The sequence below is a fragment of the Anthonomus grandis genome, chromosome 9, assembly GCF_022605725.1.
Source record: "Anthonomus grandis grandis chromosome 9, icAntGran1.3, whole genome shotgun sequence".
Lineage (NCBI taxonomy): Eukaryota > Metazoa > Arthropoda > Insecta > Coleoptera > Curculionidae > Anthonomus > Anthonomus grandis.
In genome coordinates this window covers 1937009-2208396 of record NC_065554.1, presented here as the reverse complement: position 1 = coordinate 2208396, position 271388 = coordinate 1937009, and the positions used below count along the sequence as shown (strand labels likewise).

Sequence of the window (271388 nt, the reverse complement as noted above, 5' to 3'; positions counted from 1 at the left end):
CATTAATACTAGAAGACAAAATATCTTTACTTACAAACATTTAGTACAAATTTAGCAAAGAAAGAGCATTTATACAGAGCAATCTCTTTGTTTAACTTTGTCCATTTGAATCTGGAAGTCAATCTCTTTCACATGTCTCCTCGTCATTAAAAAAAATTGTTATCAAATAATGTAAATAATATTGTTAGTAGTTAGTTAAGTATCTCTTGTACTTTCTTTGTACATATTTTATGATAACCTATTAGTTACGTTTTTATATATGATTTTTTCTTATTACGTATGCATTTTTATTACTTATATTTACATATTTTGTCCTAGTGATTAGTATTAGATTCCTGTTAGACAAGAAATATATTTGAATTTGAAAATTTGGTGATGATTTAAAGTTATATTTTAATATATCAAACAATTGAATACCAAGAGTTAACAGACTCAGAAGCCTTTGATAAAATTATTTTCAAAAAAATTGGAGTATAATAGTATTTTATCTGTATTGAAGCAGAAAGTATTTTTTCCTAGCTTGCATACTTTTTCAATTGATGCAGTAATGCTTATGAATCTCTCCCGAATCCATTCAAAATAATTGGTTTGATTTCTGTTTTTTTTTTCAATAGCATCTACTTGATTAGATAATTTTTGCAAATTTAAAAAAATAATTCCTTTATATTCTTTATTTTTATATTCGTTTCCGTCCATTGGGTCTATTTCGTTAGGTTTTATTAGGTCATAATCTTGATCAGGAAAGACTGCTAGTTTTGAGCGTTTGATTCATTCAATACATAGAAATATGATAAAGGTAGAAAGTGCATAGACCACTGCGCATCCAATTTTAGGCGGAGACATAGGATGCCGCCATTTGTATGGTCTATCAGCTGTTTTTGGCAATTAATTTTGTTTCTTTAGAATTAAAGCAGTTGAGGTTATTAATTCTTTCTGTTTACAAATCGAAATTTTAATATATTTTTTTGTATTGGATGCATGTTAGTTTTTTTTAATATATTTTTAAAATTTATTTGTGACAGGAAAAACACATCCAATCCTTAAATAATACCTTATTTTATATTCTGGAGAAAGAAGACCATACTAGTGATAGGTAATATTTATCGATGTTTTATTTCTATGCACTATCTAGATCCAGGCTTAATTTCAATTTATAAGTGAAGTGTTTATTTTTTAAATTTTGATTAAGTCAGTCTTCGATGATTTCCTGACATCGATGTAGGAAAACACCGATGTTTCATGGCGATGTCCCAGCACAAGACCATACAAATAGAGGTGATGGTCATGAGACAATGAGCGCAGGTCTTGGCCCATTGTACCCTTTCTCTATTTCTATGATTCAATACCTGTCAATAATAGAGATGATCTGTAGCGATTAATTGATCAAAGTACAAATCATATTTGGAATAATAAAGGAATTCTGCAAAAAATACAGTATAATTTTCTGCATGCACGTGAATGGTGGTTTTTTTAAACCACTTTTAAGGCAGTTTATTAACAATTAGCTATTTTTAAATTTGATTTAAAAATGTTAAATTTTGTAGATTAAAATGTTTTACTATTAAAAATATACATATATTATTATAATATACAAGGTGTATTTTTATATATTATTATAATATACCTTTGTTCTATAACAACAGTAGATTTCTTACGTCAAAATAATGTGATTGAGGTCAACTTGCTTTATCCTAACTTTAGTAAGGAGCTGGAGTCCCTCAAGGATGCATTCTATCCTCCACCCTTTTTTTGGTATATATCAACGATTTGCTAGGAACCACTTTCAATCCAATCTACAGCTTTGCGGACGATAGCACACTTATTTCCACATTTAAGTCCGCCAAACCAACGACAGCCGCAACTTCTCAGAATCTTAGGCAGCAACAAGTAGCTTCAACCAACAACAATATTAGAGCAATCTTGGAGTGGGGCGATAACAATGTGGTCAATTTTAACGCTAAAAAAACGCAGGCTGCAGTATTTACGATGAAGACTAACCTTGGTGGCCCGGAGCTGGTTATGGCAGGGAAAACAATGCCAATGAAATCATCTTTACATCTTCTAGGAGTCGAGGTCACCAACAGTGTGTCCTGGCATGACCACGTTGTCGAGGTCGCCATGGCGGCTTCCAAAAAACTCGGAGTGCTTTTCAAAACGAAAAAACTGTATACACCAGAACAGCTGCTGACTCTTTATAAGGCTCACATACGCCCTTCCCTCGAGTATTGCTCGCATGTCTGGAGCTCTGCACCCAAGCATAGTTTAAACATGCTGGATTCTATACAGAAGAGAGCTATTCGTCTTATCGACAAACCAGAACTGACAAAGAGTCTGGATAGTCTGAAGCACAGGAGAAAGGTGGCTGATCTCTGTTTATTCTACCGTTATTATCACGGTAAGTGCTCCTCTGAGCTGGCAGGCCTGATTCCACCTAGGGCTGTACCGGCAAGAAGGACGCGTCTAGCAGTTGCGGCTCATCAACATCGAGTCCACTTGCCTACCCCAAGGACGTCGCTGTATCGGGACTCATTTATCTGGAGAACATCTTCTTTGTGGAACGGGCTTCCACCTCACATATTTCCCGACGCATACAACCTACAGCGATTCAAGATAAATGCCCACAAATATCTTCGCGCAAGCACCACTCCAAGAGTGACATAGGACTTTCCTCTTGTGCTTGTGTTTACCATAAAAAAAAAAAAAAAAAAAAAAAAAAAATAACTAAAAATCACGAATTAATTCAAATTATTGGGACAAAGAAATCGCATTTCAAAAGTGATGGTTCGCAATAATCTGCTATTTAAAAAAATAAAGTAAATGCCAAAATTAATGGTTTGGACAGTTTAAATGGGCGTGTCAAAGATTCCGTGTAAGAGATTTCCATGATTACTTAATTAAAAATTAAAACTTTAAACGCATTCATGGCACCCTATTTTACAATTACAAAAAAATAAAAAAATATATAAAATATAGTATCATTGTTTTCAGGATATTATTTATTATCGAAATACGTAATAATATACCAAGTGTCCCATTTAAAATAAGAAAGTTAGTGTCATATCCTATTAAACCGGAAGTGATGGAAAACAATAGAATATGTCAAAAGATGCTCTTGTAAATTTAATATTCTGTCGATATACCAAATTGTATTTATTTATTTTGAGAAGTAATAATTTTTTTTTAATAATACCTTACAATTTGTATCATCGGTAGAGGCGTTTTTCTCGCAAGCTGCTGCTGCATTTAGCGACATCTGGAAAGAATACGTTTTATTAAGAAAAATGTGCAGAAAAAAATATTTTTTCATCCAAAAGTGATTTACACCTGACACAAAAAGTTTTACCGATTTAAGTTTTAGGCTAAGGCAAGTTAGGTTAAATCAATTTATTTTCACTTGTACTGTATCTAGTAGAACGTTGTACAGACCCTTCAGGAACACCCTGCAGAAATAGTGGATTCATTTTAGTAGACTTTTCTTTTTTTCTTACAAAGAAGTCAAAAATTATGGGCAATTTTTATAATATTTTGAGGCCAGAATTCTTTTGAGGGTAAAAGATATAAAGTGGTCCGTTTTACTAAATTTGATTATTGAACAATTTAGAGGTTAAAAAAACCCAGAGCAGTTTAGTTGATAAACACTCGATTTTTGGTCAGGAGGTACTATGTCCTGTGGGTTCACTATAAAGGATTTCAGAGTGTATACGGTTTTAAAACTCGTACTTATAAGGTGACAGCTAAAAATGTTTTTTAATTTATTCAATATCGGACCCCAAAAAGGCAGTGAATAGTATGTGATTTCTTTAGGTTCTTTGCACACTAAATTTTTGTTAAGTGATTTATTTAAATGTTTGTAATAAATTTTATGTTATTTGCAATTTGTTTAATGATCTTCAACTCAGAGATAAAGTGTGTCCTTTCTAGGCGGACTGAGAAAAAGTCCGTGAAAAATACAAATGAAACGAAGTAAGTTTATGGCTATGAGGATGGTTAGAACTATATTGGATGGTCCTGTCAGTACTTTTGAGTTTACGATATATCGAAAATTTATATTTATTGTTGAAGCGTTTTAAATTAAGATCCAGAAAAGGTAATGATTAATTTTCCTCATTTTAAAAAGAGAACGTTATTGAAGGGTGTAAGGCATTTAGAAAAGTTACAAAAGTGTTTAACTTATCTTTATCCTTTGTTGTATCCGTTTTTAATATTGTGTTCCAAATTAGACATAAAGATCTCTACTAGCAGAAGAGCTAAGCTTGAGCCCATAGCAACGCCCGTGTTTTGTTGATAAAAAAATCACAATCCCTAATTTGTGTAGTAATTTTAATAGCTTTTGTAATTCAATAATTTTAATCTATGTCTTACAGGTTTCCATGGTTCTTTTATAGTATCCCTGATAATGTACATGTTATATGTCCGAAATATGTCGGATTAATATTTTTTAAATAAATTTAGTGGAGGATCACTGAAGTATCTTTAGTTACCCATTGATCTATTAACTCCGCTGCAAGAATGGACTACTTCTTCAACTTCAACTTTAAAAGTAGTAAATACTAGTTTTTACATTAATTTCGTATGGAATACTCTAATAAATCCACCTCATTTGTTGAATTCCAAATTTATTTTCTTAGTTCTAGATCACCATATCGTCAAACTCCAGTAAGGATGATCTGCAAAAAATATTCTACCTTTTGTATGCAGTTGCTGCTGTTTTGCAAAACCAATTTAACTTATAAGCATGGCAGTGCGAAAACCGAGCATTTGGAGCAAGTAATTTTATTATTCCTAAAGTCCATTGAAATGGACTTTTTTACCGCATATTACATTAATACTATCGTAACACTCCCCTTTAACAAAATTTTTTTAAATCAAATTCAAGAATAACGCTTCAAGAAAATAAATGTTCAGCTGTTCGGTCTTCCGGGTCTTCACGTCGAAAAATCCCAAAAATTGTTTGATTATTTCACCAGAATGTACAAACCTAATACTAATTCAATTTGAACGAAAAAAATTGCAGCTCTTGAATTTCCATGTCGATGGTTCTAGAAATTATTTAAAAATATTATGTCATTATTATGATGATGATTACACTATCTGTTAAAAACTTCAGACATTTTTGATCCTTTAAAATCTTTAAGTATAAATGATAAAAAGCATAGAAGTTTGAAAGTCTAGAATTAGCATTGCCGTGGACCTATGAGCAGTTTTTTTGCTTGCAACATCTTTGATGCAGTGATACCAAATGCTTATGCAGAAATGGCAAATAAATACAAAATTATAAAAATTTGTCACTTATTTTGACAGCAATAAGCTTTTAAAAGTAGCAACTGCTTAAGTAGCAGCGGGAGTTGAACATTTCTTCTATTTTTAGACCCGATTAAAAATTGACGGCTACGAGAATGGGCAGAAGTCTCATTTTTGAAGCTTGAAAGCCCACTTCTAGTTCCAAATCCTTATCTAGGGTAGCCAAAAGAGGTAAAATATTCGGACCCTTGATATCTTCTTACAAAAAAAAAACACGAAAATTTAGATATTCAGGAAGACGTTCAATTGTATATTAGACAAAGCTCTGTCAATCACCTCCTCACTTCCATCTAACCTCACTTTAATATGTCAAATGGGAACCCCCATCGTGTGATACATCATTTTAAGCAGCATTAAAATATCAATTCATTAAAATATCGATTCAACAGTGCCAAAAAAAATTAAATTGGTTAAAGTACCAGCGAAAGGAGACCAAAAGTGTCTGGAAAAAATGGATATTTTATCGATCTCGAACTTTTGCATTCGAAATGGCTATTTTTAATGTAAGTGTGATATAATAATAATATTAATAATAATAATAATAATAATAATAATAATAATAATAATAATAATAATAATAATAATAATAATAATAATAATAATAATAATAATAATAATAATAATAAACGTCTTTTATTTAACAAATAAATAATTTACAGTTGTGATTATCTTACTTTTGGGCTGGATACAAATTTTAATGTAGTGTCATTTATTTTTAATTTTAAGTTGTTTTTAATAGAGTTTCTTTTGATTTTGCTGCTAATACATAATAGTTTAGTTTTGTCAGAATTTAATTTTAGGTTATGTTCAGCAGATAATTCTTAAATTAGCTGAAGATCAGCGTTTATTTTATCGGCCATTTCTTGCGATTTGTTATAATCAAAAGAGACATAGATTTGTGTGTCATCCGCGTATGCTTGTATTTTACAGTATTTAGGTGCGAGAATTATATTAATGGTGTAAATAATAAATAGAAGGGGTGATAAAATAGCTCCTTGTAGCACACCCGACAGAACATCCAATGCATTCGAAGTAATATTGTTATAGACCACCTTTTGCGATCGTTTGCTTAGAAATGAATTAATTAATTGAACAGAGTCCGCGTCGAACCCATAATATTTCAGCTTAGCTAATAGGAGACGGTGATCCAGATCAAAGGCCTTGGAGAAGTCTAGAAGTACCAAAATATTTATGTAGCCTTCATCGCAGGCCCTGAATATATCATCAAGCACAGATGCTAAAGCAGATACTGTACTAGAATTCTCTCGAAATCCACATTGATTATCAGGCAGGATTTTATTAACAGTAAAAAAAGTAAATATTTGGTTATAAAGGATTCGCTCAAAAATTTTTGACAGGGTGGGAAGAATACTTATGATCCTCAACTCAGAAAAATGAGAGGGCTGACTGTTCTTTGATAGTAGGATTCCCAGAGCAGTTTTCCAGATTGTTGGGACTTGTTTTTTCTCTATGGCCGTGTTAACAATGTGTAAAATTATCTGATCTATTAAAGGGCTACATATTTTTAGCATTTTTGCAATAATTTGATCTGTACCAACAGCGTTAGTTCGGACGTTATGTAGAGCGGAGTGTAATTCATCTATTGTAGCTAAAGAAAATTTGAAGTTTATTTCTGGGTTAAATATATGGGTGTTATAATATAAAATTTAATTATTTAAGGGATTTGATATGGATTGCAAAAAGGATGTAAAATAACTATTAATTTCATTAGGACTTGAGAGGTTACTTGGTATAATGGATTTTTTTTGTGAGCGAACATTTAAAGCTTGAAGAGTTTTCCAGAGTTTAGCTGTATTGTTTAATTGAGAAGTATTTATAATATATCTCTTTTTTGCAGCTCTAGTGGCAGATAATGTCTGGTTACGAATATTTTTATAGAGTAAATAGTCAGCGTCCGATCTAGTTTTTCTATACTTTTGCCAACTTTTATCTCTCAATACTTTTAGGTGACGAATTTCATCATTTAAGCAAGGAGCTTTTGGTTTTGTTGCTTGGACCTCTATTATGGGAGCATGTTTATCAAAAAGTTCTATAACGACATATTTAAAAGATCATTTTCAACATTTAGTTGATTAAAATTTCTAAATGATCTAAAAAAGAATATTCTAGGAGGTGCTTTTTTAATATTAAGAGACATATTAATATATACTAAATTATGGTCAGAAATTCCATTTAAAGATATCGTTCCACATTGTTTTACTATGTCAAAATTATTGATAAATATAGGATTAATAAGAGTGCTTGAGGTCTCCGTCACTCTAGTAGGTTCATTTATAAGCTGTTGCAGACCATAAGACTCAAAAGTATCCAGTATAGGATTAGATAAATTAAAAAAGTTGATGTTAAAATCTCCCAGGTACAAAAGTATATCCGCTTGAAGAAATGTCTCAGATATTATGTTTTCAAAATCATTTATCATATTGTTTATATTTGTGTTAGGTGGTCGATAAAAAGCTCCAATTATTATATTTTTATTTGGAAGTGTGATTTAAAAAAATATGTATTCTAGTTGATCAGATGTTTGAAAATTAAAATCAATAGTTGTATGTTTTAGATTACATTTTACATAGGCACCCAACTCCCCCACCTCTACCAGATCGATCCTTGTGATAAACACAGTACCCAGGGATATTCAGTGCATCGACAGATAAATTATTGTTTAGCCACGTCTCGGTTAACATAACAACATCGAAGTCATGTTCAACAACCAATGAGGTAAACTCATGAAAACTATTGAAAAGCGATCTTACATTGAGTTGTGCAACCTTCATGCTTTATAAGAGAACACAGGTATATTCAAGCATAATAGTGACATTTTTCATTACCAAATAAAGCTTATGCAACTAAAGGAGTAAATGGCGTTAAATGAAAGAAAATGATCAAAACAAAAATGGTATTTGTTTTAAAAGAAGTGATATTATGTTATCAATATTATTTATATCTATACTGAACCAGAGATAGGCTTACAAAATTAGTAGCTGTTAATTTAATTATTAATTAAATAAATATTATAACAAATTTACAAACGTTAATCCCACCTAACTACTGCAAAAGACAAAAACAAAGAAAAAGAATAAATAAAACAAAACAGCAGCTCAAGCTCTTTACAAATTTACCTGCTCCACAGTAAATTTGGTGGTGCAATTTTGCTCCACTTCTATATTAATACAGTCAAAAAGTGGTTGTGAATTAATATTAAAAGAAAGGAAAATTATATAATTGTGCAAATATGAAAGTTTTACTAAGGGAAAAAAAACGATACTATAAAATATATAAGAAACCAAAAAAAGATATTATAAACTACTATACAGGCGCAAACCTTCCTAGGTATGAATTTGCATGAAGTTTGGTGCCCCTATAGCACAATGCCACTCTACATGGTTACTCAACATTATTAGAAATATAAACTCACAAAAAAAAACGACATTCATGTTCAACTAATATGCTTATCAGGTATATAAAGTGTTGAATAGAACTGGGGCATTTAAGAACAAAATAATTAATAATAACATAAAATTTCCGAAATGAATGTTCAGAACCTTATATGTATATTCAAGCTCATTAAGCAAGAAATAAGAAAAGGAGAAAGGAGAAAAAAAAATAATGATAACTAACTTAGTGACTAACAGAGGCAGTAAAGTTATTATAAGTTAAAATACATTGCTAATCTATGGAGAAAGGTCATTAGAAGATCTTATAAGTTTCCTCTCACCTGAGATAAAAGCATAAACCGAACCATTATATGACCACGCCGATTTTCCATAAGATTCGCGAGTACACTTAAACACCTCAAGGTTCTCAGGAGTAAGAACTTCTGTCACCATATAACCCGAGCCTTTCAAAAGTTTTTTGTTTGTAACATTAGAGTTCTTGACCACCTACGACAGAACCGAACCATAACTGGTCTGGATTTTTGCGAGGCAGGTATTTTTTTTACCCATACGCTCGCAGTGAGATATGTCGTTTTTATTTAGGTCAATTTTTTGCCGTTCACTAAATATTTGTACAGCCGATTCGAGATCTTTGTTACCTTCCTGCATCCCGTGAATTATAAGGCAGTCCGCATTGTATTTAAGCTGCATATTGCGCAGCTTATCTTCTTGTCATTCTGCGTTGACTTTTAGATTGTTAATGTCCAAAGTTAGACTTTGCAGAGATGCATTGATCCCCCTTTGACATTTGTCAATTTGGACCTCAAGTAGGCTGAAGCGTTCATCCTCTTGGCTTGGCGCCTTTGAAATTTCCGCGCTTTTAAATTGCGAGAATTGTTCTCGGAGCATGCTCAAACCAACATTTAACTCAGTTGACAGTTGATCAACCCGGCTATTTAATTCCTTTACACTTGTGGCTGATTTAGAGGCCATGGCTCAATTTCCTCTCTTAATCCGGTTAAAAAAGCTTCTACCCGGCTTGCGCACACAAAACTTACACTTTAAATATTATGAAAAAGCTTAAATTTCTTAGAGCTGTTTAGAACGCGTCTATTCACTACAGAGCGCCATCTGTCTATATGTGATTTTAAAGGGCATATAATCTCCTACCTACTCTAACCGTAAACAAAATCGGTTGAGGTAAAATGAAAATCCTTCAGTCTCCCTCCACTTATTTAATAAACATTTAGTTAGCTTAAAATTCCCTACATGTTTCGGATACAGTGGTGTCCATCATCAGGGGGTACTAAAAGGAAATAGTTCCGAACAAAAGACAATAACAGACACAGAAAAAAAATTAAAAAATTAATATAAGGTACCCTTACAAAGGTTTATTGTTTTCAATTTTAATTTTTTATTTTTATTTGTTTACATTCTGTTGTTGACAAGCAATGTAGGTGACATCTATGGGAGAAGTTCTAAAAGTGCCATGGTACCTGGTGGTGTGTTACTACAATTTTTTTTTGTTTTTGGTAAAAGCAAGAGAAAAGCAGGAGGTTCATAGAGAACATATTAGATGGCGCGGTTAACATAATGATTCGTACGCTGTGGAGAAGGAAAGCAACGGATAAGTACTATATAAAAGAAATTGTAAAGGGTAAGAAGGATGTATTAAGAGACTATGAGGAGTTAAGACACAGTGAGTTAAAAAGTGAGTACAAGAATCATGTACTTGATCATTAACACAGTAATAGTGATTATTTGTGTAGCTTTATTTATTTCGAGTATTTCCAATAAGAAAATATTAATGATTTAAAGGATGACACTCGCGAATGTAAAGATACTAGCGAACAAATACTTACTAATGTTCGTGAGGAATTTCAAAACAGAGTGTAGTATTGCCTCGCCAATAACGAAGCACATTTTGAGCCCTTAATAAAATAAATTCTGTGAACTAATTAAATTGTTAATTTTGTAAAGACCCTTACTATTTATAAGTTTATAAACTTACACTTTTTATACAATGTTGAATGCTAGATTGTATGTCCTTTAAAATGATGTATCACACTATAGGATAGCCTTTTGACATACCAAAGTGTGACGTCGATAAAATATTCATTATTTTCCAGATATATTTTAGCTCACTATTCGCTGGTACGTCAAACGATTTAATTTTTGGTACTGTTGGACATTTTAATGCTGCTCACAATGATGTGTCACACGATGGCGGTTTCCATTTGATATATGAAAGTGAGGTGAGCAGAAGGTGAGGATAACTTTGTCAAATATAAAATTAAACATGCCCTGTATATCTAAATTGACGTGTTTTTGCCTAAACAATTTATTTTTCAAGATTTTCAGGGTGGACTGTTTTGTCTCGGATATGTTTATGTTACGCTGAATATTCGAATTCCGGCATTGCCTGAAAAAAATACGCAAAACTAGTCTCGAGCAAGAAATATTTTCCAAATCCGAAAAAATTAATTTTATACGACTATTGAATATTACAAAACTAGTTTTGCGCAATTTTTAATGTATAAAACTAGTTTTAAATATTTTTAAATGACCAGCACTAACTCTGCCTTTTTAATTTTATCAGCATACAGGGTGTTTTTTTAATATTGCAACAAAATTCAGGGTCATGTTTCTTGGACAATTAAGCAAATAAGTTCCTATGAACATATGTTCTAGACGTTAAATTTTACACTTAATTTAAAAAAAAAAACTTTTTTCATAAATTTAATACACCTGAAGGAATTAGGTTCAATGCAAATTAAGAGGAGCGGTAGATACCAAGTCTTCAATCCTAAGCATATTGGCCATTTTCTATCATATGGCTATAGCCATAATAACAAGTTGAAACTATTTGACCATTTGCACTTAAACGTGAAATTTATATTACTATTGACTTCTAACAATCTGATTTTTTTTGTATACCATCTAAGTATATACATATATTGTTTAAATTAAATATGTATAATGTACATTGAAATATCAGAAAAAAAATTAAATATACTTAGCTTAGAAAAAAAATGTTTTATTTGTTTTTATACAGGGTTACGCACTCAAATTTAATATATCGTAAACAGTGAGAGATGCAGCATTTTCTGAATTCAAAAAAGGTTATTTTTTATTACTTTTTAAAAATTTATAAGAAAATCTCAGATTTTCAACTCAAAATTCTTACTTACAAAATAATATCAATGTATCATACTTACCAGGTATTGTTTAAAGGTATAAGTCGACAAGTGGGAGGTAAATATGGCCGCTCTATTGGCGTACTATTTTTTATTTTTCAGAACATTTAAATAACTTAAATTTTATTTAATTCTTTTTGTAGCACAAAACAAATAAGAAATATGCCTAGGCCTCTGTTTGTCGTCGAGAACCGTCTCTTAAAAAAACCTGACGATGACGTAAAACACTTACGCTTCGAACACATCTGGGTTGGGGAGCTAATGAGTTTAAAAATTGGCTCGGCGCGAAACTGCCATGATTTTGCTGTTATAGTAACCGAGCCAATCAGATAACCTGTCGATTGCGCACCCCACCTCTACTGTGCTATGTTGTCATATTAGTTTTATTTTAATAGATATGCGGAAATAGTTGTCATATGCAGCATTGGTTTAATCCAAATCACTGCCAATCCAATATTATAATCTTTTTATTTAAATTGAATAAGATTGAACCTACAAAAATGTTAATTTTTTTTAGTTTTTAGAGAATTAATTAGCATATACAATGATAGTTATTCTTCGATAACTTTATTTGTGTCTCAAAAAGGAATTTATGGTGCGCGCCATATTTATTAAAAGTTTTAAAGCATATTGATCCTTTAAAAACACAATATTGCATATGTAATGAATTCTCTAAAAACTAAAAAAAAAATAGTTTTTAGAGAAACTATATTTTTTTTTGTAAGTAAACTTAAGGTTCAATCTTATTTTGAATAGAAAAATTATAATATTGGATTGGCAATGATTTGGATTAAACCACATGTATGAAGCTTATATGGTGAAAATCAGAATCGTATGTCGGCCATCTTGCTTGGCAAAATTGATAGGAGCTGATAGAAATTACGTTGTTGACATTTACAGAACATCATTGATAGATCATCATTTGTCATATCATTTAAGTTTTTTTATTTCAATATATGCTGGAAGCGTGGGTTGGGGTTGTTTTAAGGATGCTTTTTTAAATCATAACTGTTGTTCTTAAACATTTCTTTTTCATTATATGGAATAATGTTTTAATTGATTTACAGCAATTCCAGGTGTCCGGTAAGAATATGTGATTTCATTGATTACTGTTGTTTTGTTTTTGTATTGCCAATTTTTAGTTTGAATTAAAATCAAATTCACTTGGTTCAATCAAGATGTTTCATCTTTCAAATATTAAATTTTTAACTTGATTATAATAAATGCATATTACAGAATGTCTTTCAGAAGAAGTGTTTGCTTTTCCACAATTAAAAAAAATATTAAAATTTTAATGTAAATATTCTTGAGTGAGTATGTATATTTTAAATGGTTCTCATAGACTTAGTAATAAAAGATTTTTTTTTGACTTTTGAAGGATTTTTCAATTTCCTTCAGTCCCTATTACAAGAAAAATATGGAGAGAGATATGCAATGTACATTTTATTAAGATTTTTAGCTATAGAATTTGTTCTAATCAGTTTTCTTCAACAAATTTTAATAAGGCTGATACTGCTGGCTTTACACTACAATAAATATTTATTTACAAATTTGTTTTGTGTTTCAGTTAAGTTTTTTTCAATATTATAGTTCCAAGTTATGTTGTTAGTACTATGAGAGACCAATAGATATATATCTTGTTTTCATTTTTAAAAAGTTTATTTTGTATTGCAGATAGATATATTGGTTTTTAGATATTATTCTGTTATCGCATTTGTAGAATATGTTTAATTTTTTTTAAGGAAATAGAAAGAAGTATAATTATATTATATTCTTTTTATATGAAGAAGGTTATTACAAATGTAGTTTTATAAATTATAGTTATGTAACACTCTCTACCACCGACACTTTAACTATTGTGGCGCCCTCCTTCACAGACATTTTAACTATGCAAATGCATCCGCTCTCCGTCGAGTGATCGCTGAAGTCAGTTTAACCGTTCAATCGATCGACTGTCATTCTGGTCAACCGGCTTTTACCGTGTGTGAATAATTAATTTTTGTAAAAACATTCGTCTCGAGAGTAAAACTCAATTAAAAATTTGTCTATTAATCATAAGTTGTCGTGTAAAGTTTTGCAGTGGAAAGGCACCGAAATAAAGAATCTTACGACCCAAATCCTAAGGAATTTTATTTCTTCCCCAGGATGGCTGGTTATAGTGGCGCACAACGTTAGGGCCTTAGTTGAAATTTTCCGGTAATTTTCTAAACTTTTTAGTGAGAAATGATAGACAATAGACGAATATAGTGAATTTTTATGTAAATCCAGTTCACTCTTCCAGTTTTTTGCCGCGGTTTGAAACCATTTATTGAACTTTTTATGGCAACATTTAAAAAAAAAGACTTCGGGTCTTAAGATTTGTTGTGCATTAGGTTCCGGTTTCTAGGCCAAAGACAATAGCAGCAAATGTAAGTAATTTTAACATTTTGCTACTTTGATGAAAGGAATAAGACAGTGTCTCAGTGTCCTCAACTTTTAAGTTTATTCAAGGACTTTTCTTTTAAATTTCTTTCATTTGTCTTCTGTTAAAGTAAACACATACTAAAAACTTTTTTATAGACTTTAGTCTATAAGATTTTAGTATAAATGTGTTTTGTGACATTTTCTTTAAAATAACAATGCTAAGCTATAGATTTTAATGAACTATATTTTTCGAGTGTTTTAAAATAGTTCTGGGACAGGACATTTCAACATACAGTGTTTTATAGCCAGGACTGGCCAAAAAAAATATTTTGATGTTTTGCATAATTTGTATTTCTTTGTATTTTTAATTTTTTTTGTAATCCTGTCATATTACATAGTAAGATTTATCTGTATGTACTAGTTTGATAGTCTTATGTATTGCTAAGGTTTGTGTAGGTATTTAATTATTGTCTTATTAATGAATTTGCGTTCCGGTCTTAATTTAAGTTCTGTCAAAATGCCTAATGAAACTAATCAAGTACCAATTACGCAAGCTATAATGACACCTGAAATGTTACAAGGGTTATTGCAAGGATTAAATGTTAATGTTAATAATCAAAATCAAAATCTTGATCAGGGTAATTTTGCAAAATGTACAGCACGTTTTAATGGTTTACAAAATTCTGTTTCAAAATACATTTGCATTTATTGATTCGATTTCTATTTATAAGGAATGAGTAAATATTTCACCTGAGCATGCTGAGAATGAGAAAACTGGTATTTTTATAAGTAGATGTAGAGCTTTGTTCTCTCAGCTTCCTAGGGACCATGTTGTGAGAGAAATATGTCAACTGGACATGGTTTATGGCCTTTTGCACTATAAAATTCGAAAGAAAGTGTCTCGAGATTACATAGACACTTATGATGAGCTCATACAAGCAGCTCGAGCTATTGAGAAAACTTTACGTGAAAAACAGTATAGCAGCGTACCCCAGAATAAAAGTAATGTTTCTGAGAAAGCGAAACATAGTGTTCGATGCCCTTATTGCAAGAATTTTGGACATGGAATTAATGAATGTAGAAAATTGAAACAAGTTTCAGATATGACTAAGAAGAAAGAAGATTCAGTAGAAAATAATAAACAAGAAGTGACTCCGAGCAGTTTAGATGAAAAGCAAACTACTTCTAGCTTGACATTAGTGTGCTATGGTTGTGGAAACCCAGGTTACATTAAAAGTAATTGTCCTAAATGTCGTGCACTCACTTCTAATCCTTCAAGGAATTCTTTTTCAACTAGTGCTAAGTCTGCTGAGATTTTTAGTCAGTAAGTCAGTAGTCAGTAAGTCATTTTTAGTCCCTAGTATCGGTTCCAGAACATACTAATAGTCGTACTTTACTTGGTTTGGATTTCATTGAGCTTTCTACTATGGTGTTAAATCTAGCAAATGGAGAGTGGTATTTTGCTGAAGCGCCTCAATATTGTTACTTGTTTGGAGAGGAATGTGGCAGTACCTCGCCTGATGTCTCACCAGTGCTATCTATGGATGTTATGGAACTTAGACTGCGTGACAATGAAGGAGTACATTTAAATGAGGATGAAAAGCAGAAAATTGAGTGTTTGCTTTTAGAATATGAAGTGTTATTCACCCCAAGTAATGAGCCTACTCCATATGCTGAGCATTGTATCAAGTTAACTGAGACTATTCCAATATCAGTACCACCATACCGTATGTCAGAAAATAATAAGAAAATTTTAAGAACTGAACTAGACAACTTACTTCAAGATGAAGTTATAGAAGAGTGTGAGTCACCATATGCTGCACCTGTTGTATTAGTTCCCAAACCTAATGGAAAAGTTCGATTATGTGTTAATTATCAGTCTCTGAATCAGATAACTGTATCAGACAAGTATCCTTTACCCAGGATTGACGATTTGTTGCGTACTGCTAAGCAAACAAAATATATGACTACTTTGGATTTGAAATTTGGCTACCATCAAGTTTCAGTACGCCCAGAGGACAGAGACAAGACAGCTTTTATTTGTCCATTTGGTGTCTTTAGGTATAACAGGAAGCCATTCGGCCTGAAGAATGCGCCTTCTACATTTCAGCGCTTAATTGATCGCTACAAGTCTGGACTTCAGGATGTGACAATATTAGCATATTTGGATGATCTGATTATACATTCTTCCACTTATGAGGAACATTTGACAGATCTTCGAAAAGTTTTCTCTCGGCTTCTAACTTTTAAGTTGCGTTTGAACAGGTCAAAATGTGTTTTTGTCTGTTCTTCTATAAAATATTTAGGGCATATGATAACCTCACGAGGCATCCAACCAGATCCTGCAAAGGTCACAGCAATTTTGGATCGGCCACCACCAAGAGATGTAAAACAACTTCTATCATTTATTCAAACATGCTCATGGTTCAGGAGATTTATACCCTCATTTGCAGAAGTTTCTAGACCTTTGACCTCCCTAACAAGAAAGAAAGCCAAATGAAAGTGGGAAGAAGAACAACAAGAATCCTTTGATCGACTGAAGGAATTACTTACAACTGATCCGGTCCTTATCCAAGCAGATAGTAGATTACCTTACATACTTCGAACTAATGCGAGTTCCTATGCCTTAGGGGCAGTTTTACTCCAAGGGGAGAGCCATAATGAACGACCTGTGGAATATGCTAGTAGGTTGTTGACTCCTGCAGAAATGAATTATTACACTACTGAAAGAGAAGCCCTTGCAGTGATTTGGACAGTAGACAAGTTTAGGGGATATCTTGAAAACTCAGAGCTTGTCATTCAGACGGATCATCAACCCTTGAAGTGGCTTATGTCATTGAAAACTCCAAGTGGAAGATTAGCAAGATGGTCATTGGCTTTACAATCCTACAATATGAGAATTGATTATACTCCTGGAAAGTTAAGCGTACTGGCTGACACATTATCAAGACCTCCAATGGACCGCATACACACAGAAATAAATGAAGTTACTGTCGATTTGCCTAGAGCAAATAAAGAAGAAATCCGCAAAGCACAATTAGACGATTTGGATGTATTTAAAATAATCCAGTGTTTTGAAGCAGCTGATCCTGACTCAGTGGAATTTAAAAAGTGGACTGACCGTGGATACATTATGACTGATGGAATTCTATACAAATATGACACAAATGGTTTAGAAGAGCCAGTTATTCAGCAAGTAGTTCCAAAGTTGCAGATTTCCGAAATTTTAGAGGAATACCATGATTCACCTTTAGCAGGACATTATGAAATTGAGAAGACTGTCCAAAAGATACGATCTTGATATTATTGGCCCGGTATGACTAAAACCGTAACCGACCATGTTTCAAAGTGTTTAGCATATCAACGGTATAAAGTTAAAACCCTCAAACCAGCTGGATTACTTCAAACACCTGTTATGTCTAAGAGATTTGAAATTATCGCTATAGATTTATTCGGACCGTTGCCGGAGACCGCCTCTGGATACCGGTGGATCTTTATTATTGAGGATACAGCCAGCAGATAAGTAGAAATATTTCCACTTGAGAATGCTACCGCAAAAGCCTGTGCTGAAACCCTAATTGATGAAGTTATTCGTCGCTATGGAACACCCCGACGTGTAACCAGTGATAATGGTGTCCAATTCGTGAGTGAGACCATGCAATATGTTGCACACTGCTTGGGATTTCACCAGCATCTCATACCTGTGCATCATGCTGAAGCAAACCCAGTAGAGAGAAAGAACCGTGATTTGAAGACACAATTGGCAATCTTGGTAGGAGATTCTCATGACCAATGGAAAGAGAAACTTCCAGCTATTCGATTCGCAATGAATACCTCAACTTGTGAAAGTATAGGATACACACCTGCTTATTTAACATTTGGACGAGAACTTAGGACGCCACATGATGTTCAGCGTGACATGAGAGCTATAACTGAAAGTGAAAACTTTGTTCCACAAGTTACGCCATATTTGATAAATATTGCTACCACTTTACGAAATGCACGAGAAAAGCATGAAAAGACTCAAGACAAGTCTAAGTTTTATGCTGATAAAAACAAAAGGTCTGTACCCAATTATAAGGAAGGAGACAAAGTGTTAGTAGACACACATCCTATAAGTAGAGCTAAAGACTCGTATACCTCTAAGTTTGCACCAAGACGTGATGGACCTTATGTGGTGACCAAGGTAGTTACTCCAACTACTTATGAAGTGGCACCTGGACCAAGCTAATGATTGTCCAGCTGTTAAATGTCATAGCTCAGCTTTAACACCCTATAAAGGAGAAAGTATTGAGGATCCTTTACCTGTACTTCCCATTCGTAGAAGAGGACGACCAGAAGGAAAACGTCAGCTTCAGCACTTACCAAAAGCCAGTACATCCAGAAGCGAGGAAAGCCAATTACCTGAAGAAGAGGGAAGACAAGATGAAGGTTCATATGAAGAATATGATATTTGGCCTGTAGACAGTGTTGAAAATGAAGCTAATCTGCCTGTGGATAGGATAGAACTGCAGCCACGTCAAGATGGAAGACCACGAAGGCACGTACGAGCACCTCCTTGTTCTTGTGGGGAACCCCATGATTCTACACATGATTGAATGATAGACCTTGGAGAACACCCGTGGACGTTGGTGTCCTCCAAAAGGGGAGATTGTAACACTCTCTACCACCGACACTTTAACTATTGTGGCGCCCTCCTTCACAGACATTTTAACTATGCAAATGCATCCGCTCTCCGTCGAGTGATCGCTGAAGTCAAATTAACCGTTCAATCGATCGACTGTCATTCTGGTCAACCGGCTTTTACCGTGTGTGAATAATTAATTTTTGTAAAAACATTCGTCTCGAGAGTAAAACTCAATTAAAATTTGTCTATTAATCATAAGTTTAATTTTAAGTTGTCGTGTAAAATTTCGCAGTGGAAAGGCACCGAAATAAAGAATCTTACGACCCAAATCCTAAGGAATTTTATTTCTTCCCCAGGATAGCTGGTTACCGTTATAGTTTAGTAAATTATTTTTCAGAAAAATAGAACAATTAATGTATTAAAAAAAAACATTGTTTTATTTCTATTTTGAAATGGGTGATATGTTGTACACTATTGTTAACTGATTATTGCAGTACATTAACTCATTGAGATATGTAAAATAAAGCTGAAGAGTCTTATTTTACCTTGGGCAATATCTGATGCTAACACCTAATCATCTGGATCGGTCCTCTACGACAAACAGAGATGTAGCCATATTTATTATTTGTTTTGTGTACGCGTGTTTATAAGGCTTTGTGAAATTTAAGTTATTTAAATTTTCTGAAAAATGAAAATACTACGATAAATACTAAAAATACTAAGCTTCAGATAAGTTTGCGGAACCAATTAATATCACAACTTTGCTTTAAAACTTTTAATAAATATGGCGCGCACCATAAATTCCTTCGAGACACAGATAAAGTTGTCGAAGAAAAGCTGAACCCTATCACTTCTTATTTAAAAAAAAATTGAGAATGGGAAATTTAAAGGGAATAGGAACACTTTCTAAAAAAGCGTTCTATTTGATATTATTCATTAAATACATTAATAAACAGAAAACTTCTTGTCGGTAAAATGAAATCTAATGACGTGACTACGAGATGGCAGCACTGGCCTTTATTTAACAACAAGAACAACTTTAATGCGTAACTGAAAGTATTCCGGTCATCCTCCACTAAATTTCATCAGAGATACTATAAAAGAAGCAAGGGAAGTTATAAGATATAGATTGAAATTAATTTTCAAGACGTTAAATTACGAAAGGTAGGTATTAAAATTACTTACACGAGTAAGGGGTTCTGTCAAACTTAAACTTCTAATACCTCAGGCAAAGTTAAAACGAATAAAAATAAACAAAAATAGCATCTACAAAAATGATAAAGTGCTTAATTAATTAACAAATAAATGGACGTTAGAGGCATAAAACTTATATAAAAATACATGTGAACAGGACAAAAATTGGTTTTACTAAAGCTTAAAACTACATAATGAAAACAATAGGATCTTTAATTGCTTGCTTTTCGTTTATGAACAGGAACAGGAACAATATAAGTTACAGAAATCTACCTAGCAAACGCGTGTCTAGCGAAATTGGATTTTATATTTGAAAGGCAAATATTTCGTTTTCTAACCTTTTCAATGTAAGTATGAGTGACAAAGCAAGTATGACTATGCTTTGTCACTCATGTTGCATTTTCATATATAATTTCATTATTTATTTTGAAGTTAGTTTGAATTTATAAGTTTTTATAATTAGTGACCCACGCTAAGCTTTCCAACAAGTCACTATTAATATCATCAACAATAACATGCTTTTTGGGATATTTTATTACGAATTTTGTGGTGAATTTAGTATTATTTATACAGGGCGTTAGTTACACCGTGTTACTTGGGTAAATTACAACATATCTTTTTTGCCTAATCAGTTATGGCTTAAACGACTAAAAAATCTAAAAGGCAGTTCAATGTTGAATAAAAAAGGTACTCTTGTTTTTTTTATGTAACTCTATCAAATTTTAAGTTATTTGCATTTTAAACATTCAGCATAAAGAATTCTAAGCCACCGTTATTACAATGACTTTTTTATAACAAGGCTTCTGTCAGCACTTATCAGTTTTTCGTGTAAAAAAAGTTATATGTCAATTTTACTGTTACTAAGTAAGAGTGTATTATTTGTAGTAAAACTTCTAAAATAAGAAGAATGCCACGTCATAATGAATATTCCAACAGTGAAATACGTGATGTGGCGTTTTTGCTCAGTCAAATTATAGTCAACTTAATGCAGCCAGACGGTATTTAGAATTATACCCAAATCGAAGAGGGCCCAATCACAAACTGTTCAGACGTATTTATACTCGCTTAGGCGAAACAGGGTGTTTTCGTCCTAAAACCTCAAATTGTGCTTCAGAAAATATCATCGACGTTGATATTTTCTGAAGCTTTTTAGATCGTATTTCGGAAAATTCAGATCTCAGTACTAGTCAGTTAAGTACAGCAACAGAAATATGCCAATCGTCTATCTGGTGAATTTTAAAGAAAGAGAATCTTCGTCCATATTACTACACTCCTGTCCAAAATTTGCTACCTCAAGATTTACCAGTTCGCCTACAGTTTGCTCAATTTATGATAGATAAACAAATTGAAAGAACTCGTCCATTATCTCAAAGAGACCTACGTAACTAGACAAAAAATAAAAACTCTAAGTCTCAGTCTCAAAATATCTTTTTATGTATTAATCAGGTTACATGTTTCGCTAATAAAGCATCATCAGACCTACAATAAACAGAAAAACACACGTGACTACAATAAAACCTTATACTAAAACAAAATCAAATAAAATTAGTTAAAATTACCTTATAGCTAAATGACCTGCTAAGTGTTAAATTTGGTCTTTCTTGGAAAGGGCTTTAGAAAAGAAACTACTCAGGTTGACTTCTAGTAAGCGACTGCTCTATTCAGAATCCTTTGCATATGTCTGTCATTGTCATGTGTCATGTCAATTACATCTGATTGGCAATGTTGCCAAATACATTTTAAGGTCGGTTCACAGCTCACATCATATCCCCCTTTCTTTAAATTTAAAATAACATTTAAAAATTTTTAATTTAAAATTTTTCTTAAACACTAACTATAAGTTACAATTTTTTATCACAGATATAGTTTTTTATATTGTTGTCGCTCACTTCTTATTATTACTATCATTCCTTAAATCTAATATGACATTTTACCATATCACATATTACAATCGTTACAATAAACATTTAGTGTACAAGTACATAACATTTAACCTTTGTCTAGTAGCTAACTCTGTACTAAAATTTCTTATCTATTATCTCCACCTTTTTTTTTACCTAAACTATGTAGTATATAATGGGTAGCAAACTGTTTGCTTTTATCGCTGAATTTGATGCTTGTATAAAAAAAATTACTGTGAGTTGTGAATAGTATGTACTTTACATAAAAAAAAATTGTAATTATGAAATTGTGACTTTTAGATTAATTTAAAAAAATTTTTGATGCAAGAATTAAATTAGCATGTTTGTACATAGATCAAAATTAGCAAAGTTTTTGTTACTATTACGTAATAATATCGGTTTTACAAATAGGATTTTGCACAACATAAATTTTTATTTTTTTTATTAATACAGGTCTTTAATCAAAGTCTAAAAAGCGATTAGGTCTTTTAATCGATCTTCCAGATGTAGTCACAAAGTCTTTAGGCACTAAACTATAATCATCACTTGTATCAGAGCTTTTGTTTAGAGTCACAACTATTTACAATGGTTTTATTAGCTAAACTTCTACTTTGGTCTTTCGACTCGTCTGAACTTACATTATTATATACGTTTATTATTAAATAAACTATTATACAATAAAGAATTTTCAGAGCTTGAGCTAGAGCTTTGGTCAACTATTGTTGAAGAGTGTTTTGAGTCGCTACTAGACCCTTCAACAATGTTAGGTAAACAACCTGGTAGGCCTTTGTCTAAATTGTCAATGTCTGGTGAATTTAAATTACTATGACTCTTGGTGAGCCTGTGAACTCGTCTTGCAAGGTGTGTGAATTTTCAGTTTGAGGTTGAGCAAAATTATGAAAAATGTTACTTGAAAATTTCTGAGAAAAACTTGGATATGAGTGTGAAAAATTATTGATAAGAGACTTATCACAAAAATGGTTCCTAGGTTGTTCTTGATAATTGCCAACAGAGTTTGATGGTTGTTTAATTGATTTATTTTTTAAGTTTATTGACAGGTCTAATAAAAATACTATTTCTTACAAAAATTTTACCATCTTATAATAAAACTTTGTAGGCTCTTATAGAAACGTTAGTTTTTATGTAACTATTTTTATCTCTTTTTGTACATTAATATCCAATGTTTTGTAAAAATGTATTTATGTATAATAGGTACATATATTTTATCTTCGAACGAATTTTCCGGGACATTAGTGTTTATTATTTTTCCATTAGCAGTATTTATTTGTTCTACAATAAATACATAATACATCTCTTTTAAATAGGTACAATTTATGACTTAAAGAAAAAAAATATTATCTAATAATTTACTCAAAAAGAAAAATAATTTATCTTAACATGGTTATTATATTTTAGTCAACAATGAACGCAACGAATTTGATTTAAAATATAACGAAGAGACAGAAAAATCATAGAGATTAGGGCCAAATATTATGGGTATTGAAGGCGACCCAGAAATTATTCATGGTCCAGATAATAAAAAGCAAACAAAAGGTAAAAACATATATATTTATACATATACATATATATTTTAGTTGTTATACATAGTTTTATGACAATTAGAAATAATTTTTAATTGACTTTAGACCACTTTTTTAATTTTTTATACTTAGATCTAAGCGATGCGATCTTAGATTAGGTAAAATTTTATACATCGTATTTTTTATCTTTTTTTAGATGGCGAGGAACGCGGTGACCTTCAAGAAGAAGAGCTAGAGGGATCTCAGACACTGCATCTTAATATTTTTATTGTTTTAGTTGACGATGAGCGCTGTGATCTCCAGGAACAAGAAGAGCTGGAGATGCCAGAAAGACTAGGGTCAGAAATCATGGATGTTGAAGCTGACTCAGAAATTCTTCAGACTTCTAATATTGAAAACAACAAAACAGGTAAAAAAATACCCTAATGGTCTCTGGTTATCACTTAATTTATACGTTTTTTATTAAAACTACGCAAACATTATATAATTATGTAATTACCTATTTTTTCTTTTTAGAAAGTGTGTCACTTGCTACTGCCGAAGATTGTATGGAATTGGATACTTCTAATACAAAGAAAGGAGAGGCAAGAAAAAGAAAAAAATATGTAGTGAATAAAGGTAAAAAGAAGACTTTTTCAAGCACCAAAAAAAAACGAGAAACATGCTGTTAAAAAAAGTTGCGAGTGCAAAAGGAATTTGAGTTTGACTAAAATTGGCGCACCACTTTGTTTAAATATTAATAATAGTTACTGGGCCAAAAATTTTACGGAGCAGAAAGCGTTTTTAAACCATTACATAGAAAAAATAAAAACGAAAAGTAACAGTATTAAAAAACACTTTACAAAAAAGTATTTCTTAAAAGGCGATGATGGTGTGTGTGTAGAAATCTGTAAGATTTTTTTTTAACAACTTTGGGATACGCTGGCAATAATGATACTATTTTGCGAATTATAGGCGGTCCTTTGTCAGATCAACATGGTTCATATAAACGTATAAAGGCCGATCGTGACATTATCCAAAATCACATTAAAAATATTTACCATGCGTGTCCCACTACAGAAGGGAACATGCGCCAAATAAACTATATTTGCCCAGTGATATAACAATTACAAGTATGTTTCAAGATTTTAAAATATGTCACGGCAATATGAAAATATCATACGAACTGTATAGAACACGTTGTAAAAGAAATGAAAATATCATTTACGAAATTGGGACACGAGGAGTGTGAGAAATGCGAATCTTTTTTTCTGCATAATTCTAGCCACAATAAAGAAAACGCATTACAAAATACCGATTGTTCTAATTGTTCTGGATGGCTAGAACACATAAAAAAAGTTGAATTTACTAGAGAGGAATATCGTGCTGATAAAATAAAAACTAACAATGAACATAGCATATTCTATTCTACCGATATGCAAATAGTCATTATGCTCCCTAGAATAGATATGTTCAAGCAAGTTGTATTTACACCTCGCATAATTGCCTTTAGTAAATCCTTTGTTCCTCTTGGCAGTCTAACTCGAGAAAATGAGGCTTTGGCAGTTCTTTGGCATGAAGTCATTGCTGGGAGAAAAAAAGAAGACTTAATTAGCTGCTACAACGTTTTTATTACTAAATATGCAAGAGATAAAGAGAATATTTACATATGGGCAGACAATTGCAGCGGGCAAAATAAAAATTGGTCACTCTTAAGTTATCTTGTATATATAATTAATACCAATTACACCACCACTCAAAAAATTACCATTAAATATTTTGAGGCCAGACATACTTATATGGCAGCAGATAGCTTTCATCATTTGGTGGAAAAAGGCCTAAAAAAAATCCCAAGGTCTACGACTTTCAGGATTTTTCAAATGTTGTCCAAAATTGCACAAAGAATAATTCTATAAATGTCAAAGAGTTAACCTATGCTGATTTTAAACACTGGCCAAATTTCACTACTAACTATCAGCTCAATAAAGTTAATAAAGATCGTCCACTCCTAAAAGATATTGTTTTGATAGAAGTAAGGAGAGGATGCACTCAATTATTTTACAAAAAGTTCTTTAAAGAAACGGATTTCAAAGAACTCCATTAATCCTCAAAAAAGAATTTTTTGGCTCAAGCCCAGGACCCCAAAAGTTACACGGTAAATCGAGACATTTCGTCTGAGAGAAAAAAGAAGATTCTAAGCAACTTATCCCCTATTATCCAAGCCAAAAATTGCATTTTTGGAATAATCCAGTTGAATGCAATGCTGTTGATCTAATTAACAATATTGAAGATGAATAAAATTAATTATTTAGTGGAAACACATATTTTTTTCTTTATAATTTCATATAACAAACCTAAGTCATTTCTTTAACTTCTACTTTGTTTCTACATTTAAACATTAAAACTTTGAAATTACATAAACTGTCTTTTATTTTATTATATTTTGTAATAGATTCCAGATTATTATTTTTTTTGTCTTTTAAAATAATAGATACTAAATTTACGCTATACGGTCTTTATAGCTAGTAAACTACATTTTTAATATGCTGACTCGAACCGTATGTCAACATACGGTTTTTTTGCCTAGTATAAAAACATTTTACACCAGAATAAATTCACGTATCTATCATGTTTTTTGGAATAATTTCAAAAATACATATCCCATACACAAAATGTTGGTCATTTTGAATAGAATAACTAAAAATACTTATAGTTACGGACAACGTAATTGCTATAAAGCTTTTAAAACTACAAAATAACTCGAATTAAACATTTAAACTTATTTAAACATTTTATTATCTACGGATAATTATCGTGAATATTTTTAAAACGACTAAATATAGCTAATTTGTTTACATAATAAAAAATGTTCATGTATTAAATCTTCATTAAATGGATCAAAAATACACAGGGTGTTCCATTTAAAAAAAGCGAGAAATGGAGCTTTGAAATTCGTAAAGTATGATTGCTAACTACAAACACCCTGTATATTACAGAAGCAAACAATTTAAGTCAAAGTAATTCTCCATTCTTCTAGAATCCAAATTAAGTCCAATATTGACATTGAATTAACATTTCTAGTATCAAGATGGAATTAAATGATGTAATAAGTTCTAGATTTTTTTTATAAAAAAAATTATTGCAGTCAAACTGCGCATGACAAAGCAGCCATATTTAGCGCGTATACTAGGTAGCCTAAGGCGGTCTTAAAAATAAAATAAAAAGAATGGCCTTCCATTTAAAAAAAATGCTGCTTATTTCGCCCTAGTTTTTTGAAGCACCCTGTATACTTCAAAATATTTTCCAGATATGTGCTATCAGGTCCCAAAAATTTTTTAAGAGGTTAGAAAATTTTAACCTTTTTTTTTTAGGCTTTATGGAAGACCGACGCACTGTTGCAGGACCCTGATAAGCAGTAAATGTGTGAGGGTTACTAAATTCAAATAAATCAAATGCAACTTTATAAAAATGCACCTTGACAATCTCATGAGATATCATGGGCTCAGACTGGTCTGACTTTTTGTGAGCCTGGCAAACATGACAGGAAGCAATAAGGTCCTGAATCTATTTATTCATGCCTAACCAAAAAAAAATGACAAGTTTGCTTTATCAATAGTCCTATTTATGTCTAGGTGAATATAGTGCAATCTATCCAAGATGTATTTTCTAAAGCTCTTTGGCACGATTAATTTTTGACTCTTAAAAACCAAATCTTCGATGATATTTAACTAAATGACGAAATTTATAATACATTTTTATTTCAGATGGAACTTTAGCATAAGACTTTGGCCAACCTTCATTTATAAAATTTTTAATTAAAATTAACTCTTGATCTTTACTAGTTAAGTCTTTAAGTTTTTACCTAATTTCAGAAGTTGTATTCAGTTGACTAGAGATAAGACAACCTTGGACTTCAAGCTCAATATCAATATTTTCGTTAAAAACTTTATTTTCTTCAAAGGCTCTACTAAGAGTATCAGCTATTATTAGTTTTTTACCTGATATAAAAACAAGATTAAAATCAAACTTTTTTAACTGAATCAACATTCTTTGAAGTTTAGCTGGACATGAGTTTAAAGGCTTTTTTATAATAGATATAAGAGGTTGGTGGTCAGTCTCTACGATGAAAGACTTTCCAAAAATATACTGTCCAAAATGTGTTATACCATAATTCTCTTTTTGACGTTTTGGCATATTTTTAATGGCATCTACTTTTGAATTATCTACAGAAATACCCGAGGATCATATCCAATGACCCATGTATAAAACACGATCGACTAAAAATTTACATTTATTTTTATTAAATCTTATGTTATTTTTTGTTGTCATTTCAAAAACTTTAATTGACCTTAAATTATGTTCGTCAATTGTAGACCCAAAACAAATAACGTCATCAATATAACAGTCTACACCCTCTAAACTACCAAAAATATCATTCATACGTTCCTGAAAAACCTCTGGACTACTCGTTAAGCCATATGGCAATCTTAGAAACCTATACCTTCCAAATTCAGTCGCAAAATGTACATAATCGAGAACTTTCATCATCTAGTTGAATTTGTAAACACCCTTGTGTTGCATCCATAACAGAAAAATATTTAGCCCCAGAAAATTTACTCGTTAATTCAGAAAATGTTGGTAAATGTGTTATTGGTATTAAAAAGTTGGATCTAAACAAAGTCTTATATCCCCGTTTGGTCTACGCACCAAGACATAAGGGTGAACCCATTTTGAACTTTTATTAGTCCTAACATTAAAATAGTATATTTAAATAATATAGTATATTTAAATTTTTCTTTAAGAGCAAAAGGCACTTTTCTAGGAGGAATGATCACAGATTGTGCATCATTTTTTAAATCTATATGATAAGGTTTATCCATACAACCAATCCCAGAAAAAAGAAAATTAAACTTTTTTACAACCCGACCAACCGCACTAGAATCAACCAGGCTAAAACTATATTTATTTGTGTCATTGCCTAATAAGGAAGAACAATTCATATCGACCACATAAAAAAGTATTCTAAAATTTTTATTATTATATTTACAATCTAAATAACATATACCCTTAACTGGCAATTCAAGTTTAGAATAAGAACTTAATTTGATTTTTGTTTTTAGATTTTTTCTTAAATCATACTCAATATTCCTTAATGTCTCCGTTGATATCACATTCGCCATAGGTCAAGCGTCAATCTTGAAGTTGATGTTTTGTCCTCCTACTGTAAGATTTTGAACCCAGGATGATCCCCGAGTGCTGTCAACTTGGTGCAGCGATACCACATCTACAAAAAGAAAATCATCGGCAGTATTGTCTTGCGTAACAGAATCAGTGTCAAAATTTTCCTTAAAAGTCCTTAAAAAGTTCTTAATTTTCATCAACTAAGTGGACTTGTCGCTTACTGTATTTATTTTGACATTTATTCCTATTTAAATTTGGCTTATTAGTAAAAGTATTATTTTTAGGAAAACTATGTATTATGAGTAGTAGTTTGGACATTATGTGAAAATGATCGACATACATTTGAAAAATGATGAAGCTTAAAACATTTAGAGCATTTTTTACGAAAAGCAGGACATTTGTTTGGTCCATGCTGAGAAGAACAATTATTGCATTTTACAAACATATTTTGACTAAAATTTTTAGAATTGATCAAAATTTTTGGATCAGAAAGTGAAGGTCTAGAATGCTTGACTAAAGACTCCCTAAGGTCCTTTAGTTCACAATTTAGAGAAATATTTTTTAATTCCATGACATAATTGTCAATGGACTGGACAACTTTTTGTCTGCATGTTAATAACTTGAAAAATTCATATGTCAAATTCTTTTTTGGTGCAAAATAATTGCCAAATTCTTTCAATAAACCCTCAAAATTTTCCTTTGTTTCATTTTCTAGATGTAATGAGTTAAAAATACGTAAACCCTCATCACCCATCAAAGTTAAAAGTTGTGCACATTTAGTTTTATCATCTTTTTTCTTTAATTCAGTAGCTATAAAGTAATTTACGAACCTCTGCTTCCAAAAATTTCAGTTCTGAGCTACATTGCCTTGGTAAGACATGGGCGGGATACAAGGAAAATTATGGTGCATCATTTTCTGGCTTGCCTTCAACTCGTTCAGAAGAATATGGTGCTTCAACAGGCCCAGCGATGCTGCTCACCGGTTTTTTCGGTGGAAACCGCGGCTATACAGTGTATTGTCATTGGACAATATATTGGTGGATTTCTTTTTCTTTGGTCGTAACCTCGTTCTAAGGCTGCGCTATGTTTAATTTGTTCTTTCTTGGAAAGGGTTTTAGAACTCGACTGCTCTATTCAGAATCCTTTGTAAATACATTTTAAGGTCGGTTCACAGCTCACATCAGACTAAGTACTGACAAATAAATTTTAAATCTAAGAATACCCACATATTTTATTTAGTTTTATTTGATTTTTTTTAGTGTAAGGTTTTATTGTAGTTACGTGTATTTTTCTGTTTATTTTAGGTCTGATGATGCTTTATTAGCGAAACATGTAACCTGATTAATACATAAAAAGATATTTTGAAACTGAGACTTAGAGTTTTTATTTTTTGTCTAGATAAACAATCCGAAAACCAGGAATTTCTTAATAACCTTCTTTTCACCGATGCGGCAACGTTTACTAGACGAGGTTTTTTTAATTGGAAAAACAATCATTTGTGGGACTCCGAAAATCCATATGTTCTAAAGAAACGACATTTTAAGCATGCATTCAAGGTAAATATTTGGTGTATCACACCACACCAAATATTTACCTTGAATGCATGCTTAAAATGTCGTTTCTGGTTTATGTTCGAATCTGGTTTTTTTATTGATCCTTACTAGCCATAAGGCGAAACATGTGGCTTATGCAAGATGGGGCGCTGCCACATTTTTCTCTGCCAATACGGCCATACCTGAATCAACATTTTCCTCACCGATGGATTGGGCGTGGCACTGAATTTGTTTGGACACCTTTAAGTCCAGACTTAAACCTTCTAGACTTCTCAATATGGTCATACATGAAGGACATGGTTTACATAAATACAATTAATTTCATCGAAGAATTTCGACAGAAAATTGAAGAAGCTGCTAATATTATCAAAAATAATCGACAAATGTTATTTAATATTCAAAGATCTTTAATGAGATGCCTTACAAACAGTATTGCAGTAAAAGTCTGGCAATTTGAGCATTTTCTTTTAATATTGTTACTGATTGTTATTTGTTGTCTTTACTGTTGTTACCCAACATAGTAGTAATTTAAAAGAATAAATTCCTATTAAGCCAATATAGTATATGTGGCTTAGGATTTTTTACATTCTATTACCAATTAACTAATTTAGCAAATAACTTAAAACTGATAGAGTTACATGAAATAAACAAGAGTACCTTTTTTATTCAAAATTGAACTGCCTTTTAGCTTTACTAGTCGTTTTAGCCAGAACTGATTAGCAAAAAAGATATGTTGTAATATATCTAAGTAACAGGGTGTAACTAACGCCCTGTATAAATAACGGGGGAAAATAAAAGGAAATAGATTCACCACAAAATTCGCAATTTTCATGTCAAAACACATAAAGTCGCCAATTTTCAAGACGATACTGCTTTAAATCACAAAATTATTAAGAAATATCAAATTAAAATTTTAACCTTAAATACCCTGTATCTCGTAAACCTGCAACATTTGTATAAGACATGTCAATGTCTAATTAAGCTCAATCGCTACATTTTTAGGTTTAGTATCTCCAGTTCAGAGATTGCCCATTCTTAATGAATCACCCTGTACACTAAACTAACCTTTAAATTAGAGTCGTCAACATTTACACAAACCCAGTTAACACTTTTATAAGATTTTAATTTATTCACTTCACGACACTTTAATGTGTTTTTAATATACACTGTTGCTCCTCCCCCTCTGCCATCACTGCAAGAATGTTTAGTTATTTATATTATAAAGAAATGTTTCATTTTCATTCATCCAAGTTTCTGAGCGAGCTAGAATATCCCAGGGATTGTTGATTAAGTAACACTTTATCTCATTAATTTTATTTGTAATACTTTGAATATTCATATATACTGCTTTTAGTTTTATTGGAGGCCTTTTTAGTTTTCCAATTCCTTTTCCGACTGAACAAGGGTGACTTTTGATGTGTATTTTTTTTCTTAGAAAGTACCATTACTTATCAATAAGTATTTATATTCGTGCTCATTTTTAAATCTCTAGCAGCTGTGTATAACTTGATATGTTGATATGTATCCCAGATCCTTTGAGTTTCACTAATATCTCTTTTTTGATTTAAAAGGCTTTCTTTAATTTTTAAGTTGCCAAAACAAACTTTAATAGGAGAATTTTTGGTAGGTTTTCTTTTCAACCTGTATGCTGTAAAATTATTTTTTCTTTAGGTAGGCTTTAAGTACCTAAGTACTTCCAGTTTCTCTTCTATTTTGGTTACTAAGACTTGCATTTTGGGGGATAAGCATTAATTAATATTTTTTCGTAGCGTACTTAAAAGCTGCTTCTCTTACATAATATACACAGTTATGTTGGCAATAAATCAAAATAAGTGTTGTTTATAAAGGACTTTATAATAAAAATAGACAAAAACAATAATGTAAGTTTCTTTAAATCTCGGGTTCTAAATCAAATACCGTTTGAGTTGAATTTTTCACCAAATATGTTGTTATAAATATTCAATTTAATTTAACCTATTATTACAGGCTATTGTGTTTTAATTTTTCCATTCGATACTTTAGCCTTTACAAAGCAGTGCCGTTCAGTTAATTAGTTTTAAAAAAAGGAGTTTCGAAAATTGTTATCAATTTACCTAATCAATATCAATCATTATCAATAATACCTAATTGGTATTATCAATTAGGTAGTTTCATTAAAAAAAATTAAAAAAATATAGGTTTACAAAAGCAAATTTAAAACTACGTAATTGAGTATTACTAGTAAGTATTACTTAAGTACCTCGTAGTTTTACAAAGAATGAATTATACTTTATTCAGTCAATTAAGGTAGTTAAAGATTTATTGATCGTGTATTGTTTAAAGTATTTCAGATTTAAGTTTTTATTTTTTGTAAATTTGGTCTTAATTATTTTAGCTCAACTAAAGTATTCAAAAATATTTAAAAAAAATGGCTGTATTTAAGGATTTATTTAAATCCTTTAAAATTTAAGGATAAATCAGATAATGAATTCATAATTAATTTGTAATATTTATAATATCGTATATTATAAAATATAATTAGATAAAACAGAAATAAATATACTAAACCTATGTCCATGGCAAAATTTGCAGTTATTAATTAAGATTGATGAATGATTTAAAATAACCGAAAATTAGAAACTCAAAACCTTATTAGCAAATCTTTAAAAAAAATCTAATTATAAACCTCACCAAAAATTATTCATTTAATTTACAAGTACTAAGCCGAGGTCTTACAAAAATTGTTTCTCAATTTTTTTATGATAGCCACTTTCTGTTTTTTTTTCTTTTACTTATTTAGGGAAATCTTAAATCAATTTATTAATTTTGTGGTCTTTAAGTAATAACTAGGCAGGATTCACCAAGAAAATTTTGATATTATTGATTACTTTTAATTTCATTATTACTTTTACTGGAACAAGCAAACATGAATTTTTGTTATGTGTTTATTTTTACTGAGTGTTTTCAATTAGCATCTTGTAAATGCTTTAATATTAAAGGTTATTGCATATATTATAATGGAGGGGATTTTAATAAAAATGATGCGCTCTTAATTCTAATAGAAATGTGCTTAATTTTGCTGTCAATCACTATAAGTTAGATAAGCCAAAAATAATGATAAGCGGAATAACTTTTACTATATTAAAACAAAACTATGGGATAAATATACTGTATAGATCTCCAAAATCAAATAATAATTTATTATTTGAGGATTTACAGGCGTTTTTTGATGACAAATTGCAAAATAGTATAGAAATCTTTACAGGGGATATAAATATTGCCTTGAAGGAAGTAAATAGCAGAACAGTAAATGAATAACTCTGTCTCATGTCAAATTGTGGTTTTTTACCCTATATTAAACTAATAACTAGATATGACTCAGACTCCTACAAGGTTACAAAAATTCAGGACTTGGAAGACGCTGCAATTATTTTTTTAAGAAACTTCAAAAAATTATGAAAATAGAATGAAATAGAAATGTTTAAAAATACTAAAAAGAGGTAAAAGGAGTGAATAACAAAAAGATTGATTGCCTCAATTAAACAAAGGGATAGACTGCAGAAGAACCTATAAATATATTCCGATCATGAATTACATAGCACAAAGCTTATAGAAATCATTAAAATAAACTAATAAATATAAGAAAGTATACATTTTACAAAAACAAAATAAACAGTAACAAGAATAATATGAAAAAAGAATATAAAATCATAAATAATATAACCGATGGAGGCAAGGGCAAAAAATCAGTACATTGGTTATTAAGGATGAACAAGACCAACATTTTAACGATCTTGTAGTGATAACAAACATTTACAACAAATACTTTGTGGACGTCAGTACAGAACTAGAAAAAGAAATAAAAGTGCCCTTGCTACTACATAGATTAGATTATAACCTTTATATATCTTTGCGTTTATGCTACTACATAAAAATATGAAACACCCACAGAAGTAACAGTGTAATTAAGTAAAAAACATATTTATGAAAATATATGAGTAGTTTTTTAAACTTATTATTGCAATCTAAAACTTGGCGATTTCTTTACAACATGTAAAATTAAAAATGCCTGATATATTTATAGAACATCACAAGTTTAAATGATGGTCATGAACATCATAGCATTGCCATTAATTCTGGGGTCTTCTAGTATCACTGATTGAATGACTTAAACTTTATTTCCAGAAATCTTAAATTTAAAAAAATATCCAATTGGCCATTTAAAAAGTACTTTCTTTTCGCCCGATTAATAAATAAAATTAACTGACTAAACACAAAAAAAGTTTGGTCACAAAATGCAGATAGTATGAATGTATATCCATAACTATGTAATAAATTTTGAAAAATATGTACAGAAAATTCGAAATTATAAAATTGATTTATTAGCTCAACAAGTTAAAAAATGTATAAACGATAACGTATTAAATTGTCTAAATCTAATAACAGACTTTAATATAGATGTAATTTTAAAAAAATACTGTGACATTTTCGTGTTACAAATAAAAGATAGATTTCAATTTACAGGACTTGTGTGTCAGAGCTACAAAAAAAACATTGCTAAAATCATTTTTGACGAATAATTGACTAATTAGCACAGTCATAAATCAATTTATTAAAAGTTTAATAAAATTAAAATTAAGTTAGAACTTTATACTGTTATAGGCAGTAGAAATGATATGTGTGGTAACCAAGATAGCACTGATATTCTTAATTTTTTTTTTGTAAAAAAAAAATCTAATTTGTATATAATGCATTAAAAAATAAATTTTATTTTAAAATCGTTACACTTTTTTTGCTTAAGATATAAACAAAGAGATTTTATCAGTTCAGTAAAAAATGTTAATTTTTTTTATACAGAAACCATTTTTTTTAATATTTCATGTTTCAATTTATGTTGCAGCACTACAACTTTTAACAGCATATTTTAATGTCTATTAATTGATTACTTCGGACCCCTCATATTATGTTCTTATGACGTAGTCCTAAGCAACGTTCAATGACAACAAATAAAACGCAGAGGTTATTAGTGACAAGCTGTTATCTGAGCCGGGAGTTAACCGAAAGAGTAGAATACAAAAATATAAAAAACATTTTTGATTCAATAACATTGTGGATATGTCTAATAGTGTTAGTGCTATGGAATATGAAAGTAAGTTTGTAATAATCGTAAAAAATGTGTTTGCCTTTAAAAAAAAATATTAGAACGATAATGCTTACCTTCAAGATTTTAAAGTTTTTAAGGCCCTTCAATTTTATTTTGTAGATTTTTATTTGAAGTAATAATTTTTATCAGTTTTAAGTTAAAAAATAGGTTATTGTATTTTGCCTAGAGATACAATTAATTCAATTCCCTGTACGAGCTTTGCATAGTTCTAATTTTTAAAATATATTTACATATTTTTAGATATGGAGCAAAAGTACATTCAAACAAAAAATAAACTAAAAAAATCCTTACAGTATAACGAGCGATATACAATACAAATACAACAGGTAAAGAAATAAAATAACCTTTATTTATTCTATATTTATGTCAACTTTTTGTACAGCTTAATAAGCGGCTTAAGAAGCTTGAAACCGACAACCAGAAGCTAAAGCATCAAGTTTGTCAAATAAAAGTCAAAGGCCAGACAAAAGATTCTAGCGATTCCGATGTTTCAAGTGCAATAAATCTAAATCACGAACAATCAAGTTTGGTTGAGATGATACAATCAAAAAATCAACAAATTACCGATTTATTAAAAGATCTTGAGGTAAATATATATATATTCATCGTATATATCTTAAAAAAGAATAAAAAAAGGTAATAATTTCTCTTTAGTGTCCCATAATTTTATCCCCATAACATTTTAATCTAATCAGTTATTACACTTGTTTGCACTAATTTTTATACAGCCAATAATTGTTGCAGGTATATAGAACCTGAAGAGGCTTTCTGACATATTCTGTATGACCCTGTTCGCATTACCAAAATTTAAATATTTTCTCTAGCAAGGCAGTTAACATTATAAAGTAGTAATAATAATATTACTTATATATATATATAACAGTAATAATACTAATATTGATATTTACTTTTTTACAAAATGGCCGGATTCGTCGGAAGAATATAACATTAATTTAGTGCGACGTTTTGCCGATTTAATTCCAACTTCGTCAAGCACTGAAATAAAGACATGGATTTACATACAAAAATAGGGACAAATCCCTTTTCTTAAAAAAAGAAAATAAATACAAACTTTGTTCAAATATAAATACAAGAAAAGACACCGCAGTTAAATGAATTATAAACCTAATAATCGAAAACATAGAGTTCATAAACAAAAAACAAAAGAAAAAAACTATTAGCTTATTTATTTCATTACTTCCTTCTTTAATAGATGTAAAGATTTAAAACAAAAAAAAACAAACTAATTAATTACCGTAACAAAATACGTAAAAAAAAACGAAAAGAAACTTGAAATATATTACTGATTTGCTTACTTGCATAACATTTGCTTGACACAAATAGACACTGTTAAATGAATTACAATAATTTAAGAAAACGCATTCTTGCTTGGTGTTAACTGTAAACAGATAAAATAGAATACCCATATCTACGCGATGGTCACAGCTATGCGGTAGTAAAAAACGTAAAAAACCTCGGATTCCGTAGGCCTATATAGAGATTTATTTTTTCGTCAAATTTAATTACTAATTTTATTATTTAAGAGTTATTAATCAATTATGATTAAAAAATAAATAAGTACAATGTATAATAATTATATTGAAATAACTTGTATAAGTCTTAGTTATGTAAATTAATTATATTTATTTAAAAGGTTGCTGTAGATATAACTAGGCCCAATACGACAATCGTTGATGTGTTATTTAACCCTTAAGCCCAAATACTGTCTAGTTTGTCCGGCATACTATTTTCCGCAAGAACATGAAACACGATAGATAGATAACACCCGATTGCTTATTTAATGAAATCTTATCCTTCAGCCTAGTAAACAATGGGTAAATGAATTTTACATTATAAAAGGCTAGAAGGGTTCCAGTATTCTTAAAAGAGATACTAATTTTATTCGATAAACCTTTCATGAAAGGAAGCTTAAAATACAGGACATCCGCCTTATTAATCTATTCAGGATCTCTCTTTGTAAACTATTTTCCATGAAATTTAGATATACAGGTATTTATAAAATTGGTGGAATAACTGTTTTTTCTAAATAGTAATCCTGTTAATATTTTCATTATGAAAGGATTCATGACTTAAATTAAACGACTTATGAAGTAGTCCTATCACGGTTTCCACCTTATTACCCATTACCCATCGGATGACTAGAGCTTTTTTTGACATTTGTTTTTTTAAATTCGGAGATTGATGTAACTGTTTGAAAACTTACCAAACAGTTAAGAGATATAGAAACGTTAAGAACTGAATTACGTTTAAAATCCCTGATAAAATCTTTTCAAACACCTTAAATCTAAATAACAAAAATTACAATAAGGAGTGAACCAGGATTAAGACACGAAATATGAATGCATTCGACAGACTCATACAACAGCAATCTAAATTTAAATTTGATACACACAAAGACTTCATGTTTAATTTTACCCAAGAATCTATTTTGGAGATTGTAGCCCACACTCTGAGATTGGGTCCCAAGTTTGGTTTATCAATTAGCAAGATGGAAATACTAATCCGATTGATTATTAAGAACTAAGAATACGCAATATAAATGAAAGCTTAGTTGAAACGGAAAAAGACTTGCTTAGGGCAAGAACAACTTATATAATATTATCAATAATTTTGATAATAATCCGATATCATTTTCCGTAGTCAAAAATAAAATATTAAAAAGGGTAAAATTCATTAGGGAATTTCTTTAACGGAAGAAGTATTTATTAATAGGTGAATTAGACAAGCGGAATGTGTCCGTAATTATGTACAAAGAAAATTATTAGACAAAAATGATCCAAATATTGTTGAATGTGTCTACGTTCAGAAAGTTGACTAATGATCCAACCAAAAGGCTCCAAACTAAGGCAAATTCCTTCTTTGCAACGCGGGTATATTAGTGAAAAAAATTATTAAAAAATATATGACTTTCTCCTAAAATGTATGACTTACGAAAAACATAAAAACTTTATTTAAGTTTAAATTTTGTCTTTTCTTTTATTGAAAATATCCATAAAGTAAAAAACCTAATTGATCAATATCTGACATAAATATGAAAATTAAGTTTTAATATATTATTAATAAACGATTTATCAATTTATTAAAAATTAGCGTTCAACCTTCTCAAACTAAAACTGTTCCTATAAATTCCTTAAACGAAAGGCTTATACAGGCAAAAGAAAAGACACACACTTACAAACCAACGACTTTTTCAAGTATTTTTTTTTAAACGTGCGACTGACAAAATATCTTGAAGCTATGAATTAAGACTTCAACTTAAAACTAAGGATGTAACTGGTACCTTAGTTGCTGATAATAGCTTTAATTTTTCTGCGATCTCTTGATGCAGTATCTTTGCAACTAGATCATGTCGTTCTTTATATTCCATTGTTGCGAAAGTTTGGCATCCACCGGTGACTTGCTAAATAGATTCCGTTGTCTCATATCCTGCTGCTCATACACCTGCCACTTTGTACCGTCGGGTCATCTACGACAAACTTTAAATAATTTCTTGTTAGTATTATTTTATAAATTACTATTATATATGTCATGCCAAATGGCAATCGCAGTCCTGGGAAAGGCGGGATCATTCACTTATCCTAGATATAAAAAGGATGAAACTCTGATGGAATCCTCTCCATGTTATCGGACTCTTTGTTTTTTGCATTTATTAACAAATCATACACTTAAACTTAAATTAAATATGTTTCTTAAACTAGTTGTCATTATCTGCGGTTCCAATAAACTTTCTGACGATTTGAGATATGGATAATAGCGTCGACTTTTGCATTACCTTATATGTGCTGTCGTAAAGGTTGAGCAGTTTTATGTTTTCGATTAGACTTAACAACAAAAAAATCGTTTATTTTTAATAAAAATCCTCTATTTATTGAATTATATCCAAATACTACATACTAAAGCCGATGCTTTTCTATGAGAAATCAAACCCAAAGCGAGGTTTTTATCACTAGTTTATATTACGCTGTAAAATTTCAAATATTTTTCTATAATACATTCAAAGAATTTCCGGGATATCACCCTGTAAGTTAAGTTCAACTTCAGTATAAATATTAGGCTTTTATGCTCACTAGAGCATTTTCGAATTCAATATATAGGCTTTTACCTTATTAGGAGGTAATTTCAGATTTTTAATTTTAAAATTATATTTTAATATCAACTTTATTTTTATTTAGGATATTGAAAATGAAAACCTAGCATTAAATAATACACTTATAGAAGCCAAGGATGAACTAGCTTTAGCAACCGCACAAATTAGTCATATGATTGAAACATTAAAATATGAAGATGCGCTTATAATGGAAAAGACAGGTAAACATTTAAAATATTTACCGGAGTAATGTTAGCAACGGAATACCAGCAACGGCGGTTGCCGGGTGGTCACGAGTCGCGCGTGATGTCGAAGCGGCGCTTATGAAAATTGATAGTTTATTTAACACATGCATAACTTTAGATGCATTAAAACTTCCATTAGATGCATTTTCTCAACGCAAAAAATTCCTCTTTACTAATTTTATTATGTCGGCACAATTAAAAAAATTATGAAAAATTTTATCGGAAAAAAATTATTTTAAACTCGATATAAGTCGTTTAAAAAGCAAAAAAAACACCGTTGGTATGGTAGCAATTTGAGGATTTTTTTAGGGATGACAACTCAATATCTCTACTAACTTACTGGATATACCGTTTGAGAAAGTCAACCAATTTTAAAAAACTACTTTTTCTAAACTAATTTTTTTACTATGATAAAAGAAGAGTCCAAATTCGGTATATTCGACATTTGAAGGGTAAAAAAACACCGTTGCTACGGGTAAAAAATTAAGATTTTTTTATGAATGATAATACGGTATCTGTTGATACTTACTATGTATGTTTTTTCAAAAAGCCGACGTATTTTAAAAAACTAGAATTTTTTTAGTTTGATAAAAGAATAGACCAAATTCGGTAGTTTCGACATTTGGAGGGTAAAAAAACACCGTTGCTACGGGTAAAAAATTAAGATTTTTTTAAGAATGATAAAAGAGTATCTATAGATACTTACTATGTATGTCTTTTAAAAAAGCCGACGTATTTTAAAAAACTAGAATTTTTTTAAATTCGGTATATTCGACATTTGAAGGGTAAAAAAACACCGTTGCTAGGGGTAAAAAATTAAGATTTTTTTATGAATGATAATACGGTATCTGCAGATACTTACTATGTATGTCTTTTCGAAAAGCCGACGTATTTTAAAAAACTAGAATTTTTTTAGTTTGATAAAAAAATAGACCAAATTCGGTATATTCGACATTTGAAGGGTAAAAAAACACCGTTGCTAGGGGTAAAAAATTAAGATTTTTTTAAGAATGATAAAAGAGTATCTATAGATACTTACTATGTATGTCTTTTAAAAAAGCCGACGTATTTTAAAAAACTAGAATTTTTTTAAATTCGGTATATTCGACATTTGAAGGGTAAAAAAACACCGTTGCTAGGGGTAAAAAATTAAGATTTTTTTATGAATGATAATACGGTATCTGTAGATACTTACTATGTATGTCTTTTCAAAAAGCCGACGTATTTTAAAAAACTAGATTTTTTTTAGTTTGATAAGAAAATAGACCAAATTCGGTATATTCGACATTTGAAGGGTAAAAAAACACCGTTGCTAGGGGTAAAAAATTAAGATTTTTTTAAGAATGATAATACGGTATCTGTAGATACTTACTCTATATGTCTTTTCAAAAAGCCGACGTATTTTAAAAAACTAGAATTTTTTTAGTTTGATAAAAAAATAGACCACAATCGGTATATTCGACATTTGAAGGGTAAAAAAACACCGTTGCTACGGGTAAAAAATTAAGATTTTTTTATGAATGATAATACGGTATCTGTAGATACTTACTCTATATGTCTTTTCAAAAAGCCGACGTATTTTAAAAAACTAGAATTTTTTTTAGTTTGATAAAAAAATAGACCAAATTCGGTATATTCGACATTTGAAGGGTAAAAAAACACCGTTGCTAGGGGTAAAAAATTAAGATTTTTTTAAGAATGATAATACGGTATCTGTAGATACTTACTCTATATGTCTTTTCAAAAAGCCGACGTATTTTAAAAAACTAGATTTTTTTTAGTTTGATAAGAAAATAGACCAAATTCGGTATATTCGACATTTGAAGGGTAAAAAAACACCGTTGCTAGGGGTAAAAAATTAAGATTTTTTTAAGAATGATAATACGGTATCTGTAGATACTTACTCTATATGTCTTTTCAAAAAGCCGACGTATTTTAAAAAACTAGAATTTTTTTAGTTTGATAAAAAAATAGACCACAATCGGTATATTCGACATTTGAAGGGTAAAAAAACACCGTTGCTACGGGTAAAAAATTAAGATTTTTTTATGAATGATAATACGGTATCTGTAGATACTTACTCTATATGTCTTTTCAAAAAGCCGACGTATTTTAAAAAACTAGAATTTTTTTTAGTTTGATAAAAAAATAGACCAAATTCGGTATATTCGACATTTGAAGGGTAAAAAAACACCGTTGCTAGGGGTAAAAAATTAAGATTTTTTTAAGAATGATAATACGGTATCTGCAGATACTTACTATGTATGTCTTTTCAAAAAGCCGACGTATTTTAAAAAACTAGAATTTTTTTTAGTTTGATAAAAAAATAGACCAAATTCGGTATATTCGACATTTGAAGGGTAAAAAAACACCGTTGCTAGGGGTAAAAAATTAAGATTTTTTTAAGAATGATAAAAGAGTATCTATAGATACTTACTATGTATGTCTTTTAAAAAAGCCGACGTATTTTAAAAAACTAGAATTTTTTTAAATTCGGTATATTCGACATTTGAAGGGTAAAAAAACACCGTTGCTAGGGGTAAAAAATTAAGATTTTTTTATGAATGATAATACGGTATCTGTAGATACTTACTATGTATGTCTTTTCAAAAAGCCGACGTATTTTAAAAAACTAGAATTTTTTTAGTTTGATAAAAAAATAGACCAAATTCGGTATATTCGACATTTGAAGGGTAAAAAAACACCGTTGCTAGGGGTAAAAAATTAAGATTTTTTTATGAATGATAATACGGTATCTGTAGATACTTACTCTATATGTCTTTTCAAAAAGCCGACGTATTTTAAAAAACTAGAATTTTTTTTAGTTTGATAAAAAAATAGACCAAATTCGGTATATTCGACATTTGAAGGGTAAAAAAACACCGTTGCTAGGGGTAAAAAATTAAGATTTTTTTAAGAATGATAATACGGTATCTGCAGATACTTACTATGTATGTCTTTTCAAAAAGCCGACGTATTTTAAAAAACTAGAATTTTTTTTAGTTTGATAAAAAAATAGACCAAATTCGGTATATTCGACATTTGAAGGGTAAAAAAACACCGTTGCTAGGGGTAAAAAATTAAGATTTTTTTAAGAATGATAAAAGAGTATCTATAGATACTTACTATGTATGTCTTTTAAAAAAGCCGACGTATTTTAAAAAACTAGAATTTTTTTAAATTCGGTATATTCGACATTTGAAGGGTAAAAAAACACCGTTGCTAGGGGTAAAAAATTAAGATTTTTTTATGAATGATAATACGGTATCTGTAGATACTTACTATGTATGTCTTTTCAAAAAGCCGACGTATTTTAAAAAACTAGAATTTTTTTAGTTTGATAAAAAAATAGACCAAATTCGGTATATTCGACATTTGAAGGGTAAAAAAACACCGTTGCTAGGGGTAAAAAATTAAGATTTTTTTATGAATGATAATACGGTATCTGTAGATACTTACTCTATATGTCTTTTCAAAAAGCCGACGTATTTTAAAAAACTAGAATTTTTTTTAGTTTGATAAAAAAATAGACCAAATTCGGTATATTCGACATTTGAAGGGTAAAAAAACACCGTTGCTAGGGGTAAAAAATTAAGATTTTTTTAAGAATGATAAAAGAGTATCTATAGATACTTACTATGTATGTCTTTTAAAAAAGCCGACGTATTTTAAAAAACTAGAATTTTTTTAGATTGATAAAAAAATAGACCAAATTCGGTATATTCGACATTTGAAGGGTAAAAAAACACCGTTGCTAGGGGTAAAAAATTAAGATTTTTTTAAGAATGATAATACGGTATCTGTAGATACTTACTCTATATGTCTTTTCAAAAAGCCGACGTATTTTAAAAAACTAGAATTTTTTTAGTTTGATAAAAAAATAGACCACATTCGGTATATTCGACATTTGAAGGGTAAAAAAACACCGTTGCTACGGGTAAAAAATTTAGATTTTTTTATGAATGATAATACGGTATCTGTAGATACTTACTATGTATGTCTTTTCAAAAAGCCGACGTATTTTAAAAAACTAGAATTTTTTTAGTTTGATAAGAAAATAGACCAAATTCGGTATATTCGACATTTGAAGGGTAAAAAAACACCGTTGCTAGGGGTAAAAAATTAAGATTTTTTTAAGAATGATAATACGGTATCTGTAGATACTTACTCTATATGTCTTTTCAAAAAGCCGACGTATTTTAAAAAACTACAATTTTTTTAGTTTGATAAAAAAATAGACCACATTCGGTATATTCGACATTTGAAGGGTAAAAAAACACCGTTGCTACGGGTAAAAAATTAAGATTTTTTTATGAATGATAATACGGTATCTGTAGATACTTACTCTATATGTCTTTTCAAAAAGCCGACGTATTTTAAAAAACTAGAATTTTTTTAGTTTGATAAAAAAATAGACCAAATTCGGTATATTCGACATTTGAAGGGTAAAAAAACACCGTTGCTACGGGTAAAAAATTAAGATTTTTTTAAGAATGATAAAAGAGTATCTATAGATACTTACTATGTATGTCTTTTAAAAAAGCCGACGTATTTTAAAAAACTAGAATTTTTTTAAATTCGGTATATTCGACATTTGAAGGGTAAAAAAACACCGTTGCTAGGGGTAAAAAATTAAGATTTTTTTATGAATGATAATACGGTATCTGTAGATACTTACTATGTATGTCTTTTCAAAAAGCCGACGTATTTTAAAAAACTAGAATTTTTTTAGTTTGATAAAAAAATAGACCAAATTCGGTATATTCGACATTTGAAGGGTAAAAAAACACCGTTGCTAGGGGTAAAAAATTAAGATTTTTTTATGAATGATAATACGGTATCTGTAGATACTTACTCTATATGTCTTTTCAAAAAGCCGACGTATTTTAAAAAACTAGAATTTTTTTTAGTTTGATAAAAAAATAGACCAAATTCGGTATATTCGACATTTGAAGGGTAAAAAAACACCGTTGCTAGGGGTAAAAAATTAAGATTTTTTTAAGAATGATAAAAGAGTATCTATAGATACTTACTATGTATGTCTTTTAAAAAAGCCGACGTATTTTAAAAAACTAGAATTTTTTTAGATTGATAAAAAAATAGACCAAATTCGGTATATTCGACATTTGAAGGGTAAAAAAACACCGTTGCTAGGGGTAAAAAATTAAGATTTTTTTAAGAATGATAATACGGTATCTGTAGATACTTACTCTATATGTCTTTTCAAAAAGCCGACGTATTTTAAAAAACTAGAATTTTTTTAGTTTGATAAAAAAATAGACCACATTCGGTATATTCGACATTTGAAGGGTAAAAAAACACCGTTGCTACGGGTAAAAAATTTAGATTTTTTTATGAATGATAATACGGTATCTGTAGATACTTACTATGTATGTCTTTTCAAAAAGCCGACGTATTTTAAAAAACTAGAATTTTTTTAGTTTGATAAGAAAATAGACCAAATTCGGTATATTCGACATTTGAAGGGTAAAAAAACACCGTTGCTAGGGGTAAAAAATTAAGATTTTTTTAAGAATGATAATACGGTATCTGTAGATACTTACTCTATATGTCTTTTCAAAAAGCCGACGTATTTTAAAAAACTACAATTTTTTTAGTTTGATAAAAAAATAGACCACATTCGGTATATTCGACATTTGAAGGGTAAAAAAACACCGTTGCTACGGGTAAAAAATTAAGATTTTTTTATGAATGATAATACGGTATCTGTAGATACTTACTCTATATGTCTTTTCAAAAAGCCGACGTATTTTAAAAAACTAGAATTTTTTTAGTTTGATAAAAAAATAGACCAAATTCGGTATATTCGACATTTGAAGGGTAAAAAAACACCGTTGCTACGGGTAAAAAATTAAGATTTTTTTAAGAATGATAAAAGAGTATCTATAGATACTTACTATGTATGTCTTTTAAAAAAGCCGACGTATTTTAAAAAACTAGAATTTTTTTAGTATGATAAAAGAATAGACAAAATTGGTATTTTCGACAATTGAAGAATTCATGTGTGTATTTGAGAACTGTTTAAGGCTTAATATTTTTCTACTTCCTGATACCTTATAGTGTAAATCTTTCCTTCGAACTCACTTGCACCATTTTTCATCCGGTATTTCAATTGTTCTTTTATTTACAGCGCAAGATTTTGTATTTATTTCTAACATTATAATCTTATGGCAGGACAATACATATTCTCTAACATTTCTACAGAATCCACTACGGGTTTTTTTCGAAGTTCTTTATGCAAGAGATAATTTTTTATATAGTTGAAATAATTTTTTTCTCTTGCATTGCTGGAACGACCTCTAGTAGGAACAGGTAACCAAAGAGATAGGTAAGAAAAGTAATGTTAAATAATATACGATAACAATGTCGGGTTAAAAAAAATTATTTAATTTACTAACACCGCCATTGCACATTTGTAAATTAACCATTTCTCGGATTAAAATAAAATATTTAAAAAAATATGAAATAAAATAAGGATTTTTAAAAAAATTTTTAGTTTTTTGTTTGCTTTGTTTCCTGTGATTCTGTTAAATTTTTTTCCAAATCAGTATTTTAAAACAATAGGTGCTTCCATTAAAAAAAATAAATTCCAACAGCTTTTGTTCAGCAAAGGTAAGAGTATCAAACAATGACAACCGTCATGATCAACTAATCAACAATCCTTGAGCCCTGTATCTATACGGCTTTTAACATCAGGCCAAATTAGGCCTTCATCGACTGTGCCCTGTTGCCAAATTTTCAAAATTTTTGAATAATTAGTTTCCGAAATATTGATCGCGTCTATTCGTCGTGAGACACCTTGTATAATAAACATGTCAATAGTCCAGTTACTCCTATTCAGATTTGTTGTGCATATTATGAAAATTTTCTTAATTATATTTAATGAACATTTTAGTATAATATTTAAGTTTTGTTAGGGAAAACTGTTGCGGCTGCTTTTAATGTTGCAAATATTAAAGATTTCGTGCATTGGTTTGGGTATTTTGTAATATTATTAGATTCTAAATTTGATATTCTTACTCTGACCCTATAATTAAACCAAAAATCATTAATATATTGTAATAAACTTATTTTGTTAAATAATAAAAATACTGCATGAATTTCTGCTAAAGAAAAATCAGTTAAAACCGTATAAAAAATTGGCCATTTTCCGCTATATTTATCAAAAAAAATGTAAATTTATTGAGCCAGTTTGAATTGTTACATAATCTCGCTGGGATCAAATCATTTTAAAAACTGGAGATACGCATTCCTTTCCCTCTTTAGCAAACCCTACTCTTACTCCTACCATATAATACAAAATTCTGTTTTCAAAAAAAATCGCTTTGCTATCTGAAACATGATGTTGGACAATCCTACCAGTGGCATCTAAATGTAAAATGACCTTTCTGGTTGGATTTCCGAATAGAGGATATTAAGAAGTCATTTTTTTTTTGCTGAAAATATATACAGTAAGATGTTTGCCAGTAAACTGAATATACTCCAGATGATGGTACCCATAAAATATCAAAGCGATTATCAGATTTGCGATCAAGTTGTGATAAAAATTCCGCCGTAATATTTTTATAGACCCCATCACTTTTATTTGCCTGCAAATTTCTTGTCAAATTGAAAATATTATTAGGTTTTAAAATATTTTTTATTTTTATTTATAAAGAAGTCATATATATCCCTAAAATGAGTCGCTAATAAAGTTCTTTCAGTTCCTTACTTGCCGAGTCAAATAATCAGCATGTTTAAAATTAAAATTAGAACTAAACACATTAGAAATATAATTCGAGCATTCTTCTTTGTAATTTCTTAAATGACAAACAAGTTTAAAAGTTTCACAATAATAATGGCCACAATAACCATATATGTATGTTCTATGTGTATTTTTTGATGCGATACGACTTTACAAAAAACAAATAAGCATTATAACTTTTTTTAGTTCTTTCTTTTAAGTAATATGCGTACTGACGCTCTATAAATTTAACAATATTAATTCTAAAATCATTATTTAGCTTTAAATTGTGTTATTGTGATCTCAAAATAACCTCTACAATTATTACACTTATTATATAAAAATTTCCTTTTTTTTGTACGAATTTGGCCTTAATTGGCATTAATTGAACCACTAGGTAATAAGATATTAAAAACATTTTCTTTTTATTAAATAAACTACCAAAAGTATCTCACATGTGTAATTCATTAAAAGAATTTGTAAGAGAAGCAAATAGAAATTAAAATAAATAAAAATATGTTAAATTAATAATTAGTAACTAAAAAATAGTAGAGTAAATAGTAAAACAAAGGAAAATAAAACAAATTTACGTAAATTAAAAACAAAAGTTATAATAAAGCGTTCGTTATAGAATAAACCCAATGAACATACGCGTCGGCATCCTTTAGTGTAACAACAAACGCATTGCCTTACCTTAAACATTACGCAATTGCATCAGCTGTCTCTTTTTCGCACACACGCTTGGAATAACTTATTAGCAGGATCTGAACGATCCGCGTGTTTGGCGTAAGCGTCTCAATCACAAAAAAACAATGTGGCCAAATTAAAATTCTAGACAACAAAATTTCCACTGCGTACACACTTAAGGAAGATTTAAAAAAGAACTTAAAACAGAAAATTTAATTTTATATTCAGAAAATTATATCTGGAGCAAAGGTGTTTTATACCTTTACGTGCTAAATCTAGCAAAATTAGTTCGTTCATTCATCAGTAGAAATTAATTCTAGTTTTTCAAAATATGCTGTGTTGGCTTTTATGACATACAAAAGGTAGATATTAAATTATCAGCCCTAAAAAAACCTAATTTTCACTCACAGCAAAAGTGTTCCTTTACCCTCTTAAACAGCTTATAGAGTACTCAAATAACTATACATGTTGAATTGGAATTCCTAAAAATATTAATCCTATACGCAACGGTGTTATTTTACCCTCCAATTGTCGAAAATACCGAATTTGGTCTATTCTTTTATCAAACTAAAAAAATTCTAGTTTTTTAAAATACGTCGGCTTTTTGAAAAGACATACATAGTAAGTATCTACAGATACCGTATTATCATTCTTAAAAAAATCTTAATTTTTTACCAGTAGCAACGGTGTTTTTTTACCCTTCAAATGTCGAATATACCGAATTTGGTCTATTTTTTTATCAAACTAAAAAAATTCTAGTTTTTTAAAATACGTCGGCTCTTTTAAAAGACATACATAGTAAGTATCTACAGATACCGTATTATCATTCATAAAAAAATCTTAATTTTTTACCCCTAGCAACGGTGTTTTTTTTTACCCTTCAAATGTCGAATATACCGAATTTGGTCTATTTTTTTATCAAACTAAAAAAATTCAAGTTTTTTAAAATACGTCGGCTCTTTTAAAAGACATACATAGTAAGTATCTACAGATACCGTATTATCATTGATAAAAAAATCTTAATTTTTTACCCCTAGCAACGGTGTTTTTTTACCCTTCAAATGTCGAATATACCGAATTTGGTCTATTTTTTTATCAAACTAAAAAAATTCTAGTTTTTTAAAATACGTCGGCTTTTTGAAAAGACATACATAGTAAGTATCTACAGATACCGTATTATCATTGATAAAAAAATCTTAATTTTTTACCCCTAGCAACGGTGTTTTTTTACCCTTCAAATGTCGAATATACCGAATTTGGTCTATTTTTTTATCAAACTAAAAAAATTCTAGTTTTTTAAAATACGTCGGCTTTTTGAAAAGACATACATAGTAAGTATCTACAGATACCGTATTATCATTCATAAAAAAATCTTAATTTTTTACCCCTAGCAACGGTGTTTTTTTTTACCCTTCAAATGTCGAATATACCGAATTTGGTCTATTTTTTTATCAAACTAAAAAAATTCAAGTTTTTTAAAATACGTCGGCTCTTTTAAAAGACATACATAGTAAGTATCTACAGATACCGTATTATCATTGATAAAAAAATCTTAATTTTTTACCAGTAGCAACGGTGTTTTTTTACCCTTCAAATGTCGAATATACCGAATTTGGTCTATTTTTTTATCAAACTAAAAAAATTCAAGTTTTTTAAAATACGTCGGCTCTTTTAAAAGACATACATAGTAAGTATCTACAGATACCGTGTTATCATTGATAAAAAAATCTTAATTTTTTACCAGTAGCAACGGTGTTTTTTTACCCTTCAAATGTCGAATATACCGAATTTGGTCTATTTTTTTATCAAACTAAAAAAATTCAAGTTTTTTAAAATACGTCGGCTCTTTTAAAAGACATACATAGTAAGTATCTACAGATACCGTGTTATCATTGATAAAAAAATCTTAATTTTTTACCAGTAGCAACGGTGTTTTTTTACCCTTCAAATGTCGAATATACCGAATTTGGTCTATTTTTTTATCAAACTAAAAAAATTCAAGTTTTTTAAAATACGTCGGCTCTTTTAAAAGACATACATAGTAAGTATCTACAGATACCGTGTTATCATTGATAAAAAAATCTTAATTTTTTACCAGTAGCAACGGTGTTTTTTTACCCTTCAAATGTCGAATATACCGAATTTGGTCTATTTTTTTATCAAACTAAAAAAAATCTAGTTTTTTAAAATACGTCGGCTTTTTAAAAAGACATACATAGTAAGTATCTACAGATACCGTATTATCATTGATAAAAAAATCTTAATTTTTTACCCCTAGCAACGGTGTTTTTTTACCCTTCAAATGTCGAATATACCGAATTTGGTCTATTTTTTTATCAAACTAAAAAAAATCTAGTTTTTTAAAATACGTCGGCTTTTTAAAAAGACATACATAGTAAGTATCTACAGATACCGTATTATCATTGATAAAAAAATCTTAATTTTTTACCCCTAGCAACGGTGTTTTTTTACCCTTCAAATGTCGAATATACCGAATTTGGTCTATTTTTTTATCAAACTAAAAAAATTCTAGTTTTTTAAAATACGTCGGCTTTTTAAAAAGACATACATAGTAAGTATCTACAGATACCGTATTATCATTGATAAAAAAATCTTAATTTTTTACCAGTAGCAACGGTGTTTTTTTACCCTTCAAATGTCGAATATACCGAATTTGGTCTATTTTTTTATCAAACTAAAAAAATTCTAGTTTCTTAAAATACGTCGGCTTTTTGAAAAGACATACATAGGAAGTATCTACAGATACTGTATTATCATTGATAAAAAAATCTTAATTTTTTACCAGTAGCAACGGTGTTTTTTTACCCTTCAAATGTCGAATATACCGAATTTGGTCTATTTTTTTATCAAACTAAAAAAATTCTAGTTTTTTAAAATACGTCGGCTTTTTGAAAAGACATACATAGTAAGTATCTACAGATACCGTATTATCATTGATAAAAAAATCTTAATTTTTTACCAGTAGCAACGGTGTTTTTTTACCCTTCAAATGTCGAATATACCGAATTTGGTCTATTTTTTTATCAAACTAAAAAAATTCTAGTTTTTTAAAATACGTCGGCTTTTTGAAAAGACATACATAGTAAGTATCTACAGATACCGTATTATCATTGATAAAAAAATCTTAATTTTTTACCAGTAGCAACGGTGTTTTTTTACCCTTCAAATGTCGAATATACCGAATTTGGTCTATTTTTTTATCAAACTAAAAAAATTCTAGTTTCTTAAAATACGTCGGCTTTTTGAAAAGGCATACATAGTAAGTATCTACAGATACCGTATTATCATTCATAAAAAAATCTTAATTTTTTACCCCTAGCAACGGTGTTTTTTTTACCCTTCAAATGTCGAATATACCGAATTTGGTCTATTTTTTTATCAAACTAAAAAAATTCTAGTTTCTTAAAATACGTCGGCTTTTTGAAAAGACATACATAGTAAGTATCTACAGATGCCGTATTATCATTCTTAAAAAAATCTTAATTTTTTACCAGTAGCAACGGTGTTTTTTACCCTTCAAATGTCGAATATACCGAATTCGGTCTATTTTTTTATCAAACTAAAAAATATCTAGTTTTTTAAAATACGTCGGCTTTTCGAAAAGACATACATAGTAAGTATCTACAGATACCGTGTTATCATTCTTAAAAAAATCCTAATTTTTTACCCGTAGCAACGGTGTTTTTTTACCCTTCAAATGTCGGATATACCGAATTTGGACTCTTCTTTTATCATAGTAAAAAAATTAGTTTAGAAAAAGTAGTTTTTTAAAATTGGTTGACTTTCTCAAACGGTATATCCAGTAAGTTAGTAGAGATATTGAGTTGTCATCCCTAAAAAAATCCTCAAATTGCTACCATACCAACGGTGTTTTTTTTGCTTTTTAAACGACTTATATCGAGTTTAAAATAATTTTTTCCGATAAAATTTTTCATAATTTTTTTAATTGTGCCGACATAATAAAATTAGTAAAGAGGAATTTTTTGCGTTGAGAAAATGCATCTAATGGATGTTTTAATGCATCTAAAGTTTTGCATGTGTTAAATAAACTATCAATTTTCATAAGCGCCGCTTCGACATCGCGCGCGACTCGTGACCACCCGGCAACCGCCGTTGCTGGTATTCCGTTGCTAACATTACTCCGGTAAAATATTTATATTTATAAAATAGTTATTATATATATATTTATTTTATTTTAAAATTGCTTACTCTAGAATTAATAGAATCATTAAAAATGGAGGTAGAAGATTTGAAGCAAAAATTACAGCAGTGTGAAATTGAAAAAACTAATTTAAAAGAAGAATTTGATAGTGCTTCAAATAGTTACAAACACAACCAGGTTGAAAAAGTGAAAGATGAGTTTGGTGTATGTATTTCAAAAAGGAATTTCAAATAATAAAATTTAAATTTATATTAATTTAGTTGATCCTGCAGAAAAAAGAAGAACAAATTGAAAAGCTGCAACAGCTTTTGAAAGGACAATATGCTCATGTTGTTCATCCTATTAATGATGTTACAAGTGAAGATGAAGGTAATTTAATTTTCGAGAGCTTAATAAGTTTATTGAAAAAAATATTTTAGTTAAGCGACTAAAAATTGCTTTGTCGGAAATGGAGGTGCAACTAAGTTCCTTAAAATCAGAGATGCGAACTTGCACCAAAGAATTAAAAGAAAGTACCAGTATCATTAAGAACTTAAACATGAAGAAGCAGACTTTGGAAGATAAAATTGAAGAATCAAAAAATTACGAAACAAAAATAAAGACACAGCTAAAAAAGGCCCATGAACGGTGCCAAAATATGCAGAAAGAGGTTGAATATGCAAACAAAATTACTAGAATATTTGAGGATGAGGTAAAGTAATATTTATGTTTGTTTCTGTTAAACAGTGGCTATTGTTTTTCAGTTATCAAAACTGAAAGACCTCTTAAAGCAAAATGAGAAAGGAGACCTTACAGCATATATAGACGAAATTCAGTCGTTAAAAATAGAGAGGTTGCTTAATGAAAAACAACTTGTGAGTCTCATAAAAGATATAAATAAAATTCAAGAATATTGCAATAACTATCGGATGGAAAATACTGTCTTAAGGTAAGTAAAAATAATTAGGTTGACTAAATAATTAACTTCTTTTTTTCAGAGAACAAATGGGGCTTTCTTCGTATGATACAATTGAAATAGATAGATCTATGGTTAATGATATTCAAAGGCAGAAAAAAATAATTGAGAAACTACACTCTGAACAAGCAAAAGTTCATGAAGAAAATAAAAAGTTGAAATTGATAGTTAAAAATCTAAAACAGCAGGTATAGTTTTTAGCTTATTATGTCTGCCTAAATATTACTATGCATATACAATTTTAGATCAATGAATATATCGAAAAACTGGCTAATCCTATTGCGCAAAATGTGAAGGATCTCAACGACGATGATAAAACATCTGATATTAAAACTTTTAATAAAGAAAATGAAGCTTTAAGAAACGGATTGCATGAACTTTTAAGTAGTGTAAAACTTAAGACTGGTACGTTTTAATGTTACTGCTAATCTATTTGAAATTAAACTTTTTTTTCAGACAATATTCCAGTAGAGTTAGATTCAAATATCCTTGAAAGCTTGCTTAAAGCTTTAAGTGAAAATCATATTTCCGGCAGATATGACCTGGTAAGGAGACTGCAAGATAGTTTATTTTTTAAATTATTCATGTGCAAATAAATATATTTTATTGTATATTTTCAAGGAAGAGCATCATTCAATGGAAAGTGTTAATATAGAGTTGACAACGCAGTTACACCAGACGAGGTAAATAAATAGGCTTAATGCAGAAGGTAGTTAGAAAAATACAAATTTCAAAAATCTTTTCTTCTGTTCATCCAGTAATTAATGGCACATAGAAAAGTCATATTTCAATCATCTTTTTGTATTACTGTCTAATGAAGTTTAGATCTTTTTACGTTTTTTTTTTCTGATGACCTCGAAGAAAACTAATATTTTTTAGTCAAGTTAATTGGCTTTTTTCAGAGCAAAAAAAATATTTTGTTGCATTTTATTGTAGGACGTGAAGGCCCCCTGTGGAGCTTTATCACAATTTATTAGGCCAAATCTTCTTGTGTCTCGTGTTATTTTTGAATTGAGTGAAAAAATGTGTTTCATCCTTTCTAGTTAAAAAGTTAGATATTGAAGACGCTCTATGTCACCGTTTTGAAATTATGTCCGTTTAAAATTTTTTACTGCATCTTTCTAGATTATTTAAGTAGTCATAATTTTTTCTAAATAACATAATAATATGACAAAACAAAATTCATTATAATAAGAGTACAGTTGCTGTGGAACCTCCATGTTGTAGTTTGCTTATTTTCAGATAAGGTTGTTAGATAAATTGAAATTTTTGGTAATTATACCGAAATACAATTTGTTTGCGAACTCTTGATGGTCAAGTGAAAGAAAGTAATTTTAAGCCCTTGGATGATATGCAGATATATGGATCTCAATCAAAAAATCAATCCTTAATTTGGAAAGTCTTAATAATTTTTACAAACTAGGAAAAACAAGTCCCTTTTATCATAATTGAAATAGCGCACGACACTAAAACTAACTCCGGAACAAGAAAACAATATATATTTATCTATACCGCTTAACATAAAATCCGAAAATTAACAAAAGGTTTCGGAAATCGCGTAATCGGTATCAATTTAGTGGTTTGCCTTAATTTTTTATTCTGCTTTTTTTTATAAGGTGGTACATGACATTGGTTTATGAAGATGTAGACAATACTGGAAAAAAGTATTATGGTCAAAATTTTAAATCCTGGGCATATGCTACAAACAGATCTTGTCTTAGGAGATCTTGTATTAAAAAGATGATCCTAATGTTTTGACGTATAATTTTTAATTTCCTATCAAGATAATTTACCAGGCAAGACTTAATTTGTATTTTTACCAGATTTTATATTGTATTTTTTACCCGATTGAGTTCGGTGAATAAGTTTAAACGCGAAAAACTACAAAACGGTGATTTTAAATTAGTATACCGTTTTTCGGTAAATAAATATCTAAACAGCATTTTTTTATTCAAAACTTAAAAATACTAAGGCACACAAAAGTTGTTACCTTATCGGTTACGAAAAATGTCAGAAATAAAGCTCTCTAAATTCTACATTAGAAAATAATATTCCTCCTCCAGTTAATAATAAATAATATAGTGTCTTAATATATACAGGGTGTTTCCTAACTACGGTACGAAACTATACAGGATGAATCGTTAGGTCGTTTTATGAAAAAAAATTCCTATAAACATATGTCGGGAGTTGCTTTGTTTCTGAGATACAGGGTGATGAAGGTTCAAAAAAATAACGGCATTTTAAAAATACTATAACTATTCTTAAACCGATTTGGTTAATATTTAATGCAGTTATTTGAAGTTATAAGACGCTTATTTAGCTGTAACTAGATTGAAATTATTAGGTCCAGTGGCGTGTCAGTGGGCACCACATGCTTATTGTTGAGAAAAAAACAAGTTCAATAATTATTTGTTTTGCAGTTTTTTTATTTATTTTTGTATTTAAGCAACTAAAAATACACCTTTTTCATATCTTACCTTATTATCTTCATATCTGACTTTGTTTTCGAGAAAAAAAATTTTAAGTATCTTTAACTCATTCTAAAAATTATCCATGGACGACAACATGAAATAAAAAAGCAATTAATTCGATAAACAATTTCGACCTTAAAGTACATGAGCAAAATGTCCACCCTCCAATGCACGACTTTTTGGTCTCTTGTGGTTGACTCATGCGATGGCACACAATAATAATTTCCTAACAAATATTTTATTTACGGACGAGGCAAATTTTTTAAGAGAAGACTCTTGTTTATAAAACTCCTGTTCTAGATGTGAATGACTTGAGGAATCGGATAATTGTCAATTGCAATATCATAAGGGATACTCCAGGTATTTTTGAGCGTGTCAGACACTCAATGACAAATCGTTTGTAATCTTGTATTTTATCAGAAGGTGGGCATTTTGCTCATTTACTTTAAGGTCGAAATTGTTTATCGAATTAATTGGTTTTTATTTCATGTTGTCGTCCATGGATAATTTTTAGAATGAGTTAAAGATACTTAAATTTTTTTTTCGAAAACAAAGCCAGATATGAAGATAATATAAAATACGAAAAAGTTGTATTTTTAGTTACTTAAATACAAAATAAATAAAAAGCTGCAAAACAATTATTGGCCTTGTTTTTTTCTCAACAATAAGCATGTGGTGCCCACTGACACGCCACTGGACCTAATAATTTTAATCTAGTTAAATAAGCATACTACAGCTAATAGCATACAACAGCTAAATAAGCGTCTTATAACTTTAAATAACTGCACCAAATTTCAACCAAATCGGTTTAAGGATAGTTATAATATTTTTAAAATACCGTTATTTTTTTGAACCTTCATCGCCCTGTATCTCAGAAACAAAGCAACTCCCGACATACGTTCATAAGAACTTTTTTTCATAAAAAGACCTAACGATTCACCCTGTATAGTTTCGTACCGTAGTTAGAAAACACCCTGTATATATCTTAAAAATATTTTTCGCTTAAAAATTTGCTTGTAATATTATAGAACGCAATTGGATGACATAAAATGTATCCAGGATTCTCAAACAGCGCAATTAAAGGAAACAGAAATGAAGCTCAGTGAAAGAAATTCCAAAGAAGTAACTATGATATTGCAAAGTATGTTAGGCCCAAGTGATAACATACTAGAGGAAATACGAATCAAGATGCTCGAAATTTTTGCTGTAAGTCAATATCCCAATGAAATAATATCGCTTAACTAAATACCTTATTTTAGCTTTTTAATGGTTCGGATCCCAATCTCACCACTATTATGGAAAATGAATTTAACATTCTCCAAAATCACGTTGATTCTTTGCATATAAAATGTAAAATGGAAAAAGATAACTTGTTAAAAAAATATACTGAATTTGAAAAAAGTATTTGTGACTACAAACCAATAAGCATCAGTAAAGAATTGAGTCCTGAAGAGTTGGTAAATATTATTAATAAAGAGAACAAAAAAGCCACTTATGCCCTTGCTCGGCTTAGCTTGATGAAAGATGAAGTAACTCAATTAAGAATAGAAAACGATGAATTTCAACAAAAATATTTAAAGCAGACTGAAGCACTTTTAACGGAGTTAGCACACTTACGCTTGAAAATATATTCTAAAAACAAGGAAAGAGCAAATTTGGTAGATCAAAAAGTTGTAAAAGAAATTCAAAACTCCTTGAATGAAATTCTAATAAAATATAGAGAACTTTTATCAAAAATGGACGAAAAACAAATCCAACATGATTTGGCATTAGAAATTCTGGCTAGACGAGAAGTGAATATGAAAAAGGAAATTAATGAATTAAAAGGTATGTGAAAACATCTTGTCGGACTTGCATTGTCTTATTTATTTAATGTAACACGACGTTTCGGTTGGTAAGTATCTCCAACCGTTATCAAGTGTAAACTGACGTCAGTTTACAAATGTCGCTATTTTGTAATGCTACGCTCTATTTGTAATGCTAATTCATTACAAATAGAGCGTAGTTCAGGTAGCTTATTTACATCCGGGTTTTCCTTAAGGCAATACCATTTTAAATATATAGTTAAATAAGGGTTTTATGCAGATATATACCCCGATTTTATAGTTAAATTTTGTTTCAATTTTCTTACTTAAACTATACTTAAAGTCATAGGGTTGTTCCGAAATGTTTTCTCTTTTAAAAAGAATATATTAAACGGAAATGCTACTTTCTAAACGCTCTAAACTGTACCCATACACTCTTTTAAATGAACTTTCTACAGAAGTTTATAAAAAGGTTCAAATATTAACTTATATTTTTACTTATAGAAAAACTAAGCAACGCAGTAACTAAACTCAATGAAAACTCGTATAAAAGTGATCCTAACATCTTACCATTTTCCCAAAAATTGGCAGCGGCTGAGGTAAGTTAAATTTAGAATTATGTCTTTTTCTTATAACAAGTAACTTTATTTTACAAATATTTTTAAGGTTGAAATAATATCAGAAAAAAATCGAGCTGATCATATAAATAACTTGTACGAGTTGGTTAAAGAACAGTTAATAAAATCTGAAGATAAATTCGTTGAGTTTTCAAAGTACGAAAACGGATTGTTGCAGAAAAATTTGGCATTCCAAAAGAGAATTGTGGAATTGGAAGATGAAATTACTTTATGGGTTGATCCTAAACTATTAGAGGTACTTTTTGATATATGAGTGTTTATTAAATTGTCAATAGAAAAAAAATTATATAATTAATAGGAATATACATTAATATAGTTTTCATTTGAAAGAAACATAACTTGATGTCAGATGTCTTGAAACATATACCATTTCAGTAACAATAAAAATATTTATTTGTAAAATGTTTTCTTTTAATACTGATATTTATAAATCTAGGGATATTTTAAATAATCATTATAGCATATTATTTTTAGTTTTTTTTTCAAATATCTATGAACAGCAGCCATATTTAAAAAAAACTAAAATTGCCCATTCAAACTTTTTTGTATCTGCTATATCTAAGATCCCTACACTAAATATTAAACTTATTGTGTGCGTTTCTAATAATTATAGGACTTACAGGAAAAGTACAATGCTATTCTACAAGAAAAAGAAGTAATTATGAAAGAAGTAGAAGAGCTTAGAAAGACTAGCAGTACTACAGCACCTGGATATAAAATGTGGTCTAATGAGAAGGAGCAAGAGATGTTGGGTAGTTTTAAAAAATAATATTTTTTCAACTTAAAAACTTAAATAAATATATTTTTTGTAGGCTTAAAACATGAAATACTGGATCTCACTTCTACATCAGATTCAAAACTGCTAATAGACCAATTATACTGTGATTTATATAAAGCTCGCGCAAATCTGAGAGAGACTCAGTTACAAAATGATTTTCTAAAAAAGGAAGTTTTTAGTTGGGAACTACGATACTCTAAGATTGTTTCAGAAAATACGCAAGAAAGGAAGAGCTTTGTAGCCGAAATTAAGGCATTAGGTCAGAAAAATGGGTATATTATAATAAATACTTCATCTTTGTTATAAAATTAAAATAATGAAAACATTTTAGGGCTTTACACAATATAATTATAAAGCAAAGACTGCAATATCATGGTTGTAGTCCTTTATCAATTAATGAAATATTAATTAAAAGGATGGAAAACATTGAAAAGGAAAAGCACCAAGCATTTCTTGCTTTACAGAACGCTTTAGATTTGGAGGAACAATTTACCATTAATATGCCACTAGTAGGAGAATATTTAATGTTTTTTTTTTTTAATTTTATATACAAACCTTTTAGACAAAAGAAAAAAATGAACCAATCAACAAAAAACTAAATTATCTTCACCAAAAAATACAAAACCAAGATAATGAGATACAAAATCTTGAAAGAGAACTCTTCTCAGCCTATAGCATTATAGGCTTCGAAGAAGCAAGGGCTATACCGACTTTTAAAAGACCAAAAAAAATGGTTCAAAAAATAATCTCTCATGAATATTTAGATCCTGTTCCAATGGCTAATCCTCAGCCTACAAAGCCCTTAAAAATTTTAAGAAATATAGACAGCCAAACTGAGATTCGACATGAAGAAGAGAATCAATATGCTCATTTGGTGAAAATAATGCAAGTTGAATTAAAAAATGCACAAAATCAGATAACAATAAAGGAAAATCTTATTATAGAAAAAGAAACGTAAGAAATTTATAATGAAATTTTACAAGAATTTTCTTCTAATTTCATAGTCAAGTTTTTAAATTTTTACTTTCTAGATTATTAGCCACTAAAAGTAAAGAATTTTCTGAAGCTAATGAACAAATAAAAACACTTAATCAGCAAATAAAATTGCTCGAAAACTCTTTACAAGAATTCCGAAATCAAAGAAAAATTCAGACGCAAGCTCCTTTAAATGGTGCAGGTGATGGCATGTCGCAAACCAAGGAAGAGCAAATTATGATACTTAAAGTAAGTCAATACTATTAATATAATAAATTTTGAGATGCTAGACTTTGTTGCCCCCATTTAATTTTCAGATTAATGTATCATATGATAATTATAATTAAATCATTTGTTCTTTTTTATAGTTCATCACATTTTTATGTTTGTACATGTAATGTTTAAAGGCAATAGTTTTCAATCAATTTAAATAACTTTTTATTGCCGCAAGGATAGCATTAGACCATAGGCAGAAACGTAGCCAATATTAAAATCTTGATTTCCTTCATATTTTTCTGCTCTTATCTTCTTCTTCTTTATATCTCCGATTGCAAAATGAATGTTGAAAGATGTATTAAAACTTATCTTTTTTGTAAATAATGGCAGTACAAAAAATAATCAATGTATAAATCGATGAGAGAAAAAACGTTTTGTACACCTTAGAAGCTGTGAGCATTGATTTTTTAAACTCAGTATACTGAGATAAGCTAGTCATCATATTTCACTATTTTCTATCTAAGTTACTATATGAGATGCAATACTGTTCGATTTTATATTGCAATTTAATTTTGAAATCAAATTCTTAAGAATTTGATTACGGTTTTCCCCTTTGCTTTAGTAAAATGTCCTTACCCAATAGGTTTAAAATTTATAACACCCATTGTGGATATCGACGGACCAATTCATCTTCTATTGATTATTTTGAATATCGGATACTTGATATAGTTCAAATATCTAAAATAATTAAAATTCTAGGTTTCTATTGAAAAGGCCCAAGAAAAATTAAAACAAAAAGATATTGAAATATTCAAATATCAATCGTTACTTAAAGAAGATAAAGACACACATAGTAGGGCTGCCTTAAGTTTAGAACAGGAAATTTCACATTTAAAAACTCTTTTAGCAACAGAACAAGCAAATGTGAAAACGTGTGTACCTGTCAAAGCCTATTTATCTTATTAGTAAGCATATCTAATTTATAAAGTTTTTCAGTTTAGAAGGAGAATTATCAGATTTTCATAAAAAATCAATCATAGTCGAAAAGTATGTCTATCAAGTACGCGAATTAGAAACGCATTTGGCAGAGCTCCACACTAAATTAGCGCAGCAGCAAATTAGATTGGATAATGCTGTTCAGGAGGCCAACAGATGGCGTCATATGGCTCAAGAGCGTCTTATTGCAATGCAAGAACTGGGAGAAAGGTATTAAATAGCTTCATTAATAAGTCATAGTTTTAATGTTTTCTTTTATAGTTTAAATGAACAACATAATATCGAACTGAGTAGCTATAAGACCGATTATGAAAAACTAAAGGAATTATCTTCAGTTGAGGAATCTTCTAAAAAAATTACTTTGAAACAAAAATTGATCGGCTACATAGATCCTGAAATTGTTAAATTATGCAAAGACAAAGATGAGCGAATTGAAAAACTCACTGCGAAAATTAAATTGGTCAGTTAAATTTTTAAATAAGAATTTGCTTTTAATATAATATAATTTTTTAGATGGAAAATGGTGAATTTAAGATAAATAATCCTACAACCGCTAATCAAGACTCTAGTGAGAACCTTGTCAAAGAATGTGAAAATCTCAGGACCAAATATGATTCCGCTTTAACTAGAGAAAGAATTTTAAAAGATGAGATCCGGGAGTTAAAAGATCATTTAACGAAAAGGTGAGTACCTTTAAATACACGGAGTCGTGTAGTAATGGTTTTTAGAATGACTTAAAAGTGTATTCCTTATATCCTTAGATCAAATTTATCAGCTAGAAGCCAAAAATCAGAGCGATCAGTCAAAGAACACTTGCAAAAAAAAATCATCTCTCTGGAAAATGAAATTAAAACCTTAAATGAGAAAATTGCTCAACAAGATTTACTAATAGAAAAACACAAGCTAACTGCCAATGACGATTTCGAAAAGTGGAAAAAACAAAAATTCTGGCAAGAAAACTGTAAAAAATTACAAAAAAAGTTACAGGAAGCGGAAGAAGAAGTACGAAAACTTCATGAGTCTTGTTCCAGTTATAAGTAATAAACAGCCCACAACAATAGTAAGATCTTATGATAAATGGCCGCTTACTTTTTTAGATCATTATTATCCAGACTAGAAAGGGAGAAAATCAGCCTTGAAAATCGAATTAAAGCTCTTAAAATAGACCAAAGACATCTAATTACTGACCAAGATAAACTATTACTCAAAGAAGAAAACGAAAGGCTGTCAATTGAATTGAAAACGTTACAGGCAAAAATCGACATGCAACAACAAGGAGCTAGTGCTTTGGGCGTTGCAGTAATGCAAGAAAAACTTGAAGCTCAAGAAAGGAAAATTGCTGTTCTGGAACTCAGTGTAAAGGTAAAATAAAAAAGGGCATTTCTAATTTATTTATTTAAGAAACTGTTTTGTTTAGAAAACATTCATTAAATCACCTTATTACTTCACACTTTATAAAATTTATAAGTGAAAAATATTTATTTGTAAGTAAACTACAGTTCCTTAAAGATGAAAGGGACAAATTCTTTTATAATTCGGGTTTTTTTTCTTTATTTTTCGAATACGACGATTAGCATTGTCACGACATCAAAAAATTAAAATTTTTACAATATTTATTGCAGCTGATGTTTAATTTGTTGTCCATTTACTTCAGTGCAGAGACTTTAGAGACCAAAGAGGTAGAAGCAGTTAGGCAGAAAATGTCTGATTTGGAAACTAAAAGAGCTTCGAGAAGGAGATTGTTAACCAGACTAAAACTATTAAGGGTCTGCAAAAGACATTTACTGATTTAATGGATGCCAACAAATTTATGATCTCAATCATTTATCTTCTGGAAAATGACAATAAACTTGATTGTAATGAAATTTGTCATTTTAAACAAGACATTTCAAAATTTAGTTCACAGCAACCAATTTGCTTTGCAAACCAATACCCTAGCGTGTAACAACTGCTAATAATTTCTGAAATACCTACACCCAAGAATCAATCTTGGTATGGACTAAAATCTTTAATGGAGGAACTGATAATAGCAACAACTAACAAGCCAGGAAAGAGTGAACACTAGTTACCACACTAACCTAGATAATCTTCTCATTAATAAAAAAAAAAATAGATGGTAACTCCAGTACCCAAAAGTGGTCCAGTGCTCTATCTGAAACTATCGATAACTGTTATTCAATAACAGGATGTGTTTTTAGTAACTCTACATCTGCAATTTTTTTACAAGTAATGTTTTTAATTGGGCTATTGGTCATGGAGAAAATGTTAGTTTTGTGTTATTCCTTTAAATTTATCTCACACAAGATCAATAAATTAAAAAATATTTTGTCTATAAGTAAATTTACTAATTTAATTTTCACTCTCTGGTGCGATTATTCACTATGTCCTGTTTCATATTATAAAACTACTAATAATTATATTAGCCAAATCACGGTGAAGAATTTTTACAGTAAAAGAGTTATTACAATAAATAAGTCACTCTGTGCATTTTCTCTGTAAATTGTTGTCCTTTTATATGAAGTGTAATAATATTGTCTCCAAGAGGATGGTGATAAAAATACGTACCAACCAATATTGAATTTTGATGTGAACAGTTATTTATAGATTATCTGGGATTCCCTTATATTGTAATTCTAACCAAACATGGGTTGAAGCAAGATGAACTTCTGGGAATGACAGATTACTCTCTTGTCTCTAAATTTGCTCGAGAGAAATTCAGTCATGGTAGCACTATAATATTAATGCTTAATGATTTCATTTCTAGTTATTCTTTTCTCCCAATAGCAGATTTTTAATTTTCAATAGCCTATTGCAAAAAAATTAATTTGTATATTTTGGCGGTTTGCAGATCCCCGTCTAAATATTGTAATCTTTTGTTGGAAAATTCTAAATCTTTATTGTCACATCTATCAGCCAAGTTTATTGTTTCGGGTGATTTTAACACAGACTTTCTGAATCAGTACAGTAATCATACCATGTCATCGTAAAAGATTTTGCCGTCCTTAATTTTGAGCATGCATGTTGATCAACCAACACGCGTTACAGGTGATTGATTATATTATTTGTCAGTGTATAAATGCAGGACTATCTGACCATGAAGCTGTGTCATTTTATATATTTTTTGGAGAGATTTAACATTCTAAGCGCGGCAAAATTTGGGTTTTAAGTGGCCAAGAGCATAGGTGATGCTATTTTTGATCTTCAATTTTTTTATAGCATACTTAATTCCAGTGAAGTTGCTGTAGCAGTATTCTGTGACATATCGAAGGCTTTTGACTGCGTGGATCACAGAATACTGTCGTGGAAGATGAAGAGATATGGTTTTGAATGGTCTTCTTTGGGTTGGTTCAGCTCCTATCTATCGGGTCGTGTGCAAAGGGTTAATTTTGGTAATCATTGCTCTGAAAAACCCATGAAGTAGTTTGTACTTCATGGGTTCCCCAAGATTCTGTACTGGGGCCGATATGGTTTCTTCTTTATGTTAACGATCTTCCTTTGCTCCTGATAAAGGGTAAGGTTACTATGTTTGCAGATAATACCACCATCATTTGGCATGAAAACACATTGACCAACTGAAAATGTTTCTGAATGCTGACTACATTACTTATAATTAGGGAATGAGGCAATGCAAATCGACTTTGTTTTAATACGTTGAAAACAAATCTGTTAAGTTTCAAATATTCAATGAATTCTGTCACTATCAATGAGGAGCCGATTTCAACTCCACAGCATTGCAGGTTTTTGGGATCGACAATTCATTTCACACTCATTGCAGGAACACATAATTAAAGTGTGCAGTAGGGTATCATCAGGTTGTCATTTCCTTAAATAATTTCTGAGAACTTAGATGTTTACATTGCAAAAAATGCTTATCATACTCTTGCGGAGTCACATCTTCCCTGAGGGATTTGTTTCTGGGGATCATGTGCCCACTATCTCTTTAATATAGTATTTGTTTTTAAGCAAGAGCAGTAAGACCCCTTTGTGGAGTGAGGTGTCGTGTATCTTGTCGGCTTTTTTTTTGTGCAAAATAGAATCTTGACCCTTTGTTGCATATACGCTCGTTTTACATATACCCTTCCGTTGCCCATTCCACATTCAGAGCAAGTGAGAAGTTTTTTTTTACATGGGTAAAAAAATTTTTAGTCATCTTCCTCTTCGGATAAGAGAACTTAACTCTTCTATTCGATTTAAAAAACATTTAAAAAGATTGTTATTTACTAATGCATATTATTACATTAGACCAGGTTTTTAATGATGTTTTGTCCTAATTACCAAATATGAATGTGCAATTTGAAAAAAATAATTGTAACTCTATTTGCTTTCTGATATCTATTAGTCCTAAATTTTATTGACTTTGATTTAATAAATTTTTGTCAATAACTCTGTTTGGGACAATAAAGCCTTTTTTTTTAATTTTAATTTGAACATTTTTGAAGTCGGTAAAAAACTTCTATAGCACATTTTCAATCACTTGCGGATCGATTAGTCCAATTTTTTGCCCTAAATAAGAAAGAAATTAATGGGGTTATATCCGGTGACCTTGATGGCCAATCAATCGGTTCTCTTCGTCCAATTTATCTGCTAGGAAAAGTTGCATCAACAAATTGTCGAACGGCGATAGGATATTGAGGAGGTGCCTCATCTTGTTAAAACCATATTTCGTTACTAAGTATGTCAACCTCTTGTGTGTCAGATATTAGAACAACTAAAGTAAGGATAAGTTCAATTTGTAGAGAATCGAAGTAGTGTTTGTTATCCGTTTAACGTTTCTTTGAAAAAAAAGGATCGAAGGAATTGATGTCTTAAAATAAATTCAAATTTTTACTTACTTTCTAAAAAATCAGATAAGAAATTAATGTTGGCATCATAGTTTCTACTTGAGATACCCAGTAACCAACATTTTCATTGCAAAGAACGCATTGAATCAAATGGACAACAAATTAAACATTAGTACTAATAAATCTAGAATAATTTTTTGTGTTGCGTTAGTTGTTACGTCATATTTGACAAATATTGGCTTTAGGCTTGTGATTTGCTATACAAAAACTATTCAGAATCTATCATAGAATTGTAAAACATCATAATATACAGGGTGCTCTATTTAAAAAAATTGATGTTGACGCTAGAGTTTTTTAAGGCACCCTGTATAGACATTTTTTATTTTAAAAAACGCGCAAGTGACAATACTAATCAATGTATTTAAAAAATAGAAGAATATACCTGAATTTTAAATGGATTTGTCCTTTCTTCGTGAATGCACTGAATATTAACTAGATTTAGTTTTAGGGCCCAATTGAACTTCGTAATGAAATTGAAAAGCTACAGACAACAATGGCAAATTTACGAAAAAAGAATTTGTCCCTAGAAGCAGAAAATTTAGAACTAAACTTAGCTTTAAAAATATACGAGAGAGAGTCTTTTCATTAATTATGTATTTAATATATTTAGGTATTACCCATTATGTACTGACTTTACATTTTATAATCTTTTTGAAGTTATTTATCACTAAGGAAATAAAAAAATGAAGAAATCAAGTGGAAATTCATTTCTGATGTTAATACCATTTACCAGATTTATAATAAGCAACCTAACTATAATAAAAAGTAAATCTCTGCATTGATTTATAGTATAGAGTGAATTTCATAATCCTTTGGTTATGTTGAAGGCAACAAAATAACTTCTTAAAGAAGTTATTCAGTAGTTGAAAGTTAAAATTGCGTGAAACTTACACTTTTTTTGAATATGTACAGTACTTAAAAGTTTTTAAATTCCCATTTTTTATCTTGACTGAAGAAAATATATAAAAGAGAAAAATATTATAGGCAGTCTAGTTTGAAATGGCTATTTAAACCATTGAAATCACTAACAGAAATTTAGAAACAAGCAGGTTTTTACTTAATATCATGTCAAAAATTGAAAGGGGCATTTCTGTATAATCTGCTTGGTTTTTACTTACAAAAGACATGCTATAGTTTGCTTTGGTTTTCACTTTTTAATATATTTTTCACATGGTTATTGAACCAAACTATGAAATGTAGTTTGTTTATGTAAATTTAAAATATGTCGCATATTTTACAGTATTTTTTAAGTTCTGTAAGTTTTTAGGTATCGTTAGTCAACAAAGTAAAGACAAAAATTACACAGTTTTTGTCTCTAAGTTTTTATTTTTATTTATTATAAAGGTATTTTTCTAGCATACGGTTATTACTAATCCTAAATCCTTTACAATTGGTGTCAAAAGTACAAAATAGCTTAGTGGATGCCTTTAATCAGCAGTCAGACCAAGTCTAAAGGGCAGGGCAAGAAACAAAAAGGAAGAGACCGTAATCAGAGGAAGAAACAACAGAACTGAAATCGTAAACAGAAAGAAGAATTAGAAAAAAGAAAATGTAAATAGAAAGCAGAATAGAAGGAACTAGATCGTAAAACAAAAAAGCGAGATAAGAAATAGAGGAAATAGTAAAAGGAATGAGACAAGACATAGAAAAACATTTTAATGACCCTTTTAGCCAACCTGAAGAATAAATAAAAATAAAGAGCTGATCAAAACCATTAATGACGATTGAAAGACAGAAAATCAAGAAAAAGTAAAGTAACAGAAGAAAAATGTTTAAAGACATATAAACGAAAGCAAAGCAAAGCTTAACAGTTCGGTCGTAATGGCAACTGAATGTTATTACCAAGAAAGCCACTCCCTCTGCCAATCTATCACAAATACATGCATGTTTTTACATTTTTAATACGACGTTTCGCCGACTTTTGCCAACCATCATAAACTATGTTTTTTTCTTAGGGGCGCCATGTTAATATGCCACGTATGCCCTTTTAACGATTACAAGTATATTTATTTTTTGTAAAAATCTACGCTGATATTGTGAAATATTTACGCTGTCATAAGAATAATATTTATATATAATATTTGCATGTTTTGTTAGTATTGTAGTACAAAATTACAATAATTATTAAGTAAACTCTTAATGACTATTTAACTCTTTATTGGGAACGAGCACTTTTAAAATGCAGATTTTTTTTTCGTATTATTTGATATGATTATTTTTTAAATCGGTTGATAAATAAGCCCATAAGAAGAAAAAACTAAATTACATAAATAAAGGCCTTTAATTTAAAAAAATAGCATAGAAGGCCTTAATTTTGTGAGTAAGAGGCTGCGTTTGAACGCATTTTTTAACCATTTTTCAATCTTGTCACGTGAAATTTTAGTGTTTACTAATATTTTAAATATTTACTGGCTGCATTTCAAAAGTGGTTATTCATAATAAGATGCTATTTAAAAAAATGCAAAAAATACGGGTTTGGAAATTTTAGATAGGCGTGTAAAAGATTCAAATTATAAAATATAATGAATATTTTTTCCGTGATTACTTCATCAAAAAACTAAACTTTCAACTCCTTCATAGCACCCTATTTCAGAATTTAAAAAATCGTTTTTTCTTTCTATAAGTATGAAACAAAAAGTAGCAAATGCAACAATATTATTCTCAGAATATTATTTTAATAATATATTAATATACTCATTGTCCATTTAAAAAAAAATTAGAGTCACTTCCTGTAACCGAAAGTAATAAAAAATAACAGAATATGTCAAAAGATGCTCTTATAACAATTCTATCGATATACCAAATTTCATTTATTTATCTTGAAAAGTAAAAAAGTTATTAAGTGTTCCCTTTTTTCTATGTCACCCGGTATACAGGATGTCCAAGGTAAGAATGAACTGCATGGGGATCTTGGCAACAGTAGGAAATACGAGGTCGGTTAAATCAGAAAAAAATTACGCAATTCGATCCTTAATTAAATACAGTTTCAACCATTTTAAAATTCTGAATACTTCCGGAGGTATCCGGAGGTATCCGGAGAAAAACGAAATAACTAATTCATTTAACTATTCAGCTATTTCGTAAAGACGCGATAAGCGGTCTTTATGAAATAGCTGATAACCCGGTATACTTATCATACTGTCTGGGTAAACCTTGAGGTTACCCTTTACTGGTTTACTGCTTGGGTAGCCACGTTTCAGTTACTGCAAGTATGTTATTTTTCTTGAAATTAACCAATTCTCTAACATCACTTAAGGAAGAAACAAGAGACTGAATATTCACACGAAAAATACTAAAATGCTGCGACAGAATTTCAGCTGCCATATGTCTTCATATCTTTAAATTTTTATCTTTTATAAAAAAGATAATTCCTGAACATGAAATAAATTGTCTTATTATGATCACTTAATAAACTTGGCAAATGTCATCAACATCATCCAAAATGACATTAAGTGGCGCAGAACACCTATCCGTGTTGCAACTCGATAAAAAGTTAGTGGCATTGATGTTAATAAAAGTTAAACTTTTGCTAGAGCTACAGTGGTTCATTACCCTACAAACCAATTCACTAACAAAATTTGGGTTATTAAAAATTCCATTGGTAAGTCCTAGTATTTTCATTTGGCATCTTGGTTTATGATATCCTACATATTACATATGTCATTTTATATAAGAATACTCAAGCATACAGTTAAAGTTTAACCATCAATGCTTGTATCTATTTACTGTATTGGCGATTCCTCAATCTAGGTATTGTAGTAAATTATGATTTAGTCCTCATGGCAAGACATAGGGTTAAAATGAAACAACCTTCTTAGAGTTAAGTAGGACCTATAATGATATTTCAAAAAGCCACATCCAAAGATCGTTGAACTTCCCGTTGACCTGGTTTATGATAATGCTTACTAGACATTATAATGTTTTGCTATACAGAATAATGTATTATTAAAATATAGTAGATTCCTATTTACACAATATTTGTTATACTGGGTGATACTTCCATACTACAGTATTCTTCCATTTTCAGGACTTTTTTTTCATGGTTTGGTTTTCATCCATTTCTATAAGAAGTGGAAATATCCACTCATCTACTCCACTAACTTTCACAACATCTACATTGACATCTACTGTTAAACCAATCCACCCAGGTCCTTCATCTTAATCATGCAGTCCTCTTGGAGCCAGGTTTGTTCAATGTTTGTGATGTATAGTGAACCATGCCGTCAGTAAACCAACTAACCAGTAAACCAAAGTCCTATCAATATTTTTTAGCTTTACTGTAGTATATTATACTAAATACTAATCTCAAAAATACATTTAATCACCCCCATTATTAGATTTTACTACTCCACTGTTATTTTGAATAGTTTCATAATATTTAAGTGTATATTAGTTATTTCATTATAATAAACCATATAGATCTCCTTGTAAACTGGATAAATTGGCCTATTTCAAAAGTACTCACGCGAACTTTTAGCCCCAAATAAGAATATGAGATTTTACCATTAATATAGATACTATATATATTTAGGAAGTTACAACATAACTTGTTTTTAAAGTAATAAGTTTGATTTATAATAATTATAATAGTAATAATAATAATAATAATAATAATAATAATAATAATAATAATAATAATAATATCCTTTATTGCCAACAAAATGATCTCTCATCACAAAGCAACATTAAGATGGTGCACCATTATAGTGCTGTGTGTGATAAAATTTAAAAAGATAAAACAAGATAAACACACAGTTAAGATTCATCAACCAGATACTTAATATTTAATACAAAAAGATTAATTTGTCTATAGAAATAAAAGAAAAAATACAACTAAAAGTAATTATACCAACGCATTGACGTACCATAATATCTACCACATATTAAAACAATAGAGACAATTTTCTTAAAGGAATTTCGTTGTTTCCTCCCTAAACATTTTGACATTGTTTATTTCTCTAATGCACTGTGAAAAAGAGCGATAGGCTTTTACTGCCCTGAACTTAGACCCTCTTTTAAAAAAAGCTGAATGATAGAGGATTACCTAAGTCACTACGACCCCTCGTATTATTGGCATTTCCTATAAATAGTGGTGATCATTTCTCCGAAACAGATCTGGCAGCTTTTTGACAAACATGACCAATGCCAAAAAATACAAAAATGGAGCAATTAAAACCCCCAGTTTTTTAAAATATGACCGACCAGTCGACCTTGGTAGCATCGTGGGCAAGGTGTTCACGATGCATTCGTGTGGTCGCAGGTTCGAATCCTGGTATGGGCATAGTTGTTTGTGTTTGTTTTATAAAAACAAAGCAGTTGTGGTTCGAAATTCAGAATAAACAGTAGTTCCATAATAAACAAATTGGGCGGCCGTCGAAATACGACGCGAGTCCATTGTAATTGAGGAAAAAGAAGAAAATATGGCCAAAACTAGTTCTTGCTAAAACACCAAAAACACATCTAATGATGCGTTTTTGTGCCCTAAAAACACCCACAGCCTCAACAGACGATCCCCATAATAAAATTCCATAATTCAATAAATTCAGTCAATTCAATTCAGTCAATACTGACTGAATGCAAGACACATAGTAATTTAATGGTAATAATAAGTAATTTAATGGTATCAATGAATAAATCGTATCTGAGTACGCGGACCACAGCACACTTACTATTTAGCCTGGAAATTAGTGTGTTGCAATGCTGACTCCAATTTAGCGATGAATCAGCATGCATCCCGAGAAACTTAAATGATTCCACTATCGGAATTGTTTTATTAACTTCTTTAACATAAAGATTCATTAGATTGGACTTTATTAAAGTGTATGATTGCAGTTTTATCTGTAATAAGTTTTAGCAAGTTACCCATGCACCAATTCTCCCTTACATTCACCACTCCTGAACAAGCATCCGATAGACTAACCACGGAGCCACAGTATAACTGATGTGTCATCTGCATACTGGCAGACATGTCCCGCCGACAGATCCCCCGAGAGCCCATTCACATACAATATAAATAGAAGTGGTCCCAAAATAGATCTCTGAGGAATACCCTGCTTCATTGTTGTTGATTCTGAAAAGTATGTTTTCCCATTCTGGATGATACTTACCACCTGCTTTTTTTTCTCTCAAGTGAAATAGGCAGGTACCTCTTAAACCAACCGAACTAAGCCTATGCAGCATTAGTTTATGACTTATCATATCAAATGTTTTTGACAGATCTAAATAAAGACCTGCAACTTTATAGTTGCTGTTTATAAGCTCAATGATATGGTCTATTGCCCCATAAATTGCTAGCTCCGTTAATTTAAGTGCCACACAATCGTACTGACTTTATGATAAGATGTTATGAAATTTTTAAAAATTGAAAATTCTATTGTTTATTATTATTATTATCCTATTTTCCCTCTTAATTATTTTAGAAAAGGATGATAATAAAGATACAGGTCTATAGTTTTCTGCATTATTGGAGTCACCCTTTTTATAAACTGGGATAGTTTTTCCTTTTCTAAGTTTATTTGGGAAAACACTTATAGAGAAAATTTCATTTATGATGTGGCTATCATTAAGCCACATCATAAATGAAATTTATGATAAAGATAAAACCAGCAACATATTTAAGAATCTTTATAGGAATCTCATCAAGACTACATGAGAATTTGTTAGTCCCCAAGAGTCGAAATATTTCCTAATGATCTGTTTACGGATTTAGAAATATTAATAATTCTTTATATATAAAGTATATATTAATATAAAGTAATTAAAATTATATATTATATAGAAAATTCTTTATATTGGAAATATACCTATAGACAATTTGTTTGCTTGTAGCAGACATAAAGACTATTATGTATTTCTAAAGTATAATACGAATCGACGAAAAAATAGCCATAATTAAGTGGTATTATGCGGGAAATAGTTTTAGAGTATTATCTAAGATGTTTTCAGTTTATTTCCCCACCAAGCCCATTCCGTCCATTTCAAATATTAAACGTATTGTCAATAAGTTTGAGTCCAAAGGTACCGTAATAAATAGGTAAGCCGGTATAAATAGCCGAAGAAAGAAAGAACAGAGATCTTAATATTTTACTGAGTGTGGAGGAAAACAAGATGGTTTGTACGAGGGTTCTTGGGCAAGAGGTAAATAAACATCATACAACGGTATTGCGCACTTTAAAAAAAAACACAAATATTATTCGTATAAATTCGAAAAACATCAAGAGCTGCAGGAAGGAGATGAAGAGCGAAGAATGGCATTTTGTTTTGATATGATGGAAAGAGCAAATATTGATAGGAATTTTTTTTTAAATATTTGTTTTACCAATGAATGTACATTTACCCTCAACAATGAACCAAATATTCAGAATTTTCGGTATTGGAGCCAAGAAAATGAACATTGCTTTGTTCATACTCGGACACAATATCCTCAAAAAACAAATGTATTCGTGGGAATTCGGAATCGGACACCATATCATTGAACCCTTTTTGGACCTTCTTTCATATACAATAATTTATTAAAACATATAATATATAAATTAGAATTAATCTAGAAATGTTTAAAATTATTTTGTTAGCTTACTATGTCAACCCAAACAGATTAGAAAATATTGTGAAGATTTTTGTATTATTTTAATTTATTAATATTAATAATATCCCTATTTTACAAACAGATTCTATAGAGGATAATAATGTATTAATAATAAATGTTTTTAAAATACAATACAAAAAATATTTATAAGTGTAGTACAAAACTATACGTGGGAATAAAAGGCCGACAAATTCAAATTTCTACAGTGCAGATTCTAGTCTTCAACATTGTGACCCGAATAAAAAAGAACATTTTATAAAGTATATAATTCACCTAGCAGACAATTAAGATAATCATTTCAGATAATACTTAAGACTAATGAATAAATAATGACCTTAGTACTAACATCCATGTATTAAACCTAAACAAGTTAAAAGAATACATAATCTATATTACTAAAAATGATTTAAAAACAAAACATGACCTAGATATAGAGAGCAGAAAAATACATACAGAAAATATAACTACACTTAAATTAAATATTTTATAAAAATGTATAATAAATTTGTAAAAAGAATCTGAATTTCACTGCTGAATAAATTATGTTTGTTTAATATATATTTCTTTTTGTTTCTTAAAGAAAAAATAAACATATCCTAAAAACTAATTAAAAATTTTTATAACAGAGTATTATCTAAAAAAACAATATATCTATCTACAAAACAAAATAAACCCTTTGAAAATGAAAACAACTTAAAGTATGGCATATATTACATACATAGTGTATGAATTACTTATTTTATTGTGTATTACGTCACTTATAGCAAAAATCAATTTAGAATTTAATATCTCACACGCTCAAAAATTTTAAAGAAAATAGCCTTATTCACGTATTTAAAAGAAATATGAACTCAAATCTATAATGAAACTGTTCGATATACTTAATTTAATTTAGGTTCAATAAGTATTAAATACAATTATTTACTTAAGGTATAATAGATTTTTTATATACCTAGGAGCTGAGGTTTAATCTAGTAATCTCTAAGCTCGTTTCTTCTTTTCAATATCCTACCTAACTTTGTTATGAATATTAAAATTAAAAAACGATAAAAACAACTAGAAGACCTACTTTTTAAAAAATACCTAACTAACTTTTCATTAGTTATATCTACTACCGTTATTAAGGTGATTAAAGTAAAATTAAATTAAATTAAAAATATAAACAAAATATACTTATCTTGCAAATCTCCTGCTATATAATACCTCCTTCAAAACTCTTTCTTAATTCGACAATTAAATAAATTCTCTGAATGATTCATGTGAAAAATAATGACAAAAAAATGTTTTAAATAAATATGTATTGTAATGTAAAGCAAGCAGTATCAGCCGTATTAAATTTTGGTGGAAAGAACTGATCAAAACAAATTCTATAGCTCAAAGTCTTAAGTAAATTTACATTGCATATCTCTCTCCATACTTTTCTTGTAATGGGGACTGAAGGAAATTCAAATGAAGTAAAAAATCTTTTATTACTATGTTAATTACTATTACAATGTATCTGAACCATTCTTACATGAAGGATAATTACAAGAAAATTTTAATCAATTTTTTGGTTAAATTGATTAAAATTCAATGGAAAGGAAATGAGAGGCCAGACATTTTGTAATATGTATTTATAAAATCAAGTTAAAAATTAAATATTTGAAAGGTGAAACATATTGATTAAAACCAAGTGAATTTGATTTTATTACAAACTAAAGATTAACAATACAAAAAAATAAGGGTAATAAGTAAAATCACATTTTCTTACTGGATACCTGGAATTACTGCAAATTAAATAAAATTCTAATAGATCATAACATTTTAGGGGAAAAAGTTATTGATTTAAAATAGCATGAAGCATCCTTAAAACAATCCAAGCCACGCTGTCAGCATACATTATAATCAAAAACAAACTCAAATGATATGATAAATGATGTTCTATCAGTGAATATCAACGTCATTTCTGTCAGCTCCTGTCAATTTTACCAAGCAAGATGGCACGATTTCGATTTTCACCATACAAGCTTCATACGTGTGCTCAAAAACGTACTACTTTGCGCGAGGTCATACAATTAGAACGTGATGTACGTATGCCACCACCGACTACTTCCTGTTACGATTCTGACAACGAGTTGTCAATTTGTGAAGCAAAAAGAATCACCCTTTCTCGCGATATAACAAACTTTGATTTTAATAACAAAAAGCAAACGAATTTCATCGCATTTTTACCTTACTTACGAATACTAGATCTCGTTTAAACCGGATTTTATGCGTCGTAATATCCGAATGAGATGCGAAAATAAAGATTGAGAAGAATTGTGATGAACTTTTTGATCGCTTGGCTCTTGTCAAAGAAGAAAAATACATTCCTGCGCAAACGCACTGGTCTGCAGTCTACAATCATCAACTTTAATCTGCTAATTAAAGTATTCTGGATACTAATAACCCCAATAATTCTCAACCATTATTAGTCCCTCATACAGTTGTATGTATGTCTTCATGGGTAGTTACCCATGAAGACCCAGCCATCGTTTAAGATTTTATTGACTTAGATGATAAAGAGACAGTCTTCTGTTCAATCTGTTCCAACTCTATCTCACGATAGATTAGAGCCATTAACTAATAACCGTCGTGATCCATCCACCATCTAAGCGAGATGGTAGTAGTAGTAAGAGAAAAACTATTTGAAGTCATCTGACCCTAATAATCATTCAAATATTTCACATTCCTCTTTTAGGCCTGTTGATACTCAACCTCCTTTTTTACACTTGCCTTTTCCCCAAGGTATAGATACTTTATATTACTAATGCATCTAATATCATAGATTAAACTTTAAGTCGCCCTAATCTAGTTGTAGATCTTGCTAATCGACTTGACAATTTTAAGTAATCTCCGCTACGAGGACAACCAAGTTGATATTATGTAAATTCTCCGCCTGTCAAGTATCACGATGTGTCTTCGTGGAAAATATAATGGTCAGCCTAGTGTGACAGACTTTCTTAAACGCCCTAAAGAGCTTCATGTCTCTAGAGGAGTCTCCAAAGAACATCTTTTAAAGTCTGCCCCAGAACTCTTTACAAAAGATGCTTTCCTTTGGTTTCGGAAAAACGTTTTTTCCAATGGTATGATCTACAGGCTCAATTATGATATGCATTTCAGCCTCTTGGTTATGAGTTTAGGCATTAGGATGAGATTCACCGAACTCAAGGTTCTCATGAACCTGTGGTTAGTTTTGTCGTAGTTATGGAAGCATTATTTAGAAAGCTCCCAAATTTGCCTTCAGAAACCACCTAGTTACAAGTAATCTGTTGCCTTACATTTAGCGAAACTTGCTACAGAATGTATTAACACTCTTGATGAACCATTATATCTAAGTAGATTAACTAAAGAAACTGAAGCACGAATTCAAAGATTTGCTTTTCCTCCTACGAATTAACGGAATTTGTTGGAACTATCGTTATCTTATAATATACCCTCTTGGCAACCTTCACAGTTAACTTCAATTAAACCGGCTATGCCAGAAGATATTCTCCATTTTGAGGGACACAACTAATCTTTGTCTGATTTTTTTCTGTCTTGCTCAGTTCTAATATATCGGCGTACCAAGGTGAACTCCTTGACTTATGCACGCCAAAGGCGATTTGCGTCCCTATCAAGAGATAAAAATGTACCGAAAATCTTTTCTTGCCTTTTTACATCGCGGTTTTACTTGAACTATTATCGGTTTCAAAGGTTAAAAGATTTTAGAACCGTTTTGCTGCATAAATTCTAGTAATGATTTTAGTTGTATTGTAGCAAGTGGCGAAAGTGTTAAAGGATTAGGAATTGCAAAAGTGCCTATCCAGCTTTGCGATAGACCTTACTAGAAGTTCTCATTGTCCCGTCTATATCCCATAACATCATCCTAGGTATAGATTTTTGGCGAAATATGAAAATTGTTCCCGATTTTTATTCACTATTTTTTAAATTTTAAATTAGTCATTTGTCGGCCATTCGGTAAATCGCTACACTCACCGAGCAACGACAAATCCTGGACAAACGTATCGAAGACATTCACTGAGCTATAGGAAGTAGAATTGGATGTACAAATCTTATCGAACTTGTTATAAAGACAAATTCACGACCTATGAAGCAGAGGTTTTCCTTTGATCCCAGCTTTTCAGATGAAAGTTAATATGGGGTTAGAAAAAAAGTTGTCTGAAGACATAATCGAACCATCTGACTCTCCATGGTCTTCTCCAATAGTCATGATACGGAAAAAGTCTGGAGGTTGGAGATTTTGTGTTGATTACTGGGCCCTTAATAAGGTCACTACCCCTGATCTTACCCTTTTCCTTTTGTTAGTTCAATCTTAGATAAGCTTCGAGATGCCCAATAATGCTCACTCTTAACCCCGATAAGTGTTCAGATTTGTAAGTCTGAACTCAAGTACTTGGAATATGTAGTCAGTGCTTTAGGACTGCTAGTTGATCCTGAGAAAGTAGAGCCAATTTTAAATATACCTTCTCGTACAAATGCTACACAGGTTCGACGCATAGTTGGTATAGCATCCTGGTATCATCGCTATTTGCCGAATTTCTCTACAGTTATTGCACCTCTTAGTGCCCTGACGCGCAAAAATGCAAAATTTACTTGGGATTTAAACTATGATGCGGCATATAAGAATATCGTGTCCCAACATTAGTGTTTCCTTTTCTGTACAATGTGATGCATCTGATTATGGACTAGGAGCTGTATTGTCGCGGGTACAAAATAGTGAAGAACGAGTTATCTGCTACTTTAGTCGATCTCTCAACAAGAACGATACAGTACCACTGAAAAAAAATGTTTGGCACTTTTTTGCCATAGAAAAGTTACTACCTTACCTGGAAGGGACAAAATTTAGCGTAATAACTGACCATTATAGCTTAAAATGGCTATATTCCATTAAAGATCCTATAAGTAGAATAGCCCAATGGAGGATAAGATTGCAGCAATACGACTTCGATATAATACATAGGCAGGAAAAAGAACACGTTGTTCCTGATTTTCTGTCTCGCTCTGTACCTGCCTTGAATTTTATTCTTTCTTTCATTGCCACCATCGATCCAATTAATTCCGATTCTTGGTACGCGGGTATGTGCTTAAAGGTAGAGCAGGCCCCTTTAAAATATCCTTTGTGGTGAGTTGAGAATGGCAAACTTTACAAAAAAGTCAAAGAAGGGTACCCTGAGCTTACAAGAAGGACCTTTACAATGCTATTGGTTATGTCAAAACACGAACGGTCCGCTATATTACGAGCCAACCACGATCCCCCAGAATGTGGACATCTAGGAGTTTTCACAACATACTCCAGAATAGCGAGGTATTATTACTGGCCGAATATGTAGTCTGACGTAGCCAAATATATTCGGCGATGTCATGATTGTCTGCGAACAAAGCCACAACAAAAAGCTTCTGCTGGTCAAATGCTTAGCGCCCAACCAAGTAACTTTAGACCATGGCAGACCATCAGCATATATTTTGTAGGTCCGTTACCACGGTCAACATCTGGATATAGTTAGGTTCTCTCTGAGTGTGACATATTTAGTAAATATGTATTATTCTATCCCCTACGTTCAGCTATTAGAAGGGAAATACCTAAATGGATGGAACATCATATAATTCTCATCCATGGTGCACCTCTAAGTAAGCTTTTTGCCGATCAAAGCATATTTATGATTTGCGAGAGTAAGATGATAGATTCACCGTTGGTCAAAATGTTTGAAAAAGCAACATCGTTCTTTCGGATGCTACTAAAAATTTCACGTCTAAATTATATCGAACTACATCGAATACCTACCATATATGTTATGTCAAAATATATTGCAATATATGAGGAACTATATAGCCTGGAATAAATGCTAAATATAGAAGATGTAAAGAGAATATTCCTGGAATTTTTTTATTATTTTTGATAGGGCGCTTTGTTTCGAAGATACAAGGCGAAAAAGAAACTCAACCATCCAGTTTTGCTAGTTTTAAAATTATTAACGTAACCAACATTAAAGTATAGCATACTACACTAGACGTACCAAGTAACAAAAAATTTAACAATTCTGTTGGTGCCTTTTAAAAATATTCGATATCGCTGAGGTGGATCTCGCGTATTGCCTGCTCGATCCCCGGACTTAAACCCCTTGGATTAATTCCAATGGGGACACCTAAATTTATTCATTTATAATACTTCAGTGGAAGATATAGAAGATTTGAGAAATCGGATAATTGCTGGATATAACGCAATCAGAAGCGATCCTTTTTGAAACACTTGGGGAGTCGATGAAATTCTTTTTCGCCCCGTATCTTCGCAATAAAGCGTCCTATCAAAAATCCTAAAAGGATAAAATATCCTTAGAATAGTCGAAAGAATAATACCTTAAATTTTCGCCGCATGTTTAGTAAACACTCTGTATATTAAACATATTTAAGGACTGAAATTATTAGGGATTTTTCCTACAAAGGTATTTCAAACGAAATTTTAAGATAGGAAAGAAGAGAATAGTCGCATAAATAGTAGCCTAGTATATATAATAAAATAAAAGAAAAGGTGATAATGTCTCAAAATGTACTATATTAATAAAGTATAATAGAATAAAATAAAATAGGTTACAAGTGTTCATCCGATAAAAGGATTATTAAACTACTTTTAAAGGATACACCCCGTGTTTTAAATCATGTTATGATGATCTGTCTTTGGGAATAAAACACTTATAACCTGTTTAGTTTTTAATAAACCTACAGGAGCATTGTGAGCTAAAAACAATGAGGCTAAAAATTTCCACCAACATTTCGATCACCCATCTGCGTCACCGTTCACTCACTCAGATAAAACGTAATTGTTCTTTGTCCTTTCCTATCCTTCAAATCCATTTCGCAGATCCTTCCCTACCCCTTGCTGGTAGTAGCAGAGCTTATTCATGCCGGTAGCCAGGCCGGATGATGCCGGATGCCTCGTAGGAGAAGCCACAACGTATATTAAAAAAATTTGTATGTGTTATATATAATATATGAGTAAATTAAAACAATGGTCTGTTTTGTAAATGTTTAATTTAAACTTCATTTAAACAAAATCCTGTAACTGTACCCAAACCTGTACAACATAATAAAGCTTTTTCCATGAGCCTTAATTTCAATATTAAGATTTACCTTTTTTGCCTAACTTAAAATAATTAATTATTGTGTTAACGGGTGACCCAGTACAAGGGACCACTATTACATCTTTATTTTTTAAGCAAAGCAAATTAAATGTAGTATATAGGCAGATATGTCAGAGAAAAGCAAAATTGTTGACATTTTCTAGTTGTTTTTAGTCACTTTTGGTTTAACGGGAAACTGCGTTGATTTTACAATTTTTGTGTATGATATTTTTGATCTCGTCTATTTTTACATAATTTTTTTCTAAATGTAAGATTTGGGTATTTTAAAATTAAACTTACGTGAGTATTGACATTGCAATTCATTCAGCGAGCTCCACCATGTATACAGCAAAAGATTGAGAGTACCATGAAACAAAAATATTTACGATTTACTGTACTGACTCTTCTAATAAAGGTTAAGTTTACTCACCGGGGAACCTCGGTCCCCTTGATTCAGTCATGCCAACAACCATCAATATAGTTACTTTATGTTTGCTAATAATGTATATATATATCTTCTTTCTTCGACTAATAGCTAGTATCTCCTAAAATAGTTAAGGCTACCCCAGACGCTCCACTGCCGCTAAGCAGTAAGCATCTCAACAACTCGGAAACTAAGATAACATATACCGAGATCTTAGAATCCAAATGTGTCAATCGAAAAGACAAGTGAGGGCCCTCTATAACTCACAAGACCAACTCGAAGGAACTACCAATCTGGTAATACCTCGCTAAACAGCGACAAACTCTGGTATACCATAAAACTCTAGCCATAGACTTATACAATAACAATATAAAATATTACTCTCATGTCGACATGATTAACCTGTGCACAAAACAATCACAACCATTCTAATATCCACTTAGTGGACAAACACCACCACACCTGGTCAACTATGATCACTTTATTTAAAATAATCATCCATTACTCTACTCTACGCGTCTATTTTAGGTTACGCGTTTCGCCGTATTAGGGCATCATCAGACCTAAATAAAATAAAAGGGTTGATTTATGAGACTTAGACTTTGAGTTTACTTTCTCCCTCCTTTGTTCATATGATCACTTTATATACATGGCTCTTTATAAGCCAAAGTGTCTGCACTGCCTCTTTTACTTCTTTGAGTCTCTTTCAATCTCTGCTTATATTATTATTTATGTTTAGGGTATAGATTTTCAAGGATGTAAGATAATTCTCAGGCGGTTCAGACACTTTTAAACGAATACAGGGTGTTTATAAAATATACGTTTATTAAATATATTAAGATATTTTACATGAATATTTTTAGTTTTTATATTCTGATAATTGTTCAAAAGAAAAATCCACGAAAAGACCCATTCTAGATTTTTCAAAATATTTTGGTATAGGGTTTATTGAAAATTATTAATATATAAACAATTTTCCAGAAAGTATTTAAGTAATCAAAAGCATTTTATAACTCATATATTATAAATATACAGGGTGTCCGGAAAAAGGAGGCCAATCCGCCGGCCACATATAGGGTGGACCAAAATAATGTGACTTTCGTTATGCCATTTTTTAATTGGGCGCTCGGTATTTAATATACAGGGCGTCAAAATAAGAAATATAAAATAGTTTTTTTAATGTAAGTCGAGTGTTTCATGAGGTATTAAATTAAAATTTGGTGTAAGGGGGTTTTTTGGAACGAGAAATAGAAATCCGTTCACGGATTCGCTATACCTTGCAGAGGGCGTCACCTGCGGTATATTGCATGTGTTAAAAATACCAAAACTTTTTTGTACCCCTGTATAATAAAGTTCTAGCAAAAAACTCTAATTACCCAATCTTTTCTTGTGAAAAAAATATTCTTAGTAAATGTCGGCCTGAGAATCCGCTTATTGGATATCTTAATTTTAAAATCTAGATACATTTTAAGAAGTTAACAAAATAAACGTAAATAATTTTTTCGAAATTAATGCTAAATTACTTATTATAATAAAAATCATAGAATAATGACCCAATTTGTTCTACGTGACCTCCATTCATTTGTATACGCATACGAGCCCTCTTTATTGAAGAAAATCTAAGGCTTTGAAAAATATTTGGTTTTAACTTAAAATGCTCTCCAGCTGCAATGATTCTTTCCCTTAAATGATCCTCGTTTAAAATCTAATGAAAAATAAAATCTCGTATAAAATTTAATGTGGTGATACCCTTTGCTGATTTAAATTTCCGTGCTAACTTTCTTTTGACATTTGTTTAAAATTGACTTAATTATTTTCTTTCTCGGAACATAGTTTTAAAGGATTTAAGTAATAAAGATTACACCAAAACGTGTGAAAATCGGAGTAATGATGAAAACTTTGTCTGTTAAAAGAGCCATTATTAAGTGCAACGTCGGTAAAATAACATTGTTAAAAGGTCAAAGTGTAAAATATCCTAAGGTAATTTAAATATTTAATAAACATATATTTTATAAACACCCTGTATTCGTTTATAAGTGTCTTAACCGCCCGAGAATTATCTTACATCCTTGAAAATCTATACCTTAAACATAAATAATAGTATAAGCGGAGATTGAGAGAGACCCAAAGAAGTAAAAGAGGCAGTGAGTGCTAGCACTTCGGCCTATAAGTACGTACCTATAAGAGCCATGTATATAGAGTGGTCATAGTTGACCAGGTGATAGTGGTGTTTGTCCACTAGGTGGATATTAGAATGGTTGTCATTGTTTTGTGCACATGTTAATCATGTCGACGTGTGAGTAATATTTTATATTGTTGTTGTATAAGTCCATGGCTAGAGTTTTATGGTATACCAGAGTTTGTTGCTGTTTAGCGAGGTATTACCAGGTTGTGGTCGATTGTGTAGCAATCGACAGGGATGCCATCTGAGCGCGCAGTTCCTTCGAGTTGGTCTTGTGAGTTATAGAGAGCCCTCATTTGGATTCTAAGATCTCGGTATATGTTATCTTAGTTTCCGAGTGTTGAGATGCTTACTGCTTAGCGGCAGTGGAGCGTCTGGGGTAGCCTTAACTATTTTAGGGGACACTAGCTAGTCGTCGAAGAAAGAAGATATATATACAAATTATTAGCAAACATAAAGTAACTATATTGATGGTTGTTGGCATGACTAAATCAAGGGGACCGAGGTTCCCAGGTGAGTAAACTTAACCTTTATTAGATGGGTTAGTACAGTAAATCGTAAATATTTTTGTTTCATGGTACTCTCAATCTCTTGCTGTATACATGGTGGAGCTCGCTAAATGAATTGCATTGTCAATACTCACGTAAGTTTAATTTTAAAATACCCACATTTTACAAAAGATTATCCAATTTTATAAAAACAATAGCGTTTCAAAATAAAGCCTTTTTATTATACCGTTCTTAACAAAATCCCGCGTAAGACTAATTCCTAAAAAAAACATATGGCTTAACCAAATCAAAACTCTATACACCCACAGGTCACTTTTATAATCTAAAAAAAACAAGAACAAAAAAAACCACTTTTGTGACAGTTTTGGAAGGGCACCACGAACCCGGCGATGTTTATGCTTTGCATGCCGATAAAAGTCATAGAAAAGACCGCCATCCGGGTGTATCGTTTACAACATTAATTAAAAAAATCGTTATTCTGTAACCTTATCCAAGACCCACATATAAAATTCAACTTTTCTATTAAAACCATTTTCCGAAATTTCTTGGAGACGATAAATTTTGTAGGGATGAAAGTGATTTTGCCTTGTAAAAACGGTAATGATTTAAACTTAATTTTTGACTGACCTGCATAAAATTGTAACTTTTTCATCGCAAATATAGTAAAAAAAGAGAAAACGCATAGTAAGGAATTTATCATTGAAACTGTCTCAGTACTTTCATAAAACACAAAATATTTCGAACTTAAAACAAAAAAAGCCTAAAATTAAAGTTTTAATTTAAAATTTTTATTTTTAGGCTGGGTAAACCTTAAGTAAACGTATTTTTATTTACGATGTAGAATCTAAAAATCAAATAATATACAGGATCAATTAAAAAAAACGTTAATATGTTTCTGTACACTGTTTGAAACACACTGTATGTCATAAAAATAATTTTAAAAGATACTCTTAATATTTCCAATTTTTTAAATTGTCTTTGTAGTTCAGCCAAAATCTCCCGTGCCATATGTCATCTATCGAATAATGTGAATAACAAAATATTTTATTTATACCTAACTGAGGTAATTAACATAATATTAATAGCAGAGCAATAAATTTAAAAAATAAAATCGGTAAGGCAATCACGGACAAGCAATTTAAAAAAAAGAACTATAAATACTTTTTAAAAGATTGTTCTTTCATCGTAGTACCAGTACCAAATGCTTTGTTTATTAAATTCATTAGCCGATTAATCACCATTCACGTACACTATCATTAAGGTACCATCTATCTCAATTCGCATAGTGGTATAATTGCAGTACTCACTGCATGTGTTGTACTTGCAGATGCTTTTTTATGCTGCGTTACTCTTTTGGAGAATATGCATAAAGTTTAAGAGTAAAAATATTTAATGTTAAAAATTTTTCTTAACCTGTGATTTATTTTGACTACGGCTCTGAATATTTTACATCAGCTGTCAGGCACCAATTAATATTTATGCACCTTCATATACGTGAATAATTTTACACACACTCTTCCTAATATAATTACTATTTATATACTATAGGGCTGTTATTTAAAATTGGATAAAATAATAAAAAAAAATTTTTTTAAATCTCCGGACACGTCGGTTTTTATTTTTGGATTGGTCAAATATTTTTTTCTTAAAAAACTTCCTTTATATTTTTGCATGTTCGGCTTCTTGGGAAAATTCTGGATATTAGGTACTGTTTTATGTAAAATTTACTATATTAATAATTTGTTCAGAAAATATTCACACCTTAATAATAATTGAATATAAGACTGTATTGCAAGATAAATTTATTAATTACATTCTAGATTCCTAAAATTTACTTTATGAAATGGCCTCCATTAAAAGCATTTCAAATTAGGTATGCCCATTTATAACCAGTTATTTAAATTACCTAATATGTGAATATTTTACAGTCTTCAAGTAAGTATCAATAATTTAAAAGTGTAAACTGTACTATTGATATATTTATAATGTGTTTAACATTCATGGACTTTCAGTCCATGACATCCATTAAACTATTTTCTTTGGATTTATGTCAAAGATGCAGTGTGAATCCATAAAGGTCGCATTTAAAATGTAATTAGGAATATTTCTCTAGACGCAGCTAAAAATGTATATGGAAAGAATTTATTGATCGTCTGGGATACTGAAGAGCTGTTAATGGCGGCCACCTCCAGCATTCAATAAAATAAATTTTATGGATGGGGAATATAATTTATCAACTTATAGTGCAATAAATTGTTTTCATTATTATCTAAATCTGCATAAGTTATTTTATTAACAGTAAGAGATTATACATAAAACATGTCCAGACTTTTTCGGAAAATTAAAAGAAAATGTAGGAACTTACTTAATATAGATTAAAACTCTAATTTTTTACCACATAAAAATTCTACCCTTCATTAATAAATTAATATCTGTTATTAAATCACAACCCTGCAAAAATTCATTATTTCAATTTCAGGTAAAAGTAAATAAACACTTTATGGAAATAATTTGTATATTTAGTTATTATTTCGTTTTGTAAATGACATATCTGATCTTACGAATAATAACCCTTAACTTACTTATTTAAACTATAACTAGCAAACACATAAAATCCTAACGTGGCTTTCATTGTCACTTATAATAGTTCTTATACTGCTATAAATACGATGTAGTTCAAATATTGCACAGTTAAATGTAAAGTTTAAATTTAAAATTTGTTTTACTTAGTAAATAAATCAATATAAAACTATATGTTTAAAACAACAGGGGCCACATATATATTTTTTAATGGTACGAGATCTTTGCTCTATAAAAAATTAATTGCTTTGTTCGAATATAATAAAAAAAAATAAAAAAATTAAAATATTTTTACATGACACTGAATGAGTTATTTAATATTAACATTTTTTGAAGACCTTAAGACAAGCTATTTTTTGGAAAAATATTAATAATTGCATTAATAAAGCATCATAAGAAGCAAAATAGGGAATTGTTTATAGTCAAAAACTTGTATCCTTTTTTTACTCTAACATAATATGCAGAATTAAAATATATTATAAAAATTTCAATAAATAATTGGAGCTTAGAGGAATAACTAAAAGATGATTTTATATGAGAAAAAATATTTTCACAGAATAATAATTATTATTAATAAAACCATGGAGTGTGGACTATACGACTTCTTATTAGGAAGATTCCTGTGTCCTCACAATTCGTAAAAAAATTTAAAGGAAGATAGGAAGGATTAGGATGAGGTTCGTTAACACGCGAAATTTATGTAAATAGGATATCGTATGAGTTACAATGATTTTCTTCCTATCTGTTAAAATTAATAATTAATATCAGTGCAGGGATTGACCTGCAAAAAGCTTGTTTCTGGTAGGAAGCAACTAAGTCGCTTTTTCTACTGAAGGCTCGAGCAGATTCTGCTTCGATAATATTTACCTTCACAAATCCTAAATAATCGATCTATCCAATTAAAAGTCATCCAAGCATTAACTATGATGTCAAGTTTACATTTCTTATACAGGTTTAGAGGTTAGTGGGCCCGTTCATACTCTGGCTAAGAGGGCTGAATTTGCTTAACATGTCTTAAACTATATTAGATTAACAGGCGTTAGGAAACGTAAATTCTGCACAAAATCCAATTAAACTAAACTAAACTAAGATTATGCGCTATGTGTTTTATTTAAACTTTAGTAGACAGATTTATTGCAGATCTTAAAATTGGATAGCGAGAAAACAGCTCTAATTTCGTCAGCACCAATATCCAAAGAAACCTTTTGCTGAGACATCAATAACATGGAACGTTTAATTTTTTATTTGGAAAATTATCAAGGAGGATTATTTTGCGACAAATTGAAAAAAATTAGATATTTTAAACAGTATCAAATATTCTTAACTTAATACAGAACAGCATTATAACGATAAAAATATCGTTATAATTGTAAAAATACAATTACTAATCAAATCTAATGCTATCAGATCAAGACTCTATAAAAAATGCTTAAAACTTATATGTACAGATTTTGTTAAGTTATTAGTTTTTTAAAATTTTTTTCTATACAAAATATGTGACTTTTTAAATCTTAATCTATTCCAAAAGAGCATAAATAAAAATTGTAATTTCGTTCCATAAAACCAAAAGTAAGTACTTTGTTTTTTTATTAATATTTTTAAAAATGAGCTCTGGAGGTCAATGACCTCAATGGGTTAGACTATGTACATACATATATTTTAAGAAAAAACATTTAGTCTTAATATAAATATAATCTACACCCTTTAGAATATTCCATTTTAATCCATTTAATGTGAATCGCGAAAAAGGGAATTTTCGCGATTCACATTAAATGGAAATTCGTTTTGCTCTATGAATGTTATTTCTTTTATGTATTATGGGTATAACTTATTTAAATATTTTATTTATCAAAGGAAAAAAGAACTATAAAATAATACCATTTCTATAAACTTTAAGAGAACACTTATAAAAGCACCAAAAACTTTTACAAAAGAAACAATAAAACTTAATTTTTCCTTGTAAAACGTTCTAATGAATTTCGATCAAAGCTCACACTAAATAACTACTGCATTCATTGTTACGCCAGAAGAGGCGAACTTTTGCAATATATTATAGACTTCTGGGTAAACTCCGATTGGAAATTCAGTACATCATGCCAGGATGCAGACCGTTTCCTCTTTGAAAGTAGACATTTGGGTTGCTACTCAATGTCGGCTCAAGGGTCGTATATAGATTTCCATCATCTGGTCTTAGATATAATCCGCCTAAAATTAAAGAAAAAATAATAATTATTATTTGATTTAGCTTAAGACAAAGATGATGCAGTTATTTTTGAATAATTATAAAATAATTTACCTTACGCTTATTGATGGGGCTTAATATATTATAAAATACAATAAGCTATATATATTCTATTATATTATATGATATACAATAAATGAGAAATAATCTAAAAAGAGAAGTTTCTAAATGTTGTGGACATGCTTTCTTTTAAAATATTAAAAAGTATCTAAAATTAACGTCTGCACTTTACTATAAGATAAAATGTTTTGGTTCAATAATAGACACACACTCCTTCTATTCAGAAGTTAGCGATGATCATAGCTATATCATTGCACCAGTAAAAGTAAATATATTAAAGGCTGCTGAACTAATTATGTTTGTCTGATAAACTCCTTGAAATTATTTACATAGTAAATTATTAGGTAATTTTAAAATATTTGGGGTTCCGCAGTAACGTTTTTCTTAGATCGACAATTATCTAACGGGATGACTATAGCATGTAAGATATTGTTTTGAATTGACAGAAATCAAAACAAAAAATATTTCTAATTGCATTCCATGTGTATATTTTAGGGACTTTTCATTTTAATAAATTTTTTCATTAAAACTATAATTTTTTAGATGTCAATTTTAGCGTATTTATGTCTAAAAAATGCAAACTTGATGTAGTTTTCTTATCCGATTTTCTTTTAGAGTTTCTTACCAGATAGATCATATTAAACGTAAATGTAAAAACGGTAATTTTCGGTATAAGCAATCAGGACAGTATTTTGCAATTGTTTTATCAGACAAAATAACTGAATGAAGGATACACCTTGCATATAAGCAAGCATAAGTCCCATAATTTAGCTAATACTTCCTGCTTTACGACGCAAACTTCCTTTGATCTTACATAATGGTTCTATAGTAGTTGAATAGGGTATTTATCCCTTTTTAGTAAACATGAAATATAAACCACATTTGCAAAATTAAAATGAGTACAAAAACTATTAAAATAGTACTGAGAAGTTGCAAACCATTTTTTTTCAAAGATTGCATAAGTAAATGGTCAAATAATAGTTTTGAATTAGTAACGACCCCCAATATTCTCCTTTAATTATAATCTAAAATTACACCTTCAACTTCTTGGCGGAATCAGTGGTAAGAAGCTCTGGAAAAGGTCATTAATGGCCACATCAGAGACTTGACCTTGGAGAAACGCTCGCTTAATATCTACCAATACGCCTACTAAATCAACAGGTCTCAATAATCTTGTAACCAGTATAACCAGTATAACAAAAAAAATTCGCACCTTCTTAGACATAGAAGAGGCCTTGCACATTGTACTGCCCTGCTCACTCTATAATATGAGAGCAACAAGAGGAGTCAGCCCGCTTATCTGCAACTGGATCAAAGCCATGCTAACTAACAGAAGGATAATGACCACCCTACAAGGCGAAGATGTGAAGATGTGAAGATCTTCTCTCTTGTAGTCACTACTCATTGACGACCTGCTTGCCATAATTCGACTGTGAGAGGTCGTCTAAGCTTATGCGGATCTAGTGATCATATTAAAAGATAAAAAATCAGAAAGCAATCTCAACAGTATTACAAAAAGTGCTGAATATTATTCTAAAAAAGTGCATGAGAAAGAAGATGCCCATTAATCCACATAAAATGGTAATAGTGCCATTTACCAAAAAAAGGAATACGGGTGAACTGAAACGGCCAATCGACGGAGGCGAAATATCTTCGAATAACTTTAGATAGGACGCTTAACTAGAACTTGCATCTTGAAAAACAATCAAGAAAGCAAACGTGTTCTTATGGAACTGTCCATAAGCCAATCTGCAGCATGCTAGGCTGCAAAGACTGTCCTGGCAAAAATTTTCGATGAGGGGAAAATTGACTTCGCACTTATCCAAGAACCATAAAACTCCAATAAAGATCGAGTCTCTGGACTGGATATAACCACTGATAAGGTATTCAAACCATCCCTCGGCGACAATTCCGCCATATCAGGAATAGCACTAACTAATTTATTCTTTCAGATCTCTGCGATGGTGCAAAAAGAAATTGTAAAAAGAAAACGTGCAGTTTATCTTAGGATGTGATGCAAGCTCTCATCGTAAAGTCTGAGGTAGCATATTAATCAAAGAGGTGAGTCTCACTTCAACTATATGCTTTGGGAAGGAATAACCAATACCAATACATGCCATGAGTAAACCTTTATTACTAAAATCAGAAAAGATTTAAGATTTAACAATTATAATTCAAAATATATCGGCAGTAATGGGTTGTGTCATCAGAGCCATTATGTAAGAGACCCATAGTTGAGTTTAGAAACGTGAGAAGTACTGACTGGACAAAATATAAAGCGAGCCTACAGAGGAACTTACTATCCTGTGACAAAACTCCAAAAAATCATGATCAGCTAAATTACGCGAATGACAATGTGCCTGAAGCTATTGTAACAGCATATCATAAAAATTTTCCACTGAAGCGAGATGATTATTTGTTAAATGACAATCTTAATAAAATGCGGTCTCAAGTACGAAAACTCTTTAAATGTGCCAAAAGCAGTAACAACTGGGAGTCATATTGTAGGGCATTAGCCGACTACAATAAGGCTATAAGTAAGACTAAGATGGATTCATGGAAAAGATTCTGCGAGCACGTCAGTGAAATACCTGGAAGTGCAGGGATCTACAAACTGCTTTTAAGGGAACGTGAATGGGAACTGTAGTCGATAAAATGTCCCGATGGCACTTCCTCGCATGTGCACATAAACCAGTTGAGAAACTCTTCTCTCATGTCTTGGCAGAAACACACTTCCCGGGGGAACTGTTTTGGAACTGTCGAAAGGACCTGTTTTATTACTTTACAGTAAACGCTAGACCAGAACCCCGACAACCATCCAAAATAAATTGGCTTTTTACCAATAATAATGCGCCTAGTGCGGTTAAAGATGCTATTATAGCCTTTAAATCACCAGTACGGCATGAAATCTAGCCAGCATTACTTTAAGTTGGGCTGGTCGTACATAGCACTACTTAGACTAGAATAGACCAGACTAGCATGGGTATACATTTCATCGTACTGGAAAGCCACCAACATAAAATACATACCGAAAGCCGGACGCTCCATTGCCAAGGCATCTTCGCTTAGGCCAATAAAAAAAAATTCATTGTTGGACACATCAGAGATCGCACGCTCAATATCCACCAATAGGACTACCAGCCAGGTAAATTAACAATCTTGTAACGAGCATCAGGCACTCATAAAACAAAAGCAATGTGGCAAAGCAACCCAACTAGCCAAAACAAAACTTAACATCCTTCAAAGGCAGGCCTGCTTGCTCATTACGAGGACTATCAAAACCACCCCGACAGCCGCCATGGAAGACTTGGACTGACTCCTCTGCGAGGTATATGTGTATAACTACTTATAGGCTGCACCAAACAGCTGAACTGGTTTAGAAGGTGTATAATTATAACATATTTGTAAGGTCAATAACATACCAGACCGAGGAGACTGAGATCAGAAACGGATGGAACTAGAGAAAGCGCACATCCGAGTATATTCAGACGGCTCCAAATTCAATTCTGAAGTAGGAGCTAAAATATATTGCACTAAGGATAGAAATATATATCTGGCCTGGAAAACACTCATCAATTTTTTAAGCGCAAGTACATGCTACTGAAATCTGTGCAAGGATGCTTAACCAAATGGAACTTAAAAACAGAACCACCAGAATTTACAGTGATAGTCAGATGGCTCTAAAAGCGTTAGAATCCTCTATCTGCATATCTAGAGCAATGTAGAGTTGTAAAAACGAGCTCATTCAGTTTACGGAAGCAAAAAAAGGGCTTACAGGAAATGAGGGGGCTGACAAACTAGCCAAAATAGAAGCAGAATCCAACCTGACAGGTCCTGAAACAGCATTGGACATTGCTTACAATCGGCAAGAAACACAATCACAACCCTGGTAAATAACAAAGCAAAGCACTACTGGGAGGGATTACTGAACACAAATACGTGAAGGCTTTCATACCAGAATTATTCTGTTGTTTATACAACATTTTTCTAAATTATTAAAATATTTTAAGTCCCATCAATTTGTGTATCTATTACTCTTTTAATCCTAATAATATTTCTAGGATATGAACACTGATTTGCAAAGCATACGTAATGTTTTATAGCTCATAGACTTATTCTTGATAATATTAAAACTCAATTAATTTTATATGGTATAAGCAAATAAACTATTTTGAATGATTATCGTTTTTCATTGACTTTAAATAGCATTCCGTTTGGTCCAACAGACACGAAATTTTGGATCTTTACATCGGTCAGATTTATGTTCTCGAGTTATGTATCCTCAATTATACAGAAAAGTTCTATAAAGCTTAGATTACTGTATATGCATAGACAGGTCTTTAATACACTAACCAGGCCCAGTTTGTATATATTATTAATATCATCGCATTTAAATTATTGTAATTCTATTCATATGTCTTATTTAACCCAACATGATCTATTGCAAAATATTTAAAAGGACATACATTTTGATTATTTTTCAGGTTTGTTTATGCTATTATGCTACTAAGTTTGATGATATATCGCTGAATCTAAATGAATTTGGTAGGCTTACTGTAAGAGAAACTATGTTATACTAGTTATATATTTTGTGTTTGGTCTTTAAAGCTAATAACTAAAAGATAAACCCATTTGGCACAATACCTTTACCATATATACCTGACAGTAGTCTTATCGTGGTGGTCGGGCACTGTATATCATAATACAAAAATTAATTTTTTAAAAAATATTTGAGCTATTTAGCAACTCATGCATTCAGTTTGCTCTCTTCTAGCATAACCACAACATTGTTCTCATTTAATTTTCGTAAAAAGACTAGCGATGTCTTCCCTCTGTAAAATTACTAAAACTATCTCTCTGTATTAGTAAAATTATTTTGGTGAATATAAAACTGGTTAATGACTTGATTGATCAGATTATACTTTATAGTTATTTTGACTTCGCGTTACCTACATACATATATAAAATATAAGTTTTCGTAGCTTTTTAATAATAATGTAGGGTGGTTTTATGAGCTATAGTAGGATAGGATAATTTCGTTTTTTTCATGCTTGTGCTGTGTTAACATTTAGCCGGGACCTCACAGTTTCAAGGCTTAAAATGTTTTCTAATGTTTTTTAATGTTAATTTTTCTAATTTTCTAATCTTAAATGTTTTTTTCGTCGGACTATAGCGGTAGTTCCCAAGATCACCGCTTATTGCATATTGTTAATTATTCACGCATGTATGTTAAGTTCTTTAAAAGGTTCTTTAAGTTTAGCATGAGTTTTATCTTGCAGAAAATTATAATTATTTTTTTTTAACTAGTGTTAATCCCCAGATTTCCTTCAGTTGGTCAAATATACAATGATACTATGTTTTTCTTATGTATAACTTATGTTTTTCTCAAGAGGCACTGCAAAATCAATTATTAAGGCCCTTATTTTTTTTTATTTTGGATTTATTGTATACAAATATTCTCAATTTGTATCGATGCATCCACGTAAATTTTTGATGTCTCGTTCTTAACCATTGTTTGAAGTTCATGTTTATATGGTGGCATTTCATAATCTTTTAGTCCTAGTTGCTGAAAAATTGCAAGGTGGAGGGGCTTGCCTAGTCCTTTATTTTTGACTTTAAATTACGCTTTTTTACACCTACAGCCCATTTATGTGTCAAAGTAAAAAAAAAGAAAAAGAAAAAATTAAAACCCAAAAAAAACCAAAAAAGGTAATTAGATTGTTACACGTGAAATCTGCTTAGTGCAATTATTATCATATTATTAATTAACATACTTCACATAAGTTAAACACAAAAGAAACTTCTAACTAAAATTATGTTCCGAGTAATCTATTGGGCGTGACAAAGGAATTTAAATAAATAGACCAGCATAATCAGTGTGGGTGACTAAGTAGATTTACTTATAAGTACATTAGACATTATTTTATACGCCAATAACTATGTCGACTACGCTAAATATCACATTAAATAAAATAAGATTAAAATGGAATTTGCAGAAAAATTATTTTGACTAGTCTTAAAGCATGACGGTGGGGTCATTTTAAGCAGATTATGCATTGAGCTATGATGAATATAACATTAAAGATAAGTAGTTTATATTTAACTATAATATTGTAACATCTTCGTTGAAGAACAAAATTTTGTAAAAAGTAAAAAATCTATAGCTAAAATTAATTTACATGGCATTTTAATACATATTTAGAATGATTTTAATAAATTGAGTAGCATTTTGACTTAACATTTTAATATAAAAATATTTAGTTTCCAAATAACAATGCAATGAAATATATGAAACTTAAAATTAAAATATATAATTCCTATGTATGGCCAAGAAATTGGAGGAGAGATATCACGTGTCGGACGGGTCAAATCCTGTACGGCAACTGGCAGTTTGCTAACGCCACAATATATCATTAATAACTAGAAAGTTTACCTTTGTAAAAAAAAACAATTTATTTAACTTAACAGTACAATAATACAATAATACGTCTTTTACTAAGCAGACTGCAAAGGCTATTAGCGAATATCAATTAGCAAGTAAGTATAAAAGGGCTTACGATCTACTTAAATATAATTATTATATAAACAAATAATCAATATATCCTTAGACTATCTTATCTAAGGGTTAATTGATGATAATGGGACTATGATTCACATAACGCCCCCCTTTTCAAGTTTACGAATGCAGGTTCACGAATTTTCTGTCTTTTTTGGTAGAGCATTTCTTAGTTTCCGTATGATAACAATCAGGATTCTTGCTTCCAATTGCTACTGGAATTGTCAGCATTCACCAAACGAGTCCATAGGATGATGGAGTGATAGGAGATGTGCTCCATCTTATATGTCGTGGCTTGACGGTATCTAATGCTTTTTGGGCATCTTTTATTTTTCGACGTTAACTTGTTGGACTACGAGCTACGGATTTTCTTTATTCTGCTCCTGTGGTAAAGTTAGGTCTGGAAGTTCGAGTATATACTAAATATCCATTTTTCCTTCTTTTTCGTATTATTTTCATACGACATATTTTCTCCACGTCACTTCAAGAGCATATTTCAAATTTGAGAAAAGTCTTTAAAAGTTTGAAAGAAATAATACAATCTCAAAATTCCAATCGACAAGTGCGAATTTCTTGCAAAAACTGTCGAATTCCTCGCACACGTCATAACGACAGATGTTATTGAACCAAACCCAAAAAAGATTTCTTAATTCCTAAAAACCCTAAAAAAATAAAATTACTTCTATAATAGGCTTAATAGGTTACTATCGAAAATTCATCAAAAATTTTTCCCACCTCACTAAACCCATAACTCATTGCCTAAAAATTAATAGAATAGTCATACAGAGCCAGGAATTTGTAAATTGCTTCGAAAGCTGTAAGAAACTTCTTACAAATGATCAGTATTTCAACACCCAGATTTTTCAAAACCGTTTAATCTTACAACAGATGCATCAAATTGTGCTATTGGTGCCATTCCTCCATTCTCTCATTCTCAAAGACCTATTGGGGATAACCTTCTTATTGCATACGCATCTGAAACCCTAAATCCTGCTGAAATGAATTACAGCACTATTGAAAAAGAATTACTTGACATAATTTGGGTTACACAATACTTTTGCCCATGTCTTTTCGTTATGAAATTTAAAGTAACTACTGATTATAAACCACTTCAATGGTTATTTTTAATTAACGCTAGACATATTTTCAAACCACAATTGTTTATATTACTTTATCAATGACTATTTTTATATTTAAGGAATAGCTAGCACTATATCGTTAACATTAATATTGCGTCAAAGCCTCGGCTAAAACCGTTGCTGTTCATATTTTTGTTCACCTAGTTTAAACCCCTTTTGTATTAATAAATGTTTTTTAAAAGATCGTTCGTCGATACCTGAATTTAACTCGCTGATGGCTTAAATTACAAGAATTTGATTATGAAATTATCTATAAAAACGGCAAAAGCAATACAAATGCCGATGCATTAACCAGGATACAAATAATCAAAATAAACTATAACGAATAAGACGATTTTTACTCAATGTCCCCTAATAACGATTCAGATGAATTGCCAAAAATTTCTGATTCTAAATAAGATGAAATACTACAAACGTTAAATAAAGCACAGACACAAAAAATTAAAATATTATCCTACATTCTTTTCCGGCATCTAAGCAACATCCAGCACCTTATGTAAAAAACCCGCTAAATATAAATAAAAATTACATCTTTAGATATGCTAATAATAACCACATAAGGGTACAAAAAGAAAACATCTTTGATAAAAATAGAACGTATATATTTCTACCTAACGACCCCTTAGAGAAACTATATGTTCCGTAATTAAACAACATTTCGCCCCAAAACAAACATATTGTATATATTAAAAAAAATCTAGAGCCCTCAATCCTTGAAATATTTCATAAGTATTTAACAAGAAACAATACAGTTTTATTATGAAACAGAAACATCCCTCCGTAGAATCACCGAAAACACCTTCTCTTTAAAAAGAATATTTTATTGGCCAAACCTCGAGTATGACGTAAAAACAAAAGTCAACCGATGCGAAATATGGCAAAAATCAAAAAATGAGAAACGTCCTCATAAATTAGTTTTTAAACCAACCCCAAGCGGCTATGAACCTTTTGACCACATCAACAAACAAATACATGACTCCCTTACTTTACAATAAAAGAATGTTTTAGATAAGCGATATAAAAATAGATAAAGAGATATTTCCATCGACCCCGAAAAACCATTACACGAAAAGAAATTTTCTCGACATTAAAAAACTTAATAATAAATATTTAATACTTCATTTTTTACTTATAAATATATAATATTTTAATAATAAAAAACTTATTAAAAATATTTTGGTAATGTGGGGTAAAAAGAGTGTGATTGTGTGTGTAGGACACATTATTTGACTGTGGTCTAAAGAGGAGTATTTATGTCGGAGATTAACGGAAAGTAGAGGGGTGCTGACTATTGTAGCTTGATCTTGAAAAAATTTGTTGCTGTATTAAGCTATGATTGAAAACTAATTTTCTTGCTTCTTCTAAGGTGGATTATGAATCAATAAAATAGTTCACTTGGAACATTGCCTAGGAGCACTGTTATAGCTCTAGTTTCGGCTTGTTCTTGAAGGGCGTTTTTTGTGCCTACTGACAGAGATGTATTTTCTTGGGTTTTAATGTAGATTTTGGACAGTATTAATTTGTGCCTATCTACGAGCAGTAACGGCGTTTCTGTTAGAGTAAATAATATTACGGTTAATAAATATAAATATGCTAGTGTGTTAAGTTTAGTATGCCATTCAAGAGATGACGCTACTAGTACTAAAAAGTTATTTTTAATAACATACATGTGTTGTACCAAATGTGAGGTTAAGTTGTTTCTTGGCGGAAGTTTTCATGTACGGTTCATGTTAGGGCGGTTTTTGGTGTCTTTTCTTTTTTGAATAAACCAGTTTAGTAATTAGTAACAGTCTTTATTTTATGCCCCACTTTATGTTTCATTACTAGATTAGCAACAAATAAAAAATTTGTTTTACCTAAATTTATATTACTTTTCACAGTTGAAATAATATAGGTATGTCTGTTTTAACGCCAAATTTTAATCTCAAAGCATTTTTATGTCGGCTCAAGTTCGTAGGTCTTGTCGACATAAAAGAAAATCTCCGGTTTTGTAAATAATTTTGGAAGTAATTGAAACAATTAGAAACTTTTTAAGAATTTTGTCTGTTGCATTTACTCCATATCGGTTGTAAAAGGTATCAATACTATTAATAAAATATTCCTAAAATACTCTTGGCTACCAATGAATGGTCTGATAGTATGTGTAATTTATTTTTTGCGGCTGTTAGATATTTTGAAAGAGGTGTTTTCTACTAATTTTAGATCTGAAAGCTCACCTAATTAATCAATATTCATAAGCAAAAATTAATTTTGCCAAAAGCAGAATATGAACGATGAAAAAATGTAGTATGTATAAAACGGGAAATGACAAAATTTTACTGCAATAGACTGAAATTAAATTTTGGCATCACAAAAATATAAAAGACAAGGAAAAAGAACTAAAATGTATATACAATTATAACAAAATATCAGGATAAAAGGAAAGTAATGTATCACTTTAGTTCTGGTTAGGGTAATTCGGTTCTTTTGATTCCGCTCTGTATCAATCGTGGAGAATACATAGGCTGAATCTTGGGTTAACAGTTGACGCTGAAAACTGCCTAGCTTCGAGAAACCTTCTCTTCCAAACACAATGCAATTTTCCCAAGATCCTTTTGACTGTGCCAATTAAATAACTCGAAAGTTAAACTTTGTAAAAATTAATTTATTTAACTTAAGGAGTACAATAATATGACTTTTACTAAACAGACTACGAGCTTAGCGAATATCTATTAGCAAATAAGTACAAAAAGGCTTATCATCTGCTTAAATATTATTAATAATTATTATATAAACAAATGATTAATAAGTCCTTAGCTCATCTTATCTAAGGCTTGATTGATGGTAATGGGGATATTAGTCACATACTATAGTCACTCTATTGTCGGACTGGTGCTTACGCAGTAGCGTAGTGCACAATGCCCACCTGGTAAATGTAAATAAGATTAAATAAACATAAAACATATGGGCAAGATAATACACCGGGAAAGCAAATAAGACAACGGGCACAAGCGAGGGAGGGAAAGATACTGACCATGAGGTGCGCTCGAGGGTGGTGGAAACGAGCTGGTTCCAAAGCGATCCATGGGGCAAGGCATAGGAGCTATTTTTTCTCCCTCCAGTCTTCTTTTGTATGGCATTTCATTTATGACATATTGTTAAGTATTTATTCCATATATCATAGAAAAATTAATATTTTTTAATTATACTTTTAATACTGATCTTTAAATGTATCAAGTAAAAATGTTATTGCCGCTTAAAAATTAAGGCAAGAAAAGTATTAAAAAAATATTACTTTTCAGTAGTTAATTAAATAAAAAAATTATTGTCAAAGATATTTATTAATACTTCATATTCAAATTAAAATCTGACATGTTGGCTGTGTATTTTTAGTGTCATTAAAATGTAGTTATCGCTTCCAAAAAATATGCGCTGACATAGCTTAATCGGCAATAAAAATTTTAACTAGGTTACGTAGAAGTTGATCTGCAACAAACACAAATACTGTATACTCCTGTATTTAAATGCAAAATAACGTGACAAATGGATAAAACAAAGAAGTACTTTCCCACAACCCGCAAGATTGCTTAAAATTCTACCTCTGAATTAAAAACACAGTTTATAAAATTAAATCAACAATTTTGCGAAATATGAAGGAGAGAATACGTGATACGTGATGCCGTATCTATTAGCACAGTCTAACTAAGTTGAAATCTATATACTTTGCTATTAGCATAGATACTTTAAAGATAATTTGTATCACATCTGGCGAATGCCACCCCGACTAAGGGAGTGAGGTTATAGTGACGGAATTTATATATTAAAATACTTATCTGAAAAAGAGAAGATTTTTCTGAAATATTTACATTTAAATCTATAAACTTTGCTGAACTATTTTCGATGACCCGCTCGATATAATTGGAAATCACAATTTGAAATTTTTCGGGTGCTTTATGTACAAATAGCAATGTTAACCAAGACTGGATGAAAGATTGCAAAAAGTCGATTATGATTTAATTTTTTTTTAGATTTATTTGACATAAAATTTTGATTATTATTATAATCCATTTTAGCATAATTTTATGAAAAAAAGCTAATTCAATACATTGAAGAATTTCATTCACTGCTCTAACAGCAATAAACAATAACATTTATTAATTTTGGCCTAAAATTAAACCCTGATTCACATCAAATACTTTGCTAAATTTACAAAAGTGCAAAGTGCTCTCTTGATATGAAGACGAAGCCTTGTTTTTATGCAAATGTCCTAAACAACAACTTTTTAAAAGTATTATCAAAGAATCTATACTTGTATTCAAAAATTGTTGGAAGAGATTTAGAATGAAGTTAAATTTATATTATGGGAACTTTTTTATCACCATCATAAAAATTTTGATTAGACATTACTTAACTTACTATAACTTGTTTATTGCTTTAACAAACAATAACAAAATTTACAGTCTTGGTAGCTTTTTTATTAAACTTATACCGCCCCTATATACTTTTAATAAAACAATGGTATTTAACATTAATGGTTTCATTTCAATATACATATTTTATGACCTCGGCCAAGTAATTAATGTTGTAAAATACGATCGCTACAACTACTTTTCCAGCAGAGATACAACTTGAGATCGTGATTTCACCTTCGGGCAACAGCAGATTAATATCTAGAGCATCAGATCGCAGACACCTGCGATCGAGGGTAGAGGGAAAGCGACGGCAGGTGACCAGACGGACAAGGAATTCGATTTAGTTTATTAAATGTGTTATACACCACTCACCCTTTATATATTATTAACGTTGCACTTCTTATTTTAAGCTTAGTTTGCATTTAATATTACTTTTTATGATTTTTATTGTGCTTTTCATAGTCAGTCAGCAGTAAAGCTATAACGCTGTTCGTTTTAGACCACTTTAAGTTTATATGTGTTTTACAAAGACCACATGTTAATGGTGTACTAATGCAGCTAAATATTTCGTCAATTTAACTCAATAGCATCACAAACCCAGGATTAAGTACTCAGTAAATGCAACTATCATTTTATAAATGCCCGATATTAATAAATTCAGCGAATTATTAAACAAGGTATTAATCAAACCTTTAACTTGCTTTGGCTCTACTTCTCAAAAGTTGAAAGTGTTAAATTCTAGTAGAAATTTTAAAACATAATTTAATTATTTCTATATAAAAAGAAAACCTGCCAAAGTAAAGAAAACCCAAAGCTTAATTTTTAGCATACTTAACTTAGATTGAAAAACTAAATGGAAGTCCATCAAAATTAACCAGAAATCTTCCAATATTGCAAATCACTAATTGATCATTTTTATAATGTAGCCAATTCAGCTAATTTTTAGAATATTTACATTCTTAATTTACTTATTGGCAAACTTTGGAAAATGTTTGATTAGTAGTTAATGTACACAGGTCTAAACTCGGGATGAATTGAAATATACTTTTTATAGAAATTTTGCGGATAGATGAGATGAAAACTGTTTAAGTTTACTGAAAATGGAAAAACTGTACTTGTGCAAGATTTTGTCATGCTCTGACAGCAAGGCAATGAAACACAATGTTTATATGTTTACAACGTATGTTGATGCTCATAAAGCAGTTAAAATTGCTCCTGTTAAGAGAAGTGTATGAAAAATTAGCTTTAATAACATGTATGTCTGTTCTAAGGTACTACAATACCTTGTATGCGACCTGCAGATCTAGCAGAAGCTATTCAATTTATTTTACAGAAAAATAAGACTAAAGATTTTACCCTCAAACCAATGTTGTGAAAATATCAAAATTGTTCATTATAGACATCCGAATAACCCAAATCAATATAATATTAACAGATCTTTTCCAACTGGCCCAGTAGATACAAGGCCTAACCCCAATTATAGACCACCTCATTAACGAATGAATTTTGAAATGTTTTAAAAATAGCAGAGTGTCTTTAAGCCAAATCCAAATAGGCAGCTTTCGAAGCCAATTTGTTCAAATATTACAAATCGTCCCTCGATTTCTAAATAATATCATTTTCAAAAAACTAATGTAAATCAACTATCAAGACCCAAACCTATTATCGAAGAAGTATTTATTACTTAACTTAATCCCTCAGGTAATATATACCCTTATTCGTCCTATGATGACAAAAAATACTTCTCAAGAGGATTTTCCGGATAATTCCAAAACGTAACGTTTATTAAACTCCTAATTTTATATATCATTACAACTAGTAATATAGACAAATTACCCTACATCGCTTTTCCGGAACATAATATAAAAATCTTGACTGACTCTGAATCAACAAAATTATTCATTGACTCATAGTTTGCATTTTTACTTTTACTACGTATTATTGTATAAAAAAAGACCCCTTTATAATAAACACTGTATTTAAAAAATCTGGCCATAAATTTGATGGTATTTCACCAGCCCCACAAATCTTTAAACTATCGAAATCAGAAAATCTTAAATTATATATTTTAAATTTCATAATACGTTAATACGTAAATACATAACATGTACTCTTAGGTATAGATATCTCCAAGCTAATATAAGCAAACTCCGTTCGTCAAAATAAAATTAAGCTACCATACAACCAAAGTCGATTTAAATTGCATAAAAATTAAATCTCGTTCTATGATTTAATTTTCTAATTCTTTAAATTACTTAAAATAAAAACTTCAGTTCAAAATGGACAATGCAACAAGTTAAGAATTTTCTCCATAAACGAAAATGTCAATAGTTTGTCAAAAGTAATGCATTTCCATGAGTTCACTTATCATCATCAAATTCTTACACTACATTGCTGTGATGTTTTTGATATCCCCATTTTTGTGTTGCCCATTTTTAAACTTGGCGTTCATTTCCTCCACTCGCTTGCCAGAATTGGTTTGACTTTGCGCGTCGGTCGATGTAAATTCTGAATCATGTTTTCTTGTTAAATTTCTTATAATTTCGAAAGTTATTCAACACTGAACTTAATCTACATATGCCCAACACTGACTGAAACACAATAACAGAATTTCAATATTTAATTGGCCAATGAAAATTGTCTAAAAACTATGGACACGGTTGACCTAACGTGTTTACTCGAACAGCACCATCGGGGAGTCGATATATATTTCTAATCGCGTATTCTAATGCGTCTGTTGCCAATACAAAGGGTTTGTTAAAGTCGTGGTTATTAACTATTTTAACAAATTTTTTTGTACATAGTAGGATAATATTTAATGCAGGTCTGAGAGCATTAAGCAACTGATTTTGTCTGAAAATTCCATAATTAAATCAACGATCCCTATATGTTTTGAACGCATTGTCTTTATATTGTTTGGTGTAAAACTTTTAAATTACCTCAGTTTTCATTTGGCGTCAGTCGAAAGACAGGAGTGCCTTATTCATACCGTGGTTGTAGAAAATAATTAGATTTTTTCATGGTTTCAATAATCATAACAAAGTTAGGTAGGATATTGAAAAAAAGAAACGAGCTCAGAGATTAAGAGATTAAACCTTAGCTCTTGGGTATATAAAAAATCGATTATACCTCAAGTAAATTATTGTATTTAACATTATTTTTATTGAACTTAAATTAAATTAAATAAAACGAAACGTATCGTTAAGGATTTAGGGTCATATTCTTAAATACGTGAATAAGTTTATTTTCCTGTTCTTTTCAATTTGTGAGCGTGTAGAGTCAATTTGAGAGAGATAGTATTTTCTAAATTGATTTTTACTATAAGCGACATAATATTCTATTAGGCATTATGTCGCTTGTTTAAAAGCACAACTCTATTAGTTCCTTATTTTATAAGGAACCTTAAATTAAGGTTCCTTATTTTATAAGGAAATAATAGAGTTGTGCTTTTAAACAAGCGACATAATGCCCAATAGAATATTATGGCGCTTATAGTAAAAATCAATTTAGAAAATACTATCTCTCACAAATTTAACTAAGAAGTTATACTAGAATTGAACTAATAGAGTTGTGCTTTAAACAATTTATTTTCCTTTACCAACAATGCTAATTAAACAATACATGCTTAAAGCTGAAGAAATATCAGTAGGTACTTATTTTGTTGGGTATTACACTATTATCATATAAATATCAATTTAAGAGAAATATATTATTTCTTCTTATTTTCCTATTACCCTTTTTGTAATACCGCCCAAAATAAGTAACTAATTATGAATTTATCAAAAGAATATAGATTAAGCAATTATTAAGCTCTAATAGATGAAGCCAATAGCAATGACCGGGCATACGGCTCATGCATAAGCTTATCATGTGTGAAGCATAAAAAATATTATAATGAAACGATGTAAACATTTTGAAATTAGTACGAATGTTGTTTATATTTAGGAAAATGCATTTATTCGCCAATAAAAAAGCGACATAGGGACGACATACCCACCTGGTAGGTACCGCGTGGAATAGTATCCGGGCGGGTACTGGAATAGTCTGGTATAACTGGGAGGCGCTGGCCTTGTTGTCAAATCTGAAAAGTGAATATATGCAAAGTGAAGTAAGGATGTGATTTTTATTTACAATGTTAAGGGAAAGAATATAAATTTTTTGCCAACATGAATAATAGTGCTAATACCCTGAACCATAAGCATTTTATTAAAAATCATTTTCAGCATATTTATAAAATAGTGTAAGTTTTAATTTTGTCAAACTTTATATTATATATTATTATGAAAATGTAAATACGTTAATTATTCTGCTAGTTTTTGTACAATTATATTAGTATTCTGTAGTTTAAGTTGATTCGTTTAAGGGTTTCTTTAGGGTTCTACTTACGTTTGGTTTATTATTTTTATCTATAGTGTTTAGTTTTTAAGTAGTTCATCTTGTTGAGAGCCCCATTTTGGCCCCAATTTAGGTTATTTAGGTTATATTATTGTAAATCCCTGTAGTTCCAATTTTCTAGAATTTTCAAACTTGCTTGCTTTGACTGTCAGTATTCTCCTAAAATTATTGGTCTCTTTGGGCAAAACAAGAGAAGATAATTCTAAATATTTCGAAACTGTTTCATCGGGTTTTAAAAAGGACGCGCTTCATGACAATTCATTCAGTTTTAATTGTTTAGTCAGTTTTTACCTTGGAAATAATAAAACGACAGTCAAAGCAAGTTAGGTTAGTGTTTTTGACGTTGACAATAAATGTGTGTTCCCGAATTTCGTTACAATATGCAAAAGTTTTAAAAATTAAAACGATATTGGTATAAGATAACAAAGATAAATGTTTGTATTTTGAGCGAAAAATAAAATTATAGGTATGAAAAGATAGACCAAGTTTTGAAAGTTTATAAGTTTTCAAAGTATATTTATTTAAAGAAGAGTATCAAAAAAAGTTTTAAGTCAAAACGAATGAAAATTACTCAAAGTGATTCATAGAAGCAGATTTTTTATTTCATTACTTATTTCACGTTTATAAAATTTCAGTAAGCTTTTTAATCTGCCATATAAAGAAAAAACAAATTAAAAATTATTGACCTAAATTTACTACGTTTTTTACCAAGGCAATGATTTTTTTTCTACAGGGTGGCAAGCCAAATAAGCGGCTATATTTTAGAAACTAATAATCAAAAAACCATTTTTCATGTTTATTGGTCAGCAGCAAGAGGGCGTTACAGCTACTTTAAATCTGAAAATTCTATTTTTTTCCAAATAACTTTCAATAACATGTAAAATATCCTAAAGTAATTTAATATATTTAATAAACATAAATTTTATAAACACCCTGTATTCGTTTAAAAGTATCTCAATCGCCCGAGAGTTATCTTACATCCTTGAAAATCTATACCCTAAACATAAATAATAATATAAGCAGAGATTGAGAGAGACCCAGAAAAGTAAAAGAGGCAGTGAGTGCTAGCACTTCGGCTTGTAAAGAGCCATGTATATAGAGTGGTCATGGTTGACCAGGTGTGGTGGTATTGTCCACTAGGTGGATATTAGAACGGTTGTGATTGTTTTGTGAACAGGTTAATCATATCGACATGTGAGTAATATTTTATGTTGTTGTTGTATAAGTCCATGGCTAGTTTTATGGTTTACCAGAGTTTGTCGCTGTTTAGCAGGGTATTACCAGGTTGTGGTCGATTGTGTAGCAATCGACAGGGATGCCCTCTGAACGCGCAGTTCCTTCGAGTTGGTCTTGTGAATTATAGAGGGCCCTCACTTGTCTTCTCGCTTGACACATTTGGATTCTAAGATCTCGGTATATGTTATCTTAGTTTCCGAGTGTTGACATGCTTACTGCTTAGCGGCAGTGGAGCGTCTGGGGTAGCCTTAACTATTTTAGGGGACACTACCTAGTTGTCGAAGAAAGAAGATATATATGTAAATTATAAGCAAACATAAAGTAACTATATTGATGGTTGTTGGCATGACTGAATCAAGGGGACCGTTTTTATTAGATGGGTCAGTACAGTAAATCGTAAACATTTTTGTTTAATGGTACTCTCAATCTCTTGCTGTATATATGGTGAAGCTCGCTGAATGAATTGCATTGTCAATACTCACGTAAGTTTAATTTTAAAAATACCCAAATTTTACAAACAGCATCTTAAAATATTATCGTAATAATCTACATTTTTTCACAAAAAAAGGTTTAACAAGAACTTGTGTCGCTCTTCAAATAAAGTAGCTCCCCCACTACATTTTATCTTAAATGAGAAAAGTAGCCCAGACATTTAAAGTCATTTCTATGACGCAATACACGTAATAGATCTTCATAAAATTGACAAGTAGACGCTTCGCGTCTACTTTGGTCCGTGGGGACTAGTAGAAATTTTTAAAATTTTTGTCAGTACTACAAAAAAAAATCTTCACAATTATCCAAGGAGTGCCCTAAACACGCAGTGGGGAAGAGACCGGCCGTATCCTAATAAGGCTCTGAGTTCAAACCTTAGCCTCGGCATGGTGCTCTACCCAACTTTTCCTTTTTTTAGTACTTCGAAAAAATTAACATCTATATATAACATGTAAATCCAAAAATCTCATCCATTATTCTCTAAGAGACCAACATACAAAATTGACGAAAAACAAAGAAAAACACAAAGTCACGGTCTCACAACATGTAATTAAACGGGCTACACGTGTTTCGCTCTAGTTAGAGCATCATCAGGCCTTTAGAAGCGATCCACACACTTATGCTGTAACTGATGATGCTCTAACTAGAGCGAAACACGTGTAGCCCATTTAATTACATGTTGGGAGACCGTGACTTTGTGTTTTTCTTTGTTTTTCGTCAATCTATAGTAAATACAGAGAGAAAAGGGAAGGTCTTATTATATATTATAATCAGAAATAAATTTCATGGAAATATTACTTACTTATTTCTGGGTATCATGCTTCAGAGAACCATGATGTGTTACAATACGCTCCGCTCTTTAATTTTAGTTTAGTAGAAAATATTCTCAAAACTTGCATATATCAATATTATGTCAGGGTTTTAAAATGAATCGGTAATAAAATCGTAAACCAGATCAACATTGGAAATATTTAAAAAAAAGATGCTTTGGTGCGATTGAAAAAAGTACTATACTACCAAATAGTTACATCTATTCGGTGGCAATTAAGTTATAAAATTCTGTCTATTATTAATTTTAATAATATAAAGTGTACCCTTTAACTCTCAGCCATTATTTACAAATTGTTAATTATGCCTAAAAAAATGAATTGACAACTTTGGTATTGTTTGGTATAAACAGCTTAATTCCTTTATGTAAAGCCACCTTAACATGTTTTTGCCATAAAAATCGAAGAAAAAAAGAAGACGCCCACTTTCACTTATCATTTCAATGTCACTTTCCGGCTAGTGTTGTAAAAATCCGGATTAATTCAATATCCGGACAGCATTGATTCGGATGAATTGAAAATTCGGTTTTTTCATCCGGATTAATTCGTCCGCTCGATGTCTCGCCCGTTCGGCAAATTATGCCATGTTTCGAGCTCGATGCTCGACCGTCCGATAAAAGTTTTTTATAGCTGTTTTTTTGAATATATTTCGAAAAACATATACATTTCGTTTTTACATACTAAACTAAAATGGCTAATTATGTATGTAGTAAATCAAGTGTATTTTAAACGATGCAAAATATCAATACAAAAATGCTTTGTTTCCGATTGCCGGGTTATTTGTCCGGACGATTTAATTCGGATTCTCTTAGCCGGTGGAAGGTGGAAGTTCGTGTCACTTCGTGAGCCTCGTGCAAGCTCATACAACTATTTCATTGTCGGTCGAACGGGTCGACGGGCGGCGTGTATCCGGACGATTTAGATATCCGGATTGATTCGGAATAATTTGATATTCGGATTGAACGGACGATTAATCCGGACTCTTCGCATCACTATTTCCGGCCCACAAGCATAAACGCCACCGGCAACAGGAGTTCCCAAAATCCAAACAAATGTTGGAAGATATTTTTAAGTTTCCACATCTTTCTTACTTTTCTATATGAAAATAAAATGTAAGTATCACAATTACACACATACGAAAGTTTTTTTTTTAAATTCAGTTTTATAATTATCAATTTTTAGTGAATAATCCTGAAATTAATGAAAATACATACATTTTAAGGTTATGTCATAATGTTTTGATTGTTATATTTGTGTTATATTTTGTTCTTGTAATTTTAGTGGACTACACCAACAAAGGTTATGTGTTTTGCACCAGATTGAAAGCATCACAGCGAAAAACGGACCTGTCATTTCTTTAAATTTCCAAAAGACCTCCTGGAAAAAGAAAAATTAATATCTCTGCTAAGGAATACAAAGGTATTTTTACTAAATCTTTCATTTTTTTTAATATATAAATGAGGTATTCTATAAATTTTGTTCCTTGTAGGCAAATGGATAAAAAACTTTCAGTCCATGCATTGGTATGTAATTAATATAATATTGACAAAAATACAATGAATGGCCTCACTACTTTTCCACATGCAAAGAGGTTAACCAAGGAGAAATTAAAGAAATTGTCAGAAACCTAGGTAGGTCTATACTTCCAACTTATCTTTATTTATTCGGAAGCTTGATTTTTTTCAAGGTAAATACAGAATTGCTTAGTACAAACTTATCTATACCCAGTACAAGTTTGTCCACTTCTTTGAAGCATGGTACTTCAAACAGAGAAACTGTCGACGATTTGGTAGAAGGTGCTCCGTGTAAAATTCCAGTAAGAGACATGATTTCAATTTTGCACCAACAGCAGAGCCGAAATTCATTTGGCTTATTAAGTTTTGCAAATTAGGTTTTTCATATGAACATATAAAAAATATTCATAACAAAGTTCAGTTGTATACAGGTTTGACATGTAATAAATATTTTGTAACCTTATTAAGTCAATTAGTTTTATACATTATTTAAATAATAATTGTATAGTTCACATAGAATAGGCAGAAATTATATGTACATATATAAAAAAATGTATTAAGACAAGGAGAACATGTATTAAAGCATAACACATAATATAGACACACATGTAATATCTTTATTAAAAATTATAATTGTATGTTATGTGACATTAGAGCCTAAAAACATTAAGGAGAATAAAGGTTGTTATTGGCAAATGACAATATTATTTCTCTATTTCCTACATTTTTGGTGAAGGGAATAGTCTTTGCCCTAAGAAGCCAGGTTAAACCAAGAGCAAAAAAGTTTATGTCTCATGAGTGTAAGTAAAGTAAACCTTTCTATTGAAAAGGCCATCCAAGATAAAAAAAAATATATTAAAAATATTAATGTTAATTCTTTAGCGCCATCTAGGGTCGATATGCTGAATCAACTCATCAATTAATTCACTGTCGTACTAATAAAAGTTATGGCGTATTCACCAAAGTATGCAGATAATCGCTGAATTCAAAATATTTTCATTTGCGTTTTCAAATTATGCTTCAAATACAAAACTTCTTTTTTTACCTTAAAGGCCATTCAAAACTTAGTAGAAAAGTTTAATAAGTAAATTTTCCACGATTTATACGTGCCACAAGATAAAGGGAAAAGAGGGTCCCATTAATTAGGGTATTGGGATAAGACAACCAGGTTTTTATGTCGATTTTTTTTATTTTCCATATTTATTTTGAAAAGCAATTGTAATAAAATATAAAAAGAATTAACATGAAAAGAATCGGTAATAAAAGAAACTATTAACGAATTGAATCGAAGCTATAGGAGCCGAGATATTAGTAAAAATGTGGGAAAAAAAAAAGAAAACTGGTTTTTTCCCACGGTACAATTTTTTTTTTTAATGATTATTGACAAATTTTAAAGTAAGCCCTAAACTAACAATTTCCAGTAAAAAAACTAAATAAAAAAATAATTTTTTTTTGGTCGAAAATCGAAAGGGGTATACCCACGAAAAATTTCGAAAAAATGATTTTTATTTTTTTCTAAATTAACTGTAACCCTGACAATTTCTTGTTATAAATAAAAGTTCTCAGGAATTTTACGAGGTATCCGCATGTCAAAATAAATCGGTTCTAGCTATTATAGAATCGGAGAAACTTGAAAAAAACTGTAAAACATAAATATCGAATTATCAAGAGCCCTATGGAAAAATATCAATTTTTTATTTTTCTATCCTGCAATACTTCAGGGTACCTTTAAAACAGGTTATTACCAATTTGACTCTAAAATGAACAGAAACACTATTTCTTTGCAATTTTCGATTTTCGAACAAAATCCGGCGTCAAAATGACCATTTTTTCAAAATATCCTCCGAATTCAAAATTTCTTTTTTTTGGTTAAAGACCATTCAAAAACTAGTAAAAAAGCTTTATGACAAATTTTTCCACGATTCATACGAGTGTCACAATCTAAAGAGAAAGATCAGGTCCCATAAGAAGCAATGTATTAGGATAGGAAAAAGTGGTTTGTTTCTTGTTTTTTTTTTTTAATTTTTATTTTAAAAGGCAATTATAATAAAATAAAAAAAAATTAAAGGAAAAAAAACGAATAAAAAAATTTATCAACTTATTGAATTGAAGCTATAAAAGCCGTGATATCAGTAATATAGTAAAATAATACAAAAAATACACCTTTTTTTGACACCGCATCAATGTCTTTTTTTTCTAAATTGATAAACTATTAATATAAATTTATTACCAATTTAGCAACCCCCACTAAAAAAACCCTACTAAAATAAAACTATTATCACTATTATTTTTTTTCCAGATATTTATACCTTGGCCTAACCTTTATGCTGCTATTACTATTATTATAAATATTATCTTTCTTGTAAATGTCCTTAAACCTTAAAACACCCTTTATAATACGATTACTATAATTATAAATAATATTTTCCTTATTTATGCCCTCAACCTTGAAACCCCCCGTATAATTCTATTTCCATACTATTATTATCCTCATAAATGTTCCGTAATATCAATACCCTCTGTATATTTCAAATATATATTTCTTAATATTTATATTCATTTTATTTATCCTAGTAATTTATCAAGAAACCGCGTAAAATTGTCCCCATAATACTAATAATTCATTAATAAAATAACTCATGACGTCACGAGACGAACACGACACGTTTATAATGAGCTTGGAAACGACAATTCGATTATTTTTTAGTAAAAAAGAGCAGGCTCCAACTTAAATTTAGCAATTTATTTAAGTTCTCTAGCATTTATAGTTACTTCACAATTAATTTTCAAAGTTCGAATAAATACGCCATGTTTAATTTTTTCCTTGTACCAGCGCGGCCGGGATGATAAGTCACAGGCGCCCAAGTGAACGCGACGACCTGCGCTAGCATGTCGACCGCGCACGCTGCTTTGTTAATATTATTATGCATGTTTTGCTGTTGTTTGTGTTTTTCAAAATGTCTGCTCCACATATCTGCTATAAATATTGTATTATATTTTAATAACTTCATATGTACATATGTTCTATGTCGAAAAACGCCTTAGACAAGGAAAATGGTTGGACCGGTATTAGCCTATAATTACAGTGTTAACGAAGTGAGCCGAATTTTTCTCGCATTATGGTGACACGATTTAACTATCTTAACAACCAAAACGCCTTTTTAAAAAAATATTATTTTATTTGAAAATTAATTAATACAAATTACATGCTAATTGTCTTAGCGACTTCAATTGACTAACTCGATAATAAATAATGAAACAGTTTTGTTGTAATAAAATGCAGGGTCAGCAGCTAGTGGCTTCCATGGTTGTACAGGGTGGCTCGTCATATAACTCCTCCCTCCTAAAATTCAACTTCATGGGCTAGGGTGGAAGTTGAACATCTCCAACATTGGCAGCTTCTGGATTGGTCGATCTTTTCGAACATCTGGTATACAGGAACTTCTTGTAGCAGAAATAACTAGTTACAATTATTAATAATAAATAAATAAATATCGTCCATAAACTAGGGCTTCCAATTATTGATTGTTGTTCGATTAGGTGAAAAGGCGGATTTTGCAAAATTTGATGTTTTACAGCATGAAGTTCGTCCAATCTGATGTCGTCAAGGTGGATTTTGAAACTTGAAGATTTTTCTTCGAACGTTGGTTCCACGATTCTTGGAAGTATCATTGATTGGATGCTTACAATTGGCTTATCGATCAGGAACTTCGCTTGATTGGTAACAATTTCACAATTTTGAGGTACGTTAAAAAGGAAACTGCCTTTTAAACGAATTGACTCAATTTGTTTATTACAGTTGAGTTTAATGACCTCTTGATTAGGAAGAATTCCAATAAACTGATTGGATTCTTCGATGCGCAGAATCTTGGATTTGGTAGCAACTATTTGGACCTTTTTGCAGGTGGAAGTATTTTTATTCTCCAAAAGCAGGATCTCACAGGGTGCTTCGTCAGTAATATCTTCAAGTGTCATCTTCTGGCATATATATTGTTGTCTGGTAGCTTTCTTGCAAGGGTCGCTCGTGAAGGAATAGTATAGCTCATTTTTAAGCAAAAATTTATTTCGTGGTACAATCGCCTTAAATTGACTCCCATTAAATATTGGTGCAGAATATAAATGATAATATGTAAAAGTAAAAGGTTGCATAATTGGTATTTTTAGGAAATATGTTATTTTATTATTTACAATATAACATTCTATATCGATAAACTTTTGAATTAAAAATGTATTTTCTAATGTTGCTGCAAAAGGTAACTTTTTATTATTTAATTGTTTTTCGAGTTTAAGGAGTTCATGATATAAATCTTTTGTTTTTATAATACTTGGATGCATCACATTTATTTTTGCAAAAGAGATAGAATTTTCAATATCTTGTAAAACAGAATTAATAACTTCATATAGATTAATTAATTGATCTAAATAATCTTTGATAACCAAATAATGTCCTTCAGATCCTAAAATCAATGAGTAAATATCATTCATTTTATTTTCCAATATTTTTTGATTATTTATAATTTTGCTTATCGTAACATTAAATTGATCAATAACATTTAAAGATATTTTATATTGATTATACAAGTTATTTGCTAATTTCCCTTGGTTTTGTTCTAATTGTTTTATTAACGTATCATACCGCTCTCCATCTGATGCATCTAAATTACCACTAATTGATTTAAATATTGACCCTAGTCCATTAATTAAACCTCTTTTTACTCTGACATTAGGTAATATTTCATGAAGCTTTATATCTACCTTATCTTTAATTAAACTTAAAATTTTTAGCTGATTAAGAGAATCATTTTTATAAAAATTCTTATCATTTTCTAATACTAAGGTTAAATTATTAGTTTTCTTATCTAGTTGTCCTATCTCTAAAATTAACGGATTAAGGTTAAAATAATGTATTAGATTATAGCTTGATTCTTGAATTTTAGCAGATCCTAAATTTATTGGAATTAAGCCAGCATGGCTACTTAGGTTTCTAATTTCTATATCGTCGTTTCCTTGCATTCCCACGATGAACGTGAGCAATCTAAAAGAAATAAGATAATTGAAAATAAACAACTCTAGTCGTTGTTATCAAAGGAATAAGGTTTCTTACGCGGTCTTTTTAAATTATTCATGTGAATCTTTTTATCAAGTTCTGTGGAAACCGTTTTTTGAACATTATCAGTAGTTTTAAGAATTGTCGGTTTTTTAAAAACATTAGCGGTTTTTTGTCTTATGTGTTTTCTCACATATGCTTGCTGATCAGGTGCAAATATTTCAGGGTCGTCACGATTTTTATTGCGGGTTTCAATTACAGTTTCTTTATTATGATGTAATTTTTCATTTATTTGGGAATAGAGCAATTTAACTTTTTCTTTATGCGAATTGACATAATCGTTAATCAATAGTTGATCAAGTTTTATATCAAAAGGACTATTTTCCGTAATATGGCCATTAACTATATCAATTGGTTTAAATTTTGTAGATGAGTGGATTGTATGATTATATACGAGAACAGAGTAAATCATTTTTTTATTAGTGGGTGTCTTTAAAAATCCAGTGGTATTTAGAATTCGAATATGCTCTAAAATAGTTGAATGAAATCTTTCTATCATACCATTTGAATCAGGATGATTTGGACAAATGAAATGGATTTTAATTTTGTGTATATCAAGTAATTCTGAAATTAATGAATTTTTGAATTCGGTTCCATTATCGGTAATTATTTGTTTCGGTACAGAATGGTGGGAAAAGAAATTTAATAAACAATCAGCTACTTCAATAGATTCGGCTGTAGAAATTGGGTAAGCTTGCGCATATTTTGAAAAAGAATCAATTATAGTTAAATACTTTTTTTTTTCAATAGTAAAAACATCAATGTGGAGAATTTCAAATGGTCGATTAGCTGTCGGTGTAACATTCATTTTTACTTTGACTGGATGGCGTTCATATTTACATTGTTGACAGATTTCACAATCATTTATAAAAGTTTGTACAGAATGTTTTAAATCAAGCCAATAGTATTTTTCTTTAATCCTTCTTTCAGTTTCATCTATTCCTCGATGGTTTGTTTTTGATTCATGATAATTTTTTATAATTTCTTTTATATCGTCTTTGTGTGTGACATCTATTAATTTAGTTAAACAACGCTTTAATTTTAAAGATGGCCATTTAAATGTTTTTCTGATGACTTCACAAAAAGGTTCAAAAAACTCAGGATTTTCGAAATATAAGTGATATTGTAAGCCTGGCTTTACATAATCTTTTATAAAATTTATTATATCATTATCGAAATTATTTTGGGATATTTGTAAATTAATTCCTTTTTTTTTTTTTTTAAACAAAATTTTAATTTTGGGAATTGCCGGGGAATGTAAAACAACAGATATTATTATTTGGTTTAACCCGTAATTAACTGGTGTCTCAACGATCGGTATACCTACAATAGGATTTTGTTCAGCATTGGTATGAACAGTGTCGTCATTTGCGTTATCGTCATTAGGAATATCAGGTTGCACTATATCGTCTGTGTTTTCGACGGGAAGATTTTCAGTGCCTTCGTCTGTTTGGGGGCATTGATCTGTAGGGTCATGTTGCACAATCATTGAAATATTGTCTTGGTCAGGGTTTTCATTTTCTGGGTTTAAATTTTCGGAATTTTGAAGAGACTGATTAAATTCCTCAATATATTTACTTAAATTAAAATTAGTATCCGTATCATTGGCGTGGATTTCTACACGTGAAAGGGCGTCGGCATTTGTATTTAGTTTACCCTTTTTATAATAAATCGTATAATTATATTCATCTAATTTAATTCGCCAACGTAGTAATTTTGATGAAGGATCCTTTAGTGAGAATAACCATTGTAAAGGTTTATGATCCGTAATTATGTTGAATTTTCGTCCGTAGAGATAAGGCCTAAAGTACTTCGTAGCCCAGACAATACAAAGAAGTTCTTTTTCTATGGTTGAATAATTGACCTCACTATCATTTAAAGTACGTGATGCATATGCGATTGGTAGGTCATTACCAATTGGTCCTTGAGAAAGCACAGCACCTAGTGCTATATTGCTTGCGTCCGTTGTTAAATTAAAGGGTTTGTTAAAATTTGGATATTGTAAAATAGGGTCGTTCATTAAAAGATTTTTACAGGTTTCAAAGCAATTTATAAATTCAGCGTTATGTTCTATAGTGGCTCCTTTTTTTAAACATTTGGTTAGAGGTTTAGTCAATTTAGCGAAATTATCAATGAATTTCCTGTAATAGCCTAATAATCCTATGGATCCTGGAATAGGATAATTTTTAATGGCTTTAATTTTTTCGGGGTTTGGTTTGACACCTGAAGGGGTAACAATGTGTCCTAAATATCCTACTTCTTTTTTTAAAAAATCGGTTTTATCTAGCTGTAATTTAAAATTGGTTTCACGAAGACGTTGGAAAACGGCGCGTAATTTATCGATGTGTTCTTGTAAAGAGGTAGAGTAGACAATTATATCATCAAGGTAAACGGCACACTTTTCGTTTTGCATTCCACGAAAGACATTGTCCATTGCGCGTTGGAAGGTCGCGGGGGCATTTTTCAGGCCAAAAGGCATACGCAGAAATTCGTAGTGCCCATTCTCACAACTGAACGCAGTTTTCGGAATGTCCTTTTCGTTCATTGGAATTTGGTGGAAACCACTCGCTAGATCGAGGGTTGAAAAATATTGACATTTACCTAGCTTATCGAGAAGATCTGTTATATTGGGTAGAGGATACCGCATATCGATGGTAATTTCATTCAGTTTCCTGAAGTCTATTACGCATCTCCACTTTTGTTTTCCGCTAGAGTCAATTTTTTTTGGTACTACCCAAATTGGTGAGGACCATGGGGATACACTGGGTCTTATAATATTTTGCTCCAACATCTTTTTTATTTGACGCTCAACTTCTTGTTTGTGAATAAAGGGATATCTGTATGTTTTCGAATAAATGGGTGTTTCATCTGTGGTTTTAATTTCGTGTTTTACCTGACTTGTGAACGTAAGAGGAGTATTTTCATCATAAAAAATATCAGAGTATTCTTTACATAATTTTAAAATTGCAATTTTTTCTTCTTGATTCATATGATATGTTCTGATTAGTTTTTCCGGTTTAAAATTAGAAGATTTATTGGTAAAATTATCGATTAAGTTAAAATCAATGGATTCTAATTCTTTTCTTTCAAAGGGTTCAACTTTTATGGGTTCGGAAAAATCTAATAGGATTTGATCAGTAGAGCTATTTAAGATAGTGGTGAGGGCTATGCCATTCTTTGCAATAGAGAGACTTTCTGGGATTTCACAATTTCCTATTTTTTGATATGGAATAATGATTTCACCATTTTTGATTGAAGTTTTAATTTTTATAACTTGTTCGCATCGGGGTTCTACACTTATTTGATTTAGGTTTCGTTTTGTGTTTTGGAAAAGTAATTTTATTTCAGCATAAGGAGTACGTAAGTAACCATTGCCAAAATCTAAATTTGTTTTTAAAATTTCAAGATTATCTACTCCTATAAGACCATCAAAAATGTCATGGAATTTAAATAAAAAGAATTTTAATTGTAAAGGTTCGGGTAAGTTAAAAATTCTGGATGTTGGTATAAGAGTACTGAATTTATGAGCTGACATTTCTTTTCCACGAGATACAATAAACGGGTCTTCTATTATATCCTTTTTGTAAAATTTGTTTGCCAAGTTAGGGTTAATGAAAGATCGAGATGAACCGCTATCAATTAAAAATTTTAAATTATATTCTGGAAATATAATGTAGGGTAGTTTACTGGTAGTAATTAAATTAAAGCTTATTATAGGAGCTACTAAGGATTGGTCTCCTCTGGAGGCTGTTTTGTAAAATTTTCTAAAGTTTCGGGTTCTTGTTGATCGTCATATGCTTCATACTGAAATTGGGAATTATTTTGATGAACCTCATCATCAAAAGTTGTGGGTTCTTTTGAATCGCAATAATAATTATTATCATAATCATCATAATATTGATTAGTCTCAGTATTATATAATTCTTCTGATACAAAATTACGAGGGCCTGAGGGCACAAAGTGATTTTGTCTAGTTTGGAAGTTTCGTTGTGATTGATTAGGGTTATAAGTTTGCATAGATTGATTATTTCTAGAATTATGGGAGAATTGTCTAGAAGTTATGCTCATAGGCGTCGGTCGAGGAAGATCTTTTTCTCTCATTTGATTTGGCCTAAAAACGTTTCGATTTTGGGGTGGTCTACCAAAAACTTGCGAATTTGTTGGCAGAGGACGTTGAGGTAAAATTCTAGGGCGTATAGGAACTGATTGAGATGGAAAAACATTTTGTCTCATAAATAGATCATGGGGTGTACTTGAGTTAAAATTATTATGATTATTTAAATTTGGTTGGATGTAGTTGGGTTGTTGTATAGATTTATTAAAACTTAGATTATACTGAGGTTTATTAATTTTATTATTATTCTGAAAGTATAAGCTATTGTTTTCTTGATTTACAAATTGAGAAGCTTCGGCTAGGGTTCTTGGCCGCATACACCGAATATTTGTCCCTAAAGGCTCTTTAAGACCTGATACAAAGGTTTTAAGTGCTAATTCTGAGTACATTGTACGTTTTAAATTTTTAGCAACATCTGTAATTTCATGACTATCAATATATGAACAAAGTAAATTCAATAAATGCAGTACCTTATCATAAAACTGATTGGGATTTTCATTTGAATTTTGCCTAAGCATAACAAGGTCGCGATTGAGGCAAGCCTCATCTCTTTGATCAGCAAAATTTCTTTCAAGAGTTAGTTTAAGATCATTCCAAGTACTTACATTTTGAATATTTACCACAATTTTAGCATTTCCAATTAATTTACCTATTAAGCAATTAAGTAAATAAACATTTTCAAATTTATTAGGATCCGTTTGATCATAAAAGTGCTTAATTAAAGTTTCACAGTTTACGAGATATCGGTTAAGATCATTAGGGTTCCCATCAAAATTCGGGACACAATTTAAATATTCCGGTTTAAAAGTGGGCATCCTAGTATTTAAATGTAAATTTTCTAAATTTAAATTATTATCTAATGGTGAGTCAACTGAAGAGATTTTAAGATTATTCAATACGACGCTTAATTCATCTATATTGGACATTAACTTAATGAGCTGTACTTACATAAAGGCGATGGTCATTTCTATAAGGGACAGTCTAATATTCTGCCTCCTTGCGTAATTAGATGATTTGTATCTAATCACCGATGAATCTCCAATAGTGGTCTTCTTGTTTCAGCAATTTTCGATAAATTCACTGCAGATACCTCCACCGAATTTTCATCAAGTTTCGTATAGTCCGATTAATCGTTAAAACGAACGTTCGATACACTAACCGATCTAACTCCGGACTATCCTACCGACTGCGCCATTTAACTATCTTAACAACCAAAACGCCTTTTTAAAAAAATATTATTTTATTTGAAAATTAATTAATACAAATTACATGCTAATTGTCTTAGCGACTTCAATTGACTAACTCGATAATAAATAATGAAACAGTTTTGTTGTAATAAAATGCAGGGTCAGCAGCTAGTGGCTTCCATGGTTGTACAGGGTGGCTCGTCATATAACTCACGCTTACTTGTTTTTGAGTGTATTTTAAGAGATTCTTGTTTTTTTTTTAAGTAAAATTTTTGGTGAAATCTATATTTTTTGGATATTTCATCAAAGTGGTAAGGTGGTTCAGTGTTTTGATTTAAATTTCGTAAGAAAAATAATTGCCATATGACATTTTTGCAGATTTGGTGGCAAGCAGCTCGTTTCAGGTGCGTGATTACAGGTCCAGTCATTTTCCTTGTCTAAGAAAAATGCTTAGTTTTGAAAAACAAGATGTCAAAGTAAAAGTTTATTTTTAATTATTTTTGAATAGAGTTTATAGTTTTAAAATATTTACGTTTATATAATGGATAAGTTGTCTGACTGACCACGAACAAATTCCTGCTCCACTGTAATTAGTCAACAAGCAAAATACGTCAATAATAAAAGTTAAAAGTCAAAATGTCAACAAACAAAAACACCCTGTCAAAATAACGACTGGGCACTAGGCTGTGGCTGGCTGGCTAGCGAGCGCTCTATAATACACCGTCGCGTCGGCGTCTATGACGTAGCGCGTAATTGGGACGGAATCTCGGAAGGTATAAAAAACCCCATACTAACAGCCTTATAACTTTGCAAATACTTACCCTAACAACTTGAAATAAACGTCATTGTTCTTATAAACTTATGCTGTATTTATTTTTGGGAAAATATACATATTTTTTTTTAATTTTCCAAGCCCATTGTTGCCAGACACCCTCCATCCTTCTCTCAAACTCTCGCTTTCCTACTCTAACTCGTAACGCAAAGGGGCCGAATTTGCCGCCGCGATACCGAAAACCCCGCGGTTACGTCATCTGGCCATGTGCGACTCGATAGTGACGTCGTCCGTATGCTTTTACATTGGGTCAATTGGGTGCTGGACCGCCAACTATTTTGTACCATGCGTTGGCTCCCGTGGTGTCGACGGTATGATTGGTTGATTGGAACGGCTTATTTTTGGGGGTTTTTCTTAAATAACAGCGCATTGCGGAAAAACAGTACCATTTGAAGAAAAACGGTTTTTAGTGGATTATAGCCAGATAGTGTCCGGTGATTTCAGAAAAAAAATGGTTTTCGTAGGTGTCATAGGTATGCCGGTATAAAGCGTCAAAGTTAAAAAAAGGTGTAGAGTAAAAACTGCTCTACGTAGAAGACTGTAGACTATGTCGAAAAATAGCTTTTAAAAAGTTCTTAAAACGCTGAAAGTTTGAAATCTTTAGGTGCCGCCATTAAAGAGTTATTAAAAAAAATAGAAAAAATCGGTCAAAAAAAGGCTCAAAAAGAGGTTCATATTTGTTAACACAGCTCACCCTGTATAATAAGTAGGGCCATGATTAATACCTCTATTTAATCCTAAAGGATTAGGATTTCAAATGATGTAAACAAAAAAAAATAAAAAAATATTTTAGAAGTAGAAAAAAAATAATTTCTCGAAAAATTTGCTTTTTTTTTCGAAAAAAAAATTTTAAGTTTGACCTCGTGTATCTTGGAAGGAGTTTATTTTTGAAAAAAATTGTTTTCACAAAAAAGAATGCTACATTTACGTAGAAAAGGGCTGTTTTGTCCACATTGTCGGGAACTTTACCGTTTAGGCCCCATAACCGTTTAAGTCTGCGAGGTACCGCGCAAAAAGTTCAAAATTCATTCACAGAAAAATCCGACTTCTAAGGGGTTTATCTTAAAAAGCGCCCTTTGGGAGCAGGTTTTCGTAGAGGTCTTTGATCTCAATGAGTTTCATAAAATTCGGCTCAGTCAGTTTTCCACAAACTGCTGCACCGACTGTTCGCGAAAAAAGCATCGATGACAAACTGCATTCTGTTTACTGTAATGATCCTTTTTGCGTCTTGGGTTGGGTTGGGTTAGTATTAATAATAATAATATTATTATTATTATATTAGTCGTAGTATTAACCGTAAGCACTTCGATTCGATCGTACACAAGTCGGTACGATCTCAAAGTAACACCCTCAGAATGGTGGTGGATCCTTATCCTTTAAACAGTAAGCAGAACCAGTAGCTACAAGAAGGCAAGAAAAATAAATTTTGGTGCCCAGATCAGAAGATGTACAAGCGACACCACTGTTAATCTCTGGTGTGAAATCTTTCTACATATAAAAAAATAAAACAGCTTTTAAACGCTCATTTTGGTAATTCACGAAATTTATTAATTACACAATCAAATAATAAAAATCTTTTAATACTCCTTAATCGTTTAGAACTATTAAATGATAAAAATCAGCCTAACATTCAAAAATCTAAGTTACCTGCAAGTCAAAAGCAAGCACAAATTACTTTAGTAAAACCTATGGCTTAATGTCATACATTATTAACTGGCTTAGAACCTCATATTGCACCTATAATTCAAGCAAGTAATCCGAGAACTATTCTCGAAGCGAAAATACGAAACGCACATATTATTAATTATTGCAATAAGCACAACTTTTCCCTGAAGATCATATTTATCCATGTATTGAACAAAAATATACTTAAATTTTTTCCAAGTCTAAGTCACAAGTTAAAAAGAGCAAAACTACGTTTTCTAATTTCAATTTCAACGTAGTTTTTCTAAGTCACTAATTTTTTCTATTTCGCCTGCAGCATATAATCATGCCGCACCGTAAGATTTCAATTATTTTTTTTAGCATTTTGCCAGTAACAAAAGAAATATTATAGGTATATTCCAAAAATCTAAAATGTATTTCCATAAACAGACATTTAGTTTTATTAAATGGTGTTTAGGAGCTGAGAGTGGAAAGGGATTGAATAATTTAACTTTGAGTAGTCGGGTTGACAAGTGACATCTGCTCAAGCTATTTTAATCTGCAACATTAAAAGATATGAACAAAATATTTTTAACCATTTAATATACATATATAATAATTTTTAGCATTTTTTAACGTTTAGATATATACTTTTTGAATAACCTCAATAAAATAAAATATACTTTTTTTTTCAACAGAGATTGTCTTGTTTGACACTGTTGCGCTTTATAGGGATATGGGGACAAAATGTATATTCTTAATAATTTTTATGTTTTTGAAAAAAGATTCTTTAAGGCATATTTAAACAAATATATTTTCTTCAAAATATGTGCGTTTTGTTATACTAGGTGAAACATAATATAATGAAAACTAATGATATAATGAAAACTAGTGGGTATTCATAGTAGTATATATATTCTAAAGTAATTTCGTGTCGTAACGTAAGGAAAATAACGCTTCTGGTCAAATCTCACACTTCAATTCTCATAAGTCTAATTTTTGTGTCACAAACCATTTGGAATTACTCGGAGGACAATAGTTTTGTTGTCACCCAGTATAATATATCATTATGACGCATTGAACTAATTCAATTTACATATTACCTATTTCAAAAAGAAAAAAAATCATTATTATCGGCATAAAAAATAATAGCATTATTTCGTAAGTTCTCTGTCTTAAAACATATAGCTATATTTTTGACGTTTCGCATACCACAAAAATTAATTTATACTAACAGAGATACGGCCGTTTGGTGGGCACAAGCACAGAACACAAATATATAGAGAAGTGGTGGTTGCATACAAACTGATAGAAATTCTTCTGACAAATCAGCTAGCGTCCTTTCGCCTGGCAACGGAAACTGTTGTAACTAACTTAACAGTTTGACGTGCCTAATTGGACCAATCAAAATGGTAGAAAGGCGTGACCAAATTAAGGCGGGAACTCAAATTTCATTTAATCTGATATTAGTGATCTGAACTAAATGAGATGATCATTAAATCATAATATCTAAAGCAAACGCATAATGAAAAAGGTTTACATAGAAAAAACGGCCTTTTTGATTAGGTGTTAGCATCAAATATTGATCTGAATAAAAATAAAACTTTTCAGCTTTATTTTACATATCTAATGAGTATTTACTGTAATAATCTACAACAGTGTACTAAAAATAGTGTACGACATATCACCAATTAGATAAATGGAAATAAAACAATGTTTTTCTTTAATACATTTATTATTTAATTTTCCTGGAAAAAAATTTTTTAAATGATATTCATAATATATAATAATTTATTATAATAGACACTTTATAAATTAAAATTAATATTAAAATGTTTAAAGGTATTTTGTTAGCACTGAACTACCCTCATTTTAAACAGATTAGAAAAGGTTGTCAAAATTTTTGTGCTATTTTCATCATACATCATACATCTAAAGGCATTCCCATTAGGTTAATAATATCCTCATTTTGTTAACACATAGATTCAATAGAGGATAAATTATCCTTATTTAATATGTCCTTGTATCTGTGTCCAAAAGAAAAATTAAACAGATTTTAAAATTATTTAAATTATAATTTTTAAAATTAATTAAAAATTCTATAGTATTATCGAAAGAAAATACATCTATCTACATAACGAAATCAACTCTTTGAAAATGAAAACAACTTTTTAGTGTAAACCTATATTACTGTAAAAATGACTTTAACCTGATTGCAGTCACCGAAAGTTGGCTTAGTCTTAATATTGATAGTAGTGTAATACAGATTAGTAATTATCAATTGATAAGAAATTATCGTCAAAATCTTAGGGGTGGTAGTATTGTTGCCTATGTCCGGAATAGTTTATCACATGAAATTATTTTATCTGAAAGTCATGATTTTTTGGAAAGTTTATGGGTAAAAATTTTATTAGTAAGGAGAATGTGAATTTAATGTTACGGAGCCTATTGTACATACAACCGTACATTGTATCTTATAGATCCTTAAAAGATATAAACCTAAACAACTTTCAAGAGGATTTGGAGGCTGTTCCATTTCATTTAATATATGAATTAGAATCGATAGATGATAAGATACATTTTTTAAACAATAACTTACTCAAATTGTTCGACAAGCATGCTCCTATTAAAACTATAGTTGTAAAAAAAGATTCTCCTTGGCTGACAGATAATATTAAACTATTGCAAAAACTAAGAAATAAGGCATTAAAGGATTTTAAAAATAAACTAAACTGCCAGCTAAATGGAATTATTACAAACAGCTTAGAAACTATACCACAACAGCGATTAGAGCGCAAAAGGGGCTTCTTATAGTGATAGATTTGAGAATTGTACATATAAGGACAAGGGGCGTGAACTAAGAAAAATATTGCCATCAAAGCAGAAGCAAATTCCTACTCTTTTGTAAATACCGACAATTTTAATTCATATTTTATAGATAGTATAAGAATGACAAATATTGATAATTGTGATGAATTAATTAATTTTTATGAATCAGAATGCATTACCAATCTTAAATAAGTTTTCTTTTCATCCCACTGATTATAATATTATTTCTGCAATTATATAACGTATTAAGTCTAAAGCATTCGGGGTGGATAATCTTAATATTACGTTGATTCAACTATGCTGTCCTTTTATTATACCCTTTATTTTACATATTGTTAACGAGTGTATTAATAAAAACTAATTTTCCAAATGCTGGAAAGAAGCCTTTGTGTTTCCATTGCCGAAAGTGCATAATCCAACAGATTTTAGTCAATTTAAGTCTATTAGTATTTTACCAACGTTTTCAAAAATTTTCGAACGCATTCTAGACTCTCAAATTCATAGTTTTCTTAATAAGAATGATATTTTACCACCTAAGCAATCTGGATTTAGAACAAATTATAGTTGTACTTCGGCTATGGCGGTCGTTATTGATGACGTAATTCGGGCTAGAGAAGATGGTAAGATGATGGTAAGAGCTCTGGTGTTGTTGGATTATACTAAAGCTTTTGATTTCGTTAGCCACTCAATTTTAAAGTCTTTGTTTCATTATATTGGTTTTTCTGATGCTGCTATTAATTTAATTGCCTCTTATTTAAATAATCGGATTCAACGTGTTAAAATAGATAACGAAATATCTGATCCTTTGGAAGTTGAAAGTGGTGTGCTTCAGGGTAGTATTTTAGGACCCTTGTTTTTTATTATTTACAGGTCTAGATTTTATCTTTAATTAAAGCATTGTGCCCATCATGTTTACGCAGACGACACGCAGCTATATTATTCATTTTTACCAGGAGATTTTAAAATGGCTGAGTTTAAAATTAATCAGCATTTACAAGATCTTTGTGATGTTTCTTCAAAGCATTTATTAAAATTAAATCCTTCGAAGTCATCTATAATATTCATAGGTAATCAAACTAATATAAATAATATTTTAAATGGTATAAACATTAAATTGGGGGACGAAAGAATTCCAGTTGTTGACAAATGTAAGAGTTTGGGCCTTATAGTAGATAATAATATTCGTTTTAAACATCCCTTGTCTAATATTCTTAAAAAGGCATATCTTGCTTTAAAATTAATTTATTTGCATAGACACTATTTAAGTAAAGATATTAAGAAGCTTTTATGTAATTCATGGGTCCTTTCACAATGTAATTACTGTGATATAGTGTATCGCTGGTGTCTTGATTGTAAGGATAGGGGTAGACTGCAAAAACTCCAAAACTCTTGCATTCGACTAATATTTGGCATTCGCGGAGAAACCGCATTTTCCATAAACTTCACGAACTTGGATGACTTAATATGCATAATCGAAGAATTGCTTATTCTTTAAATTTTTTTTATAAAATTTTAATATATCGTCGTCCGCCCTATCTCTATCAAAAAATAACTTTTAGAATTGAAGTACACCATTTAAATTTAAGAAGAAATACTATTCTCATTCCGAGACATAAAACACAGTTATTTAAACGATCATTTTCTTACAATTTTGCTTATTAAATAAATTCTTTAAATTTGGATCCGGATCGATTATCAATTTCTTGTAATACTTTTCGTAATATGATGATTGTACATCTAATGAATCAGCAGGGTATATAATTTAGGTATAATTTAGGTTCTTCTTTTTTAATTTTTTGAATGGTTGTTTTCCTGTGTAATTTATTACAATTTTTGTTATTGAGATAATTTTATTTATTTATTTACTGTCTGTAATAATTTCTCTATTTTTTGTTATTTAACAAAAAATTTTATCTGTTTTTAGGTTTGCAATGTGCATTGTTTGGCTTGATGTTAAACTGTCAAATTTAGAATTTAGAACTTTTATATGTAGGTTTATTAGGTATATGAATTAAGAAAAAGCTGTATTTAATCAGTTATTAGTTAAGCGTTACTGTTAATAAGCGTTATTTTATATATCACTTACATACTATACATTTGTTAGTCTCTTATAATAGTAACAACATATTATCTTGAAACTATAATATTAATAAAAACTTAATTTAAGGACAGATGTTTACATAAAATAAAAGAAACCCTTAAACAAACACAAGTTGTTAGAAAAACATTAATTCTGATCCATTCCGGGTGCTCAGGTCTCTTAGTCTCTATACCTATGTCTCGTCTCAGTGATCACTGGAATTGGTATGATATGAGCATGAAAATATATTTAGAAATTAGGCAGTGCAAACCTTATAAATTAATTTACTAAATGATTCATGTGAAAAAAAAGACAAAATAAATGTTTAAATGAATATGTATTGTAATGTAAAGCCAGCAGTATCAGCATTATTAAAATTTATGGACAGAACTGATCAGAAGTCTATAGCTCAAAGTATTAATAAAATTTACATTGCATATCGCTCTCCATGTTTTTCTTGTAATGGGAACTGAAGGGAATTAAAAAAAAATCTTTTATTACTATGTTTCCCAGAACCATTTAAAATTAAAAATACATACTCTTACATGAAGAAAATTTTCTGGAAAATTTTAAATTAATTTTTAATTGTTGAATATAAAATAAAAGGCCAGACATTTTGTAATATGTATTTATATTAATCAAGTTAAAAATTAAATACTTGAAAAGTGAAACTTCTTCATTGAAATTAACTGAATTTGATTTTATTAAAGAGTAAAGATTGACAATACAAAAACGTTATAGTAATAAATAAAATCAGATTTTCCCACCAGAAACCTGGAATTGCTTGCTGCAAATTAATTAAAACATTACTCCTAATATTGAAAGAGAACTTTTTAGAAAAAAGTCATGAATTTGAAATAACATGCTTAAAACAAATAGCAAACTCAACCCACACTTGCATTCATTGAAATGAAAAACAAACTCAAATGGTATGACAAATGATGTTCTATCAGTCAATGTCAGCAACTGTCTGTCAGCTCCCTTTCAATTTTGCCAAGCAAGATGGCCGATATACGATTCCGATTTTCACCGTACAAGCTTCATACATGTGGGCACAAGTGAGCCGCAAAAGCAAGGCGTGCATGTCGGCGCAGCATTGACGGTATTGGCGCGTGAAACCGTTCTCACAGAATCACCTCAACGTTCTTCAACTGATGGGACCTGTACTTGCAGGGTGTCAAAACGAAATAGAAGCTATTGCGGGTCAAAAAGTTTTTCTTTTAAGTGATACCAATGTGGATCAAAAAACAAGTGTTATAATTCCACTCCTTTATTAAATGCGATAATAGATGTAGAAAAAATTATTCATCAAGAATTCGCTCTAAAACTAAAACTTCTGTAGAATCAAAAGCGTTATTATTATAAGTATGCTCCAAAAAGGATTTTGGAAAATGCAAACTTTAGGGTTTATTGGGATCATACTATTATAATTGGACAAACTGTAAGTATTAACAGACATGGCTTAGTTTTAGTGGATAAGCAACATTTATTGAATTTGAATTATTGAAGTGGCTATTCCCAATACTAACAATTTAGTTCAAAAGCACGCAGAAAAATTTTAAAGTACCGCGACCTAGAAGTAAGATTACGGAGGCAATGGCAAATGAATACTGTTAAGAATTAAATGAAATGAAAGATACCAATTAATTAGGCATTGAAGAACTAGGTTTCAATCAATATATATACAGAGAGCAACAAAAAGCAGTGCTATAAAATACAGCACGAATTGTAAAAACATTTCTGGGAATCAACACCATTGATTCGATAAGTAACGGGTTAGTTATACGGGCTAGTGAGGCCTCCCACATAGCTCATTTCCTTTGATACATGCGTATCTCGGATGAGTGAATGAATGTCCCTCTGAGAGAGTGCGAACCATTTTGGCTGAAAATAATAATAATGATAATCATAATAATAATAATAATAATAATGATTAATACAAAACTAAAAAAGGATCATTTGGGTCATCTTTTCTAACCTAAATACCAATTTTAAATTATATTCGAATAATATATAACAGTAATAGAGTCAGATATGACATTTTTTTTTAAAAACAAGACATCAAAAAAATTTTAAAAATAATTTACAGTACATCAAATGAACTTCAAAAATTTAATTGAAGTCAAATCGAACAATGCTAAAGGGATTTATTGTTCTGTTTTCTTCACCCTTATGTCCAAAACTTAAAGGATCATTTGGGTCATCTTGTCTAACTAAATACCAATTTTAAATTATATTCGAATAATATATAACCGTAATAGACTGAGATATGACAATTTTTTTAAAACACAATACATCAAAATATTTTTAAAAATCATTTAGGGTTAAACAAATTATATCTAAAAATTGAATTAAAATTAAATCGAAACAATAGCTAACACTATTAGTTATCGTATTTTCTTAATTCTGGTTATGTTTAAATAATAAAGAAGATCATTTGACTATCTGGTATATGCGAAATAATAAATTTAAATTATATTCGAATAATAGATAAGAGTAATAGAGTAAGATATGACTATTTTTTTTAAAAAACAATACATCAGAAAAATTTTTAAATAATTTACAGTATATCAAATGAAGTGTCTGGACCACACAGTTGAATCTTAACTGCAGAAATTAAACTTTAGCGGTTGAACCTATTAAAATACAACAAGGCCTTTTTGTCCTTTGAGTCCTCTCTGGTTTTGTCTGGCTCTGAATCCCCTCTCCCATATGCTTAATCAAAGTCAACATGGTTTTACCGTTAAAAGTAACAGGGTAAACCTATATAATATTACACATCTAATGTACATGGATGATATCAAAGTCTATGCTGGGACATCAACGCATGTCAACTTATTGCTGCGAACAATTGAAATATTTTCCCACAACATTAAAATGAGCTTTGGTATCGATAAATGCAAAACTCAAACAGTTATCAAAGGTAAACACAACACCAACAACTTTGAATTACAAGATGGTAGTCTCATTCGGGCTATGGAAGAAGGGGAAACTTATGAGTACTTGGCCGTACTCATAAGTTCAGTCATCAGTCAGCCCATACAGAGCACAAGAAAATGAAGCAGAACCTCCAAAAGGAATATATCAATAGTCTTAATCAAATTTTAAAAACTAAACTGAATGGTAAGAACATGATTAAAGCGGTTAATACCTACGCTACGTACTCTGTCTTAACGTATTCTTTTGAAGTCATTAGGTGAATAACGACTGATATAGAGGAAATTGAGAGGAAGACCAGAACAACCCTCGCGACGTTTCGAGCACACCACTCTCAGTCAGCCATCGAAAGACTTACTCTTCTCAGATCCAAGAGTGGCAGAGGACTAATTGATATTTCTTTTCTCTTCAAAAAACAAATAGCAGATCTTCAGAAATACTTCCTCACTATGAGGGAAACCTCTTCTCTTCATAGAGCAGTGGTGCTAGCGGATAACGGATATACACCCTTGAATCTCAGTGCAGGGATAGCAGAACACATTACTATAATAAGATCAGAGCACACAGCCAATAAAGTTAACAGATGCATCCTCACAAACTTAATGCCGAAAATGTGGATTATGAAACGTCAAACTACTGGTTGACTCGTGGAGATCTATTTCCTAAAACTGAAGGCTTTATGATGGCTATACAAGATCAAGTGATTGCTACAAAAAATTACCTTAAGTACATTACTAAAGAAGAGAAAGTAATCGACGATCGATGTAGAAAATGCCTGCGCGTACCGGAGACAATTCAACATGTAACACCAGGATGCACATCTCTATCAGCTGCCGAATATCTGCACCGACATAACTGTGTGGCAAAAATTATTTATCAAGAACTGGCAAAACTTTATCATCTAATTGGCGAAACTTGCCCCTATTACCAGTACAAACCAGAGACCATACTTGAAAATGATGACTTTCGCCTCTACTGTGACAGAACTGTTTTGACCGATAGGAGGCTGACTTCAAACAGACCAGATAAAGCAATAAACAAGATATTTTAATAAACAAATCCCAAAAGAAAACCTTTCTGATTGACATAGCAGTGCCAAATACCAATAATGTCCTAGAAACGACACACACTAAACTTGCTAAATACGCAGATCTGGCTCACGAAATAAAACAACAATAGAGGCAAGATAATATATATATATATACTCCCTCTAGTTATTTCATCCACTGGAATTGTCCCTTTAACACTGTCCAAAAACCTTAACGCATTGGGTCTTTCCTCCTGGCCGATCGTCACTATACAGAAATCTGTTATATTGAATACATGCAACATGTTTAAAAGTTCCTAAATCTATCATAGCAAAATTCATCTTGCCTTCAGGCCGATGAAATTGACAACACCGCTATCAGCGAGCTAAAACGGAAAAATAATAATGCGCATTTTCTTTAAGGTAACAAATCTGGGGCAACAAATGATTGGCTACAGACAACAGCTACATGCCGAATTCTGCAGACAATATCCAAATATGAACGTGACTGAGCAGAGAGTCGCTGACCAATACCGCGTCATTCTTAGAAGTAACTTGATCCCAGAAACGCGAATTAACTCTATTAAAAGGGAAATTGTCGCAGAAATAAATGATCAACAGGCCTTAAATAAAGAAAGGGACAATTTTCAGGACAATGCCGATCCAGAGAGAACAGAAGCGGAAGAAAACTTACACCCGCCAGACCCAGCACCATTATCAGAAGTGATAATAAATAAAGAAACCCAAAATGAAGACCAGAATAATGAAGATAATGATGAAGTGCATTCTAAACTTAGAACAGAGCTTAGAAGGGCAATGGCGAAGTATAAAGGCACAAACCCCTCAACAAGACCAGCTCTTCCTAAAGTTAACTTTTCCCGCAGATTGGCTATACTTCTTAATGCTGCTAACATAATTATACCCAATTATACTCTTACAATTACGACACTTGAACAGCTTGATCTGATAATCTGCTGTGCGGCTACCGCTGTTATTAAAACCCTGGGATTAAAAATAATAAATAACCAGCAAAGTGTTACACGTAATGAAAGACTGATACTGCGATGGTAAAGGAGACTACAAAAATGATTGAAAATATTAGGAAAGACACTGGCCGGCTAAAGGAATATATCGAAGGTAAAAGAACCAGAAAAGTACAAAAAAAATAGAGGAAACAATGCATCAGACATACATACACAGCAGGACCCAGAAAACTGTACTCCGGAACAATATCTAGACACCCTTAAACAAAAGCTTATCTATTTTTTCAGCTCGCTTAAGAAGGTATAAATCCAGTAATAAAAGGAAACAAGATAATTTACTTTTTGAACGCTCAGAGAAGTAATTCTATCTGTAGCTGAACGACACTTCTCCAACAAACACCGCCACTAGCATTTACCCCACTAAAAAAAACATCAAAAAGTTCTGGGGTACCTAGTAAATGCAACTTCGACACTGAATGGCTGACTGAAGAACGACCAAAGAGCCAAGCATATAACTTAATGGCATTTTTACCATTTTCAGTTGACAAAGTAACTAACGTCATATAAAACTACATAACTAGAAAGCTCCAGGCTCAAATCACGTCCAAAATTACTGGATTAGGAAATTGTGGTCAACACATCAATAACTGACCGACCTTCTAAACGACGTGCTTATGAATCCTCAGAATTTGCCCATTTTTTTCACAAAAGATGCCACTTGTCCAAACACTTAAGAGCCGGCTAAATACCGGCTAATAACATGCTTACCCACACTCTATAAACTAATTACATCTTGCATTACAGAACGTATTTACAGACAAAATGTGCTAGAGGAGCCATGGGGTGTAAAGAACAGCTAATTATCGACTTTGCAGTTTGCAATAAGGCATTTAACAACAAGAGAAACCTTTTCGCAGTATTTATTGACGACCAAAAAACTTTTAATGAAGTTCCACATAAATGGCTTACTAATGTACTTAAATTGTACAAAATAGATAACCACATAATTTCCTTTTTAGAATTCGCTATGGCATTTTGGCGAACATCAATAAAACTTCAGGTGCCTAACGGTAACTACATTGAAACTAATTATGGTTCCTAATCGTAGGGGTGGTATATTCCAGGGAAATGAAAACTTTGCTTCTGCCTTGCCATGAACCCACTATCTAGCCAACTCAATTCAACTAGGTGCGGATTTGGCCTAGAAAAGGATAATAGAGAACTAACAAGAGTAAGCCATCTACTTTATATGGATGACTTAAAAATTCTTGTAGCAACACGAAATCAACTAGATCAGATGCTTAAAATAGTGGAAACATATTCTAATGATACAGGAATGACTTTTGGACTTAAGTACCGAACTGTAAACATTATTAACATAAACTACAGCCAGGTGACTTTCAAACAGAAAACAGTCTGATAATTAATGCCATGGACGAAGAAAAATCCTATTAATATCTAGGAATAAAGCAGGCGCACAGAATAGACCATAGAACTATAAAGAATGAGCTGACTACTAAGTTTACTACTAGAATGCCACGACTTCTTAAAATAAGTCTTAATAGCAGAAACTTATTTAAAGTTATAGTATATATATAAGTTAGTTCATTAAGCTACTATTTTGATATGATAGGATGGAGTAAAACGCTCCTAACGAAAGCCAATAAGCATCATCCGCGGAGTACCGTAGAACGAATTACGGTACCTCGACATATGGGACGAAGAGGAATGACCGACATAGAGAAGCAGCCAACTTAGCAAATTAGAAACTTGCATTCCTTTTTCTTAAGAAAGGCTGAAACATCACACATTAATCGTGCTATATGTGAAGCAGACGACTGAACACCACTTAAACTACAGAAACTTGAGCTCCAACCATACACCAATGCGCCGAGCAAGAAAAAATGCAAGCTTGGATGGGAAAATCACTACATGGAAGGCATGTTCACGAGGTTCAACAAGAGTATGTGGACAGAGCAGCGTCGAACTACTGGTTGACTTCGGGACAGCTTTTTTCAAAAACTGAAGGGTTTCTTGTGGCTATTCAAGATCAAGTAATACTAACAAGAAATTATTTAAAGTTTGTCGTAGGTGACCCGACAGTACAAATTGACAGATATAGGTATGGATGTGAAACAACGGAGTCTATTCAGCATGTCACCAGTGGATGTCAAACTTTTGCACCAACAGATTATAAAGAACGACATGATCTAGTTGCAAAGATACTGCATCAAAAGCTTATCGGCAGCCAAGGTACAATATTATAACTATAAGCCTGACCTAATCCTAATCGATAAAATTTCTAAAAAGACAACCCTTATTGATGTAGCTATTCATAATAATAAGAACCTAAGAGCAAAACATAATGAAAAGATTGTTAAGTACAGGGATCTAGAACACCAGATACGACGACAATGGGAAATGAGAGAAGTTCGGACAGTTCCAATTTTTGTGTCAAGAACAGGAGTAATACCAAAAAGCCTGATCGAAAACGTGAAACTGCTCAACATTAAAAAAACCATCTATAAGCTAGTGCAGAAGTCGACGCTATTATCCAATCATCAGAAAGGTCATTGGAAATGCAGTTAATATCAACTAGTTTAAAAAACATATTATGTACTTTTAGTCTAAGTTTAGTATTTGTAAATAGAGTTAAAAAACAGAGTCCAATAACATGGAAAATACTCCACGAGAGCTTCATCCTTCTTATATCTCAGATATCTGGGATTCTGGGATAAGTGAAAGAGCCCCCCTTCCCCAGGGGGAGTGCGATTGCCGTTTGGCATAAAATCTAATAATTATATATAAATAAAAAGTTATATATATATTTTTATATATAAAATAAAAATTTACATATATAAATAAAAATATGCTTATCATAGAAGTTAAATGAGAAGGAAAGGAAAACTATCAAGAATCCTTACTAGTTTTCTCTCATTAAATTAAAATACCTGATATTGCAGGGATAAAGACCTAGATATTCCAGTTTGAGACTGGCAATACAATTGAAGTATAATAAGTATAATAAGATATATGATGTGAACAAACATGTAGATTATTCAGTACGACCTGTAAAAGTTACAGAAGAGAGATATATATATATATATATATATATATATATATATATATATATATATATATATATGTATTCATGTTATTACAGAAAAAAAATTTAAAGTTTTGTTGATGTTTAGTATTAACTGATTTAATTAAGTTAAGGGTGGCTTTTGGCAAAATAAGGGTATCCGGGGTTTTAAATTCCAGCTAGCCCACGAGAGTGGTGTGGGTAAACCTTACTAAATATGTCCTTATAAGCGCCACCTGCTTTACTACCCTCGTGCGATGATACTCTTACAATCTTGCTTTAATATGGCCCTGAATGTGGCCCCGAACCGAAAGCAGGAAAATCTCTAGATAATTTAAACCACACCTAATTTAGGTCCGCAAAAGGAAATATTAAAAAGTTATCCGTAAATTCAGCTTTAGTATATTGACAAATTACCTAACCTCTAATTATCAAAGTTCCAAATATGAATGTGTCAAATGCTAAATAAAGCAATGGGTATGATCATAATATGAAATTTATAAGTTTTAAAGTTCACTAGAGTTTATAAAAGCAATTTATAAAAGATAAATCAAACAATAAAAACCGGCGGTTTATGGTTAAATAAATATGGTACAACTTATACTATACCTCGCATATACGTATATACTCAGTTCCCAATAAAGATTATAGCAACAAGGTGCCTCAAAAATTAAAGTAAACTAGTAAATATATATGCGATAAATTACTCACATAGTACTAACTATGGCAAAAATAATGTGTGTGGCCTTTGTTTTACACTTCTAAATGGTTATATTATTCTGTGATACCTGTGGTCCTTGTTCTCGCCTTGTTGATGATTAGACGGCCATGGGGCTTATCTGGTGTGTCCCAGGAAGGACAGTGTGTTCGGAGGTAGTTGAACAAAGTGATTCAGCCGGTACTACACTCTGTGATGGATTTCAGGATATCTAGAAGAAGCTCAAGTGTGTTTGATGGAGCTCAGATTCAAAAAATTTCACCAAATTCCATCAAATCCTTCACAATATCAGTGATGAATTGAACAAATAGATGAGGAAGTCCAAGTGGTAGTTATAAGAGGACAAATAGGAAAAGAAGAAGAAAGAGAAAAAAAAAAGAGAAAAAGGCCTGAAAACAAAACTACATGTGAGAAACTGAACTGAGGAATTTCTGAGATGAGCAAAATTATTTTTTTATTAAAATTTCTCTTTAAAAAGTTGGATGTCTTTATAAACTTTAAATTAAAATAAAAATAAATGCGAATATTTAATGGGTTATATGAAAAATTATAAGAATAAATTGACCATGTGCCATGTGCAACTTGCCTAGGTTGGAATGTGGCCTTTCTTTGGAATTTTTATGACAAAATAACACAGAAAACCTTAAAAACTCTCTAGTCTGTTTTTTTAAAACTGCCCTCGGCAAAACTTTAATTTAACTCACAAAAAAAAAATCAGACCTAGAACCTTGGAATCTTACTGAAAATATAGACAATTCCTGCATGAAATAAGTAGTACTGTAAGTATGTACCAGCCACAATAAAACTTAAAGAGGTCTTGAGAATGTGAAAAGAAAGAGCAGCAAATTCTGCTCAACTGACTATTGCAGACCTCACACATAATAAAGTCTGATTCTAATTTTCAGATCGACATTGGCCGAGGCAACCGAAAGAAATCAGACACCTGTACAACCTCACAATGCAAGATCAAGCTACCAACAATATCAACTTAGTCAAGATTATGCTTTAATATGAACTTGGTTTTTAATAAGTAGTTACTGCTATAAAACAAAATATATATCTGTCCATTAATGTCTATATTCTGTTCTGATATATTTATACATATATTTGCCATTTAAATACATTTGCAATAAATTGGTTATTTCCTAAACTGATCAAAATTTTATAATTATTGAAACCTATACAATTATGGTTGATTTTTCTATGGTGATTACCCTTTCTTATAAGCCCAAACCCTGTTTGCTTTCGACTTTTATAACTACTAATCTAAGACTTTGATAAATGAAAGAAGCTTTATTAAATTATATTAAAATATTTCAAATTTAAATACATTAAGTTAAAGTGTTATGCTCACAAAAAAAAACTGTAACAATGTATATATAAAAAGAGTCAATGGAACTTATATATTGGTTTTCAACCCCTCCGAAAAAGTAAAATCTAACCCTACTTAACTTTTTAAATGGGATGATACCACTTATAGCACCTTGCGGGAACCTCTTTTCAACAGTAAATTGGTGGTGCCATCTTTTTTTTTAATTAAATTAACCCTTGACTTGTAAAAAAACGGTTTAGAGGAATAACAATTAAAAACAAAATATCCTAAATGCCTATTTTGTTCACCTTAAGAAAGTAATCAATGGCTAAAAATGAGTTGAGAGTTAATGGCACATTTTAGTCGTTATTAGATTTTAAAAAATCTTATTTATTTTTAAGTTTTAAATTATTTAATAATTAAATTATTAACTAAATAAAACTAATTTACTTTTTCACAAAGCCCTAAATGATAATAAAATTCTATTTAAAAAATTCCCGGAATGATTCTTCATTACTCAGTAGAATATGCGCTTTTATATCCTCGCTTACGGATGGTTGTTTTTGTCTAGAGGTTCTTCTTACACGTCTATGAGTTCTGAATTGCTCAATATTCCACCCTTAATAACTTTCTTAAAAAAAAAATAAAATAAAAAACACGTCAAATTAGATATACAGGAGGACGTTTAATTATGCATTTACTGAAGTTCTGTCAATCACCTCCTCACCTCCAGCTAACCTCACTTTAATATGTCAAATTGGAACCCTCATCGTGTGATACATCATAGTAAGCAGCGTAAAATTCTCTATTCAACGGTACCAAAAAAAAAATGAAATCGGTAAATGTGTAAGCAAATAGTTAGCGAAAATGTCTAGAAATAATTAATATTTTATTTACGCCAAACTTTTTTGGTATTTTAAATGAATACTTTTAGTGTGGTACCTACATCATTTTAAAATTCTTACATTTTTTATAATAGATCATCAAAAAAAAAAAAAAAAAATACAAGCAATTTAGAAGTTAAAATGCGTGGTAACAAACAGTACATTTAGTTCAAGCAAATTATTTATTTTATTAAGTAAAGAATGTGTACCGTTATTTGCGAGAAAAAAGAGTGTCTTCAAACTTTTTGCAAAAATCTTTGCAGTCTTATTACTTTGTATGTGTATTTTATTTCACTTATATTTTTTGCGAAACCTACCTAATAGGTACAAAAAAACACTGTAATACCTTACATTTACTAAGGCGTTTAAAAAGCAGGCGATTTATAATTGTTAAAACTGTCAGTTTGACGCGTGCAATTTTTCAATTTTAGTTAAAACAGTGAGTTAATAAAATGGTGTATACGCTAGTCGAAAGAATAGAAATAATTTTCGTTTACGGAGCTCAAGATCGGTGTGCTCGCAGAACCGCGAGAGCATTTAATGAAAGGTATCAAGATAAAAATGTAAGCCATAAATACGTATTAGAATTGATACGAAAATTTAAAGAGACGGGATCGATTTGCAATAAGAAAAAATATGAAAATAGAGTTGTCGATGAAGCATGCCAAGTTGAAGTACTAGGACAATTTGCTATGGATCCAACTTTGTCTATACCAAAGGCCGCAAAACTAACAAATATTTCCACTGGTTCCGTACATAAAGTTAAAAAAAAAATAAGTTCTTACCTTATAAAATTCATATTCTTCATGAACTCGAAGAAGATGATTTTGATAGGAGAATTCAATTTTGTGAAGTGATGTGCCAGCGAATTGACGACGATCCCCATTTATTGAAGAACATTTGCTTCAGTGACGAATCGACCATTTTTTTAAATGGCCTGGTGAACAGACATAACCACAGAATAAACGATCTCACAGAAGCGAAGGCTAGCCCTTTTTACCGAACCGGTTTTTCATTCAGGCTCCTCCCATTTACCCCCATTCTAACGGGTACAACTGTCGTCGCCCACGTGGGGTATCGGGTCATAATTAGCGTATTAGTACGAGCGTTAGTGTGTATATTTGCGATATTTTGTAATTTGCCGTTTTTTATTTTATTTTTGATAAGTAGGTATTACATATTACCTTGTTTTGGAACTCTGTGCTCTGTGACTTTGCTTTTTCTTTCATTTATGTTGTGCTAAAAACTTAAAAAAAAAACACTAAAATGCCAACTTTTTGTGCGTATAGGGGTTGTTTTGCCAAAAGCGTCGCTGGAAAAAGTTTATTTTTGTTTCCTAGGGATATTAGAAGGTGAGCAATAACAATAATAAAAGAAAGTAGGTATAGAAAAGTTACATTATTATGTATTATTCATTATTATTATGGTTGTTTAAAAGCTTTGAAAAGTTCAGAATATTCCCTAATTAATTTGTCGCGCCATGCAAATAAATACAAAATAAACATTATTTAATTTAATAAACATATATGTATATACCTAAACCATATGTATCTATGTATGTGTATATGTGCAGGTACATAACATTGTACATAGATAAAAATATTAAGGTTGATTTAGGTATACAGTATTTTTATGTGATAAAGAATAATGACTTTCATTTTCAATTATCTGTCTTTTTATGGACTGGTTTACCCATGCAAATGTATAATATAGTAGTAGTAAAACCCTTAAAAATCTTATGTTTTGTTCCAGACTATCATAATGGACGGCGACTATACAACGTATAATACCTTTATAAAATATGGACGTATGTGTGGTACCTACATAATATGTATATAATAATACATACATATATATCTTTTTATATATAAATATATAAAAGCCTATAAAACAACTAACACAAAAATTCCATTCCAAAACAAATTAAAAGTATACTAACCTACACCTCTATCGTGTATCAAAACTGTCAAATAACAATTTTTATAAAAATAATAATTATTATAATTATTCTAAAAAGCAAGGACCCCTATAAGCCTTAACAAAAAAAAATCCTATTTGAAATGTAACTAAATTTTGTAGTTTGCTCCCGTATTATATGAATATAACCATTTTGATTTTAAAAATAAAAGCACTTCGTTCGGTGTATGCGTTTACTACAACTTTACGAGATATCTCAGTGTATTTGCGCCGGGTGCATCTGTCAGTTGGGCTTATAAAAAACTGGTTCACGGATATCAAAGGAGCCGACGCAAGCCTTCGCTTCTGTGAGATCGTTTATTCTGTGACATAACTGTAGATACTGGGATAATGAAAATCCGCATGTTTTTCGAGAAGGCCATACCCAATATCCCCAAAAAATTAATGTTTGGGCAGGAATTTATGGGAATGAAATAATCGGGCCATTTTTTTTGGAAGAAAATTTGACTGGCAAAATTTATTTAAACCTTTTAGAAAATGCAATATACCCTTCCATCATCCAATCTATGGAAAATCAAGTAGATCAACATGGTGCTATATTACTGAATGAAAATAAAATACATTTTCAGCAGGATGAAGCTTCCGCGCACTATACTTTGGTAGTTCGAGAGTGGCTTGATGAAAATTTTCGAGAAAAGTGGATTGGCAGACGTGGTGCAATCGAATGGCCTGCGCGGTCTCCGGACCTAACCCCACTAGACTTTTTTCTTTGGGGCTACTTAAAAAGCAAAGTTTATAAAACCCCACCTTAGAGTATTGAGAATTTAAAAAAAAAAATATTTTAAGAATGCAGAGAAATTAGCGGGCAGAGCCTTGCCAATGTTCGTAAGGAATTTTAAAATAGGCTTTTTTATTGTCTTGCTAATAACGGCGCGCATTTTGAACATTTAATAAAATAAATTTGTTAAACTAATTAAATTTGTTTGTTTTTCTACCCTACCGATTTACACTTTAATTGCTTCTTGGTCAACCAATTTTATTTTATTTTTACAACCATTGATAGCAAAATGAATGCTCTTTAAAATAATGTATCATACCATGGGGTAGCCATTTGACATACCAAAGTTTGGCGTAAATAAAATATTCATTATTTCTAGACATTTTCGCTAACTATTTGCTTACACATTTACCGATTTCATTTTTTTTGGTACCGTTGAATAGAGAATTTTACGCTCCTTACTATGATGTATCACACGATGGGGGTTCCCATTTGACATATTAAAGTGAGGTTAGCTGGAGGTGATTGACAGAACTTCAATAACTGCATAATTAAACGTCCCCTTGTATATCTAATTTGACGTGTTTTTTATTTTTTATTTTTTTTTAAGAAAGTTATTAAGGGTGGATCGTTTTGAAATGAAAGCACTGTATACAATGTATAATACAATAATAGAATGTAATACAAATAATGACATACAGATAGCGTTTTCGTTCGTTACTTATAGGAAACCGCATAGAGGCGAAATTTTGCAACGTCGCGCGTGTACGAGTGCCTGCGACAGAGCACCGCCCCGGCCGGCCCGAGGACGGGATTAGTAAACATCTGACTTTCATGGGAGCTGCGTCGTTTGGCGACGAAATGTCCCAAAATATTACGCGAAAATCCAGGCATTTTTAAAATATTTACTCTAATGCGGGTTTTACAGACATGACAATGTGTAAAACCGCATAGAATTGTAATCTTAAAATGTTTAATATGCTGTGTTTTGCATAATGAAAATTAAAGCGTTATTCTAATAAAAAATAAAATATCAACTCTGATAAAAATATAATAAAAAATCAGAAATAAAACTCTAATAAACAAACTTAACAACATATCATTTTTTAAATAAAAGGCTCAAATAAACCGCCTTCTTTTGCTAAACAAAAACTTAACCTATCGTAAAAGCTATTTCGCATCTCCAAAAGAGTTTCAGGTAAAATGGAATTGGCACCTTCGACAATTTTATTTTGCAACTCCTCTAAATTTGTTGGCCTACTAAATTCATGCTTGTAAATGGTCTGCTTAAGGTAACCCCACAGTTAAAAGTCATTTGGAGATCTAGGAGGCCATTTAATATCACCAGTCCTACTAATAAGGCGGTTAGGAAAAGTATTTGTTAAAAATTATTTTACCCTAGCCGCGTTATGAGCAGGACAGCCATCTTGCTGAAAATAAACCGATCCCAGGTCTACATCAGGTAGGATTTGAATGGCAGGAAGAACTTGGTTTTGCAGCAACTCAAGGTACTTTTGAGCGTTTAAAGTGTTATTAATAAAAAATGGCCCTATAACATTGTCGCCTAAAATACCTGCCCAAACATTCAATTTCTGAGGATACTGGGTACGAAACTAAAAACTTCTGTGCTCGTTTTCCTGAGACCGATAACGAACAATGGAAGGATTGTGTTTGCCATGTAATGGAAAAAAAGATTCATCAGAAAACAAAATATTGTTTAAAAAATATTCGTTTTCATTTGCCTTTTCCATTATGGTTTCACAAAATTCCATTCTTCGCCACTGGTCTTCAGGAAATATTTCCTGAGTTTTTGAATACTTGAAACAATTGTACCCATATTTTTTCCAGATACGAGCAACAGTTTTATTGCTTATTCCTAGTTCCTCTCCAACACTTCTAGTGGACCGTGTCGAATCAAGTTCTAGGGTACTGCAAACCATTTCTTCCCGCCGTTCTATATCCTGGACCACTTCAACAGGTTGACGTTTTGTGTAGCATTTTTTACTTGAAGACAAAAAGATGTCTCAAAATTTGTAACCACATTTAAAACCGTTTTTGCACAAGAATCGGTCTATTTTCAAATGTCACTGAAAACAAATCTCTACATTGTACTGCCGAATTTCCTCCATAAAACCATTTAATTAGTTGAACTCTTTCGGAAGGGGTATAAACAGCCATAGCGAAAAAAACACGAAAATAACGCTTAAAAATTATTAATGCAACGTACAGTAACACAGCAAAGTGAGGTCTGCTGACTCCCGGCTCAAAAAATAAAAACGAAAAATTCCACCGCCTGCAAGCCGCAACCAAGCGGTGTTGCCATTATTTTGGGTAATACGTAACTCACGATAACACGATCTGTATAGTGGTTAATATGGTGTTTAAATTGTACAAAATATAATTTATAAATAATAAATAGTTATCTACTCCCTAATTTATCCAAACATGAAGGATGATTTCTAAATTTTACAAGAGTAAATACACAAGATACAACCTACAACCCAAAATTTCTTCTTCTGAAAGCCATGATTATTAATGTAGAGTATATGTGTGAAGAAATAGTCTTTACTTGCAGTGGAGTCATAGATTAAGATGAAAATCCTGCAGTTTCTCTCCACTTATTTATTAAACATTTAGTTTTTTAAAATTCCCGACATGTTTCGGACATGTTCAGTGGTGTCCATCATCAGGGGATAAAAGGTTTAAAATTGGTATCAGAAATACGCCGCAGGGTTTGATTCCGTGTCAAAAAACCCTCTAATAGAACATATGATAAAAAATATATTTTTTAGCATACTTTATATTTGATACCAATTTTAAACCTTTTATCCCCTGATGGTGGACACCACTGTATCCGAAACATGCCGGGAATTTAAAAAAAATTAATGTTTGATAAATAAGTGAAAGGAGACTGCAGTATTTTCGTTATACTTTAGAATATGCTTGTTATCAGCTTTTGAAGGCCGAACACGTTCAAAATTAAAGTGTATTAACAGTATCATTACTACTTTTGCAGATGCTTCTAAACTAATTGCGAATTAAAACGATACATACTTTAGTTTATCCAATAAAATAACAAGATCATTTTTTAAAAACCACTTTAACTTGTTAGTTACAACAGTCGACAAAGATAATACAAATATTTTGATAAATAAAACTAATAACTTATCAAAAAAAACACTTCTTACAGATAATTATTGAAAGATCCCACAAAACAGATAAGAAACAAATGTAATTTGTAAAACAAAAAATAACTTTGAATCTTATAACTTTACCCAGTCTAAACCACTGCCCGAACATTATACAGGGTATCCGGAAAAAGGAGGCCAATCTGCCGGCCACATATGGGGTGGACCAAAATAATGCGACTTTCGTTATGCCATTTTTTAATTGGGCGCTCGGTATTCAATATACAGGGCGTCAAAATGAGAAATATCGACTCTTTTTTTTTAAATAAGTCGAGTGTTTCACAAGATATTAAATTAAAATTTGGTATGAGGGCGTTTCTTGGAACGAGAAATTGAAATCCGTTCACGGATTTGCTATACCTTGCAGAAGGCGCCACCTGCGGTATATTGCATGTGTTAAAAATGCCAAATTTTTTTGTACCCCTGTATAATAAAGTTCTAGTAAAAAAATCTAATTATCCAATTTTTTCTTGTAAAAAAAGTATTCTTAGTAAATGTCGGCCTGAGAATCCGTTTATTAGATATCTTAATTTTAAAATCTAGATACTTCTTTCTAAACAAATTGGCTGACCTCGGGATCCAGTAACTTTTTACATACTGTCAAAGTAACAAATTTAAACACCTTTGACGCTCCTTACAAGCTTCTCAATTACTCCTAAAATAAATCTACTTTTTTTAATTACATATTTGTATTTGGTGTGTTTTCTTACAACTTATAAAACCATAATGACTCATAGACCAAGAAATGTAGGGTACATTTCTTGGTCTATGAGTCATTAGTAGTCTATGAGTCATTTCCGAAATGGCGGATATGTTTTTGATGTTTGGTAAGTTTTAAATATTATTGTTAACGGTAAATACCTGTCAATTCTTAACTCGGACGCTATACCCAGACATTCCCAAATCGATTTCATCCCAAAAGAAAATATTTTTTAAATTTGACTTACTGCCTAAGGGAGACTGGAAGTTTCATCGAAAGACAGAAGGGGAATTGCGGCGGACCTCGTGCGGTGCAATTAGGGCAAGAGGAAGAAATTTTAAAAATTGTCGAAGAATCACCAAATAATAGTATTAGGGTTTTGGCTGAACGGGTGAGAATTGAGAAAACCAAGACACATAATATTTTACGGAGTTCAATAACTTTACCCATTTCATCTTCACCCAAATACCCGACGATCCCGAGGCAAGACTTTTGTACATGGTTATGTGAAATGAATAATAGAAATGTGGATTTTATAAGGGCGATTCTGTTTGCTGACGAGGCCACGTTCACGAGAAACGGCATGACAAATATCCATAACGCACACATATTGGCTGAAGAGAATCCTAGGGCCATAGTTGAGACACATCATCAAGTGGGCAGGTGTTCTGGATAACTTTCTTTTAGGACCTTTCATTTTACCAGATAACTTGACTGGTTTCTGTTGTTTCTACATGAAATACTGCTCGATTTGCTTGATGATTTGCCTCTAAATTTAAGACAAAATCTTTGGTTTCAACTCGATGGTGCTCCGGCTCATTTTGCTATAAATGTTAGGAACTATTTACATCAAGTATTTTCTAATCGTTGGATTGGTAGGGGTCGAAATGCTCCTGTTCCGTGTCCACCCCGTTCGCCCGACCTTATATCTTTGGATTTTACAGTCTGGGGATGTATAAAAGATTTCATGATAATTTAAGGGAAAGAATCATTGCAGCTGGAGAGTATTTCAGGTTGAAACCAAATATTTTTCAAAGCCTTAGATTTTCATTAATAAAGAGGGCTCGTATGTGTACACAAATAAATGGAGGTCACGTAGACAAATAATTTAGGGTATTTATTCTATGATTTTTATTATAATAAATAATTTAGCATTACTTTAGAAGAAAAAATTTACGTTTATTTTGTTAACTTGTTAAATTGCATCTAGATTTTAAAATTAAGATATCTAATAAACGGATTTTCAGGCCAACATTTACAAAGAATACTTTTTTTACAAGAAAAAATTGGATAATTAGATTTTTTTACTAGAACTTTATTATACAGGGGTACAAAAAAATTTGGCATTTTTAACACATGCAATATACCGCAGGTGGCGCCTTCTGCGAGGTATAGCAAATTCGTAAACCGATTTCAATTTCTCGTTTCAAAAAAAACCCTCACACCAAATTTTAATTTAATATCTTATGAAACACTCGACTTATTAAAAAAAAACGATTTTATATTTCTCATTTTGACGCCCTGTATATTGAATACCGAGCGCCCAATTAAAAAATTAACGAAAGTCGCATTATTTTGGTCTGACCTATATGTGGCGGCGGATTGGCCTCCTTTTTCCGGACACCCTGTATATTGATATTTTTAAACATGGTAGCTCTATTTAGAAATAACCCTAGTGAACTGACTAGAGATATTATCATTAAACAACGGGCAATGATTTTACCTTTTTACCACTCTATGCTTCAGTCGCTTTTTGAGCATGTTTCAAATTCAACGAAAACCACTTGTCTGAGTAAACCATCTTTTTCTGTGCCATTTTTTAAAAGGTATGTCTGTTTGGCAGAAAACTGCTGGGGAGAAGGGAATAGAGGGGAACACAATTGTTTAATTGTACCACTCGAGAGTAGTAGTGAATTGTATATATTTAACTTCTTACGTTCATTGAAGGATCACAGTTTATATGGCGCTAAACCAATTAACTTAATAAATAATTGGGTCAGTGCTAAGAGAAAGAGAAACAAACTTGTACAATACAAAATATGCTCATTTATTAGATCTAAAGATATGAAAATGGTACAGTTATTCATTAAACTGGTTGTAAACTATGAATTCTCTTTGCTGACTTTCTGTATACTTAATTTAATTTTATTTACACTTACTTTTACTTTTTAGGTAACTTCACTCACTTTTTAATAACTTAACTTCTTACTTACTAACATTTGCAGTGAGATGTATTATGCAAAATTCCTTATAACAACTATGGTAAGAGTTATATATAAAATAAACTGATAGATATATCGAAGCATGTATTAAAGAATCCAAAAGAGATGTCCTAAAGAAAAATGTTATTCAAACTAGAGTACTAGTTGAACGTGTTAGACTTTAATGACATACAAACCAATATTATGATATGCAATACCAACACAAATTCTTAAATAAACTTATCATAAGTGAAATGCTAGGTATTAGCAGAGTCGTACTTATTCCATATCATAACGATTAACGATAACGATAAAGTAAAATAAATTTGTCAAAATAATCGGAGATCCCAGATTTAAAATTATGTTTCTGATAGAAGGGATTAGTGAAATAGAGCTTTTTTATTGACTCAGCTACTTCTAGAGAATTTAATAAAGTTGAAAAGGTGCATTATATAAGATTGCAAGACAATAGCTTCATGTGTCAAAAGAAAATTAAATTATACTTATAAAATAATATAAACCATAAAAAAATGATATAAACCATACAAATAAATAAAACCATACATCTATCATGATATTAAAATTAATATATTGACATGAAACATAGTTCAACTTGTTCAAATGCAACCTTCTCTTTTCAGTTAAAATAAACTTATAACTTTCTTAGTTTTACTATAAATCTTACTATGAAAATTTTATTATTATAATTGATAGCGAGTTTTTTTCTTTACTTTATTTTATGCAAGCAACATAACGATTATAACCCTTTTTAATATAGGAATAATTTACAATAATGATCATCTGCCGTATAATTAATATTAAATAAGCATAATTTTTCATCTGAATAAAAGTAGAAAAGTATCATTTATTAAAATGCAATATTTTTACTATCGCCTTATTACCATACAATAAAAGTAACATAAATCATTATGCAGGACAAAAGTTAATTTTGTATACCAGAACCACCCACACCTCTGAATGCATAAATAATAAGTTCAGCCTAAACATTTGTAGGGTATAATAAAGCTGTTCAATATTAATTTTTAAATTGACTTAAAATTAATAACGCCCTTCTATCTCCTGTTTTTTTAAATTTTAAGTGATAATTCAGAAATCATAATAATCCGGCATTTTAAGTTTACAAAATCTGTTTATTATTTGTTTCTTTTTAGTAGTAAGCGGTCTACCAGAAATACTGAAAAACACACATTTTTATTTCTTGCTATTTTTTTGAGAAACGTTGAACTTGATTTCCTGGTAAAGTCATAAGTCGAACAGAAAAATGTGTAGGACAAAAATTAAGATGATTAAATTCTCTACATTCTATCCCCGCGGAGTGAAACTTTTCATCCAACCAACAGGACAAAGTTAATTAGCCAAAATTATAAAATAAAAAAAGTTCCTTCTTCAATAAAAAACATTAATAATATAAGTAATAAAAATATCTTTTGATTATTAAAATAAGGTTTAAGCATTTTAAATTATTTTGCAACAATCGTGCATCGAACAAAAAAACAACAATAACTTTTCATCCAAAAAAATAACCATTCCAACCGAACTAGCCGGTAGCTAAATAAAAACGAAACGGCGGCCATGTCGGTGTCGTAAAGATTTTAAAAAGAAAACGCTCGAACATGCAATTTAGATTACTAGGTGAAACATTTTCAAGGTATAATACCACCCCCAATTTGTAATCCTTTAGCCAGGATTGAGCTAATCTCAAAAATGTTAAATGGAATAGTGGATCGGGTTATACCTTGTTTGAAAGGTCTTTTGATTCTCTTTACGGCTACATCTAGTTTAAAGGATTTTACTTCAGCGGTTCTCAAACTATTAACTATTTTTAAATTTAATACAGTTTTTTAGAAAATAATCACAATTCTTTATCAAACTATTTATTTATAGCAGTCTTACATAAACACTAGTCCAACAAATGCTGAAAATGGTCACCATTAATCCCCATACAATAATACAGATTTTGTTTAAATCGCCGTTGCACATTTCGTATCATACCAGGAGTTATCTATTGCATTCAAATGCACTCCTTTCACGCAATTGTTCAATTGAAGCTGGTTGGGCAGTATAGATTTTACTCTTTAGATTACCACACAGAAAAAGATCCAGAGGTGAAAGATTAGGCAACCTCTCCATCCAATCCAGCGACCAATATAGTTCTCATTTAAATAGTTGCGGATGGTTATTGCGTAATAAGAGGACGCACCATCGCCTTCAACATATTGATTGTTATTATCATTTTAAATAATGTTCGTTACTGCCGGATCGATAGCTTTTTGTAATAAACTGACGTATGTACCGGGTGGCCAACTAAAAATGGACGTCGGCGATATCTCAGGCCCTAATAGTCGTAGCCCCTTGAAAAAAAAATTTTTTAATAAAAGTGGCCAAAAAAAAATGCTGGAAATTATTTTGAAGTTCATTGGTCAACCGCTAGAGGGCGCGACAGCTTCTTTAAATCTTAAAACTGCATTTTTGCCAAAAAACCTCCAATAACGTACACCTCAAAATATTATATTAATATTCTAGGAAGATTTCCTCACAAAAAAGTTCCTACAAAAATTTCTGTCAGTTGTCAATTAAAGTGGTGGGGGGGGTTTTTAGCTTGAATAAAGAAAACAGCAGAAAATCAGCTATGATTGGATCGATTTTTTTTAAACATATTTTTTTTTTATGTCTATTGTTGGCTTATTTTTTCAACCAAAAAAAAATTTCAAATTACTTTTCCTAAAATCCGCTAGAGGGCGTTGACTTGTGACTAACCCTTTCTGTCGGATTATTTCAAAAAACTCAAATGCAACTATATATATTTTTTTACGCCATTAAAAGCGGGGAAGAAAACCAAAGAAACTGATGAAAACGGCACTTCGATATCATTTCTTAAACAAAAGGTATAAAAAAAAAGTGTCCATTCGAAAATAAAAATGACAAAAATGGCGATAAACTCCTATTTGCTTAGACAAACTGAATAAACTCCTTTTATATAAGTATTTTTTTAAACAAACTCATAGTACTCTTTTAGAAAATCCGACATACAGGATTGATCGTTATACGTTTATTTATACAGGGTGTTAACTAAACCAAGTTGACCAAATGGGCCTATTTTGGGAAAACTGTGCATAGGAAAGTTGAGTTAGTAGGCTATGGAAACAAAAGGTAACCATGGAAGCAAAATATGTAAATATTTCAGTTAAATATCATTTTAGCCTCTCTTCTTGCGATTGTTAAAGCGTTTTTAAGTCTCGCTAATAACATCCAATAGTTTTCTTGTTAGTTCGCCGTATTGTGAACTTTGTTTTTCTAGTTTTCCGTGTTGTTCCAGTTTTTCGTGTTGTGCCAGTTGTTCGTATTGTTCCAGTTTTTCCTGTTTTGTTCCAGTTTTTTGTTCCTTAACTTTTTATCTCTGTTTTTCGTATTGCTTTGTTTAACAATGCTTTACACAAACGAAGAGGCGTTTGACATAATAGGTACTTATTTTTAATGTATGAGAAATGCCACAGTTGCCGCAAGGGTGTATGCGCATCAGTATCCTGATAGACGCCATCCTACTGCAAAAGTTTTTCTTCGGATCATACATCGTTTGCGAACGACTTGAAACGTTCGGCTGCCCGTGTTTCGGAGATAACGCAGGGGACGCACCGAAGACAACATAATAAATGTTTTAGCCTACGTCGAGTTTAATCCTCACTTAAGTACTAGAACAATAACGCACGACCTGGGAGTAAATCGAACTACTGTTCAGAATATTCTTAAGGAGTACAGGTAAGCGATCTTTTGGATATTAATCTTCACTATACGCGATGAGACTTAATTTTCCTAAGGAGAGTTCATTTTTTGATGATGATGCTTTGAATGTAAAATTAATTAATTTTTACACGAAAAGCACCAGATTGGTCTATTCTGTTGAATCAGCAGTCATCACCTTGTTCCAGGTTTCATCCATATCATTTAGTCCTGCATCAAGAATTAAGTGCACAAGATTTTGACCGAAGGCTAGACCATTGTCACTGGCTTTTGGGTATGATTGTAGAGGATCCTCAGGTGCTTTCAAACATATTGTGGACAGATGAGGCTACATTTCACAGCAATGGAGGCGTGAATCTCCACAATATTCATTACTGGTCACCAACGAATCCGCACTGTATGCGAGAAGTCCAGCATCAAGGCCGTTGGTCTTTAAATTGTTGGGCAGGAATATTAGGAGGTCGAATTATCGGCCAATTTTTTTTAACAACGCACTAAATGGTGCAAATTATTTACAGTTTTTAAGGGAGGAATTGCCAATTTTATTAGAGGATGTGCCACTTGAAATTCGCCAACGAGTGATGTTTCAGCACGGTGGCTGTCCAGCACATTTCGCCCGAAATGTTCGGGAGTTTTTAGATGCTACCTACCTTTTCCTATCCATCTACCCTACGTTTGTAGATGGATAGGACGGGGCGGTACATTTCCATGGCCGGCTAGATCACCAGACCTAACGTGCCTGGATTTTTATTTATGGGGTCAAGTTAAAGAAATTGTTTTTGCAACAAGACCTACGACGCGACAAAATATGATTGGCCGGATTAGGGATTGCATGCAGACTCTCTCATTTGCTGAGGTAGAGACTGCAGCTTTGTCTACCGAATAAAAGATGTTTCAGTGCATAGAAAATGATGGAATGCATTTTGAACATTTGGGGAGGCACTAAATAAATTATGTGTATAACATATTATTTATTGTACCACCTAAGATTTCTTAAAATTGTATGTAGAATTTAAATATCAAATAACATATTATAGAGTGTTCTATTTAAAATAAGCAAGTTTTTATCTACATCCGGTATCATCAAAATTGTTAAAAGTGTCAAATTATTTTATTTTTGTATCTTTAATTAACTTTTCTATGGTATGGTATAGTGCCAAATTTTTAAAACTTTCCTATAGAACAACTATAAACTGTATGCACAGTTTTCCCAAAATAGGCCAATTTGTCAACTTTATTTAGTTAACACCCTGTAATAAATAAACGTATAACGATCAATTCTATATCTCGGATTTTCTAAAACACTACTGAGTTTGTTTCTTTTTAAAAATACTTAGTCAATGCGAGTTTATTCAGCTTGTGTAAGCAAATAGTAATTTATGGGCATTTTTATCACTTTTATTTTCGAATGGACACTATTTTGTTAATAAGTTTAGTTTAACAAGTGATATCGAAGTGCCGTTTTCACCAGTTTCTTTGGTTTTCTTCCCCGCTTTTAATGACGTAAAAAAGTATATATACTTGCATTTGAGTTTTTAGAAATAATCCGTCAGAAAGGGTTAGTCACAAGTCAACGCCCCCTAGCGGATTTTAGGAAAAGTAATTTGAATTTTTTTTTTGGTTGAAAAAATAAGGCAACAATAGACTTAAAAAAATATGTTTAAAAAAATCGGTCCAGTCACAGCTGATTTTCAGCTGTTTTCTTTATTCAAGCTAAAAACGCCCCCCACCACTTTATTTGACAACTGACAGAAATTTTTGTAGAAACTTTTTTGTGAGGAAATCTTCCTAGAATATTAATATAATATTTTGAGGTGTACGTTATTGGAGGTTTTTTGGCAAAAATGCAATTTTAATATTTAAAGAAGCTGTGGCGCCCTCTAGCGGTTGACCAATAAACGTCAAAATAATTTCCAGCATTTTTTTGGCCACTTTTATTACAAAATTTGACTATTAGGGCCTGAGATATCGCCGACGTCCATTCTTAGTTGGCCACCCGGTACATATCCCCATCAAAATTACAGGATATAAAAAATTGTCCAATAATATGACCGCCATAAATATTACACCAAACTTTAAATTTTTGGGGTGTTGAGTATGGGCGGGTTTCCAGTACCATTTTAGAAAAACGAACATTCATCTAAGAAACAAATGTAAAACTATAATTAGGAAGGCCTTTTATTAGTTATTTTACAGAACTTCAGCGCAATCCTCACCGTTTTCATTCATTTCACGATTTCATCTAGCAGCTTTATTTTATCGGGGTGGAAATCATGAGTTTTTTGAATCCCTTGCTTATTTGTTTGCTATCGAGTACTTATTGTAGGATATATCACCATGGTCCATATCAACATGTACCAAAAATGCAACTTCTACAGCTTCGTTCCTTACCGGTTTCTCAATATCATTTTTTTTATTGTCCACCGTGTAGCGTTTTTATTTGTTTTGTTGCTTCTTTAGTGTCATAATCTAATATTATATGAAAATGTTCTGATCGGGACATCTAGTGTAAAGTTAAAAATTACTTTATAAAAAATAAGAACTCCTAGCTGGCGTTAGCTGTTATTCGCTTTGAATTTTAAGCAATTTTCTGAAATCAGGTTGATTTCTCTCTCTCTCTCTGACTAACGTGATTTTTCATCACGTGTTTTATCAGTCTGTCCTTTATCATTGGTCACGTACGCCATGGTCAAGGATCCAAATTTTACGTATTGGCATTTTCATGGGGCAACATTGTACTGTCAAAATACACTCTATTAAAGACTTTCAACATTAGTCAATTTTTATAAAAAACAGAAATCTAATAAAAAGTAGTCACAACCGATCCTGTTTCCCTGAATTTTGTAATCAGTTCTATGACATACTTTCTTTGCACGTTTCTGTTTTTTTCACGTTCATTAAAAAGTTCCGCTATTTGAAATGCATTTTGATTGTAAGCAAAAAATAACTCTACTATATCTCTATTCTTTCTTCTGGAGTATAACCATTTTGACTATTACATTGTTTAACACGATAAACTAAAAATCATGATCCGATTTCACTCTGACCAAACTAAACTGACCTCTAAGTGACATTAATATTTATTGTTTATTTGTATTTTGGCATTCTTATTTTTTCCCTCCTAAACCTTGATTTAAACAAAATCTGTATTATGGAATGGAGGTGAACAGTTTTCGATTTTTGCGATTTAATACAGTTTTTCGAAAACCCAACTTTTAATACATGTTTCCAAAAAAAACTGTATTAAATATTAAAATAGTGAATAGTTTGAGAACCGCTGAAGTAAAATCATTTAATAATTTAAAGATCTTTCAAACAAAGGTATAAATAACGACGGTATATCGACCCACCGTTCCATTTGAGGTTTTTAGGTTAGTTCCACCCTGGCTAAAGGAAACCAGATAGTCAGATAGATTTCGTTATCGTTTAGCTACCCTGTATATTAAATAATTAAATAATATATTAATTAATACTTCTATAAGATAATAATACTATAAGATGTTATAGAGGTCAACATTTTATAATTTAATACATAAACAGGAAAAATACTATAAATTTTAGGTAGCAGCTGGGAAAGCACTGAAAAATAAATACAATATGTATTCCTAAAATCTATTATTACTTAGATTTAAAGTTATTGCATATTAATAAAAATAAGATAGAACAAACTTTAAGAAATTAAAATGGCGGTATAATGAAGGATGACGACAGCTATACTATGACAACTAATAAGTATGCGGGTGGACTGGTATAATAAGTATCTTTTAAAATTTATTTTAAGTGGGTTATTATTTTTCTGGAAATCGTATTTTGAATATCGGATAGTGAGCTTGAAGGCAGCATATGTCAACACTAGATCTTTGTTATCAAACTTTGCTTGTTTTCAAAATCATCTCAAGTGTGGTGATTACGATGTCATTGGGGTCACAGAGACCTGGCTAAGAACTGACATCGATGTGTCACGTGTCGCAAATGTCGAAAATAATTTAAAGAAACAATTTTTATTCCGATTTATTAAAAAAATCTATAAAATTTTATATCACAGATGTAAATAGCAATTTACATCTGTGACAGTACCCAAACATCGCAAAGAAATCTTTAAAAAATCCTTCTTCTATCATTTGCCCAAATTATTTAATACCTTAACTAATACCGTTGATTGAAGAGGCGAGAAGATATGCATATTTACGGGCAAAAACGTGACCCAAAAAGCGCGCGGCGGATAGATGGCGCCACACTCAAACGCGCGCGGAAATCTTTTTGCCGTTTCTCGCTCATTATTGTTTAGCGGAGCTCGCCAGCATCGTCTAAGGGAGTTTTTGCATGTTTGGCGTATTATTTTGTATTATTATTGTTTTGAATTATGTCAAATTCAAGCAAAATTAACGAGTGTGCTTATTGGGGATGTACTAATACTAGGAAGAGAAAAAACAATTCTCTTATTTTTTTTTTAAATTTTCGATCTTAAGCCAGTGACACTTAATGAGCGGATACAAAACACCGGGAACGCTGAAATATTTATTATGGACGAAAGCATGTTAAAAAACAGAGTTGTTTGTGAGAAACATTTTGATAAAAAATACATTGTGTACAACGCCGGCAAAAGGAACACTTTATTAAAAAAAGCAGTTCCCGATAAACATTTATTTAAATAGATCTTAAGATTATAATTGATTTATTTTTTTTATTGTTGCCGTCACACATAGTCTATATTTGTCACCTGTCAAAAAACCTGCTATTAACCACCATTCAAACTATTGTAAATGTGCAGGTTTGCTCTTTCAATTTACTATAAATCTCCAAGCTGTTATAAATTTTTAAGGAATGAGTTATTATTCTCTCTACCTTCAGTATGCACTATTCAGTCGTGGTTAAAAGTAATTAACCTAAAGACTGGACTTGAAAACACGTTAACAAAAAAACTTTTTACAAAAGTAAAATCTGTGGAAAACTCAGAACGAGTGTGTGCAGTTCTTTTTTGATGAGATTGCATTAAAACCTAAATTAGACTACAATAAGGCACATGATTATATTGAGGGTTTTGAAGATATGGCATTTCTTGGTCGTTATGATTCTATTGAAAATACAGCTCTAGTTTTTTACGCAAGAGGTATTTTTGGAAACTGGAAGATTCCCTTGTGTTATTTTACTCTCAAGGTCCGGTTAAGGGCGATATTAACAGAAATAATAAAATATGTTATAAAAATTTTAAAAAAACTAGGGCTTATTTTAGTGACATTAACATGTGACCAGGGAACAAATAATCGAAAAGCTTTTAAAAATTTAGGTGCTTCAGAAGAAAGACCCTTAAACCTAAAAATATTTACCATTTTTGATGTTCCCCATTTACTTAAATCTTTAAGAAATAATTTTATGAATACGAAATTAAAATTTATAGTTGATGGGCATTCGGTATCATGGTTTGATATTTTAAAACATATGAAATGGACAAAAAAAGCAAAACTACAAGAACATTACCAAAGTTAACCGACACTCACTTAAAACCAAATACTTTTTAAAAAATGAGAGTGAAATATGCTGCCCAAATCTTTTCAAACTCAGTTGCCGCTGCTGTTAAGTCAGCTGGTCAATTACAGGCGTTTAAAAGCACAACTGCTCATAATACATCCGATTTCTTAAAAAACGTTTAAATTTAATTGTTATTCTCTTAATAGCAATATATTGTCAGATTCCAATCCAAATAAAAAACCTTTATCTATAACTAATTCAATGTCATTGAAAAACCTTCAATTTGGTCTTGAATATTTCAAGACAATTCAAGTAACTGAAGGTGGAAATAAAAGAAATAACATCTATTGTATTAGCGGATTTATTTGGACTCTTACATCTATTCTAAGGCTTTGGGAATATTTATTATCTTAATTTAAATACAAATTTCTTTTTACAAGTCATCTCAATCAAGATCCTTTGGAAAATTTATTCTCAATTGCTAGAAATAGATGTGGATATAATCCAACTCCCTCTGTTCAACAATTTAGAGTGTCTTTACAGTACAATAAATATAAGGCTACTAAATTCATTAGAAACGGGAAATTGCAAAGATCTACAAGAATTTTTAAATGTCGATGAGTCAAAGCCAAATCTTGATAAGTCATGTGAAAAACAAATCCTTATAGATATGGAGAAAAACCCTGTTTCTTCTTACAATATTAAAGAACTTGGTGCCACAAATAATGCTTAAGGAAGCAATCATACTGAGATAAATAATACTATTTGTAATAAGATTACTTTAGAAACTTGTTCCAATGTATACGTTGCTGGTTATTTTGCATATACTATTTTAGAGAGGTTTAAGTGTGAAAATAACTGTGAAGATTTTTTACTTCAAAATTAATGACGAAAAAGAAATATTTTTATTAAATAAAGATTATGCAAACTTAAATTATATTTCAAGTTTAAAAATTCCATCGAATAATTTTTAAATTTTAACCCAACATTTCATGAATAAATTTAATGTAGTTTTTGATCATTTAAAGTTAACCGGTAATGTTTTTAAGTCAACGTTTAACATTTTGTTAAATGAAATAGATATACAGTCCATTAATTAATGCCCGCAACATATTGAAGTTTTCATAAAACTATTTATTAAGACAATGTTATATAAGCAATTAAAATATGAAACTGAAAAATACCAGCAAACGAGAGAAAAACAAACTTCTAAGAAGCCGCATAGAAAAATACGTATTCTATCTAATCAATGACTGAAAATTAAATCTTGCCTCTTCAGTCAATGTTTATAAATGTGTTCACTTTCCCATTTTGTTGTGTTTATAGAATAAGTAAAGCTTATTATTTGTTTAAAACTATATAACACTATAAAATTTATCTATTTTTGGTGGTTTAAATAGAAATTATTAAGAATTTTCAATTGGGCCTACTGAAGTGCGACGGGGCTCGTATGTTATGAACAATGTAATTATAAGGCGATTATTCATAATGCCCAATGCCCGGGCAATTTAAGAAATATGATGCTATTTATCAAACCAGAATATTAACCCAAAAACAATCCAAACCTACCATTTTCGTTGGTTGGATATATAGTGTTGGATTGTTTTTGGGTTATGTATGCTGCTTATGTATTTTTGAAATCAATTATTTTCTTGGGTATTGGTAATTGTTAAAACATAAAATTTATCTTAAATAAAAATTTAATTTTAATAACGTTTCGGTCTTTTTCATATTCTTGACCTTTATAAAATCTACAATAGACATTTTTAGATTTAAAAAAATACATTTTAAAGTCTTCAACTAAAGACTTACCCTATGAAACAAAAGTCAATCTAAAGGTGTATAACATATATATGTTTTTAAGTTTAATTTTTTTCAAGGTATGTTTTTTTAATTTATAAGCTGTAGGCCCAAAAGCTTAAAACACTTTACTATATGTATATTTTTGCACCTTGTATAAAAAATAATAGCCTCTGGTTCTGCCGAAATGAAGGCCAGCTCTATAATATACTGTACTTTTAAAAATAAGCAAAATTATGTTACTTATATTACTTATTAGATTTTATACTTAAAAATTTAAAAAAAATATGAAACTAAACCTTGCAATATTTTCTCCAAAATTTATACTATGGAATATGCGAATATGTCCTCAAACAGAAATAGCGCAATGCGAAAATTCCCATTTCTCTGCGATATTATGTCTCGTCATTTTTAATACCGAGCCTGCCAAGCGAGTTTCATCATTCCTACGTATAGGGGCGCCACCTTTTAGCTTCTAAGTTGCTAGATAAAGCAAAGAACGGCTGGCTGCCGCGGTCACGAAATTTTATACAGTATTTGCGCATCTTTTCCCTTTTCAATCAACGCTAATACCTACATTTATATGTCTATTCCGGTTTCTTAAAAATGTATAAAAAAATCACTCCTTAATTCGCAGTAAGTCATATTGTCTTGGCGGTCATTCTAGATTTATCTAAACTTGTCTTCGCCCTCTAGCCCTGCGGCATCAAGATGTCTGTAATTTTCTTTTTTTTTTCTTTATTTCCAATTTTTTTTTGTTAAGGTCTAATATCTGATAAGTGGAATATGTGGTACCTGCCTGCTCGTGATTTTGAAAATATTTGCTCCCTACTTCTGCATGGATTTATTAATATATATTAGAAAATATGTGTATATATTTTCTAATATATATTAATACAGTGGAAGAAGCGGTGAAAACCAAGATTTATCAAGTAAAAAGTATTTTTATTTAGGTTAGGTCTATTATTCAGTACTCCTGTTTGAAAGTAACTGAATGGCTCCAATTCTATATAGCCCATTGTACAGGGTGGCCAAATAAGAATGCGAGGTACTGTATCTGGGAAACTATTCATCGTAGAAGCTTGCGATAAAAAAATGTATTACTAAAATGGCCAAGAGAATGACCTGGAAAATATTTTCAAGTATCTAAAATGGCCGCTAGGGGGCGCAACTGCAATCTTTAATCTAGAAAACTGATGTTTCTGTAAATTTTGCTGAATTAATCTAACAAAAAAATAGCTGATTATTAAAGTAGAGACTAATCCGAACCTTTTTTATTTGAATAGTTTTGCTGTATCTCTAAAAATAAAGTGGTGGGGGGTGTTCAAAAGTTGGCTTAAAACACACCCTGTATACTAAAAACGCCTTAGCCGATTTTATCAAACTTGGGCTACTTGGAAAGAGCTATTATTAAGCTACGAATATTATTATATTTCATGTTTTTTTAGTTTTACATCTCGCCGCTAGAGGACTTTTTTCGGCTTTCTGACACAAATGACTAATTTTCTTAAAAAACTTAAATGCGTTGATATGATTTTTTTTTCATAGAAAAATAGCTAAATGATGTCTAAATAATCTTGCAAAAACCGCAACTCGATATCTTGTTCCTAACCTAAAATATAGGCCAAAGAATATTATATACCCTTAAATTTTAATTTTTTTATACTAATTATTTTGGAATTTTTTAAAATTCACTACTTTTGAAAACAAAATTTACCATTTTTGAAAATATTACCTAATATCACTAAAAGGTAAGTATTAATAATGCTTATATCAAAAATCAGACCTATTTTATGTTATATATTCACTATGGATATAATACGAAAAAAATAATTATTAGAAAGCAGGCCATGGAATGCAACAAAACAAATGTCTACTCAAATTATAAACATTTCTCAAATTGTCAATAGTAAGTTGTCAAAAGTTTTACGTTACTTGAGCATTTTTTGTTTTTGCAAAATGGGTTTTACGAACGATCAAGCTGTTGATATGCTTGCGGTTTATTTTGAATGTCTTCAAAATGCTGCAGTAGCAAAAAGAGTTTATGCTGCTCGATATCCAAATCGAAGTCCTTGCGATATTAGATTTTTTCCCCGATTAGTGGCGAACTTACGAGCCAATGGTAGTTTTCGGCCTAGGTTTCAACGGCCAAGAATGAGACAATAGAAGAAATGTGGACAATATTAACAGCGTACTGGGATATATTGAAGGAAATTCTCATGTTAGCACAAGAGCATTATCCCTTGAATTAGGCGTATCAAGAACAACGATTCAAAATATTTTGAAGGATAATAGGTAAATTCTAATATCCATCGCCATATATGGATTTATTTAAGTTCAGCTTTTTTTTTAATATATTTATAGAATGCACCCATATCATGTTAATTTACATCAGGCATTGGAAGAAGCAGACTTTGACCGTAGGTTGGACTATTGCCATTGGATATTAGGCATGATACGCGACGACAGAGATTTTTTATTTAAAATTGTTTGGACCGATGAAGCCACACTTAATAGTGACGGTAGAGTCAACCTGCATAATATGCATTATTGGTCTGCAGAAAATCCGCATTGGTTGCGTGAAGTTCAGCACCAAGGGCACTGGAGTTTAAATGTGTGGTGTGGTATACTTGGAGGCAACATTATTGGACCATATTTTTTGAGCAATCTCTAAATGGCAATGTTTTTTTCGACTTTTTGGTAAATCAATTACCGTTGTTGCTGGAAGATGTGCCACTGGAAGTCCGGCAAAATTTGTTTTTGCAGTTGGATGGTTGTCCAGCACATTTTGCTAGGAATGTGCGAGAGCATATTAATAACATTTTTCAACAGCGGTGGATTGGAAGAGGAAGCCTGTTTCCATGGCCTCCGCGATCCCCAGACTTAACCTGTCTTGATTTCTATTTATGGGGGCGGTTAAAGGACATTGTATTTCAGACTCAGCCTACGACTAGAGAAGATGTGAAAAACCGCATTCGTAATGCAATACATACCATTCCGAGAGCCGAAATTGAAGCTGCAGTTCTATCTACCCATGAGAGGCTTCAGCAATGCATAGAGCGTGATGGTCAACATTTCGAGCATTTACGGGGGCATTAAAACCCTTTCTTTTTAAAATCGGTCCTTTATAGAGCCACAACTTACATTATAAAAGAAATTCGAAATAAATTATTTTGTAGTTTTTATAAATATTAAGGGATTTCCATATAAAATTTTCTTTGGCCTAAATTTTAGGTTAGGATGAAGATATTAAGATGCGGTTTTCGCAAGCATATTTAGGCGTCATTAAGCTATTTTTTTGTATAAAAAAATGTATACCATTTAAGTTTGCATTTAAGTTTTTTGAGAAAATTATTCATTTGTGTCAGAAAGCCGAAAAAAGCCCTCTAGCGGCGAGATGTAAAACTAAAAAAAACATGAAATATAATAATATTCCTAGCTTAATAATAGCTCTTTTCAACTAGCCCAAGTTTGATAAAATCGGCTAAGGCGTTTTTAGTATACAGGATGTGTTTTAAGCCAACTTTTGAACACCCCCCACCACTTTATTTTTAGAGATACAGCAAAACTATTCAAATAAAAAAGGTTCGGATTAGTCTCTACTTTAATAATCAGCTATTTTTTTGTTAGGTTAATTTAGCAAAATTTACAGAAACATCAGTTTTCTAGATTCAGATTGCAGTTGCGCCCCCTAACGGCCATTTTAGAAACTTGGAAATATTTTCCAGGTCATTCTCTTGGCCATTTTAGTAATAAATTTTTTTATCGCAAGCTTCTACGATAAATAGTTTCCCAGATACAGTACCTCGCATTCTTATTTGGCCACCCTGTACAACCAAGGAAATACTATGCTATGTTATATAAATATTGTAATTAAATCTTTCAGAATTAGATTTTTATTTTAAATGATTTCAAAAAAAGATAGATATTTATATTTATAATTATAATATAATATTATAATATAATATATATAACACTATTAAAAATAGTTACATAAATGTAAAATAATTTAACCTTTTTGGAGTTTTTTTGTTCAAACATTTTTTACATCAGTTTTTAATTTTCATACAAGCTTTTATTCTTAAGGGCTTAAATTAAATTATTATGGGACAAATACGTAAAATTGACAATATTAAAAACTTTAGAATTCTGGAGTTTAAAACAATTTATAATATTAATAGAAGTAATCAAAATGTTGCTTAAATCTTAATTCTGGATTACATTATATTTAGATTTATATGTTCAAACATAACATATAAATTAAAAAAAAAAAATTTTATAATAAAAATAGCCCCAATCTCAAAACGGGAATTATTAATTATAATATATAGTATTTAAAAAATTACTGAGGCCTTGGGCGAAATACGTGTAATAGTTTTTTAAAAAATAAACATAATCTGAGACCATTGACTTTGTGTCCCTCCAATCTCTGAATTTTTTATCACTAGTTTTAATTAATGGTTTTACAATCATAAATTAGAAAATCTTTAAAAATTTTCAAAAAATTAGAGAATATCCTAGTTTGAAAGCATCAATTTATTAAAAATTCTAAAACTGGTGATATTTCTGTTGATCTCTTTTAGAGTTAAACTTCTAATCTAATTCGAACCAAAAACCTCTAAATATTTCATATTCTACTATATAATTATTTATTTTGTTGGCCATAATTTTACCTAAATTGCAATAGTAGCTATTGAATAGGTTTGCAATTTCCTTAATATCTGTAATAAAATCATTGTTTTTGTCCCAACTTAATTTAATTTTTTTTATTTGTTTTATTACGTAACTTGTTTACGCATTTCCAAAGTTTTGCAGAGGAATACGATTTCTTCTTTTCGCATTCGAATAAATATTGCATGTTTTTATGAAATTTGTCATATAAATGTTTGGGTCATTTGAAAGATATACTTGATTTTATATTTTTATAGGACTACCATGATTTTATAATTATTAAATCTGCGTTAGGTGTTTTGTAATTTATAAGCTTTTTTCTGTAATGTGATTTAATATTATTTTGTAATATATGACTTGTAAAAGTGCGGTAGGTATATAGATATGTATAGCTACTATAGAGGCTTTTGTTTCAGAGTTAAAACAATTTCTTGAATTTAGCTGATCAGAGATCAAAATAAAGTGAAAATGAAATTAAAAGTCAAAATAATCATTGTATCGCTGTAGATATAATCACAAACCAGCTACATATCCCGTACATATCCAAGTGGAATTGTCATGGCTATGGTAAGCAGAATCACATTTAAAGAGAATAACGAAATAAAAACAATTTTAAGGTTATATTATTATCCGCTGGCCCACAGTATCCTCAAGGTTATGAAGATAATACAGAGGCTATTACTATATTTAAAACCGTATATATAAAAGCTAAAAAGATTGAGATAGAGATAGATACTGGGACAAGTGTTACTGTGTTATCAGAATTTAATATTCAAAATTCAAATTTTAATGAATATAAGTTAAAACTCTTACATCAGATATTAAAAAAGTGTTTAACTCCAATGAAAATAGTTTCTGATGTTCTATATGTGATTGATAAAACTATCATTTCTAACTTTCTTTCTTTTTTTTTTTCTCTGTTAGGTTAAATAAATACCGTGTATAAATTATAGCTTAAAATTATTAGTGTTTACTGAAATATCTTTAATAGTAATGAGTACTCCTATTTTTTAGAAAACAATGCATTAAAAAAATTAAAAACAATTTAGGGTATTCCAAATGAACTCAAGCAAGTAAATTGAAACAATAGCTAAACGGTTTAATTATCGTATTTTCGTAACACTGATTTTGTCCAAAACGTAAAAAGAATCATTTAATTTATCTTATATAAGGATTTATTGCTTAATTTAAATTAAATTGGAATAACAGGTAAAAGTAATAAAGTTAAATACTCGCATTTTCGTAACACTATGCAGGGTGTTCATTTTGAACACTTCCTACGACAGATTTATCGAAAACCACTGTTTAAAAAAAAACGCCGAAATACGTAAAAAATTTTGTCAAGGGGGACAACTTTCTAACCTAAAATTACTTCACCCCCTTTAACCCTCATTCCCCCAGGGTCATTCCCTTGAAAATTTTAAATGGCAAGAGGTATCAAGTAATAGCTTGCTTAAAAGGTCTTTCGAAGTTTTTTATTTTGACGTTTGATTTTTTTAAATCGGTCGATTCGTTTTCGAAAAAATTAGAAAAATCTTTGTTTATCTTAACTTGTTCAGATAGAAAACAAAAACATGAAAATATCATTTTTTATTTCAATAAGTGTTCAAAATGTTGCCCGTTAGGGTTTGCCAAATCTACAATTCGTTTATAATTTAAAACGGAAACTACCAACATAAACAGTCATTCCAAAGATTAGACGTGGAAAAAACTAAATAATAACCTGAATTTTTTTCCGCATTCTTTTCATCACACAGATATCCTAGGCAAACTGTATTTATTGTTATACCTGCTTATTTATTTATAGTTGCTAAGGAAAATAAAGACTTTATATTTGTCAGTTACATTTGTGACAATCTTGGAAGAGTGAAAATTTATTTGTTGAATTAAAGATTTTACTTCCAAAATGGTTTAAGTAAAATCTGTATTGTTGCGACGAATTCATAATGAGTTACTTATTATATTAGGTATTACGTCACTTATAGCAAAAATCAATTTAGAAATTTTTATCTCACACGCTCAACAATTTTTCAATATTTTCTTCTTCTTTTCAATTGTTGAGCGTGTGAGATAAAAATTTCTAAATTGATTTTTGCTATAAGTGATGTAGTACCCAATATAATAAGTAACTCATTCCAAAATGGTTTACACACTAGCCGAAAGAGTGGAAATTATTCTAATTTATGGTGCCCGGCAAACTGCCGTCACGTTTAACGCCAGACATCCGAAGAAGATAACTTCGCATAGGTATGTTTTGGACCTTGTTAATAAATTTACTGAAACTGGATCTGTTGCAAATAAAAAACGTGACCATCGGCGAATTTTGGATGAAGCCTTTCAAGTTGAAGTTTTGGGTCATTTTGAAATAAATCCTAATACTTCATTACGCAAAAAGAGTTAACCGAAGATGATTTCGATAGGCGAGTTGAGTTTTGTGAAAAATGACAAAAAATTACTGAAGCAATTAATGATAATACTATTCATGTAAAGAATATCTGCTTCGGAGATGAATGCACATTTTATCTAAATGGATTTGTTAATAAGCGTAACTGTAGATATTGGAGCAATGAAAATCCTCATGCATTTGTAGAAGGGCATACCCAATACCCTCAAAAAATTAATGTATGGGCAGGCGTTTTAGGAAATAAAGTGATTAGGCCATTATTTATTAACGGAAATTTAAATGGATACATTTATTTGAATATGTTGGAAAATACCATCAATCCGCGTATCACTGAATCCATTGAAAACCAAATCGATGATAATGGAAACCCTATACTTGATGAGGCTAAAATATATTTCCAGCAAGACGGCGCTCCTCCTCACTATGTTCTTCCCGTTCGGTAATGGCTGGACGACGAGTTTCCAGATAAATGGATAGGGCGAAGGGGGCCTATAGAATAGCAGGCTATTATCAGGCCAGGATCTCCTGATATAACGCCGTTAGACTTTTTTCTATGGGGTCATTTGAAATATATTGTGTTTACTCCCCAACCTGAAAGTTTGGATGAACTTCGTCAATGCATCATCGATAGCTGCCATGATATCCCACAACATGTTTTTGAAAAAGTCCGTCAGGAATTTGAATATCGCCTATATCATTGTTTGGCCAAAAACGGGCAACATTTTGACCACTTATTGAAATAAAAACTGATATTTTCATGTTTTGTTTTCTATTCGAACAAATTAAGATAAACAAAGATTTTTCTAATTTTCTCGAAAACGAATCGACCGATTTTAAAAAATCAAACGTCAAAATAAAAGACTTCGAAAGACCTTTTAAACAAACTATTACTCGACACCCCTTGCCATTTAAAATTTTTAAGGGGATGACCCTGGAGGCAATAGGTGAAAGGGGGTGAAGTATTTTTAGGTTAGAAAGTTGTCCCCGTTGACAAACCTTTTGACGTATTTCAGCGTTTTTCTTTAAACAGTGGTTTTCGATAAATCCGTGGTGGGAAGTTTTCAAATAAACACCCTGTATATGTATAAAACGTAAAAAAAATGATTTCGGTTTTTGCTCTAACTGTTGATGTTGGGTTGTAAGCTCTAAATACTAAATTTAAATTTAATTCGAAAAATAGATTAAAGTAATAAGGTTATACTCTTGTATTTTCTTAAAACACAGTGCATCAGAAAATTTTAATAATTATTTAAGAAATGCCAAATGAACTCTAAAAATTAAATTAAAAGCAAATCGGTGAAAGTAGTAGGGTTAGACCCTCGTATTTTTTTTTTAGACACAATACATAAAAAATGATTTACAAAATCATTTTCGTATCGCAAGTCAACTCTGAAAATTAAATTGAAATTAAATCAGAACGATAACTATACCGGTTAGTTATCGTTCTGATCTGTGAACGTAGGCAGAGTCATTTAGGTTATCTTATATAAGCTCTTATTAATTTATATAAATTAAATTAGAATAATAGGTAAAAATAATACATCAAATACATTAAAAATATTGCCCCCATAAGGTTTGCTATAGTGGTTCCTCGGAAAAACGGTAAACGTATTAGAATTTGTGTTGATTAAAAGGTCACTTGTTTTTAAAGTATTAACGTTCTAAAATAATTGCGTTCTTACTTAGGTCTACTTAATTTTTACAGGAAGCTGCTTCCTATGACTTCAGTTGTTTTCCGTCCACTTTTTGTATCAGTTGCGCCCTGCTATGTTACAATATTATTACAGTAATTATGACTACATAACCAACATATTGGAATGATCCACATGATGGCTAGAGGTGTTATTGGGTGGCCTCTGTTAGATTCGGATATAGAGAAGTTTATCGGGCATTATAGCACTATCAGGTTTATTCCTTATTAGGCCCTCACTCTTTAGCACCTTGTCAAAAAATAAATAGAAATTTTGAACGAACTCATATTGATTTTTTTCAAAAGGAAAATACTTACTTTGGAGATTATTTGTTTGCTGGATATAGCACAATTTTGTCTCCTTATAATATCGACACCGTTCAAGTCGAGTTTCTTAAATGTAAAGAAATATTTTTTCAAACAGGTCTGGTTTTTTGTCAACTTTGCTTCTTTCTTTTAACATTATATTTTGAAAAACTAATCTAGTAGAGTAGTATAAACATCACAAGTACTTTTTTGTACCAACCAATAAAATGTTAAGTTTTAAATTGGACCCATGTTTTTTCTTGTAACAGTCTTTTGATTCATACCCAGTTTCCCTCCAACACTTCCACTTGATCGTGTTGAATCCACTTTTATGGCACTACAAACTACCTCTTCAGGTTGTTTTTGACCTTGGACTCTTTCGATGGAAGGTTTTTGAACTTTAGTGTGGCATTTATAACATATCTTGGAGGCAAAAAAATGTCTCAAGACTCAAAGCCACCTATTTAAAATTATCTTCAAATGTGATTGAAAACAAATCCTTAAATTGTACTACCGAATTTCCTCCATAAAATCATTTAAAAATTCGGACACTTTTGAATGAAGTATAACCACCCATAATAAAATAGTCCTATGGTAAGAACCTCTGGTGTCTGGGTCAAATCACAAAACAGTTTTACAACTAAGCAAAACTCCTTACTTTATTTTCGACACGTGTTTCCCTAACGATTTTAGCATCTTCGGGAGAAGATTAAAACTTAAACTACAAGTGACCTTATATACTCAATACTAACAAAAATCTAATTTTATTAGCTAATAGTATTAAAAGAAATTTTTGTTGGCTCTAATTAGACTATTTTCATTACGTTATTCCAAATGTGTGATTGGCGCCTATTTATCTTGAGTTTATGATTAAGGCATCAATCTTTTATTAACTGTTAATCAACTTTTTATTTGATGTAGTTGAGTAATTAATGTAATTGAAAAATTTTAGTTTATGTTTGGAAAAGAAAATAGGTAATTTAAATGAGGCATGAAAAGTGTAAAATTAAATTAAAATGTAATTACAGAGACGTCATATCTCTAAGGGTTTATTTATTAACATTATCATATATTCTAAAAATCTTTCTTAGGAATTATATATAAAATTCTCATGCATTTTTTCCAAGAGGCCACACAAAATGTAAACAAACAAACAAAAAACAATGTCACGGTCTCAAAAGCAAATTTTATTGGCTATACGTGTTTCGCCCTATATAAGCAGGGCATCATCAGGCCTTAAACACCCCTTTTAATTATTTTTAGGCCTGATAATAAATTTGCTTATGAGACCGTGATATTGTTTTTTGTTTGTTTGTTTAGGAATTATATGTTGTGCCATCCTTTAAGAAGTGCTTGAAGGTATGAAATGCAGAAACTCATGAGAATTTTAAAGAAGGCAAGGACGTCTACAAGATTAAAAAACCTTATATTTATTTGAAATTTAGTACAACATCCTCACACTCATATTCCTCCTTTGACCGTGTTTTGCGATATTCGATCGATTATCTTCAACTTTAGTAAACTGTCACCGGTCCTCAATCAGGAAAGATTTGGAGAGTCATGACTAGGATAGAAATCAATCTGCGAGCGAACTCTCTAACTCGATAGAAAGAAAATTTCTTTCTATTATATATTATTATATATCTTAACTGGCTTCGATCGAGTAGAGTTCGGGTTGCCGTCGGCAACCTTCTGAATATAAATATAGAAAGAGGTTGTATGGTCTTGCTATTACTTTTGTCTCTTTTTAGTACATTGAAAAAAAGATGTATTTATCTTTGTTGTGGGGAGGTTTTTGTAGCAGATTTGAAAATTAACGAATTCTCATATTCTCACATTAGACCATTAAGCCCCATTGTGCAAGGACCGACGTTTTTAAGAAGTGATAAAGGGAATAGGGTCGGCTTGAAAGTGATTCTAAATGAAACTTACTAATTAAATAAAAAATAGTATTTTATTAGAAAATGTTAAACCATAAAAGTCCACAAAAAAATAACTTACTTAAATCACTTGGTTACAACAGATAAATAGAGTTTTATTGCGGTCAAAAGATAAACCGTATATCTTTGAGTGAACTATAATTTGTTAACTACTTTTTTCAGGTTTAAAACGATCATTAAGCTTATAAATTCCCAGTGATTCCACAGAAGGGAATAAAATGGGTTTTATTACTCTTAAATTTTGAAAATACTATATATATATAATCCTTTTATCCTGAATTGAATGGTATGTTCTTTCTGTTCCATTTCTAAGGCAAAATTAATAATATTATTATCTTAAATCTTTATTTTAAGACAAATATTAATATATAAATTTAGTAGTAAACATATTTAAATAAAAAAAAGAATTAAGCTATTATAAATACACACTAGGAAAGAAATAAGATAAAAGTAGGAGGATCCATCATAAAATTCGCCGTCTTATTGATACCTAAAATTACTTCAAAAATCTATAAGAAAACTTTTCCCTTATGGATATAGGATAAAAACAGAAACAATAACAAAGCATACTTATTACTTAAAAGATCGATAATGTCGAATGAGATTTCAGTAATTGACATTGTGGGCTGTGAAAAATCCCATTAGCTATAAAAATAGGCTAATGTTTGTAGATTGGGTAGTATAAGAATGTCTAAAGCCGAACGATGCCGAGTGACATTGAGAAAAGGTTAGCGAGTGCTAATCGCGCATAGAAAGATATTTTCTTTCTATATTTTTTCTTGTCTATTTCTATGTTTATCGAGTTAGAGAGTACCGCTACTGGGCGACTGTCGAGAGAAGCCAATAATAATAAACCATAAAAGATATTGGCATAATGGATAAAGAATAAAAATAGGAAATGTAAGCGGAAAAAATCAGAACTACTTTGACCAATGTTAAACTTCTTTAGTTTTGGCTGTGAGATATTTTTAAAGATTTTTCTAAGATCCGAAAAGTAACCAATCCCGAAAATAGATTAGCCGCCAGCGATCCGGCAGCTATATGCACGACTACTTCCCCTTAAGAAAATGCAAATTTTTGTATATATTAAAAAAAGGTTTAAATGTTTTCATTTGATTTTAACTTTGTTATGAATATGGACGCTATTAAAATATACCTCACCAATATAATTTATTAACATTAGAAAAAATTTATTTTTAAAAATCTTTCATATTTATAGATAATTAAATTAACTACAAAAATATTACTATCAAAAAATCATTTTATATAAAGTGACATGAAATTTATTTGTAATAATTTAGTAAAACTAAATTAATATTAATAGTTCATTGAAATATATCGTTTACCTCCAGTAGTCAATATTTAACATAAAGATTTAGCTATTTAATCCTTATGAATATGTATTTAAATTGAATACAAAATCTCATAACATATTTTATTTCGTCTTTATTCTCTGTCGTCGAAAATACAAATTGGTTTGCTTCACGCTTTGTAATTTTTTCTAGGAACCGTTACTACTTTGCGTTCTTTACTTCCTCTGGCGAAAATTTAATTAATCTATTAAACTTACATGAATAACGGTTTACACGTATAAGCTATAATAGGCTTTAATGTTAAGCTTAGAAATAAGCCTATATGTGACCAAGAATCAAAAATTTTGTGTTGGTAAATCTACGAAGCAAAAGAAGCTACTTATTTTTTTATGCATATATGTATATTATATATTTAATAAGCTAAAGTTTATTATGAACAACTGTTCAAAATAATATTTTGCATACATTTCATGCTATAAACTTGCATATTAAATTAACACTTGAAATTTTACACGCACTAATAATATGGGTATAATTAATTGAAAATTCTGTTTATCGACGGCAATCAACTAGAAAATAAATAAAAAAATATTTTCTCTTGCCAATAGAAAAACTTTCACCAAAATAAACTATATTTGTGTTGGTATTCGAACTAGATATTACTCTATATTAATAAATATTATTATCGTCATTATTGACCCGATGTAATTTAAATGGTATGATAACTTAGGAGAAATTACCCGTCTGTACATTTTCGTATTTAGACAGACGGCTAAATTGTACCAGCAAATAGAACTAAGAACCTTCTTCATTTTCATATATTCATATCGTCTTTAGCGATTCTTATTAAAATGTTGTATGTACTAGGGTAATTTGGCATTATGCAAACTAGCCATTTTTTAAATTATATATTGCAGTGTATATATTTTATTATTTAGAGAAAAAAACAATTAAGGTATTATAAACTTTACCGTAAATATATTTGCAAAATATTAAAAAATATTCAAAACAAAATTGAGTATGTATTATTCATTAGCGAAAAATACTCATGGATAAAAAAACGATAAGAATGGTTGTATAGAGGTACACACAAGAATGGTTGTATGTTTTACTTAAAGTTTACCAGAGTTCCTAAATTTTACAAAAGTCCTATTTAATCTTTTAACGATTTCATCAGACAGATGTAGGGGGTAATAGGGGGTCATTTATTCCTGCCATATCTTTAACTGACATATCTGCTGAAATACTTGTCACTCAAAGTTCTTTTCTTGGTCTGAATGTATCTCACTCAAGACACCATATCGGCATATCCAGTTCTAGAACCACTTCAACAACCATGGTTGCCTCTTTATTTGAAATGAGATAAATCTCGGGCCACTAACTAAAGTAATCCACATCAAAGCATATCGACTTTCAGAGCTGTTAGTAGAAAAACGGTCTGTTACGTCTATAACACTTTGTTAAAAGGTTGAATCAATAAGATATTGCATAATTTTAACTCCGCAATGTCCTCCGCCAATACCAGCATGAACAGCTTCAAGAACCTCTGGAATCCTTTTTTGAGGAAGGACTGTGAAATATGTATTTTCTTTTTCATCTACGATTCCCCAATAATCCATCTTGTATAACCCACGAATTTTATTAAGCTCAGTAATCTTAGAAGTTCTAGAAATGTATTAGAAAAATCTTTCCATTCTGGCTTTGAAGTTTCAAGACGAAATACTGGACTATAGTTGTGTCCCATACTACAAGACTGATAATGTCAGATAAATGTGGCCGTTGTTCCTTTTTAAGAGTTTTTTTTCTTAGTTTAACAGTCAAGTTCAATAACCAAAGTCCTGTTCCAATCGAGAATCCAGTCTTTTCCTTATTTTTTGAAAGGCACTTTACCTGCCAGTATCGGCAGGCGAAAGCCAATAAGTTCCAGCCGTGAAAACTTTTGTGAACCTGATAGTGTGTTCAGAGTCAATTCTTGAAAGGTGATAACGTAAGAGATAAGTGTCTTTCTTGGTAATATATCTCAGTTTCTGATACTCTATACAAAATCTGATAAATCAGTCCTTTTTTTTATTAATACAACTGGATGTCCAAGGACAAGGATGCTTCTGACTAGACTTAGGACAATAGAATAATTTGAAATCAATCAATCAATCAATCAATGCTTTATTGTCAAGAAATTGTTACAATTTGTAGACAAAGCTGTAAAACAAAACAAAAAAGACACAAAAATACAAACAAAACACAATTAAAAAAAAAGAAAACAAAACAAAATTTAAAAAAAAAATAAATAAATAAATAGAATAGATTATCTACAATATATACAGATTAATACAATTTAAAAATTAAAATGCTTAGAAGTACCTAAAACCGGAGTAATGTTAGCAACGGAATACCAGCAACGGCGGTTGTCGGGTGGTCACGAGTCGCGCGCGATGTCGAAGCGGCGCTTATGAGAATTGATAGTTTATTCAACACATGCAAAACTTTAGATGCATTATAACTTCCATTAGATGTATTTTCTCAACGCAAAAAATTCCTCTTTACTAATTTTGTTATGTCGGCACAATTAAAAAAATTATGAAAAATTTTATCAGAAAAAAATTATTTTACACTCGATATAAGTCGTTTAAAAAGCAAAAAAAACACCGTTGTTATGATCGCAATTTGAGGATTTTTTTAGGGATGACAACCCAATATCTCTACTAACTTACTGGATATACCGTTTGAGAAAGTTACCCAATATTAAAAAACTATAATTTTTTTACTATGATAAAATAATAGACCAAATTCGGGAATTTCGACATTTGAAAGGTAAAAAAACACCGTTACTAGGGGTGAAAAATTATGATTTTTTTAAGAATGATAACACAGTATCTATAAGTATCTATAGATACTTACTATGTATGTCTTTTGAAAAAGCCGACGTATTTTAAAAAACTAGAATTTTTTTAGTATGATAAAAGAATAGACCAAATTTGGTATTTTCGACATTTGAAGGTTAAAAAAACACCGTTGCAAGGGGTAAAAAATTATGATTTTTTAAGGAATAATAAAACAGTATCTATAGATACTTACTATATATGTCGTTTGAAAAAGCCGACGTATTTTAAAAAACTAGAATTTTTTGAATAGAATCGTATCATCCATTTTTCTCTAAGAGACCTTTTTGAAGTTTGATAAAAGAATATACCAAATTCGGTATTTTCGACATTTGAAGGGTAAAAAAACACCGTTGCTATGGGTAAAAAATTATGATTTTTACCCCATAATTTTTCACCCGTAGCAACGGTGTTTTTTTACCCTTCAAATTTCGAAAATACCGATTTTGGTATATTCTTTTATCAAACTTCAAAAAATTCTAGTTTTTTAAAATACGTCGGCTTTTTCAAAAGACATACATAGTAAGTATCTATAGATAGTGTGGTATCATTCTTAAAAAAAATCATTATTTTTCACCCGTAGCAACGGTGTTTTTTTACCTTTCAAATGTCGAAATTCCCGAATTTGGTCTATTCTTTTATCATAGTAGAAAAATTATAGTTTTTTAATATTGGTTGACTTTCTCAAACGGTATATCCAGTAAGTTAGTAGATATTGAGTTGTCATCCTTAAAAAAATCCTCAAATTGCGACCATAACAACGGTGTTTTTTTTGCTTTTTAAACGAGTTTAAAATAATTTTTTTCCGATAAAATTTTTCATAATTTTTTTAATTGTGCCGACATAACAAAATTAGTAAAGAGGAATTTTTTGCGTTGAGAAAATACGTCTAATGGAAGTTATAATGCATCTAAAGTTTTGCATGTGTTGAATAAACTATCAATTTTCATAAGCGCCGCTTCGACATCGCGCGCGACTCGTGACCACCCGGCAACCGCCGTTGCTGGTATTCCGTTGCTAACATTACTCCGGTGTACCTAAATTGTTTTTTGCCGATTGAGAATAATTTTAAGAGCACTGATATTTGAAGCAAGCATGTATACAAAATTTAATAAAGTCTAGAAAATTTAAACTACCAGGATTCGCCATAAAATAATAAAGTTACACTTCAAAAGAGAAGCAAAACAATTCAAAAACTATGATAATAATTAACATAATTAAATTTTCATAACAATTTGTAACTAAAGAGACCAATTTTACTTATATCTATTTACCTAAATTAATTTTAAGCTAGTAATATGTGGTAACAACCTGCAATATTTTATTATAAATCTGATATAAACCTTAATTTACTTCAACATAACTTTTTAATACTCTTTTTAATGAATGATAATAGTTAAATAACTCAAATTACACTAATAATGTTATGAGAAAGAAGAAAAATATTAATTTGGTTTTCATTCGTTTTTCGGCAGAGAAAATTACAAAACTATAGAACGCTCTAATGAATAATCAGAATGTGTACAATATTAACAGTTTCTTAAGTAACAATCAATGGCCGCCTCTCGACCGACTCTTTTACAGTATGTAACAAGAAATAATTCAATTATCTTTTGCAGTTTTTTTCTCCGAAGCGTGGTTGATATGACATGTATTTTAAGGCATTGACCTTACGGAATTATTATAGACCCGCGAACAAAATTATATCATTCATATGGTGTGTCAATAATTTTAGTTTGGTTTTGAGATTACTTTTAAATACTTTTATTTATATTATAATGTAGAGAATATTATAATTTTCATATAGTTTGTTAGAATCACAAAGAGTAATGCTTTCTTGGCAGATAATTATTTTTTAGATTAAATATAAGCAGTATATCAATATTTCTCTTAAGGCTTTAATCAATTCTCGATAAAACCCACAACCTCTTTATTTTGGAAAACCTTCCTGATCTTGTTGTGTAGGTTTGGTCTCTGATTGCTTTGTTTATTGTGATAAATATTTAAAAAAATTGTAATGCAATATATCACGATAGACTACATAAAAAATGTTGATTGGAAAAATCGTGGAAAAAATTATAAAAGCATAGGTTTCAATGCATTTATATAGATAGCCTAAAAGAAGCAAACAAAATATCCTGTGCCCAATATTTCAATAAATAAAAAAATAAGCAAGATAATTGTAATTAAGATTATAAATGAAATCACTATTGAAAGTAAATTTTGTGTGCATGTCACAATGATAGATAAAAATAACCAAAATAAATATTATCATTTAACGGCTAATAATCAATGAAGTTGTAGTCAAAGTAATCAAGTCCAAGGCTATCATTAAAAACAAAAAATCATCCGATAAAGATAAGATTTCACTTTGATTTTTATTACATCTTCCTACGAAATATAAGACATCATGCTACTAATATTTCAATTAAGGTCACTTTGCTAACTCCTTAAATAGTTTCAGAGTTGTATCTCTGTAATAACTCCTGAAATCAAAAGTATCCTTACAAAAATAATATAATCTAACATATGTATATACTTACACTAGATAGTATTTTACACAACTTTCTAAGTTTACCTTGTTATTTATTTGAAACTTAGAAATAAACATCTGTGTATGCAGTTAATATTAATTTACATAAGAGGCAAATTTATTTTACAGCGGTAATAGTAAATTAAAGAGTAAATTAGTAAATTATAGATAAAAAGTGCCAAGAAACATTTTTATTTAATAATATTTTTTCTATGAAATGTTCTTAAATTAATAGGCAATAAATTAAACATCTTAAAAACTAGATAATTAAAAAATCAACAACTCATTCACTTATACCCATCATATCAAATCTGATTAGGTTTCATCAATTGCATGATGAAACTTATTTACATGGAGTTTAATAATTAATTTACATAAAGTCAGTTTGTTTTTTTTTATCTACAAATGAATAACACTACTCACGTAGTAAACCGCTTTAAAGAATGTGTGAGTTTTAAGAGAAAAATGTTGCTTTAATGAGTAATTTTTTCATGACACCCACTAAAGTGATCCTTAATTTACAAACAACAGCATTTTAAAATTTTACATCTAGTTTTACAACTGCAGCAATAAAATTATATACAGTAGAAAATTAACATATGTCTTTTGAACGTTTTTTTCAAACGTTTCAAAAAGTTTCGCTAAATAAATTTTCCTACGCCTTTTATTTTTTCAGGGTTTGGTTTTACTCCATCTCTAATTATAACATATCCCAGGTACTTAGTTAACTTATTTTCGTAGAAATTCTGATTTGCCGACTTGTTCTTGTGTTGATAGAATATCAAGTTAAAATCATATTTTGTCTGATTAAACTTAAATTTAATATTTTTTAGATCACATATACAGAGGGTGTCTCACGACGAATAGACGCGATCGATATCTCAGAAACTAATTTTTCAAAAATTTTGAAAATTTGGCAAGATGGCACAGTTGATACACAACTAAAATATTTTGATAATTGTGACATTTCCGGTTATACCGGAAGTAGATGTCAGCATCGTTATTTTAAATGGAACACCCTGTATATTTTTACATTTTTGGCTTTCACGTGAAATTCTATGTATGTTTCGTGTATAATGTCCTATACCTAAGTAACCGTTTTGACATATTTTTAATTTAATGTGAAAAACTATGTTTATAAGCCCTAACATAATTACCGATTACTCCCTTTTAGTAGCCTTTATTTATTGGTTAGTTTTGGTTTTATTTTAAAGGAAGGACCACTTTAAAAGACTATTTTAATATTTGGCTAAAAAAAGGTACAGGGGGGTCAAAAACTAACATTAAAAATTAAAATGAAAAAATCATTAAAAGTTAATTTTTTTTAATGGAAACCTCCTATTTTTGTAATCTTTTCATAAAGATAATTAAAAATAAGGTTAATTTTATATAAGGTTATCTAGTACAAAATTTGATAGTTTCCGAAATATTGGCAGTTTAAATTTGGCCTAATATTAAAAGCTGCATAGTAACACGGCTCAAGGATTGTTGATTAGTTCGCCATGACGGTTGTCATAGTAACTGCTAGAAGCGGCAGTAAGATAATGGATTATAACAGAAATATACACTTTTTAATTAAATTACACATTAAATTACACTTTTACGAAGAAAACCTAAATAGCAAGTCACTTATAAATTTAATGCATATAATCCATTGTCTCACTGCGGCTTCTAGCGGTTACTATGACAACCGTCATGATCAACTAATAAACAATTCTGAACCGTGTTAAAATTAAGTCGAAAGAACTTCCGGTATAACCGGAAACGTCACAACTGTCAAAATATTTTAGTTGTGTAGCCCCCATCAACTGTGCCATGTTGCCAAATTTTCAAAATTTTTAAAAAATTAGTTTCCGAGATATCGATCGCGTCTATTTGTCGTGAGACAGCCTGTATACGGGGTATTCTAAAAGTGATGGATCAAACTCAAACAAGCGATAGAGGGAGTCATTTTCTATACAAATTATCCTCTATGTTGTTATGCAATTATGAATATTTTAAAAGTTACATATAATACCATACCATTACATACCATATTTGTGTTTCTTTTTTAAATCCATCACGTTGGCAAAGAAATTAAACAATACGTTTTCTTTTGGTTTGTACCTAAAAATGATATTTTTCTAATAAAAGTATAATTTTTCAATTATTAGTTTTTGAGAGCGCAAAAAAAAATTTTTGTACTTTTTACAACATTAAATATAAGTACTTAACTTTAAGTTCGTTTTTTGCGAAAAAAGTGTAAGACATAGACTGAGTGATCGTATAGCCTAAAAACTTTTACAAATTATACTGATTCCAGCAACATACAACTTGAATACATTATTTGTTATTGCTTATAAAATTTTGATTTTTTTTTCAAGAAATACACAAAAACAAATTCCATATCTCCATAAATGAAACCATTATATTTTTCATGAAAACTATTAATTAAACTTGTGCAAATATGTATAAAACAGTCTAAGTATGCGGACTCTAATCAACATTTTAATTTTATACGGGATTTGTAATGGTCTGCAGGGGGGGGTTCCGAACACAAAACCGGAACTTTTTTCAGTTCTCGCCGATATTTATCTTTTTTGTTTTCCCATCAAAACGCAAAAGTTTCCTCTAACAAAAAATTTATTACTATTGAAGTGGATCAGAAAGTGATGGTGGAGTATTTCAGTCATCAGCACTCTACAATTTATTGGAATCCAATCAATTTAATCTACCTCCAGAATGAGTACTACCAAATTTAACTAATACTATTCTACCAAACGTTATAATCGGGGACAAGGCATATCCTTAAAAAAAAAAACTTAATGAGACCATACCCGCATCCCAAAAATGCAATTTTAGAAAATTATACGCAAATTTTCATCGATGGCTTATCACGTTTTAAAAAATGCATATCAAAATTTCCAAGTCTTTGCCTCAAACATTTTATTTAAACGAGAAATAGCTATAATTGTTATCAAATCCGCATGCATAGTACACCTTTCGTTCCAGATTGATGAAAATTCTGATTTCGATTATGTTCATATTGTCGAGAATGCTGCTCCTGCTCGAGACAAAACAACGTAAATTTAAATATAAGAAACAACAGGGCATCTAAACTTGCTACTGGAATTCGCGATTCATTCAAGGACTAATTTTGTAACAAACCTGTTTAGATAAGTTATTATTGCCATTATTTGTTAAATAACAAATCAAAATGAATTGTGGAATGAAAATATTTTATGATTAACTTGTTTAAACCTGTATGTTATTATAATTTAACTAACATTATACTTACTTAAAATACCCAAAATCTCAACTACTTCGATATAAAAACGATCCCTCAAATTTCTATTCTTACACGATGCCAATTTTGTATTCCATAATGCCGATTTTCCCTTTATTTCAGTTATTTACACCTCTAACTCTAGCTTTTTATTAATTCAATTGGGTTGCTGTAATAGATTTAAAACAAAAATATACTACAGTTTTAATGCAGGTTATTTTAATTAAAAACACATTTTTTGTAAAAAATAGGCAGATTAAAGTTATAGCTTTTTATCATGGTAAATGGTGATCTATAAATTATCTTAACGCATAAATTGTATATTAAAGATTAAAAATTATAAATAATTATGTGAATTGAGATGATCCATTAGCGATTAAATATAGAAATTAATAAAAACAATCACACTTTTTATAGCGTGTAATAAAGATCTAAATTCAGAAAGCAGAATAATAGCCATTTCCGATATGCGAATTAACTCTCATTCAGTGCTATAATTAAAGTTATTTTTTATTTAGTCATGCCCCAATTTATATGGTAATTTATACGTTTTTTTCAATTAAATGCAGCAGGGTAGAAATGGTCGATAATTTTTTTCTTTATCAAATGCGCATCGAAAGTTTTGCTTTCCTTGCCTATTAAGCTAGTCATACATTTTTTCTTTTATTTTAAAAATGTCAGTTGCATTCTCTTACTTTTAATTTATGTACGATTTTTTAACAATTCTGCGTATGTTCTTTTAATGTTCGCCTTTCAATTACCTTAATATCTTTTAGATCCATTATAATTATATAATATTAGTATTCATATGTAGATTTTACACAGAAATTGAATCTCGGGCAAAATTACTATATTTTTAATATATTGCACGTATAGAGAATAAACCAAGTTGTGCCAAATAACTAATTTTCCATAAGTGGTAAATAAAAGTAATTTAAAGAGCCTCAGGTTTTCATTGAATTATTAATTAGCTTATACTTAAGGTTCCTTTATTATTAGGACACTCAAATTACGAGATAGTTTTACCAGTAAGCAAAACTCTTTATTTTAATCTCGACATGTGTTTCGCAAAGCATCTGGGAGAAAATTAAAACTCGTTCTTTTAGTCTTCTAAGTTAACTAAATAGGTGCCTCCGATTAAGTCGGCACTATTGGTATCTTTGTTAATATGTAAGATACAGGATCGGTTCAATCAGCAAACTCGTAAGATTCTTTCTGTTGATTAAAATGGTGAAAACACAAAAATAAATAAATATACAAAAAATGAAAAATGTAATTTGTTTAAATGGAATTTCCTTTATATTTTTACATAAATCAAAAGATCATATTTGTAAGTCGAAGTCCATTCTTGAAGTGAAGTGACTATACCTAATATAGCGGATATAGGAAGGGCGGAAAAACTTTTCTCCACAAATGAAAATATCAATTTTTTTGTCAGGAATTATGCATTTCGATAAGTTAACTCATCATCACCAGCCTTTAATTTTTTTTTAACAAAAATTAACGAAATTTTAAAAAGTCAAAGTTATACGTAAAATAATTTTTTTTTAAAACCTTACCTTACACTACATAGCTGCGATGTTTACATAAAAAAGGATGATTATGATAATAAAATTAACAAATGTTAAAAGTCGCGACATGTAGCGAATGCTGTTAAAACTAAGGTTTGAACATTTGATCTTAAATATATAACGATGAAGGCGAAACAGCTCGAATTGAAAATACTTGTAAAGAAGATTATTTAGTAAAAGGGTAGTTTAGTAAGAATAAAGGAGAGGGAAAGGGGTAAATGATTAGTACTTCTAAAGAAGTATATTATATCTAGACGTATAGTATATGTAAAGAGTTAAAAAATAGATTGCTATCAAACTTAGTCTGTTCATTGACACGAACAAAATCTGCTGATTTTATGGCTTTATTAATTTCGAGGAACTCTTAAAGGTCCAACTTTAAGTCTTTCTGACAAACATGAAGAACTTCTGTGACTGGCTTCTGTACAAATCTATGTCTAGCCTCGATGATATGGTTGGCGAAAGAAGAAAAAGTATTAGTAATAAAATTATGTATGTTATTTTACATTAGCTTGGTATGTTCTTTTACCCTTGCTTTAATTTTCGGCTTTACCCGATGTATCACACCTTACAGTCAGAATGAGATCATTTAGACCCCTTCACACTTTTCAGTAAGTCAGTAAATCATGATTTATTTTAGAGGTTAATTAATTTTGTTAACGGATATAAAATTAATTTCCGAGTATGTGTTAAAATGTTTGTTGTTATGACAACGTTATCCCGATTTCTTTTTAATGCTTAATTCCTTTCATTTTAATGAAAGTTACTTGAGTTAACTAAATTGAATTGCTGATGTCATCAAGATACAGGAGTAAATTATTATTACTATTAACTCAAGACTACTATTACTGTTAATTATTATTTTAACTGAAAGTAAATCTTTTGATATTTCTTTTCCTCCATCGAAAAAAATGTTTAACACACAATTTGGTAATACCATTGACTAAGATTTGAAGTGGTAGGGTTTATATTGCCAATAACATTTGAAATTTCTTGTCCATGTATGTTGCGGAAGTAATGCATTGACCGTTAGCAAATTTGTTACCATACTGAATTTTATACTTATAGCCAGTGTTCATTCAAGCAAATGATATTAAAATTTTTACCAATCAAAAATTAGTCTACTAAATTAATTTTATTTTTAGAGGACTGAGGGTAAAATACGACAAAAACTATTAACCTAAGCAGGCTTGTCCTTGAGAAGATGTTCAATCATATCACATCTCCTGGGTACCTTCTTCTTTGAAAAGCGTCTGATTAAAAAGTATACTAATTGACCACAGGTTCAGCAACTGTTTAGCATGGTTAGGGGGACGTCACACTTAAATAAGCTTTTATTCCTATCTTTTTTGGCAGGTAGCAGCAGCTTCTCGAACACACAGTTAAGATTTCAACATCACATATACAGGATGGTTGACGACCGATGGTACGTATAAGCCGTATACGTAAAACGGAACGTAGAATTTTTCTGAAAATTTGGTAGCCATAATAAGAGATATATAAGAATAATGCTCTATCGGTCTAAAATATTTTCAGCACTGCAGCGTTGCCACTTATATCGAATAATGGCAACACCTTTGATATTTTAAATGAAAACCCTATATATTTTTAAATACTTTGATTCTCTGTTTCGTTTTGAGCCTTTTTTATTCATGCTTCCCTATAGATATCTTCTCTTTATTTATACTTCTCCAGCGGTTTTCGAGAAACAAATTATTTTGCGTCTTTTTTATTAAAAATCAGTGACAAATATTTTGTTTATTTTTCAACCATTTAAGTTCCTAGAAAGCTCCAATTTTAAACATCACTTTAAGATACCATCTTAATTAGAGGATCGTTAAAAAATAAATTAATATACAGGGTGTTTCAAAATTCACTACATATATTTTAAGGGCGTATTCCTGAGGTCAAAATAAGACTTTTTTTGCCTATAAACATGGGTCCTAAAATGCACCCCCTTCAAGCTACAGCCATCGCAAGAAGTGTAAAAAAATCGATTTTTTAAAACTCTACTCTAAGTGTCTACAGTTTTGCATCAAATTTAACGAAATTTGGAATACCCCCGTTATTTTAGGCGGTCTATTTACTCTTTATCTTAGAAAAGGTATAAAACTAATTTTAAGGGGTAACCTGAGGGGGTGCACACATTTGACGGCCAAAATTTTATGTGTACATACATTTTTAAAAAAATTAAGCTACACCAAAAAATAGACCATACAAAATATTAAATTTTTGGTCTCTTGCATCTTTTTCATACGACTATTAGTTTTTGAGAAAATCGCCGGTGAATAAAAGGATAGCAATATCGTAAATTAAAAATCAAAGAAAAAATTTAGGAAGTAGGCTGTGTTTCGCAATTGTTGACATTTTTATTTTTAAGGTTTTAGTAGTAGGCTGTGAGTATTTGTTTTAGACATTTTTTAACTTGCTTGACATTTGGTTAAAATAAATTTACTGTCATTGTTGACTTTGTTTAATTCCTGTAGTTTACTTCCCGTTTTAGTTTTAAAGTGTAGTTTTTATTCCCATGTTTTATTTCTAAACCCTAACATTGCTAAAATGGAAAATGAACGTTATTAATTCGAACATCTTACAGACATCCATTTGTTTATGGTCTTGCTGATGGTAACGCGTATGAAGCTCAAAGATTGTATCAGTTAAGGTTTCCTAATCGCCGACTCCCGAATGTACGAACATTTTCAGAGTCACATCGGCATCGGAAAACGGTAGTTTTCGGACCCCCAGGAACAATGCAGGCAGACCGCAACAAGCACGAAATCCAATGACAGAGGCACAAATTTTGAATGCCATCGACGACGATCCTGGCCTAAGCACCCGACAAATAGCTCGGAATTTGGATGTTTCTCATGCAACTCTCTGGCGGGTTTTGCACGAAAATAGCTTGTATCCATACCATATTCAAAGAGTTCAAGCTTTGCTACCTCAAGATTTCCCAAGGCGCTTACAGTTTGCAAGGTGGTTACTTCAGAGATGCGCGAGAGATAATAATTTTTTATCAAGTATTCTATTCACAGACGAAGCTCATTTTTCGCGGGAAGGGTTGGTGAATTTTCACAATGTGCATGTTTGGGCAGCAGAGAATCCGCACGAAATTAGGCAATCTCACCACCAGAAGCACTTTAGCCTTTATGTATGGGCAGGTTTAATGGGAGATGAGTTAATTGGTCCTTTCTTTTTTCCTAGAATTTTAGTACCTACCTTTAAATGTGCGAGCGAACATGTGGTTTATGCATGACGGTGCCCCCCCCTCATTTCCGTATAACAGTGCATGACTATTTGAACTGTGTGTTTCCTGAAAGATGAATTGGTTGGTGGCCACGCTTCCCGGACTGCAATCCTTTGGATTTTTTTTTCTGGGGATATGTAAAAAGCCTCGTCTATAATCCTGGTCAAGTGCCTTCGCTCGAGGTCCTAAGGCAAAGAATTATTGATGCCTTTGAAAAAATAAGAAATACTCCCGGAATTTTAGAGCGAGTAAGACAATCTATGAGAAGACGAATGGAGGCTTGTATTGCAGCGGGGGGTGCGCATTTCGAGCACTTTTTATAAAAAAAATATTTGTTTCTTGGAAGTTTGTTGTTTATTTAAAAAATAATTAATTATTATGTTAATAAATGTTAAATAATTTTTTAACCAATTTTTGTATTTTTATAAACCGTCATTCTTTAATGTAAATAATTGTTCATCAATTTATTGAAAAAAACCTCAATAACAAAGTTTCAACAATAGCCAAACCAGTCTACCTATTTATTGTTAAATGCCGTGCCGCTTAAAAAATGTCCTAAAACAAATAGTCACACCCTACTACTTATTATTATCTGTTTAAATTTTAATTAATACGTTATTGGTAGCCTTTTATTAATCGGTGATTTTCTCTAAAACTATTCGTATTATCAAAAAAATGCAAAAGACATAAAATTCAGATATTTGTATGGCCCATATTCTGGTGTAGCTTAGTTTAAAAAAAATATATGCGTACATAAAATTTTGGCCGTCAAAAGTTTGCACCCCCTCAGCTTACCCCTTAAAATTAGTTTTACGCCTTTTTTAAGATGAAGAGTAAATAGACCGCCTAAAATAACGGGGGGGGGCATTAAAACATTCTGCCACCCGATCTAGCCATAGCCCCAAATTTTGGCCAATCAAAATTGATGTGGCTACTTTGAGTGGCATAATGTTTTTGTATGGGCTAGATTGGGTGGCAGAATGTTTTCGACGCAGAGGATATCTATTATAATTAACAAACAATATGTTTGATGTTAAAATATTTATATTGATTTTTGTATTCAGAAAGATAGATTTTATGTTAATTAAATTGCTATCCATAGAAATAGACTAGAGAATATAAATTAAATTACACATTGTGAAATGACATTACATTTTTAAGCAAGGTGTTAAATATAAATAAAGAAATAATAATTAATAATTATAATTAATAACAATTTAATACTTTATCTTATTTACCTGGATTAAATGAAATTTGAATGGACGGATGGTTAATAACAGGAAGGAAAAATGGGAAGTGAGGGTTAGAAAATGGGTACAAGGGAACCAATGGAAGGAGGGAGACTTACTATAGACTATAGAGGTGACGGCTCAGGGGATCTTCTTAAAGGGAAGCCGACTAGCACTAACCACTTTGGTAGAGTGGCGTGGATTCAACAAGAGTTTGATAAAATAAAGCGCCACCTGTTTTATCCCAGATGGATAAGAAAATCCCGATGACCAAGAAAACAGGAAATTACTAGAAGCACTATACCTATAAACCTGAAAGAAAATCTCACAAGGAAGAAGAGACAGGGAGATTTATAAATGTAATTAATAATTAAAATATTGACCCTTAATATTATGACAAGTGTTATGGTGTAATTAACCTTCCGGTACTAACGAGGACTTATGTGACATAAATACTAACGTCGGACTCAAACTCTGCATATCTTTTTTTCGGTGAAAAATTATCAAAAATCGTGTATAATTATATTAGTCTTGGTGGAAATATATAAACACATCAAATATAAATATATTTACACATTTTGAAGGTAAATTATTGAAATCCAAAAGCCCAGAGAATCTTTAATAAAAAATAACAATTTTTAAATTGTAAGAATCACAGAATCGAAACATATAATTATCAAAAACAAAAACAGAACTTCTAACAAACTTTCAACAAAAGCAAAAGATGATTAAATTTCAAAAAACAAAAATAAAACTTAACTCTGACTAAAATAATATCGTCAATCTTCGTCACTTTCACCAGCCATACAGTCACTACACATGTAGTTGGCATGTTCCAAACAAATAGGTTTGTTACAGTATGCACACCTAAATCTCGTTGGTCTATTTTTCTTTCTATCACAATAAAAGCAGCGTCGTTTTATGTTTGCGGTTTCTGGTTTGGGTAACTCTTCCTGCAGTGGTAAATGTAAAATTTCTCTAAGGCGAAGTCTAATGGTACGTGGTATCCGATTATTAGAAGCTCTTCGTCGTATGTGTCCGTCTAGTAACTGCATACCAAGATTCTCCAGAAATATTCTTCGAGGTGTATCATCCATATATTTTGAATTGCTCTTGACAATAACGAAGGAGTTTATTCAAGCTATATTAAGTTGCATAAAAAATATAACCATTGGCCAGCGACGAGTAACTCTGGCACAATCATAGGCCACACACATCTTGTTCACTGTATCAACCCCACCTTTAGTTTAATTGTAATCAACTATTATTTGTGGTGCAGTGGTACCAAATTTTATATGGTTTTGTTTCATTAAAATAATAAGTGAGGTAAACTGATCCTCACTAATGTTCTTCTTTTGCTGAAGGTCAGTTAATGTTTGGTGATCATTAATATTATTTTCCGACATTAAACCATTATTTAAGTTTACATCAGTAGCCAAATTTTCGTCAGCTTCACCCACTCGTTCAGTCATGTTTTGATTTGTAGATGTAAATGGCATATAAAAATCCTTTTATTGGACATTCTCTCCAAAAGTTAGCTAAGTCATTAAAAACCTTGATTCGACACTAAAACTTGGAGTATTTAAAGATGCTTTTTGAAAATAATGCAGAACTCCACCCTGGTGTTTACAAAAAGAGCCTAGCCGTCCAACTTCACAGCTGCAAACTCAACGTTTGAAATATCAACGTCATACTTTTTATCCGAATTTTCACTCAAGACAGAGTATAGGGTATTAGATAACTGGGAAATGGCCTGTTTCTGCAAGTATTTAATTTTCCCAGCATACCTTTTTAAAAGCAACCTATATGTCGCATCTCTCTGATAAATATAATTTCTTAGTCTTCACAGATAGTAGTCTTCCATTGCTGTGCAACAGAAGTCCTCTAGGGACACTGCATTATATGCCTTATTTCTTGAAAGCACGATATCTTTAAATAACCTTATCTCGCTGTAATTATTAGTTTGATGTCCGTGGGTTGTTGCCTCTCTATAGGCTAAACACCGATCTGTCCTCCTGTTCCAGTTATCCATTAAATATTTTTGCCATTCTGGCAATGAAGCAGAATTTAAAATTGCCAAGTTAAATTTCTCGTTAGCTCTATCTTCTGTAGACGCTACTAAAATATTATGAAAGTTTTGATAAAACTCTTTTCGATAATTTGCTGGAATACCATGTTTTTTTCCCCACAGCCAGCGCCATACCGCTTGTAACTTATGGAACCGATAAAGCAAAGTTTTAGAATTGGGCCACTTAGATTTTAAGGCCCATCTTTCAGAATTGGAGTCATCAGTCATAAACATTTTCGGAAACCTTTGCCCGCAAAATGAATTTCACCGAGTTCTTTAGCAGTTCAAATCCTGCTTGATAATCGATTGCTGACTGTCCTGAGGTTATAATTATTGCCAAAGAAACTGCACCAATTTGACAAGGTGTCAGTAAAAACATTAAGCAATGATTTAGTGAATCACATGATGATGTACTGTCAACAAATACTATATCTTTGGCGAATGGCAAATTATGTGCTCTTTGCATAATTTTAGTTACTACTATGAGAGCAAATGGGTTTTCTAAATAATTTATAATTATCCCCTTTGATTGAAACTCTTGTTGCTTCTCAACAATTTTCTAAAAAAAACACTATGCAGTTTTTGAAAACTAAATAGGTACTTATTTTTAGAAAAACTTTTTTTTGAGGAAATTAGATTTTGTATTAATTTTATTATTATAATTACCTACTCGTAAGTTGTAATAAAACTAAATAATATCAAGGATCTAACTTAGTCAGAGGGGCGTATCAGCCAAAAAGTAAAATTTACAGGAGAGATGAAAAACGTTTAATTAATTAATCGTAAATGTTTAATTATTCGATAAAGGTAAAAATGTACTTTCTTATATACCCCTAAAAGGCATATTTCAAACTTTTATGATAAATTAATTAAATGTTTTTAATTTCTCCTGTAAAATTTACTTTTTGGCGCATACGCCCCATATGACGTTAGACCCTCGATATGTAGGATGTAGGTATAAGCCAGTTCTTAATCAGAAAGCAAGATTTAGTTTTGTTTTAAGAGTTTATTTTTAAAAAAAACTCTTAAAACTATTTTAAATAAATTTAGACTTTATGTTTTGAATAATATTATTTTGATTTGTTTATTATTTTACTGATTATATTTAAATTCATAAATAAATTAACGTACTGTCGTAAAGAATTACATATGTATGTACATTAAAATATAAAAGGTTAAAACAATAATAGCTATTTATATAACTAGTATTTATTGAACGAATGATAAAAAATGATGAGTTAATGAAGCTTGTTTATGTATGCGTTATATACATATGTACATTATTTTACGTACGATTCTTTTTTTGAATGGATTTTATATTATGTAGTTTATACTTTAACGTGGTGCTACGTGAAAAGGTGCGATATTGGCAGTGACAGTTATGCTTTATTTAATTAAAAGGTATTTTATTTTACTAGTACAATAAATTGCTACTTTATTGCTGCAAAATAGCTTATAAATAAATAACCCTTTATGTCAATAGGACATAAAACAAATGTTCAAAATATTTTTTACATTCTATTTTATTTTATTGGTATGGAATTTGCTTGTACAACACCATCACCTGAACGCGGTCCTAAATTTTTGGTTCTCCATTCTTCAAACCAAAACTGCACTGATCGATATTTGGGATTAATTTGAGAATTAGCTAGTTCTGCACTTTCTGGTCCATATTTTAATTCAAGTTTTGATTCGTGGTAGTTCATTGCTTCTTGTATGCCAGAGCCACATTCAAAATATTCCTCAAACTGTTTTCATATATCCTTACAGGGGTGCAAATATGAAAGTGCTTCGGCGGAATTCAAATTATGGTTGTGATTATAGTAAAAACAATTATGGCTGGCATTCCATCCTAAAAAATAGTTTCACATAAGCCAACAAAAAATAAAACCAACGTTTTTAGATTTTCTTTTAGTTCATTGAAAATAAATCTTCAAATCACTTTGTATAAATCAACAGATTTTTAAAATCTGAACCGAAACTGTACATTCTAACAAAAAAATATTTAAACCTCCTGCCATAAAATCTCCGAGGCGATTGGGGTGCCCTATACTCTGTATATATAGTCAATAGTATACTAACCTTAACAAATTTATTCTTTTTGATACTGTTTTTCGTTGTTATTTTAATACATATGTATTTTAATAGTTGTTTTGCAATCCGAATTTTTTGATTTTCCTTTTTTATTATTTGAGGGGGTAACTCTTTTGAATCCTGTGTGGTGACAGTAAAATACATAACTAAAAAAAAAAAACAAATAAGAATATATACTTATCTCCTTTTATAAAAATTTATTTATAAATAAATTTCCATTGATAAACTAAAATGACAGATAGGCGAACTATAGTGTAGGTATATCTAGTATCTTTGGTATAATGTATAAAACTACTTACCTACTTACGAAACAGTGCGTATTATTTTTTTGGGTTTTATAATCCAACTAGTTGAGGTTAACTTTTCAAACGCAACCAACGAACGCACTTCTAGCGGACAAGTGCATCCTCAAGCCTCGACCATCTCGACATTCTGACCCCTGATGTAGCGCATACAATAACATTACGCCACTCAAAGTAGCCACATCGATTTCGATTGACCAAAATTTGGGGCTATGGCTAGATTGGGTGGCAGAATGTTTTAATGCTAACGGGGGTATTCCAAATTTTGTTAAATTTGATGCAAAACTGTAGATACAGTTTTAAAAAATCGATTTTTTTTTACATTTCTGACGATGGCTGTAGCTTGAAGGGGGCGCATTTTAGGACCATGTTTATAGGAAAAAAAGTCTTATTTTGACCTCAGGAATACGCCCTTAAAATATATGTAGTGAATTTTGAAACACCCTGTATTTTATTTACTAAAATTGCGAAAGGTCTATTTTTTTAATGTAACACTGTATATCTTATTATATACGAATGGACAGTTAAAATACCTTTCATTTAATATAGCAATAAATAAACAATAGCAAATATAGCAACAATAAACCTATTTTCGTAAAATTTGATAATTTTAAACATTTTTATTTTGTAAATCACCAATGGTTTAAATGACAATGACATTTTAGTTATGACAGTGGCAGTTTTAGCTATAGTATTACCGTTATGTTGTATAATGAACTAAATTTTAAAGAAGAAAAATTACTACGAGTAATTCATACAAATGATGTTTTACTGGGACTATTTATTTTTGATGGACTATATCTTCAAATAATAGCAAGAACATTTTAGAAAATTTCACATTGTATCTAGATTTACAACCAACGGATAAAAATAGCTTATTTATACTACAAAATACTTTGTTCGCACGCGTATCCGTAAAATAAAAAAAAATATTATAGGAAATTTTCCAAATGACCAGCATTATTCTCTTGATTTTTATAAAATCGTTATCTGGTGGATATATTTATCGCTTTTCTAATTTCGCTTTTATCTCGCTTAAAACATTAAAAATAAATAGCCTCCATAAACTTTAATTTTTTTTAATTAAGTTGATCATAAGACACAATGTTAATATTTTGACTTAATGTCACTATCATTTATTAAACCATTGTGACATTTTCATGGTTAACTAAGTAATTTACAAAATAGAAATGTTTGTTTAAAATCATCAAATTTCATGATAAAAAGCACAGCAACACCTTGGTAACGTCTCTGCATGCTGTCAATCAGGTTATTAAGTATTTCTGAAAGAATTTTATTCCAAAGTTATAGTAAATGGCCCTAAACTCAGGTCCTATTGTTTGTGATATCTGTTACCATGGCTACTAAATTTTCAGGAAAATGTTACGTTACATTTTCTATATACGGCTATACGCTGTATATTTATTGCTTTTTACATTATGTCGTCAGCATTATTGCATTTATTATAATCTCACTAAGAATGACTTTTGCGTTTCTAGGCGAACAATGTACCATATATACCGAAATGATGTGATGAGGGGTTAAACATATGGAACGTATAGGAGTTTTAATTTATTTTATTAATAAATTAACATATTTATCACTTTCATATGTACAAAAATTCTGGAAAAATCAACAATGTGAATTAAAAATCCTAACATATTTTTGTTTAAATCAATGAAAAAAGAAGATTATTTAATACTTCATTAATTTTACAGGGTGTTACAGAATAAGATGCTAATGCGGGCGCTAAGATGATGCAGATGCTAAGAATAAGGGCGTTAATACTTTTAAGAGAAAAGTTCAAATAAAGCTGTGTCATAAACCCCTTAACTTTTGAGCCACAGGGTAATTAAATCTTAAGGTTCTTAGATAACTAGTAACTACTACTCTAACTTCTTAGATATGTTTATCAAATTTAGCACAAACTCTCTCAGTATCAACAGCCATTTTTTGAGGTAGGAGATTTTTAAAAAATTTAACCAATGGCGGCCGTGCAGAAACGAAGAGTAAATATTTTTTTTAAATATTATATACGCCACTGTTTTTCCATAAAATAAAAACTAGTTTTATAATCCCTTTTCATTTTAGGGCAAATTTGATTTCTTGACCGACATGCGATTACCGCGAAAAAAAAATATTTTTATGCATGATCAATTTCTTAGTAAAAAAATATATATTTATTATTAAAAAAATATGTAAAAACATAAATATACATACATTAATTTACCATTACAGTATAACAATTCTAGTTCTAGCGGTACTTTATTATTAAATAGTTAAAAAAAAAATTCATACAGGGTACTCCTGTATTTGATTCTAAGGGTGTCAACTTTCAGCACGCTTTTAGCTCAAAAGAAGTTTAGGACATAGCTTTATTTGAACTTTTTTTTTATGACCTAAGGATTAACACCCTTAGGGATCAGCATTTTATTCTGTAACACCTTGTATATGATATTTTTTACACAGAAATTTATGATTGAAATATTTATTTTCTCTTCTTTACTCAAACAATTTAACTACTACATGGCCCTACAATAAAAAATAAACTATTGCACATTTTAATACATAAAATAAATTTAATCCTTTGTTAAATAATAAACCTATGGTATTTCATGGCCAATGACTTTGAGCAGTCATGAATTATTAATGACAATACACGCTACGTAAAAAAACCGACGCAGATACTATCTCAGTAATATAATTTTTTTTCTATATAAAAAGCATCAAAACTAAAAAAATTAAAAAAGTTGTTTGATTTGTACATACATTATATCTCTTATAAGATTAATCGTCCCATAAATTTTACATTAACATTTTTTTTTAAGTTTTTAAAATAAAGTTAGTTAAGAAAAAAAGACCGGAAAAAACTAAGCTATGTATTCTGTACGTTAAAGCTACTAAAAATGCGATAATGCATAAAAACAGTTTGATAAAAATGAAACATACAATTAATACTTTGACTGTAACATTACGGTTATTAAAGTGTAAGTGTCGTGGATATTCAAAATGTAAAAGTGACCACATAATAAGGCGGCATAATTGGCAGCTCTACTAGACTTTTAGCTTTCAAATGTTTTCCGATAGATGGCACAACTAAGATATTAATTAAATCGTTAGTTTCGTAAAAGACCATAGTGGGCTATAGCACCCCTGGTGCCTGCAGGTAGAGGCAACAGCGGATGGGAATTACATTTATTTTATTAAATGCCTTTAATTTTTGGTTCCTAGAGAACCGTGCTGTGTTTTGTAGAGTGTAATTAGACTTCTTTAGATCTTTTAGATCAGCTGTTTAAAAAATTTAAATATTTTTTTTTGTTTTAATATTACTATTACTAGTCAGTTAAAAAAATATTTCAACATTACTTTTTTGAGCCCAAAAAGTGTAAAAGCTTATATATTCTATACGGGCTGGTCTTAAAATCAGGCAGATACGAATATCGGTTATTATTCTCAAAAACAGTATTGAACTTTTTTCTATTATTAAAATTTTCATAAAAATATTTGTGAATGATGTAAAAATTAGCTTTAATTTTAAGCATCTGTGACTTGATGCAATGTTTCCTGACATTGGGTATGTTAGATATGACTTAAAATTGGAATTTTCTCAGTGAATAGGTATAAACAAAAAAATTGCTATTCCAAGACACCGTACTGTCCTGTTTCAAAAATTATTTTAATACCAAACTCCAAGCTCATTAATGGCATATTCAGAATGTTTAAGGAAAGGTCAACTTTCAGTGTTCAATAGATCATTTATATTATTATAAATTTCTATATGGCTTCAATTGTAGCTTAGTAGAGCTTAATTAGACACATACATACATATACAGGATATCCCGGAAAAATGTGGAAAATTTTATCGGATTCAGGTAGAAAATACAAAAATAATATGAAATTTTTCTATAAAAAGAATTCCTATAGGTCCTCCCTAGAAAGATACATAGCTTTTCTTGAATAATTTTTAAAGTACTTGGTGGTTGTTCTGGTAAGAAAAACAAACTTTTTCTTTTGTTTCCCTTTTTTTTTTGTTAATTGTTACTTATACTTTTAGTCAAGCACAAGGTGGATTTAGACAATTCAGTGAGAGATTCAAAGTGGACTGTACTTGTGTTATTAAAAGTAAATGTGGAAAGGTCGAAAAATCAGCCTTACAGAGATCCTTACCTTAAGGTGCCTTTATCCGGCTTTAGCAGGTCTGCTCCGGACTTCTTGGGTCTTCTAATTCGGGTTTAATCACTAAGAGTGATTGCGGGTTTGATAACTAAATCAAGATCTGTGATGCGGTAAGATTAAGACAACAGTTGCGGATGATAAAGTGCTAACAAGGAAGTCGTCTTCTCTCTGGTCTCCGTTCAGCACAAACCAAAGGAATTTGGAAATTTAAAGGCTATCGTACACGCGCAGATTTGTTGCTGTTAAGACTTAGAAAATATTAATTAAATTGATTATAATAAAAAGAGAAAATTAAATTATCGGTAGTTTTAATTTGGAGAGAAAAACAAAGAAATATTATAAAAAGAAAAAATGTCAACTATTTGATTCACAAACTAAATGTGGACGGATCACTTGGTATAATTTAATAAAAATTTTACGTGATCAGTACTACTCTACTACTAACCTCTTAAAATGGAGTCCTTGAAACATATTTACCTTGTCTATTTTACTTTTTTTTATAATACTTTAATTTTGAACACTTTGTATGACAAAGACTCTGAAATAATAAATATGGATAGCTTGAGCCTTAAATTAAAGAAATGGCACTCTTGTTCATTATCAATAAAATTAACCGTTTCGAAGAAAAAAATAAGAAAGAAATCATTGTTTTATTTTAATTAAAAAGAACCATGATATGTTCTTTTGTTCAGCGATAGTTATTCAAACAACAGAGAAGTTTCCTTTCAAGTTGTTTAATCAAACAAAGTGCATGTTTTTAAAAATACAGTTTGGCCCTTAAAAAAACAACCTGAAAAAGATTGTAAACGGAAAGGTTTTTGCGTCTTTATATCAGTATTTTTTGTTTCTATAAACGTTCTGTAAACATATCATTTTTGAAAACATTTCTATAGTACACAATAAATAATTATCTATCAATCTCAAAATTTTCCATCTTTCACGTTATAAATACATTGATCCTTTATTTTGATAATAATTTATTAATTTTTGGATTTCTTCGTGAATTTAATTTGAATTAAATCGAAATATGGAATTCACGTTTATTTGGTATGCAGATATGCATCTTATTTATGGTTTGGCGTTTTATAATGCATTGGAAGCAAAAAGGTTGTATAAATATTGATTTCCTAATCGCACCATTCCAAATCAAAAGACTTTTCAACGAATTGACCAACGTCTAAGGAAAACTGGTAGACGATTCCATTTAATAAGATTTTGAGTGGAATTAATTGACTTTCTTTATTGTAATTTTAAAAAGTTAGAAAAAAAGAACTGATGCTAGTCATAGAAGAAGAGTACGTATGGTACAAATAGAGGAAAATCTTTTTGGATGCTGTAGCTGATACTCCTTCAATAAGTCCTCGAAAGTTAAGCCGCTCAGCTTAATATACTAAAAACAATATTACATAAAGTACTTCAGGAACAACTTGGGTTGGATTGGGTTCCTCCTCAAAGAGCCAGCCGCCTCAGACAGCCATCCAACCTTGAACACACATGTCGAGCGAGGTTGGATGTTTATTTGCTAAGAATAACTCAGACGTTTTCTTAAACGTTTCCTGCATCCCATATCTCTAATTATCCATAGTTACATTTTAATATAGGTTTCCTTTTCCCCCGCTCCCTGGAAGTGGCATTTTTGATCCCCTCCGTCGCCGAGGGGATTAGGTTGCCGAGGGCTAGAAGATCCTTACCTATCCCCTCCTGTCCCAAAAAAAATGCTAATTTTGGTAGTGACCCGGCTACACTGCAGGATTTTTTTACATTATATTATGGGAGACAAACAGAAGAAAAATATATTTACGGTACTGGGGAGGGATACCCCAGTACCGGTCGGTGTCGTGGATGATTAGGCAGGTCCGAACCGACCGTCACACAAATATGCACATTCGTATCAAAGAAATAACGGCACAACTTCAATCCACACTTACATCTATCAGATCGGAATATAAGCATATCACACGAAAGATAAATGAAGTTGCACGGCGGCACCAAGGTTCTGAGGCTGAGACGAAATAAACCATGAACGAGATTCGAGAAAAAGTTGAGAAATATTGAAAACGAGTTTTCAAAATTTCAGGCATTTTATAAAAATGAAAAGAATTTATTCATATTAACTAAAACGGTTTTCATTCATTATTATGTCTATTTTCAAATTTAATAGCGTCAAACTTTTACTGCTGTAGAAGAGTAAAATATATTTTTTATCAAATCCGGTCAATCGCACGTGAAAATATTATTGGGAAAACATAGTGTCGTAAATAGGATATCGCAAGTTGAAATGGACATTGGGGTTGTCGGTATGATGGAAATGTTTTTATAATTACCTATAGAATATTGAAGTCCATATTTTTTTGTCTAACAAATAAATTTAAAAGGTAAGCGAAATATCGGATTTTTTCCAAAATTTTTAGGTTTTTTAAAAAATATTGACTTTCCAATATTCTTTAGATATTTTAAAACAACTTTTATTAATGACACATATAATTTTTTCCAATAATAAACCTTCCAAATTGAAATGCGATATTAATTATGGTAGTCGTACTAAATGCGATAAAAATAAATTTAAAATAAAACATATTTTGAATTTATAATAATAAAACACTCATTTAATAAAGATATTTTTGGTGAAATAAATACTGATATTTGCTTAAAATAGCCAAACTACTTATCAGATACTTTGGCAACTTTGATTTCATTAATAAATATTTTGTAGTATCAGCAAAACCATCTAATATTGAAAAGTTAGTGGGGAAAGTCTTTTCTCCACAAATAAAATGCTAATCCTCTAATTTCAGGAGTGATGGATTTCGGCAAGTGTTCTTGCTATCATCGGACTCTAAAATATATTACAAACAGTTCAAAAACATACGAAAATTTTTGTTTCTTGACAGGTGATACAAATAAAATTATAAAATTGTAAAATACTTACTGAGTTACTTAACACATACACAAATTCTAAACAATAACAAACAATACTTGAATGGTACATTGCACGACATCTAGTGAACAGTTAAAATTATAATTATAAAACCATCTAATTAGCCTTTTAAAGGCCTCTGGACACCCGCAAAACGCACTTCTATTTGGAAGGTTTATTATTGGAAAAAATTATATGTGTCATTAATAAAAGTTGTTTTAAAATATCTAAAGAATATTGGAAAGTCAATATTTTTTAAAGATCTTAAAAATTTTGGAAAAAAATTCTTCCTATTTGTTAGACAAAAAATATGGACTTCAATATTCTATAGGTAATTATAACAACATTTTATTTAAACACTTAAAAAAAAAACCATTTGTTAATTAAATGAAAAATGAGATTTTCGCTTAAAAACTGAAAGCATTTATATTTATCTCGCTTTCACAACCAGCGATCCTTCTCCGTAAAGTAAGTGGCGGAGCGGACCATTTATCCGCGATGTATTACTATTGTATGATATGAGTAGAATTTTGTCGGTCGACGTAAGGTACACTCGATCGTGAGACGGTCTTCTTAACTGGTCTATTTATTTAATTCTATATTAATTTTGGTATCATATTAAATTATATTATATTAAATTTGGCTTTTCAAAATTCCGCCCTTTTGTCTGGTTGATTATGCATAAATCGGCCAGTGCGACAACTTATGTGACTATTGTGCGTCAATTGATTTATCTCTTATAATTTTTTTATCGTTTTTTGGTCTTTTTTTGTTGTTTCGTTAATTATTTAAATATTATTTTGTGCAGATATTTGCAAATTGGCAGTAGAAGCAAGATAAAGTATGCCTCCAGAAGACGAAAGCGCAGAAGACGTGCTCGTTTGCAATCAAAATAAGTAGGTATTAAATAATTTTTACTTTTCAATAGAATTATATCTTTATTGTAGGTATTGTTTTATATTTACCTAATCATACATCAAGATTACAATAAATAAATACTACAGTCTACAGAAATATTTGAAAAAAAAGCTAGATGGTGCATTTTTTATTTTAAGACAGATTTTTTCTGCACGCCATATTTTACTTCTGGCTTTCATTAAAGCAAATATCAAACCCCTAAATATTAGGAAAGTTGTATTACAAGAAGGAGTAGTGCCATGATATAATTTTACCGATCTTTTTTTCTCTTACATATATTAAAAAATATGTCTTACATGTCATTAAAAAATATTAAGTATAATTTTTTTTGGTCTAGTGGCAATCTGAATTTTTTATAATGATTTCAAGTGAGTCACCAACCATTTTTTAAGTAAAAATATTTGTCCTATATTAAATAACATAAGAGTACGCAGGGTATTTTAACTGCTTGCTTAAAAATCTGTCGAAAATTGATTTTTAACGTAGGTAGGAGTTAATATCGTTATTCAGTTATAGTTTCTAATAGCTATATTTTTAAACATAACAAATTAAATATGTCGTCGGTGCAATGCTAAAGGCACTAATGTACATTTTTGCCATTTTTCCATTAACAGATGTGTTAACCTTTAAAGTTATCAATGCCAAAGTCACGAATATGCCAGGCGCATCTAACCCCCTTCCATGGCCAATGTCTATTTCGAGAATGTACGAATTCACCAGTCGCATTAATACCTAAAGAACTAATGTACCACATTAGTCACATTCGTGTGTTCGAGAGTTAAGATTTATCGCACATTGGTGAAATTGTTTATGTAATAGGATGACTTCTCGCCCTAAAAAAATATTGGAGCTGAGTAGGAAATTAAATTCGAAAGGTAAGCGAAAATATACAATACATATTATTAAATATAATAATATTACTAATAAGGTATAATAATACTATTTGTTTGTGAGCGTATGTGAATGTGAGCTTTTATGTGCAAATGTGCAATGTTTTTTAAAGGAATATGCATAATTTCACTTTACAGTTTAGACGGTGGTAGTTACTAAATTTTGTTATACAGAGTGTTGGTCAGAGGTATTACCTATTCACCCTTAACGTGTGGTACATTCTCTACCCAACACCCTTTAGAAAAAAATAAACTTATCCATTTCTAGTTGTACAGGTTTTAGTTTCCCACTTAATTATGTGTTCTAAAAAATTAGGTGCTACAAGTAATGGTCATTCCAATCTGATAGAGTTGTCACAGAGTGTTTGTGCAAATCGCAGCCATCTACCCCAACTATGCACTCGACTATTACCGAGTTGGCACCAAGTTTAGCTGATAACCAACTTCAACTATGCACGCTAATATTGCAGAGTTGCCACCAGGTTTTGTTGATAACGAACCGCAGCGATCTACCTCAACTATGCAGCGTGCAACTTATCCGGAAATACTCGGTAAATATGCTTCAGATGATTCGGATCGTTTTTCTTCTTCCTCAGATAATTATGAACTATCAACAAGTGGATCAGAAAGCGACTTATCTGATTCTTCTGATCATATTCCTAATCAAGGATCTCAGAATATACAAGAGACTGTTTCAGGAGAGAATGTTCCTGTAAAGAGATGGCAAAGGAATGAAATGGAATGGCAGAAAAACATTATAAAGGCCAAAAGAGTAAAGGATAATACATTGGACATAGAGGCGTTGCGAAGTCTGCTCGTCCTCTTTTACCAAGTTCGTGCCTTGGAAAGCCAAAACACAAATGTATTTAGCTTGAATAAAATCGCACAAAAATATGTACGGATTTTCGTAGCTTAAAATGCATCGATGAGCAGCGACATTAAGTGCTCACATAGAACAAAATCTAAAAAAACACACAACTCGAAATATTCAGAATTCACGAAAACCTTTACGTGCAAATATTTTTTTACCGTTGATGATACAAAAGACGCTGTTTGCAGGGAGTTTTTTATGGCAATTTTAAATGTAACGGATGCATTACTGCGTATGGTTTCAATTTTATGGTTTTCTGGAAAAAGATGGGTGTGGGAAACGCGCACCACCTAATAAATTATCCGACAATGGTGAAGCGTTCATAAGAGAATACATTCTTACATTCCCATCAGTAGAGTCGCATTTTTGCCGCGCTTCAAGTACCAAAAAGTACCTAGCCTTATTTTAATTTTTCGATAATGCATAGAATGTATAAGGAATCTTGCATTACAAAGAATTTTAAGCCGGTTAGTTTTATAAAATATCGACAACTATTTCAAGAATACAATTTGGATTTTTTCAAACCAAAGAAGGACTAATGTAGAAGATGTTTGGCACAAAATTCTTTAACCGAAGAAGATAAATGCCTACAGGAAGATAAGTTTAAAAGACATCTAGATCGAAAAACTGGCGTAAAACAAGTTCGTGACCAGGACAAACTCATTGCAAGAGGAGATGCTCAAGTTTTAGCTTTTAATTTGGACCTCTAGTCTGTTCTGTGCAGACCCAAGAGACCCGTTGGTCACAAATACTATTTTCGAAAGCTAGCAGTGTACAATCTTACAATGTATAATTTGGCTAATCAAAAAGTCAATTGCTATCTCGGGGATGAAACGCAGGGTAAACGAGGGGCAAATGAAATAATCTCTTGTGTTTATGATTTTATCATGTCACACACTAAAATCACCACCATTTGTATGTCAGATGGATATGGTGGACCACAAAAGAATTCTATTTTTGCTTCTATGTGTATGCATCTTCTTAGAAATCATAAGTTCCTGCAGGTAATAGATCACCGTGTTTTTAAAACTGGCCACAACGAAATGAAGTGTGACTCCATTCATTCCAAAGTTGAAAAAAGGTATGTACCAGTGTATACACCAGATAGTTGGGCACAGTTAATAAGAGATGCTCGTGTGTCACCAGAGGCTTTTAATGTAAAAAATATGTTGTTTGATGATTTTTTTGATTTCAAAGCCGTTTCAAGCCTTTCTCTTAATTTTAAAATTCCCCGGAGGAGATTTTGTTTTCTCCGCTATATAAAAAGCAGTCATTTAAACTCTACTGTAAAACTGATTTTTCAGGAGATTTCATTGAAGCAGACTGCCGTAAAACTAAAAACTGTGGTCGTCCCGTAGTGCCTCGAATAGACTAAGCTTACGCTGCTGAACTACCTATTAGTGAAGCTAAGAAAAAAGATTGGTTAAAAATGTGTGAAGACTTCTAGAGCTTATCATAATTTTTATAAATCCTTAAAGACTACCGGTAACGTCAGAGATAACTTACCGGAGCCAGATATAGACGAAGATTCAGAAACTAAGAGCGAGGAAGATTAGAGAAGCTCTTCTCAGTTGAATTTACTCCACAAAATAAGTTTTGAATTTGTTTTAAGTTATTATTTCTCATTTCAAAGTTTTTTGTTAAAATATTTGTGCTGTGATTTGTGTTTTAATTATTTACAATATTTTTATTGCAATTTCATTAGTTTTAATTTATTATTTTATTCCAAAGATTTCTGTTTGTTAGAATAATTGTATTTTTTTATGTTAATAATTTTCAAAGAATTGGGAATTAAATAAGCAATTTTTTCTTCCAATTGTGTACATTTAGCGAGAGTTATTTTTACGAATGCATTTTTTGCACTTTTTCTGAAAGCCAAAAACACAATTCTGCTTTTTTTTCGAAAAAAAGGAAGATAGCAGCATCAAATTTCATGCAGGCATAGACTTCTTGATTCAAAAAGCAAACAAAAATCGTGGTCGTGGATCTTCAAGTTGAGATATTATTTTTAAAAACTGATCTGAATATTTAAAACTCATTTAGGTAATGTTATAAATATAATTCAATCTAAACCTTTTTATAATCCGGGGCAAATTCAAAAGTAAGTTTATATTTTTATAATGTTGTAGCTATGTTAAAAATATTATAGATATTATACATACTTTATATCTTCATATAAGTACATACATGGAGAGGTTTTTTTTTTTTTAATTTATATAGTGATGAGCATAATACTATTAAAAGTATGTCACCTGATAAAATTCTGAAGATTATAAAATTTGGTAACGAAATTCTCAATAAAAGGTGTTATTTTAAAAACTTAGGTATGCATATGTTTCTGCATAAAAAAATCGTTTTAGCGATCAAAGTCAGATAGAAAATACCGTAGTGGGAAGAAGAATATATCACTTTCAACACTTGTTCTCTTAAATATTCGACAATAAACATCTTTTTTTTGAATACTCGATTGTGGATATGGAACTTGTAAAAGAGAGATGAATGGAATTAGTTAGCATTCTTATACTTAAGTGTAAAATGTATGGATTGACTTAGGAATTCTTCTCTGAAAACACTAATAATATTTTTTTTAATCCAATAATCCTGGTATAACATTCGGGAAGGTATTATTAGGAATGGGATATTCCTTTTGGGCTAAAATTATTGCAGCAATTATTATACCCATGATGATATGTGTAAAGTAAAAAAAAAGAGTTCCAATGAATATTTAGGAGGGATAAGCATACCCATAAATCTTAAATTTAAATTATGAACGTCTGTCCTAAAACAAACCTTTTTATTTAAGTAGGGTGAAGTCTGACAGGTGAGTATTAAAAAAAAGAGTAACAGAATGTAGGTATCTTTAAGAGTGTGAGAATTCCTAAAAAAGGGTACGGTTTGAAGTATCGAATGCGTTACTATAATCCATCAAAATAATTTTACCTATATCACAATCGTTTGCACCACTTACACTTAGGTTAACCTTAACTTAAGTTTCAGATTTTGTTTGCACCGGTAAAACTTTAACGTTAAGCTTTACTTAAAAAATGATTCGATGCTAAGCGGCAGTTATTCTTTGGCTTATCTGACACTTATGAGTATTTTTAACTCTGAGTATTTTTAACCCCAAAATTTCTTTTATTTTGATTTGTAAATTGCTGTACATCTGGCGACTTACTACCTTCTGCAAAAGATTCTGCAGCGAAGACATCAAAGCAATAACAACTTGTGTATATTTTTTTTTTGCAAATTGTAATGAATTTTTTAAACAATGATTTTTTATTCGAAGGCGATGCTTAGGCACTGCTTTGCAGATTTTAGATTTAATTGAAGGCCAAATAGAGTTCCTTTATGATACGTAAGTATAGTAACATACTGTAAAGTCCGGCATAAATACCACTTTTCTTATATTAATTTTTATATTGATTGTTACGGCTTGAGTATATACTGCTGCAATTAATAAATGAAACATGAAATAAATATAGAAAAAAGCAAAGACTATTGACTTAACATTTTTGATGGGTATATCCTCTTTTCCCCTCCATGTTGTGAAATAAGTAAAATGTGCCCTAAATTTTAGTACTTCGTATTGCACATATTTATATAGTAATAGCAATTATGCATATTCCTTTAAAAACAATAGCGTAGTAGCTCCAATCAATCAACCACTCATCTTCTTAAGATATCTGGCAACTGGAACTTTTCATGTATTGGAGACTTTGGTGAGGTACATGTTTCGACTGTGTCTCGCATAATAGTTCGAATTGGAAGATCTCTAGTTAGATTATACCCTACGTTTATTAAAATCCCTGAAATTTCCCATTAAATCAATGAATGCCATTTAATTTCCCAGAGTTATTGGAGCTATTGATTGCACATATGTTCGAATTCAGTCTTCTAGTAATAATTACTAGATTACTCACTTAATAATGATATGTATTTAAGTCTAAAACAAGCTATACTTAGCTCATTTTATAAATTAAGATTTATATTATAATTTTTAGGAGGAGCTGATGGTGAAATATTTTGAAATCAAAAAAGTTTTTTTTCAATTCATGTTCAAGCTATAGGAGATGCAGATCTCAGATTATTAAATGTGATTGCCGGATGGCCGAGATCATCACATCACACCACAGTCTTTAATAATAGTAGAATTAAACAAGACTTTGAAGACAACAAATTAGCAAATTCTATTTTCTTAGGTAAAACTATGTGATGCTATTTTTATTATAATATGACTATAGTTAATTGTCAACAGGGTACATATTTAAGATGCCTATCTTTAATACAAGTAGAGATGATTTTTGCATTGCAAAGAACTTAAATTTATATTTTATTTTTAATGCTTTATCTAAAGCTTAAAATGACTTAAAAGTTTAGTTTTTATTTGTTTCTGATAAGTTGATCTACAAAGGTTTTATGTTAAGTTATATTCATTTATTTTAGGTGATGGGGGTTATAATGAAATCTTATATATATAAAATCTTATTTGCTAACCTCGGCACAAGAACCTGCAACTAGACAGGAAGAACTATATAATGAATCTCACATCCGAATAACGAACACTATTGAAAGGGTCTTTGGAGCTTGGAAACGGAGATTTCCAGTGCTAGCATATGGTTGTCTTTTAAAGTGGGATACAATATTGACAGTAATAATTGCCTCAACAGTAGTTTACAATACTTGCCAAGAACAGAATGAGGCATAATCTCCCAACCCAGAAGATATCGAAAGATTTTTGCCGGTAATAGATGAGGACCAGGTTCCAGAAATTCCACCCATAATCCAAGATGATCCTAATGGTAGAAATCAAGTTGCTTGATTGAAAACTATTTCAGATATAGGGAGATATTATTTTAGAATAGGAGAACCTTGATTGAAAACTGTTTTAGATATATTAAAGAATAAAGGTTATAAAGTTGTTATACTATTTTTCAAAATAAAATTTTCTAACCTTTTAAATTAGTGAAACTACCTATCACAGTATCTATTATTGTAGTGTTGTACAGTATAAAAAGTATACTGTGTACAGTCTCATAAACTTAGCTTAGGGCTTACAAGTAAAATAAATAAATAGGTTTTATTAAAAAGTTGTTTTTCAAAACCACTACATATATATTTTTCTTTTTTTTTTCAACACTGTGTTTTTGTGTTGGCAGCACATTATTAGATAATAGTAGTAATAATAGCTTAATAAAAATATAAGTCTAGAAAATCTACCTTAACCATTAATATAATGAAACTTAATATTAACAAAACTTACAGGTCACTTGTTAAGTAAGCTGTTTTTTAATTCATATTTTTTTATCTCTATTTCAAGAACAATTTTTTCTTTTTACAATTGATGCAATTCTTCATCCTATTGTCTTATGGCTTCAATGTTCAATAATTCAGCCTCATAGCATTTTTGCTTTGATACAGGCGTATCAAGATGTTGTCTCTGGACTTTTGATGGGAGTTCTATTTGTGCACTTGGTCTTCGACGCTTAGGCCAGGATTGTTGGATAGAAGGAGTTTTTGGCTGACTAACATGTCCTGAAAAGTCAGGTGTAGGTTTATTTGGCTCCTAAAATGCCAAAAACATAATAAATATACAACATAATCTGCCTAGTGGGAATGGACCAGTGTAAAGAGAGGACTTTGATTTCGATTTTTATTTCATTTCTCTGAGCAACACCAAAAACATTATTAGAAAATTCTTAAGCTAATAAGTTTATTATTAAAAGTTTAGGCAGTAACAATTAATATCATTGATTCATTTTCATTCTATTCATTATATTATCATTTTATCTTACCTTTTCATTTTGTTGGTTGGTTAACCCGCCTCCACTGCTTGACATGACTTCCTGTATAATGTAGTTGTGATCATTATTTGAATTCTGGCTGTTAGAATGTACAATTTCTTGTACATCTTCATTTTTTGATTTATTAAATTTAATAATAATTACTTAACTGGATCTAAATCTTTCTTTTTGGTTATCTCCCCTCCTGTTTTATATATTTCCTTTCTCTCCTCAGCCACTCCTTTCCTAACATACTTTTTAATATTGGCATAATATTTTTTTAGGTTTCCCTTTGAACTATATGTTATTTCCTTATTTGCTGCATTGAATGCATTGGTAATTTGTCCATATCGCTCCAAGTGGTTGCATTTGTTTGTTTATTTTCTATAATTCCCTTATAAGTTGAAACTATATTTGGCAAAAGTGTTTTTTTTCTAATTGTGAAATTAGGAGCACGCTTTCGAATATTCTCCTTTTCTCGAGGATTGTTCATTATCACACCTTTTTACACATGTAAAATAATCCAGAAATTTTAACAAATTTTCGATAAACAAATACCAAATCAAATAATAAACAAATGATGAAATGTCGATAATGCCATATGTCACATCTAATTCTACCAATTTTATTGGTGCGCGCAAATTTGTAGCAAACACTAGCAACAAATCAGTCGATTATTTAAGATGTTGCCAGGCGTTTCCAATATTAAGTTAAAAAAAAATTAAGTATAATTGCAACGCCATTAAAGTTGAGATCAACCTTTAAACTAAGTTATACTTAGTTGTGCGGCACATTTAGGGAGAAGCGGGGCAAACGGCCGTCAGCGGTAATGTATATAGTGATAAACAAAATAGTTATACACAGAAAAAATTAGCATGACAGTTCCTTTGAAGAAAAGGGCATGTGACTAACGAAAGACAAAAGAAATGTGGCACTTCATGTATTTAAAGAGCATAAGATATGCACTTTATTCGAACCCTTTACATGTACGAAAAAGGACAATTGAAAAAAAAAATTCTGAAATGAAGGAATGAAGCTCATTTCAGGATATTGAGATTTCTTGAACGGTTCCCAACAAATACAGCCATCTTAATGGATAATAATTAGAGAATCTTATTATTAGACCCGTTGTAATGCTGCTGCAATTTCTTTTAATTCATCCATTGATTATTATTATAATATTCATAGCTGTCGTACAGAGTGGTAGACAGAGTGGAGTCTAAACCAGTTATTTTAATGGATCCAGGAGGGATCCATAAGAATTACTGTATCATATAATTAAAAAGTATAATTGAAAAAGTATGCAAGCTAAGAAAAAATACACAGTTAAAAACTTACTATACTCGAATGTTTTTGGAAATAATTCTATCATATATAGTAAGGATTCCGGGTCTATTGATTCTTGATTCCACTTTTGGCCACACCTACAAATCCCGGTATTTATTGGTTTAATATGACAAAATATATAAGCGTCACCAAATTTTAAAATTATCCAACTTTTTTTTAACTTAATAAATAACTCTTTCTGATTATTGGTATCTTGCTGGAATTCTTTTGAATTCCGTCCTACAGAAGAGTAAAAGTGTATAAATTAATTTAGTCTCCTAAAGTTAATGCTCGTGGAGATGATTAGTTGAGGCTTAAGATTATTTTAATATGCTGTCCACTGTTTATAACTGACACTTTATAACTATACAACGAGGTGCACTTCCTAAGTCTAGCACATTGCTTTAGTTATATAGTGCCCAAGAAAAAAAAACAGTGATTTTAGGAAATCTATGCCACACCAGCATTTAGCCAACTTTTTCTAAAACCCTTAGGAACATTATTCCAAATAATAAGTTTGAAAGATGAACATATATTAGCTTAGAGCTTTGATATCAGTGGCGGATGAAATAATATCTGCTAACAAAGAGGGAAATCTAACTTTATTCATTCTCTTTGACAATGTTGAAGAACTCGACAGCATTGATTATGAATGATTTGATTGCAACCTTGAAATATATTATATTGAGCATAGATACGATATGTTTGCTATCAAAATCGCTCACTTTGATTGGAAAAACCCAACTCGCTCAACTTTTATTGGAAAACGGGTTACATCAGAAATCCATACTTGGTCCTCTAATGTACATCTATGCTTTTTGGGTAAAAACAATCAAGAGAATTATGTATCAGTACATCGGGTCTATGTACAATCAGTCAATTTCTTGTTCTAAATATTTCTTAAATCTTTAAGTAAAAAATTTCCAAACATCAATTCTTAAAAAATTATTAATATTAATTATTAATTATTAATATATTATTAAGTATTTTCCAATATCTCATCTTATAAATTTAACAAATGAATAAGCTTAATGAACAAAATTGCCATAATTCCCGAAAAAAAATACATTAGTTAGGTCTTTTTTTAACTTCCAAATTTTTGTCGGATAATCAGTTCAGGTTTATTGAAACTGCAATTCCGTTGAACTATACTTTAAATACAGTATTTACTCAAACAATTGTTATTGCAAAATAGAATAAATATTTCAAATATTATCGTGTTAATGCATTGTTGTTGTTATAAATTTTTTTCTTTTTCTCTTAATTTCAGGCTTTCAGGCTGAAATCAGTGAATAAATTAGTCAAAAAGCAATAAAAAGAAGAAATGAAGTTTTAACAAGAGGATGGTGAAATTTATCTAAGTCATCTTAAAATTATTATTAATAAAATTATCTAAGATTTACAATTTGAGAAATGATTCGTATCGATAAGTATCTATCTTCCAATATCTCATATTACAAATAAATTTAACCTTACAGATAAGGTTCTAGAACTGTTTTTACAACAAATAATTTTTAATTAAGCCAGTTTAAAAGTCAGGTATAAAAGTGATATATAAAATATATTAGTGAAAGGATAATATCATATATTGATGACACATGATATCAGATGACTTTCTCGGGAAGCATCTTATCTTATAATATGGGACCAAACTTTTACAAACTGATCTAAGACTATTAAAAATATCATTCATATCTACATTCAATATCCAAAAATCCCATCAAAAAAAACATATATATATAAAACTTATACTTCTAACCTTGTTGTACCGGGTTCAATTCTCGTTGAGTCTATGTTGTTGCGTTCCACTTTTTAATTTTTTGTTTTTTGCTTTGTATAATTATAACCTTAAAATTATTGTTTATTTATGTACTGTGAAGTGTGTGGATGGCTTCTATAGGTTTTTTATTGTTTTGTGTAAGTTTTTAGTTTTGTTTAAGTAATATTTTTATTTTAGGCCTGATGATGCTCTAACTAGAGCGAAACACGTGTAGCCCGTTTTATTACCAAATAAAATTAATCGAACAAATCACCTTAAATAATTCATTATTTAATAATAATAAATAATACAAAATTATTCATTATAAAATCTGCAGATGTAGTTCATAGAATTTTAATTGAATTCTATCACAATAAGAATATTGTTTTGATGTCATTTATTAGTTTTAGATAAAAAAGGTACATAGAAAGTAAATTAAGGATCAAAAAAAAATATTTGTAATCTTTATATCTTGAAATTTTATAAGGACATACCGGTAAGTTAGGCATCTAGGTACAACAAATTTATATTCAAGATTCGATAATTATATATATTTTAAGAATACTTATTATAAATAATATGTATAAATTTTTTAGAAAAGAATTTGAATAAATTAAAAAAATATTTTTCAATTCAATTTTTTTTATTACTAAGGGATCTGTATTTTTGTGCTAGATTGCAATGCTTTAAGAGTTGTACTTAAAATTATAATTAAACGTTGTGTAAAGTTATTATTTTTATAAAGTTTTGTTGATTGTGTGTTTTAAATATAACATATATTTTTAATTAATCGCTAGGTTTAAATATTTTACTTATAGCCTGTCCTAGTAGATTATTGCAAAAATTTGTGACAATTGAATTAAATTATTCTTTCTAGTATATCAAAAATCGGTAACTTTTATCTGTAAAAATAAAATTCATTTTTATATAATAAATGAATGACATTAGCGTTTTCCTATAACTTATTATAATATTTATTTCAACTAGTCTATATATGAAAATCATAAAAATATAATATCAAATGGCTAAAAAATAAATAACATAAAAAATAACGCAAAATATCTTACCTCCAGCTCGTACTGTAGCTATAGTTGGCGGTTTAGTTCCTTGATTGGATTCATATTTCACAGGTTTAAAATGAAAAAATGAGGGAGAGTATCCCGAACCAGCTCTACTTAAAGAGCTGAACCTCTCCTCCCGATCTTCAATGTAAACTCCTTCTTTCCCCATAGCTGCTAGTTGCCTTCCCTTAGGCATGAACATAATTAAAAATACCATGACTGACGTAATAACTAGCCCGAACGCTATACATGCGTCCCGATGTGTTTCGGGCACAAATAGTCCACTAACAATCCAAATTAGCCAAGTAGGAATGCTGCAACCCACACTTAATCCAATATAAGTTGCTTCCCGATAATTGTCTCTGATCCTTCGTGATTTAACTGCTAGTACTGTCACAAAAACTATTAAAAACAATACATAGATTAATGACAGTAACATATCAGAATAAGGGGTGCTACATAAAGGAATTACTTGGGTACTCGAAATATCTGCAGCAGTTACTAGCAATCGATTTCTATTTTGATGAACTATTTGTTCTATAGTAATACTTTCTATTGAAGGAGGGCTAGTCACGAGCCATTGCACCCCTATGGCCACTTGGATAAGTATCGCAAATAAAAGTAAAAGTCCCTGATAGGGTGCTGGTAAGTAAACACCCCCATTAAGGCTTATTAGAAAGACACACTTAACTAGTAAGGAAGCAAAAATTATTGTATATGATACTCCTGTACCAAAGCGCATTAAAGCACAGCTAAATTGTGACGGCGATATTGTAAACACTAAAGCCAATGCAGCACTAGAAAATAAACCTAAAAGTAACATTTGTCCTAGAAATAAATGTCTTCTGTTTGGAGTAGTTCTTCGTGCTTTGCATAACACAAAAATTTCAAACCCTCCGATTAAAAACATTGTTATGGCGGAAAGCGCTAATACGGGCAATACCCACACCTCATTACGAAATACTCCAGCGAGTTTTTCTGATTCTTTATAAACGCTTTTGATAGTTTTAGTGTTGACTATAGAAGGACCGATAGATTTCGGAGTAGTGCTGGTTGTTGAAGGTACCAAAAAGAACTCTGTGCTCAGTTCTAAATATCTCCTTAAGGCATTGCTTTCCTCACTTAGTTCTTGTTGACGGGTTTCTTCATTCTTGTGAAATGGAAGTATATATCTTAAATTATTTATCCAAGCCAATGCTCTTTCACCACAATTCACTAAACTATATTGATTGTCAACGTTAACAGGAAAAATCGTAGGCGATTGTACGTTTCTTTCGAAGGATAAATCTTTTATACTGGGGGGCCCGCGGTCTAGATCGCCAGATCGTGCTTGGCGATCTTCGGCAGAAAGAGATAAGACGACACATGTTGCGATCGCGGCGAGTTGGATGACGGCTCGAGCCATACTGCCTGCCGCCTGTCGCTTGGCCCAAAGAATTACCTCGCCGAAGAGGAGCCGCACTACTGGGGCAAGGATCGACATTTTGGGTGACTATTTTTTTTCTTTTTGTTCTCGCAATTCGGTGATTTCAAAACGTAACGTTATTTTTTTCATCTGTATATTCGTTCGCGGTTCAAATACTACCGCTTTGGAAAACTAAATTGGAATATTTTTTAATTGTTTTGTAATCATATTTTTCTCACAAAAAATTTCGCCACTCAGAAAAAGTCATATTGTATGACAATTATATTTTCGACTATATTGGAAATTACCTACTAAAAACTTAAATAGTTTTTCTTATATGTTAACTGATAACAAGTGTAAACTGAAAAATTGTGGAAGACGTATTAATTATAAAATATTATAAGTATAAAATATGTACAGAAACTGTTAATAGTCAGGATACAGAATGATAAATGTGCTCCTCTAATAATGCATTTTTTTCAGATGTCTCCATTCTTGTTATTAGAGGTAAAAGAGTTTAATAAACTTTACCATTTCCAAATAAAAATAATTAAATTAACCATTTCACTAATCTGAAAGTAAGCATCCAAGATACGTTTAACAGGTTTATTTTTAAGAGTTTTAATTTTATTTTTAAACAGTGTTTAAATTTTTCTACTTCTATGAGTTTATAGTTTACTTTTATTAGAATAACGCTTTAATTTTTATTACATAATATATATAATTGATTAATAAAGATTTTGAATGAACATTTGATTTATGTAACGCCTGCATCAGAAAAAGATGTCAAAAATCGCTGAACTTTTGCGTTATATTTAACACAATTTTATTGCAATATAGATATTCTCCATAAAAGAAGAAGCTTACTAACGTCACGTAGTCTTAAAAAACAACGACGTAATAGGCGAATAGCAGAATGAGCGAAATGCCCCCATGCGTGATGCGATATTTCGCCATATATACAGGGTGTTAAAAAATTGGGTGCTTATTGTTAAGAATTTTTTCGCCTAAAAACATGTGTCCTAAAATGCACCCCTCAGAGCTATAGCCCGCGCAAATTGCTTAAAGAAAATCGATTATTTGAAACAAGTCCCTATTGAGTCCTTTTGACATTTTCCGTCCCAAAAATGAAAACCAAAAGCCGAATTTTAGGAAAGGATTTAGGTAGGCTTACCCTTTTGATGGCCCACATCTTTTCTTTTAAAAAGATTTTAAAATTGAGTTGAATCCAAAACTAAAACACTACAAACAGAAAAACTTACGAAAAATTTCATCTCACCGTTCTATCTCCTGGACTTTTTTAATAAGTGGTTCTTAAACTTTGATGTAACAATTCTCGAAGGCTAAAAGATGTCTCAAAATTTGACATGATATTTAAAAGAGCTTTAGCATAAGGAATCGGTCTATTTTTAAAATTTACTGAGAATAAATTTTTGCATTATACTGCCGAATTGCGTCTATAAAACTATTTAATTAATTGAACTTTTTCGGAAGAAGTATTAGAAGTCAAAAAGATAAATATTAAAAAAAAAAAATAGCGCTTTAAGACTCAACCTGGCTGCAATATGCAACCGATCGGAATCCGCCGCGCTGCTTATCATCCAGAATGTAAGCGAGAAGCAGTGTTGCCATTTATAATGCTTATGTGTAGTTTTATATTCGCCAACCGGTATATGTTATTTGTCGAAATACAAAACCATACACGTGTGGTATTTCGTAACAAACGAGAAACAGCAGTTTTAGGAATTGGAAAGCTTATTATTTCCACCGATTGGCAAACCGATGGCCTGATTCCTTTAATATGGGAACCGCTGAAACAACTCTACCATTGTCTACGCTCGACGTTCCTACCATGGAAACCGCTGTACTATTTTGTATAAATACAGCACACCTAATAATTTTAACTTAGTTCTGTAAGACTAGTTTTAAATACATAATTAATGTATGTTTGAATATTGAGTTTCAATAATTAGGTTAGTTAAACAATAATTATTTTAATTAATAAAACCTTTTTAAGCAAGTGAAATCGAGTTTTAAAAAGATAACATATACGTATATAAAATAAATCTTATATATGCATATATAAGATTTATTTTTAACATTTATTAGGGAATTGCCGCTCTTTGCCATGTAACGTTTAAGGGCTTAAAAAAATCGTACATCTAAAGGTTTTTTTCTTTTTGGAAATATAAAGCTCCAAGGAACATCCGTTTATTTTATTTAGAAAATTGAATTAAAAATACAAAGTCCATAGGATCATAAAAATGTCACAAATGAGATCGTTATAGGACCATTGAATAAAATTGTCCACTAGACGAGTCTTTTAATGCAAAGGGATATATAAATAGTGTTTCGAAGGGTGAGAGAAATTTTGTCTCTATCATAGGTAGAGATCAATAAATATATTTATTTTAATATTTAAATTTTTAATGTTTATACAGAAAAAAGAAATGTCGACATAATTTTTGTGAAACTTTAATGAATATAATAACTAGCTGATAATAATGTTAAGTCCAATTATTTAAAATATTAAAATGTACTTTATCTTTACTCATACACAATAGAAGTGAGGAAATATTAACACAAAACAATTTACAAAATATATATATAATAAAATGGATAAAAGTTTCTTTAAATTAAATTATGTTTTTAAACCTATAATTATAACTATATAATTACAAAAAGGCTTAATTATATTTTAAAATAATTTCAAAAAAGGAACTTTATATAAACATTTAAGATACAAACAAGAACAAAATATTTATAAAGAGGAAAAATAATAATATCAAGTTGTCTTTATTTACCAAATAAAAAATTTAACACTATATTAAATATTATATAAAACTAAATTTTATATTTAAAAGAATTTATCCTTTCCTTTATTCGTCCTTTATATTTAAGAAAACATTTTTATCACATATAAACATAATAGGTATCTATGAAAATAAAAGTCCAATGGCTATACAAAAAAGTGTATCCACTGGAGTTAAGTAACTTTAAGACTTAAAACTAAAGAATAACTTAATAATTTTCAAAGCATTTTTTGGATGGCTAATGAATTCTAGTTCCACTAGACAAAGTTCTTTCAAGTCGATTGAATTGCCAAAAATTATTATCCACAGGATGTCTATGATTGTTGCATGAACACTTGGGTTGAACCCATACTGGTCCTCCATTGCAGGATGTGTATTGTGCATAGAAGATATTAACCATCAAAACGAATTAAACGAACTAATTAAATTACGTACTTATATAAATAGCTATAACGACTACAAAAAAGCACATATTAATTCGACTTGATCACAAATCAATGTATTTTAGTGAAAGAGAAATTCTGACTGGGTATAGCCGTACCGGCACTTCAGCGTCTAATCCGCTCTGGCTGTTGGATTGATTACTTTTCGGATCTTTAAAAAAAAAATTAACTCACATAAATGAGGTGAAAAATTGGTCAAGGTATTTTTTATTTGACTCCGCTTACCTCAGATTTTTGTTTGGCGACTCATTATAGTTTAAATTTGGTGGCTTATTATTAGTGATTAGAATCACATACAAATCTTAAAAAAGTGAGATTATGTTTGTTTTGTTTATGTTGGTTCGTATACAATTTATTTTAATTTGCATTGAATTTTAAATTTACAAAATAAAAATCGATATTATTTTATCGCTGTGAATCTTGCTATTGCAAAAATGTATTTGAACAACCCTGGTAAAAGTTCCGATATTTGCTATTTGTGAAAAACTAATACAAGCGTCAGCAAAACTGAATGAATAGATGGGTATAAAGTTAATAGGTGTGCACTTTTATGATGTTATTTATACTGATTTCAGGATGACAAACCATGAGAAATTTTTGCTGTCTAATTTTGATAACTATAAGTTAGGCTTTTATGTTACTCAAAAATAACTTAGTATGAGTAACTAAATAGTAATACAGCATAGTGTTAATTAACTTTGCTTTTTCAATCACCTAGGTAACTAGTTACTGATTATTCTATAATTACATACACAATATTAAGAAATATGCACTCGTTACACACATCCATATGTTAAAAAAAAAAAAATTATTAAAGTATACATAAATTAGAACATTTAAAAAGCTCACTTGAAATTTTTTTCTTATAGTATTTAAATCTTTTATAGATACAAGATTTAGACCAAAAAGTTTCTTATTTGAATAAATAGTATATATTATCTGAATAAAAGTAAATAATAATAAATCAAGAAGCAAAAATACGTAAAAACTCTTAAACACTATAATGAATAGCCATCGGTAATTGACAAATATTTTTGAAATTTTTAAAAAAATCGCATTTATCAAACATTTATTGCCAATAAAACTTAGATATTTTTACTTAAACTGTGAATGAGCAATTTTTTTATTTACTCATTTATTCATCACTCCTTAAAATTTTAATAAAATCAAAAGAAAGAGGAAAAAATAAATGTAGTTTTTTACTAATTCAATTAAATTTTTACTATACCACTCTTAAAATACCTGTATAAAATATATAAAAAAAAACACTCAGTAAAATTTTCTCAAATGACTTTCAATGTTTATTTGTTTTAAATCGTTAAAAAAATAATGCAAAAAAGAAAATAATTAATTCAACTTAATTCCACAACAAGTGTCAAAAGAGAGTTGTTTTAAATTGACTTGTTAGTTGATGGCTTGAAAAGTTAGCACCAAAATTTAAATGGTTTTTCAGATTTATTGATTTAAAGGTGTAGGTTTTTTAGAATACTCTTTAACATATTTGACCTCTTTGATTTTTAAAATGCTCCTGATTCTGTCTTAATCTTTAATAATTCTTGCTCTATCTCTCTCTCTCTCTCTCTATCTTCTTCTTGGAAAATATTTTTTATTAGATTTTAATAAGGTTTACGCCAAAATATTTGTAAAAAATCTAGATGATTTTTCCCATATAGATTTAATTTTAAACAATCGTACGAATTTAGAAATTGTAAATATTTGAGAAAAAATTAAATTATATAAAATTGTTATATTCACATAATTTTTTATTAAAATAAAACTATATATTCTAAAGAATGCATTATGTTTATAACATCCTTCCATACCAAATTTCATTTATTTTTCTCAAAAAGTAAAGAAGTTGTAGTCGTTCCCTTATCATGGGCCATCCCGTAACATTATAATTGATAACTTTAAACTACAAATGCAGAAGAGATATTTTTTAATATTTAAATAGCCAATTGTATGATGTAGTTTTTTTTTCTTTCAAAAATATTAAACTAGACTAAACACTTCGTCCCATTTCTTTTAACGCCGCAATAACTATTAAGATTAAAAAAGAATTTAGGGACAAGCCATACAAGAGTAATTCGATACTTGAGGTTCGATCTCATTAACATCCAATCTAAGAGTTCTGAGATCCAAACTTTGCTTAAAAGATCTTTTTAAAACGTATTTGACTTTTGAAGTGAAAGTAGCGTGCGTGAATATTATTTGTTTTAAGTGCTTGTGCCTTATTTTGGATTATTTTTATACTGGTGAGTTTTTTCACGGAGCATATCCAATTTTCATTATTTTTTATTTCCTATTTTTATTGTTGTTGCTATTTACATTTCAACATTTTATTTTAAATATATGTGTTTTACAAGATAATAATAATATTTGACATAAAACATTTAATACCTGTTTAATCTACATAAAATATTTTCAGATAATTCATTTAATAAATGCAGAGTGCTAGAGCTGCATATCATCTTTTTCCTTTTACGTAAAATGGCCATATAACGTAGATTTATTTACCAACAAGTTGCTTATTGTGGAGTGATTGAGCCACAGAGCAATCTTTCTGTATTGTGGAGTGTTTGAGCCACTTGCAAAATAATTATTTTATTTATTGCTATTGTGGAGTGCTAGAGCCACTTACAGATTTGAATGTTGCAAACTACGTTTTCCTGTACTATTTATAGTATGAAACTCGGAATTATAGTATGAACCTTTCCAAATATCCTATTTTACTATCTGTTTAAGCAGTTAATAGCACATTTATATTGCGCTAGTGGGTGACAGACACAATGCGTAATAATATTCCAAATATAATAAATAGCTGTTAAATAATAATTTAACTAGTATTTAAATCTTTTAATAATCAAAATATCTAAATACTAAATAAAATAACATAATTAGGAAATTGGTTGCTCAACACATTTATTTTTTCCAGGTACGTACGTTATGTTATCTTACACTTGACTACATGTATCAACATATTTATCAACATAATCAACAAGTAATTTAAGTATCGTGGTTTTTAAATATATAATGTAAGTAATTATCATTAAGATTAGTATTTCATTTATTTGATTAATATTGTTTTATAATAAAAATTGGTATACGCCCTATATAATATTTATTTACCGCCACCGGATTTGAATTTAACATTTTGACCTGACATAATGAAAAAGGTTATGCAAATTTCCATATAATGATACAGGGTTATTTTAAAAGCAGAACAATTTGTACTTTTACAAAAACAGGATTTATTTGTAAACTAGGAGACTACATGTAAAAAGACTGATGTGTATGGTAATTGTGCGTACCCAAAAATAAACGATAACTAATTTTGGAATCATCTGGCGCTGTTGGTCAGAAGTTTAGTTCACTCCGATTGGCTCGACCCACCTTTTGTCAGTTAATAGTGTTATTTTAGGGTCTGTGCTAGTCCGCTCACCGGATCAACTGACTGAGTTCGCGTCTCTCTGATTAGTACGCTATTGATTTTGGTTGAGTACAAGCGTGTCACAAAGTGTTTAACGGCGTAGCCGTTCGAGATTTAATTTAAATCGTAGTGTCCTTTTTTTTTTTATAACCAAGGTAGGTTGATTAATTTTTTCCCTTTAGTTTAGTGATATATTTTTCTTTCCACCAAAACTTGCGGTATCAACCCTTTTTTGGTCAAGCCAAGAGGAGTCGTCGGCTCCAGCTTTTGGGACGACGGCTCCGGTTTTTGGGACGACGGCTCCGGTTCTTGTGACGACGACTCGCGATTTTCTTGCGTCGGCTCGCCGAATCGGGCCGTAAGGCTCCGAGATTTGGGCTGTCGGCTCCGCAAATGGGGACCGTCGGCTCCTAAAGTTGGATGAATTATTTTTTTTTTTTGAAATAATTCTTATTCTATTGCAGATGGTTTCGCAAACCTCGCTTCAATATATGTCAGATTTGTTTATGTTGGAAGACGAGGATCCGGAGGAAGATATGATCCTGCAGAGAATAAAGGATCTTGCTTTTACACATTTGCCCGAGGGATGGAAGAAATGGAAGGCTGCTAAGCTATCTAGGAAAGATATTTTGCCTGGCAAGACGGATCCCCAAGTTTTAAATAAGATAAGATTCGCTTTGCCAACCATTGGACTGGCAGAAGCTTTTGACCCTACAGCCGTAACCCTCTCAGAAAAAAGGTATCGCGAGATAAAACTAAGGATGCTGGACTGGCTTTTCTGCATTGGCCTTATTGTTAGTCCCACTGCGATTGCAGCTAGAGTTCGTGGCTCTGCGGCTCATGCCGAATTAGTTTTAGCAGCTATAGCTGGTATTAGACCACTAATGCTTTCTCGGCGCGAGGCTTGTCTCCAAATGAAACCCAATTTATCTGATGCTGAGAGTGATACCCAGTCCTTTAGTTCTCAAAAAAAGAGGGCGGGAGTCGAGGTTGGACGCACTGGAAAGAAGCACTGGTGATATTCGCAATATGCTTGAAACTCTTTTGGAAAGACGGGAGTTTTCGGATCCCCCTTTATCTATTCAAGGCCAGGTTTTTCCTTCAGATGAGGGGGAGGAGGAGGAGGAAGATGATGATTTGCCTTCATCAGTTATCTCCAAGTTGGATACATCGTCATGGAAAGCACCCCTTTTACAGTCAGTTGTAGGGGAAGACTGGAGTTTTGCTCCAAGCACAGTGGAGCAGGAGCCCTCGATACCGCCTCCAAAGCCAGAAATTGAAGCTCAGGGCATTCAATGCCAGCGCCTAGGATTACAGTCTTTTAATCGGATAAAATACTCTGAGGTTCAGAGTAAGCTCCAAGCTTTTCCTGTTTTCAGTGCGCTTAAGGTTAATTCTCAGATTAAACATATGGCGTATGGCCAGGACCATTTGGTTAATGCGGATACCACTTTGGCTGCTAACTCATGGCCTCCTTCTTCAAAGAGAGGCGTTTTCAGAAACGCTTAAAAAGCTAGTAGCAAAACATCCTTCCATAGCCCGGGATGTTCAGCAAGAATTTATGGAGTCTCAGTTTAGGTCTTTATCGGATGACCTTCTGCAATATGCCTGTGGCAGACGTGCCGAGGTGATTGAACTGCGAAGAAGAGCCTTTAAGCCTCGCAGTGAAACTGCTTCTTCTTTATTGGTGGAGATCCCACCATCTTCAACCCATCTTTTTGAGGAGAATTCTCTGTCGGAACTAATAAAACGGCATGAGAATGTATTTCGGACTGTAAATCGTCCAGCACAACAAGTGAGGCATGCATCCTTTCCTGTCAGAAACTCGAGAATACAGTCCCACTCCACGGCAACGGGAAGTCAAGGTCAATATAATAGTGGCAGGTTTCAACCTGCAAGAGGGACATTTCGAGGTTTCTCCGACCGCGACGGCTCATCACGTAAACGAGGTTTTACCTCCGACAGAGAGGGTTCAAGAGGAAAGAACCCCGACAAAAAGCGACAGAGGAAGAAATGACTATTTAAAGGAGACTTTTTATGGGGGTCAGCTGAAGGATTTCTTTCCAAGGTGGGTAGCGCAGGGCGCCCCGGAAAATATTCTTCAAATAATTTCCGGTCATTCAATACCATTTATAAGAAGGCCTCCTTTGATCAGGTTTTCCGATCAGGTTATCAGCGACTTTGCCTTCGCGGGTCTGGAGCAAGAAATCAAGGACATGTTACATCAAAAGGTTCTGGAACCGTCAATGAACAAGTCCGGCTTTCTTTCCAAGATGTTTCCCGTCCTAAAAAGCAGCGGTGGTGTTCGTCCAGTTCTCAATCTCAAGCGGTTAAACGACTACTTATCGCCAAAGAAATTTCAACTAATAAGCCATCAAAAAGTTCCTCAGTTTATTAAAAAAAAACGATTATCTGGCAAAGTTGGACCTAAGCCAGGCCTACTTCCATGTACCGGTGAAGCCGTCTCAAAGGAGATTTCTGTCATTGGTGTACGGCTAAAAAGTTCTTCAAATGACCTGTCTCCCCTTTGGTCTGTCGACAGCCCCGCTAACATTTGCACGAATATCGAACTGGTTAGCAAGTCAGCTTCGGGAGCAGGGGTTAAGAATAATTGTCTACTTGGACGACTTTTTAATTGCTCATCAGAACCGGGACGTTTTACGAACCCATGTCGACAAGGCAATTTTATTCATGCAAAACTTAGGTTGGGTGATAAATTTCGAAAAATCGGTTCTGAAGGTCGTCACAGTATGCGAATTTCTGGGTTTGATCTGGGACACAAAAAACGGAAGTGTCTCATTGCCGGAACGAAAGATACAATCGTTGAAGCAGGATCTCAGAAACATTTTAGCATCAAAAAAGTGGGATTGGAAAATTGCAAAGAGGACCTTGGGAAAAGTAAATTTTGCCAGAAATGCTATCCACCTAGGGAGGCTGAACTCGAGAGGAATGCAGAGGGCGGTCCGTCTACTTCCTTATCAAAATCAAACAAAACAGTTTGCCATCCCTGCTACAGCGTTAATGGAAATTCAATGGTGGCTGCAGAATCTTCATCAGTCCATTCCGATGTTCCCAAGAAATCCCGAAATTTTTATGACATCGGACGCTTCCGACATGGCTTGGGGCGCTCAAGTAGGAGACAAATTTTTATGGGGTCGCTGGAACAGCCGTCAGAAAGAATGGCATATAAATCTGAAAGAGCTTCACGTCGTGTTTCTTGCGATCAAAGCTTCCTCGCACAGTCTGTTGGGAAAGTCGCTCCTAATTCAGTCAGACAATTGATCTGTAGTTGCTTACATTCGCAACGAGGGGGGGACGAAATCCGTATCGATGTTGAACGCCACCAGGAAACTTCTAGAGTTTGCCCACGAGCGACGGATAGTGATCACGACCTATTATCTCCCAGGTCCCTTGAACGATGTGGCCGACGCTCTCTCGAGAAATATGAGGTTAGCGGACTGGCATCTGTCTCACTGTGCCGTTCTAAAAATATTCAAAAGATTGGTCAAATCTCAGATAGACCTTTTTGCCTCGAGAAGCTCAAGGGTGGTAAAGAGATATGTCTTGAGGGATGTCAGAGATCGACAGACAGTCTTCATCGATGCTTTCAGCAGGGAGTGGGCATATCACCTAGGATGGATATTTCCACTGCCGTCGTTGGTCCCACGAGTCCTCCATCATTTGAACACAGCGAAGGGATTTTACATAATGATAGTGCCGAGATGGGAGAAAGTATTTTGGAGCAGACCTTCGAGCCCGCGCGGTGGCGCCTCCTTATCAAATCCGAAACCTGCATCATCACCTTGGATGCTCAAAATTTCTTTGGAGGCCTGGAAGGTACGGGGTGGTTCGATATAACCAAGAACTGGGATCAAGATGATAGAAGACTTCTGGAGGGTTCATGGAGAGGATCGACTTTAAAAACTTACGCTTCCCCTTGGAAACAATGGCTTTTATGGTGCGATAAAAACGCTATAACGCCTTCAAATCCTAATCCTGGGGAGTTAGCTAAATACCTGTTTTTTCATAGGGTTAAAAAGCTCTCATCTGCCATAATTAAGGTGCATAAGTCGGTTATAGCTACGCTTGGAAACCCTTATGCCTCCATTTCACTTTCTTTTAGTCCTATTGTTAAACATATGGTCAAAGCAATAGAGCTCTCAAGACCACTTCTATCAAAGAAGTCTCTCTGGAACGTTGATTCCTTAATTTCCTGGATGAGATAGGAGAACACTAATGGTTTGAGCCTTTTTCGAGTTTCTCGCAGGCTGGCTCTTATTTTACTCCTTGCATCGGGTCGGCATATCCATGACCTTACGTTACTTTCTATCGATCAGGATCATATGTCGATTGAAAATGAAGCTATATGTTTCTGGCCAAGGTTCGGTTCCAAGACGGACAGAGCTAATCATCGACAGTCTGATTAGAAGCTTTTAAGAAATAAGGATTTAGAGTGTGACCCAATTTCCTGGACGGAAAGGTTATTATCTCTGGGAGCAGAGCGAAGAAGGGCTAGAACGGATCTTACTAGTCTGTTTATAACAACAAGGGGTCGTGTAGGACCGGTTTCCAGATCGGTAATAGGTGGCTGGATTAGGACAGCTTTTAAAGCGGGAGGGATAAATTCATCTCCAGGAAGCTTTAGATCTGCTGTAGCTTCTGCAAGGCGAGACAACGGTATGCCTTTGGACCTGATTCTTAAATGTGGCAATTGGACAGGAGGTCAAAATGTTTTTAAGCATTATTTTAAGAAGGTGCATAGGAATGGTTCTTTCAAAAAGACTGAAATAATAAGTGATACCTTTGTGCCATTATAACTACGGTTACCTGTTCATGTAGCTAGTTTTACTTTGTTTATTTAGCCTTTGTGCCATTACTGCCGTTACCTGTTTATGTAACTAGTTGTATTTTGTATAACTTTGTGTTATATTTTTTCTTTTGTTCGCGTTCTTGACTTTTTTTTTTATTTCTAATAGAAATAAATTTCTGTTTAATGGTAAAAAGGAGAGTTGCCTCATTCCTTCCCCCAAATTTCATAGTACGCTATATATACAATAGTCGTCAGAAGCCAAACACTTCTCATTAGGGTCAAGCCGACGGCACAGACCCTAAAATATACAACGTTTTTCCCCCGAAGGGTAAAAAACGAATTATTTTAGGTCTTGCCTAGGCTTGACCCCCGTTAAGTTCTTGACGACTTAATCTTTACATGAGAAGGTACTAATCAGAGAGACGCGAACTCAGTCAGTTGATCCGGTGAGCGGACTAGCAGGGGGTGGGGATGCCGCAGAGGGGTAGGATAGGTAAAAAGGGGAGGTAAATGACACTTGTGCTCGATCAGAAGAAGTAGGGTAATCTTATTAGGGTCAAGCCTAGGCAAGACCTAAAATAATTCGTTTTTTACCTTTCGGGGGAAAAACGTTGTATATTATTTGCAGGACAGTTGTTAATTACAAAGATAAAATACTTCCACATCATAGATATTTGAGCAACAGCTCCACAGTTAATTTGTGAAGTGCGAAGATTAGATCTCTTACCTCCAGTCTCTTTATTTGTAAAACACCAAAAAAAGGAAAAGGAAACAAAAAAGTTTTCGATTTTCTCTGTAAATATTCGGATATTTTATAAACTTTATTTAACTCCATATTACAATTAATTGTGTCAAAAATTGTCAACATTTTGTTACTTTTGGTAATTAAAACTGTTATTGTCTTTATACTGATTTAGGTCACCGAAAAAAATTCTTAGGTTTTTACAATATATATTTTTTTTATTAGTTTCTTAGAAAACACTTAAAACTTTATTAAATTTGAAATAATACAAAACCACAAATATTTCTTGAAAATCCAAAACATTTTGTCTAGAACATTCGAAATTTAATCCTGTTTACAAGAAGAACAACCGGGTGTATATACAGTGTAACATCTGTAAGTGGAACCTTCATAAGTTAACATTTTCTATATCTATAAGTTTTACGTAATTTGTTTCTATTTCATTATATTCACATATTTAAGCCTATTTTAATCATCTCTAGATATCATGCTTCAGAGAATCACAATGTGTTATAATATGCTCTGCTCTTTAGTTAGTAAAAACGAATACATACTCTCAAGACTTACATATATCTTATAATATCAGTCTTCTAAAATGTGTCTGCAATAAAATCCTAAACCAGATCAATATTAGAAATGTTGATTGTTAATTCTACAAAAAAGTTTCTTTTGTCCGATAAAAAAAATTAAATCACATCTATTCGGTAGCAATAAAGTGATAAAACTTTTTGTTATAACATAAATTTTAACTCCTAAACATTATTTAATTTAATTTAGTTATTCATGGAAAAAACGAATTGACAACATTGGCTTTGTTTGGCAGGTAAACAGCTTAATTGCTTAGGTAAAGCCACGTTAACATGTTTTTATTTAATATATAACTCTGACGTCACGATCGTTGCTCTCGGCCGTAAATCATGAAAAACGAAGAAAAAGAAAAAGAAGAATTCTCACGCATTCGTCGCATTCCCATCCCTTTACAAACTGTCGAACTATCAATAAGATTTCCAAACAAACATTGTAAACATCATAAATTGTTAGGAACCATATGGAAAAATTCCAATTTTTTCATTCTTCTATCCTTTTCTACTTCAAAAATAGTGTGAATAAAACAAAAGAAAACTCCTTTTTTCCTACAGCACTATTTTTTTCATAAATTGAATACTAGCAAATTTTAATAAGAATCCTGAACTGACAAACCTCACTGAAAAACCCAAGAAATTAAAATTTTAACCCAACATCGAAAGGGATACATCGATTATCTATTAAATATCCGAACCATCAAGTATTTATAAAATTATTAGTTTTCATAAAAAAATCTTTAAACAAAAGTTTCAAGATACTGAAAAGTAACTTAAATTTGATCTTGGGAATGTCCTTGACAGTGAATTTGCATAAATTGCATAAAAATTATTGTTGATCAATTCGTAAAGTACGTTTTTTTTGCAAAAAACTGGCTTGGAAAAAAGAAACGTAGAAAATAAATCATTAGTCCGTAATATTACAAATTAAATCGTTTAGGCTTCAGAGCTATTTTAGTACCCCGAGGTATCAAGCAAAAATATTTACGGCGCGAAAAAAGCAATGTCCTGGAGATTCATCTGAAAAAGTTAGGAGAAAAATCCAAAAGGAATACCATTATAAAAATTAATTTAAAAACTTTTGATACTAATCAACAAACTTGTATAATGAATAACCATATTTTTAATTTTCTTGCCAAATAAAAAAAATTGTATTGATCACATTTTGCGTTGAACATTTTAAATATTATACTAATATACTAAAGTAATATTTATCGGGTTTTTATTAAAAAATAAGTCTTTCTACATTTACAAATGTTAATACCACAAGAGTAGATCCATTTAGACCCATTTTAAAATATTTAGTATATTTTAAAACTAATCAGAATTTAGAGGATATTTTCACTTTATTGAACATTTTGCTTACTTTAGTTCTTGCCTTATTTACGTTATGCTTTTGTATTATTGTACCAGCATCATTAAGCAAAATATTTAATTAAAAAATATACAAAAATGTACACTTTAGCGTATAACTTGCATTTCTAGGTCAATAGGATATCTCGCCATTGAACCTGGCCATCTGGTTCGGTCGGGTACACCATAGTGTGATATTATTTTATGCAGCAGAGAGGTTAGTGCCCACATCGTAAAACAAAATAAATAGTTCTGTTTATACTATCCCTGGTAACGATATCAGTCGTTCTTCGGTATACCGTTACATTTATTTAGATTGTGAACTAACGTGATTGTTGATCCTTTTTTTACATTTTAGTAAAAAAGTTTCGTTTATATCAGAGGTATTAATAATAATATATAGCGAATTAACTATTACTTTATTTAAGAATGGACCCCATATAAAATGTAAATATAATAAGTGTATTACTATTCATTCTGTAACTAAATAATAAAATTATGTAATGTTTAATACGTTTTTAAACTTAGATTCTTTCTTTCGAGAAGAAAACTGCTATTTGTTTTAATAATAAATCGAAAATTCACAACAATTTTTTTTAACGTTTTCTAAAATTTTTATGGTGAAATGATTATCTAAAAACTGACTTTGCACATCGTTAGGGAATTAAAAAAAGAAATTTATTAGTTAAAAATGTATGGTTCATTATTCCACATCTTTAATAATATAAAAGTTTTACACAGAATTGATGAGTCCAAAATTGGGAGGCGTTAAATATATAAGAAAGATCTGCATGTAAGAAATGACTTGAAAAGCGGTGATTTTAAAAACAAATTCTATTTTCAGAAATTATGCAATTATAGTCGTCGTCAAATAAATGCGCCTTAGTACGGTATTCCATTAGTCGTTGTTTATAGTGTCAAGTTACGTTGTTTGGTTCCTAGGACAAGGTGTTATGGTTTGCCTTAATTTTAACATGCATTTAATGTTTGTGTTTAATTTGATTTAAATTTAGGTAGATGTATGTCTACAGCCTATTTTAGAACCAAACCTGAAAATATCATGCAAAAAAATTGTTTTTCTAGAGATTTATTATTTAAAATAAAAAACATTATTTAAGCAATAGAAGAGATAAAATTAAAAAAAACAATAAATAATTTCAAAATCGTATTAACCAATCATATTATGCTAACCGCACAATGTTTTTATTACCAACTGCGAAATAAATACCATTGATATGCCAACTGCACAAATTAGGCATTTGGCCAAACTGCGAAATAATTTACAAAATGTAAACTCAGTAAACTGCATTAAAATTTGCCATCAGTAAATAATATTAAATATACATTGTCCGCTGCCCTATAATTTCGATCTTATTTTTTTTGAATAAATTTCGCAAACTGCAAAATGAAGTAGTACTAACTCTACCAAAAATTGAAACGACTGTTTAACTGTATTATTGAAAACACTATGATTACAATACTGTATTCTAAATTTGTACAATTTTAATTAAATGGATTTTATTTTGTGGCATTTTAAAACATTTATTTTACGTTTCAAAATTATCTACCGCCAGTATGATTTTATCATTTTTAAATCCTTCCCTTAGGTTTTGCATTTCATATCTATCATTTGAAAGAACTTTGGTAACACGAAATGGCCCTTAAAACTTAGGAAGGAGTTTACGACTATGACCTGTAGCTGGTTTATCCGTTCTAAAAAACCATTATTACATCGTCCTGCTTGTATTGTTTAGCTTTTGCTCTACCGTTAATCGGGTGCTTACTTCTGTACGAATTATAATACGTTCCAAGTCAATCTATTCCCAAGAATCCTTAATACTATTAAGTATCCTAAATTTCCCCCATTAACCTGCCTTTATATCCGGCAAGAACTTCTAATTGACTTATTACTTGTACAGTTTAGTAAACTTTGTATGTGCTTGGTATAGCAATCCCAGAGATCTTCTAGTTGATCTCCTGCTGTAGCAGCTAAACAATCTAGGATCGTTCGATTAGCAATTGGAGTTGCAACAGCATTAAGGATATGTTTAATTTGGTGAACTGAGCAAAATGTCTCAAATCAACTAACCTTCTATATACTTTCCCGTCTCGCAAGCTATATTCCTTTCAATACTTAAAATCTGAAATTTTTAGAATCTTTCGGATCTTCTTATCCTGCATTTACGCAACCTAAATCCAATTAGATTCAGTCAAATCTTCTGCATTAATTTTCTTCTTTCTCTTCCAACATAGGCAGAAGTCGAACAATCCGGTCTTCTATCAAAGGTAGCGAATATTTCTCTTTGACTAATTTTAGATAGTCTCTTATAATCTATTGTAAGTCGATACCCTCTAGTATTCTTCTTCACAAGAAGAACCGGACTGGCATTATGTAACATAGATTCACAGACTATATTATTAGAAAATAGTTTATTTATAAGTTTTCTTAAAATCTCTCAGAAACGGACATCCGGTAAGGACATCCTTTAATGTCATTTTTGTGGCAGATGTCTTGTGAAGGTCTCTTAAAGAAAATGAAACACAATTACGATAATTATTTAACTTCTCTGCCCACTTTTAACATATCCAGACATATTGCATCTATCGTATTATCAGATATTGTGTTTACATCAAAACACTTCAAGGCAGCCGTACAAAGTACGATATATTCTTAATTTATAGAATCGCTTCCTAAAAGTTAGTCGTAATTTTGTTGACTATCGTCTAATACTAAAGCTGTGACAGTTGCCCCACTACTTCCACCTCTACATTGATTATTATTACTGATATATTAGTTAATACTGACTATTAAATAATTTTAATATTTTGGAAGATCCATAAACAATAGTAAGTTCCAAATGTTTAACAATTTATGCTTTCAGTAGGGTGCAGGTGCTACCAGAATCAATAAAGCATTTAATTTTATGTTCATTAATACGTGATGTTTTTACAAATAAATTAGCAATCATATCAGAAACGGCACAAACTACAACATTCTTACTGTCTTTTCCGGTCATGCGTTTACAACCTTCACTGGTAGTCCTAAATTTTTACATAACCTAAACTTAATTTTAGGGTTTCTATATTCATTTAAAAAGTGGTCACTACCATAGTAATAACACTATTTTTTTACGCTCGTGCTCCTTAACCCTATTTTTATAAGAAATTGTTGGGCGTGGTTTAAAAACTTTTTTAGTTTGCGGAAAGGTCGATTTTACCACACTAAAACTATTATTGTTAGAGTTAACATTTCCTACAGTGAAAATTACCAGCTCTAGTCGCTAAAGCTACATTTTTATTAGTGATACTTTCCATAACACTATCAATTTGAAACAAACTAGGAATAAACAAATAAAGTTTATTTAACTTTGAATCTTTTTCACAATAACCTCCTAAAGTTTGAATTACGAGACAGTTTTACCACTAACCAAAACTCTTAATTTTTACTTTTACTTCTGAGATAGTAACTCTATCCCACCGCTGCTATATAGGACTCAATTAAAAAAAATAAAAGACGATAATATGTTATTGACAACTCAACACGTTTACTTATTAAAAGAACTAAACTCAGCGTGACCCGTCACAAAACTGTATTTTTAATATCCATATTCTGGCCTTCCATCCTCTCTTTACTCGCCAGTTAACATAAACAAATCCCGATTATTATGGCTATTTGGCATTTTCTTTTAGCTGACAATCCACGAATAAATAAGAACGTATTTCTTAATTTGGAATGAATGGTACATTTATAAAATAATAAAACTAGAAAACCTTACACTTAATCCAATACTGGGCTAAAGCGTAGAAAAAATAATAATTGCTTAAAATGTTCACCATTTTGGATGTATATTTTAACGTCAAATTCTTGCTTTTTTTTTCTCAATGCATCAATATAATATCACAACCTAATCTTTAAAAAAATCTTAGCTTCCAAAATCAGAAACATTCAAATTTATGTTTATTTTTTTAGTAGTGGGCCATGAATTTTTTCACACATGCATTAAAATTGAAGATGCATATAAAATGTTTTTTTTTTTTAATTTCATTCATAGAAACCAAGTCACAGATTTAATACAAATCAATAATTATGGCTTACGGTGATATTAAACCTTGACTAAACGAAAACGAAAATGTCGAAGCAACGCTGCAATTTTATTTAAACAGATACAAAACTCAAAAAATAAAAAAGATCTTATTAGATTTCCACAAAGATGTCAGCTATCTTTAAAATTTGCGCTGCTATTCAAAAACTAGGCAACCTCATGTTAAAAGAAATGAAGCTGACGAAATAATTGCTTTAGCGTGTATGAAATCAGGCCTCAAAATATTCTGTAGAAAAATAAAGGAGGTAGGAGTTTCAAAAACAAAAGTGCAAAAAAATTTAAAAAAGCAAATTCAAACCGTATAAGGTAAATATTTTTCGAGAATTGCAAGCTGACGATCCAATTCAAAGATTGGAATTTTCTAAATGGATTTTAACCTAAACTAATGAAGATTCGGATTTTGCAAAAAAGATAATAGGCTCCCACGAATTCCGTATATGCATCTGCAGCATATTTAATAGACAAATACAAGACATTGGTATCAAGAAAACCAACATATTACTTCGCAGTAAAAATGCCGCTCTGGTTTTAAGTTTTTATGATTTGTATTGGGAAATTTTATGTACGATTTTTGTAGACGCTGGATTGACACACACCGGCCAGTCAGATGGCCCTCGAGGTTACCGGATTTAAATATTTTACACTTCTTTGTATTGTCATACTTGAAAAATAAAATTCATGCAATTCGGCATAATAATATAGATAAACTCCGAGTCTCAACTGAAGAATCACTTAGAAACTTACAAAAGCAATTCTTTATAATTTTAAATGAATTGTCTTAAGATGAATTGAAACTGTATGTGTTTTATGTATAAGACAAAATGTGAATTTTGTAATTACAGTTTATAATATTAAATTTGTACCGATATATTTTTTTGTTATCAACACTTTTAAGGTTATATTAAAGAGTAATATTTTGAGTTTATGTTTAAAATCTTATTAGTTACATAAGTTTAAATAACATGGCATTTTAAAAAAGTAATAATTAAATGCATGTGTGAAAGAATTCAAGGCCTTCTATTAAAAAAGCAAATATAAATATGGATTTTTCTTAGTTTTGAAGCTAAAATTTATTAAAGTTTAGATTGTGATACAACAAAGTACTTGCAAACATTTGGCGTTAAAATATTGGTGTTCCATTTAAAAAATACGAAGTTTGTACCCAAGCTTAAAAACAGTGCTATTTTTTTACGCTACTGACTTTGTTGTAAAAATATCTACTATAAGCAATTTTTTTACAGAGCGTGAGAAATAACGACATCTCCAAAACTAAACATTTTCGTTTTCGCACTGTATTATATTAAAAAAAATTAACTAACACCACTCGGTATATTTGAAAAAACATGTGGTTAAATGAGCTTAAAGTCCGCACCATACATTAATAAAAAAAATTATGCTGGGAGTGTGTTTCATACAGTCAAGTGATTCAAAGTACAACCCTCCATTCAAGACAGTCAAAGTACGACCCTCCATATTTCTGCTACCTTATTTTAAATGTCTTTTAATTACCTTTTCAAAAATACCATACAGTCGACCTTTTTATTGAGAAGTTTGCGAAAAATAAAGATAAACACGATAGATTTCCTTAACTAGTACTTGCGTGGTAATCACTTTAGTAACAATTGACAAATTAATTAAAATATTGTAAAGAAAACTCAAAAAAGTCAAGCGTTGTGCGCTTTTAAGTATTTTTCTAAAAAGGGTTTTTAATCTTGAGCAAAGAACGGATATCCTAATAATTAGTTAAATCATAAATATGTTTTAAAATTAATTGCTAAACTTATGGAAACTGTTTCGGTAGCAAACAAAAAAAGAAGTAATCATCGTGTTCTGTATAAAGCTGCACAACTGAAAATATTAGGCACCTTTAATACGCAGCCCTCTACGTTACTTCGCTGTGTCACGCCAGGTAAGAATGTCTCAGGAAATAGTAAGAAAAGCACTAAAGTTAGGAGTTGAGGAAAAAGGAATTGAGTTTTGTTAAATAATGTTTAATTTCATAAACGAAAACCAATTTTTTTTCAGAATATTTGCTTTACTGATAAGTGTTCATTTTTTACATGGAAATGTCAACAAACAAAATTGTCACTACTGGAGTAATGAAAACCCGTAAATTTGATAGGTTATACCAGCCTAACCTTCTTGGAAATTCTTGGAAGTTCACTAGTTAGATTATATTTAATCTAACTAGTGAACTCTACCTTAATCTGATAAAAGACATAATAGAATCCTTAATAAGATCTAACTTAGAAAATTAAACTGATGCAGCGGGTAATATGATGGATATACTCATTTTCTTCCAGTTAAAAAATGGTTAAATGATAAGATTTCCTAGTAGATGGCTTGATCGATGGGGTGCAATTCAATGACCACCCCGATCACCCGATTTATCGCCCTTAAATTTTTTATGGGGGCATTTTAAATTAAACGTTTTTAAAATGCAGCCTAGTTTTTGGAAAATTTAAAAAGAGGAATCACAGCTACGTGTAGAAAAATCCAGGCAGAAGTTTTTCAAAATGTTAAAAAAAAGTTTGAGAGCAGGCTTTATTACTGTTTGGAAAAGAATGGACAACATGTTGAATATTTTATAAATTACGTTATAATATAATATTACTTTTTTTGTTTTATTTCATTACAATAGTTATTACTTAAAAAAACAAATATCTTTACGGTTTTAATTTGTTTCTTATAAAATATTAACAAAAAGATAAAGTATATAGTATCTTTAAAGGTAATTAAAAGACCTTTAAAATGAGGTCCCCGACCCCCCTTTCGATGCAAGACTTTAGACGTTATGTCCGCCCCCGCCAGAGGGCTGCTGCAATTTAATTCAAAACCCTAAGAAATGTTCCCCTTAAAAATAAATTTGACATGTTTTTAGAAATTTTTAAATTTTAGACATAGGCAGACATATAAGACAGAGGGTGGTACCTTTTTAAATTGACACCCTATATAAGTGAATTTCTGTTAGAAAATCTCCTTTTATGTTGTATTTTTGCAAAATAAGCACAACCATGAAAAAACGTGCACAAAAACCATGACAACCAAATTTAAAGGGGCTATTTGGAAAGAATTTATTTAAGATTAACATATCCAGTATCAAGTACAACTAATTTCGGTTTATGCCTTAAAATAATACATTTGTGAAGCATCTGGTTGTGGACGAGGACGAGGGTAGGGAATATATTTCTTTTTGTTATTTCATAGTCCTACTTCCATACAATCCATATAACAATATGTTCCTTTTTATGTTTGAGAATGTATGATATAATTGAATGGCCTCAATATTTTAACAGATTTATTATTACTATAAGCACCTGTGTGCTTGGTGCCTTAGGTGAAACAAAATTACTATCTTAACGATTAAATAAAGGACGTTATATTTTAAAAACCAAAGAATTTTAGTCGATGTTTTTAGGATTAATAATTGCTAACAGTAAGGATATTCTAATAATATTATATCTATATTTAGTTGCTCTCATGCACTCAGACACAAAATCAAGTTCATACTTAACAGCATAATTTTAGGATATTTAAATAATTATTCAGTCTAAACCCCTTGCAAATTATATAGCTGACCCGTCCTAGGCATTTGGGTCGATCCTTTGATAATATTGTTCAGTATGAATATTTCAATTTATAACTGTAATTATAATAAGTTATAATTATAGTTATAAATTATGCCAAGTTTAAAAAAGTTACGAAATTAGAAAACATCAAAATATTGCTGATGGCTCCCTCTATGACATAATTTCAAAAAAGGTAAGTTATAAGATTTACCATATAGAAAAAAACGCATTGTCCATATTTTGTTAAAAACGAAAAATAAATGTTCAATTTAGCCAAAATTCAAAAAATTACGTTGAGTTTATCACCCTTTCGTTTGTCTTCGACTTTCGGACTAGGAAAATTTAACCTAACCTCATTCTTTTTTTTTAGGAAATCTGCTGTTAAATTAACAGTAAATACTTATGGGACACATTGTTTACACAGGATATCACGTGCTTATACCTAAGTTACTTCGTTTGGCCCGCTAGAGGGTGCCAAAATTTTAACAATGAAATGTTTTTTTGTAAGTAGCACGAAAGAAAATTATACAACGTTTTGTAATTATTTGCATTACATAGGCTAACGTATAGAAAGCCTATGTAATGCAAATAATTCGACTCCTTGACTGGAAAACCGCTAGATCGAGTCGAGTTTCAGCCGAAATGAAATGCGCCTATTTGCCGAATTGGGTCGATTAAGTGTGCGGCGTTGCTACTGAATTTACATCAGTAGCAACGCCGCACATGCCGGATTGATACAGCAATTTGGTTAGCTATTATTGTGTCTAATATTCGCATGAGTTTTCCGTATTCTATGTGTCTAAGTCTAAGTGTGGTAAAATAATAGCATATTTCTTTTATTTTTGTTTGTTATTCGCAGTATTGTAACATCTTATAATACGTTTTGACAAAGATAATAAAAATGCGAATATTATTTGATTATATTACTATAACTTTTTTTTGTCTATTTTTTCTGTTAATTAAAAGAAAAGTTTTTGTTCAGAAAAAATCGCAAAATTTGATATTTTAATTTTAAAATCTACGAAATATCGCAGTTAGATGTTTTTAGGCAGATAAAGGATTAATGAAATAGAAAAAGATTATAGTTTGTAAGTGCAGTTAAGACAGATGTTGCAGCACCGCGCGGAATATCGATGGTTAACAGTACCTCGTAGCAAGAAGCTATAATTTTTTTAGAAAGCACAAGAAACACACTGTTTACAAATTAAGATATAGTATTTTCCTAAATTCTTAAAGAACTAAGAAAAACTAAAAAAAGTAAGTATATTTTACCAATTTAACACTTTTTCGTGCTTTCTGTAGAATTGTCTGTCCTAGTGCGAGATCGGGTATGAATGCAGTCAAATATTGCTTTCACTAAACATTTGGGAGAAAAAGTTCGTTTCATTGGCTGCAAATTTTAGTACTTAAAATTATTGTTCGTGTTTTTTTTTAATGATTTGGTGAACCAATATTTGATTTTATTCAAAAATTATATCTGATTTTCTATATTTCACTTAATAAGTGGAATCACGGTATAAGAGTAGAATTTTGCAAAAGGTATTTTTTCAGGAAACACTTAGTCTTGATACAGAAGAACAAAAGAACAAGAACTTATGAAAAAAATTTTTACAGATGATGACTGCATTAACCTTATTTAAAAAGTAATGCACTAAATATTAATATTAAATAATTGGAACCATCAAAATTCCAAAAAGCTCAAAAAAGCACACCAAAGAAATATGCCACAATCTATTATGTAGAAATCTTCTCAAATAAGTTTGGAATAAATTTGATTATTTAAAATATTTATAAAATAACAGTAAATCAAGCAATAACATTCTCAATAATCCAGACCCAACAGAATTGTTTTTATTGAAGAAAAAGTTCATACTTGCAGTAGAGTCGTAGCTTATGATACAAATGAAAATCCTGCAGTCTCCCTCGACTTATTTATTAAACATTCAGTTTTTTAAAATTCCCGACATGTTTAGGACACAGTAGTGTCCATCATCAGGGGATAAAAGGTTTAAAATTGGTATATCTAATACCAATTTTAAAAAACTGAATGTTTAATAAATAAGTGAAGGGACACTGCAGGATTTTCATTTCAGAATTGCTTTTATTGTATAATAATTATCGAGATAATAAAATTTGCTTAATCATACCATCATAAGAATTTGCAAATTTGGTAAAAATATTTTAAATACTTTAAAAAAAATATTTTAAATTTATAAAGAATTAACCATTCAAAGTTTAATGAATGTAGATAACGTATATTAGAAAAAGTCAACAACATCGCAACGCCGCTCTTTTGCATTGTTGATTTCACCCACAAATAATCTTTACAAGTGACGTCGTCAAAAAATATGTACATGATAAATATTTATTATTAAGAGATTATGCTTTAAATTATAAACAATATTACCGTTCATAAACTCTTTATGCGTTTTTTTAACCTACTTCAGTAAAGTAAAGGTACAGATCCCGTCAGTAAAAAGTTTCAGGCCATTCTGCGATTTAATAGTGCGACTTACAAAATAAAGCTATTATTTTTTAAGTCAATTATAATGAACATTTTTTCCTTTTTAAAATAGGTAATACATAAATTGGAGCAGTTCAACACGTCAACATGATATATTATACTGGGTGAGAATAAAACTACTGTCCTCTGAGTAATTTTAAATTGTTTGTGATAAAAAAATAAATTTGTGAGAATTAAAGAGTGGGATTTAACCGGAAGCGTTAGTTTCCTTATTTTAAATTTAATACATTGATTTTATTTTAATAATACCTATATTTTTACGACATATAACTACTTTAGAATTCGATACCTTCTACCTATAATTATATACTGAAAGTTTTTGATATTTAACGGATGACGGAACGGAGCAACATATTTTCAAGAATGATCCTGTACTGCTCTCCTGCCAGATTGCCCTCTATTTGCCAAATTACTCCAGGACCATTCAGAGACATCCAGCCCCAAGCAACGACTGCAAATCGTCCAAGAAAGGGCCTTTAATTTCTTATGCATCGCTGCTTAGTTATTAAAAACCGAAGTTTTTTAGAAAATGATGTCCAAAAACTGACATTTTTAACATTTTGAAGCGTATAACGGTCTAAGTTAAAACAAAACGGCCTTTAGATTTCTATCTTAAAATAATTATTATGCTTATCCCATAATACTATGTATAATTCTTAGCTGAAGGACCACACTGTTAGCTAAGTTAACGATCAGTTAAAATATGCGGCATTGGTTAATATTTATTCTAAGGTAGAAATGTAAAAGTGGTTTTACTTTAACTTGAACCATTTTCGCGTTACAGGACTTCATATTAGAAATGTATATTTTTATACCTCGTTTTCTCGACTTATGGGTTCAAAAACCAAGCCAGTATGTATTGAGGATTAAAGCGCTTTCCAATAAAATATCTCATATTGATCTCTATTGCTATTTGACAAAATGTGGAGGATACATTCACTCATAGCGTTGAAGGTGTTATACTTTTAGCATCAAAACCTATTCCATTCACAAACGTTACGTGTTTTTTCATTTCCCAAAAATTCATTCCCATGCACCATGCCATTTTGATTGTCTTGCGGACATAATACCCTTCTTTGTATTTGCAATATCTGAATCGAATTTTTTTTGTTCATACTTTATATTTTAACCTGATTTTAACCCTCGAATATAAGAATGCTCCATAATTAATAGTAAATTTAATAACAGATTCAATAAGTTAAATTTTCCCATTCCAAAAGTCAAAGCTAACCAAGATCCAGGGTGATAAACTTAATATAATTTTTTTTGAATTTTAGATACCAAATTCTCTAATAAATACATATTTATTAAATTAATTGAAGATATGCGGTCTTATTACTTTATTTATTTTGCAATGGATGCAAACGTAAAATTTAACAAAATTTTGAAATACACTATGGGTGAACTGGCAAATATGCATTTAATTTAGGAAAGAGTGATGTTATTTAAGAAAGTCAGTACTGAAGTTTCTTACAGTCCTTTAAAAAATAACCAAATCGTTATATAAGACATTTAATAAGATAAGTTACGTCATTTGTTACTATATAACGTTCTTACGAAGTAATAAAATTAAATGAAAGTAATTCAGAATAACTAAGAAAACGCATCTTCATATTTCTTATAATTTTATCTAATAAAGGGTCAATGTACATTCCTAAAATATTCTTTACAATGTCGTGGTGTTTTCGTTAGCTTTTGCTTAATTTCTTAATTTTTATGTTCAACTCATTTGCTAAATTTGACAAATCTGTATATAATTGAACACATTTTTCCTCTGCGTTAAGCTTTGGACTTGGTAAGTTCAAGATTTTTAATGTTTTGAGTTTCATTTTATGAAACTGGAATATTTTATTAAATCCATTAATGTTAATCAAAAAATCAATATACGAGTTATGAACTATGAAACCTCTTACTAATAAATATTTTCCTTTATTCTGCAGAACTTAATTCTTTGCTTATTTTACAAATACTATTTTACTTATTGGAGCAGTTGTATTAAAGTTAGACAGATATATTTTAGACTTAGTTAAATTAGTTAGAGCTTACTTATGTTGTAACGTTTAAAAACAAAATTAAAATTTAACTTGTACAGAGCAATAAAAGCTCAATCAAACTTTAATATAATCATATATTACCTGATTTTTTTCTTCTTAGTAGTAATACAAATTTAGGTGTTATTACTACTATTTCCACTATATTATTAAATAGTTAATTATTCAAGAAACAATTAATGTGTACTAATACTGAAACAGTTTATAAGCGAAAATATTTTTTTCGCATCGTAAAATAAAATAGAGGCTTTAGAAAAATATTCTATTTAAAAAAATATTCATTTTACTTTAGGACATTTTAGCATAGAATTAATTGATATTTATTTTGATTACATTGATATATGTCCGAAAAATATTAAAAGCTACAAAAAATGATATCTCTATATTCTGTTTATAAGTTCATTATCCATAGATTGTACTTATGACGATGATTCCGATTTTTTGGAGTAAGGTAAAATAAGGGCTGTCTTTGCTACCCTTGTTAATACTCCTAAATTATTAAAAATTGTGGAAATATCACAATTTTACAGTGTATTATTGTATTATTGATTTATTTGAAACAATAGTATATGATAATAATTAAATCTCAGGTGTTAAAAAATTTATATATTTAGGGTTTGAGCACACTATTAAATATTTTTTCCGGATAATTTTAAAGTATTGTGTAATTTGGGACTACCAGTTGATTCTTATTAGGACTTTGTCTAGCTACAGATGATACATAAAAGGGTAGATAGATCTGTGGCTACTAAAATAACAAGTTGCAAGTATTAAGCAAATGCTCTTTTTTGTTTAGTTGATTGCATATTTACAAAGATTATTATATACAAAAAAAAAATAAAAAAAGTCTTTTTTTCTGGAGGTACCGCTTCTAATAGCATTAATTAGCAGTTTAGATGGGACAATAAGAATTGGACAATATGGGTTCAACCATTAACGAAACTCTCAAAATGCAACAAGGTCTGATGCCTTTTAAGAAAAGGCTTTTAAACTTCGTAAATGAAATGCAAATTTGAGAATGACGAAATGAAAAAGTATAAGTGTAAAAAATCGTTAAATAATAAACGTTTTTAAACAGTATGACAATATTAATATATACTATAGTGTATAATAAGTGTCTCAGTGTAGAATACAAAAAGAATAAAAAACTTACCTATATCTACGACTAAGTAAGCTTTAATCTTTAAAAAGAGAAATATAAACAGATTACAAGTTTGTTGCGCCTTCAAGTTGTGTATTTAGTTTTTCAAACTTTCAAACTAAAATACTATTTTTATACGAAAATATAAGAACGGTACATAAAATAATAAGAAGGAAATAAAGCTATCATATTCATTAGAACAAGTTTATAATGAGATATAAAAACTTTAAAACTGAAAGTAATATTTTAGTACTTTTGTCTAATGATAAATTTTTGTTCTACATAAAGTCAGTCAAAATATGGTTACTGATAAATTCTTACTATCCATTTGGAATTATGCTTTACATCATGTTATGAAATTAATGATTAATTGCGCATTTTTACAACTTTATTTGCAAATTTATTATAGATTATAAAATATTTCGCTTACTATATAATTAGATTTCCATAACCAGGGTGTCCCGCGAGGTAAGGAACAAAATTTCACTACGTGTTCTTTAAAATTTTAGGTGAAAATGTCCTATGAACATGGGCCCGCAAATGCTTCTTTACCAAAACATTTCTAAGACATGATTTTTTTTAATTTAATAGTTATTGTGCCGAAAACTACAATTCTATAATAATGATTATTGAATGACGTTCTATCAACACCAATTAATATTAATATTTCTCTTGTTTATTATTCTGTTACAGTAGTTGCTTAAATATTACAGAAATTTGTACAAATTAGTTTTATGTTTTTTTTTTACATTTAAAGAATACGCAGATATGCTGCGAGTATACGGATATTATAACATAAGTGGTAGAGAAATATTGGTTGAATACCGCCGGAGGTATACAAATTAAAGGATTGCTGATCGACGAGTATTTGAAAAAGTTTTCAAAGACTCAACTGAGAACAACAAGACCATTTCCAAGTGCTTTTCTCATACGTCCAACAGCAGCTATTCAAGATGTAATACTCGATAGTATTAAACGGTCACTAACGGAACATCAACTAGTTTTTGCCGACTATCACGTAGCACTGGTTTTACCCAAATGACTGTATGAAGCACAATACATAACTTTAGTTTGTACCCATTTCATCTCCAACTAGTCCAAGCTCTGCAGCTCACGGATCTGGGCCCTCATATGCAGTTCGGCAATTGTATCATGGAATGTTGAATTTATTTAATAACATTTTATTCACCAATGAGGCTACTTTCACCCGAGACGCTATTAACACCGTATTAGAAATTTCCATTCTTTGGATGTTTAAAAATCCCCTGTAGCAACCGAACATTTAACATCGTTTTTCGATTAATGTTTGGTGTAGTTTGTTAAAAGATCACTTACTCGGTCTTTATTTGTTTAATGGTCGTTTGACATCTGCCTAGTTTCATGGCTTTCCCGCTCACCAGAGATAAACCCCTTAGATTATTACTTATGATGTCATATGAATACTTTAGTGTATGTAAAAAAATCATATACCAGAGCTGAACTGTAACGTAAACTTAATAATATCGTTGAGGACCTAAGGAATAACCACAGAGTTATTGAGGATGCTATCCGCCAGATCATTAAACAGGCTAGAACATACTTACAATTTGAAGGTGGACACTTTAAACACTTAATGTAAACATTGTTTTTCCAGTAGTGTTAATTTTTTTGGTAAATAAAATTATGTTTCGGAATTATTGTACTTTTTGACATAGAAATACTATTAAATTTAAAAAAATCATATCTTGGTAAGGAAGGTGGACCCATGGTTATAATACATTTTTTACTTTAATTTACCTAACGAATACGCAGTGGAATTTTGTCTCTTATCTCCCGGGATATCCTGTATATTTATTGACAAATATGTCTATTCAGAAGTATATGATAAAGATTGTATAACGAGACAAAGAGAAAAAATAGCCACTTCGTCTAGCCATCTATTTCACAGTACTACTTCTGATTTTCTTCATCTCATTAGTGGTTTTTACAATTACTTAAAACTGTAGAATGTATCCAATATAAATACATAATATCATAACGAAGGATAATATTACCAACCCATCATTTAAATTTAAACTAATCCACATGGAAAATAGAAGGTATGATTCTTAACTAAACTATACTGTAAGAACATTTCACATACTATGGAAAATAACTAAAACAACTTTATTGTTTACGATGAATAATAATCATTAAAATCAGGGTTAAGATAGCAAATAACTCAGCTCCACGGGTGCAGTACTTGGAAAACGCCATATACATATAATTTATAAAACAGACCCATTGTCATACGCAGGTTCAATGCCTCACCGTAGACACGATAAATGGTCTGAAAGTATATTTTGTTTAGTTAAGCTCCTTTTGTTGTATTATTTACGAGAAAGATTTGCAGTTTATGTTATAGTAGTTTTTGCTTGGCAATACAGAATGTGTTTTCTTAATATTGCGACAAATTCAGGGCCGTGTTTCTTGGATGAAATTAAGCAAAAAAGTTCCTATAGACATATGTCCTAAACGTCTTAGATTTAACACTATAGGGGTGGTAAAGTTGAAAGAAGAAACTGACTTTTTTCAATTAACTTAATATTTTTCATATCCATCCATCGTGTTTTTTTTGTATACAATTTTAAATATTCATATTCGCCGTTGGCGTCCATGCGGGCTTCGAATTGAGTATTTTTTTATAGTAAAAGGGTACGCCCTGATTTTTCTTGTAACATGAATTGAATGAATGAATGAATCTTTTAGAGCATATATGATCTCTTGGTCGTTTTTTGCTCAATGCATAGATTTCGTATAAAAAAAATAGAAACTATAATTTTTTATGTTATTATTAGTAGTATTATTATGTTATTGCAGTTTTTCTGCAGTTATCTGTAATAAAGTATTTTTTTAGCCTTATCACACAATTTTAAAATTGTATTGCAGACGGTAGCTTAAAATTATTGGAGGCTGGGCGTTCGTAGGTAGGGATTTAATATAAGTCATAGTCTGTATAATGAAGAAAATAAATAGGCACCACTTAGTTTTGTTAATGCTAATAAGACTTCTAAGCTTGAATATTTTGATTTCGGTAAAGACAATTTGGACTATGCTATGTCAGAAGAGGCAACAGTTCCCAACAATAACCCATTTTGGTCCTATGGTTGGAACCTTTGGAGTGACGCTTAAATTATGAGACAGTTTTACCACTAACCAAAACTCTTTATTTTTACTCTCGACACTTGTTTAGCATCTTCGGGAGAAGTTACTAACATCGTTAGTGATTATCTTATCAACAAAATATAATTAATGATTACTTATATAAAATGAAAATATGAAATATAGTTACACTTTAAGTTCAATTATGACTTATGGGTAATAAGTGAATTTAAATTAAAAAATAAAATATTGTATACTACAATATTTTATTTTATTTTAAGGGAAAGTCCATGAACCTTGTTTGGTGAGTGTAGTATTATAAATTATAAAAAAATTAAGAGCTATACCCAAACAGTTTTATAAAAGTATTAATGATTTAAAGATGTTAAAAAATGTTTAAAATATTAAGGTAAAATTAATTATAAAAAAAGTAAGACAATAACTGGCTTGAATTGTCCGTTTCCAGTCAGCTACACATGGAGCCCTTCCAAGATCAGCTGGACAGGCTTTATGAAGATTTGTTGTTTAACTGGGGCTCATAACCGTCGATAATGGGGTTCGGATCCTCCACAGTTCATATGATTTGAAAACCAGGCTGATGTCACAGATGGTATATCATGGAAGTCCAAACCACTATACCGTCAAGGCAGTGGTAAAGTTAAGAAGTAATAATCGAAGTGATAATAAGAGAAAAGGATAAAAGAAAACAACCCTGAAACAATTTTCCAATGATCATAAAACTCAATGCCACCATGCCGGTGCGAATAAAGAAATGGTCTATCACTTACCTTGCTTAAAGTTTCCTATTAAATCCTAAGCATCCTGTAAGGAAAATACTAAATAATGGCTTTACAAATGAAAAGAGGTTCCAAGAAACAAATGGCAATTTAGGCGACTTGCACCATTTTCCCTATTTGGGTGGGAGCAACATTTACGTGTGCTCCTACCAACACACGGGAACCAAGTCAGTGGGAAGGTGGAAAGTAAAAAATCGATACTGATCCTGACAAGTGAAAGATTCCTCCTCTACACCCAAAGCAGGTAGAAGTCAAGTCAAGAATAAAACATGAAATCCGCGTAGCCATACTAAAGCCGCGACTTATAAATTGGAGATAGCCCTAAAAATGTATTTTAGTTAAATGTATCATTAAAAGTTCTTACTTTGACTGATAATTAAAAATAATTTATTTTGTAATTCAGTTAAGTAATGAATGGAGCATTTGTTTTGTTATAATAAAAAATAAATTAAATAGAAAAATAAAATGCTACACCCTTTCGTTTAAATGCGAGAACCTTAAAAAATACTACCTAAAGTATTATTGTAAAGAAAATCGAAAAAAATACCTTTCCAACGACATAATATCACTCAACCTCCCTTTTCATCCATTTAAGATTTTAGGGCTGGTGCCATCTTCTCTTGGAGCTTGTAGGAATGAAGGTGATTTTGTCATTGTTAAGTTTCTTATTCGTTAATAAAATCACAGGGTCTGAGCGTCTTTTAAAATGATTATATGACTGCCCTTAATTGCCTCTGTTTAATTTTCAATGTGCTACCCTCTATATACATTCTTTTAAGAATAAAAATTTATAAGCTAAAAATATTTACTTGGCTATGTATATAGCATATTACTTTACTCGCAAATAAAAGATGGTTTTTAATCTAATGATTTATAACATTTGAAAATAATAGAACTGCTTAACCTGAATCTAGCTGGTTAACTAAAAAAAGATAAGTGTATGTTTACAAAAAGACAAAATATTAAAAAAATAGTAGGGGAAGTCTTTTTTTCCGAAATAAAATGCTAATCCTCTGATTTCAGAAGTGATACATTTCGACAAGTGTTCTTGCCAACATTAGAGTCTAAAATATATTACAAACCTTTAAAAACATATTATACGATTTTTTTTTCCTTGACAGGTGACCAAAAATACAGAAAAAATTGTAAAATTGTAAAATACTTACTGAGTTACTTAATACATACATAAATTCTAAACAATTACAAAAAATACTTGAATGGTACATTGCACGATTTTGAGTTATTCCTTTTGAATTTAGAAATTTGACACCCCTAGATTGCTAGATTCTGCCGCCTCAAAACTTTTCTCCTGGTTAACGTCTATCCTCCCTCAACTCACCAATTTCTCTCACACACTCTCAATAAAAAACTCATATGACCTTAAATAAAAACAGGAATACCTCCTAACTCATTTTTTGTTTCGAGAACTTCTCTTTTCACAAAACTATCATCTATCTACTACCATCAACCTACTCATATCATATTAGAAATTTGTTGTCTTATCGACAGTATACTGAAGCAAAATTGCTTTCAAATTGATAATAAATTATATTGTCAAAAGTCTGGCTTTGCAATGGGTTCCAACTTATCACCTTTTCTGACAGAGTGTTTATGCTTTTTCTTGAATGACAAATCGCAAACTGTGAGATTTATAAACAACATAAGATATTGGTATAGGTACGACATATTTACAGTTTTCACTGGTTCCACCGAGGACACACTGGAATTTTAGGCAATTCTAAACTATATCAGTCCTTCTGTTCATTTTACTTTCGAAAAGGCAATCTACCTTTTTTAGACCTCTTAAATTTTCAAACAACATAAAACTCGAATTTGATATTTATAGAAAATCATCCACTTAATCAAAAGCTTTCCGCATTTAACTCACTCCTCCGCCGTCTTTTTAATATCCTTCTTTCTCAAAAACATTTTAAAGAGGAACTCAATATAATTTTTCAAATTGCTCGGAACAATGGTTATCCTGACAAAATAATAAATTCTCATTATTTTAAACATCTTTACAAACATTTATGTCTTTAACAATTTAAATAAGCCACATATATACAAAACCGATGTCGTTTACAGAAGCATATCATATTTTGGAAACATATCCCATCAAGTTACCAAGAGTTTGTAGAGGGACTCCGATGAGTAGTTCCGGGTTTGTTTCAGGACTTAATATAAATAAAGCCATCAAATCACCGATTCACACTTGAATTAATGAGCAAACTCAATTTGAGAGCAACACTTTCTTTAATTCCTTAGGTCCTAACAGTAACAGTAACATTTGATTTGATCTGACTTATTAACATATTTACCACACATTTATTTATTATTTATTTTCACCCTATAACACTACAGTCCGATGGTTCTCTCTCACTCGCTCCCAGTACTGAGTAGAAATCTGCTAATCTCATATTGTTTAATTTTGTAATAAGTTAAGCTGTTCACTAGAGGTCGTGCAATGTACCATTCAAGTATTGTTTGTTATTGTTTAAAATTTGTGTATGTGTTAAGTAACTCAGTAAGTATTTTACAATTTCGCGATTTTGTCTGTATTTTTTATGCCACCTCTCAAGGAAAAAACATTTCGTATAAGTTTTTAAACTGTTTGTTATATATTTTCGAGTCTGATGATGGCAGGAACACTTGCTGAAATGCACCACTCGTGAAATTAAAGGATTAGCTTTTTATTTGTGGCGAAAAGACTTCCCCTACTAACTTTTCAATATTATATTGACTCCACTTCAAAATGGACTTTTTCCTTAATAAAAAGACAAAATTTTATCCTATATTAATTGTTAATTCTTTTTAAATATAATAATTCTAGGCTAATTTGATGCCTAGATGTGATTCTAGTTGGCTATGAGTCCTACATAATAAACAAAATTTCAAAATCAAATTTTGGAAAAGCAACAACTTGTCTACTGTTATTATTAAAACATTGGGAGTTAGACTCAAAGATGAAAAATCAACCAATTCCTGAACTAAAATGAACACCACCATTGGAAAAAAGATTACATATTAAAGTAGGAGCTATAAAAAAATAGGTCAGCTAAAGGTATTTAAATTAAATTAATTTAAGATGTTCGAACTCAAAAGTGCAGAAAAAAGTAAAGGCTATATTGCAATGAACACAATAATATGCGAACACAACTGATAAGAAAATATAGTGGATTAAATTATCGGCCAATCACTTGGCTACCCACGTTGCACAAAATAATGACATTTTACATTCTAGAATGTATAACCATTGCGACCAAGACAATATCATAGCGGTGCAGTATACGGTACGCAACAGGGGAACTATGGGCTCCAAAGAGCAACTAATCATCGATTATGTTGTCTATCTTTTGCCTACAATAAAACGAGAAGCCACTGCTTATATGCATTACGAAAAGGCCTTTGCTAAATTGTCAGATCATTGGCTTATTTAAACTACATATGTAGATGATTGGTCATTTTCTTTTTCAGAGTCTACTATGTCAACTTGGCGGACATCGATTAACTTGCTCCCCACTGGTAGCAGTATTCAGACAAGCAGAATCCCAATTCTCAGAGGTATATTTTAGGGTAATTCCTTATGCCCCATTCTAGTTTAGCCTCCTTATAAATTCACTCTAAAGCTGACAAAATTCAACCAAGTATGGGATTTTAATTAAGAAGAAATGAGAATTAGCTAATCTTAATCGATCATCTTAAATTATTAGCGGCTATCCGAAAGCACTTAGACCAAATATAGTGGTCTGCTCGTTGGATTAGATAAATGCGAAACTACTAACATATACGGAGAACATGTAGATAATCAACGCAATGGACGCCTAAGAAACACCATAATCATTTGTGAATAAAACTAACCTAAATAATAGATCATCAAAATAATAAGCAAGTCTATTCAAAGAACGATACACCTTCTAAAAATAAATTTTAGTAGCTCGAAATCTAAATTTAACGTAAAGAGTAATAAAAGATTAAAGCAAAAAGATCAACAAATATTTAACTTAGGATAATTTCTTTTTAAGAAGAGTAAAACATTTCAAACAGATCAAAATAGCAGCATATGAAGCGGACACTAACACTTTTAAGTTGTGATTTTTCAGAAGCTACAGCATGGATGCACAGACCGTATGGATACACAGACCGTATACATGCGGTATCCCGAATTTCCGATTACTCGCGTAGGTAGATACACGAAGCTTCTAGAGTGGTATTCGCGGTATGAGAGCCACGCTAACCGCAGCGACCGACAGTTTGGTTTTAATTTGAGTGAAGTGTCAACAGAAAGAAATAAGCGCAAAAATACAAAGCGAAGTAATAAGTGATTGAGTGCAGTTTAATAGTGTTTTGAGGAGGCAATAGTTGCTAGTGTAGATTTTAACTCGACTAGCCGGCGTGATATATTTTGATCCACAGTCAACGTAGATTTCCTGTTGCAATGTTAACCCGTTAAGTGCCCTGTATAATTGAATTATGAAATCGTAAGTAGAACTTTGTAATTAATAAGTGTTTCTCTATCTATTTAATCGATTTTAATCAAATTTAGCTTTAATGTTGGCCAAATTTAAAAAATAAAACAAATAAATTACTATTTTATTTTCAGAATTTCTCTAACTGTAATACCTATGTCATTATTTCAGATATAAAATCTAGAATTAATTATTTATTTTTGATAAATTAAAAAAGGATGGGTATTTTAAGTAGGTACTGTAATTGTTTTTAGGTGCTGTGTTAATCTCCCCAAAAGTAGAACGCAACATGGAGAAGGCAGGATCTAGTAAAAAACGTAAGGTTAAAAATGAAAATCGGCAGTTTCAAGAAATTTAGACTGAGAAATACTTCTTTGTATGGTCAAATAATAAGGTCGCTTGTTTAATTTGCAAGAATTTTGTTGCGAAAGCAAAGGAATATAATGTAAAAAGGCACTATGAAACGCAGCATCTTCTTTTATCAAGTTTACAGGCGAATTAGGAAAGCAAAAAATGTTGTCTTTAAAACAGGAGCTTATTAGTCAGCAAGCTATGTTTACAAAACCCATTCAAGATTCAGAAACAGCTACAGAATTTAGTTATGAAATTTTTCGAATGATAGCAAGCGAAGTTCAATGATGGCGCTTTTGTAAAAGAATGCTTAGAAATTGCCGCTAAGAAAATGTGTCCAGAAGCAGCAAAAAAGTTTTAGAAAATTCAACTGAATCGTATGACTATCCAAAGACGAATTATGTCTTTGTAAGATAATATTGCAGAACAATTAATTGAAAAAACTAAGATAATGGATTTTTTTTCATTAGCACTCGATGAATCCACTGATATTAGTTCCAGACCTCAACTTCTTATATTCATATGAGGTGTTATATTGAAGAATTCATTTGAAGTCTCAGAAGAGTTATTAGGAATATGTTCATTGAAAAGTCAAACTTTGAGAGTAAGACTTTCTGAACTCTTACCGCTGCGTTGATAAAAATATGTACAAAGAGTTGCGCATAAACGCTCTAAAATGTGCCAGCTTATTTGGTTCTACCTATATATGTGAACAAACTTTTTCAATACTAAATAATAATAAAACAAAAAATCGAAACCGCCTTGCAAATGAAAGTTTGGAAGCAGTTTTACGTGTTGCTACAAGTATGCAGTGCCAGGCTTCAAATTTGGAAATTCTTTTTTAATTTTAATAAATTATTATCAACTCTTTATTGTCTTTATTTACCTGTACTTCTGGCGGCCGGCCCGCCATCCGTTTATGATTTGCTCGAGTCATTTGCCCTAGTCTTAATAAGTCTGGCTACAGTTTCAAACTTATCGCAGTACTCAGTAGGATAAGATATACAGTTGAATTAGGAAACAACTACATAAAGGACACGTCAATGATATTCTGCAGAAGTACGTCGATATCGGAACGTTAAACTGCTTGTTGGCCTCGAAGTAGCGTATCTCTAAAACTGAGGAATTTTTACTGGCTATACAATATCATTTTATTCCAACGGACAAGCCAACAGAATATAAAATGCGACACAATCTAACAGCAGTATACTCAATCAAAAGCTAGCAGCGCAACTAAACATTTTGGAAACAGATATGCCAAGAATGGCCGGGAGCTGATACTCGAAAACGATGATCACAAATTGTAATGTGAGCAGATTATGGTTGTATATCAGCAGGCTTAGCTTAAGAGATAAACTTCTTACAAAAATAACTCTCAGTCATATTGTTATTCTGAAGTGACTTAGAATAGAGAGACACTAGGTACGAAAAAAATGGGAAATGGAAGAAGTACAGACTGCTACTATCATTATATAAATAACAGGAATAGTGCCAAGAGATCTGATAGACAACATTAAGCGACTGCAATTAAATGAATAGATCGCATACTGATTTTTACATTAATTTGTACTACATCGCCAGAAAATGTAATGGAAATCTTGATTTTAAGATTTTTTAGGGATATAACTCAATATCTATACTAACTTACTATATATACCATTTGAGAAAGCCGACGGATTTTCAAAAACTAGAATTATTTTACTCTCATAATACAATTGCTAGGGGTGAAAAATTAAGATTTTTAAGAAAAATTTTAAGAAAATTAACGTATTATCATCCATCAAAAAATAATAATTTTTCATCTTTTCTTTAATTCATGAATTAATTTTTAACTTTTATGGAAATTAAATATTTCATAATTATTATAGATTTCTTAATAGGTTTTTATTATTCTACGTTTATAGTGACGCTAACCGCGTCGGTATAGCGGTTTTAGGAATGTCAATGTATATATATTTTTTTGCTTAAAATAAGGCATTATCATTTTATCAATAGCTTAAATTAACATTATTATGTGTTGATATATAGCCGAAACTTTTCTTTTTTGAAACTGTGTATAAACTTGACAACGGAGAATATCTTATGTAAAAAAACACCCCCCTTTCCCCTGTGCACATGTTGAACTCAAACAAAGTTGTTGTATACTAATTCTAGTCTTTCAACGTTCTTAGGATTCATTTTGTTCTTTGGAAATGTTAGGGACGTAGACGGTTAAGGTTTAAGCTCTTTGTGGGAAATTGTTTGCATAAACTATATGAACTCGTTAAATTCTCTAATTTTATGCTCAGACATAAATCAAAATATAAAAAAATATATTTTTTTAATGATATTATATTATATGTGCTAAAAATACTTACTTAGTCTAACCTGAAAAAATGTCAAATAAAACTATTATAAACAGGAATCGTTTAACTTCTTATAAAAGATAAAACTTATTAAATATCAATAAAATAATAAAATAAGACCTTAACATTTAGGGTATAAATGTTCTCAGTGCTTGGTGCTGTGCGGTGGTTGTTGGATATTGGATCGTTGCAGTTACTACTATCGACGATTTTTGTTCTTTGAAGATTTCTGCATATCTTCTTTTTAGCTTTCAAGGATTGCAGCGGTCTTCAAACCGTAGAAACAGATCCAAAAGGCGTTTTTTTGTCCTATTGGAAAGACCGAACTACCGACTGCGCTAGTTAGATAATATCTCCCGGCATTAACTTTTAAAAAAGATAAGTTTATTTTGAGATTTACAATTAACCCAACGTAACTTAAGTCTTAAAACTAACTGAACTTAAATTGAACCTTGTTATAATTAAATCTATGATATTTATAATAATTTATTTGCTAACACAGGCTTATCATACATACATTATATACCATTTGTCGTTTTAAGAATATCTGTATTGTACCATCCGCCGTAAAATATTAGACAAATAATTTCTTCCTTGTCTCTCACTGCTGCTCCACAGCAGTTACTCGAAAGGGTATGTACCGGATGAAAGTGAATTTTCTCCCTCTACTGGTTTCTAAAAAATAATAACTTTTCGCAGCTCTTATGATATAATAAAAGTTTTTTATACAAATTTTTATTTTGAATACCAACAGCAAATCGCGTCGTTATACTGTTAATATTATAATTGAAAAGTTTTTGCTGAAGTCTATTATAGTATTAACAAGTTAAATTAATTGTTTTTATTTTACGACTTTTTCGACTCCGGATTGCTGATATAAATCACCCATTTTCAAAACGTGCAATTCTTAATTAAGAAAGAAATATTTCCCATTTAAAATGTGTCTCGTACTGAAGCTTATTATAAGCAGTGACAGTGAACGTTTAAGCAAGACAGACAGCATAAACAGAACCGCTTGGGTTCAGATTTAAACGATGATACCTTTTGAATAATCATCTGCCTATTTTTTAAAACGTCTTTTGAATAGATGGGATCTTAGAATGCATATTTTTTTCATTATGTAACTTGTGACTGTACAAAGCACTTTTGTTCAGATTTAAGGATTGTAGTATCGCTTACAAAAAGACTAAAGGCCTTACATTTTTTTTGCTAGCTGTATAACATTGACTTATCGCTTAAAAATCAGACACCAAGAAAAATGTTTTTTATGTAGACTGTTATTCGCTTGGAGGTAACTACTAATGTATCCAGTGCAAAAGTATAATAATTACTTAATGTAATATGTAATAATGTAGTTTAAGCACTAGTGCATAATACAGAACAAATTTGTTTCATAATATCTATGCAGATAGGTAATCAGTAGTATTAGTATTATTAGTATAAGTAAAATTGAATTATAGTATCATCAAGTAAAAACTATATTGTTGTGACGAATTCATAATTGGTTACTTATTTTATTGGGTATTACGTCTTTAAATTAGTAACTTATTCAAAATTAGTGACTAACGGATATCCAAACTCATACTCACGCGACGTAGTTTTCATAGAGCCGCATTTAGTAAAACGGCTTTAGAACACAAATCTTGTTTCTTCAAAGTTGATCTTACGGGTGAATAGGTCGTTTTTACACTATACTTTACGTATTAAAGAGTACACTATCGAAGAAAATATGAATGAAATTATTGAACTTTTATTGTAGAAAGAGCATCTAAGGGTCAGGTGTGAAGTTCCCACAACTATTAAAATAGAATTATAAAAAAAAGAATAATTATAAAATATTTAGTAGTCAATATTCATATATTAAGAATACTCAACTTATGTTATTATTCTAAAGCAACACTTCTTGCTTCTATATAATCTACTGAAATCATTAAATTGGGAGGATTTAAGACATGTTACAGATGTAAATGATGCTATACAAGCATTTTATGATAACATCTTCCAATATGTACAGGAATCAGAACCTTGTTGCATATTGTTGCAACTACCATCACATAAGCACGAAAATATGTTAAAGTTGGTTGCCTTAATAATCACTACGCTGAGTGTAATAATGTAACCGATACTACTTGTACAGAAAAACTATTATTCTGTAAACATAACAAGCACCCTAGACTAACGAGGTAAATTTAGATTGTATTGATGAATCATCTATTTTAAAAAATTGTAAATTCCATACATACAAAAGTTAAAATTATAACGTTTAAGTTGCATATAAAAATTATTGAATACAATTTATCTTAAACAAGAAGCAAAAACTTGCATTTAGTTTCGACCTAAATTTTTGATTTTTATTTATCCTTGTTCCGGAGAAGAAGAATTTTGATAGAGGACCTTAAGCTTTGTTTGCCATATTGTACAGAGCTTCTTATAAATATAATATATAAATATAGTTTATACTAGAAAATTTATATATCTCTTTATTTGGAAATAATCTATAATTAATCTTATAGAAAAATTATCTAACCCCGCAAGTTTTAAAGATTTCATACCAATTATGCAGAAAACAAAATTTTATATGTTTGGGTCTGCTAGACTTTAGTAGAACTTTTGATGCCATTAGTCATAAAATACTTCTAGCAAAATTGAAATATCTTGGCCTGTCAAGAAATTCCATTGATTTTTTTTATCAAACCTTAAAAATCACTCTCATTGTATTGCAGTTTATAAAGAGAATATATTTAAGTATGATGTATATGCTTTAAATAGAAAATAAAATTAGTTATCTTTATAATTATTCTATCTAATATGTTTAATAATATGATAAATGGATAAATAAATACACAAAAAAATATAATACCAATAGAACATGAATAACATCTTTTCCTTTTTCCCGTTCCTAAAGGGCAGGCTGCCAAAAAATTTAAAAATTTTAAAAAATTTTATTAAAAATTTTATGTTCTACTTTCAACCAGCGCATCTGATGTCCCTTTTCCAGGTTTTTCCGCGGACACAGCATGTTAGTTCTGGGCCTATGGGCCATAGACCCAGAACTAACTAATAGAACTTTTATTGCAAGTTGGGTGACCCTTCTTGCAGCACTATAGCTGTCCATATTCAGTACTAGGATTATCTCTGGCCTGTTTTGATCTTTGTTTGGGTCCGCGAGATCCTCGAGAGTTTTGTATAGTCTTAGACCTAGTCTCAAACTATCCTAGAGTGTTTGCTGCTGCCTGGTCTCCTAATGATAGCGAAGGATCGGCCTTTTGGCGCTCCTTCTCTTAACAGTTAGACACAGGTTTGAATTCCTATTATATTAATCTGTAAGTCTCTTGCTTTCTGTCCCAAGTTTAGCGTGAGTTGCCTACCTGTTATCCATCCCCTAGCACGATCACAGCTAACCCGATCGTTGATCGTGTCGTCGCATTGTACTATACTGAGTAGCCGCCTTGCCTAAGCCGCGTAAATTCTGTTCTCAGTGGCCCATTTCCTTTCTGGCTCATTTTCTTTCTTGATAAGAAAGCGCCTAGCTCTGTGACCTTGGTTTTGTTTATTCTTAGTGCCATACGCCCAAGGTCCTGTATCTTGTCGAAAAGGGCATTTTATCCAACTTTCGTTATGATCATTGTGCTTCCTACAATAGCCTTTTTGCCCTTGATATTGCTTCAACCCGTATTACAAGATATAGTGGGCTCAGCGCTATTAGGTATTCTAGGGCAGCTGTCGGTGTCATTGACATTGCTCCTGCTATACCCAGACACGCTATTCTTTGTGTCTTGTTGAGAGTCTAAATAACAGTCCACCTTTGAGATGCATGTCACCATATTGGTAATGCATATATAAAGATGGGTCTCACCATTGTTGTGTATACCCAGTGTTTCATATCTGGTAATAGTCCCCATGAACATTCGAACATTCATACATTCATAAAAGTTTTTGTGGGCTTGTTTATGTTATTTATTGCATCTTGTTGCTAAGTTTTTATCCGGTGTCACCGCTAGATATTTAACCTCATCTTTCAGTCGCTGGTATTCACCAAAAAGCTCTAGGTCTCTAATGGGCTCTAGTTTTCTACAAGTGCTCAACAACGTCGAGAGCTCTTTGCACTTTTTCGAATGTATGAGCTTAGTTGCGCTTCCGTGCCAGTAGAACGATATCGTTTGCGTATTCCACAGTGAAGATATCATCCGCTCTCTCCAGTCATTTCAACAGGCTGTCCGACACAAGATTCCATAGTATGGGTGAGAGTACTTTTCCCTGAGGTGTTCCCTTGCACACAGGGCTTTTTAGGTGGTACTGTAAACACTTACTGTCCTATGATCCTTACCTTCCTATGATTTTGCATTTGGTTGATTCAACCGCTTATCATATGATGTATAACTCGTGCTTCTAAGGCATGGTTGATTGAGTCATATGACATGACGTTGCAAATGTTTTCTCAATGTCTGAGAAAACTCGTAGGGTGATTTTCTTGTTGTTTAAAAATTATATAAGCTTTTCTTTAATTTTTAGGAGGAATGATATAAGGCCGATTTTGGAAGGATTTTGGATTCGCGTATAAGTCAGGTTCAACTTTTGGTAGAAATACTACCTTTGTTTTCCTTCAACTCTCTGGTATGTGCGTCGTGGCTAGACTGATCCGCAGTATTTTGCCTAACGCAGGTAGGAGTAGTTTTCTGCTCTGCTATAGTACGATAGGTAGGATGCCATCTATTTCAAGAGACTTAAATCGTTTAAAGCTGTCTATCACCCATTTCACTGTCTCGTAGGGTACAACCTTCTTTGTCAGTTTCCAGTTTTTCGTTTTGTTACTGTTGGGGAAAACAGGAGTCGGGTAGTGGGTTTGTATTAATTGGAGAATTTACAATCCCGACAAGTGGATTAGTGTTTAGCACTAAGCCGAGCGTTTTCACCTCGATTTTCTTATATTCCCTATTGGTATTTATTCATGAATTTATTCACCAAGGGTCTGTTATGGCCCATAATCTATTGCCTTGTGCTCTCCTGCATATGCTGGTATCTCAATTATTTTTACTATGCAGGGATAGTTTCCTCTATCCTTTTCGTTTTGCATTTTTATGGCATCATTTATATCTAGTTAAGCTTCGTCTTTATTGATTTCACTCCCCAGTTCTCTTTGCTTTGTTAAAGATTTTTCTTACTGTCCGCCTAAGCTTTCTAAAAATTGAAATGAAATTGTAGTCATTTGGACTAAGATTTCAATCAAGCAAGATAAAATACAAACAACTAGATCTTGTTGGTAGAGCTATTAAATTAAACGTAATTAGAAACCTACATAACCTTAACTAAATGAATCTAAACTACCAAATAACCAAAACAGTACAAAAACTATGAGAACATTTAATGCATTTACATTTTCACAACATTGCTCCCCTCTCAAGTTTAAAGATTTCAATCATATTACGGGGTCGAGGTGTCAAGCTTCTATTTAAAAAAGGAACATTTTTTAAGACTCAGTTTAAGATTTGCCTCATGGTGTCAAGCCATTCAACGTCATACGGTCGAGTCCAAAGGGTATGACTTCCTGATTTGACTCCCTGACTTCCTGTCTCTCCTGTTTCAGGTAAAATTGCAGCCTTTTTCATATCTTCTGGATTCGTTTTTTCCCGCCAGTTTCCAGTCTTCAGATCCAACTGAGCCATTTATACAATAATTTTGGCCATCGGTTTAAATACTTCAAGAGTTTTTATATCGATGGCTAAAATTACGCTTTATGAAATATAATGTTTTAGCAGTGGAATAGATATTTTATTTTCTCAATTACTAGTTTTCTTTTTAAGAAACTAGTTAAAATAGTTTCAGCAACTTCTTGTTCATCTGTGTGTTTAAAAAATATTGTAAAGTTACATATTACATTATTTCAAAAGAAAATCTTGTTCAGTTCTTGCAGTACGATTCATACATTTCATCTACGATTGCCCAAATAGCTTTAAATTTGTTTTCTGAGGATATTAATTTCTTGCTGTAATGTTTTTTTGTTCTATCCAATAAAAGCATATCATATTAACTTTTATACTAACATTCGTAACTAAACAATTTATTAAAATAATATTTATTTTTTTAATATTCTTTTTTTACCTATCATTATCTCAGGTGATTTATATTTGTATTTACACTTGTTAATGTTTCTATTAGCATTTTAAAGAAACTTTTTAAAATCAAATAACAAATTATTTATAAGCTCTAATTCTCCTCTAAATATATACAGGGTGTCCCACTTAGGATGAATACAAGCTAATATCTCGGTTGCTATACGGCTACAAGGCGCATATTTTGTTTAGGTTGAGAAATTAAATACCTCATAGACATAGGTTTTAATGGGGTTTGCTATTTTTTGCTTCAAACTTTCTTTAGAACACTATTTATTACAAATCTGTTAAATTATCTTGAATCCTGTTTACCAAAGAACTTGGTTTAAGTTCTAGTTTATTTATATTATTATTTTTTAAGTACATACTTATGATCCACTAGATAAAAAAAAATAAAAGTCAACATCTTCCGCCAACCACCATAATTCTAATGAATTTTTATTAATTTTCCTACTTCTTAAGCAAACTTTTCGTAATTCTTGTCTAGAAATTTATTCACTTACTTGTCTTATTCGAGTTTTCAATTTTTGTTATGTTCATGGACAGGTTTTATAATCCTTATTTTTAATAGCACCTTACAGAAAGAAATCCAGAGGCGTGAGGTCTGGAGACCTAGAACCGCTAACTTATAAAGAGAATTTGTACATTCAACTAGATGGCGCTTCGATCCATAATGCTGTACTTGTCAGAAGATGGCTCAATAAGAATTTTCAAGATAAATGGTTTGATCCCAATAGACCTTTTGTAGCATGGCCTCTAAAGTCTAGATTATTTTCTGTGGGGTTCTATAAGAATGAAGTTTAAGTAAAAACTTAAATCGATTATTATGTTGATATAAACGAGTTGTTTATTTTTTTGGCGTCATAGGTATGTGCTTAAAAAAATAATAATATAAATAAAATTGTCTTATTTTAATGAGACACCCTGTATTACTATGTATTAAAATTGGAACTTACTTAAATTCCAATTTTAATATATAGTAAGGAGGATTCAATATAATTCAACAGATTTGAAATAAATATTATCCTAAAGGTAGTTTACTTTTAAAGTGAAAAATATCAAACCCTATTGAAACATACGTATATGAGGTATCGCATTTCTCACAAAATGTGCGCCTTGCAGCCATAACACTAACAAATTTATTAATAAGTTAATATGGTATGCTTTTATTGGATAGCAAAATAATATATCACAGCAACAAATTGGCAACCTCGAAAAAAACAAATCTAAAGCTTTGGGCAATCGTAGATGAAATAAAACGTAAAATTAACAAATATAAAATAAAGGTAGAAAGTAAAAACACACTGGTGAACAAACTTAAGGAGTATATTGCTGCAATTATCTTTAGTTTACTGAACAAGATTCCTTTTTTAAGTAATATAATATGTACCTTTACAACGTCTTTGAAGCCAACAGACGAACAAGAAATTGCTGAAACTACTCCATTGTTTAAAAACAAAACTAGTAGCGGATAAAATATCTACGTCAGTGCTAAAACATTATATTTCATCTGCTATTTTAGCCATCGATATAAATATTCTTGGAGTATTTATATCGACGGCTAAAATTATTGTATCGATGGTTAAGTTGGATCTGAAGAGTGAAAACTGGCAAGTAAAAATGCATTCAGAAGATATGAAAAAAGCTGCGATTTTGACTAAAACAGGACTTACAGTCATACCCTTCGGACTCGACCTTATGAGAACCATGTGACGTAGAATGGCTTGAAGCTATGAGGTTAACCTTAAACTGAGTCTTAAAAAATTCACTTTTTAACATAGAAGTTAACGATACCTCAGACCACGTAAGCATTAAAACATTCTGCCACCCAATCTAGCCATAGCCCCAAATTTTGGCCAATCAAAATCGATGTGGCTACTTTGAGTGGCATAATGTTATTGTATGCGCTACATCAGGGGTCAGAATGTCGAGAGCGTCGAGGCTTGAGGATGCACTTGTCCGCTAGAAGTGCGGTCGTTGGTTGCGTTTGAAAAGTTAACCTCAACTAGTTGGATTATAAAACCCAAAAAAATAATACGCACTGTTTCGTGTGTAGGTAAGTAGTTTTATACATTATACCAAAGATACTAGATATACCTACACTATAGTTCGCATATCTGTCATTTTAGTTTATCAATGGAGATTTATTTATAAAAGAAGATAGGTATATGTTCTTATTTGTTTTTTTTGTTTTGTTTTTAGTTATGTATTTTACTGTCACCACACAGGATTCAAAAGAGTTACCCCCTCAAATTATAAAAAAGGAAAATCGAAAAATTCGGATTGCAGAAGAACTATTAAAATACATATGTATTAAAATAACAACGAAAAACACTATCAGAAAGGATAAATTTATTAAGGTTAGTATAATATTGACTATATATACAGAGTATAGGGCACCCCAATCGCCTCAGAGATTTTATGGCAGGAGGTTTAAAATTTTTTTTTTGTTTAAATGTACAGTTTCGGTTCAGATTTTAAAAATCTGTTGATTTATACAAAGTGATTTGAAGATTTATTTTCAATGAACTAAAAGAAAATCTAAAAACGTTGGTTTTATTTTTTGTTGGCTTATGTGAAACTATTTTTTAGGATGTAATGCCAGCCATAATTGTTTTTACTATAATCACAACCATAATTTGAATTCCGCCGAAGCACTTTCATATTTGCATCCCTGTAAGGATATATGAAAACAGTTTGAGAAATATTTTGAATGTGGCTCTGGCATACAAGAAGCAATTAACTACCACGAATCAAAACTTGAATTAAAATATGGACCAGAAAGTGCAGAACTAGCTAATTCTCAAATTAATCCCAAATATCGATCAGTGCAGGTTTGAAGAATGGAGAACCAAAAATTTAGGACCGCGTTCCGGTAGGTAAAACATATGTTTGCTATGCTGTACAACATATGTAAAACAAATGTTCAAAAAATATTTTGAACATTTGTTTTATGTCTATTGACATAAAGGGTTATTATTTATAAGCCATTTTGCGGCAATAAAGTAGCAATTTATTGTACTAGTAAAATAAAGTAACTTTTAATTAAATAAAGCATAACTGTCACTGCCAATATCGCATCTTTTCACATAGCACCACGTTAAAGTATAAATTACATAATATAAAATCCATTCAAAAAAAGAATCGTACGTAAAATAATGTACATATGTATATAACGCATACATAAACAAGCTTCATTAAGTCATCATTTTATATCATTCGTTCAATAAATACTAGTTATATAAATAGCTATTATTGTTTTAACCTTTTATATTTTAATGTACAGTCGGCAAATTTGAAAATGTCCCTCGCATCTGCTCTCGGACTTCGTTGCCTTACAATTTGGCAACATGGCTTTTGACTGGAAGGGGTAGCGTACGGCGGGCGGTAGGGTATAGAGTATCGATCGAGTTTAGTCGTTTATAAATAGGCAGGGGTGACGGAACTCATTTTTCAGTAGATGTTCAAACCATGCCCAAACCATGTTCTCGCCATACAGGAGGTATAAATTGGACAATTATCGTGCATAAAGGATATTTATCCAGCCGGATATAATATTCTGTATGAAGGCAAAAAAGAATTTTCCAAAATGTCCACGTATAGTCCGCGGAATTCATTCGGGGTGCCGTGGTTACCAAGATTCCGGGTCCATTTTGGGTCATCCAACCCCTTAATGAAAATGTTATTCTCCCGCTTTTTTCAGTTTCTTGGACATAATGGGAATCATATCTGGTACCTGTAGGTCTCCAGACTTATTGATGGGACCTTATGTCCGAAGAAAACGTTTTTTCGTCGGTAAATACCACATTTGACCAGTCTCGGTCAATATTTTCTTAAGCAAACCTAAGCTTTCGCTCTGCGTTGTCGACCGTTAATTTGGCCTTTTTGGCTTGTCGTCTACAATTTATTCCAACTGAACGAAGAGTATTCCTAATTGTTTGCATACTAACATCCAAGTTCATGGTTTCTTTGACCACCCGGCTATTTGTGAAAGGGTTATTTCTTACTTGGGTAACAATAGCTTCTCTCATATTTTCGGTCAATACAGGTTGCCTTCCAGGATGTTGTCTGGTTTCTACATGCCCTTCTGCCTCTTGACGTTGGATCCAGCGTCTAACTTGTTTGACCTGTTTAAAAGCAAATGCAGTAATTAGTATTAATTAATTAAATAGATATCTATTATATTATTAGGTTAGTGACAACAGTTTAGCAAAGGGGTGGCTTATATGTATAGGCATAAAAAAAATTGCAGTAAACATTTTATTATTAAGAATAAAGTAGATTCTAAAAAAGCAATAACAGCGTCTCTTAAAGATAATAAAATTTTATATTATTTGTTGGTGTTTTTTTAAAACATTCAGAGCGTTACGTCAAAATATATTTTTATGACAACTTTTTTTAATATATGGTGAAAAGCAAATAAAGCGAAAATATTGACAAAGTGAAAATATTTCAGATTAAAATGTTTGCTATGAGTTTTATAAAACCTTCATATTTAAAAATAACAACCGGCGCGAAGAGACAAAATTATTTTAAATTATAATAAAAGCAGGCGATAGAATTCTTCTCTTCTTTTTCGTAAATTACCGTAATTATTATTAAATGTCAAAGCTCACTTATGTCAATGCTCAGTCTAATATTGTAAAATGCATATACATATGTATCATATTACTAAATCGAATAAATATAATTAACGAGGTAAAGCTTAAATTTGGCATAAAAAAACCCATTCACAGGTATAATAATAAATACAATAATAATACAGATATAAAAATATACTAGATGGATACAAATAATGCGGTACATAGGTAGTGGATTGGCTCATGGTGCGTTTTGGACTAAATATTATTTTAATAAACATTTTTTAATAGGGCCACTCCCCTTAACCCTCAACTGCTGCAGTAATGAGTCAGATATTAAATTTAAAATTCAAAATATCCCCAATCTATACTACATTCGACTACCGTTTTCGAGAAACCTTTAAACCCATTAATACTTTTTTTAGGGTATGGTACTGCATTAAATTTATTTATTATCTAAAAAAAAAACTATACCTTTTTTTTTAATATTTAGAAAAAACTTGAATGTTTTCAAGATATCGCGTTGCAACACTTTAAAAAGCTCACCCTGTATAAGGGTTGCTTGGATTTAAAAAATATTACCTCAAAAAAAACAATCATATGTAAAATGATTTTACTTTAAAAATAAAACAAAAACATTTTTTATTTTGATAGACCCAGTAACATGTATATTTTTCTTTGTTAAAAAATATAGGTAAATTTTAAAACTTTTTTAGATATCTATCCATAAATTAAACTTAAAATATATAATTTTCAGCTATTTTTCAAAATAAAAAAATTATAAATAACCCTTAAAATCACTCCTATTTTATTCTGATTGATTATTTATCTATTTATATTTTTTTTTATCTATATATTGATTATTTTATCTTTTTTATTCTATTTTATTATTTTTTTGATTCCCGGGACGATGAGATAATAATTTTCGTTTTTGATCTATTAAATTTATTAGCTTATTTCGGGATATCAAAAATAGTTGGTTCCGTATAAAAACAAACCTTTTTTTTTTTAATGAAAGTTAAAGGGAATTTTTGAAGATTTTTGACAAATTTCATAATTTAGTTTAAATAGATTTTTTTTAACAAAAAATTTAAATGAAATGCATACAAAAAAAAACTTACTGAAAGATCCGTAGCCATTGCTATTTTTCGTAAGGTGGCACCCATCTCATGCATAACAATAATTCTAGTACGAATTTCCATGGTACTCTCCCTCTGTCCAGGCAATCTTGGCATTATGAAAAAATATTACATAAAACACTTTAAAAAATAAAAAAAATTAAACACGTAAATAGACTCGAGGCACTTATAAACACAAAAGACAGTACATACTACTTACCATCAAATTTATTTATAATTACCACCTTATACATTTTACCTGCATCCCCGTGCCGCCAATTAATATGGAAAAACCCTCCTTAAAAATAGATCTTAAAATTTACAATGGTAACCTTACACACAATGTTATAATGGGATCGATCGCATAAGCTGCCCCCGCATCAGCCCCCGTTACTTATTTCCGAAAAATGCCGCTATACTTTCTTCATTCATACAGTGTAGCCAAATTGTGCTTAAATTACGTGTAAAAGGGTAAAGAGCCACGGAGCGAGGGACATTTTCAATTTTGTTGACTGTACATACATATGTGATTCTTTATCTAGTATAGTTTTGAAAGTTTAAAAATTACCTATAAATCCACAGTAATAAATAAATCGACAGTACGTTAATTTATTTATGAATTTAAATATAATCAGTAAAATAATAAACAAATCAAAATAATATTATTCAAAACATAAAGTCCAAATTTATTTAAGAATAGTTTTAAGAGTTTATTTTAAAAATAAACTCTTAAAACAAAACTAAATCTTGCTTTCTGATTGAGAACGGGCTTATACCTACATCCTACATATCGAGGGTCTAACGTCATAGGGGCGTATGCGCCAAAAAGTAAATTTTACAGGAGAAATGAAAAACATTTAATTAATTTATCATAAAAGTTTGAAATATGCCTTTAAGGGGTATATAATACCCCTATAGGGTACATTTTTACCTTTTTTTGAATAATTAAACATTTACGATTAATTAATTAAACGTTTTTCATCTCTCCTGTAAAATTTACTTTTTGGCGGTTACGCCCCTCTGACTAAGTTAGATCCTTGATATTATTTAGTTTTATTACAACTTACGTGTAGAGTATGTGAGACTAGAGTACGAGTAGGTATATATAATAATAAAATTAATACAAAATCTAATTTCCTCAAAAAAAAGTTTTTCTAAAGATAAGTACCTATTTAGTTTTCAAAAACTGCATAGTGTTTTTTTTTAGAAAATTGTTGAGAAGCAACAAGAGTTTAAATCAAAGGGGATAATTATAAATTATTCAGAAAACCCATTTCTCATAGTAGTAACTAAAATTATTCAAAGAGCACATAATTTGCCATTCGCCAAAGATATAGTATTTGTTGACAGTACATCATCATGCGATTCACTAAATCATTGCTTAATGTTTTTACTGACACCTTGTCAAATTGGTGCAGTTTCTTTGGCAATAATTATAACCTCAGGACCGTCAGCAAGCGATTATCAAGCAGGATTTGAACTTCTAAAGAACTCGGTGCCAAAATCATTTTGCGGGCAAGGTTTTCCGAAAATTTGTATGACTGATGACTCCAATTCTGAAAGATGGGCCTTAAAATCTGGGTGGCCCAATTCCAAAACTTTGCTTTGTCGGTTCCATAAGTTACAAACGGTATGGCGCTGGCTGTGGGAGAAAAAACATGGTATTCCAGCAAATCATCGAAACATCGAAGTTTATCAAAACTTTCATAATATTTTAGTAGCGGTTACAGAAGATAGAGCTAACGAGAAATTTAACTTGGCAATTTTAAATTCTGTGTCATTGCCAGAATGGCAAAAATATTTAATGGTGTTTAGCCTATAGAGACGCAACAACCCACGGACATCAAACTAATAATTACAGCGAGATAGGTGTTAGGTTATTTAAAGATATCGTGCTTTCAAGAAATAAGACATATAATGCAGTATCCCTAGAGGACTTCTGTTGCACGGCAATGGAAGACTAAAATCTGCGAAGACTTATATATGAAGAAATTATATTTATCAGAGAGATGCGACATGTAGGTTGCTTTTAAAAAGGTATGCTGAGAAAATTAAATGCTTGCAGAAACAAGCCATTTCCCAATTATCTAATACCCTATATTCTGTCCCGAGTGAAAATTCGGATAAAAAGTATGACGTTGATATTTCAAACGGAGTTTGCAGCTGTGAAGTTGGACGGCTAGGCTCTTTTTGTAAACACCAGGGTGGAGTTCTGCATTATTTTCAAAAAGCATCTTTAAATACTCCAACTTTTATTGTCGAATCAAGGTTTTTAATGACTCAGCTAGCTTTTGGAGAGAATCTCCAATCAAAGGATTTTTATATGCCATTTACATCTACAAATCAAAACATGACTGAACGAGTGGGTGAAGCTGACGAAAATTTGGCTACTGATGTAAACTTAAATAATGGTTTAATATCGGAAAATAATATTAATAATCACCAAACATTAACTGACCTTCAGCAAAAGGAGAACATTAGTGAGGATCAGTTTACCTCACTTATTATTTTAATGAAACAAAACCATATAAAATTTGGTACCACTGCCCAAAGTTCAACCAAATTTATGTCACGACTGATCTTAATTAAAACAAAAAATGCTTGGGAAACTTTTTTAAAAACAGCTGGAAGCTGTAGCCCACTTAAAGTTAAAAGGAGATCAGCTATTATGTGCGACCTACTGCTGTTGCTCGACGAAGACCAGGAGTAGTAAGGAGATGCAAAAGAGCTCCTATAGGCCGCCCAGTCCAATACGAATCTTTAAGAAAAAAGGGCCAAACAGCCACATAATTTGGCAAAAAACATTCGGGAAAATCGTCCCAATGCCTTAAAATATGGCGATGCACATAAAACTTAGGTAAATTAATGTATATAAATGAAATAATTATATGTATTTATACCCATTTTTAAATCCTAAAAATATGTTGTTTTTTTATAAAATTCATTTCTATAAATAAATTACCTACCATATTATTATAAAAAGTAAGTATGTACTTACATATGTATGTATCTAAATATAGATAAATCCTACGTGTCTTTTGTTTGCACTTATGCGTGATATACATATTAAAAATGTGATACACCCTTCATTCCTATATTATTTAGTATGTGGTACTTTCAAATATTACGTACTGATCCTTTGTTACAGTTTATTTTCTTCAGATACATAAAGGATAAGAAAATTAAATTATTCCAAAATGTTAGCGAAAGCATAGCTGGATTATAGAACTTTAGGAGGCAATTTCTAAGTTATTTTGGTGCTGTTTGGAATTGGCAAATTTAAAGGGTATTTGAATGCACCGCCAATTTTGTTAGAAGTATTGATTATTTTAATTGACCAATAACAATCCATATCCGCGTGCATGCGTCAATGATGGCTTGGACAGGTGCACGCTTCCTCCCGCGAGAGACGGGCTTTTTGATCGGTACCATCGTACGATACGCATCGAAACATAGAATAACGGGTGTGTTGAGAAAACTGGCCGGCCAACCATCTAATCTACAGTTCTACAGTATACCAATTCATCGAGTGTCAGGTAAGTCGTTATTGACGCCGTAAATTTGTAATTGTTTTCTTTTTCTTATTTTCTTTTGCGTGTGAAGTTCACGCTGGTCCTTCAATACCTATTATTTGTCCTTTCCAAAAGGAGCCCCCCAAACAGGTGCTAAAGTTAATAAAATAAACATTTATCATTTCAGTAATAATTCTATTTTTGATATTTCTTGATATGAATAATTTTCAACCCTTATGATGAAACTCAAATTATAAATCATAATATTAATTTTTTTTTAAATTTCACTAATGTCAAAAGTCATATCCTAGCCAATAAGATCCCAGCTCATTCTCCTATATCCCTACTAAAACCATTTCTGCGAAAATTTTTGACCTCCAATCCTGACAAGCCTTTGAAGGAGGTTGTTTCTTGGTATTTTTGCCGGTTTTACTTCAATGAAAAGTTGAAAACTCACCTTTTGGGTATTTAAGTTTGTAGATACTAAATGCCATACTGCACTAGTGCAGGATTATAATTGGTGTAGTTAAATTCTAACTTTTTTAAGGTTCTTTGTTTAAGTGTCCAGTTTTGTGTTCCCGAAAAAAGGCCAATTTTATTGGTAAGTCCTAATATTTTCATTTGGCATTTTGTTTTATGATTCTCTACATATTACACATGTAGTTTTATATAAGTAGACTCAAGCATTAGGTATGCTTATATCTACTTACTCTATTGGCGATTCCTCAATCTGGGTATTCTTCCACTTTCAGGCTTTTTTTTCCTTCTCGGTATGGTTTTCATCCCCTATTATAAGAAGTAGAAATCTCCACTCATCTACTCCAATAACGTCCATAACATTTACAGTGACATTCACTGTTAAACCGATCCACCCAGGTCCTCCATCTCAATCATGCAGCCCTTTTAAAGCCAGGTTTGATCAATGTTTGTGATGTATAGTGAACCATGCAGTCAGTAAAACCACCTGACAAGTAAACCAAAATCCTATCAACATTTATTAGCTTTACTGTAGTATGTTATACTAAATACTAACCTCAAAATTACATTATTATCACTCTCATTATTAGATTTCACTACTATACTGTTGTTTTGAATAGTTTCATAATAACTAGGTGCATATTAGTAATTTATTATATATTTATTGAAATAGACCGTATAGATCTCCTTGTAAACTGGATAAATAGGCCTATTTTGAAAGTACTCACGCGAACTTTTAGCTCCAAACAACATAATATGAGATTTTACTCTTGACATAGACACTATATTTAGTAAGGGCAACATAACTTGTTTTTAACGTAATAAGTTTGATTATTAACTTTTCTTTTAATATAGATTCACCTAAAGGTATCTTAAAACTTGTTACAGGTTTAATCTCCAACATATATATTAATTGATTTATTATTTTTTTTTTTTACCAAGATAAAGTAAATCTCAACCATAGTTTTATAAAATAATTTATTTAAAAATCATACATAAATATACATACTACACAGATATGATACACCGTTAAGATGGTCCCTCCTAACATACCCGATCTGAAACGCAAGGAAAACCATTATTGGATGAGGAAAGTAAATAATAATATGGGATATTGTTTCATTGTTTTGTTGATTGAATAGAATTAAGAACTGCCATTGATTTTGCATTGATTTTACCTTGCAGGTCAATTTGGCCTATTTTAGATTTTAATGAATACTGAGCACATATTAACTATTTGTTTATTTTGTTCAAATCATAAGGATCAATAGTGATAAGAATGTTATTGTCAATCTGGTCTGTCAGTTTTTTTTTTGTAAATCATTGTTGCTAAACCATGGCCTCAAGTTATAGATTGCTCCATAGTTGCAAATTACTTAAACCAATGTTGGTACCAGATAGTACCCAGTTACCTGTTACCCAGTCCTTTGGATACTTAATCATATTTTCCTTTTAATTTTTTTTTAGCTTATTTATTTAATTAACGTTATTAAATTATATATAATATATCTATAAATATATATATTTTGTTTGTCCCTCTATTTTGACATTTGAAATGGATGTTAATTATCTAGGTGGTGAGGAACTAAAATATGAGTTACACATTCGAGGTCTCCCATTAACCGGTTCTTTCGCTCAAAAACGGACCAGTCTTCGTGAGTCCTTGCGGTTGGAACGAGAGAAACACATTGATCCTTCTAGTTCCACTGCCTTCGACACAGATAGTGAGCTTTGCCTTTGTCGCAGTATATTAATATCTATTGAACGGGATATTAAGACTCTCGGAAAGGATTATTGTGATGGAGAATCCAAACGGATTAATACCCTCTTGTTGCATTTGTACCAGCGTATCAATCGAGTCCATGCTGTGTCAGAAGTAGAGTCGGTTTTAAAAAATGAGATTGTAAGTTCATGCACTAAACTTTTTGGTGATCTTAATCTTGCTTCTCAAGGTATCATGCCTTCTTGCCCTTATGCCAACAAACCACCAGCCATTACCGTAACAGGAGCCACTCCATCTCACGAATCCCATGAATCCTTAAATACAGGAGACAACTTAGTAGTTTCAAATGACTTAATTGTTTTGAGTGATGAGGAATCTACACCTGTTGAAGAACTTGAAGCGGAACGTGTTAATTCCAATGTTGCTGCCGCATCGGCTTCACAATGCGAGGTTGCAGAGCAGTCGAACCATTTGAATAATTTCCAGTCTGGTACTTCTACCTCCTTTGCACATTCAGCTATTAATAGGGAGTTGCCTCAGATTGAATCTCGTAGCGATGCAGTACCCTATGGGACTACTTCCAATCCGTCTTTGACACAACAGTCTAGACTTCCACTCCAGGATTTATTGGAGCTTGCTCAAAGCAGTTGTCCTTATTTTAATCCTCAGCAGAGAACGTCAAGTACATCTGAGTCAAGACCTTCCTATGGTCGTTTCATGCAGCGCGACGGATCCAGAGTCTTTCAGTCTTCCGGAAATGAACTTAATGCAAAGTCCTCAATATCTTCGAATCCTATATCACAACCTCCTGTAAGTCAAATTAACTGTTATCCAGTGAGTTCAGCAAATGAGTCTCAATCAATGAGTCGTCAATCACAGGTTCGTTTTGGACCCCCCGTGGTTCATGCATCTCCTCCAGCAAACTCAACTGCTCATGGAGACAACTTGTCCCAGTCCATACCAATCAACGACTTAGTTCGTCATTTGGAAGAAGTCAATTTTTCTCCGACGGACACATCGAATCGAACTTACGGGCGTGAGCCGAGACAACTATCGCATCCCTCATACCATACACATGATGTGTTTCGATGGAATATTAAGTTTAATGGACAGGCTAGTGTTAACGACTTTCTAGAGAGAGTTGAGGAAATACGTTTATCTCGAGGTGTACTTAAGGAGCAGTTACTCCGGTCTGCACCAGAGTTGTTTACTGGCGATGCCCTTCTTTGGTATCGTACCAATAAATTTGCCAGTTGGGATGATTTAGTAACTAAATTGAAAGATTCCTTTCGGCCTTATGACTATGAATATGGTTTGTGGGATGAAATACGTAGGCGCACCCAAGGATCACAAGAACGCGTCCTTACGTTTATTGACGCAATGGAGAGTCTATTTCGAAAACTTTCAGAAAGTCCCTCCGAATCAGTCAAACTTAACCTTATTCGTCGAAATTTACTTCCTTATATTCAAAGTAGGCTTGCTACCCATGAAATCCATGATCTTCACGAGTTGACTAGGTTAAGTCGAGCAATTGAAGAGACCGAAGCCAGAGTGCAGAGATTTGTCCCACCCCCCACAAACATTAGACAGCTATTAGAACCTGAACTTGCCTACAGAAAACCCAGTCATCACGTAGCGTCAATTGAGTCTTATTCAGAGCCTAGTGGTGTTAAGCCGATTATTCCTAATAATCATTCGGCTTATTCAACTTCTATAGATGCAGTTTCTTCTGTTGTAACCTACTGGAATTGGGGTGACAGCGGACATCGTTTTCGTAAATGTTCTAAGCCCAAAACGTTCTTTTGTTTCCGATGCGGAAAGAGAGACGTTAGTGCAAAGACTTCTCCAACATGCTCAAAAAACGAGGCATCGGCAAGAGCATAGGCCGTCCCTCTTGCCTATCTTTTGAATCGCAATCGGCTCGGTTAGTCTATCCAAACATGTTCGTACTTCTGCCGTCCTTGATTTCATCTTGGCACATGCCAATGGTGATGAGCGTCCTTATCTGCACATAGACATTTTTGGAAAATCACTATTAGGTTTACTTGATAGTGGAGAATCTCGAACTATTATTGGTTCTGCCGGATGGTCTGTTTTGTCTACTTATTGCACCCTTAAACAATCTGGGGCCACTGAGTGCACTGTAGCCAATGGACAACAATGTTCAATAAAAGGAATTGTGACCTTACCTATGAGGCTTCGCACTCGCGTGGTCCTTATGGATGTTTTGGTTGTTCCCTCCCTACCCCATTCCTTGATCTTAGGTATTGATTTTTGGACTCGTATGGGGATCATACCTGACCTTAACACTGGGGAATGGCATTTCAAAGATGTTGCTCCATACGACTGTCACGAAACTGCCGCAATTCAATCTGTTGATACTCTGACTCCAACACAAAAAGAAACTCTCGACCGACTTATCGAGGATGTCTTTTCCAACATGAGTTCAACATTGGGTTGTACTAATTTGGTCAAGCTAGAAATCAGGACAAATTCAGCACCTATCAAACAGCGCTATTATCCCCTTTCCCGTGCCCTTCAAAAGGATGTCAATACTGAATTGGAACAAATGATTGCCAATGGTATTGTGGAACCATCTATTTCACCCTGGTCATCTCCAATAGTAATGGTTAAGAAAAAAACTGGCGAATGGCGTTTTTGTGTCGATTATCGCGCTTTAAATCGTGTGACCATCAAAGACAGTTATCCCATACCTTTTGTTTCTGCCACTTTAGATAAATTAAGAGATGCCAAGTTCCTTAGTACGTTGAATATTAAGTCCGCGTATTGGCAAATACCTATTGCACCAGAATCTCGCCCTCTTACTGCATTTACAGTCCCTACTAGAGGACTTTTCCAATTTACCCGTATGCCCTTTGGGTTGACTAATGCCCCTGCAGTGTGGCAAAGACTGATCGATTCTGTTATTGGTGTTGACTTGGAGCCATACGTCTTCGTCTATCTTGACGACGTAATCATTTCCACCCCGTCGTTCGAGGAACATATTCGTGTTTTACGTGAGGTCATACAGAGGATCGTTAAGGCAGGTCTAACTCTTAACAGAGAGAAGTGTACCTTTTGTAAACCTGAGTTAAAATATTTGGGGTACATTGTTAATTCTTCCGGTCTACTAGTGGACCCCGATAAGATTGAGGCTATTCTGCGTATACCAACCCCCAAGACTGTTACTGATATTAGATGAATTGTTGGACTCGCATCTTGGTATCGGAGGTTTGTCCCTAATTTTTCCACGATAGTATCTCCCTTGACCTCATTGACCATGAAGAACGTAAAGTTTGTATGGAGTCCTGAATGTGAAAATGCTTTTAATACTATTAAAGAGAAACTGGTCAGTGCATCGGTTTTATCATGTCCAGATTTTGATCTTCCTTTTATTATCCAATGTGACGCTTCCGATTTTGGACTTGGAGCTGTCCTTTATCAGGTTCAAGGTGACGAAGAGCACGCTATTTGTTTCCTAAGTAGGTCTCTTACCAAAAACGAGCGTCGGTATAGCACAACAGAAAAGGAATGTTTGGCTGTCATTTTCGGCCAAATATTACTGGCCAAATATGAAGTGTGACGTAGCTAGGTATATTGCCCGATGTCACACTTGCTTAAGGACTAAACCTCTTCAAAAGGTCTCTTCTGGCCACCTTCTTAGTCCACAACCAACCTTGACTAGACCTTGGCAAATCCTCAGTGTAGACCTTGTGGGTCCCCTGCCTCGTTTTCGTTCTGGATATTCCTTCGTATTGTCAGTATATGATTTGTTCAGTAAGTATCCTCTCTTCTTTCCTTTACGATTGGCTACCGCCAACAGTATATTAAAATGGCTCGAGGACCATGTACTTTTGGTTTACGGAATCCCTGATAGAATCATTGCCGACAATGGGCCTCAGTTTCGTAGTGGGGCTTTCCAAAATAAAATGCAAGAGTATGGTATCCAAATACGTTATACTGCTAATTACCACCCGCAGGCTAACCCTGTAGAGCGTGTCCACCGTGTTCTAAAAACCATCATCTCAAGCTATGTTGATGAGGATCATAGGACGTGGGATCTAATTTTGGCTAAGGCAGGTTGTGCAATCCGATCAGCAAGACACGAAGTTACGGGTCTAACCCCAAACTTTGTAATTTTTGGTAGAGAACTTCGATTTCTGTGTCCCACCCCGACTTTAATTTCTCCATCTAACCCTAATGATTCCGATCCAACTTTGCAATCGAAAACATTGGAAAAGGTATTTGTCGATGTTCAGAAAAGACTGAAAGGGGCTTGCGAGCAACGTAGTAGGCGTTATAACTTACGGCATCGCGATGAGCGTTTTCAACTTGGTCAGGAGGTATGGCAGAGAAATTATGTTATCTCTAATGCTGCCAAAAACTTTACTTCAAAGTTCGCGCTTAAATATCTTGGGCCCTACAAGATCAGCAAAATTCTCTCTCCATGGTCCTACGAAGTTTCGGACTTGACAGGCCGTTGTCGTGGAGTTTGGCATGCTAAAAATTTAAAAGCACATCCACCTGATAATAACGTTCAAGATCAAATCTAATGTTAGTATCTAAGTTATAAGTCAGCGTAAATTAATTATTATAATAGATTCGTTTCTTTGTAGTTATTTTGAGGGTTCTTATAATGTTGTATTATATTAAGTATTTTCAAGTTAGGATTTCTTTTATTATTTATTTAGTTAGATTAGTTTTTCTTTATTAGGGATTGAATTTCCATTGCAAGTTTCAG

At 31.0% G+C, this 271388-nt stretch overlaps 2 protein-coding genes and 2 long non-coding RNA genes across 7 annotated transcripts; 2 read left to right on the top strand and 2 right to left on the bottom strand.

Moving 5' to 3' along the window:
• Positions 1–35273: 35273 nt before the first annotated feature.
• LOC126740672 (centrosomal protein of 290 kDa) lies at positions 35274–66750 on the top strand. 3 transcript variants are annotated; one of them, XM_050446799.1, is made up of 28 exons: positions 35274–35397; positions 35653–35738; positions 35795–35998; positions 39606–39741; positions 52432–52583; positions 52640–52748; positions 52799–53070; positions 53123–53307; positions 53357–53522; positions 53580–53718; positions 53791–53879; positions 53956–54017; positions 56834–57011; positions 57065–57632; positions 58115–58209; positions 58277–58483; positions 58862–59000; positions 59061–59298; positions 59358–59535; positions 59589–59980; positions 60058–60250; positions 60977–61149; positions 61214–61423; positions 61475–61673; positions 61727–61896; positions 61975–62250; positions 62311–62575; positions 66503–66750. In XM_050446799.1, exons 1-28 carry the CDS (start codon positions 35364–35366, stop codon positions 66641–66643), a joined length of 5256 nt encoding a protein of 1751 aa, XP_050302756.1. In that variant the 5' UTR covers positions 35274–35363; the 3' UTR covers positions 66644–66750. The 3 variants fall into 3 exon arrangements, with proteins under 3 accessions (XP_050302756.1, XP_050302755.1, XP_050302754.1); XM_050446798.1 differs by having other exon boundaries at positions 53580–53739; positions 58871–59000; XM_050446797.1 differs by having other exon boundaries at positions 53580–53739.
• A 2760-nt stretch (positions 66751–69510) lies between these two features.
• On the top strand, positions 69511–80674 carry LOC126740815 (uncharacterized). Its single transcript, XR_007662006.1, has 2 exons — positions 69511–69655; positions 80517–80674. It is a non-coding gene; the product is annotated as an uncharacterized LOC126740815 (long non-coding RNA).
• Positions 80675–86511: 5837 nt separating this feature from the next.
• LOC126740311 (uncharacterized) lies at positions 86512–210585 on the bottom strand. Of its 2 annotated transcripts, XM_050446275.1 has the most exons (3): positions 209090–210585; positions 104856–104939; positions 86516–88675 (listed from the first exon to the last, which is right to left on the bottom strand). In XM_050446275.1, exons 1-3 carry the CDS (start codon positions 210564–210566, stop codon positions 88554–88556), a joined length of 1683 nt encoding a protein of 560 aa, XP_050302232.1. In that variant the 5' UTR covers positions 210567–210585; the 3' UTR covers positions 86516–88553. The 2 variants fall into 2 exon arrangements, with proteins under 2 accessions (XP_050302233.1, XP_050302232.1); XM_050446276.1 differs by lacking the exon at positions 104856–104939 and having other exon boundaries at positions 86512–88675.
• On the bottom strand, positions 188466–189502 carry LOC126740312 (uncharacterized). The gene is made up of 3 exons (XR_007661859.1): positions 189383–189502; positions 189072–189229; positions 188466–188841 (listed from the first exon to the last, which is right to left on the bottom strand). It is a non-coding gene; the product is annotated as an uncharacterized LOC126740312 (long non-coding RNA).
• Positions 210586–271388: the final 60803 nt, after the last annotated feature.

Coding starts and splice junctions, on each gene's coding strand:
- LOC126740672 (XM_050446797.1), top strand. CDS start 35,364: ATGTCTAATAGTGTTAGTGCTATGGAATATGAAA. Junction 35,398..35,652: donor TAGTGCTATGGAATATGAAA/GTAAGTTTGTAA, acceptor ACATATTTTTAG/ATATGGAGCAAAAGTACATT. Junction 52,584..52,639: donor AAGTGAAAGATGAGTTTGGT/GTATGTATTTCA, acceptor ATATTAATTTAG/TTGATCCTGCAGAAAAAAGA.
- LOC126740311 (XM_050446275.1), bottom strand. CDS start 210,566: ATGTCGATCCTTGCCCCAGTAGTGCGGCTCCTCTTCGGCGAGGTAATT. Junction 104,940..209,089: donor AGCTACAGTACGAGCTGGAG/GTAAGATATTTT, acceptor TTCACTTTTCAG/ATTTGACAACAAGGCCAGCG. Junction 88,676..104,855: donor TTCCACGCGGTACCTACCAG/GTGGGTATGTCG, acceptor CTTTAATTTTAG/GCGGATTATATCTAAGACCA.